General features: G+C 45.2%; 2 protein-coding genes across 11 annotated transcripts in view; both read left to right on the top strand.

The window, feature by feature from the left end:
• Positions 1–76,338: 76,338 nt before the first annotated feature.
• Positions 76,339–257,677, top strand: LOC135504397 (extracellular sulfatase Sulf-2-like). Of its 10 annotated transcripts, XM_064922964.1 has the most exons (24): positions 76,339–76,873; positions 77,296–77,406; positions 77,664–77,727; positions 115,011–115,078; positions 210,976–211,217; positions 217,710–217,949; positions 221,056–221,207; positions 222,319–222,488; positions 229,643–229,793; positions 230,076–230,251; positions 241,386–241,514; positions 242,970–243,026; positions 246,308–246,443; positions 249,108–249,333; positions 252,165–252,462; positions 252,559–252,655; positions 253,587–253,681; positions 253,856–253,915; positions 254,067–254,230; positions 254,298–254,440; positions 254,738–254,861; positions 255,371–255,404; positions 256,977–257,030; positions 257,551–257,677. In XM_064922964.1, exons 5-24 carry the CDS (start codon positions 211,046–211,048, stop codon positions 257,579–257,581), a joined length of 2,709 nt encoding a protein of 902 aa, XP_064779036.1. In that variant the 5' UTR covers positions 76,339–76,873; positions 77,296–77,406; positions 77,664–77,727; positions 115,011–115,078; positions 210,976–211,045; the 3' UTR covers positions 257,582–257,677. The 10 variants fall into 10 exon arrangements, with proteins under 10 accessions (XP_064779036.1, XP_064779037.1, XP_064779035.1 ...); XM_064922965.1 differs by lacking the exons at positions 77,296–77,406; positions 77,664–77,727 and adding an exon at positions 209,491–209,578; XM_064922963.1 differs by lacking the exons at positions 77,296–77,406; positions 77,664–77,727.
• A 3,048-nt stretch (positions 257,678–260,725) lies between these two features.
• Positions 260,726–288,358, top strand: part of LOC135504396 (rho GTPase-activating protein 39-like) — a 101,917-nt gene continuing 74,284 nt past the window's right edge. The window contains 1 exon segment of the mRNA XM_064922962.1: positions 260,726–260,846. Coding sequence (XP_064779034.1) covers positions 260,833–260,846 — 14 coding nt within the window. The 5' untranslated portion in view covers positions 260,726–260,832.

Raw genomic sequence — 288,358 nt, 5'->3', positions numbered from 1 at the left:
AAAAAAAACATGTTAAATATGAAAGGAAAGTAGCCCTTAGAAGAGATAATAAATAAAATGCATGCCTCAAAGTGATAGGATTATTTTTTACTTTGTTTAAGAACAGTTTCTTATTTACAATAATGACCTACCAGGAAACAGTGGGTTAACTGCCTTGTTCAGGGGCAGAATGACACCTTTTTTTCCTTGTCAGCACAGGGATTCAAATCAGCAACCTTTCGGTTAGTGGCCCAAGGATAAGGAGCGAATAAGACTATCTGTGCTTTTTCTGTCTCCGGTATTGAGCCGAGTGGTGGAGGTTTTGATGTTGTTTGGAGCTAATGGTTGTTATCTTGTCTTGGCTGCTCTAACACTGATGAGATGAAGAACAGGGGCCATTGCCATCACGTCATTATTGCTGAATCCCGTGGGCACAGTCATCACGTCATTATAGCTGCTGCTGCTGGGTGAGTCACAAAGCAAGCCTGGCTGGCTAGGCCATTAAAATGTCACCTTGTTCTACAGTCAAGGCATATGCCTTTAGGACCTGAGCGGATGGGGAAAAAGGAAAAAGACAGTATGGATGGATAGTTGAAGGGTCATTAAAATAGGGTATGTGAGGGGGAGGGCAAAGTGCATGTCAACCTGTGTGAAAGTAACTAATACATGCTGTGGAACATAAGTGCGACTGGCTGTCAGTGAAAGGAGAGCGCGGACTCTGTGTGTCAGATTAACACCAATGTGTGTGTGCGGGAGTGAGTGCGATAGATGAGCAGGTAAAGTTTGAATACTTCTCTAGAATCTCTAAGGTGAATACATGGATGCAATAACAGGAAGTTTTCATCTTTAAAGCAAACCTGTCCATCAAAGTGAAGAGAGAAAATGAACCTGTGCATTGGGGCCTGTGGTAAGGGAGTGATGACACTTGGGAAGGAGGCCTACAGGGCCCTCCTGCTTCTCTACAGCAAACAAACACTGTATTGTTAATAACAACTGATGACACATCTAGAGTCAATCAACTAGGATGGGACAGAGAGAGAAAGAAAGCAATTGTTTTATGCTTTTTGCATATACACAAAATTAGATCTAGTACACACTTGCTCTGTGAACTGACTGAAAGCAGGAAATTAAAGTGATGCAATGCTGGAATATTACTATCACTGCAGATGTTCTATGGCTGAGAATAGATCCCCCACCCATTCCTTTTCACCCCTGTTCTCAGACAAGTTCCAGGCCAGCACTAGTCTTTATGCATAATCCTGTTGCATGCAAGTGACTGTTTAGAGGCAGAGACAGGCAACACAGAGGGGGATGTGCATAGCTGTTTAGGGCTGTGGGGGGTTAGGCACTGAGGGACGTGTAAAGCTGTTTAGGGCTGTGGGGGGTTAGGCACTGAGGGACGTGTAAAGCTGTTTAGGGCTGTGGGGGTTGGGGAACTGAGGGACGTGTAAAGCTGTTTAGGGCTGTGGGGGGGTTGGGGCACTGAGGGACGTGTAAAGCTGTTTAGGGCTGTGGGGGGGTTAGGCACTGAGGGACGTGTAAAGCTGTTTAGGGCTGTGGGGGGGGTTAGGCACTGAGGGACGTGTAAAGCTGTTTAGGGCTGTGGGGGGGTTAGGCACTGAGGGACGTGTAAAGCTGTTTAGGGCTGTGGGGGGGGGGGGTTAGGCACTGAGGGACGTGTAAAGCTGTTTAGGGCTGTGGGGCGGAGGTCAGGGTGGTCCCAACATTGTGTGTAAACTCAATTATTCAAAACATTACCATCACCATCAGCCGGCCTGCATCTACATACCTTCCCGTTTCTCTCTCTCTTTAAAATAGACTCATTGAATTATCATGCAGGCTTTCGTGCCCGATGGTGAGAGCTTTCGGTTTGCCCCACCACAGCTGTCAATGTTCCAGATTTTGATGGAGAGGGGCATATAGATGTAGCCAACAAATTCTCATGCCCTGGCGCAGAGGCCCCTTGGCCCACTGTATGAGTGAGAAGATTGAATGGGAGGGTGGAGGGATAGGGCAGAGGGGGCTCAGGGGCAAGCTATAATGCCTCACCCGTAATTCTGTGTGAGAGAGACTATCTCACCCTGTTGATGGAGGGCACGCATAGCCGTGAAAGTAAGAGACGAGTGGAATGAGAATGAGTGAAGGATCCTGTTTGAATTGAGTCTTTCTGTCAGCAGAGTCGGATTGGTTATTTTTTTATGGGCAGTGCATATACACTCCGTCCCGACATATTGCTTCTCTGTGTGAACACAAACTTTATTTATAGCTCCGCAAAGGGCAGTGCTTTGTGGAATTGATTTCGTTCAACAAATTGAGTGAGCTGCATTTGCTTGTTCTTGATAAGCATTTTTATTTTATAAACTAGGTTTACTACAACACATCGCTCTGAAATCTATCTTCCACCTCTGTCATCTTGCAGTATATGTTCAAATCCTTGTTGGGACAGTCTCAACCTTTAACTCAGACCCTCAATGCAGAGAGTATTTCAAAGCTCTGTGCTGATAGTTTTTTATGTGAGAGAGCCATGAGAAAAGTAATTACATTATTTTCTGGTTCAAGTAAAAAAGAAAAAACAATTTAGTTTTCGAGAAAAAACATGGGTTGACAAACATCTGACCTGTTCAGCACACTATTCTCACTCAACCTGTGGATTAATAATATATTACTTCAAATAGAATTGAGTAGGCCTCCCAAGTGGTGCAGCGGTCTAAGACACCACATCGCAGTGCTTGAGGCATCTTTTTGTCTCAGGATGGTAAGTTGGTGGTTGAAGATATCCCTCTAGTGGTGTGGGGGCTGTGCATTGGCAAAGTGGGTGGGGTTATATCCTTCCTGTTTGGCCCTGTCCGGGGGGGGGTCATCGGATGGGGCCACAGTGTCTCCTGACCCCTCCTGTCTCAGCCTCCAGTATTTATGCTGCAGTAGTTTATGTGTCGGGGGGCTAGGGTCAGTTTGTTATATCTGGAGTACTTCTCCTGTCTTATCTGGTGTCCTGTGTGAATTTAAGTATGCTCTCTCTAATTCTCTCTTTCGGAGGATCTGAGCCCTAGGACCATGCCTCAGGACTACCTGACATGATGACTTCTTCCTAGGTTTTGGCCTTTCTAGGGAGTTTTTCCTAGCCACCATGCTTCTACACCTGCATTGCTTGCTGTTTAGGGTTTTAGGCTGGGTTTCTGTACAGCACTTTGAGATATCAGCTGATGTACGAAGGGCTATATAAATAAATTTGATTTGATTTTTGATTTTTTAAGGTCTATACAGCCCATGCCATACAGCACATTCGGAAAGTATTCAGACCCCTTGATTTTGTCCAAATGTTGTTACTTTACAGTCTTTTTCTAAAAATGGATTAAATAAAATTTTCCCCTCATCAAGCTACACACAATACCCCAAAATGACAAAGCGAAAACAGGTTTTTAGAATTTTTTGCACATTTTATAAAAAATGAAACACAGAAATACCATATTTACGTAAATATTCAGATTTCTTAATTCCATTCCTTTACTTTTAGATTTGTGTGTATTTTTGTGTATTGTTAGATATTACTGCACTGTTGAAGCTAGGAATACAAGCACTTCAATACACCCATAATAACATTTGCTAAATATGTATATGCAACAAATAAAACTTTTTTGATATTTATTTTTTGGAAAGAAATTGACTTAGGGTACTTACACTGTTACAAAGTGTCTCTCATTTTCATCATTAGCTTATTTTAACTACTCCTATAGAAATGGTAGTCTGTCAGGTACTCAGCAGGGAGATATCACTGTTATTAAAACAAGACCCAGATGGCAAATATAAAGATCTAGTCTATCTAAAAACTGGAGGCTTCTTACACTACAATGTTGTGATGCAAAAATACTAGCGAAATGCATAACACTCAGAATTAAAAGTTTTTTTTACCAGGTATTGTTCATCCTGATCAGACAGGTTTTCTACATGGACGATACATTGGAGATAATATATGACAACTACTAGAAATAATAGAACAACATGGAACATCTAAGAAGCCTACTCCTGATGATTTGTTTTTGAAATCATGAGCGAAAAAATATTTAGCTTTCTCTGGGATGCTAAACCAGACAAGATAACGAGTGCATATCTTAATAATGAATATGAATTGGCATGATTTAAATATAAAAGCACTAAACCTCTATTTAAAACCTTCACTTTTACAAAAGTTTTACTTGAACCCAAAATGGTTCACAAGTAGATTACGAAGAAAAGCTTAATAACCTGTCACTTCTGCTCCAGCTCTTAACCTTCCTGGAGCTTGAGGGCGCCGGAATGCCTTGCATCACTCACTCCTGCCATCTATCATGCACACCTGCCTTTCCTCGTCACGCGCATCAGCGATATTGGACTCACTCATCACCTGTTATTACCTCCCCTATATTTGTCAGTTCCCTGCTCTGTTCCCCACTGCTGTATTGATTGTTTTTGTCTTTGTTTTCTGTTTGCTGACGCTGTTCCCGTCTCGTTCCATGCCCGTTATTTATTAAATGTTACTCCCCTTACTTGCTTCGTCTCTCCAGCGTCATCCATGTGACAAGAATGCAGCAGCCATCATACGAAGCATCGGGGAGTACTGACGTTTCGGTTGATATGGTGGCAGCGGCTCTGGGTCACCACCGATGGAACCGGGGGTGCCTAGCCAGCCCGTTGGGCTTCCATGCCTTGGCTGGCTCGAGAGGTTTCCTTGCCTCGGTTGGCTTGGCGGCTTCCCATCCCACGTCACACTCCACCGGATCATCGGGCTTCCTCAGCGGGATCGTCAGGCTCCCATGCCTCAGCCGGCTCACCAGGCTCTTTCGCTCCTGCTGGTTCGTCGGGCTTCCATGCCCCCAACCGGCTTGCCCAGCGCCCATGTCTCGGCCGGTTCGCCCAGGTGGGACCCCGGGTGGCGCCCTAGAGGGGGGGGGACTGTCACGTCTGCTCCCGCTCTTCCCCCCCGGCACTTGAGGGCGCCAGATTGTCTTGCATCACTCACTCCTGCCATCTATCACGCACACATGCCTTTCCTCGTCACGCACATCAGCGTTATTGGACTCACCTGGACTCACTCATCACCTGTTATTACAACCTTGATCAAAGTATCTTTCTTTTTTAAACAAGCATTGCAGAGCTGGTAATTTCAATTTCATCCCCCAGAAAATATAGAACAAATACTACAACAAATCTTATGGTTGAACTCAAATGTGCTGGTTGATAAAATACCTGTATTTATTGAAAATATGTTTGAAATGGGTATTTTGTTTTTAAATTATATTGTAAATTGGAAAGGTAGAGTTATGGAGTTATTGGAATTGTATGGGAAGGTCTGCTGAATCCAAGATTACAACCAACTGATTACAGCATTACCCCAAAAATGGAGGAGGCAGGTGGCAGCGGGAGGAGGTAGGGAACTGGTCTGTCTGCCCAATATAAAGGATCAAAACTGGTGGAGGAACAAAAATATCATAAATAGTAAAGTATACCAGTTTAATTTGAGGACCAGGAGGTTGACAGCTGTGCCATACAGATTGCATAATAGCTGGGAAGAGATATTTGATATACCAATTCCATGACACGGGGTGTATGAGTTGATATATAAAACAACACAAGATTCAAGACTTCATGCCTTTCAGCTAAAATTATTGTACGGAATTCTTGCCACCAGCAAAATGTTGAATATTTGGGGCATTCAATCATCGCAACTGTAGATTTTGTTGTGAGGATACAGAATCAATAGACCATTTATTCTGGCAATGCCCTGTGGTAGTGTGGGTGCCACTTCTTCAGCATGTTGACAGAGAAGGTTTGCAGTGGTTGCATAGGTCACCTGACGCATCTTCCACTTGACATGTTAAGGGCCATGCCACTTTGCCAACAATTTGTGCTCAGATGTTGGCAATAGCAACAGGACCTCCTCCCCGTGGTCAAAGCTTTACTCTCTTGCAAGATGACCGTACAACTCCTGCATGCCTTGGGACTTCAACAGGTTCTCCCGTGCTATGGTTCTGGCTCTCTTCATCTCTAACAGCTGATTAACTTGGGATAAGGTACGACTCGTGAAATTGGGGCCTTGGTTAATCAAAAAATCCTTGGGGAGGCCTACTTGGGAGACAAACTTGAGCATGGCTTAGCTGTCACGTCTCTCAGTGGGTAGGATTCAGGATATCTGGTGGCATAGTCGCAAATTACTTAGATGAACCTGTTCCCTGACTGGCTTCTCTCAGCAGGGCACACTATGTGATCCTATGCACTCAAAAGGGGTCTGGACGACTGGTAGTGGCGTTAGTGGTCCAGAGGCTGTAGCTTTCTCTGCTGCAAGCTGACATTCTGGACAGGTTTTGCAGCCCTCCTTGAAGTGACTGCACATCCCTGGCCAGCAGAACCTCTTGGAGATTCTCATAAAGGACTTCATGAAGGCCAGATGTCCAGCCCACGGGATAGCGTCCTATCTTCAACACTTCCTCCCTGCATGCTACAGGCAAAACCAACTGCTTGGCAAAGTCAGTATCTGTACTGCAACATTACCTCCCCAACTATCTCTGTGCGTTTTTCACACCTCTCTTCCTGTGTGAGTGTAGGGCTCCCCAACTACCTCCTTACTGTGATATGGCATGAGCTGTACTATGTCTGCATCAGTAGCTGGTGTGTCAGTAGCCTTGCTGACCTCCCTCGCTCCAGACCTAGTGATGCTGTCTCGATCTAAGTCTGGCAAAATGGGCAGATCTGTGCTTAACAGGATTGGGTAAGGCAAGTCTTTGGCTACATCAACTATCATGAGGACAGCTTGGTTGTGGACCTGGATGTACACCTCTGCTGTAGGTAGCTCATGTTTATCCCCATGTTCACAGCAGGCTGTAAAGGCATGTTCCTCACTCCATGTGTCACTGGGGATAAACTTGGCCCGGACTAGTGTATGTCCAGTCCTGACAGTGGCTTGCCATTCACAGTACTGTGATCACTGGCTCAAAGTTCTGTTCTGGGATAAGTCTGACTTGGCCTAGGGACATAGCAAAGACTGGTGGTTTTGGGCTTTTGGCTGAATTAAAAAGGCAGGTTTATTTAACCAAGTAGGCCAGTTTTGAACTAGTTCTCATTTACAACTGTGACCTGGCCAAGTTAAAGCAAAGGAGTGCGACACAAACAACAACACAGAGTTATACATGGAATAAACAAACGTACAGTCAAAAACACAATAGAAAAAAAGGGGAAAAGGGTCTACATACAGTGTAGAAAATAATAAATTGGCCATAGTAGCATAGTAACTACAATTTAGCAAATTAACACTGGTGATAGATGTGCAGATGATGATGTGCAAGTATAAATACTGGTGTGCAAAAGAGCAAAAAAGTAAACAAAAACAATATGGGGGTGAGGTAGGTAGATTTGATGGGATGGGCTATTTACAGATGTGTACAGCTGCAGCGATTCGTTAGCTGCTCAGATAGCTGGTGCTTAAAGTTAGTGAGGGAGATGTAAGTCTTCAACTTCAGCGATTTTTGCAATTCGTTCCAGTCATTGGCAGCAGAGCACTGGAAGGAAAGGCGGCCAAAGCAGGTGTAGGCTTTGGGGATGACCAGTGAGATATACTGTACCTGCTGGAGCGCATGCTACGGGTGGGTGTTGTTATGGTGACCAGTGAGCTGAGATAAGGCAGAGCTTTACCTAGCAAAGACTTATAGATGACCTGGAGCCAGTGGGTCTGGTGACGAATGTGTAGCGAGGGCCAGCCAACAAGAGCATACATGACGCAGTGGTGGGTCTGAACATATGGGGCTTTGGTGATAGGTATGACCTGACACTCCACAGTTAAAGCACACAATGGTCAGACTTGCCACTTGGCTGAGGCTTGTAAGGGGGTAGGCTTTATTACTCGAAGCTTACTGAACCTTGACTGACTGCCTGAGGGAATTTCAGAACCACCACCTTTCCCAAACCCCTCAGACTTACCCTAGACGGCTCGTAGCTGTCCAGCATTATGGAAGGTTCTTGGTCCTTTGTGAGCAGTGACATAAGTCTCCATCAGCTCAACTGCTTCTGCGGCAGGAGAGGGATTATGCTCTTTGACCCAAGTCTTCACCTCAGGATACAGCACCGTAGGTATTGACCATCTTCTCCATTTTGTCCTCTTTCTCATACTACACGCACTTGCAAAATAAGTCCTTCAGGCGTGTGTAGAGCTCTTGTAGAGACTCTTCTGTGTGTCTCAATGGTTCGGAAACGCCAATGATATGTGTCACTGCTGATTTCATACCTCTTCAAGACGGCCTATTTAACAAGCTCATTGTTCAGTCCATTGTGCAGTCAGTAGGGCTATGATACGCAAGGCCCAGTCCTGCCTTCAGCACCTGTAGACCACTGCTAACCTCTCAACCATGGTTAAGAAATGTTCAATGTCATCTGAGTTCTCTGGCTTCACCATCTTTGGTTCAACACCTGAACACCCCCCTGGGCCATGGCTGACCTCTAGCACTCTCCAGGTCCATGTGAAGCTGGATGACTTGGTGATTGAGGAACGACTGTTTTGCTACATCTCTCAGCATCTGGACATGGCTTAACTGCTCAAACATCTTGGCCAATGAGGTGAGGTTGTCGTTGGCGGTTGTGTCTGGGTTGGCTGCTGAGAGTCTACTTTCAATGCTTTCCAATAACTACCACATGATTTGCACATATAAAATGTCTGTGTCTTAGAAATAGTTGCTATAAATAGATGTTACAATAAATATGCAATGATAAGATTTAACAATGATATGCATGAGGATGAAGTTACAAATGACCATGGAATAAATTATGTGGATGCATGGATAATGTGAGCAGCGTTACACCACATAGGTAAGTATAACAAACATGTCATCTGATGTGTGCCGGCATGATGTTAGTGAACTATACATTCATTAAATGACTCAGGTGTGTATAGGTGCTTTGATACTCTTACTCTATAGGGCAGGGTCTAGCCCTATGACAAGCTGTCGTTAATTTTTTGTTCATAATTAGGTATGTGATAGACGGCAATACACATATTTCCTCAACATGTAATATTCCTCCATTGTACCCACAGATTTTCTTAGCATGCTTACTTAGGAGTGGTTTCCATCTACAAACCAAGGTTGGAGAGGCTAGTAGCAGCAACATTGTAGCGGGGGAGAAGGGTGCAATTGTAACCCTTAATTTGGTGCGTTCCTGCATGTGGGCATTCTTGCATCTGCAGGAACCCCTCTTTATACTTCTATTGGTAAATTGTTTTGTTGGGACAGGAGGGGGGCGGGGGCGCTCCAGTACAGTAGGTGGCGTTAATGCACAATAATGTTGGATGCCAGCCACCAACAAAAAAAACAGAAGGGCCGACAACGGCAGCTAGCTATCCGCACAATGGTAGCTAGCTATCCGTGCGCCTGTGTCCTTTGTCCCTTCTTGTTGGGCACTGTTTTCCTGCAGTTCTATTAACGACGGAAAGGCCAAGTGTTTGTCAGGCGGGAGCAAAGGACATGGTGTTGCTAACTATCAAGCTAGCTAGTACACAACTCGCCCTAGCCTCCCTTCTGCTGTGCTAGCGGGAGGCGGGGACGACCAGTAGACAGTGTCCTTCGCACATGGTGTTGCTATCTAGCTAGCTAGTTAGCTAGTACACAGTATTGCCCCAGCCTTCCACTGTTTTCTTGCACATCTATTAACGAAGGTGAGGGCAGGTGTTCAGCAGGCGGGAGCGAAGGACACTGTCTACTGGTGTTGCTTCCGCTAGCTAGCAAGAAGGACTCAGCTAGGCAGGGGCAAAAAAACTCAGATAATACCTTTACTTTCCTTTTGACACACATTCAAAAGTGTCACACAAGCATGAAGATGTCGTGCCTCGACTGAGGGGGTGGGGGGTGTTCATGCAGGAACCAATAGGGTGTTCGATTGGGGGTGTTCATGCAGGAACCAATGGGATGAATGTCTTGAATTATGGGCTGCAGTTGCACACAATAAACAGAGAAGACAGTGTCTATCTTTACCAGATAAAGTCAAGTTAGTATGTGTCACTCATCCCATGAGAGCTTTTGTCCCAGATCCATTAAGTTTTTTTTAGGTGTCATGCATGTAGGAGGGAGAGGAGGGAGGACATGAGACAAAGGAATGTGTAGTATCAGTGGAAAAAGTTGGGTATGTGTTAACTGTAGATGTACCCATGGTGCTGGAGATCAGAAGTGTCTGGTGAGAGAATGACAGGTTGAGGTTGCCAGGATCTGAGTAGTACAGAAGGTGTCGTATGCTGAGGTAGTGAATAGAGTAGTAGAGGAAGATGGGTACAGGGCGAGGGATCCTAAGAGAATCCCTGTGAGTAGGCCAAGGCCAATAGAGTGTGACAGGAACAACATGTGCTTCAGCAAGGTTATTTTTTTGGCTTTCATGGCCATGCTTGTCAACTGCATGGAACGTAAATCACAGAGGATAGATGTTGTGGTGGCAGCTGCAGAGATGTACTTCAGTGTATAAGATTTTACTGCAAAAGAGTTATACGATGTTTTGAACAATTGTGTCCCGTATTCCCAGGCTGCTGGACTGGAGTATGGTCAGATGGGGCCAAAGTAGTGGAATAGTGGTGAGGTTTTAATGGGTGTAGGGTTAGTTGATAGGGCATAAATGAATTCATACTACAGAGTACTAGGCTGATACGCAGCCAGTACAGTAGGGTGCGGCATGCACCTATAAGATCACTTTGCGGACTGCCATAATACTAAAGAAGAAGAAGTTGGACAGGAAAGGGTTGTTTGACAGTAATAATTGACGAGGGTTGAGGAAAAAGAGAGAAGGGAGAACGGTTGTGCCGCTGCTCATCCTCTTAAAATGTTGGCGCCCGGAGAAGACACGTCTCCGGAGTGAGCAGGACGATAATGTGATAGTATTATGGTGGGATGTTAACGGGCCGCAAGAGAAGTCAGGAGAAAAGGAATATTGGGACATGGACACACAAAGGTGGATTTCTGAGGAGGAATGGAATGGAAAAAAGAGGAGGAAGAGGTCGACGCCCTGACCTTAGAGAGCCCTTTTATTCTCTATCTTGGTTAGGTCAGGGTGTGACTAGGGTGTCCCACTGGGTTTTTGTGGGATCTTGTTTATGTATTGTTGCTTGTGAGTACTGCATAGCTTAGTTTCATTTTGCGCTTTATTGTTTTCTGTGAGTTTCATTTAAATAAACATGTGCAACTCTATGCACGCTGCGCCTTGGTCCATTTATTCAACCAATGTTCGTGACAGAAGATCCCACCACCCATGGACCAAGCAGAGTGCCCAGGAGGAGCAGACATCCTGGAAGTGGGAGGATATATTGGACAGGAAGGGATCCTGGACATGGGAGGAAATCCTGGCCGGAAAGGACCGCCTTCATGGGAGCAGACGGAGGCAGAGAGGGAGCAACAACGACAACATCGGGATTCGCGGCCACAACAGAAGCCCAAGAGGCAGCCTCAAAACATTTTTTGGAGGGCGCACAGGTTGGTTGGTGGAGCCAAGGTGGGAACCAGAACCAACTCCCTGTACTCACCGTGTGGAGTTGGTCACCGTTCAGGTGCCATGTTTTCTGGTTCTACGCACCGTGTCTCCAGTGCGGCCTCCACAGCCCAGTGTGTTCTGTGCCAGCTCCCCGCACTTGTCGTGCTAAAGTGACTATGCTCTAGACCTCCAGTGCGCCTCCATGGCCCAGTTCATCCCATGCCAGCTCCACGCACCAGGCCTCCGGCAACAATCCACGGTCTGGAATCCCCGGTGACGATCCACGGTCCGGTTCCCCCAGAGATGATCCACGGTCCGGAGCTTCCTGCAACGATCCGCGGTCCGGAGCTTCTGGTGACGATCTACGGTTCGGTTCCTCTGGCAACAATCCACGGTCCAGAGCCTCCGGCGACGATCCACGGTCCGGTTCCACAGAAGCGGAGGGATCCGCGAAAGGAGCGGGGTTGCCACTGAGGCTAGATTCCCACCCGGACCCTCACCCACAGTCAAGTTTTCTGCGGCCGGAGTCCGCACCTTTGGGGGAGGGGGGGGTACTGTCATGCCCTGACCTTAGAGAGCCATTTTATTCTCTATCTTGGTTAGGTCAGGGTGTGACTAGGGTGGGTACTGTAGTTTCTTTATTTCTATGTTGGCCTGGTATGGTTCCCAATCAGAGGCAGCTGTCTATTGTTGTCTCTGATTGGGGATCATATTTAGGCAGCCTTTTTCCCACTGGGTTTTATGTGGGATCTTGTTCATGTATTGTTGCTTGTGAGTACTGCATAGCTTCACGATTCATTTTGCGCTTGATTGTTTTCTGTGAGTTTCATTAAATAAACATGTGCAACTCTACGCACGCTGCGCCTTGGTCCATTTATTCATCCAACGTTTGTGACAGTCGATGAGAATGAGGAAAGCAGAGGTTAGATTTGAGGAAGATGGCAATACAAATTGAGATGGGGTGTCGAAGAAGCAGTGTGTGTAGGAGGGAGATTCCAAGATGTGCGAAGTGTGCAAGAGGGCATGGGACTTTGAAATTTGGGTGGATAAAGTTCAACTGTAGGGTTGCTCATGTTGATGGGGATAGAAAGTGTCCGGTGCGAGAGAGGCAGATTGAGGTGACCAGAGTCTGAGTAGTGTAGAAAGTGTTGAATGCTGAGGCAGTGAAGAAAGTAGAAGAGGATGGGTCAAGGAATCCTGAGAGGATCCCTGTAAGTAGTAGATCTGTGCCAGCACAGAGGGATAGGCCAACAAGTGATATGTGCATCAGTAAGGTTGGCTTCTACCTGTTACGGCTTGGGTTTTCGCTTTCGGAACGTTTCGACAACATCCAGTGAAATTGCGAGCGCGAAATTCAAAAAATATTATAAGAAATATTTAACTTTCATACAATCACAAGCGCAATACACCAAGTTAAAGCTTAACTTCTTGTTAAGGACATATTGTTCTTCAAGATGTTCGAAAGTTCATAGATGACCAGCAGGGTCAAATGATAATCCCAGTGGTTGTAGATGGTGCAACAGGTCAGTATCTCAGGAGTAAATGTTTTTCATAGCCGAGCATTCAGAGGTCGAGATAGGAGGTGAGAGAGAGAGAGAGAGCGAGAGAGAGTCGAAAGCAGCAGGTTTGGGACAAGGTAGCATGTCCGGTGAACAGGTCAGGGTTCCATAGCCGCAGGCAGAAGAGTTGAAACTGGAGCAGCCCGACCAGGTGGACTGGGGACAGCCAGGAGTCATCAGGGCATGTAGTCCTGAGGCATGGTCCTAGGGCTCAGGTCTTCCGGGAGGGAGAGAGAGAATTAGAGGGAGCATACTTAAATTCACACAGGACACTGGATAAGACAGGAGAACTACACCAGATATAACAGACTGACCCTAGCCCCCCGGCACATAGACTATTGCAGCATAGATACTGGAGGTTGAGACGGGGAGGGTTGGGAGACACTGTGGCCCATTCTGACGATATCCCCGACAGGGCCAACCAGGCAGGATATAACTCCACCCACTTTACCAAAGCACAGCCCCACACTACTAGAAGGATATCAACAGTCACCAACTTACTACCCTGAGACAAGGCTGAGTACACTGCACAAGCCCAAGGGGGCGCAAAACCTGACTATAATATAAATACATCATGGCCACGGTATCATCCCCAGCTTCCAATTGGCTCATTCATCCCCCTCCCCCTCCCCTGTAACTATACCCCAGGTTGTTCTGTAAATGAGAATGTATTCTCAGTTAACTTACCTGGTTAATTAAAGTAAAATAGATGTTGTGTTGGCAGCTGCAGAGAAGTATTTGGATATATGAGATTTGACTTTGACTTCAGAAGAGTTAATGTGTTGAGTGGTGGTATCCTGTCCTCCCAGGCTGTTGGTATGGTGCAGGAGCCGATAGGGTCAAAGTCGTCTTTTGTAATGAGTGTAGGGTTAGTTGGAAGGGTGTTTTATTAAAACATGATTTAAATATACATATTTTTTACTTTTCCTGTTTTCCCATTTTGTATCAAAGTATAAAGGATGTATTTATATTATAGACCAGTTGGGGGTGGTAATGTAACATATTGTATGCCAACCACCATTAAAACCCCAAAGAATAAGAAGTTGCACACTATTTTAGCGAGGAGGAGCTCTTTTTTTTATTTAAGTAGGCAAGTCCGTTAAGAACACATTTTTATTTACAATGACAGCCTAGGAACAGTGGGTTGTTCAGGAACAAAACTAAAGAGTTCTACCTTGGGGATTTGATCTAGCAACCTTGTAGTTACTGGCCCAATGCTCTATCCACTAGGCTACTTGCCATCCCAGGGGTGTCCCACCTCTGGCCTAGGCTATACAGATGCCGTGGCCATAAGGCTGCTGCATGGGCTTACACGTGAGTATATAATGTCCTCTATTTTAGCTCTGTACGCCGAGTATGTATAGTCAAGTTGAATGCAATGGTAGCTGTGGTGCCTCGTTTTGGGATGTTTGTGCCACAGTTATTGATAGCCTATTTGATTTTTCCAAACTCAGCTCAACATAAATACTTCAGTTTTTCCTCCTTGATGACTTTGAGGATGCATAAATGAAACTGAGAAGTCTCAGGGCTACTCACTCTCGCTTAACTTTACAGTCCCATGTACCAAGTCAAACTCCTTTAATATGTTCCTTCCTCTTGCAATTCTAGCTACCACTATGATATTGATAAGTTCGCAATTCCTTGTAGAGTTAATTAAGCAACGCCAGTGGAAATTTTCTTGCAGAGCAAGTATTTTAAATTATGTACAGGTATTGGTATTTAAACGTGTTCAATCAATCTATTATTTAATAGACAGTAGGGACAGAGATGTGTGCCTGTGTGTACCTAGAAGTTTGGCTCATCAAACACTCACTCTCTCCAGTTGTAGGCCCAGTTGTCACCCCAGTGCCTGGACTTTCTATCTATACAGAATACTAAGCATCCCCAAAGCCTTTGCTTTTCCTCTTTTATTTAGATAAATAGAGGAACATTCTTATCACTGCACAGACAGGCAAATGTTAAGTATGCCTCCTACTCTCCCTGGGTCTTTTTTAATCAGTGATAGTGTGGGTTGGACGTTATAATGTTTGGGTTATTCAAGCACGCATCAGAGGGTGATGTCTGACTGGTGAGGCAGGGTTTTATTGCTTGCCTTCCTCTCTGTCTGGCCTGAACATGTCCTCACATTCCCTTCAAGATTTGTTTCCGCTCTCCATGTCACTAAAGACAATATTCGTGTGTGTGTGTGTGTGTGTGTGTGTGTGTGTGTGTGTGTGTGTGTGTGTGTGTGTGTGTGTGTGTGTGTGTACGGGGGTTTGAATCTTTGTGTGGTCACACTGCCAAAGTGTCTGTGCAGTAGGGATAGGCCCTTTGTCCTGACAGGTATTTTTTGGCACAATCGATATAATAAGTTTTTTGAAAAGGTATACCCAGCATGCATTGTGCTCAGGGCAGAGACAGTTTTGTCTTTTGGGTGGAATTTTGGCTGGCTGTCCCATCCACCTCCCAAAACACTGACTTTGGTAGTGTTGTCTTCTCAGGCGTGGCTTGAAATGCCCATGATTTTAGATGGGAATGTTCACCCTTTCATTCAGGCATTCTTTCCATTACGCAGGGAGACTCTCTCCTCGCTGTGGCATGCTAGGGAGTGCCTCATCAAATCACTCAATTTGGCAAGACCTACCTTCCTTCACCACCCACGCTACAGAGAGAACACAACACCCTGCTGGAACCTTGTAACCTGTGAGGAAACTGAGGAAAGAGTGTTGCTCCAGCCCTCCAAATGCCTCACATTCAGATGGATGTGACAGGGTCAGGTGGAGATATCTCCTATCTCTACTCAGCTCCTTTTACACATACTCTTCATCCACACACATATACCAAGGTCTGCTTCCTCACTCAATTTACTCCACTCATCTCCTCAATTGACGGTCATACTATTGTGGTCTCTGACTTACCACCACAATATGTAGCCCTGGAAAAAGAGAACAAATGACTGTTGACCAATGACTCTATGATGCCACTTATTAATGTGGATTACCCTTAGTGGCGTTGACAGAAAGCCGATGTTTCTGGTTTTCAGGCATACAGTATTTTCAACCTAACTTCCATTTCCTCTGGAAAACAGAATTGGAGACTCCACTCATGGGTATTTCTATGCCTGCTATGTTAGATTAATGTGGGTTGACAATGGAATTAGCATGTTTATACGCTGCTGTCATTTTTTACGTTACCCCACTGTATGTGGGGTAGATGTAGGTTGACTGATGCTTTGTCCCTGTGTAGCTTCCAGTAATCTCAGTTACTTCCAGCCATTTGTCAGTCTCTTCCAAGTAAAAGAGTGTGCACTCTTCATTCACTTGAACTTACATGCTTGTTGCTTTTGTTATGTCTTTATGCAAGCAGAAGTAGTACTTGGCCTCTTTTTCAGCAAGCGTGAAAGATAAGGTGGAGGTGTGGGAATTCCTCATGAGAAATGTTCCATATCTATAATAACCATTTCCTGTTTCAAATCATTTTAATGGGAGTCATTGTGGTTGCGTGCAGCCCTGACTGACCCAGGCACATATGTTCGGTTTCTTTTCTCATTTTTGTTTATTTGAGTGTGCCACATCTTCAGAGGGTGTGTGTGTTTCAAAATGTGAAAATGTGAACATTGACAGATGTGAGTCTAATCTATGTAGGTGTATGTATAGCTACGTACCGTATGTTTAGTTTCTTGACTGGAGAGGCGGCTTTTTCACATCTGCTAAGGCCACAGGTGGCACCGCTCCACTCCTGTGGTGTTACTGTGTGTGGAGGAGGGGGTAAGGATGGAAGGGAATGGGAGGGTGTGACTGCAGTCTCCCATGGCTCAGCCATACAGACAAGAACCACCACCCTCAAGGATTCCAGCATGCCAATGACCCATCTCTCTCTGTGTGTATCTTTCCAGTTTCTTTCTACTTCCTCTCCCTCCCTCTCGCCCAGCCACATGGATTTAGTGACACAGCTTACTAGGGCCTGGAGAGGCCTTGTGGAAAGCTGGCCCCACTTACACACCAATAACTTCTTTATTTCACTGTCTTCTCACTGGAAGCCTGGGCCTCTTAATGAACAGGCTTAATGTTTATGGAGCCGCCACATTAAAGGGGCTTTCCGGAGCCTTATAAAAGGAGGAGGCCAGAGAAACGAGAGCCTTTGGAGTTTGTTGCAACTACCCACTGGGCACACACTGGTTGAATCAACGTTGTTTCCACGTCCCTTCAATGAAATGACGTGGAACCAACGTGGAATAGATATTAAATTGACCCCAGTAGGTAATGTCTGGGACCATCCGGCCTTGCAACCTTAAAGCCTAACATGTCAGAAAGAGTCTGTGAAAGGCCTTTCATTGAAAGCTGCTTGACACGTGGCTTTACCTAATTTGTTCTACAATACCATGGTCACTTAGCCACACCGACAGAACACAAACTGGTTAGAAAGGTTAAGGAAGATGGACTCCTTTACTCTTCTCACTCACTCAGCATCTGGTTCACACATTCATGTTGTCCTGTTTCAGAAAAACCAGAACAGAGGCAGCAATGGGCTGACATCCTTCACCCTCTCTCTCTCTCATTCCCCTCTCCTCCTGTCCCATCCCTCCCTCTTCTTCACCCTCCTCTCCTCTGAGACTGAGTAGTGGCCCGAACGCAGTGCTGAAACAGTGCCCAGACTCAATCCCCTTTGCCAGGAAAAAAAACAGACTGGGATACGCAAAAGCCAACGGAAATAAGCGCTGAACATACCAAAACACAGCTCTTGATAAACACTTAAAGAACTCCATATTTTCCCCCTTTTAATCCTGGACAAAGAGTGCAGAGTCTGGCATAAACACGGGGCTAGTTTGAAGGTTGTTTGTTTGAAGAGAATGATGGTTTCTATATTAACCTGGAGGCAAGGAGTGAAAGCAGACAGTACTGCACCGGGCTGTGTTAGGATAGTGGTTAACAGGTATAATTGGCAGAGGAAGATAAAGTGGAATGAAAGTGCAGGGAAGTCTATTCCATTCAAAACTCACATGTGGATTCACTTGTGCTACCCTTTCTGTACGTTACAGCAAGCATCACATTCCACTGTTTTGTGTACGCAGTGTCCTTATTTTGTAGTTGGAAACTAATGTCGTTTTCACTGCATGTCTCCCTCTTTCTCTCTTTTTTTCTCTTTCTTTCTCTCTGACATTTGCTGGTCATTATTTTATCATCGTAGCAGATGACCCTCATTACAGATGAGCATCTATGAAGTGGCCCATAGAGACCTCAGCTGCTCACTAATGCTGCTCTAATCATGCCCATTACCCAGCCATGCAGAGGTTGGAATCTCCAACAAGACCAGTCTGAAAACTCATGCTTTACTCCAGACCACAAACTACTGTAAAGCATTCCTTGTGTTCTTCTGTTGCACTCTGCTGTTCTCTGGTTAGTAGATGCAACTGGTCACCCGGTTGGTCTGAACTCTAGATGGTTGACAGTGTCAGTTAGAAGTCAGGGTGGTGAGTCAGTGTCAATCTCTGCTCCTGCTCTTCCAGTGCCCAGACCAATCAGCCTGTTACAAGTGCTTAGCAAACTTTTTGGGGAAAAATGGTTTGATCAAATACATTTATTTTACAGGAAACAAATTAACAGACTTTCAGCATGCTTATAGGGAAGGGCACACAACATGCTCGGCACTGACACAAATGACTGGCTGAAAGAAATTAAAAGGCAGAAGATTGTGGGAGTTGTTTTGTTAGACTTCAGTGCAGCTTTTTATGTCATTGATCATAACCTATTGCTGAAAAATGTAGGTGTTATGGATTCGCATCCTGTCACGCCCTGACCTGAGTATTCGTTGTTTTCTTTATATATTTTGGTTAGGTCAGGGTGTGACATGGGTGATGTATGTGTTTTTGTACTGTCTAGGGGTTTTGTTTACCATCTAGGTGTTTATGTATGTCTATGGTTGCCTAGATTGGTCCTCAATTAGAGGCAGCTGTTTATCGTTGTCTCTGATTGGGAACCATATTTAGGCAGCCATCTTCTTTGGGTATTTTGTGGGTTATTGTCTATGTGATGTTGCATGTTAGCACTGCGATAGCGGTCGTTTTGGTTTGTTTTTATTTGTATTTTTTAGTGTACTTCGTGTTTTTTGTCATTCATTAAAAGTATGTATTCACACCACGCTGCGCTTTGGTCTCCTCACTACGATGATCGTGACACATCCTCTGCCTTATGGATTGAGAGTTACCCATCTAATAGAACAGAGGGTTTTTGATAATGGAAGCCTCTCATGCAAATTCAGTTGAGTGTGTTGTTTTGCAGGGCAGCCGGCTCGGGCCATTATTGTTTTTACAAATGATCTTCCATTGACCTTGAATAAAGCCTGTGTGTCGATGTACGCTGATGACTAAACCGTATATATGTCGGCTGCAGCAGTAAAATCAACAACGGAAACACTTAACCATTCTAAAACTGATTGGAACTCTATGTTAACTAGCAAATGGCTGGTGCTAAATATCTCAAACTAAAATCTAAATTTTTGGGACAAATCACTCAACGTTAAAATATATAACCAACGGAACATTAAATATATCTTATGTTTCACCAAGTCGTGGCTGAACGACGACATTAAGAACATACAGCTGGCAGGTTATGCACTCTATTGGCAAGACGGAACAGCAGCCTCTGGTAAGACACGGGGCGGGGCCCATGCATTTATGTAAACAGCTGGTGCACGATATCTAAGGAAGTCTCAAAGTTTTGCTCGCCTGAGGTAGAGTATTTCACAACAAGCTGTAGACCACACTGTCTACCAAGAGTTTTCATCTGTATTTTTCATAGCTGTCTACATACCACCAGAGAGAGAGGTGGCACTAAAACCCCACTCAAGAAGCTGTATTCCAACATAAGCAAACAGGAAAATGCTCATCCAGAGGCTGCGCTCCTAGTGTCCGGTGACTTTAATGCAGGGACAATTAAATCAGTTTTACCGAATATCTATCAACATGTCAAATGCAACCAGAGGGAAAAAAATTCTAGACCACCTTCACTCTACACACAGAGACACGTACAAAGCTCTCCCCCGCCCTCCATTTGGCAAATCTGACCATAACACTATCATCCTGATTCCTGCTTACAAGCTAAAATTAAACCAGGAAGCACCCATTACTTGGTCTATAAAAAAAGTGGTCAGATGAAGCAGATGCTAAACTACAAGACTGTTTTGCGAGCACAGACTGGAATATGTTCTGGGATTCTTCCGATGGCATCAGCCATTGGCTTCATCATTAAGCACATCGAGGACGTCGTCCCTACAGTAACCGTACGTACATACCCCAACCAGAAGACATGGATGACAGGCAACATTAGCACTGAGCTAAAGGGTAGAGCTGCCGCTTTCAAAGAGCGGTGCTCTAACCTGGGAGCTTATAAGAAATCCCGCTATGCCTTTTGACGAACCATCAAACAGGCAAAGCATCAATATAAACTCAGCAAAAAAAGAAATGTCCACTCAATGTCAACTGTGTTTATTTTCAACAAATGTAACGTGTAAATATGTGTATGAACATAACAAGATTCAATAACTGAGACATAAAATGAACAAGTTCCATAGACATGTGACTAACAGAAATGGAAAAATGTGTCCCTGAACAAAGGCGGGGTCAAAATCAAAAGTAACAGTCAGTATCTGGTGTGCCCACCAGCTGCATTAAGTACTGCAGTGCATCTCCTCCTCGTGGACTGCACCAGACTTGCCAGCTCTTGCTGTGAGATGTTACCCCACTCTTCCACCAAGGCACCTGCAAGTTCCCAGTCATTTCTCGGGGGAATGGCCCTAGCCCTAACCCTCCGATCCAACAGGTCCCAGAAGTGCTCAATGGGATTGAGATCCAGGCTCTTCGCTGGCCATGGCAGAACACTGACATTCCTGTCTTGCAGGAAATCACTCACAGAACGAGCAGTATGGCTGGTGGCATTGTCATGCTGGAGGGTCATGTCAGGATGAGCCTGCAGGAAGGGTACCACATGAGGGAGGAGGATGTCTTCCCTGTAATGCACAGCGTTGAGATTGCCTGCAATGACAACAAGCACAGTCCAATGATGCTGTGACACACCGCCCCAGTCATGACGGACCCTCCATCTCCAAATTGATCCTGCTCCAGAGTAACGCTAATTCCTTCGACAATAAACGCGAATCTGACCATGACCCCTTGTGAGACAAAACCACGACTCGTCAGTGAAGAGCATGTTTCTGCCAGTCCTGTCTGGTCCAGCGAAGGTGGGTTTGTGCCCATAGGCAGCGTTGTTGCTTGTGATGTCTGGTGAGGACCTGCCTTACAACAGGCCTACAAGCCCTCAGTCCAGGCTCTCTCAGCCTATTGCGGACAGTCTGAGCACTGATGGAGGGTTTGTGCGTTCCTGGTGTAACTCGGGCAGTTATTGTTGCCATCCTGTACCTGTCCTGCAGGTATGATGATCGGATGTACTGATCCTGTGCAAGTGTTGTTACATGGGGTCTGCCACTGCGAGGACGATCAGCTGTCCGACCTGTCTCGCTGTAGCACTGTCTTAGGCGTCTCGCAGTACGGACATTGCAATTTATTGCCCTGGCCACATCTGCAGTCCTCATGCAGATGAGCAGGGACCCTGGGCATCTTTCCTTTGGTGTTTTTGAGTCAATAGAAAGGCCTCTTTAGTGTCCTAGGTGCTGTTCATTCATTGTTTATGGTTCGTTGAACAAGCATGGGAAACTGTGTTTAAAGCCTCTACAATGAAGATCTGTGAAGTTATTTGGATTTTTACGAATTATTTTTGAAAGACAGGGTCCTGAAAAAGGGACCTTTCTTTTTTTGCTGAGTTTACTACTAATATTAAATCGTACTACACCGGCTCCGATGCTCGTTGAATGTGGCAGGGCTTGCAAACTATTACAGACTGCAAAGGGAAGCATAGCCGAGAGCTACCCAGTGACACAAGCCTACCAGATGAGCTAAATAACTTCTATGCTTGCTTCGAGGCAAATACACTGAAACATGCATGAGAGAACCGGCTGTTCCGGGTGACTGTGATTACACTCTCTGCAGCCAATGTGAGTAAAACCTTTAAACAGGTCAACATTCACAGGGCTGCTGGGCCAGATAGATTACCAGGACATGTACTACAAGCATGCGCTAACCAACTGGCAAGTGTCTTAACTGACATTTTCAGTCTGTAATACCAACATGTTTCAAGCAGACCACCATAGTCCGTTGTGCCCAAGAACACTAAGGTAACCTGCCTAAATGCCTACTGACCCGTAGAACTCACGTCTGAAGCCATTAAGTTCTTTGAAAGGCTGGTCATGGCTCACATCAACACCATTATCCCAGAAACCCTAGACACACTCCAATTTGCATACCGCACCAACAAATCCACAGATGATGCAATCTCTATTGCACTCCACATTGCCCTTTCACACCTAGACAAAAGGAACACTTATGTAAGAATGCTATTCATTGACTACAGCTCAGTTTTTAACATCATAGTGTCCTCAAAGCTCATCACTAAGCTAAGGATCCTTGGACTAATCACCTCCTTATTAGTAAGCATTTCACTGTTAGGTGAAACCTCGTTTAGATCCCTTGTTGAATAATGTGACCAAGTTTTCAGCCCCATTGATATGAGACTCGCAATTGAGCTCAAGTGCATCCTGTTTCCGTTGATCATCCTTGAGCTGTTTCTACAACTTGATTGGAGTCCATCTGTGGTCAATTCAATTGATTGGAAATTATTTGGAAAGGCACAAACATGTCTATGTAAGGTCCCACAGTTGACAGTGCATGTCAGAGAAAAAACCAAGCCATGAGGTTGAAGAAATTGTCGAGGCACCAATGTGGGGAAGGGTACCAAAAAAATGTATGTTGTATTGAAGGTCCCCAAGAACACATCGGCCTCCATCATTCTTAAATGGAAGAAATTTGGAACCACCAAGACTCTTCCTAGAGCTGGCCTCCCGGCCAAACTGAGCAATCGGGGGAGAAGGGCCTTGGTCAGGGAGGTGACCAAGAACCAGATGGTCATTCTGACAGAGCTCCAGAGTTCCTCTGTGGAGATGGGAGAACCTTCCAGAAGGACAACCATCTCTGCAGCACTCTACCAATCAGGCCTTTATGGTAGAGTTTGCCAAAAAGACGATTAATTAAAGTACTCTGACCATGAGAAACAAGATTCTCCGGTCTGAAACCAAGATTGAACTCTTTGGCCTGAATGCCAAGCGTCACATCTGGAGGAAACCTGGCACCATCTCTACAGTGAAGCATGATGGTGGAAGCATGCTGTGGGGATGTTTTTCAGCGGCAGGGACTGGGAGGTTAGCCAGGATCGAGGGAAAGATGAATGGCGCAAAGTACAGACCGATCCTTGATGAAAATCTGCTCCAGAGCGCTCAGGACCTCAGACTGGGGCGAAGGTTCACCTTCCAACAGGACAACGACTCTAAGCACACAGCTAAAACAACGCAGGAGCAGCTTCAGGACAAGTCTCTGAATGTTCTTGAGTGGCCCAGCCAGAGCCCAGACCTGAACCCGATCTAACATCTCTGGAGAGACCTGAAAATAGTTGTGCAGGGAAGCTCTCCATCCAACCTGACAGAGCTTGAGAGGATCTGCGAAGAAGAATGGGAGAAACTCCCCAAATACAGGTATGCCAAGCTTGTAGTATAATGCTCAAGAATCGCTGTAATTGCTGCCAAAGGTGCTTCAACAAAGTACTGAGTAAAGGATCTGAATATTTATGTAAATGTGATAAATTTGCAGAAGTGAATAAAAATCTGTTTTTGCTCTGTCATTATGGGGTATTGTGTGTAGATTGGTGAGGGGAATTTAAAACAAAGAAATACATTTTAGAATAAGGCTGTAACGTAATAAAATGTTGAAAAAGTCAAGGGTTCTGAATCATTTCCGAATGCACTGTATGTATTGACATGTAGGCTATGTGTGACGTATTAAATGTATGTATTTCAGTCCTTGACTAATAATGTTTTGTATTATATTATGCTTCATGTGGACCCCAGGAAGAGTAGCTGATGTTTTTGCAGTGGCTAATGGGGATCCTAAGTAATAGCAAATACCAGTCAGATGTAAAAAAGAAAATAGCAAATTAATGCATACCACACATTCACCCGCATACCACTACTCTAATTATCCACTGTATTTATGCATGGTGGATACTGGCTAGGCATGTGACAGTTTCTACGGCAGTTTAAGTACACTTCCATGCTGTGCAGGTCAGATATTTTAGCTTCTGCATGCTATTTGTTGGGCTGATAGATTTTGCTGACGCATCTACCAGAGGCTTCATGAGGTCAGAGGTATGTTTGGGTTTTGCTGTACCAGGCAAATATGTTGGTTAATGTTTGGGTCTTGCTGTACAATGAAAAAAAAAGGTTCACAAATGCTTGCCCAAACGCTTGCCCGATTAAAGAACCTTTTGAGTTAAGTGTGGGGTTCTTGATGTGGCGTCTATGGTTGTTTAGAATTCTAAAATGTACTTGAAAGGTATGGAGACCCTCAGATGTGTCCCATTCCTAGCATACAGCAAATTGGCCAGGGTTAACTAGTGTTGATTTCAGTCATTTTATAGTGTTGATTTCAATAACTAATTTAACATTCGATGGTGTAAAAGAACCCCAGTGTTGTGGTTGAACCAAAACCGCATCCATTATTATTATATTTCCCAGCATGCTCTATTGCACGTGGATATTTAGAATTGTTTGTTTCAATATCTTTTGCTTTTGCATGTACTGTAGATTTGACTCATATTTGAGTAGCAAAATTAAAATAACATACATTTTTTGAAAATATTTAAATCTGTTATTTGGAATTAATTGCATTGAAATGGTTGTTCCAGTTTAGATATTTAAGGTACTGACTTAACTTTAAAAAATGATTGTTGGATATCCCCACTCTGTCTGGATTCCAATAGGAATTAAACATCACTTTGCAAAACATCATGTGATTTGCAGGCTTGACCTGGCATATAAACTGAGTTTCAGGCCACTGTATTAGGGAAAAACTAGGCCATCAAAATAAGCCCTTATGAAATATGTATTGTCTTAAAGTGGTAATCAGCAGAAGAAACAATAACAAAGCGGCCTCCCAACCCCTGGTTCGGTAAAAAGCTGAGGAATGGGTCTGGAGAAATGTAATCACTCTCCGATACATAGACAGAGCTATGGATGCAAGGATAGAGCATCCAGGATATACAAATGTATGCTTTAGACCATGGTTTGAGGATATAGTGTTTACAGACATTGGAGTAAAACAAGTTTTTATGATTGCCCCTTTAAAGAGTGGAATTTTAATGACAACCTATTCCCTTAGGATCTCACTTGGTGAATGCCACAGGATTTAAAAAAATATGAATGTAACAACCATATCTACCAAACAGTCATGAGTGGTACTTTTAATAAAATTCACCCTAGGAAGTATGCAAATAATGCTTAAACTCTGGATATTCAATTCCAATCCTGGATGTCCGAAACATTTCTGGTTTCGGATTTTTGTGTGGTTGTTCAAAGGAACATCCCATTTTATGGTTCTTCAGAGAACCTAAAGCGGTTCCACTATGGCATTGCTCTCAAAAACATTATTTGGTTCCAACTTGCACCTTTTTTATTTTTAAGAGTGCACTAGGCAGACGGTGTGGTTAATGGAATCCTTTGTGAATCAGACTCATCATTTTTAACCCAGAGCAGTGTCTTGTGGAAAGAGTGATTTGGGGACGGGGGTGAGAAGGAAGAGAGGAGGAGGGTGAAAAGACAGATGGTGGCTGTCCCCCGACTATCTCCAGGAGTGTCTTGGGATGTGGGTGTGTGGGCGAGGCATGTGCACATTGTGTGTTCTCAGTCTGTATGTGAAGCTGTGTTTGTGTGTGAGAACAAAATGTTTGTCCTACCAAATGCACTGGCTGTAGTCAAGCCAAAGCAGACCAGCCATGTTGGTGTACACAAAGAAATCGAGAGACTGAGAGAGAAAGGGTAAACATACAAACACAAACCGTTTAATCAATTATAAAAGCATGGGAAAAAGCATGTTTGGGGTGGGAAGAGGTTAGGGTGCTGTTGGAATCATGACCTTGTCAGTGCCAGTCTATGGATGCTGCTCAAACACAGGCCAACGATGTGCCAAGCCCTTTTCACACGGCTGTGGGAAAGCAGATCAGCCCACTCAGCATCACAATACCCATCCATTACAGATGGAAGTCAGGTCTCAATCATTGAGAGGGAGGGATCGAGAGCACAGACTCACAAATGACACTGACATGAAGAGCCACAATGAGCAGCACCGGCTGAATAGCTCTTTATTTCTGCATTCAAAATGGAGAGAAATAAGTGATTCTCTGACAGAAATGAGAGATGTGAGGGACAGGAAAACAAGAGCAAGAGGAAATAACTAGAGGCTCTCAATTTAGAACACCCTCTCCCTCTACTCTACAAGCCTGTTATGCTTAACCTGGCTTCACTATTTCAATTTTATTCAGGACTCAATCAAATCAACAAATTAGTAAATGTATTTTCTACTCAAAAGGGAGGGTGGGAAGAAAGAGATATAGACCGTATAATGACCTTATACAGTATATCATCTCTAAGCCGTTGGTACAACAGATGACTCATAGTGATTTCCCATGGCTGTTGTAAGGCAGAGAGGGGAGCGCTGGCCTTACCGATTGGATGAATGGCTCTGTGTGTGGAGGCCAGGCCAGAGCTCCCTGTGTCCCTGTTCCTCACCAGAACCATGACATCATCCTGTAATGGAACTGAAGCAGTGAAGTGGAAAAGCATGTAATGTCTAGTTGTGATGAAGAGTTTAGAAAATATTTTATTGTACGGGTACACAACAAAAAGAATGTGTTTGACTGCAGGAATGTCCACCAGAGCTGTTGCCAGAGAATTGAATGTTAATTTCTCTACCATAAGCTGCCTCCAATGTTGTTTGAAAGAATTTGGCAGTACGTCCAACCGGCCTCACAAAAGCAGACCACGTGTAACCATGCCAGCCAGGGACCTCACCATCCGATGAATTCACCTGCGGGATCGTCTGGGGAGTGGGAGGTGCTGAGCAATAAAAAAATAATGAAAAAAAAGCCCAAAAACGAATTCTGTTTGGTAGGGCCTGGCTCCCCAGTGGGTGGGCCTATGCTCTCCAAGGCCCACCCATGGCTGCACTTCTGCCCAATCATGTAAAAGAATAGGGCCTAATGAATTTATTATATGAACAGTACCTGTTACTTTGAAATTGTTGCATGTTATATTTTTGTTTAGTTAGTCACATGGTGATGTCATTTGGAATATTGAACGGCTCCCTGTGTATTTATGCTAGACTCACCGTTTCTTGCCTATTCCATAACATGGGGCTTGTGAAAGCGATCTTTTTCTACACATGAGTAAAAACATCACAAAACTAATGTCACCAATATTGAAAGGGGAGACTCTCACGAACTCAAGTGTCGGTTGTTCTGCTCTATGACACACACAAGCTTCAGGGGAGTCATCTGAAGTTAATCCAGTACCGAGCTGTAAAAATAGCAAAAAGTTCAAGTGACCAAACATTGGTCTAAATCAAGAACATTTTAAAATCCCCCCTCCCCCACATTTCATTCAATATAATAAAATAAGAAGAGTATAGTTCAAAACTAACTGGTATCAGAATTAAAACGTCAACAATATCGTCAACGACATCAACATGTGACCGAGCATCTTGACTTGGTCTTGTGTAGCAAAATTAGTTTTTTGCATTAGATAAAAGCAGAGACACAGAGCTACATAATGGTGTTTATCATACACTGTACTTGTGGAACAATGGGAAAGTCATTCTGCTTTGGAAGTTGATAAACTTGTAACATCACTTTTGAGAAAATGGCCTTTGAATGTTTTGGTACCAACTAGAGAGCTTTATCTACACCCATTCAGATTTGTTCACAAACTCGTAAGCTTTAGCCCCCACCCAAACTCTCAGCATTTTACTCGACCTAGCCAAACTGGTTAGGCTGTTTTTATGTTATCCAGAGCTTTGGTGACTAACTGCGCTGCTGGCAACAATTTAAGGATGCTTTTTTTGTCGACTTTTACTGACACCACCCATATTCAACGGGTGTTGAGCGTTCGTAAATTCATCAGCCATTCTGCGCTCTGGCACATTCAGACGAGAGTGATCTAGATGGCCAGACTGAATTTACGAATGCACCCGAAATGGTTACCTGCATAGTGGAGTCTTTTGTTAATATGTAGCTAGCTAAACAATGAAGCATAATCCCAACTCATGACATTACTACCCTGCATGAATCTGCAGGTATTTAACCAACCAGTTTCAATGTTAGCTAGCTAACATTAGCCTATAACTAGCCAAGCAAATGGCTCTTATATGAATAATAAGATCATACACAACGTTAGCTAGCGAGCAGGCTAATGTTAGCTAGCTAGCTAACAGTACAGCTAACTTGAAATGAAAAGACAATATGTCAAAATTAGAAATGTGTAATATCTGAAAATGTAGCAAGATAGACTATATTACTCATGGTCTGAAATCTGAGTAGATGGCCAGAGCAAATTTACCAGCTACGTCTATCAACAGTTGTTGCAGTGACATTCTATTGAAGTGAATACTTGCATAGTGGAGTCTTTTGTTAAGACACATAGCTAGCTAGCTAAACAATGATTCATAATCCCAACTCATGACTTTGCTAACCCTGTATGAATCTGCAGGTAGCTTACCTACCAGGTTCAATGTTAGCTAGCTAACATTAGGCTATAACTAGCCAAGCAAATGGCTCTGAGATATAAATAAGATAATTCAGGTAACATTAGCTAGCGAGCCAGCCAAAATCAGCTAGCTAACAGTAAACTATAAATTGAAATGAAACCACTTTCTAGAATGGAATTAATCCCTGATGTTGAACTATCCTTTTCTTACTTCCACAACGCATTCCAGGATGTTTGCAATAGTCATGCCCCTTTAAAAAAATCATGATTAAGGGCAGAGAGAACCCTTGGTTTACTAAGGAACTTACAAAAATCACAAGGGAACTAAATGCTATGTTGGCTAAAACAAGAGGGACGAGTTTGGCAGATGATTGAATGGTGTTTAAATATCTTTGAAATATGGGTGTGGCTATGATTCGTAAATTGAAAGCAGACCACTACCTGAAATCCACTTCACATAATTTAAATAATCCTGCAGACATCATTACTCCCCATTAACATTTTATTTTTTTTATTTTTTTATTTCACCTTTATTTAACCAGGTAGGCAAGTTGAGAACAAGTTCTCATTTACAATTGTGACCTGGCCAAGTTAAAGCAAAGCAGTTCGACACATACAACGACACAGAGTTACACATGGAGCAAAACAAACATACAGTCAATAATACAGTATAAACAAGTCTATATACAATGTGAGCAAATGAGGTGAGGGATTTAAAGGCAAAAAAAAGGCCATGGTGGCAAAGTAAATACAATATAGCAAGTAAAACACTGGAATGCTACATTTGCAACGGAAGATTCTGCATAGTAGAAATAAAAATAATGGGGTGCAAAGGAGCAAAATAAATAAATTAATTAAATACAGTAGGGAAAGAGGTAGTTGTTTGGGCTAAATTATAGGTGGGCTATGTACAGGTGCAGTAATCTGTGAGCTGCTCTGACAGTTGGTGCTTAAAGCTAGTGAGGGAGATAAGTGTTTCAAGTTTCAGAGATTTTTGTAGTTCGTTCCAGTCATTGGCAGCAGAGAACTGAAAGGAGAGGCGGCCAAAGAAAGAATTGGTTTTGGGGGTGACTAGAGAGATATACCTGCTGGAGCGTGTGCTACAGGTGGGAGATGCTATGGTGACCAGCGAGCTGAGATAAGGGGGGACTTTACCTAGCAGGGTCTTGTAGATGACATGGAGCCAGTGGGTTTGGCGATGAGTATGAAGTGAGGGCCAGCCAACGAGAGTGTACAGGTCGCAATGGTGGGTAGTATATGGGGCTTTGGTGACAAAACGGATTGCACTGTGATAGACTGCATCCAATTTGTTGAGAAGGGTATTGGAGGCTGTTTTGTAAATGACATCGCTAAAGTCGAGGATTGGTAGGATGGTGAGTTTTACAAGGGTATGTTTGGCAGCATGAGTGAAGGATGCTTTGCTGCGAAATAGGAAGCCAATTCTAGATTTAACTTTGGATTAGAGATGTTTGATATAGGTCTGGAAGGAGAGTTTACAGTCTAACCAGAGACCTAAGTATTTGTAGTTGTCCACGTATTCTAAGTCAGAGCCGTCCAGAGTAGTGATGTTGGACAGGCGGGTAGGTGCAGGTAGCGATCGGTTGAAGAGCATGCATTTAGTTTTACTTGTATTTAAGAGCAATTGGAGGCCACGGAAGGAGAGTTGTATGGCATTGAAGCTTACCTGGAGGGTTGTTAACACAGTGTCCAAAGAAGGGCCAGAAGTATATAGAATGGTGTCGTCTGCGTAGAGGTGGATCAGAGACTCACTCAAGAGCGACCTCATTGATGTATACAGAGAAGAGAGTCGGTCCAAGAATTGAACCCTGTGGCACCCCTATAGAGCCTGCCAGAGGTCCGGACAGCAGACCCTCCGATTTGACACACTGAACTCTATCAGAGAAGTAGTTGGTGAACCAGGCGAGGCAATCATTTGAGAAACCAAGGCTGTCGAGTCTGCCGATGAGGATGTGGTGATTGACAGGTCGAAAGCCTTGGCCAGATCAATGAATACGGCTGCACAGTAATGTTTCTTATCGATGGCGGTTAAGATATCGTTTAGGACCTTTAGCGTGGCTGAGGTGCACCCATGACCAGCTCTGAAACCAGACTGCATAGCAGAGAAGGTATGGTGAGATTCGAAATGGACGGTAATCTGTTTGTTGACTTGGCTTTTGAAGACCTTAGAAAAGTATGGTAGGATAGATATAGGTCTGTAGCAGTTTGGGTCAAGAGTGTCCCCCCGTTTGAAGAGGGGGATGACCGCAGCTGCTTTCCAATCTTTGGGAATCTCAGATGACACGAAAGAGAGGTTGAACAGGCTAGTAATAGGGGTGGCAAAAATTTCGGCAGATAATTTTTAGAAAGAAAGGGTCCAGATTGTCTAGCCCGGCTGATTTGTAGGGGTCCAGATTTTGCAGCTCTTTCAGAACATCAGCTGAACGGATTTGGGAGAAGGAGAAATGGGGAAGGCTTGGGCGAGTTGCTGTGGGGGGTGCAGTGCTGTTGACCGGGGTAGGAGTAGCCAGGTGGAAAGCATGGCCAGCCGTAGAAAAATGCTTATTGAAGTTCTCAATTATGGTGGATTTATCAGTGGTGACATTGTTTCCTATCTTCAGTGCAGTGGGCAGCTGGGAGGAGGTGTTCTTATTCTCCATGGACTTTACAGTGTCCCAGAACTTTTTTGAGTTAGTGTTGCAGGAAGCAAATTTCTGCTTGAAAAAGCTAGCCTTGGCTTTTCTAACTGCCTGTGTATAATGGTTTCTAGCTTCCCTGAACAGCTGCATATCACGGGGGCAGTTCGATGCAAATACAGAACGCCATAGGATGTTTTTGTGTTGGTTAAGGGCAGTCAGGTCTGGGGAGAACCAAGGGCTATATCTGTTCCTGGTTCTACATTTCTTGAATTCGGCATGTTTATTTAAGATGGTTAGGAAGGCATTTAAAAACATATCCAGGCATCCTCTACTGACGGGATGAGATCAATATCCTTCCAGGATACCCCGGCCAGGTCGATTAGAAAGGCCTGCTCGCTGAGGTGTTTCGGGGAGCGTTTTACAGTGATGAGTGGAGGTCGTTTGACCGCTGACCCATTACGGATGCAGGCAATGAGGCAGTGATCGCTGAGATCTTGGTTGAAGACAGCAGAGGTGTATTTAGAGGACAAGTTGGTTAGGATGATATCTATGAGGGTGCCCGTGTTTAAGGCTTTGGGGAGGTACCTGGTATGTTCATTGATCATTTGTGTGAGATTGAGGGCATCAAGTTTAGATTGTAGGATGGCTGGGGTGTTAAGCATGTTACAGTTTAGGTCGCCTAGCAGAACGAGCTCTGAAGATAGATGGGGGGCAATCAGTTCACATATGGTGTCCAGAGCACAGCTGGGGGCAGAGGGTGGTCTATAGCAGGCGGCAACGGTGAGAGACTTGTTTTTAGAGAGGTGGATTTTTAAAAGTAGAAGTTCAAATTGTTTGGGTACAGACCTGGATAGTAGGACAGAACTCTGCAGGCTATCTTTGCAGTAGATTGCAACACCGCCCCCTTTGGCAGTTCTATCTTGTCTGAAAATGTTGTAGTTTGGAATTAAAATTTCAGAATTTTTGGTGGTCTTCCTTAGCCAGGATTCAGACACAGCTAGAACATCCGGGTTGGCAGAGTGTGCTAAAGCAGTGAATAGAACAAACTTAGGGAGGAGGCTTCTAATGTTAACATGCATGAAACCAAGGCTATTACGGTTACAGAAGTCGTCAAAAGAGAGCGCCTGGGGAATAGGAGTGGAGCTAGGCACTGCAGGGCCTGGATTCACCTCTACATCGCCAGAGGAACAGAGGAGGAGTAGAATAAGGGTGCGGCTAAAAGCAATAAGAATTGGTCGTCTAGAACGTCTGGAACAGAGTGTAAAAGGAGGTTTCTGGGGGCGATAAAATAGCATCAAGGTATAATGTACAGACAAAGGTATGGTAGGATGTGAATACAGTGGAGGTAAACCTAGGTATTGAGTGATGAAGAGAGAGATATTGTCTCTAGAAACATCATTGAAACCAGGAGATGTCATTGTATGTGTGGGTGGTGGAACTAATAGGTTGGATAAGGTATAGTGAGCAGGACTCGAGGCTCTACAGTGAAATAAGCCAATAAACACTAACCAGAACAGCAATGGACAAGGCATATTGACATTAAGGAGAGGCATGCTTAGTTGAGTGATCAAAAGGGTCCGGTGAGTGGAGAGGTTGGTTGGGGGTCATGGCGATTTATACAGCTAGCCAGGCCATCGGTAGCACACTAGCATAGGATGGAGGTCTGTTATTAGCCATCTCTTGCGTTCCTTAGCCACCTCTTGTGTTCCGTCAGTAGATTAGTGGGGTCTCGTGTGGTAGAGGGGATTAATCCAAATCACACAACAACAACAAAAATAAAAACAATAGATATAGTTATAGAGGCCCAAGAAGAAAACATAATAATAATAATAATAATAAAAATAAATAAATAAATTGTCCGATTGTCTATTCAGATAGCAGCCGATAAGACAGCTAACGGGCCGCAGATGGGCGTTCAGGTAACGTCGCGACGGAGGAGCCAGCCGGATAACTCCTTCGGGTAGATAACGTCGGCAGTCCAGTTGTGAAGGCCCGGTGGGGCTCCGCGTAGGCAGTAAAACGGGTCCGGATAGGTGACTGCAGCCCAGGAGTGATTGATGGAACTCTTCAGCTGGCTAGCTCCGGAATAATTGATGTTTGCTCCGGAATCGACGAAAGCCGATAGTCACACGGATAGCAGCTAACTAGCTGTGAGATCCAGGTATGAATGTCCAGAGTTAGCAGTTGAAATCCAGGGACATGGAGAGAAAAATTGGTCCGGTATGTTCCGTTCCGAACCGCGCTGCGCCGTACAAAACTGGCGATAGATTTTCGAGCTAAAGGATAGCTGATGACCACAAACCGTGGTTAGCTGAATACTAACAATTTGCCAGTAAGGAAGCTAACTAGCTTCTGAACTAGCTTCGGAACTAGCTTCTGATTAGCTTCTGGATTAGCTTCTGGCTAGCTTCTGGCTAGTTTCTGGCTAGCTTCTTGGAATTTCTGGCTAGCTTCTTGGAGGATTACAGATTTGAGGTAAATAATACTTTTTTATAAATATAAATTGGTGAGGCGGGTTGCAGGAGAGTGTTTTGAAGATGAGTTTATGGAAAATTTAAAACAAAGTATGTAAAAAGAGTTGTAAATACAGTATATATATATATATATATATACGGGACACGACAAGACGAGGACAAAATACGTCTGAACTGCTATGCCATTGTCAGGCATAGGTGTATAGGTGGCAGGGAAGTCAGGCGCAGGAGAGTCAAACGGAGTGTAAAATGGAGTCTTTTAATAAAGTCCACGTAACATGCTCCATAACACTAAAAGGTATATACATAAACAAACATGGGTACGTGGACCCGACGCGCACCTATACAACATAAAACTACACTGACAATAAAACAATCTCTGACAAAGACATGAGGGGACACAGAGGGTTAAATACACAACAGGTAATGAATGGGATTGAAAACAGGTGTGTGGGAAGACAAGACAAGACAAGACAAAACCAATGGAAAATGAAAAATGGATCAATGATGGCTAGAAGACCGGTGACGTCGAACGCCGAGCACCGCCCGAACAAGGAGAGGGCAACGACTTCGGCAGAAGTCGTGACAGCCATCTTGTTTTAGTGTATGTTTGTATGTTTTAACCTCACGCTCCATCTCCTTAGCTATCGTACTCAAATTCCACTGATTTCAAAAAACAGTCCTCCAGAAAGTGGAGAGCAGCAGTTTTACTACGCGTTACATTTTAAAAAGCCACGTTAGACAGGATTACCTACACATACTGATCAGCTCAAATAGACAGAAGCATGCTATATGGAAAACCAATCCAAACTCCTCTCTTGGCATGTCCAGCCCAGTCATTTATCTCAGCCAATCATGGCTATCGGGAAGGTTGCTGACTTTATCTGCTAGTTAGTTTATCTGTTGGCTAAACCAACTAGGTTCGTCATTTTTACAATTATTCCTATGTACAGATGGCATACAAGTTTGTTATTAAGGCACATGAAAGTTCACATGCTCGAGAAAGCATTTCTGCCAAACAACGCATTTTGATAATAAAAACAGCTCTCCTGTAAAGTAGTGATCCGTGACATAGGCCTAGTTTCCTGAAACGGGTCACATACAGGACAGACACTTCAAAAACGTATATCTACAGGCGTCAGAAAATTCTAAATCAAATTACTAAACTTTCAATTTTAGGACCATTTTCCATAAGTTTGTTTAGTAGATATTGCGATCTAAGGGCTTAGACCTACATGGGTTAATGTAGTTAGGTTTGTGTCCTGATAATACAACAATAATTTTCCAACAATGGAAACTGCATCTTAATTTTTAGAAAACAACATCAACAGCTTGATGTCTCATATGAAAGTGTATGGTGCAAATGTCCTGATGTTTAAACCCTTAACCTGTATTCAAAATGAAAGGGATTTTGGTAGTCATTATGCAATAGGCCCTAGACCTAGAATTGGGGATGATTGAATGTAAGGGATAAACAACTAGATCACATGTCACTTATGAAACCTGTCATGGTTCAGTGCCAGTACAGGGGATCAGGCCAGGAGGGAGTGAGGGACAGATGGGATGTGAAGGTTCCTGTCTAAATGCTCTGCCTTCTAAGAAAAACTGATCCTCTTGTTGTGAGCTAAATCCCTGTCCTCTGATTTTGCAATATGTCCATGCAAGGTTTTAATTGTAATGTGTGGAGTCAACAGAAGTATTTTTTATTTTTTTGTCATATCAGGTTTGGTGGGAGGATAAAAGGGCATGAAACCAAATAATGTCATCCAGGGTTAAGTGCCTTCAGAAAGTATTCACACACCTCCACATTTTGTTGTTACAGTCTGAATTAAAAATGGAACAAATTGAGATTTTGTGTCACTGGCCTACACACAATACCCCATAATGTCAAAGTGGAATTATCTGGAAGGTCCCTCAGTCGAGCAGTGCATTTCAAAGACAGATTCAACCACAAAGACCAGGGAGGTTTTCCAATGCCTCGCAAAGGGCACCTATTAGTAGATGGGTAAAAAATAAAAAAGCAGACATTGAATATACCTTTAAGCATGGTGAAGTTATTAATTACACTTTGATGGTGTATAAATACAGAGTAACTGCAGAGTAACTACAGGCGTTCTTCCTAACCTAGTTGCCAGAGAGGAAGGACACTGCTCTAGGATTTCACCATGAGGCCAATGGTGACTTTAAAACAGGTACAAAGTTTAATGGCTGTGATGGAATGAAAAATGAGGATGGATCAACATTTTGTATTTACTCCACAATACTAACCTAAATGACAAAGTGAAAAGAAGGAAGCCTGTACAGAATAAAACCATTCCAAAACAAGCATCCTGTTTCCAATAAGACACTGAAGTAAAACTCCAACAAAAAAAACGCAAATAAATTAACTTCATGTCCCGAATACAAAGTTTTATGTTTGGGTCAAATACAACACAATACATCACTGATTACCACTCTTCGTATTTTCAAGCATGGCATCATGTTATGGGAATGGAATACTTGATGTTTCCAACAGACACTGGGAGACATTCACATTTTCAGTAGGGCAATAATCTAAAACACAAGGCTAAATCTACACGAGTTGCTTACCAATACAACATTGAATGTTCCTGAGTGGCCTAGTTACAGCTTTGACTTAAACTGGCTTAAATCTACACTTAAATGGCTGTCTAGCAATGATCAACAACCAACTTGACAGAGCTTGAAGAATTTATATTGTACAATCCAGGTGTACAGTGACTACAATCACTGCCACATATGACACTAACATGCATTGACTCAGGGTTGTGAATACCTACAGTACCAGTCAAAAGTTTGGACACACCTACTCATTGAAGAGTTTTTCTTTAGTCATCACTATTTTCTACATTGTAGAATAATAGTAAAGTCATCACAACTATGAAACCACACATATGGAATCATGTAGTAACCAAAAAAGTGTTAAACAAATCAAAATATATTTTAGATTCTTCAAAGTAGCCCCCCTTTGCCTTGACGATATCTTTGCACATGGCATTCTCTCAACCCGCTTCACGAGGAATGCTTTTCCTACAATCTTAATATGCTGAACACCTGTTGGCTGCTTTTCCTTTACTCTGCGGTCCAACTCATCCTAAACCATCTCAATTGGGTTGAGGTCGAGTAATTATGGAGGCCAGATCATCTGATGCACATTGGTCAAATAGCCCTTACACAGCCTGGAGGTGTGTTTTGAGACATTTTCCTGTTGAAATAGAAATGATAGCCCCACTAAGTGCAAACCAGATGGAATGGTGTATCGCTGCAGATTGCTGTGGTAGCCATGCAAAGCACCCCCACACCATCACACCTGTCCTCCATGCTTCACGGTGGGAACCACACATGCAGAGATAATCTATTCACCTACTCTGCGTCTCAGACACGGCAGTTGGAACCAAAATTCTCAAATTTGCGCTCATCAGACCAAAGGACAGATTTCCACCGGTCTATTGTTCATTGCTCATGTTTCTTTGCCCAAGCAAGTCTCTTCTTATTATTGGTGTCCTTTAGTAGTGGTTTCTTTGCATAAATTCGACCATGAAAGCCTCATTTACGCAGTCTCCTCTGAACAGTTTATGTTGAGATGTGTCTGTTACTTGAACTCTGAAGCATTTATTTGGGCTGTCATTTCTGAGGCTGGTATTTCTAATGAACTTATCCTCTGGCGGTCCTCATGAGAGCCAGTTTCATCTCAGCACTTGATGGTTTTTTGCGACTGCACTTGAAGAAAAGTTCAAAGTGACATTTTCCAGATTGACTGACCTTCATGTCGTAATGCAATGATGGCCTGTTGTTTCTCTTTGCTTATTTGAGCTGTTCTTGCCATAATATGGTCTTTGTTCTTTTACCAAATAGGGCTATCTTCTGTATACCAACCCTACATTGTCACCACACAATTAATTGGCTCAAATGCATTAAGAAGGAAATACATTTCAGGCCTCCCAAGTGGCACAGTGGTCTAAGGCACTGCATTGCAGTGCTAGCTGTGTCACTAGAGATTCTGAATTTGAGTCCAGGCTCCGTCTCAGCTGGCCATGACCGGGAGACCCATGGGGTGGCGCACAATTGGCCCAGCGTCGTTAGGGGAGGGTTTGGCCAGCAGGGATGTCCTTGTCCCATCGTGCACTAGCAACTCCTGTGGCGTGCCGGGTGCAGTGCACGCTGACATGGTCTCCAGGTGCATGGTGTTTCCTCCAACACATTGGTGTGGCTGGCTTCCAGGTTTAAGTGTGCATTTTGTCAAGAAGCAGTGCGGCTTGGTTGGGTTGTGTTTCGGAGGACGCACGGCTCTCCACCTTCGCCTCTCCCGAGTCCGTACAGGAGTTGCAGCGATGAGACATGACTGTGACTACCAATTGGATACCACGAAAAGGTTGTAAAAACAAAAACATTTATAAAAGGAAAATTGTTAATCGGGTACCAGGGGATCAGTGAAAGTCTCTAGTATGAATACTTTCTTAATAGCCTGCATACAGTATTATCCATTGTTGCAGCTGGGTATTCACCTCTAGTGTTTGTGTTGCCAGGACTATCCTGTTTCTGAAAGAGATTTTAATTAAAGCTGTTCAAGGCTTTAACTTTTTCAAAGTACCAGTGTATGATAACAGATTTGTGTATAATATAATCTGGCTGCTGTGTTGTGTCATTGCCTTGTTCTTCACCTCAGCAGCTCCACCACTGGGTTATACACACAGTCTCGGGTGAAACTGGCACAACCCCAGCCACTACTGTTGCCACTTGAACAAAAGCACTTGCATTCCTTTGCCCTACTCCTATACCAATGTGGTTTTACTTGCCTCCCCAGCCGCCTCGTCTCCTCATTCTCAAACCTCAAGTCTCAACCTTCTAGTAGGTAGCTCATGTTTTTGTGCCTGAAGAGATAAAGGAGAGAGTCGGGATTCATATTTTCCTTTATCTACCAAGGTTCAATACCGGGAATAATTCATATTTATCTTGCGAGTTCTGGGAAATACTGCAAAAATGCCCATTTAAACAGTTTAAAACCAAGATATGGTCACTTAGGTTTCTCCCAAAGTAAGATTTTTGCTGCCCCACATTGCGTCTTGGAATAATGTAAAGATTTCACAGCAAGTGATACTGATGTTTAGTAATGATATAGTAACTTTGATCACCAATGACATTACTGTGAATTGCGAAACAGGCCGTTCATAAATTCAGAGCGTTATGGTCAATTAATTCAGCCTAGGTCTACTGCTGAAATGTGGTCTCTCGGCACAGAGCGCACTCAGGACGCACAGAGTGCACCTCGAGTAGGCCATAGCGTTGTCGAATCATACAAACTTTGTAACGGCAGTCAAACAAAAATCTATTGACCAAAGTTGCTATGCATGCCAGATGATCTCCAATGAACTACATAACTGTATACAGCTAGCAGATCAGCTCATGAATAGCGGGCAAATTGTTTCAATATCAAGGTATCCTAACTGGGACCAACTGTTAAAAAATATATATATATTTACACTCATACTGTTGTTTGATCACATATTATCTACCGACACTCACTTATGGGCAGCAATACGAGAGCGCAAAGAAGCGGGAATATGTTGTAGCGGTATTTTGCCATGCATAGGTGAGACGTGCTTTGATAATTTTCATGCGAGACAGGAGTCATGATTTTAGGTTTCAGTGGGTTGGGGCGATAGGAAAATAGCCTAGGCCCTACGATACTACATGAGTCAATAGAAAAATGATACACTTGATTTGGGCTACATTATTGCTTGCTAAATATTTCTTATCAGTAATAGATGAGAAAACGAATTTTGTCCAACCAGAACTGAATTGGCCAAATACAGTTGAAGTCGGAAGTTTGCATACACCTTAGCCAAATACAATTAAACTCAGTGTTTCACAATTCCTGACATTTAATCCCAGTAAATATTCCCTGTTTTAGGTCAGTTAGGATCACCACTTTATTTTAAGAATGTGAAATGTCAGAATAATAGTAGAGAAAACAATTTATTTAAGCTTTTATTTCTTTCATCACATTCCCAGTGGGTCAGAAGTTTACATACTCTCAATTAGTATTTGGTAGCATTGCCTTTAAATTGTTGAACTTGAGTCAAACGTTTTGGGTAGCCTTCCACAAGCTTCCCACAATAAATTGGGTGAATTTGAGAAAGCTCCTCCTGAGCTGGTGTAACTGAGTCAGGTTTGTAGGCCTCCTTGCTCACACATTCTTTTTCAGTTCCGCCTACACATTTTCTAATGGGATTGAGGTCAGGGGTTTGTGATGGCCACTCCAATACCTTGACTTTGTTTTCCTTACGCCATTTTGGGGTCATTGTCCATTTGGAAGACCCATTTGCGACCAAGCTTTAATGTCCTGACTGATGTCTTGAGATGTTGCTTCAATATATCCACATAATTTTCCTCCTCATGATGCCATCATGATGTATGTAAACTTCTGACCCACTGGAATTGTGATACAGTGAATTATAAATTAAATAATCTGTCTATAAACAATTGTTGGAAAAATTACTTGTGTCATGCACAAAGTAGATGTCCTAACCATCTTGCCAAAACTATAGTTTGTTATTAACAAGAAATTTGTGGAGTGGTTGAAAAACAAGTTTTAATGACTCCAACCTAAGTGTATGTAAACTTCCGACTTCAACTGTACACAGACCGAGCTTAAGTAAAACAAAATCACATTGATTGATTATCAAGTCAATGGGTTTTTGGTAAGACAGGGTAGTACGCGAGTGAAGAGCAACTTTCATAAATGTTCTGATCAACTAATATGAGTGTTACGCCTCGGACAGAGATGTGGTCAGCAATTTAACAGCGTGGAATGATGAGACTAACGAGACTGAGAAGTTAATAACGTTCAGTGTTAGCCATTCTTCACATTTATTGAGAATCAAAATAATGGTTTCAAGTTCAAAAAGCTATTTCTATACATCTACACATTCACATATTACCTCTCACAAATAGTGCATATAATCTCAGGTTAATTCAATCAGTAGTATTTAGCATCTAGCAACAAAAGCAATTTGGCATGTAAAACAGTAAAATTGTAGCATAAGAGGCTACATTATATTATATAGTGCTCACTGTACGAACAGTAACACTTTCTAGAAAGTAACAAATGACTGGAGGCCTATGCTAAACAATGCTACAACCTTTACATTCTAAACCATCAACACGTGAGCTAACAATAGTTGAAACCCAATTGCCGAGAGCTCGCTAGCTCTTAGCAAAGTTAACTCTGGTTAGAATAAAGCTAGCGAACTATTCAATGCTATTTTCTTACAAAATCAAACTGTCCCCTTAGGAAGCAACACTGATTGACAATAAATTTCACATGCTGTTGTGCAAATGGAATAGACAACAGGTGGAAATTATAGGCAATTAGCAGGACACCCCCAATAAAGGAGTGGTTCAGCTTCCTGGCTGATGTTTTGTTCACTTTTGAATGCTGCCGGTGCTTTCACTCTAGTGGTAGCATGAGACGGAGTCTACAACCCACACAAGTGGCTCAGGTAGTGCAGCTCATCCAGGATGGCACATCAATGCGAGCTGTGGCAAGAAGGTTTGCTGTGTCTGCCAGCGTAGTGTCCAAAGCATGGAGGTGCTACCGGGAGACAGGCCAGTACGTCAGGAGACGCGGAGGAGGCCGTAGGAGGGCAACAACCCAGCAGCAGGACCGCTACCTCTGCCTTTGTGCAAGGAGGAACAGGAGGAACACTGCCAGTGAAAGCAGGTTCACACTGAGCACATGTGACAGACGTGACAGAGTCTGGAGACGCCGTGGAGAACGTTCTGCTGCCTGCAACATCCTCCAGCATGACCGGTTTGGCGGTGGGTCAGTCATGATGTGGGGTGGCATTTCTTTGGGGGGGTCGCACAGCCCTCCATGTGCTTGCCAGAGGTAGCCTGACTGCCATTAGGTACCGAGATGAGATCCTCAGACACCTTGTGAGACCATATGCTGGTGCGGTTGGCCCTGGGTTCCTCCTAATGCAAGACAATGCTAGACCTCATGTGGCTGGAGTGTGTCAGCAGTTCCTGCAAGAGGAAGGCATTGATGCTATGGCCTGGCCCGCCCGTTCCCCAGACATGAATCCAATTGAGCACATCTGGGACATCATGTCTCGCTCCATCCACCAATGCCACATTGCACCACAGACTGTCCAGGAGTTGGCGGATGCTTTAGTCCAGGTCTGGGAGGAGATCCCTCAGGAGACCATCACCAGGAGCATGCCCAGGTGTTGTAGGGAGGTCATACAGGCACGTGGAGGCCACACACACTACTGAGCCTCATTTTGACTTGTTTAAGGACATTACATCAAAGTTGGATCAGCCTGTAGTGTGGTTTTCCACTTTAATTTTGAGTGTGACTCCAAATCCAGACCTCCATGGGTTGATAAATTTGATTTCCATTGATAATTTTTGTGTGATTTTGTTGTCAGCACATTCAACTATGTAAAGAAAAAAGTATTTAATAAGAATATTTCATTCATTCAGATCTAGGATGTGTTATTTTAGTGTTCCCTTTATTTTTTTGAACAGTGTATATATATTACCTGAAGTAAACTGAGGCTTTGCCCACCCAAATCACACCCTGACCAAACCAAAATAGAGACATAAAACACTCTCTACGGTCAGGGCGTGACAGTACACCCCCAAAGGTGCGGACTCCGGACGCAAAACCTGAACCTATAGGGGAGGTTTTGGGTGGGCATTTCTCTGGCGAGAGACGTAGACCCCGCTCCACCTCTGGCTCGGCCCACTTAGGTGGTGCCTCTAGAGCGGGGACCCTCGCCGAGACTCTGGCGGCGCCGGACAGGCGGGAGACAGCCTGGTGCGTGGGGCTACCACAGGACCCACCAGGCTGGGGAGACCTACAGGAGGCCTGGTGCGTGGAGGAGGCACCGGATACACTGGGCCGTGGAGGCGCACTGGCAGTCTCGAGCGCAGAACTGGCCCCACCCGTTCTGGCTGGATGCCAGCTTCCCCTCGGAAAATGTGGGATGCTGGCATCCAAGCATACCGGCCTGTGAATACTCAGCCTCGGTACCGTGCGCATCAGCCCATAGCACGGGCCTGACCGGTCCCATGCTTGCCACGGTAAGCACGGGGAGTTGGCTCAGGTCTGCTTCCTGACTCTGCCACACTCCCCGTGTGCCCCTTCCAAAAAGGTTTTAGGGCTGCCTCTCGGGCTTCCTTGCCAGCCGTGTACCCACATACCTATGGTTTCTTTCTCCGGCTGCCTCTGCTCTCCTAGCTGCCTCCAGCTGTTCCAGCGGAAGGCGATCGCTTCCCGCCAGGATCTCCTCCCATGTGTAGACTCGCTTGCCGTCCAGAACATCCTCCCATGTCCAGGAGTCCACCTTACCATGCTGCTTGGTCCGTTGGTGGTGGGTAGTTCTGTCGTGGGTTGAAGAAGGATGTAGAGGACCAAGTGCAGCGTGGTATGTGTTCATGATGTACAGTATATTTATTTTAACTCAGAACACTACGATCAAAATAACAAAAATAGACCAACACGAACGAGTTCTGTCTGGTGCAGACACAGAGACAGAAAACAACTACCCACAAACACAGGTGGTAACAGGCTACCTAGGTATGGTTCCCAATCAGAGGCAGCTGGCAATCGGTGTCTCTCTGGCAATTGATTTTACTTTTGCGCATAACATACCTGAATTAACAGGGTGGAATGATGAGACGGAGGAAAGTTAGGAGTGTTCAGTATTAGGCATTCTCCAAGATTGAACAAGCAACATCCAAGACCTCACAATCCCACTAACGCTCCCCATTGAGGAAGTAATACATTCCTTTCAATGCAAATACTTGGATGGCTCTAGAAAATAACGTAAAATAACAGAATAAAACATGTCCATACATATTGTGTGCGTCACATGAGGAAACTAGAATAAAGATGATCATTTAGCACTCACCTCAACTTTGCTAACATTTCCCCAGCCTAATTGTTAGCAAATATCCAAATGGAGATTCAGGGAAAACAAAGATCTGTTATGGATTGATAAATATAGACCAGTGGTTCCCAAACTTTTTATAGTCCCGTACCCCTTCAAACATGAATACTCCAGCTGCTTACCCCCTTTAGCACCAGGGTCAGTGCACTCATGTTGTTTCTGCAATCATTGTAAGCTTGCCACACACACACACACTATATGATACATGTTTCAGGGAAAGTTTTTTCCCATCTCCTTAACATTACAAAAATCAGAAATGTTCTGTCAAAAAATGATGCAGAAACATTAATCCATGCTTTTGTCACTTCTAGATTGACTACTGCAATGCTCTACTTTCCGGCTACCTGGATAAAGCACTATATAAACTTCCGTTAGTGCTAAACACGGCTGCTAGAATCTTGACTAGAACCCCAAAATTTGATCATATTACTCCAGTGCTAGCCTCTCTACACTGGCTTCCTGTTAAGGCATGGGCTGATATCAAGGTTATACTGCTAAAATACAAAGCATTACGTGGACTTGCTCCTACCATCTTTCCAATTTGGTCCTGCCGTACATACCTACACGTACACTACGGTCTTAATACGCAGGCCTCCAAACGGTTCCTAGAATTTCAAAGCAGACAACTGAAGGCGGGGCTTTCTCCTGTAGAGCTCCATTTTTATGGAATGGTCTGCCTATCCATGTGAGAGATGCAGACTCGGTCTCGACCTTTAACAAGTCTTTATTGAAGACTCATCTCTTCAGTACGTCCTATGATTAAGTGTAGTCTGGCCCAGGAGCGTGAAGGTGAACGGAAAGGCACTGGAGCAACGAACCACCCTTGCTGTCTCTGCCTGGCCGTTTTCTTCTCTCCACTGAGATTCTCTGCCTCAAACCCTATTACGGGGGCTGAGTCACGGGCCTACTGGTGCTCTTCCATGCCAGCCCTAGGAGGGGTGTGTCACTTGAGTGGGTTGAGTCACTGACGTGATCTTCCTGCCCCTCCTCCCCTTGGGTTCATGCCGTGGTGGAGATCCTCGTGGGTTATACCCGGCCTTGTCTCAGAATAGTAGGTTGGTTGTTGAAGATATCCCTCTAGTGGTGTGGGGGCTGTGGTTCTGCAAAGTGGGAGTGGGTTATATCCTGCCTGATTGGCCCTGTCCGGGGGTATCGAAGGACGGGGCCACAGTGTCTCCTGAACCCTCCTGTCTCAGCCTCCGGTATTTTTGCTGCAATAGTTTGTTTTGGGGGGCTAAGTTCAGTCTGTTATATCTGGAGTATTTATCCTGTCTTATCAGGTGTTCAAGTATGCTCTCTCTAATTCTCTCTCTCTTTCTCTCGGAGGACCTGAGTCTCAGGACTCCTGGCCTGATGACTCCTTGCTGTCCCCAGTCCACCTGGTTGTGCTGCTGCTCCAGTTTCAACAGTTATACCTGCGGCTATGGAACCCTGACCTGTTCACCGGACATGCTACCTTGTCCCAGACCTGCTGTTTTCAACTCTCTAGAGACAGCAGGTGCGGTAGAGATACTCTGAATGATCGGCTATGAAAAGCCAACTGACATTTACTCCTGAGGTGCTGACCTGTTGCACCCTCTACAACCACTGTGATTATTATCATCTGACTCTGCTGGTCATCTATGAACATTTGAACATCTTGGCCATGTTCTGTTATAATCTCCACCCGGCACAGACAGAAGAGGACTGGCCACTCCTCATAGCCTGTTTCCTCTCCACGTTTCTTCCTAGGTTCTGGCCTTTCTAGGGAGTTTTTCTTAGCCACCGTGCTTCTACCTGCATTGCTTGCTGTTTGGGGTTTTAGGCTGGGTTTCTGTACAGCACTTTGTGACATCAGCTGATGGCTTTATAAACACATTTGATTTGATTTATTAAACATAAGAATGAGTGAGTTTGTCACCACTTCCCACGAGCCGGGTTGTGACAAAGAGCTCCTATAGGACCAGGGCACAAATAATAATATAATAATCAATAATGTAGCTTTTTTTATTTAGCCATCTTACTTATAAAACCTAATTTTCAGCGCTATCAGTACAAATACCAACACATCTTGACCACAAGTCCATTTGATGCCACAAAGCTGTCCAGTACTTTAAAAATATCCTCTCCTCTTGTCCTGGTTTCAAGTGGTTTGCAGAAGAGGATGTCTTCCTTAATTGACCCCCCCCATAAACGTAACTGACATATACCAGGAGCTGTGTGCCAGGCCTGCCACGTCTGTTGACTCATCCAGCTGTAACGCATTGAATTCATTGGCTTGTGTGCGAAGCAGTAAATGTTTCAAAACATTCCCTGCCATGTCACTGATGCGTCGTGGAACAGTGTTGTTGGATGAATGCAATGTCTCTATAGTTTTTTTGGGGTCCTTTTCCCCCAGCATTGTCCCAGCCATATCTGTGGTAGCAGGAAGAATTAAGTCCTCCACAATAGTATGGGGCTTCTGTCCTAGCCACTCTGTAGCTCACCATATAAGACGCTTCTAGTTGCTTCTTATTAATGGTAACTTTTGCTTTTATACATGTCTTAATTCTCGCTCAAATTCCCGTGGCTTATTTTTCAAATTGTCATGTTTTGTTTCTAAATGTCTGCGCAAGAGTAAAGATTTCCCGCGAGAGAGTAAAAGTTAATGTGATTGGATGTTAATCATTTGACTAGGATACCTGTATTTGACATTGTTGTTACTTCGCTAAACACTAGATGGTTTAATGTAATTTCTGGCAGAGAATCACATTTTTATTTGGCGTACCCTCGATGGCATAGCGCGTACCCCCTGCACATGGTGTGTATTTTGTGGAATTGCATTAGTGTGACATTGGGAGAAAATGTTTTAATTTCCCAGGATTAATTTTGTCGTGAAATGTAACGTGGTCCCGGGACATTCCTGGGATCCCGGTTACCCGTGTTAATCCCTAAGACAGAAGTGAAGAGTAGAGTTGGACGGGTCAGGACTGGGTACTCACTGACATTGCCGCCAGCCCCGTGCCCACTGTGGGAGCCAGGTGCAGCTGCAGCCAGCCGGAGGCAGGGAGGGCAGGAAGGGAAGTGGGTATGATCCACAGTCTGTTCCTCCTGAGCCAGAGCGAGTCAGTGGAGCAGACCATGCCTGTCTTATACACAGATAGAGAAAGAAATATCCTGAAATAGCCCTCTCATTTTGTCCTTTTAAGAAAAGACTCAAGAAAACACAGGGACTTAATGTCTTCTACATCTGGCAGTGAAATTATATGGCCTGCTGTCAACCGATTTCTGTATTAAATGAGGCATGTTCATAACATTTACATTAAGGGGATATCGGTGAAGATCTTTCTTGTGTTTTCTAGACAGCTGGTTGTTTTGATTTTAGCGGTTTGGCAATGGCTGCTGAGTTAAACAGTTCTCCCTTTCCCTTTCTGTTTTTTTGTCTCTGCATTTTCTGTCTCGTTTTCCCTCTCCCTCACTCTCTCTTGTGAAATAACAGAGTGGTATTGTCAGATTTACAGCAGTGCAGCTCTCCAGAGGAGCAGCGTTGTATGATTGTATTTCATGGAGGACAGTGAGGTTTGTCTGGAGGACAGTGAGGTTTGTCTGGAGGAGAGTGAGATTCGTATATCTGTGTGTGTCTGAGCCCTTCAGGTGTAAAACGTGCTTTTGCGAAGAGCTGATGTTCTCATTGATGAGCTGTTTAACAGTGAGGCAACTTTATATTCCCATTTACCACACTGTTACCCTTTATCAGTATTCACTAATACAACATTCTAATGAAATGCACAGTCGGAACACTGAAATATGTTTATAGGAACACTCAAATCTGGTTACAAGGTAGGCTAAACCTTTAACAGAGTCAGAGTTTGAACAGTTCATCAATCATTCACCACCACCAGGGTGGTCTTGACATGTGACCCTGTGGGTATAGCTGTATAGCAGGGATGATTGATATTGATATAAGCACTGAGGCGCTCTCTCTGTTGACCAGGCAGACTGATAAGATATTCTCCCTCACTCCCCTGGGATTTTGTGCCCTTTCTAAGCAGGGTTTTTCCTGTCCTCTTCCCCATCAAAGTGGGATTTCTGCGCGGTCCGGATGCATAGCAGACTGCACGCGTGCAAACATTTGCCCCACTGGGCCATACAATGGCCTTCTGTCTTTGTGTGAGAGTGTGCAAGTGTCTGTGTGTGAATGCCTGTGTGTACAGTGTGTCTTTTCCATCTGTCAATGGTCAAATGCGCGTTTGTGTGCCTGCGCGCTTGTCTGAGTGTTTGATAAGGGGTTTTATGTCTGTCCTAGCCTACGGCACTTCTCTCATTACCTCTGAGCACAAGATGCTCTGGCCACTGTCATGAGAACTACATTACAGAGAGGGAGGGAGAGAAGCTCTAAGGAGATCAGTGATCGGGGAGAAAGGACAAGAATACTTTCTTTGTCTGACTTTGCCATCTGAACCCGCCGCTATAATCCACTGGCATATTATTGTACTTTATTTAAACTACATAAAGCTTTTTCTGTGTGGAGGGGAGGGGGGGGTGCGTGCGTACTGCATCTTAAAGTCTTAAAGTAAATCTGATGATATCACCACGACTTTACCAGAAGATGTTGTGTGTCTGTTGTGCTCACTCCCACTCGTCTCCTACACACTGTGCCTTCTGCTATCTACAGGCCTCTCATAGCTCATCTTCCAACTGGGGTTTCTGGAAAACCAGGGAACTTTGTGAAAGTTACTAGCAATGACAAGCAGGCAGACTGATAAACACAAGGCCATTTAGAGTTGTGAATGCTACAAAATAGATTCTCCGTCTTGTCTAAAAACATGCATTTTTCTTTGTCTATGTAGCTAGCTTTCTAAGACGGACTGATATAGAGATGTTTGTAGAGGAGCTGTGCAATGTGATAGAAGGACTTGAGCAGCAGTGAATATTCTTCCTCTATTGTGATCGCCTCAGCTCAGGATGATTGATTGACCTTGGGTAGGTTACACAGTGGGAGAGTTGGTGTATCAGGCACTCGGAGTGAAAGAGTAGATGTCGGTGAATACACACACACACACACTCACACACTCACTCACTCACTCACTCACTCACTCACTCACTCACTCACTCACTCACTCACTCACTCACGCACACTCACACACTCACTCACTCACTCACTCACTCACTCACTCACTCACTCACTCACTCACACACTCACACACTCACACACACACATAGATACGTAGAGAATACCAGTCAAAATTTTGGACACCTACTCACTCCAGGGTTTTTCTTTATTTTTACTATTTTCTACATTGTAGAATAGTTGTGAAGACATCAAAACTATGAAATAACACTTGAAATTATTTAGTAACCAAAAAAGTGTTCAATCAAAATATTTTATTTTTGAGATTCTTCTTTGCCACTCTGCCTTGATTACAGCTTTACACACTCTTGGCATTCTCTCAAACAGCTTCATGAGGGAGTCACCTGGAATGCATTTCAATTAACAGGTGTGCCTTCTTAAAAATTAATTTGTGGAAATAATTTTCTTCTTAAAACTTCTTATGGCTAGGGGTTCTGCTAGCGGCACCCCTCGACAACATTCGGCTGAAAAGACAGTGCGTGAATTTTTTTTGAAATATGTAACTTTCACACATTAACAATCTTCTAGGATCTAGGACATCTAGGATGTTTTTGTCATACATGTTCAATAATGTTCCAACTGGAGAATTCTTCAGAAATGCAATGGAACTCAAGCTAACTCTACTTCTTTAATCCGCACAACAGTTTTCAGCTGTGCTAACATAATTGCAAAAGGGTTTTCTAATGATCAATTAGCCTTTTTAAAATGAATGTGCAGCTATGAATGCGATTGCACTGTATTCATGGATGCACACAGTGTTTTATCTACACAATCGCGGTGTAGTTATGGCTGTGCGATATATCAAATTAATAAAAATGAATGTATTTGTGCGGTGTTCCAAATGCCTGTACCGCAAGAATCAAGCTTTTTTTTCCATTTTTATGAGTCTTTGTCTTTATGGTCTCGTCTCCTTCTGTGCTGTGAACACTGTGCACGTTCCCACTCGCACACAGACACCAAGACTCCCTGCCACCCACAACAGCAAAAGACGAAACATAACTTATTCTCTGACAACAAGCAATTTAAACTATCTCTTTGCATTTGTGGTGTTGTCCAACAATCAGTCATATGGACACCAAAATGCTTAGACATTATTTTACTGCAGTATAATAGACAACTTAACCTTTTGTACGATTCCCTTTTAATGTCTCAACTCCCAAAATGTAGAACAGAGCAGACCCTACTAAAACGAGAGTATCAATGAAGATGATTGTGCACGGCTTTGCGGTACCATGTACCGCTAATACCATTTTAGCCACAGACTGTTATCTGCTTATGGTTGTCTTGTGGAAGGCTCATATTTAGCCTAGGTATAATTTTACCAGCCCTGAATTCATTAGATTATTTCTGACTGTTTGACCTTTAATTGTGCAACAAAGCTTTATTTAGAGAAGATAGAATATATATACAGTATATATCGTGAAATGCCTATAGGTTTGAAAAACTCAAGATTTTTCGGCCATATTGCCCAGCCCTAAGTGATGCAGGACGTCCTTTGCTGTTTATTTGTCTGTTTTTATAAGCATGTATAATTCACCCTGGTCTTGTAGAGCTCAACATGTCCTGCCTGTCTGTCTCATGTCCTGAGGGTTAATAGGGAGAGCATGGACTTTCAAATGACATTAAAACATTGTGAGGGAGAGAGAGAGCGATGGGGGCGGACATGGAACCAGATGGAAGGAGACAGACAAAGGAAGGACCACTTTGACCTCCTTGACTATTGACCAGGACTCTTAACACCCATCAATAACCCATTTGAGATCAGATCAGGGGCTGTCTGGCCTGTCTAACCTAACACACACACACACACACACACACACACATCTGACTGGTGCTGGGACAGTGCACGCCTGGAATGTAGGGCTGTGGTAATTGATTTGCACGCTGAGGCATTATGTTGAGACTGATTCTCATGAGATTGTGGGTTAGATGCTGTTGCTACTGTTGTTGCCTTTTTTCCACCGGCTGTTAACGGATCATTTTGCTGACTGAGGGATGGCTCTCTGCTCTCTCTCTTGTTTTCCTGCCTGCCTGCAGTTGGTGCCTAGCAGGCCGTGGAAGGAGAACAAAGCGCTCAGTACTGCTGGGATGGATGCATAAAAAAACTCTGGGCTTTTCCCCCCTATTGGAGTCTGGGACCTGGACTCATTTCTCCTTTCCTGTATTGCCATTAACAATTAGGGATCTGCTGATCAATGCAAGCTATTGAATAGAAGTCCTCTGGACACTTTGTTTCTCTGAACACCATACCATCACTGATATGAAATGGGACTTCTTTAGATACTTGCTGTGTGCGAGCGCCTCAAGGTCTATTCACACTTGTCTGAGAATAGTATGACTGTGATGATGGATGATGTGTAATGTAGAGCAGGCAGGTGTTCTATATCCTATCATCAGGCCCTCCTCCTCTGTTATCCACTCCTGCTGCTGCATTGTAAGAGAGCTGGGAGCTGGTGACGTTCCGTTATGCTGTTCAATGGCTCTCTCTCTCTCCCACACTAGAGGAACGCCTCGCTCTACCAGAAAGCTAGAGGATTTAGTACGCTCCCTTTGTTTATTTGACATGTTTGAGTTCCGTGGTGGAGCAAGGCCCTGAATCACTCAGTCAGGGAGGCAGGCAGGCTGACAACAGGCCAATTAAAACGTCATGCCGCATGCTTTTTAATGAGCCACAGAGAGTCGCCCTACTTTGGGTACAGGCATGTTTTAATGCCATAAGTTTCTGAAATTTGCCTTTGAAGCAGGTGAAGACGATCTGATGCTCCTAGGGATCAGGAGGTTTGGTGGGGGCATTGGGAAAGGGGGAACAGTCCTTTATTGGGCCCCTGAGATGGAGCCATGACATTTGGACAACGGGCTCAAATGTATTCATACTTTATTAGAACCTGCTGCTCTGTCACAATCAAAATGGAACCTTCCATCATATATGGGCTGCTGTCTTTAGGAGTTTATTTCATGTATCAGTCTGCATTGTTGTAGAACATTTTGTGTGTGTGTGTGTGTGTGTGTGTGTGTGGTCTGTGTCCTATACTACTCTCGTGTTCAAAAGGCTCCGGAATAATTGACGGGCAGGTGTGTGTGCGAGGCGGGCCAGCGGGGAGAAGACTGCAGACAGGGTAACACGCACACATATTTCTGTTTATTCTTGCTCCACAATGAGTGTAATCAATGTAATAAATCACCCCGTCAAGTTTTATTGACATTCTATAGTTTGTTTGTGTGTGTGTGTGTGTGTGTGTGTGTGTGTGTGTGTGTGTGTGTGTGTGTGTGTGTGTGTGTGTGTGTGTGTGTGTGTGTGTGTGTGTGTGTGTGTGTGTGTGTGTGTGTGTGTGTTTATGTAGGGTAGGAAGGAAAACAGTGCCTTCAGAAAGTATTCACACCCCTTGACTGAATGTATGTATGAATGTAAAATGAATTAAAGTTAGATTTGGTATCACTGATCTACCCCATTATTGCGGATGTAGCGAAATGCTTGTGGTTCTATCTCTGACAGTGTAGTCATTTTCAAGCATGGTGGTGGCTGCATAATGTTATGGGTTTGCTTGTCATCAGCAAGGACTATAGTTTTTTCAGGATGAGAAGAAACGGAATAAAGCTAAGCACAGGCATAGTCCTAGAGGAAAACCTGGTTCAGTCTGCTTTTCAACTTTCAGCAGGACAATAACCTAAAACGCAAGGACAAATATACACTGGAGTTACTTAACCAAGATAACATTGAATGGAATGTTCCTCTGTGGCCTAGTTACAGTTTTGACTTAAATCGGCTTGAAAATGTATGCTAATACTTGAAAATGCCTGTCTAGCAATGATCAACAACCAACTTGACAAAGCTTGAATCATTTTTCAAAGAGTAATGGACAAATATTGTACAATCAAGCTTTTCAAAGCTCGTAGAGCCTTACCCAGAAAGACTAATAGCTGTAATCACTGCCAAAGGTGAATCCAATATATATTGACTCAGGGAGTTGAATACTTATATATTAGTGCTTTATTTTCCATTAATTATTATTATTTTTAGATTTTTCTTCCTACAGTGTCAATAGCATTTTGTGTAGACTTTAACAACTTTGTAACACAACAATTGGAAAAAGTCAAGGAGTGTAAATGCTTTCTGAAGATACTGCATATGATGGCAAGAGGAGCTGAGGCCTTGAAGTGATGCGTCAGCTTAATCTCCAGTCATTCTGCTCCCTGGTGTTGAGATAAAGGCCATGGGCTGTTGGAGCAGGAATTATGGCCCCTGAGTTCCCGTTATGCATATCTCAAGCAAATAATAAAACAAAATAGGAAAAATGCCCTGTCAATCTGGGTCATGTTGGTATGAGGCAATACACTGACAATAAAAGTGGTCGAGAAGATATGTTCAGGAAGGTGATGTATTTTCCCTGTAAGCTCTCTCTCTCTCTCTCTCTCTCTCTCTCTCTCTCTCTCTCTCTCTCATTTGTTTTTGTTTTCCTCCTGCACAGAACCTCTTCCTCTCTCTGAGCCTGACTCTGGTAAATATATAAGCGGAGAAATCCTTTCTCTGACAGGTCAGCTTCAAATGGTAACCTACAGGGTGTAATATGATCAACTGTCTCTGAGATCAGATCAATGCTGACTAACCGATACGGTGTGTGATAGGATTGGTAACGATATGTCTGTCTTCTCCCTGTAGATGGCCCCTCCATCATTGAGCATTATACACAGCACAGCACATATGGTAAAGCTCTCCCACAAACCCCCATGTGGCCTGTTACTCAGACCCTGAACCCTTCAAGCTCAGCTAGAGAGACCAATACTCTGTAGCTCAGTTGGTAGAGCATGGCATTTGCAACGCCAAGTCGGTGGGTTTGATTCCTGGTACCGTGAAAATAAAGGAGAGCCGCACACTCTAAGAGCTCAGATGCAAAAATGTAATGTCTAACGTTTTGACGGGCAAGCTGTCTTCATCAGGGTATAATCACAGACATTGCAGAGTGACTCGTTTATATAGTGTCAAGAGACACACACACAGGTGTCTGTAATCATGGCCAAGAGTGGCCTAATATCATTGGTTAATTCTCAAATATTGAAATGACATACAAAGAAAATACAAAAAACAAATGAATAGCATATGATCATAGATTCAATTTAGACGACCTAAGCCTAAAAACAATTACAATGGCAAAGTCACAATAATCACAAGAATGGCTTCAGATCAAAGTCTACGTTGAGACCGATGGGAGCAAGGATTCCTGGTCCCACCGATATGTAAAAATGTATGTATGCATTATTAAATATTTATTTATGTATATGTATGTATGTATGTATGTATGTATGTATGTATGTATGTATGTATGTATGTATGTATGTATGTATGTATGTATGTATGTATGTATGTATGTACGTATGTATGTATGTATGTATTCTTTAAGGATTTAATTATATGTGTGTATGTATGTATTATTTAAGGATTTAATTATATGTGTGTGTGCGTGTGTGTGTGTGTGTGTGTGTGTGTGTGTACACTACCGTTCAAAAGTTCAGGTTCACTTAGAAATGTCCATGTTTTTGAAAGAAAAACACATTTTCTGTTCATTAAAATAACATCAAATTGATCAGTAATACAGTGTAGACATTGTTGATGTTGTAAATTACTATTGTAGCTAGAACCTGCAGATAATTTAATGGAATATCTACATAGGCGTACAGAGGCCCATTATCAGAAACCATCACTCCTTGTCAATTAAAATATCATAAACATGAAGCTGCCAGTTGAGGACTTGTGAGGCATGGCATAGCCTTCATTTTTCAGAACAAGAATAGACTGACGGGTTTCAGAAGAAAGTTCTTTGTTTCAAGACATTTTTAGCCTGTAATCAAACCCGCAAATGCTGATGCTCCAGATACTCAACTAGTCTAAAGAAGGCCAGTTGTATTGCTTCTTTAATCAGGACAACAGTTTTCAGCTGTGTTAACATAATTGCAAAAAGGTTTTCTAATGATCAATTAGCTTTTTAAAATGATACAGACTTGTGGAGGTCTTGGTTGATTTATTTTGGGAAAATCAAAAGAAATCAGCCAAGACCTCAGAAAAAAATGTAGACCTCCACAAGTCTGGTCTATCCTTGGGAGCAATTTCCAAATGCCTGAAGGTACCACGTTCATCTGTACAAACAATAGTACACAAGTATAAACACCATTGGACCACGCAGTCGTCAAATCGCTCAGGAAGGAGACCATTTGTTGTGGGAAGCTTGTGGAAGGCTACCCAAAACATTTGACCCAAGTTACACAATTTAAAGGCAATGCTACCAAACTCTCAATTAGTATATGTGTCACGCCTTGGTCTTAGTATTTTGTGTTTTAGTTAATTAGTTGGTCAGGCCAGGGTGTGACATGGGTTTATTGTTTGTTGTAATTCTTAGTGGGTTTTTTTAGTTATTGGGATTGTAGCTGATTAGGGGTGTGTGTTACATAGGTTTGGCTGCCTGAGGCGGTTCTCAATCAGAGCCAGGTGATTCTCGTTGTCTCTGATTGGGAACTGTATTTAGGTAGCCTGGGTTTCACTTTGTATTTCGTGGGTGATTGTTCCTGTCTCTGTGTTAGTGTTCACCAGACAGGCTGTATAGGTTTTTCATGTTCCGTTTGTTGTTTTTGTTATTTCATGTATCGTCATTTGTTCTATTAAAAACATGAGTAACCAACACGCTGCATTTCGGTCCGACTCTCTTTCGACAAACGAAGAACGCCGTTACAGAATCACCCACCACACACGGACCGAGCAGCGTGTCAACAGGCAGGAGCAGCCCAAAGAGGAGCTGCGTATTAAGGATTTCTGGACATGGGAGGAAATCCTTGACGGGAGAGGACCCTGGGCTAAACCAGGGGAGTGTAGCCGCCCAAAGGTGCAGCAGGAAAAGAGGAAACAGGAGCAGCCCAAAGAGGAGTACAGTATGGACTATACGACGTGGGAAGAAATAGACAGGTGGGCGGCCGACCCAGAGAGAGTGCCGGAGCCCGCCTGGGATTCGCTGGAGCAGTGCGAGGAGGGCTATAGGAGAATGGAGTCGAAAAGAAAGAGACGGCGGCGCAGAGCGAAGCCCCAAAAATTTCTTGGGGGGTGGCTCAGAGGGGGAGTGGCTGAGTCAGGAGACAGACCTGAGCCAACTCTCCCCGTTTATCGTGAAGAGCCAAGGAGGAAACCAGAACCGGTGTTGGAGGTGAGCGAAGCAGAGACTGTGAAGGAGTTAATGGGGAAATTGGAGGAGAAAGTAATGAGGGAGTTGCTAGTTTGGTGCTTTAGGTACAATATTCGTCCGACGGAGCATGTCGGGGATTTAATGGCACCTGGGTCAGCGCTCCATACTAGTCCTGAGGTGCGTGTTAGTCGGCTGGTGAAAAATGTGCCAGCCTCACGCACTAGGCCTCCTGTGTACCTACTTAGCCTTGCACGTCCTGTGCCAGTCCTGCTCTCAGGCTCTCCAGTACACCTTCACGGTCCAGTCCATCCTGTGCCACCTTCACACACCAGTCCTCCGATGGTAGCTCCCCGCACCAGGCTTCCTGTGCGTGTCCTCTATCCAGTACCACCTCCACACCCCAGCCCTCCGGTAGCAGCTCCCCGCACTAGGCTTCCTGTGCATGTCCTCGGCCCAATACCACCAGTGCCAGCACCACGCATCAGGCCTTCAGTGCGCCTCGCCTGTTCAGCGCAGCCAGCGCTTTCTCCCTCTCCTGCGCTGTCGGAGTCTCCCGCCTGTTCGGCGTTTCTAGAGCCTTCCTCCTCTACAGCGCTGCCGGAGCCTCCTGCCTGTATGGAGCAGCTAGAGCTGCCAGTCTGCATGGAGCAGCCAGAGCTGCCAGTCTGCATGGAGCAGCCAGAGTTGCCAGTCTGCATGGAGCAGCTAGAGCTGCCAGTCTGCATGGGGCAGCCAGAGCTGTCAGTCTGCTTGGAGCAGCCAGAGCTGTCAGTCTGCATGGAGCAGCTAGAGCTGCCAGTCTGCATGGAGCAGCCAGAGCTGCCAGTCTGCATGGGGCAGCCAGAGCTGCCAGTCTGCATGGAGCAGCTAGAGCTGCCAGTCTGCATGGAGTTGCCAGTCTGCATGGAGTTGCCAGTCTGCATGGAGTTGCCAGTCTGCAAGGAACTGCCAGTCTGCAAGGAGCTGCCAGTCTGCAAGGAGCTGCCAGTCTGCAAGGAGCTGCCAGTCGGCAAGGAGCTGCCAAAGGTGTTAGTCTGCATGGAACAGTCAGAGCTGTCAGTCTGCAAGAAGCCGCCAGAGCTGTCAATCTGCATGGAGCAGCCAGAGCCGCCAGTCAGCATGGAGCAGCCAGAGCCGCCAGTCAGTATGGAGCAGCCAGAGCCGTCAGTCAGCATGAAGCAGCCAGAGCCGTCAGTCTGCCAGACTCTTCCAGATCTGCCAGTCAGCCAGACTCTTCCAGATCTGCCAGTCAGCCAGACTCTCCCAGATCTGCCAGTCAGCCAGACTCTTCCAGATCTGCCAGTCAGCCAGACTCTCCCAGATCTGCCAGTCAGCCAGACTCTTCCAGATCTGCCAGTCAGCCAGACTCTTCCAGATCTGCCAGTCAGCCAGACTCTTCCAGATCTGCCAGTCAGCCAGACTCTTCCAGATCTGCCAGTCAGCCAGACTCTTCCAGATCTGCCAGTCAGCCAGACTCTTCCAGATCTGCCATTCAGCCAGACTCTTCCAGATCTGCCAGTCAGCCAGACTCTTCCAGATCTGCCATTCAGCCAGACTCTTCCAGATCTGCCATTCAGCCAGACTCTTCCAGATCTGCCAGTCAGCCAGACTCTTCCAGATCTGCCAGTCAGCCAGACTCTTCCAGATCTGCCAGTCAGCCAGACTCTTCCAGATCTGCCAGTCAGCCAGATTCTTCCAGATCTGCCAGTCAGCCAGATTCTTCCAGATCTGCCAGTCAGCCAGACTCTTCCAGATCTGCCCGTCAGCCAGACTCTTCCAGATCTGCCAGTCAGCCAGACTCTTCCAGATCTGCCATTCAGCCAGACTCTTCCAGATCTGCCAGTCAGCCAGACTCTTCCAGATCTGCCAGTCAGCCAGACTCTTCCAGATCTGCCATTCAGCCAGACTCTTCCAGATCTGCCAGTCAACCAGACTCTTCCAGATCTGCCAGTCAACCAGACTCTTCCAGATCCGCCAGTCAGCCAGGATCCGCCAGTCAGCCAGGATCTGCCAGATCTGCTAGTCGGCCAGGATCCGCCAGACGGCCAGGATCTGCCAGTCAGCCAGGATCCGCCAGTCAGCCAGGATCTGCCAGATCTGCTAGTCAGCCAGGATCCGCCAGTCGGCCAGGATCTGCCAGTCAGCCAGGATCCACCAGTCAGCCAGGATCCGCCAGTCAGCCAGGATCCGCCAGTCAGCCAGGATCCGCCAGTCAGCCAGGATCTGCCAGATCTGATAGTCAGCCAGGATCTTCCGGATTTAACTGCCTGGCTGGGCTTCATCTCAGTACTGGGCTTCTTCTCAGTACTGGGCTTCTTCTCAGTACTGGGCTGCCCCTCAGTTCCGAGCTGCCCCTCAGTCCCGAGCTGCCCCTCAGTCCCGAGCTGCCTCAGTCCCGAGCTGCCCCTCAGTCACGAGCTGCTCCTCAGTTCAGTGGGGTTCTGGGTGAGGACTATTCGGCCATGGTCAGCGGCGAGGGTAGATTATCCCAAGACGCGAAGGGGAGGAACTATGACATTTATGGAGTGGGGTCCACGTCCCGAGCCGGAACCGCCACCATGGACAGACGCCCACCCGGACCCTCCCTATGGTTTTGAGGTGCGTTCGGGAGTCCGCACCTTAGGGGAGGGGGGGTTCTGTCACGCCTTGGTCTTAGTATTTTGTGTTTTAGTTAATTAGTTGGTCAGGCCAGGGTGTGACATGTGTTTATTGTTTGTTGTAATTCTTAGTGGGGTTTTTTAGTTATTGGGATTGTAGCTGATTAGGGGTGTGTGTTACATAGGTTTGGCTGCCTGGCTGTTCTCAATCAGAGTCAGGTGATTCTCAATTGGGAACCGTAGAGTCATTTCGGTGATTGTTCCTTCTCTGTTTAGTCTCTGATTGGGAACCTTTGTTGTTTTTGTTATTTCATGTATCGTCATTTGTTCTATTAAAAACATGAGTAACCAACACGCTGCATTTCGGTCCGACTCTCTTTCGACAAACGAAGCACGCCGTTACAATATGTAAACTTCTGACCCACTGGGAATGTGATGAATGAAAGAAAAGCTGAAATAAATAATTCTCTCTACTATTATTCTGACATTTCACATTCTTAAAATAAAGTGGTGATCCTAACTACCCTAAGACAGGCAAGTTTTACTTGGATTAAATGTCAGGAATTGTGAAAACCTGAGTTTAAATGTATTTGGCTAAGGTGTATGTACATTTCTGATTTCAACTGTATGTGTCATCGATGTGTATCGGTGGCAGGGAAGTCAGGCTCAGGAGAATCGAACTTGGTATAATGGAGTAGTTTAATAACTTAAAAACACAGTTCCAAAACCATAATACATAATCAAAGCAAAGTGCACCAATACAAACTACACGATCATGAACAAACAAACAATCTCTGAAAATATCATGAGGGGAAACAGAGTGTTAAATACACAACAGGATAATGAATGGGATTGGAACCAGGTGTGTAGGAAGACAAGACAAAACCAATGGAAAATGAAAAATGGATCAATTAATCCTAGAAGACTGGTGACGTCGACCACCAGGCACCGCCTGAACAAGGAGAGGCATCGACTTCGGCCGAAGTCGTAACAGTATGTATATATATATATATAAACCCGTGTGTGTGTGTGTGTATATATATCTGTGTAAATGTGTGTGTGTGTGTGTGTGTGTGTGTGTGTGTGTGTGTGTGTGTGTGTGTGTGTGTGTGTGTGTGTGTGTGTGTATATATATATGTGTAAATGTGTGTGTGTGTATTTAAACTCAGCAAAAAAATAAACATCCTCTCACTGTCAACTGTGTTTATTTTCAACAAACTTAACGTGTAAATATGTGCATGAACATAACAAGATTCAATAACTGAGACATAAACTGAACAAGTTCCGAAGGCATGTGACTAACATAAATGGAATAATGTGTCCCTGAACAAAGGGGGGGTCAAAATCAAAAGTAACAGTCAGTATCTGGTGTGGCCACCAGCTGCATTAAGTACTGCAGTGCATCTCGTCCTCATGGACTGCACCAGATTTGCCTGTTCTTGCTGTGAGATGTTACCCCACTCTTCCACCAAGGCACCTGCAAGTTTCCGGATATTTTGGGGGGGAATGGCCCTAGCCCTCACCCTCCGATCCAACAGGTCCCAGACATGCTCAATGGGATTGAGATCCGGGCTCTTCACTGGCCATGGCAGAACACTGATTTCCTGTCTTGCAGGAAATCAGACACAGAACAAGCAGTATGGCTGGTGGCATTGTCATGCTGGAGGGTCATGTCAGGATGAGCCTGCAGGAAGGGTACCAGATGAGGGAGGAGGATGTCTTCCCTGTAACGCACAGTGTTGAGATTGCCTGCAATGACAACAAGCTCAGTCCGATAATGCTGTGACACACCGCCCCAGACCATACCTAGGGTGTCCAATCAAAAATGCATCTTTGACCAATGGGTAAAATAATATGTTAGTTGTGTAGATGATGTCGATCATAATACTTTCAAAAGTGATTGGAGATTTTACCCTTGTCGGATGACCAGAATTAGGGTGACTAAATGAGAGGGCCCCAGTGTAAGTCAGCCACTAATATTATGGGGAGGAGGAAAGGCGATATTGATTTTGATGTTCCAAATGAAGGGGGAAGCCACTACTGTTCAGGAAAAGGGGTAAAAAGTGGCATTGTTGGGCCGAGAGCGTGTAGGCTATTGACAGATTGATTGACAGCTCTTAGAAGTTTGGCACAGCCCAGCGGTTCTCCCAGCTCTAAACCATTCTGTGTGAAGCCCTCTAGCCAACTTGTCCCTCTACTCTACAGTGTATCAAGGATTATCCTCTGAAAGGTTTGACTCCTCATGAATTAATAATGTGCTTTGCCCTGAGGCGTCCTGCCGATTGCCGGATGTAAAAAAAAGTGACTGCTGTTCATAAACACCATGTAAATGATTTATAAAGTAAATTGGCCGGTGGAATGAAGAAGTGAAGCTCCAGATGCATTAGAGATGACATGATGTCGAGCAGCCTCATGACTCATGGAAACGATGACCTTTGGATGTTTTGGGAAAATATTGTGTCTAAAGAAATGTCACTGTGAATATCTGTGTATAGCTGGGAGATGTGGCTGGGCCAATGTTTAGGCTACATGTTTGACACACCAGGGACAATTGGAGCTCACTGACCTTAAACAACTGTTCACACGCATTTGATTGAAGATTGGCAGATTTGTTGTGATATTTGTATATATAATTTGCGTTACTGCAGGTCTGGAGATTGGGTCTCCTATAAAATGAGACAAGTCCAAAGGGCCACTGAGGATAAAGGGTGGAACAATAAAGCTACATTGAGATGAGTGTGCGTGTGCGTGTGCGTGTGCATGTGTGTGTGTGCGTGTGTGTGTGTGTGTGTGTGCGTGTGTGCGTGGTTGTGGGTGTGAGAGTGAGTGTGTGTGTGTGTGTGTGAGTCCCATAATTGCAATATGTTTGGCCGGGGTGCAGCAGCAGTAATTAGGCAGTGTTGGAGAAACAGAGAGCTTGCTTGGGTTGGCTCTGCTACTCCTGTGCTACCAGAGTCGCAACTCTCTGCTGGGTCCGTCCCGTTATGTTGGGTTGGCAGCGACAGGAGGCCTGGCTGCCTGCTGCCATGGCAGGTGGCATTATTGATTGAGCCTTCCGTTTCATTTCCTCTCTACTTTTAAACGACTTTTCGAGGAGCACTTTGCTGGCACCATCAGTTTTTTTTGTTAATTTAACTCAATGATGTTGTTTCGTGTGTGTGTGTGTGTGTGTGTGTATACTTTAATGTGACATCTTGCTCTCGTATGCCACAAAGATGATATGCTAGAACACTGTCTCTAGTGTGAATGGGTATTAAAGGCTGGAAGCTATAATTACTATTTTGACCAAGGATCAACTGAAATGTGGTTCACTGTAATGAAACGTCAATAAAGACTACTCTCTTTACCTATACAATATTAATCTTCAGAAATTGTATTTAAAAAAAACAGTTTTTCTTAGCTGAGTTTCCATCCAATTGGCAATAGATTTTCATATGAATATAAATAAATGTCCCAGCAGAGATGTGTTTCCATCAAATTGATTTGTTGTGGATAAAAAGCTGTGCGTGATGACATAGTGCACATCACTTTTGCGATTAAATTCCCATTGTACCAAATAAAAAAAGTTTCCATCGCATTTTCAACTCTACTGTTGTCACATCCTGACCTTAGTTCCTTTTTTATGTCTCTATTTTGGTTTGGTCAGGGCGTGAGTTGGGATGGGCATTCTATGTGTTTTTTCTATGTTTTCTATTTCTATGTGTTTGGCCTGGTATGGTTCCCAATCAGAGGCAGCTGTCAATTGTTGTCTCTGATTGAGAACCTTACTTAGGTAGCCTTTTCCCACCTGTGTTTTGTGGGTAATTATTTTTCCGTGTGTGTTTGTGTGCACCTCAGTTGCGTCACGGTCTTTGCTGTTAACCTGTTTGTTTTTTGGTTATTCCGGTTTCACTTTCATTAAAAGATGTGGAACTACATGCACGCTGCGCCTTGTTGATTTATGACATGGAGTTTGAGGATAGCGAGCGTGACAACTGTGCTCTAGCCAACAGTTTGCAGATACAGTGTAGGTATATCCTACTACATGATGAGATTATTATTGACAAATGAGCAAGATTATTTTTACTTGTCAAACTGTAGCCAATCTTCGATTATCGTGTCACCAGAATAAGACCCTCGATATTTATTGGAAAGGAGCGTCAATCTCATCACCGTGGACTTTCACCACCCTGTGACGTTCATCATAATTTATTTAATCTGTAACCTAATAAACTGTATGATCCCAAGTGTACTTCGATATGATGGTTATTATATCAATAACGCGTTTCCACCACAATTTCACACACAATACATTTTACAGACACAAAAATATCCCACCATGTCGAACAAACACATTTTCTGTCAGAATGTATAAAACTGGACTGAAAATTGAACTGTTTCCATCACAGCTGTCATGATTTTTTATTTTTTTATTTTATATGGTATGACTTTTTAATCACATAACTGGGGATGGAAACATGGAAAAGTGAGGCAAATGTTTTGGGAGCCGAATTGTCTTCAAACTTTAAATGGGCACTCAGAACTATACAGATTCTTTTCTTTGTAATCTATCGACAAGGTTCTATTTTTCAGTTTTGTGTGACATTGTGCCTTTGAAATCAATATGACTTCTGGAAGTTTCTTCATTAAGCAGTAGCAGTTAGAATAGTGATGTAGAGACCTTGAATTAACTCACTACTGTGCAGCGGGTCTATTAAGCTTCACTTCATAAGGAAACTTGCCTTAGGGTCACAACAATGTAATGGAAATAATCTGTTGAAATGAAGAGCCCTGGGTTATATTGAATTGTAATGAGCTTGATGGAAGAGCGAGAGAGAGTGAGATATATGCTGTTTGAATGAGTGAGAGAGTGTGTCTGTTTTTGGCCTTGGCATGTAGACCCTCAGACGCATCACAGTGGCTTTAGGCACATCAATTTTTCACAGCCATGCTTTTTGAAGTTAGGAGTTCATTTCAGACACCGATTTAACTAGCTACACCATTTCCACAGTGCTCCATTTTGCTGTCTGTCTGTGTGGTGCCAATGCTCTCTTTCAAGTAAGAATGACCCAGAGCAGGACTCAGAGGCACATGAGCTGCATTAGAGTTGTTACCATTATCAAATGAAACAGCTGTAGGACAGAGGTCCTGCAGAACTCCCCCCCCCCCCCCACACACACACACACACACACACACACACACACACACACACACACACACACACACACACACACACACACACACAAACAAATGGTAGTGTGGTAGTAAAACACCACTTTACTTTAACTTACTAGGACAAATGCAAATAGAAGAGCAAGCATGGTGCCATTTAAAAAAAGGAATAAACTTTTATGAGTATATAAATTATTAACCACATTGGTGAATTATCAAAAGGGCTTAGTTTGACCTGCTGTGTTTCTCCCCTTAAGGTAATTGGACCAATTAGTGGTTATTAATTAAAATAACATGGCAGCTTATGGTTAGATGTCTCGAGGCTACTAGAGCACATCATCATGCCTGCTTATCCACATTTGTCTAAAACATTGAGAATTTACAAGAAAATAAACAAGGAAAGAAAAGATTACAAGAACAAAACATTAACATCAGTCGGAGAGATGATTCCTCACGATAAACAAACAGAAGGATGCATGCAGAGTGAAGTGTACTGCTATGCCAGTTGTGTTCAGAGGTATTTAAGGACATTTCAATACGAGGGTGTATCTACGCATCTACTTTTCTCATCGATGCACACCACCACACTCTACAGATTTAGAATGAAGAGTTCAGACTAAATCCCTGAACACTCCTCCTCTCTTCTCCTCGTCTCCCATCCATCCATCTCCCCTCCCCGTGCATTATTGAAACCATTCTAATATATTCCTCTGTGTTTTTGTAATGGGTAATGGCCCTCCCATCCCTCTCGCCCTTCCTTCCTATAGGTAACCATGGTGATGTGGTTGGTGTTTTCAGTAGCATGGTGGTCTGATTGATGGTGACTTTCTCTTTCAGGAACATGACATGAGCACAAAAAGGACAACCTTCCAGTGAAAGCAGCTGCGGGACAAGAGAGGAGAAAGAGGAGAGAAAGGCCCCAGTGGCAGGGCTTTGGGGGTCTGTAGAGGCCAGGGGGGCTCAGGGTTGGGGTACGGGAATAAGGTCAATCTAATTTGCACAGTGGCCACTCTTTTACACTCCCCGGTGAAAGGAAACATGTTTCATCCGCGAGGTGCTCGCTGTGTGAGGAGGAAATTCATTGGTGATTTGGGTCTCATCTCGGGACAATAGCACAGCGGGAGGTAACACAAACACCCTCTCTCTCTTTGCAGTTGGCTACAGAAAAGAACACTGACTCAGTGGAGAATGGAAGGGAGACAGAGAGAGAGACTCACTCTAGCTAACACACCGCACTCTTCAGTGGACATGAGGAGAGAACGTTTAAGAATCTATCAATACAATCTCATTCCTTCTACCCTATCCTCTTCACTTCCTCTTCTCTGTGGAGTGGAGTTAACTAGAGAAGTGATTTGAAGCCACTTGACTCGTTAGCGAAAGCTCTCAATCCACTTAAGGATGTTTCTAAGCACTGCACAGTACTTTCCCTTCACCTCCAATGTTTCTAGCTGGAAATGAATTCTGCCGTGCCAATGCATGATTTGTAATTATCAAGCACAAAGAAGGTGCAGAATGTTGGAGATGCCTTACCAATTACATAACATTATCCACCAAAAGCATCCCGGTGGGACACATCAGCTTTGGAGCAGAGAAGTTACAAACTAAACATGTGGAAGAAAAATTAGATGCTGGAACATTCGTTGCATTTCTAACTGTGTTTTCATCCCAGTGTTTTGTCTCTGTAAATGTGAGTTATAATGCATTTTTCTTTAGTGACATTGAAGCTCAAGCACATATGGTCCAATCAGTCCCCGTGGAATGTACTGTATAGGAGCTTAATGTATAGCTTAACTTGTCTTACTGGTACAGTACAGTATGTGTGTGGCAGTGATTTTGCAGGCTCAGCAGTCAAACGTGCAGACATGACCCAGCAGCGTGTAATGGGTATATGAGATACCGTATGTGGGTGTTGGTGAGAACCCAGGGAGGAAGATGTAACGGCCTGTTTGGGGAGCAGGATCCAACCCTGCAGGCTAATCTCACAGATTGACTACTGCAATGACATTTCCTGTGACATGACTCAATAGCTGGTGCAATATCACTGAACCTCTCTCTCGCGCACACTCTTTCTCTCTTTTCTCTCTTTCCCTCTCTGCAGAGATGGATTTAACTGTTCCCACATGTCTCCATCTCTCCTCCTCCTTCATCTTCTCCTCCTACACTCCTCCCCCTCCCTTTATATATGTAAACTTCTCCTCCTCCTCCTCTTCCCTGTTTCCCCCTTTTCTTGCAGCTCTAATGATGCTGTGTTTGTCCAAGGATGATCACTATGACTGAAAACGGAAATAGTTCTGCATCACTCAGCTTTTAATGTTGCCTACAATATGGGAGTGGTTATCACTCCCCAGCAGACATGACCCCATTGGCCCCATGTGGGGATTTGGTGGGCAGGGGCTAGCCTAGACAAAGCCACACCAATCCCACACCAGCCTGACACTGGCTAGCCCATAACAAGCCCAACTCAGGTTAGTCCACACCAAGACAACACCAGCTCGACATGGGGTAGCCCACAACAAGCCTACACCAGCCCAACACAGGCCAGCCCACACCAAACCTAACACGGTCCAGCCCACACCTTGCCTAATACGGTCCAGCCCACACCTTGCCTAACACGGGCCAGCCCAAACCAAGCCTAACACGGGTCAGCCCAAACCAAGCCTAACACGGGTCAGCCCACACCTTGCTTAACACGGTCCAGCCCACACCTTGCCTAACACTGACCAGCCCACACCTTGCCTAACACGGGCCAGCCCAAACCAAGCTTAACACGGGTCAGCCCGCACCTTGCCTAACACGGTCCAGCCCACACCTTGCCTAATACGGTCCAGCCCACACCTTGCCTAATACGGTCCAGCCCACACCTTGCCTAACACGGGCCAGCCCAAACCAAGCCTAACACGGGTCAGCCCAAACCAAGCCTAACACGGGTCAGCCCGCACCTTGCCTAACACGGGCCAGCCCACACCTTGCCTAACACTGACCAGCCCACACCTTGCTTAACACGGGTCAGCCCACACCTTGCCTAACACGGGCCAGCCCACAACAAGCCTAACCAGGGCCAGCCCATGCCTTGCCTAACACGGGCCAGCCCACACCTTGCCTAAAATGCCAATGTGGAAACGTTTGCTGGATCAGTTCCTGGAAATACAGAATAAAGAGAACTCAACAATAAACTCTCTTAAACTTAACCCAGACAAACCTTCAGAAAGTATTCACACCCCTTGACTTTTTCCACATTTTGTTGTTTTACAGCCTAAATTAAAAATGTATTAAACTGAGATTTTTAGTCACTGGCTCCACACAATACCCCAAATTGTCAAAGTGGAATTATGTTTCTAGATTTTTTAAAAACAATTTAATAAAAAATTAAAAGTATTCAACCCCTTTTTAGGGTTTACCCCAATTAGTCGACTTGTCAAGCAGTAGCATATACAGTATATATATATATATATATATATATATATATATATATATATATATATATATATATATATATATATATATATATATATATATGCCGTTCAAAGGTGTGGGGTCACATAGAAATGTCCTTGTTTTTGAAAGAAAAGTACATTTTGTCCTCTAAAATAACATAAAATTGATCAGAAATACAGTGTAGACACTGTTAATGTTGTAAATGACTATTGTAGCTGGAAACTGATTTTTATGGAATAAGCATACAGGCGTACAGAGGCCCATTATCAGCAACCATCACACCTGTGTTACAATGACACAAGTTTATAATCTTAAAAAGACTAATTGATCATTAGAAAACCCTTTTGCTATCATGTTAGCACAGCTGAAAACTGTTGTTCTGATTAAAGAAGCAATGAAACTGGCCTTCTTTAGACTAGTTGAGTATCTGGAGCATCAGCATTTGTGGGTTCGATTACAGGCTCAAAATGGCCAGAAACAAATACCTTTCCTCTGAAACTAGTCAGTTTATTATTTTTATGAGAAATGAAGGCTATTCCATGCTAGAAATTACCAAGAAACTGAAGAATTCATACAACGCTGTGTACAAGTTCCATCACAGAACAGCACTAACCAGAATAGAAAGAGGAGTGGGAGGCCCCGGTGCACAACTGAGCAAGAGCACAAGTACATTAGGGTGTCTAGTTTGAGAAACAGATGCCTCACAAGTCCTCAACTGGCATCTTCATTAAATAGTAAAACACAACTCTCAACGTCAACAGTGAAAAGGCGACACCGGGATGCTGGCCTTCTAGGCAGGGTTCCTCTGTCCAGTGTCTGTGTTATTTTGCCAATCTTAATCTTTTCTTTTATTGACCAGTCTGAGATATGTCTTTTTCTTTGCAACTCTGCCTCAGTACTTTCTGAAGGTGCTCTATGTACAGTATGTTTCTTAAACGGAACCAACAGTCACTTCCTATTTGGGACGTTATCTCTCTTCTGTTACTTGATCAGTAGCTGAGTGTGGGATGCAGACTGTCTGTGACGCACATACTACAGAACAGATGCTTGGCACTATTACTGGTCTCCTCCTCTCCTCCTACTCTTTTACTTTTGTGTTGATTGATCCTTCTGTCTGCCGCTGAGGCCTTGCCATATTCCGCTCCCTCAGCTTTCAGACCGAGCAGTGGAGTAGCTAGCTGTAAAGGCATGATAGGGGTCATTACATGCCATAAAGTGAGCCATTCTATAAGCTCATTGAGGGCGTGCAAGCTGTCATACTGAGTTTGTGCTCTTTTCCTGGATTGTGATGTGTTGATGTTTGTTAATCTGTGGATTACTGCAGGAGGGTGTTATTGTATTATTACTCTGCTGTAATGGAGGTTAAGGGAGCAGGAGGGGCCTAAGGGCTTTACGATGCATATCGAAACATAGCTCACTGAAAAAAAATTGCGCTCTCAAATAAGCATGCTCTCAGAATCTCAATGTATTGGATCGGTGCTGGAGGGTGAGGACGATGCCAGTATCGTAATACTTGATAGTGTCGTGGCAAAGAAACAAAACACAAAGGATTTAATCAGCCCTCATTCAGAGTCACATGCATTTATTTTCCAAGCTATAGCACACAATATTTTGGTCTGCTTCGTGTTTTCATTATACTGCATATCGCGATACTGCAGAGCCTTGTGATAAAGGAGAACTACATGTTTTGTGCACCTCTTCTCTCTGCTGATTTATTCTGTGATGAAAACGCCTCATTGTGCATTCACTATATGTATCCCCATCTTCTCCAGCCTGCCTGTTTTCCCAGGACTCTGCTGTTGACCCACAAGCTTGCATTGTTTAGCTCTGTTAAATGCCATTTATTCTTATTATACTCCCATTAGTGTGGAGCAGGCTGCCTCCCCTCGCACTTCTCTCCCACGCCTCCCGTCACTTATTAATATGATGAAATGGAGGGAGAGCAGAGATCAGAGCAGGTAAAACAGAGCAGAGAGACCTGAGCAGAGCCAGAAAGAGTGGGTGGGAGAGCATACTGGGTGTTAAGGAGAGAATGAGTGGATAAATGAGGGCTGAATGTTGGATGGTGAGCACTGCCGTCCGTTCTGCTCCACTGCACTGTCAATGGGCCACCCCCTCAGACCCCAGCCTGCACCCCTCCTAGAGGGCCATCTGCCCAGGGAGGGGGCTGTGAGGGTTAGGGGGTGGGGGTCAGAGGGAGGGAGGGGCTGTTCAGCGTGTAGTGTTAGCCATGGTGGAGTGGGGGTCTGGAAAGGTCAGTCAGTGTGGCCAGTAGGTTTTGTCTGGTGCAGGGTCCTCTGGTGCCCCCCCCCCGATCTCTTAGGCCTCTGTAGGATACCAGGCTAATTTAGCAGTGGATTAAAGTAATAGTATGGCCTGAATAAAATCAGATCATGACAGAATCACAAAATATTGTTTTTCAAGATTGTTTTGATCACGTGGACTGGAAAATGTTCCGGGAAGCCTCAGACAATAACATCGATTTATACGCTGACTCGGTGAGTGAGTTTATTAGGAAGTTCATTCAAGTTGTTGTACCCACTGTGACTATTACAACCTTCCCCAACTAGAAAAACTGAAAATGCGAACCACCGCATTCAACCATGTAAAGAGATCGGGAATATGGCCGAATATAAACAGTGTAGTTATTCCCTCCGCAAGGCAATCAAACAAGCAAAATGTCAGTATAGGGACAAAATGGAGTCGCAATTCAACAGCCCAGACACGAGACGTATGTGGTAGGATCTACAGGCAATTACGGACTACAAAAAGAAAACCAGCCACGTCACAGGCACCGACGTCTTGCTTCCAAACAAGCGAAACGTCTTCTTTGCCCGCTTTGAGGATAATAGCGTGTGCTGCAGGATTTTAATCCCATGACGGTGTAGTGTGTTACTAATGGTTTTCTTTGAGACTGTGGTCCCAGCTCTCTTCAGGTCATTGACCAGGTCCTGCCATGTAGTTCTGATCCCTCACCTTCCTCATGATCATTGATGCCCCACGAGGTGAGATCTTGCATGGGGCCCCAGACAGAGTCATCTTGAACTTCTTCCATTTTCTAATAATTGTGCCAACAGTTGTTGCCTTCTCACCAAGCTGCTTGCCTATTGTCCTGTAGGTGTCTTTTATACAGGTAACGAGTTCAAACAGGTGCAGTTAATACAGGTAATGAGTGGAGAACAGGAGGGCTTCTTAAAAAAACTAACAGGTCTGTGAGAGAGAATTGTTACTGGTTGGTAGGTGATCAAATACTTACAGTATGTCATGCAATAAAATGCAACTTAATTACTTTAAAATCATACAATGTGATTTTCTGGATTTTTGTTTAAGATTCCGTCTCTCACAGTGGAAGTGTACCTATGATAAAAATTACAGACCTCGAGATGCTTTGTAAGTAGGAAAACCTGCAAAATCGGCAGTGTATCAATTACTTGTTTTCCCCACTGCTGTTCATTGACTACAGCTCAGCATTCAACACCATAGTACCATCCAAGCTCACCATTAAGCATGAGGCCCTGGGTCTCAACCCCGCCCTGTGCAATTGGGTCCTGGACTTTCTGACATGCCGCCCCCAGGTGGGGAAGGTAGGAAACAACATCTTCACTTTGCTGAACCTCAACACTGGGTGCGTGCTCAGCCCCCCTCCTGTATTCCCTGTTCACCCATGACACGCCTCCAACTCAATCATCAAGTTTGCATACGACACAACAGTAGTGGGCTTGATTACCAACAACGAGGAGAAATCCTACAGGGAGGACGTGAGGGCACTCGGAGTATGGTGTTAGGAAAACAACCTCTCACACAACGTCAACAAAACAAAGGAGATGATCGTGGACTTCAGGAAATGGCAAAGGGAGCACCGTCTATCCACATCGATGGGACAGTAGTGGAGAAGGTGGGAAGTTTTAAGTTCCTTGGCGTACACATCACGGACAAACTGGTCCACCCACACAGACAGCGTGGTGAAGAAGGCTGAAGAAGAACAAACTTTTGCAGATGCACAATCGAGAGCATCCTGTCGGGCTGAATCACTGCCTGGTACGGCAACTGCACCAACCTAAACTGCAAGGCTCTCCAGAGGGTAGTACGGTCTGCACAATGCATTATCGGGGGCAAACTACCTGCCCTCCAGGAAACCTACAGCACCCGATGTCACAGGAAGGCCAAAAAGACCATCAAGGACAACAACCACCCGAGCCACTGTCTGTTCACCCCTCTATCATCCAGAAGGTGAGGTCAGTGCAGGTGCATCATAGCTGGGATATAGAGACTGAAAAACAGCTTCTATCTCAAGGCCATCAGACTGTTAAACTGTCACACCCTGATCTGTTTCACCTGTTCCTGAGATTGTCTCCACCCCCTCCAGGTGTTGTTTATTTCCCCCAGTGTATTTAACCCTGTGTTTCCTGTCTCTCTGTGCCAGTTCGTCTTGTATGTTAGTCAAGTCCACCAGCTTGTTTTCCCGTACTCCTTTTGCTATTCTCTTTTTGATTGTCCTCACGGTTTTGACCCCTGCCTGACTCTGGACTTCTTTCCCGCCTGCCTGATCATCCTGCCTTACCTGACCTTGAGTCTGCCTGCCCTTTGGTACCTTTTGGACTCTGAACTGGTTTTGAACCTTTTGCCTGTCCATAACCATTCTTTTGCCTTCCCCTATTGGATGAATAAATATTGTAAGACTCCAACCATCTGCCTCCTGTGTCTGCATCTGGGTCTCGCCTTGTGTAATGATATGTACAGTCATTGTTAACATAGAGAGGATGCTACCAACATACAGACCCAAATCACTGGCCACTTTAATAAATGGATTTAATAAAGGTATCACTAGTCACTTTACATATTCTACATTACTCATATCACATGTACAGTATATACTGTATGACATACCATCTATTGCATCTTGCCAATGCTGCACGGCCGTTGCTCATCCATATATTCATATGTACATATTCTTATTCCATCCCTTTACATTTATGTGTATAAGGAAGTTGTGAATTTGTTAGATTGCTTAATAGATATAACTGCACTGTCAGAACTAGAAGCACAAGCATTTCGCTACACTCACATTAACATGTATGTGACAAATAAGATTTGATTTTTGATTTGAAATCCAGACATTAAAACGGAATTCAACAATGTTTCAAAATGTTTTGAACTTAGTAGGAAATCACCTAAATGTATTGATCTTTATATGGCCGAGATTATCATAAGACATGAACAAAATCCATCATTGGTTCGTATTTTTCTTAAATGTTCTGAATAGTCAACACAGGAATGCTCCCTTTGTGTTTGCGTGAGTCTACCACTTTGTGCAGTTGTTAGCGATGATGATAATGTAACCCTAATTATTCAACTCATTTATCTATCACCTTCTCAGAAGGGCCCATGGGTTCGATGATAAAGAGTCAGGTTATACACAAATTATTTTCTATAGTTTAATCCGTCCAAGTAGCAGCAGCACAAACTTGTGGCACAACAAGTTAAATCTCCATCACTTCACTTCTCTGTCACTCACACATCTCTCACGTGAATTTATGCGTATAGTAAGAGTCCCAACATAAAATCTGTATTTCAGTTCCATAATAAAAGACTCATATACACATTAAATATTTTTGATTATATAATATATATTTCTTATTCCAAAACCATGACGACAGTAATAATGATCAAATCAAATGTATTTATATAGCCCTTCTTACATCAGCTGATATCTCAAAGTGCTTTACAGAAACCCAGCCCAAACAGCAAGCAATGAAAAACCTCAAACAGCTAGCAATGCAGGTGTAGAAGCACGGTTGCTAGGAAAAACTCCCTAGAAATGACAAAACCTAGGAAGAAACCTAGAGAGGAACCAGGCTATGAGGGGTGGCCAGTCCTCATCTGGCTGTGCCGTGTGGAGATTCTAACAGAACATGGCCAAGATGTTCAAATGTTCATAAATGACCAGCATGGTCAAATAATAATATTCACAGAAGTTGTCGAGGATGCAACAGGTCAGCACCTCAGGAGTAAATGTCAGTTGGCTTTTCATAGCCGATCATTAAGAGTATCTCTACCACTCCTGCTGTCTCTAGAGAGTTGAAAACAGCAGGTCTGGGACAGGTAGCACGCCCGGTGAACAGGTCAGGGTTCCATAGCTAGTGCCTAACCTGGTATCATGATATGATTATTTGCATCAATCCAGTGGTGATTTATCTAGCAATCCTTCCTAACCAAACAAGTCTCTTGCTAGTGTTCAGTTGAATTAGGATAGCTACACCCAAAAATGACCATTTCTACATTTGTTTTATACACCTCGAAAGTGATTACCTGATGTGGTAAAGAATTGTTGTGGACTTAAAACATCACATTTAGTTTTTCAATTAAAAGTGTGATTTTGAGTGAAAAAATCTGAATAAACTGAAACCTGGAAAAACAAAACTGAATTTGGGAAAAAATACACCAGATTTCATAGGACCCTATAATAGCTTACACTGAAACAGGAAATCTGTATTGATTATAAACACAAGACAGCAGCCCAGCCATAAATGTATCAGCACCCCCTCCTCTCTACTTACTAACCACAGAAATCATGCACGGCTGTTTCTATTTGTGGGGTCAAACATTACAACTGCATTTGCTGTGCAACTACACTGGGCAAACACTAAGTCTTGTTATCATGCTCAGCCATAAATGGAGAAACAGTTTCTTTTAGAGCAGATAATAATTAGCAGCAGTAATCGCCAGAGCAGGTATGTTCAGAGAGACAGCCCTCCCCTGTACTGCACTATACTGTAATGGTGCATCCTTTGTGGAGTTGTTTTCTCTGCACAGTCGGGTGTTGCAACACTTTAATGAGCAGACATAGGACGGGATGTTATTTGGAGGCTTAATTGCTTAATCTGGGCTTTTAGGAGGGAAAGTGGGGTAAAACAGGCCGACATGGGAGGAAGGGAGGGAAGTAGCTGCTGGTTGGGGAGGGGAGAGGAGAAGGGCTTGTTTTATGGGCTGGTAATGGTTTTTGTGGGTGGATTTCACACATTACAGCTGGATAGTGAAACAAATCCACAGCAGCGCCTCTGTGATCACATGCTCACAACATGATATTATAAACCAGGAATAAACAGGGAGGCTTTGCAAATGGATTGAGGGCTGTTCACAATGAATCTAGTGCACTTTGGCGTTTCGTGTGCTTGTGTCTGTGGAAATGAATTAGCCCTGAGTGGAGAACAAAGACATTCATCACCTCCCAGACGCATTGCAGGTGATTGATTGAGATCTCGAACCTTTTCCTGACACTGTAGCTCCACAGTAAAGAACCTACCATTCTGCACCTGGGGATGTTGCACTGAACAATGCTGATAGATGTAAACTGGCAGATCAGATCAGTAGAGAGGTTTGTGGAGATACTAATGGATGCACTCGACTCAAATGTTAGGTGTGTGTTTTCAGCCCCGCCTGATGATACGAGGGGATGTTGTCAGTCAGTGACGGCAGAGTTGTCTAGCAAGGCCAGAAGGCTCTGAACTCTGAAACTGAATTGATAGGCAACCATGCCTGCTCTGCACACTGGGAGGGAGACGATTGGGTGGCAGGCAGGCACTGCAGGTTTTGGATCCAGAGTGAAGGATCCAAAACCTACAGTGTTTTGGATCCAGAGTGAAGTCAGATAAACCAAAAAAGTTAGTATCTCTAACTTCCCTCGTACTTATTATATCACTGTATCTGTGAGTAGGTTGAGCACAGTAAAAAATATCTCCACGCCATTGTGTTTAACCTTCATCTACAAGCTGCTGGTTGTAAGCTACTGCTACAACTGGCTTATTGCATAGTGTTTCTGTTCTCTTTCCCTCCCCTGACAACTGAACACTCCTTTCTACAGCAAGCCTTAGCACTGCCTGAAACCCAGAGAGTCATACAGAGACCTGCAGTGCAAAGTACAGTAGAGCCACTGACAGGCTCATTCATACTGACTCAAACTCTCTTTCCCTCTCACACACTAGTCTGTATAAAGTAAGGGCAATGTCCTTTAGGCTAGATCTGTCTGTCAAAGCAGCTGGCCAGGACTTTTCCCATGGTAGTTTTACAGGGTGGGGAGGGAGGGAGGGAGGGTCTTAAAGGCCAGCCATCAGAAAGACCAGATGGAGAGAGCCTGTAAAGTCATTTTTTAGTAGAGCGAGATTGGGAGAGAAAGCAATGGAGAGAGAGAGACTTGACGAACAGGATTACAGAGGATGGTAAAATGTGGACGCGTACACATTTGCTTGTACACAATTAGTATTATTTTTAATCTGCATTGTTGGGATGGGCTTGTAAGCAAGCGTTTCATGGTTAAGTCTACCATGTGACAAATAAAACGAATTTGAATTTGTACACACAAGCACTATCTGGTGCTCCTGGCCGTCCCTGACCAGTGAAATTTGGCCATATCCCAAGAGCTTCCCAAAATTGAAAATATTTTTGGCCCATCTTCAGTGTGACTTTCTCTTGAGTTTATTTGTTTCCTTTCGGTGTTTATTTCTACTGCATAGTCTAGTGTTTGGGTGTGTTTGTCAGTCTGTGTATCTGAATGTTTTAGTTTTGTGTATCTGTGTGTGAAACAAGTGTTTGTGTTTATGTGTCCTTGGTGTAGGGGAGTAATTGCAGATCTCTGTCTGTCTGTGCTATAGTTTTACGGTGTAACATTGCACCCCTGTTCCTCCTTTCCCCTCTCTCTGTCCTCTATTGGCTTACACAGGCCATTAAGCCCAAATCGTACCAGCCACATGAATACCCATGAATGCAGAGGATCTGAGCCAAGCTCTCCATTTCACCCCCACCTCTCATAAAATGTGCTCCTGTTCCCTTTCTTTCCCTCCCTCCACTCACTCCACTTCTCACTGATAAACTTGTCCCTTTTTCCTCATTCATTTACTTCCTTCTTTCTCTTGTTTTGTCTCCGTCTCTGTCCCACCTCCCCCTATGTCTCTCTACTTATCTTTTTCAGCTTCTCTGCTCTCTCTCCTTCTCTCCATTTCTCTGGCTCCGCCTGCCTCACCAAGGGAAAGTGTTCTGTTTTCAGATTGGGCACAGGAAGGCAGTACAGCCCTCTCCCTATTCACTTCCCCCTCCTCCCTTGTCCTCCCTCCCTTCTCTCTCTCTCCCTCTCTGTGAGTGAGTAAAGCAAAGAGGCAGGCATGTTTCAACAGATGGCTAGGGCTGTCCTGATTCAACCACGACTCCACACCGCTGTTGGTTCACTGAGAACTCTGTGAGCAAGCTAGAGAGGGAGAGGGAGAAATTTAACTTTGGAGAGAGGGATTTCTTTTTTTCTTAATTTGAAACTCCCCCTCCCCTTTCCCTCCTCGTTTCTCTGTGTCTATATTAGTGCTTTTTTCTCGTTCTCCGTGACATCTGAGAGGGTGGTCAGTCAGTCTGTCAGGCAGCTAGCGAGAGAGAGAGGGAGAGAGAGAGAGAGAGAGAGAGAGAGAGAGAGAGAGAGAGAGAGAGAGAGAGGAGCAGAGTAAGAGTAAAACAGAGCAGAGCAGAAAAAGGACAGAGGACAGACAAGAGATGGGAAGTGCATGGTGATGTGTGACTGATTACCCAGCCCAGAGCAGTGCCCCCTCCTCCAGCAGCGCTACTGGGTCAGTACCCTGGGACAGCACCTGCTTCCCTGACAGACATACACACGCTCAGGACCTGCATCTGTGTGAGGTACAGTGGCTTGCCCTACTTTTCTCTTTGCTGCCTCTCTCTCTCCCTCTTCCTTGCTTTCTCTCTGTCTTTTTTCTGCACTTGCTCCTGCTGGCTGCGCTGATGTAACTGGGCTCTGGGAATTCTAAGGAGGTAGTGTAGCGCAACACAGCTAACCCTCTATGGCTACAGTTACCCCCCCCCCCCCCACCCCCCACCTCCCCACCCCTTTGTGCCTCCCTGTCTTAAAGGAGCCAGGTTGTTAGTGCTTCATGCTGTCAGTTATTTTCTGGCAAGGTGCATCCTGTTGAGTTTCTTCTAGTGTTTGCTTATCTCTTTGCTACCTTGCTGATGAGCACGTGGGAGGTTGCATTTGCTGACTAGGAGCAGTGTTACTAGGGGAAAGGGAGGGACGGTGTTACACCCTGTTCCCCTGTCTGTAGCCCACAGCCACCGGGAAGGAGTGAGAGAGACACGGGAAGAGAAAAGAAGGAAAGGGGAGGTAGTGTTGTGCTGTTGGACAGACTTGAGCTGTCACTCACTATATGCATCAGGTACTGGTTCCCTGTTGAGCAACTCTGCAATGGGCTGTGATAGAGGAACACTGTTAATGTTACTTGGATAGTTGAAAGCATATAAATCATTGTTTTTCAAATGGGAACTTTGATAAAGTGGACATACTTTCCACTTGGAACAGTACGGGAATGTGAAGTGCCTAATTTCATTGTTTTGGTTTTATCCCACTGTTGAAAAAGTATGGAAATATGAATTGGATGAACTGTCCTCCTCTCTATATATCTGTTACCACTAGAACCGCTGGGCCTCGACAGAACATTCTTCAAGCTTCATCCTGACTGCAACTTTCATCTAACAGTGTAATTATTAAATGTCATATATGTTTTTGCAAAAAGATTCATTTGGTTGTGTTTATGAAGGCCTTGGTAAAATTAATACTATTTTTACTGTATTTCAAATAACAAAAGCATTTTCATTAGTATGTTAGTATGTTAGTGTAGGATATACAGTGCAGAAAGTACTCAGACCACTTCCCTTTTAACACATTTTGTTACATTACAGCCTTATTCTAAAATGTATTGCATATTTTTTTCCTCCCATCAATTTACACATAATACCCCACAATGAAAAGAAAAAAATGATGTCACTGATGTCACATTTACACAAGTTTTCAGACCCTTTACTCAGTAAATGTGATATTTCAGTTTTTATTTGTAGTACATTTGCTAAAATTTCTAAACCAGAAATATCACATTTACTTAAGTATTCAGACCTTTTACTCAGTAGTTTATTGATGCACCTGTGGCAGCAATTACAGCCTCGAATCTTCTTGGGTATGATGCCACAAGCTTGGATCACCTGTATTTGGGGAGTTTCTCCCATTATTCTCTGCAGATCCTCTCAAGCTCTGTCAGGTTGGATGGGGCGTGTCTCTGTCAGGTTGGAAGGGTCGTGTCACTGCACTGTTATTTTCAGGTCTCAGAGATGTTTGATCAAGTTCAAGTCTGGGCTCTGGCTGGGCCACTCAAGGACATTCAGACTTGTCCCGAAGCCACTCCTACGTTGTCTTGGCTGTGTGCTTAGGCTCGTTGTCCTGTTGGAAGTTGAACCTTCGACCCAGTCTGAGGTGCTGAGCTCTCTGGAGCAGGTTTTCATCAAGATATCTCTGTACTTTGCTCCATTCATCTTTTCCTCAATCCTGACTAGTCTCCCAGTCCCTGCCGCTGAAACACATCCCCACAGCATGATGCTGCCACCACCATGCTTCACCATATTAATGGTGCCAGGTTTTCTCCAGACATGGCGCTTGGCATTAAGGCCAAAGAGTTCAATATTGGTTTCATCAGGCCACAGAATCTGTTTTTGATGGTCTGGGAGTCTTTAGGTGCCTTTTGGCAAACTTTACTGAGGAGTGGCTTCCATTTGGCCGCTCTACCATGAAGGCCTGATTGGTGGAGTGCTGCAGAGATCTTGTCCTTCTGGAAGGTTCTCCCATCTCCACAGAGGAACTCTGGAGGTCTGTCAGTGTGACATTGGGTTCTTGTTCAACTCCCTGACCAAGGTCCTTCTACCCCAATTGCTCAGTTTGGCCGGGCGGCCAGCTCTAAGGAGAGTCATTGTAACGACGTTCTTCTTTGTCGAAGGAGAGTCGGACCGAAATGCAGCGTGTAGGTTACTCATATTTATTAGTGAAGACAAACAAACAAACTATACATGAACAACTAATAAATACAAAACAACAAACGGAACGTGAAACTATTACAGCCTGACTGGTGAAACTAACACAGAGACAGGAACAATCACCCACGAAATGCAAAGCGAAAACCAGGCTACCTAAATACGGTTCCCAATCAGAGACAACGAGAATCACCTGACTCTGATTGAGAACCGCCTCAGGCAGCCAAACCTATTAAACACACACACCCCTAATCAGCTACAATCCCAACTACTACAAACCCCAATACGAAACTACAATACATAATAAACCCATGTCACACCCTGGTCTGACTAACTAATAAACTAAAACACAAAATACTAAGACCAAGGCGTGACAGAACCCCCCCCTAAGGTGCGGACTCCCGAACGCACCTCAAAAACCATAGGGAGGGTCCGGGTGGGCGTCTGTCCATGGTGGCGGTTCCGGCTCGGGACGTGGACCCCACTTCATAAATGTCATTATTCCTCCCCTTCGCATCCTGGGATAATCCACCCTCACCGCCGACCATGGCCGAATAGTCCTCACCCAGAACCCTACATAACAGAGGAGCAGCTCGTGACTGAGGGGCAGCTCGGGACTGGGCAGCTCGGGACTGAGGGGCAAACTGAGGGGCAGCTTGAGGGGCAGCTCGGGACTTTACTGAGAAGAAGCCCAGTACTGAGAAGAAGCCCAGTACTGAGAAGATGCCCAGTACTGAGATGAAGCCCAGCCAGGCAGTTGAATCCGGCAGATCCTGGCTGACTGGCGGATCCTGGCTGACTGGCAGATCCTGGCCGACTGGCGGATCCTGGCTGACTGCAGATCTGGCAGATCCTGGCTGACTGGCAGATCTTGGCTGACTGGCAGATCCTGGCCGACTGGCGGATCCTGGCTGACTAGGATCCTGGCTGACTGGCGGATCTTGGCTGACTGGCAGATCCTGGCTGACTAGCAGATCTGGAAGAGTCTGGTTGACTGGCAGATCTGGAAGAGTCTGGTTGACTGGCAGATCTGGAAGAGTCTGGTTGACTGGCAGATCTGGAAGAGTCTGGTTGACTGGCAGATCTGGAAGAGTCTGGCTGACTGGCAGATCTGGAAGAGTCTGGCTGACTGGCAGATCTGGAAGAGTCTGGCTGTCTGGCGGATCTGGAAGAGTCTGGCTGACTGGCAGATCTGGAAGAGTCTGGTTGACTGGCGGATCTGGAAGAGTCTGGCTGTCTGGCGGATCTGGAAGAGTCTGGCTGACTGGCAGATCTGGAAGAGTCTGGCTGACTGGCAGATCTGGAAGAGTCTGGCTGACTGGCAGATCTGGAAGAGTCTGGTTGACTGGCAGATCTGGAAGAGTCTGGCTGACTGGCAGATCTGGAAGAGTCTGGTTGACTGGCAGATCTGGAAGAGTCTGACCGACTGGCAGATCTGGAAGAGTCTGGCTGACTGGCAGATCTGGAAGAGTCTGGCTGACTGGCAGATCTGGAAGAGTCTGGCTGACTGGCGGCTCTGGCTGCTCCATACTGACTGGCGGCTCTGGCTGCTCCATGCTGACTGGCGGCTCTGGCTGCTCCATGCAGATTGACAGCTCTGGCGGCTCCTTGCAGACTGGCAGCTCCTTGCAGACTGGCAACTCCATGCAGACTGGCAACTCCATGCAGACTGGCAACTCCATGCAGACTGGCAATTCCTTGCAGACTGGCAACTCCATGCAGACTGGCAACTCCATGCAGACTGGCAACTCCTTGCAGACTGGCAGCTCTGGCTGCTTCATGCAGACTGACAGCTCTGGCTGCTCTATACCGACTGGCAGCTCCATGCAGACTGGCAGCTCCATGCAGACTGGCAACTCCTTGCAGACTGGCAACTCCATGCAGACTGGCAACTCCTTGCAGACTGGCAGCTCTGGCTGCTTCATGCAGACTGGCAGCTCTGGCTGCTCTATGGAGACTAGCTGCTCCATGCAGACTGGCAGCTCTGGCTGCTCTATGCAGACTGACAGCTCTGGCTGCTCCATGTAGACTGGCAGCTCAGGCTGCTCTATACAGGCAGGAGGCTCCGGCAGCGCTGTAGAGGAGGAAGGCTCTAGAACCGCTGAACAGGTGGGAGACTCCGACAGCGCAGGAGAGGGAGAAAGCGCTGGCTGTGCTGAACAGGTGAGGCGCACTGAAGGCCTGATGCGTGGTGCTGGCACTGGTGGTATTTGGCCGAGGACACGCACAGGAAGCCTAGTGCGGGGAGCTGCTACTGGAGGGCTGGGGTGTGGAGGTGGTACTGGATAAAGGACAGGCACAGGAAGCCTGGTTACTACCGGACGATGGTGTGTGAAGGTGGCACAGGATGGACTGGACCGTGAAGGTGTACTGGAGAGCCTGAATGCAGGACTGGCACAGGACGTGCAAGGCTAGGTAGGTACACAGGAGGCTTAGTGCGTGAGGCTGGCACACTTTTCACCAGCCGACTAACACGCACCTCAGGACTAGTATGGAGTGCTGACCCAGGTGCCATTAAATCCCCGACACGCTCCGTCGGACGAATATTGTACCTAAAGCACCAAACTAGCAACTCCCTCATTAAACTCTCCTCCAATTTCCCCATTAACTCCTTCACAGTCTCTGCTTCGCTCACCTCCAACACTGGTCCTGGCCTCCTCCTTGGCTCTTCACAATAAACAGGGAGAGTTGGCTCAGGTCTGTCTCCTGACTCAGCCATCTCCCCCTGATAGCCCCCCCAAGAAATTTTTGGGGCTGCTTTTCGGGTTTCGCTCTGCGCCGCCGTGTCTTTCTTTTCGACTCCATTCTTCTATAGCCCTCTTCGCACTTCCCAGGCGGGCTCCGGCACTCTCTCTGGGTCGGCCGCCCACCTGTCAATTTCTTCCCACGTCGTTATATCCATACTGTATTCCATTGTGGGCTGCTCCTGTTTCCATCCACGTCGCCGTGCTGCCTCCTCATACCAGCGCCTCTCCGCTTCAGCCGCTTCTAGTTCCTCCTTAGGGCGGCGATATTCACCAGGCTGAGCCCGGGGTCCTTTTCCTTCCAGCTCCTGTTTCCTCTTCGCCTGCTGCACCTTTGGGCGGCTACACTCCTCTGGTTTAGCCCAGGGTCCTCTTCCGTCAAGGATTTCCTCCCATGTCCAGAAATCCTTAATACGCGGCTCCTCTTTGGGCTGCACCTGCCTGTTGACACGCTGCTCGGTCCGTGTGTGTTGGGTGATTCTGTAACGACGTTCTTCTTTTGTCGAAGGAGAGTCGGACTGAAATGCAGCGTGTAGGTTACTCATATTTATTAGTGAAGACAAACAAACGAACTATACATGAACAACTAATAAATACAAAACAACAAACGGAACGTGAAACCTATTACAGCCTGACTGGTGAAACTAACACAGAGACAGGAACAATCACCCACGAAATGCAAAGCGAAAACCAGGCTACAAAATACGGTTCCCAATCAGAGACAACGAGAATCACCTGACTCTGATTGAGAACTGAAAACCTATTAAACACACACACCCCTTCAGCTACAATCCCAACTACTACAAACCCCAATACGAAACTACAATACATAATAAACCCATGTCACACCCTGGTCTGACTAACTAATAAACTAAAACACAAAATACTAAGACCAAGGCGTGACAGTCATGGTGGTCCAAACTTCCAAATTTAAGAATGATGGAGGCCACTGTGTTCTCAGGGACCTTCAATGCTGCAGAAATGTTTTGGTACCTTTCTCCAGATCTGTGCCTCGACACAATCCTGTCCCGGAGATCTATGGACAATTCCTTTGTCCTCATGGCTTGATTTTTGCTCTGGCAACCTTTATATAGACAGGAGTGTGCCTTTCAAACTCATGTCCAATCAATTGAATTTACCACAGGTGGACTCTAATCAAGTTGTAGAAACATCTCAAGGATGATCAATTGAAATCTGTGAAATCTGTGAATGTATTGTAATGTTTTTAAAATTGTATAAACTGCCTTAATTTTGCTGGACCCCAGAGAGAGTAGCTGCTGCCTTTCGCAGCAGCTAATGGGGATCCACAATAAACACAAATTGAAACAGAATGCACAAGCTAAAAACAAATTAAGGTCTGAATACTTATCTAAATAAGCTATTTCTGTTTTGTAAAATTTTGAAAAACCTGTTATCATTTTGTCAATATAGGGTGTGTAGATTGAGTAAAAATGAAATGTAATACATTTTAGAATAAGGCTGGGCCGTAACAAAATGTGGAAAAATTCAAGGGGTTGAATACTTTCTGAATGTACTGTATGTATGTACAGTGTGTGTGTTTGTGTGTGTATGTGTGTGTGTTTGGGGTCACATAGAAATGTCCTTGTTTTTGAAAGAAAAACTATTTTTTTGTCCAACTAGTCAGTCTATTCTTGTTCTGAGAAATGAAGGCTATGCTATTAATAGTCTATGGAGATATTCCATTAAGAATCATCCGTTTCCAGCTACAATAGTCATTTACAACATTAACAATGTCTACTCTGTATTTCTGATCAAATCGATGTTATTTTAATGGATAAAATTTTTTGCTTTTCTTTCAAAAACAAGAATTCTAAGTGACCCCAATCTTTTGAACACACACACACACACACACACACACACACACACACACACACACACACACACACACACACACACACACACACACACACACACACACACACACACACACACACACACACAAATTATATATACTGTACCAGCCAAAAGTTTGGACGCACTGCAAGGGTTTTTTCTTTTTTCTACTATTTTCTACATTGTAGACTAATAGTGAAGACATCAAAACTATGAATTAACACATATGGAATCATGTAGTCAGCAAAAAAGTGTTTAACAAATCAAAATAAATGTTATATTTTAGATTGACCACCCTTTGCCTTGCTGACAGATTGCACACTCGTAGTTACCTGGAATGCATTTCAATTAACAGGTCTGCCTTGCTAAAAGTTTATTTGTGGAATTTCTTTCCTCAATGCGTTTGAGCCAATCAGTTGTGTTGTGACAAGGTAGGGGTGGTATACAGAAGATAGCCCTATTTGGTATAAGACCAAGTCCATATTACGGCAAGAACAGCTCAAATAAGCAAATAGAAAGTCCATAAAGAGTCCATCATTACTTTAAGACATGAAGGTCAGTCAATTCAGAAAATGTCAAGAATGTTGAAAGTTTCTTCAAGTGCAGTCGCAAAAACCATCAAGTGCTATGATGAAACTGGCTCTCATGAGGACCGCCACAGGAAAGGAAGACCCAGAGTTACCTTTGCTGTAGAGGATAAGTTTATTAGAGTTAACTGCACCTCAGATTGCAGCCCAAATAAATACTTCCCAGAGTTCAAGTAACAGACACATCTCAACATCAACTGTTCAGAGGAGACTGCGTGAATCAGGCCTTCATGGTTGAATTGCTGTAAAGAAACCACAAGACGTCAATAAGAAGAAGAGTCTTGCTCGGGCCAAGAAACATGAGCAATGGACATTATACTGGTGGAAATCTGTCTTTTGGTCTGATTTAAGATTTAAGTCCAAATTTAAGATTTTTGGTTCCAACCGCCATGTCTTTGTGAGATGCGGAGTTGGTGATTGGATTATCTCTGCATGTGTGGTTCCCACCCTGAAGCATGGAGGAGGAGGTGTGACGGTGTGCTTTGCTGGTGATACTGTCTGTAATTTATTCAGAATTCAAGGCACACCTAACCATCATGGCTACCACAGCATTCTCAAGCGATACGCCATCCCACCTGGTTTGCGCTTAATGGGACTATCATTTGTTATTCAACAAGACAATGACCCAACACCCCTCCAGGCTGTGTAAGGGCTGTTTGACCAAGAAGGAGAGTGATGGAGTGCTGCATCAGATGACCTGGCCTCCACAATCACCCAACCTCAACCCAATTGAAATGGTTTGGGATGAGTTGGACCGCAGAGTGAAGGAAAATTAGCCAACAAGTGCTCAGCATGTGTGGGAACTTCTTCAAGACTGTTGAAAAAGCATTCCTCATGAAGCTGGTTGAGAGAATGCCAAGAGTGTACAAACCTGTCAAGGCTAAGGGTGGCTATTTTGAACAATCAAGAATAAAATATATTTAGATTTGTTTAACACTTTCTTGCTTACTACATGATTCCATATGTGTTATGTCATAGTTTTGATGTCTTCACTATTATTCACTATTAGGGGCGTGAATCTGAAAACCAGTCAGTATCTGGTGTGACCACCGTTTACCTCATGTAGCACGACACATCTCCTTCACATGGAGTTGATCAGGCTGTTGACTGTGGCCTGAGGAATGTTGTCCCACTCCTCTTCAACGGCTGTCCAAAGTTGATGGATATTTGCGGGAACTGGAACATGCTGCCGTACGTGGTCCATCCAGAGCATCTCAAACTGGCTCAATGAGTGACATGTCTGGTGAGAATACAGGCCATGGAAGAACTGGGACATTTTTTTAGATTCCTGGAATTATGTACAGATCCTTGTGACATGGGGCTGTGCATTATCATACTGAACATGAGGTGATGGAGGCGGATGAATGCCATGACAATGGGCGTAAGGATCACACCATGGTATCTCTGTGCATTCAAATGGCCATTGATAAAATGCAATTGTGTTCGTTGTCCATAGCTTATGCCTGCCCATACCATAACCCCACCACCACCACCATTGGGAACTCTGTTCACAACGTTGAACAGCAAACCGCACACCCACACGACGACATACACGTACGTGGTATGCGGTTGTGAGACCGGTTGGGCGTACTGGTAAATTCTCTAAAACGACAGAGGCGTTTGCACTCTCCCTCAAAACATGAGATATCTGTGGCATTGTGTTGTGTGACAAACTGCACATTTTAGAGTGGCCTTTTATTGTGTAATGATCATGCTGTTTAATCAGATTCTTGATACCTGTTATGTCGATGGATTGTCTTGGCAAAGGAGAAATGCTCACAAACAGGGATCTAAACAAATTTGTGCACAAAATGTGAGAGAGATAAGCTTTTTGTGCATATGGAACATTTCTGGGATATTTTATTTCAGCTCATGAAACATGGGACCAACACTATACGATTATATTTTTGTTTAGTATATATGTGATGGGATTTATAGACAATGTGGACGGTATATGGATTGAATATCTAGTATATCTAAATAGTATATGTGCAGAAATATTTAAATAGGATAGGCTTTGACTAGAATACAGTACATACATATGAAGTGGATAAAACATTATGTAAACATTTATAGTGACCAGTGTTCCATGACTATGTACATAGAGCAGCATCCTGTAAGGTGCATTGTAGAGTAAAATGACTGCTTTAGAGGTTCCAGTGTAATTTTTTTCAAAATAAATAGAAAGAAATATGATTTCTATTATTTTTATTTTATGACTTCGGTGACAACTGGATCAAGAAACAGGAGTGTTTGTACAGTCTTTTCTGCTATTGCCTTGTTTTCGATGTTTGGTCGACCGTGTTCTGTGTTGACTTTGGAAGTCTGACAAATTTTGCTCAAGATGGCCCAGGTTGGCTCAAGTTGTGTTTGCTCTGTCTATTTACACTGGGTTTCTAGATTCTCACAGATACATGGGCAGATGCGGCCAGCGGGGTGAGTGGCACGGGCTCCGAGCTTTACCTCAGCCGTTGGAATGTAAACATGCACAGAACCTCTTTCAACATCTGGCTGCACCTGCCTGTCCAGTCAGTTACATACTGATGCTCTGCTCTGGCCGTCTGTGGTCACCTCAGCGCAACCACTCAACAGCACTTCTCCCTCACTTCATTTCCTTATGTCTAGTGTATGGGTAGAATTGTTCTCCATGCGCTTTCCTGTATGGATAGTTACATTCAGTCAAACAGGTCCAGTGGAGTTAGGGATTTCTTGTTCGATTTGTTTTCATTCATTAAGTAGAGCATTGAAACATTCAAGATTTATTTACTTTTTTCCTAGCCAATGATGTCCTGGTTTCTTTCCATCACTGCTTCCCTACCAAGATGATGGTCCAGTGCTCCTGTCTCCCCTAACGCTGGTTTCGGGTGTTGCGCTCTGATAATATTAGTCTGGACATGATGTTTTAGATGTAAAGCCCAGCCAGAGCAATACACTTCGACACTCATGACGCTGAGGAGAGGAACAGAGAGAAAGAGAGAGGAAGGAACTGAGTGTGGGTTAGTGTGTGTGCGTGCATGTGGCGTTTACTTATGAGGCACAGTAAGCTCTAAAGCGTGGAAAATCTGCACTAACGCTTTATTAAAACAAAAAGAAGGAGTCTTTGTGTTATGGTGGGAAGGGCATTGATCGGTCTTGGTCAACCACAAAACGGCATGGCCATTTAACACTGATAACGTTTAAATGTTGATAGTGAACACAGAAGAAGGCGTGTCTCAGTTCTGTAGGGTGAGAAACCAAACAAAGATAGCAGTCCAGGATTACTGGTTATAGTACGTTAATTCAAACAACATGATATATCATAAGGTTGTAATATTAGAGTCCTACAGTGAAAAGAAAAAAAGTCCCAGATGTCTCTAAAGGCTCCATTATATTTCCAGAGAATAAACCAGGCAAGTGGACAGACGGCTTGTCATCAGTCTCGGACCCAAGGTTGCTTCCTCTATGACAGGTGTTTAACCTTTGAACCCATTAAAGTGTGAGAAGTTTGGTGTGGCATGAGGGTTTATTGATCCACAGACGCAGCTGATGTATGCACAATATAGCAACACACATGCACGCTGTGCACTTTTCTGTTCAAGCTCCATGAATCTGCCTACACCCGCCACCTGCTTCCCACATCAAAGAGCAATTAGAGCATAACAACATTGACAACACTATTTTACCAGTAAGTTGGTATTTGTCCTCTCCGACTCTCTTTGTCTATAGTTTTCCTGTTATTCACCAGCTTGTGACTGTCTGCTTTGTTCCACTTGCTGCTCCAGTGACTTCAGTGTACTCTGCATTGCTACATCAGATAGCTTACTCAACTAACATGAAGCATCCAGAGACTGCATTTGAATACGAGAGGAAATAGCATGGCTCTGTGCACAAAGCATTTAGATAAAAGTCATAAAGCATCAGATAAAGTTTCTGCATGCGTTATTTGCTTAGGGCAATACTGTGTATGGCTGTGGGCTTGTATCTACTATAAGGGCTTCCAGAATGTGGGTGTCTGGGTGTGTTTGTGTGGGATTGTGTGTGAACTCAGTGGAGCGCATGTGTTTCAACTAGACAGTCACAGGGAGCGACGGGGGGGGGGGTCTAGGGGCTACTTCAGGGAGAGGCCTCTTCACTCAGCAGCCATTCTTTAGTGGGGTGGGTGATGTTCACGTCTTAGGCACTAGTGGTGCGCTGGTAAGCAGTTTGTTCACCTGCACCCCCGCAACCGCCCAACTAGATGCCCAACCCTAACCGCAAATAAATACAATGCCCTATAAGCTACAGTCAATGACTGAAAAATGTTTTTTTTTGGACAGGGGTTGCAGGACTTATTTTGTGTGCCTGGTTTAGATATGTTTCTGCTTGTAATTCCCGACATTTTGGTGGAGGCTATTTGTTAGTCAACTTGCCTATAATTAGATACATGCCGCTTCTGTTCTGTCATGTCATTATATGATGCCCTAGAAGACTAACAAAACCCTGGTCAACAGAATAATGTAATAGATCGCTAGAATTATTGCTTCAATCTAGTTGACATCTGTAAAGTTTCTCTGTCATCTTTCGCGGAGCAAAGACGTTTAGGGACTGGGGAGAAAATACAATGAAGCAAAATGTCTAAATGACATCAGTTTGACCAGTTGTAAGGAAAAAGAAAGCTGTGAAAACCACCCAACATGTTTCTGATAAGATGTCAGTTTGGCTTCGATGCATATTTCACGTGATTGAAATACTATCAGCTTTTGTGATGCTTTTATGATGAAGACAGCACCTCTACAGATGGTATCTAACTGAGCATTGCATTCTCTCAAGATGCAGAAAGAAAGAAATCATTATCCTTTCCTAAGTCCAAATTTGACTTACGTTTGGTGTATAATTTTACTGCAAGAAATGCTTAGTTATGCAGGAGCTATAATTAAGGCTATGTGAGAGGTTGTAGACCTACAGTCAGGGTCCAGATTTCAGTTTCCATTTAACTCAAAACAGTAGACTGCAGTTCCCTTGCCGAATACAACAGCTGTAGGTAGACCTTACAGTGAAATGCTTACTTACAGGCTTTAACCAATAGTGGTGGTGGTGGTGGGGGGGGGGGGTGGCTGGATGGTCTGTGCTGGCTTTCTGGCGCAGCACGGGGTGCTGAAGGTGAACATGAGCGGCGTCCCATGTCTCCTCCGTGCGCCGGAACCAGTCGTCCACCGCAGGAGCCTCGGTCTGACTCTGATGCCAAGGAGCCGGCTGATACCCCAGTACGCACTGGAAGGGGGAGAGGTTAGTGGAGGAGTGGTGGAGCGAGTTCTGGGCCATCTCTGCCCAGGGCACGAACGCCCGACCAATGCCTGGATGATCAGAGGAAGGTGACGTATGAGCCCAATAGATCAGCCGCTCAGGGACAGCAGACGGAATGTACAGACGCCCTGCGGAACACTGGAGGGGAGTGGGCTCTGCTCGTAGCACCTGCTCAATGTCTGCGTCCAGCTTCCACACTACTGGCGCCACCAGGCAGGAAGCCGGGATTATGGGGGTGGGAACCACGGGCCACTCCTCTGTGTCATACAGCCGGGACTGTGCATCTGCCTTAGAGTTCTGGGAACCTGGTCTGTAGGAAAGGGTGAAAACAAAACGGGTGAAAAACATGGCCCACCTTGCCTGGCAAGGGTTCAGTCTCCTCGCCGCCTGGATGTACTCCAGATTGCGGTGGTCAGTCCAGATGAGAAAGGGGTGTTTAGCCCCCTCAAGCCAATGTCCCCACGCCTTTAAATCATTGACGACAGCCAACAGCTCCCGGTCTCCCACGTCATAGTTTCTCTCCGCCGGGCTGAGCTTCCTTGAGAAGACGGCACAGGGGCGGAGCTTTGGTGGCGTACCCGAGTGCTGAGAGAGTCTCCTATCCCAGCCTCGGACGCGTCCACCTCCACTATGAACGCCAAAGAGGGATCCGGATGAGCCAGCACGGGAGCCGAGGTAAACAGAGCCCTCAGGTGATGAAAAGCCCTGTCCGCCTCAGCCGACCACTGCAAACGTACCGGTTCCCCCTTCAGCAGTGAGGTAATGGGAGCTGCTACCTGACCAAAACCCCGGATAAACCTCCGGTAGTAATTGTCAAACCCTAGAAACCGCTGCACCTCCTTTACCGTGGTGGGAGTCGGCCAATTACACACAGCTGAAATGCGGTCACTCTCCATTTCCACCCCTGAGGCGGAAATGCGTTACCCTAGGAAGGAGACGGACTGTTGGAAGTACAGGCATTTCTCTGCCTTGAGGTACAGGTCATGCTCCAACAGATGACCAAGCACCCTGCGCACTAGGGACACATGCTCGGTGCGTGTCTATATCAGAATGTCATCAATATACACCACTACACCCTGCCTGTGCAGGTGCCTGAAAATCTCATCTACAAAGGCTTGGAAGACTGATGGAGCATTCATCAACCCGTGCGGCATGACGAGGTACTCATAATGCCCTGAGGTAGTACTAAAAGCCGTCTTCCACTCGTCTCCCTCCCGGATACGCACCAGGTTGTAAGCACTCCACAGGTCCAGTTTTGTGAAGAAACGCTCCCCGTGAAATGATTCCACCGCCGTAGCGATGAGAGGTTGTAGGTAACTAAACCACACTGTGATTGAATTTAGATCTCTATAATCAATGCACGGACGCAGACCTCCCTCCTTCTTCTTCACAAAAAAGAAGCATGAGGAGACGGGTGACGTGGAGGGCCTAATGTACCACTGCCCCAGAGATTCAGTGACATATGTCTCCATAGCCACTGTCTCCTCCTGGGACAATGGGTACACGTGACTCCTAGGAAGTGCAGCGTTCTCCAGGAGGTTTATCGCGCAGTCCCCTCGACAATGGGGTGGTAATTGGGTCGCCTTCTTCTTACAGAAGGCGATAGCCAAATCAGCATATTCAGAGGGAATGCGCACGGCTCCTGCTGATTCCATTGTACAGGTGCGGGATTCTGTCATGGCTGGCGAGGTGTGTAGAGAGGAATCAGGCGCAGAGAGCAGAGAGGTCCAGGGGCAAGATGCAAATTTCATGCGGCACCAAAAGTAAATGCGCAGGGCGCAAACACTGACCAACCCAAAACAACGGGTAACATGGTCCAGAGCACAAACAACACCAAAACGTGAACATCAAAATAATCCCGCACAACAAAGGGGCAGGTTCCACATGCTAAATAGGGAAGCAAATCAAGCACACACAAAATAGGAACAGGTGTAACAAATGAGACAAAATTAACCGAAAAGAAAAAGGGATTGTGGCGGCTAGTAGGCCGGTGACGACGACCGCCGAGCACCACCCGAACAGGCAGGGGAGCCGACTTTGGCGGGAGTCGTGACAGATAAAAGAGACAAGTGTTTTTCACAGAATTAAAGATAGACTTCTCCTTAATGCAACCGCTGTGTCAGATTTCAAAAAAAGTTAACGGAAAAAGCATAATCTGAGAACGGCGCTCAGAACCCAAAACAGCCAGAGGAATATCCTCCATTTTGGAATCAACAAAGTTAGAAACAACACCATAAATATTCACTTACCTTTGATGATCTTCATCAGAAAGCACTCCCAAGAATCCCAGTTCGACAATAAATGACTGATTTGTTCCATACAATTCAATCATTTATGTCCAAATAGCCACTTGTTGTTAGCGTGTTCAGCCCAGTAATCCATCTTCATGAGGCGCAGGCACTTCATCCAGACAAAAACTCGAACAGTTCCGTTACAGTCCTTTAGAAACATGTCAAACGCTGTATGGAATCAATCTTTAGGATGTTTTTAACATAAAACATCAATAATGTTCCAACCGGAGAATTCCTTTGTCTTCAGAAAGTCACTGGAACGAGAAGTAACTCTGTCTGGAGTGCGCACTGTCTGGAGTGCGCGTCATGAGACCAAGGCTCTCTGCCAGACCACTGAGACAGACCAGGTCACATGAACCCCTCCTTTATAGTAGAATCCTCAAACCAGTTTCTAAATACGGTTGACATCTAGTGGAAGCCCTAGGAAGTGCAACCTCATCCATACCTCAGATGTCCCACTTCCTGGTTGGATTCAAACAGTTTTAGAAACTTCAGAGTGTTTTCTTTCCAATACTAATAATAATATGCATATATTAGCATCTGGGACAGAGTAGGAGGCAGTTCACTCTGGGCACGCTATTCATCCAAAAGTGAAAATGCTGCCCCCTATCCCAAAAAGGTTAATTGCAAAACCAACGGCATAAAGAAATAACCAACATGGGTACAAAACCCGACGCGCACCAGAAAACATGTGCACAAGCACTTACAACAAACAATTCCACACAAAGACATGGGTTAAATACACAACAATTAACGAGGGAAATGAAAACCAGGTGTGTAGAAAAACAAGAAAAAACAAATGGAAAATGAAAAGTGTATTAACGATGGCTAGAAGACGTCTCAGTGGATTGACGTAAACTTTTCTGCCCTTTCCCAAAAGCATTATTTGGTGATTGGCTGTGTATGCTATTTGGCCTACAGTTAAGCCCTAAAGCTTTGGTTTACGCACTAATACCAGATAGCCTACAAAAAAATGTACCCTATATAAATTATACAATAATTATACATTTTATACATTTATACTTTTTTTAAAGCCACTCGCCCGCCCTTCAGTCACACAATGACCCTAAACACATCTGCCCGGGGGATACAACCATGGGGACTGAGTCAACCCGCACATCACTATTATTCACGTTATCTCTTTGTGTTGAGGCCCAGCAAACATGAACTGGTGCGCACACAGATACGCATTGATAAACTAACTAACACAATCAAACTCAAACATACAGTATACACACATACATGCAGGTGGGCACAAAGATACACACACACACACTCGCAAATCATACATCACGTGAACAAACATGGATGAACATCCAGCATGGCTCGTAAAAGCCTGCCCATGGGTTGATGATCATACTATGATCCATTTAATCTTGTTCATGTTACACCACCTCTTCATCGATCACTGACTCGCATCTGGGTTGATCCCCTGCCTTCTCAATTTTCATTCGATTTTCTTTGTCCACGGGTGTCAAAGCAACTGGATAAAATCTATATTGTCTGTTATTGGATTTAAAGTGAGTATGTTGAGCTACCGCGGTAGAATTCAATTCACTAATCAAATCAAATTGTATTGGTTGCATACACATATTTAGCCTGTGTTATTGCAATGTAGCAAAATGCTTGTATTCCTTGCTCCAACAGTGCAGTAATATTGTGGAATAATAGTGACGACATCAGCACTATGAAATAACACATATGGAATCATGTAGTGAGCAAAAAAAGTGTTAAATAAATCAAAATATATTTTATATTTGAGATTCTTCAAAGAAGCCACCCTTTGCCTTGATGACAGCTTTGCACACTCTTGGCATTCTCTCAACCAGTTTCATCTGGAATGCTTTTTCAACAGTCTTAAAGGAGTTCCCACATATGCTGAAAACTTGTTGGCTGCTTTCCCTTCACTCTGTGGTCCAACTCATTCTAAACCATCTCACTTGGGTTGAGTTCGGGTGATTGAGTTCCAGGTCATCTGGTGCAGCACTCCATCACTCTCCTTCTTGGTCAAATAGCCCTTACACAGCCTGGAGGTGTGTTAGGTCGTTGGCCTGTTGAAAAACAAATGATAGTCCCTGTAAGCGCAAACCAGATGGGATTGCGTATCGCTGCAGAATGCTGTGATAGCCATGATGGTTAAGCGTCCCTTGAATTCTAAATAAATCACCAACTATATATATGAGAGAGAGAGAGAGAGAGAGAGAGAGAGGTACTGAGAACCGAGCTGGCTGTATGGATGGGGACAGTATATCTGGAGAGAGCCATGATTCCGTGAAACAGAGTTGTTACAGTCCCTGATGTCTCTCTGGAAGGAGATCCTCACCCTGAGCTCGTCTACTTTATTGTCCAGGGACTGAACATAAGCAAGTAATATACTCGGAAGTGGTGGATGGTATGCTCGCCTCCTGAGTCATACTAAAAGTCCACTCCGAAGAACTCTTCTTGGCTGGCGGCATCTTGGAGCAGCCTCTGGGATAACTGGAATTGCCTTGGGGGGTACGAACAAAAGATCCAATTCAGGAAAGTCATAATTCTGGTTGAAATACTGGTGAGTTACCATCGCTCTAATTTCCAAAAGTTCTTGTCAGCTGTATGTAATAATGCAAAAAAACTTTGGAGCTAATAAAGTGACAAATAATAAAAATACTGCAAATTCGCTTAGGATGCAGGAACCAGGCGACCATGTCTATCGGCGCCATCTTACTCATTGGAAACCCTGCACTAAAGGGAACAGACTCGGTCCTAGGGACCCCAAGAGGTGGACATTTTAGTTTTTTCCCGAGCACTACACAGCAGCTTCAAATAATCAGCTAATCATCAAGCTTTGATAATTTGAATCAGCTGTGTAGTGTTAGGGCAAAAAGCCAAAACCTGCACGGCATGGGGTTCCCAGGGAAACGTTGCTTTAGTGAAATGAAACATTCTTGTAGTTTAGGCCTATTCATCTATATTGAATAATAATATCATTATAATATATCATAATATATATCATAATATCATTATTCATTATTTTTATATTATTTTCCATATATATCTTCCATATATATTTTGCATACATATTTTAGATACATGGTACTTTTATATACAGTTGAAGTCGGAGGTTTACATACACTTAGGTTGGAGTCATTAGAACTCAAACACAACAAATTTATTGTTAACAAACTAGTTTTGGCAAGTCGGTTAGGACATCTACTTTGTGCATGTCACAAGTAATTTTTCCAAATATTGTTTACTGACAGATTACTTCAATTATAATTCACTGTATCACAATTCCAGTGGGTCAGAGTTTCACATACACTAAGTTGACTGTGTCTTTAAACAGCTTGGAAAATTCCAGAAAATTATGTCATGGCTTTAGAAGCTTCTGATAGGCTAATTAACATAATTTGAGTCAATTGGAGGTGTACCTGTGGATGTATTTTAAGGCCTACCTTCGAACTCAGTGCCTCTTTGCTTGACATCATGGGAAAATCAAAAGAAATCAGCCAAGACCTCAGAAAAACAATTGGAAACCCACACGTCTGGTTCATCCTTGGAAGCAATTTCCAAACGGTACCACGTTCATCTGTACAAACAATAGTACCCAAGTATAAACACCATGGGACCATGCAGCTGTCAAACCGCTCAGGAAGGATGCGCGTGCTGTCTCCTAGAGATGAATGTGCTTTGGTGTGAAAAGTGCAAATCAATCCCAGAACAACAGCAAAGGACCTTGTGAAGATGCTGGAGGAAACAGGTACAAAAGTATCTATATCCACAGTAAAAACAAGTCTTATATAGCAAGGAAAAAGCCACTGCTCCAAAACCGCCATAAAAAAGCCAGACTACGGTTTGCAACTGCACATGGGGACAACGATTGTACTTTTTGGAGAAATGTCCTCTGGTCTGATGAAACAAAAATAGAACTGTTCAGCCATAATGTTCTTCATTATGTTTGGAGGAAAAAAGCGGAGCCTTGCAAGCCGAAGAACACCATCCCAAACGTGAAGCACGGGGGTGGCAGCATCATGTGGGGGTGCTTTGCTGCAGGAGGGAATGGTGCGCTTCACAAAATAGAGGGAGAAGAGAGGACAATAGAGGGTAGAATCATGAGGGAGGAAAATTACGTGGATATATTGAAGCAACATCTCAAGACATCAGTCATAAAGTTAAAGATTGGTGGCAAATGGGTCTTCCAAATGGACAATGACCCAAGCATACTTCCAAAGTTGTGGCAAAATTGCTTAAGGACAACAAAGTCAAGTTATTGGAGTGGCCATCACAAACCCCTGACCTCAATCCCATAGAAAATGTGTGGGCATAACTGAAAAAGTGTGTGTGATTAAGGAGACCTACAAACCTGACTCAGTTACACCAGCTCTGTCAGGAGGAATGGGCCAAAATTCACCCAACTTATTGTGGGAAGCTTGTGGAAGGCTACATTTAACGTTTTACCCAAAGTTAAACAATTTAAAGGCAATGCTACCAAATACTAATTGAGTGTATGTAAACTTCTGACCCACTGGGAATATAATGAAAGAAATAAAAGCTGAAATAAATAATTATCTCTACTGTTATTCTGACATTTCACATTCTTAAAATAAAGTGGTGATCCTAACTGACCTAAAACAGGGAATTTCTTTCTGGGATTAAATATCAGGAATTGTGAAAAACTTAATTTTAACGTATTTGGCTAATGTGAATGTAAACTTCCGACTTCAACTGCAAGCAGTCACATAACAACAATGTATTACCGAACATAAGCTCTTTAATCCTAACCATCTCAGCCACTCTCAGCGAATCCCATTTATCAACATGTTTGGTTTCCATGTACCATATATTTTTCAATTGTGCTATGATGTTTTACATAATTTTTTAAAATTTCTAATCGTATATTATCCAAAGATAGTGAGCTAAAGATTCCCAACACTACTATTTTTAAGGTTAATTTGAAGTGCCTGTTGTGATTTTGTAACCATTCCTGAACCTGAGACCAGAAACAAGCTACATAGGGGCAATACCAGAATAATGGTCTATTGATTCTGTCTCAAAATCTACAGAGCTGAGATTGTTGTATGACCAATACGCAACAAATTGTTGGTAAAGTGTTGGTCCCATGTTTCATGAGCTGAAATAAAAGATCCCAGATATGTTCCATATGCACAAAAAGCTTGTCTCTCTAACATTTTGTGTGCACATTTTTTTTTTTACATTCCTATTGGTGAGCATTTCTCCTTTGCCAAGATTATCCATCTACCTGACATGTGTGGTATATCAAGAAGCTGATTAGCATGATTATTACACAGGTGGACCTTGTGCTGGAGACAATAAAAGGACACTCTAAAATGTGCAGTTTTGTTACACAACACAATGCCACAGATGTCTCAAGTTTTGAGGGACCGTGCAAATCGCATGCTGATTGCAGAAATGTCCACCATAGCTGTTGCCACAGAATGTAATATTAGTTTCTCTACCACAAGCCTCCTCCAACGTTGTTTTAGAGAATTTGGCCTCACAACCGCAGACCACATGTAACCACGTCAGCCCAGGACCTCCACATCCAGCTTCTTCACCTGAGACCAACCACCTAGACAGCTGATGAAACTGAGGAGTATTTCTGTCTGTAATAAATCCCTTTTGTGGGGAAAAACTCATTCTGATTGGCTGGGCCTGGCTCCCCAGTGGATGGGTCTGGCCCCCATGGCTCCCATGGCTCCCAGTCATGTGAAATGCATAGATTAGGGCCTAATGAATTTTTTTCAATTGACTGATTTCCTTATGAACTATAACTCAGTAAAATCGTTGAAATTGCTCATGTTGCGTTTATATTTTTGTTCAGTATAGCATGGCTCTGGCCAAACGTCCTTACTACTGTAGAAATAGGGTGCTATTTGGGACAGAGCCAAAGCAGCAACAGCCGTGCATGGTACTGTTTACATTTGGTTGAGTAGAGGTGAGTCTGTCTGGGGGCTGCATGGCTGTGAAGGAGATTGTTTGTTCTGTTCCCCATGTTCAAATCTCTGTTCACCCTCTAACTATTGGTACCAAGAGGGCAGGGGTTAAACTGTCTTTAACGCTTCCTGTGAAGGATTACTCTGTGTGAATGTCTAGGTGTAGAAAGTGTTTATGTTCCACCGGTGTGCCCGAAAAGACTGTTAAGGGTTTGTGTGTGTGTGTGTGTGTGTGTGTGTGTGTGTGTGTGTGTGTGTGTGTGTGTGTGTGTGTGTGTGTGTGTGTGTGTGTGTGTGTGTGTGTGTGTGTGTGTGTGTGTGTGTGTGTACTGGCGTGTTTCATGCATGTGTGTTTCTTTGTCTGTGTTAGTGACTGGAGTTATCAACAGTATGTGTGGGTTGGTGTGTGGGGTTGGTGAGTGGGGTTTGTTTCACTTTGTTGTGTAAAAGTGAAAAACATCCCTGTATCCCATCCCAGCTGTGTTCCTCTCTAAGAACCCGGGATTAACGGAACCCACGAAACATCAACGCGATATTCCGAATGCCCTGAATATCCTGCGAAACCCTCTCCTCTCCTGATGTGTACTGGGACCTCACACCTGTCTGTAGTACACACACACACGCATACACACACACACACACACACACACACACACACACACACACACACACACACACACACACACACACACACACACACACACACACACACACACACACACACACACACACACACACACACACACACACACAAGCATGCAAAGAATCACACTGTATAGCTACCGATTTGAAGACAATCCTTTTATCTTTGGAGTTGTGCTATGGGGTTTGTCCTGGTTTTGGTAGTCCAGCTCCTTTGTGGCAGAGCTCCTTGGAGAAAACACTGAAGGGAGTTAACCCTTTAACTCCTGTACGGTTCACACTCTACTCAAAGTAAGCAATGTTGAACACAGAGTGGTGTCACAGTGTCATACTGTTGGTTCCTTTTATGTTTCCCACTTAAACCAGCCTTGACTGTGCCCACTCGCCCTGTGGTGCCGAGCTCCATGCAAAACACACATATATACACTCACAAAATATCACACACAGCGGGGCCAGAGTGTGCAGACACAGAGGCCTCAGTGCTCTCATGTAGAGGGAGCAGCGGCACAGAAGGAATTCAGCCAGCTAAAGCTAAAGCACTGTGAATGTTTCGCTCGGCGGAGCAGGAGCACAGGCTGAGTGATGTAATCATGCCAGTCGTTAGTATTGGGTAGAAAACGATGTACTGTAGAGGCAAGGGGAACAAGCACAGAATTGTTTATTTATTATAGAGAGGCAGAGAGTGGAGGGGCAAGAGAGAGAAATATGGACGAGAGAGACAGTAGTGACAGGTGGTCTCACAATATGCCCCTAATACCCTCACCTCTGTCTACCTACATGCCCTCCCCTCTCAGCGCCATCTCATTCCTCCTCTCCCCCTCCCCCTCCTCACCCTCTTCTCCCGTTCCTCACCCCTGCTGTGTCCCAAATGGGCCAGAGTCTGACTAACTAAGTCACTTTCCAGACCCACTTTCTCCCTGAGTTCTGCCTGCCGGATGCAATATTCATGTTGAGACCTACTCCCACTAGGGAGTTGGCTGTGTGTGTGTATGTCGGTGCGTACGTGTGTCAGGCCGGGGGCGGTGGGGGAGCCACTCCTGACTGTGGGGATGAGGGGGGAGAGATAGTAATGGATGAGGAGGACACCTGGAGCTTCTGTTTTGATGTTTTTTACCTCCATTATTTAAACTGTGCTGCTATGCCCGAACAGCCCCAACGCATCTGAGCCATGCTGAAACTGATGTGGGGATGTTGGGTGTTCTGTAAAGTCCTGCCCCTGTTTATATCGCCCTCCTCCCCAGCCCATTCCCCCTGGCCCCCCTCTCTCTGGGACTGAAGAGACTCACTCACACAGGAAGATCTACCAGGCCAATAGCTCTGAGAAATCCCCACTAGAAACCCATTTTAAGGCTGTGAGTTATTGAACAGAAAGTCCAGAAGTTGCTCTGCCATTGTAATGTTTCTGTTTGGCAACAGTGAGAGTCATGGGGTTACACAAGGGACTAGTTGTTCCTTTGTGTACTGTAAGATGATGAGCTGGCAGCTATTGTCTCAGTACAGACGTGTATGTGTGCGTGCGTGCGTGCGTGCGTGTGTGCGTGTGTGTGTGTGTGTGTGTGTGTGTGTGTGTGTGTGTGTGTGTGTGTGTGTGTGTGTGTGTGTGTGTGTGTGTGTGTGTGTGTGTGCGTGGATGTTAGTGTTTCAGAGTGTCAGGTTGAATCTGTGTTCATTAGTGTTCCAGAGTGTCAGGTTGAATCTATGTTCAGAATCCTTCCACTGTGCAAGTGTTGTAAACACATTGCTCGTCTAGAGAGAGGCCCGGGGTGAGAGGAGCAGCTCTTCACAACATAACTGCGACGTTCACACCTTACATGACATTACAAGGCAACAAGGCGTTGTAACACCGTCTTAAAAGAGACCAACTGCTCCGCACAGTGCAACACAATGCTTAAAAACTGCTATTTCCTCTCCTGTCACACTTGTTCCCTCAACACTACATCACAGCACTGAAGTTGACTCTGCTTTAAACACAATCAAAGGATTCAATGGATTTTATTCCCTTTTTCCTCTCTTTCTATATTTTTTTCTTTCTTTCTCCCTGTGAGATGACCGAGCTGTTCAAGCGATGAGGGAGGAGGCGGAACAGATCGGGTTTGATCCAGATTTAAACTTCCGAAAAGGTCAACTTCCTGGATTTGTCTTGGAAAGCGCTTGGACATTGTTAGAGGCAAACAAAGTGTGGAGTGGAGCAGGGTGTTGTTCTCAATTCACAGCCACTGTTGCCCCACAGAGGTATTGCAAGCAGGGGTGTGGATATAACTGCGTGATTTCATACGTGCATATGTGTTTGTGTGCATGTGTCTGAGTGCGTGTGTCCATTTTTCTGCACATATTGTATGTTTTTAGTGTCTGTGAAGGTGTTCATGATGTCACCAGGGTGGGGGACCGTCCCCAGTTTGTCAGGGTGTTCAGAAGTGTGTTGCCACCACAGCAGGAGGGGTGACAGAGAGAGCTCTTCTGGGAAATGGGCCTTTTTTTTAGCTTACTATGACTGTGACATGTGGTTGTTGTAACTGTAAGTTACTCAGATAAGAGTGTCTGCTAAATGACTCAAATGTAATGTAAATGTGTCTGTCTGTGGGTGGGGACCGGGCAGCTGCAGGACACAACACTCATGTGGTTCTGATACTGTGATGTGTCCTCTGACTGTTTACAACCATTTGAATATTTAGGCTACCTGCAAAATGGCCTAAGAAGGCTGTCATTAGTGTTTTACAGGTAGTCAGTCAGTGTTGAGCAATGGTCTTCATTTAGTGCAGTTTCTCCTATTCCTGCTCTGCATATAGCTTCAGCGTTGATGGATGTGCTCAGTGGTGAGACTAATAACATGAGACAATAAGCATTGTGACCTTACATTTGTCACTGCATCTGTGGAAAATACAATGTAAGTACTGGGCACTGTCATCATATCAGATCAAATGTTTATCAATTCCTCCCCGGACTGATAAGTGATTCAATTTAATGTTAATCCAGAGCACTTAACCACTCATGTTAAGACAAGCAGCAACGCTTGTGATTTCCAGTTCTGACTTTTTTGCTACTTTCACTTCTACAGTGCCCCCCCCCCCCCCATAGTGGGTAGCCTATATCTCTGGTTCTCTGGTTTTGCCCCCTCTCTCCTCTCTCTCTCACCCTCTCTCAGTATGGAACATGCCTCTGACCCTACAGAATGGTGCTCACTGTATTAGCAGGCCAACATAAACAGTCTCCAGCATGGCCCATCAGTCAGCAGTGCTGCCCCCCCCCCGACCCCCTTCTGCCAACTCCATCCCCAGCCTCTCTCTCTCTCTCTCTCTCTCTCTCTCTCTCTCTCTCTCTCTCTCTCTCTCTCTCTCTCTCTCTCTCTCTCTCTCTCTCTCTCTCTCTCTCTCTCTCTCTCTCTCTCTCTCTCTCTCTCTCTCTCTCTCTCACAGAGACAACTTTCACTGGGGCCCCAGAAATGTGCAGGCAGCTGAGTAATGCTGGGCCTGAGCCACCACCACCAAACTAACACCCGATACACCTCTATCTGAGACCCATGCTACACCTTCACCTCTAGCCACTTCCCCCTCTCACTAACCCTAACCCTGTAAAGCTTCTATAAACCACTTGAAACATTCATCCTCTGTTCCCTTACTGCACGTATAGCAAATTCCCTCCACACCTCTAACCCCCACTGCCACCCCCTACCTCTGGGGGAGGGAGGGAGAGACTGGGAGAGAAGGAGGGAGTGGGAGAGAGAGATGACTTTGAGTACACAAATACCTCTCCCTCTCTAGCGTAAATCATTACGTACTCTTGGCACTCCTCTTGTTCAGCTCAACCTGACCTTGCTGCCATTATGCGGCTGTCTGTCTCTCACTAGCATTGCGGCTGCCTGTCTTGAGTGACGGCTGCTCACTGGCTTTAAGAGGGGCCTGTGGCTCAGCTCTGAGCTGCAACAGATCCATTCAGCCGGGAGAGGTTTATTGACGGATGGATGATATCCCATAGAAGTCGGCCTGGCTTGCCACCTCACCACCAGGCGCCTGCTGCCACCTCCGAGAGACACGCACCCAGATAAGGTGACAGGAAGTGGCAGCAGACAGGGGGAAGGGGGAGCGAGGGGTAGAGGGAGGAAACAGAGGGAGGGGAGAATGGCTGTGTCGAAAACATCACAAAGGGAGAGTGTAGAAAAGGGTAGAGAGAGAGTGTAAAAGGAGAGAGAGAGTGGAAGGCGATAGAGAAAGATAAGGGGGTAGAATGTTAAACTAGAGCGTGAGAGGGGGACAGGGGGGAGAGCAGGGTAGAACTGCCCATGCTGCAGTGTGTGTGAGGGAATCAGAGTGCCAGTTGAATCCCAGACAGCACAGCGCTCTAACTATCTACCACCAGGTAACGCCGTTCAAGCACTCATTTCATGCTCCACTGAGATGCACCTTCTCTTCCCTCCTCCACCTTTCCCTTGTTCACTTTCTATTGCTTAGCCACACTCTCTCCTCACTCAATCCTTTCTTACGGTCTGAATGTGTCATCTTACTGTGTTCTTGCACCTACACTGCTCATCTTCCCACTCTCACACCGCACACGCTTTACTTCACGTGCGCACGCATGTACGCACACACACATATCAAATCAAATCAAATCAAATGTATTTGTCACGTACACATGTTTAGCAGATGTTAATGCGAGTGTAGCGAAATGCTTGTGCTTCTAGTTCCGACAATGCAGTAATAACCAACGAGTAATCTAACCTAACAATTCCAAAACTACTGTCTACTGTGTGTAGAGGGATAAAGAATATGTACATAAATATATATGAATGAGTGATGGTACAGAGCGGCATAGGCAAGATACAGTAGATGGTATCGAGTACAGTATATACATATGAGATGAGTATGTAAACAAAGTGGCATAGTTTAAAGTGGCTAGTGATACATGTATTACATAAAGATACAGTAGATGTTATAGAGTACAGTATATACGTATACATATGAGATGAATAATGTAGGGTATGTAAACATTATATTAAGTAGCATTGTTTAAAGTGGCTAGTGATATATTTTACATCAGTTCCCATCAATTCCCATTATTAAAGTGGCTGGAGTTGAGTCAGTGTGTTGGCAGCAGCCACGCAATGTTAGTGGTGGCTGTTTAACAGTCTGATGGCCTTGAGATAGAAGCTGTTTTTCAGTCTCTCGGTCCCAGCTTTGATGCACCTGTACTGACCTCGCCTTATGGATGATAGCGGGGTGAACAGGCAGTGGCTCGGGTGGTTGTTGTCCTTGATGATCTTTATGGCCTTCCTGTGACATCGGGTGGTGTAGGTGTCCTTGGGGGCAGGTAGTTTGCCCCCGGTGATGCGTTGTGCAGACCTCACTACCCTCTGGAGAGCCTTGCGGTTGTGGGCGGAGCAGTTGCCGTACCAGGCGGTGATACAGCCCGACAGGATGCTCTCGATTGTGCATCTGTAAAAGTTTGTGAATTTGGTGACAAGCCGAATTTCTTCAGCCTCCTGAGGTTGAAGAGGCGCTGCTGCGCCTTCTTCACGAAGCTGTCTGTGTGGGTGGACCAATTCAGTTTGTCTGTGATGTGTACGCCGAGGAACTTAAAACTTATTACCCTCTCCATTACTGTCCCATCGATGTGGATAGGGGGGTGTTCCCTCTGCTGTTTCCTGAAGTCCACAATCATCTCCTTAGTTTTGTTGATGTTGAGTGTGAAGTTATTTTCCTGACACCACACTCCGAGGGCCCTCACCTCCTCCCTGTAGGCCGTCTCGTCGTTGTTGGTAATCAAGCCTACCACTGTTGTGTCGTCCGCAAACTTGATGATTGAGTTGGAGGCGTGCGTTGCCACGCAGTCGTGGGTGAACAGGGAGTACAGGAGAGGGCTCAGAATGCACCCTTGTGGGGCCCCAGTGTTGAGGATCAGCGGGGTGGAGATGTTGTTACCTACCCTCACAACCTGGGGGCGGCCCATCAGGAAGTCCAGTACCCAGTTGCACAGGGCGGGGTTGAGACCCAGGGTCTCGAGCTTGATGACGAGTTTGGAGGGTACTATGGTGTTAAATGCTGAGCTGTAGTCGATGAACAGCATTCTCACGTAAGTATTCCTCTTGTCCAGATGGGTTAGGGCAGTGTGCAGTGTGGTTGAGATTGCATCGTCTGTGGACCTAATAGGGCGGTAAGCAAATTGGAGTGGGTCTAGGGTGTCAGGTAGGGTGGAGGTGATATGGTCCTTGACTAGTCTCTCAAAGCACTTCATGATGACGGAAGTGAGTGCTACAGGGCAGTAGTCATTTAGTTCAGTTACCTTAGCTTTCTTGGGAACAGGAACAATGGTGGCCCTCTTGAAGCATGTGGGAACAGCAGACTGGGATAAGGATTGATTGAATATGTCCGTAAACACACCAGCCAGCTGGTCTGCGCATGCTCTGAGGGCGCGGCTGGGGTGCCGTCACCTCGGCTGCAGTGAAGGAGAGTCCGCATGTTTTGGTTTTTTGGCCGTGTCAGTTGCACTGTATTGTCCTCAAAGCGGGCAAAAAAGTTATTTAGTCTGCCTGGGAGCAAGACATCCTGGTCCGTGACTGGGCTGGTTTTCTTTTTGTAATCCGTGATTGACTGTAGACCCTGCCACATACCTCTTGTGTCTGAGCCGTTGAATTGCGATTCTACTTTGTCTCTATACTGACGCTTAGCTTGTTTGATTGCCTTGTGGAGGGAATAGCTACACTGTTCTATTCGGTCATGTTTCCGGTCACCTTGCCCTGATTAAAAGCAGTGGTTTGCACTTTCAGTTTCACGCGAATGCTGCCATCAATCCACGGTTTCTGGTTTGGGAATGTTTTAATTAATTGCTATGGTAACGATATCTTCAACGCACGTTCTAATGAACTCGCTCACCGAATCAGCGTATTCGTCAATGTTTTTGTTTGATGCAATACGAAACATATCCCAGTCGACGTGATGGAAGGAGTCTTGGAGCGTGGAATCAGATTGGTCGGACCAGCGTTGAACAGACCTCAGCGTGGGAGCTTCTTGTTTTAGCTTCTGTCTGTAGGCAGGGAGCAACAAAATGGAGTTGTCACGCTAAACTTTAATAAATGATGACAAACAGGGAATCAGCTCATAAATATTTCATTGGGGGGCCAGAAGGTTGGGGTTGTGTGTGTCGGGGGTGTGAGGGCATTGCTGTCCCTCTGGCATCATGCTGGGCTTTGCGTGTTGTTGGTACCAGCAGCCAGTCACAGCATTCCTCATGCTTCCCAGAAACAGTTTGGAAGAGTTTGTGCATATATTATGACAACATTGTGTGACATTTATGTTCGATATGGACTTCCGTGAGGGTATTTTGGGCACACAAACATTTTTCTGGAAGCAAGCCGAAGCCGAAGTCCACACCCCTTAGTTGGTGAACAGTCGGGATTCTTCAATAAAGTCTTTGTTGTCATTCAACGAGAGACAACTCATTTTAATGCACATTTTTTCACTGAGAAATACTGCACCAAACATCTTAGTTGGATGTAAAATTGCGCTACTAAGATCTCTGAAAAAACATACATTTATGACAGATTTCTTGAGTATTCTTCGATAAATTCAGACTATTTTGAAGAAGTTTATACTGGCTACGGCAACTCAAAATGGACAAACAGTACTACTTCTGCTTTTTTCTCTGTCTTTTAAGGGAGTATGCGAGCACAATCGTTTGGCTAGCCAAACTGAAGCATTCTGATGCCTTCACCCTCCACACGGTCTGTCAATCTCATAAACACATACCTCTCCTTTTGTCTTTTGTCTTTTGTTGTCTCTCTTCTCCCCTTCTGTTATACACCCTTCTCTTTTTTTGGACCTCTTTTCTTAAGGTGACAATTTATCCGTATGTTATTGCCTACTCTATCTTGATGTATTGATATATGAATCGGGTTTAGATCCGGCAGCTTACAATGATAAATTAGTTTTAATTAGACAGTCATCGATTGGATAGTGTGGGCCAGTACATCATGGTGGTGTACATTTGTCAGATCATTCAGCATGGGCCTCAGCAATGTTTGGAGTTGGACTGTCTGAAGAGACCAATAAGATAGTGGGAGGAAGTGGGAGTTTGACCTGTCCTGAAGAGGCCTGAGATTAGAGCCTGGGACTCAGTCAACACCGATCCCCTAGGCAGGTCAGAGCAGCCATGTCCCTGTACAGGTTTGCTTGTGCCTTGGGATCATGTATACTGTGCTAATGCCTATACAAATAAATAGTAGCCTAATGACAATGTACAATATGGCGAACTTAGCAAACAAGACATTTGTGCTAAGTGCATTGGGGCCGCCATCTTTATGCACCCCCGCCATTCTACAAATTTCTCCATTGAGCCGAGATACATTTACAAGTCAGTTAAGGACAAATTCCTATTTTCAATGACGGCCTAGGAACAGTGGGTTAACTGCCTGTTCAGGGGCAGAACGACAGCTTTGTACTTTGTCAGCTCGGGGGTTTGAATTTGCAACCTTCCGGTTACTAGTCCAATAGGCTACCCTGCTGCCCCTACTGTGTAGCTTTTATTTGAGAATTTTTTTGCTCTCAAAGATTATATTATTTAAGAATATACAGGTCCATTATCTTTTCTACATACTTTATATCTGGTTTTAGCCGTTTAAGTTTACCCTGAAAGCGTTTTTCCATCCTGGAAATTAATTTCCCCAAAATATGTATTATTATTTATTCATTTGAATCTGTTTGGACAAAAATGGTTAGGAGGACCGCCCAAGGATTACAATGACAGAAAAATACCTGCCTACTTGCCTACAAATGGCTTGTTCTATGGTCAATGATGGATTGGGATTGTGCCCTGCCAGAATGGTTCTGAGGACATTGGGGTTTCTCTGGAAAGTGTTTGAATGCAGCAGGTCCCTGGGGTTTCTCTGTGAAGTGTTTCAATGCACCAATTTGTGTTGTCAGTAATCCTGAGTGACAGGAATCCACGTTAAGCTCACCACCACCAGCAAGGAATGAGAGATCCAGAGACCTGCCTGTCGAGAGCGAGAGCGAGAGAGAGGCCAGCAATGTTTCTTTACAAGTGCCCCATGATTCCTAGCTGCCAGGGCTCATTGGCACTTGCCATGATTGACAGAACAAACTTGACCCTTAGCTGTAAACAATTTAGTAATGGCTCTACCCTCACTCTCTGACTGGTTGTGTTTGTGTGATGCATTTGTGTGAGAGAGAAATAGAAAGGAGGGGACAGGGAAGAGAGAGAAACATATGGTGTGTGTAGTATGGAAGTTTGTGGACCAGTCATCCATACTATGCTGATGGTTCTAGGGTCTCATACGTACACACTGTCCCCAACCCAAACTGTTGTAGAGGAAATCAGTGCCACGGTTTCAGATATCTCCCACCAGCCATGAGTGTGCTGTGTCACTTTATACACAGTGATTCAATGTACTGTTGGATGGATCCTAGGAGGGAGCGAGAACGAGAGCAACAGCGAGAGAGGAGGGCAACTGACGTGAAGGGTGCTTTGTGATTGACAGGGATTAGTATGTGGTGGGAAGGCAGTGTTGTGTGTGGAGAGAGTCTAATTAGTGTAATTACGGAAGCAGGTACTAACGGGAGCGTTTCAGTCTGACATGGCCCTGACAGGGCTCTGTGTGTGTGGATCCAGTGGTGTGCTGTCAGATGGGGCCCAGCCCACTGCCTGCCTTCCTACGAGGCAAAAACAAATGGTCCACCTCTCGCTGCCTTGTTAACATCATTAAAAACAGGAATGAGGACCACAAAGGCTGGTCCTGCTGACTGTCTAACGAAGGACCAGCGCTGTCACCCGAACACCATCTGTCCCTGACTCGCCTCGTACTTTAACACAAGTTTCACAGCCAGCCCTTGAAACTGAGATTTACAAATAATGAAGTGTGTGAAAAGTGTGTTGATTTCACATAGAACAGACAGGAATCAGTTCTAACCCTCTGTAGGCTTATAGTTCTCCCCTAATATAAATACTCAGTAGTATTTCATCTGACCAATCAGGATTCCCCAAAAAAGGGCAGTTCAGCCACAAACCCTTTAATGCAGGTCAAGGTATTTACATCTCTTAAGCATGTTTCTCAAGTCCTCAGGTTTCCCCTCCAGGCTTGTCTGTCTCTAGGGAGCGACATTAAGGAAAGTGAAAACGTGCCCCAGACCTCCTCCTGTCACTCACAGCTGACTGACAGACAGACATCTATAAGGAGAGGGCTCCCAGAGGACCAGGGTCAGATACTGTGGGTGGGTGATTTCCAGTCACATTGGCTGATGAGTACCTGACTGCTATGACTCTTTTGAGAAGGCAGTGGGACTAAGTTGTGTATCTTTTCTCCACTATTTTTCCCATCCCCTGTGCAGGATGGCACTCCACCCTCACTGCCTTAGAGAACTGAGGAAATCGTGTGCCGTTTGTAAATAAGGTCTGTCAGTAGGATTACACTTCTCTGAAATTGGATTTTCCCCAGCTACAATAGTCTATTGTGATTTTCCACCTTGCATTATATCACCCAGCACCACTGGCAGGCAGTCTGATTGATCAATGAATGCACATTAATGCTAGAGTACTGTCGGGTGTAGCTGATGTCAAGAGATGGATGGAGAGACAGAGGAGGATGGAGGGAATGAGAAAGAGAGATTATCATTGACTCTACTATGCAGTCATTAAAAGGAGGTTCCCAGGATCGGTACAGCACAGCCTAATTGGGTGCAAGAAAGGCTTCTGGAATCAATTGGTGGGGAGGGGGGTGGGGGGTGGAGGGATGAACCGGTGGGGTGGAGGGATGAACGGGGGGGTGGAGGGATGAACGGGGGGGTGGAGGGATGAACGGTGGGATGGAGGGATGAATGGGGGGGTGGAGGGATGAATGGGGGGGTGGAGGTATGAACGGGGGGAAGGGGGTATCACAGATGGAATTAAAGTTGTGCCGCCTGAAGGTAGCAGCGTCTATACTGGAATCGATTTAGGAGGCTGGAAGATATTGGTAGAGTCAGCCAGGCAGTCTGGACCCACTCACCCCCCTCACCTCTCCACCCCTCCCCTCTGACTTCTGGCTTCAGTCCTCTGCTTTCCAGATCAGTCAGACGCTCTCAAATCAGGATCATCTCATGCTGCTAGTGATTGTGGTGGGCAATTCTGGAATGGGTGTGACGGAACATATGCATTTTTACTGTATTAAAACGTGAATATATTTATTAGTAGTCTAGACTCTTAAATGAATGTGTACTGCACCTCAGGACTTGACTAAGGCTGAATATTTCAATAAAAACCGAGGTCTCCAAAATAATATTGTATGAATACCAAGATGTTCCAAAGGCCTTTTGAAAATAGATTTGTATTATGTTATCGCCACAATGTACGTTTTTAAGACACAATATTTTTTTTAGAGGGAATGAAAAAGAACAAAACATAAACAAATGAAATACAGTTTACAATTATTTGTTTCAAATACCACCTTGACCTCCCTGAACTCCTCCCGATCAAAATGGCCCATAAATAAACCACAGTCCATAGAGTTGGACAATGTAACTTAGTCAAGTGGATCTGGGATGAAGGAGTATGCGGATAGAGGGTGATTACAGTAATTGACGTTGATCTTTTCATCTGCCCTCCTTGGTCAGTAACCGGAAAATATAACGATTGGATTGCATTTGTGGTTTTTGAAAGGGAACCTACTCTCTCTCTCTTGGCGAGGCGAGCAGTCCTTGGCCCCAGTGGAAGGGTAATTGTCAGCCGTGGTGAGGCTCTTATCTACTCTGAAGGGTGTTTTTAGAGGAACGGAGGATAAAAGCTCTTCGGTGGTTTTTTCTCCACCTATATTTATACCAACCATGAGCCAAATGTGTATCTGTATGAGTACATGTTATATGACAGAGAGAGAGAGAAAGAGAGAGAGAGAGAATCCTCTTATGGGTCCTGGAGGAGGCCAGTTTTAGAGACAACAGACGTGTCTGTAGAATGGAAATAGTGTAAAACAACAACAACGAGGTCTAATGCACATAGCTGTTTTAGTGTACATTTATGTCTGCTATAACAGCCTGGGTTCGCAGGCCGGCATGTTTTTGCTCAATTGAGTCGCAGGGTAAGAGAGTGCCCATGTACACTCTCTCGCTCTCTCCCTCCTTCTCTCTCTCTCTTCCTCTCCCTCCCTCCTTCCTCACACACACACACACACACACACACACACACACACACACACACACACACACACACACACACACACACACACACACACACACACACACACCCTCACTCTCTCTCTCTCTCTCTCTCTCTCTCTCTCCTTCCTCTCCCTCCCTCCTTCCTCTCTCTCTCTCTCACACACACACACACACACACACACACACACACACACACACACACACACACACACACACACACACACACACACACACACACACACTCTCTCTCTCTCTTCTCTCTCTCTCTCTCTCTCTCTCTCTCTCTCTCTGTTTTATGGCCTTGGATGGAGACTGTTTAATCGCCCCTGGCTGATTTGACTGTTGTTGTTTGCTGTCTGTGTGAATTGCAGGTTGCAGGGTGCTAAGTAACACAGGGAAACAGTGGCACACTGGCACATTAATTGAGCCCTCAGCGGCTTTTCCCGCTCCCTAAAACAGATGCATTTCACTGTCTTATCAATCCAAGACACATATTTCCATATTTTTCCAATATACTGCCTGTGTTTGTCACAACAAATGGCTCCCTGTTGTAGTTGATGTGAATATACGTGAAAAACAGACACAAGGCCTAATGTTTTTATATATTAGACACAGCACGGTACACAGACAGAAAGCCATTGCCCCCTCCCTCACCTCTCCTGGAGACACACAACTACCGTTGAGTTAGGGCCGTGGGTCTCGTCTCGCTGCGTGAGTTTAGTCTAAACGGCGCTAGACCGGAAGGGTCCCGATCACTGGAGCACCATCAGCTCATCTTACCCTTTTCTGAAAGCATCTGAATTATTCAGCACCATGCGGGCCTGGTCTCAGAGTCAGTTCCTCCTGCAGCGGGAGCTCCACCAGTGAACAGCGAGAGGAAACATCTCTCTGTGTGTGCCGGGCCAGAGTATCCAGCGGACGAGCACCACGGACACTCCTGTCAGCTCTCATCCCCGAAACCCACGGCACAATTAACGCCATGACACGCTGTCACTTGGAGTGTCCGACGGTGGAGGAAAGAGGCTCTTCTGGAAAGCGTAGAGTTGAACGGGTCCGCCGGTGGCCTGAGTGACATAAAAAATGACATGGCCTCAAGGGAGAAGACCACTAGGAGAAACAGCTGTGGCTAAATATCTCTATTTCTACTCTTTTATTTGCAGATCAAGTCACACTTTCAGCCCGATATGTGCCTGTAACTTCGTCTCTATTCCTCAGTACTAATTAGCCGCTGTTATAAACATTGTATTAATTTCGGGATTGTGGGGGGTGGACTGTGGAGACATGAATCGGTCATCATGTTTAGTTATCTGACCTAGGAGCTCGTTGCGGTGCTGGGCTCAGTGATGAAAAGAGCCTCAGATGTAATGTGAATGTAGATGTAAATCAGCCTGGTGGTGGAGGGGCCTGTAATGACAGGGCCCTGGTCAACAGTAATGCACTGTATAAGGAAAAGGGTGCTATTTGGGATGGAGCCTAGAACTCTGCTCTTGCTCAGTGAGCAGAGAGAGAGCAGAGAAGATTCCCAATGAAAACCCATTGAAAAGAGAGTAACCTCAAAACATCTGAATGGTTTGTCGTCAGGGTTTCGCCTGCTAAATAGGTTCTGTTATACTTACAGACATGATTCAAAAAGTTTTAGAAACTTCAGAGTGTTTTCTATCCAAATCTACTAATAATATGCATATCTTATCTTCTGGGGATGAGTAGCAGGCAGTTGAATTTGGGCATGCATTTAATCCAGATGTGAATATACTGCCTCTTGTCACCAAGAAGTTAAGTGGGGAAACAACATTTTTTCCCAGCACTTTCATTTGCATGACTGATCAAAAGTCGTTTTCTCTCTCTAGTCCCTCTGCGGCAGACATTTGGTGAGCAATCTGTTTGGAACATCAAATCGCAATTGAATTACAGTATAGAATCGCAATACATATCGTATCGGCACCAAGGTATCATATGATAGTATCGTAGTGTGAAGTCCCTGGCAATTCCCAGCCCTACACTACACAATACACATCCTGTCCCCGGACTCCGCACTGAGGACCACATCATTCGTCTGGTGGGGTTGGAGGGGCCAGACGGGGCGAGGTACCCCCCACCCCCATCAAGGTGGTGTATACGGAGTCTGTGTCTGGTTTTGTGAGCCCCCTATATGTGTACACGCCACGGTGTGTGTGTGTGTGTGTGTGTGTGTGTGTGTGTGTGTGTGTGTGTGTGTGTGTGTGTGTGTGTGTGTGTGTGTGTGTGTGTGTGTGTGTGTTTTGGATGATTTTGTGTGTGCACTCTCCTCTCAAATGATGTTCTCAAGGACAGGCGGTGTGAAGGGAGTGTCCTTGAGCTATACAGATGAATTCACTCCTTTATTGAATAGGGCATGTAACTGTGAATGGGGTGTATAGGCTACGGGACGGGAGAGAAAGCACCAGTGTCAGTCCATTATTGGAGAACTCTGCTGTGTGTTGTGTTCCTGCCATGTAACTTGTCTTGTAGCGTGTCATTTTCCCTCCCATCCCCCCACATCCCTTTCTTTCTCCCCTGGCAGGCAGGATGAGGGTACCACTGTACTGTAGCTCTGTGGTTAAGGTGTTGAGTGCTGACTGTTGTCACAGAAGGAGGGGGGATAGCTGTGGGAAGAAACAAAACCATCTCAGGCCATTGATTCCCATCGGCCAGAGAGAGAGGGAGGGATGAGGATGGAGAAATGGCGAGAAAGAGGGAGAGAAGAGCTGGGCGAGAGAAGGAGAGAAAACAAGTGTATTCACACAGAGAGAACAGGGGGGGTGTAGTGCGCCACACACACACTCACCGTCTCGCCCCACAGATGGCACTCTTTTAATGTTGCACCTACAGAGTGGTGTCTGTGTTTTGCTTGATGGGCTGTGGTTGAATCAGCGGTGGGTGTTTGACTGTCTTCCTCCCCTGATGCTGCCTGTTCAGGGCTGATCAGTGATCAGGGACTGTGAACCACAGTGATCTCACAGTGGTATATCTGTCAATGTCAGCTCAATGTTTCTCCCCTCCCAACCCATGGCAGTGGCCAGGCAGCCACACTGTACCTAGATCAGATCAGTAATCAGAGCACTTTCCAGCAGAACCTCCATCTGCACTGCTCTCCTCCTCTCCTCATGCACCCAGCCAGTGTCCTAGCAGGCAGGCAACTCACAGGCGGGCAGGCAGGCAGGCAGTTCCCAGGGAAGGCAGCTCACAGGGAAGGCAGGTCACAGGGCAGGTAGCTCACATGGAAGGTAGCTCACAGGCAGGCAGTTCACAGGGAAGGCAGCTCACAGGGAAGGCAGGTCACAGGGCAGGTAGCTCACATGGAAGGTAGCTCACAGGCAGGCAGTTCACAGGGAAGGCAGCTCACATGGAAGGCAGGTCACAGGGCAGGTAGCTCACATGGAAGGTAGCTCACAGGCAGGCAGTTCACAGGGAAGGCAGCTAACAGGGAAGGCAGGTCACAGGACAGGTAGCTCACATGGAAGGTAGCTCACAGGCAGGCAGTTCACAGGGAAGGCAGCTCACAGGGAAGGCAGGTCACAGGGCAGGTAGCTCACATGGAAGGTAGCTCACAGGCAGGCAGTTCACAGGGAAGGCAGCTCACAGGGAAGGCAGGTCACAGGGCAGGTAGCTCACATGGAAGGTAGCTCACAGGCAGACTGGAAGGCTGTTGAATATGTATTACTTAACCAGGGTGATTGACGGAGTGGCATTTCCCTCTGATGGGAGATGGAAAGATTTCTCTCTCTGTCTCTTTCCTCTCTCTCTTCCTGGGGTGTAGCTGTTCCCACACTGTCATTAGCTTTCTAGCTAAGTGACATTAAGTCTGTGCTCTGCCATCTCCCTAAGCCGCTGCAGCCTCCATCTCAGAGCTGTAATTGTTTCTGTTTTTCCCGGGTTGTCTGAATGAACTTGTCATCCCTCCAGCCTCTCTTCCTCTTCCCCCTGCTCCCCCTCCCTCCTCCTGCTCCTCCTCTCTGCAGCCAGGCCCTATAAAGGTCCAGAAACGTAGGCTATTTGTCGCAGGGTTGTGTTCGCCGCCCCCTAAGCCCCCCGCTCAGTTTGATTTCAGCAGTGGGAATTGGCAGCACAAAGTGCAGCATGAAAAACAGAGGGCAGAAAGTCATTTTTTTTGTTCAATTGCAGCTCTCAAACCCTGACATCAGTATTCCACTCAGACCTGGAGTCTGACAAAAAGCGAAAAAGAGCAAAAGCGAGGGACGGAGAGGGGGGCGAAGGACGGGCAGAGAGAGACAGGCGAACATTGAAGTCTTTTGATTGCAAATTGTAAATGCGCCTCTCCCTCCATCCCCCTCTCTCTCTTTCTCTCACCATCTTGTTTCAAAGCAGAAGGGACTCAAGCTGTAGGTGAAATAAATCACTGGCAGCCTGGGCGAGGAAGGAGAAAGGGAGGGAAGGAGGGGTGGGTATACAGGATGGAAAGAAAGAGGCGCTTTAGTTCTGACTTCTGCTTTTGTGTTGGCCTTCACCGTGAGATGACCCCTGCTCTGTTTGTGCTTGTTTTCACAGAGCCCAGCCGCTTCTCCAAACATAAAGAGACTCCCACATCCCCAGAGAAGACAACCTTCCATTGACAGGTGAGTGACGGGGGTAGCGTCCTGACGAGGAACAGACAATGAGGGACAGGGGGGTTGCTGCTGTGAGGGGGGGGGGGGGTTGGTCTTGATGAGAGGAGGGGGTGTCTCTGCCTCTCTGTCTCTGTCTGTCTTAACACCCCTGCTAGCTAGGCTGAATCCCTCTGACAGTGTCAGTGGTGGCTGCAGAGAGCTCTCGCCAACTCTGCGCTCTCACACAACACAGAATAGAGTAATTTGTCAGGGGGATGGACGGACGACGGCAGTGCTCCGAGTCAGCACTGGGGGCGGGGTTGGCTTAGAGGCGAGCTTGTCAGAGTGACAGAGAGAGAGAGAAAAGGGGGAAGAGCGATGGAGGAGTAAAGAATGAAAGGGGTGAAAATGGGACGTGGAGTTGATGGTCGGTGTGGGATCTAGGGTGTTGTGGGTGTGCCCTCCGCCCCCTCCCATGACGATATCCCTGCGTGGCACAGCTGGACCCGCTGAGGGGTAAGAACAGGAGGCTCACATTTCTGATTAATGATGGAGTATGTTCTCAGACAATGTGCACGATTTGGACAAAATATCTATACTGAACAAAAATATAAATGCAACATGTGAAGTGTTGGTCCCATGTTTCATGAGCTGAAGTAAAAGATCCCAGAAACGTTCCATATGCACAAAAAGCTTATTTCTCAAAAATGTTGTGCACAGATTTGTTCACATCCCTGTTAGTGAGCATCTCTCCTTTGCCATGAAAATCCATCTACCTGACAGGTGTGGCATATCAAGAAGCTGATTAAACGGCATGATCATTACACAGGTGCACCTTGTGCTTGGGACAATAAAAGGCCACTCTAAAATGTGCAGTTTTGTCTCACAACACAATGCTTAAGATGACTCAAGTTTTGAGGGTGCACGCAAAACTGACGGTCCGCCCCCCAGGTGGTAAGGGTAGGCAACAACACATCTGCCACGCTGATTCAAAACACAGGGGCCCCTCAGGGACGCATGCTTAATCCCCTGTGTTGAATAGGGTGTTTTTCATGTGGCCAAAGTGCTTAGTGCCAATCAAGTCTTTGAGACAGATCTTCTGATTAAAACTGCATGCCTTGTCAAAAGGACATTAGCTTGATGTACAAAAATGGCCAGGGTCTATAAAGGTTCATATCAAACCGTAAATGAAAAATGCTGCCAACATGCCAAACTTTCCAGCTGCGGTCTTGAATATTTAGTACCGTCCGTAAGAGGGAAGCTAACATGTGTGTGTGTGTTTGTGTGTGTGTTTCTCCCGGTACTGGTACTCCCGGTATATAGCCATGGTATTTGAACTTGTTATTGTTATTCACTGTGTATTTATTTATCTTTAACTCTGCATTGTTGGACCCATAAGTCAGCATTTCACTGTTAGTCTACACCTGTTGTTTACGAAGCGTGTGACACATAAAACTTGATTTGATTTCATGCAAGACAGAGAAAGAGAGAGAAAGAGATATATAAACAGGAAAGAAAAAGTGATCGCCAGATTATTAAAGTCACACACTCCCTCCCATTGTTTTGTCTTCTGTTGCGTTACCTAGTGTTGGCCAATAAGAGAGCTGGAAAGTTTCTCCACAAATCAGGCTCACTCAGCAGGTTACACAAATGGAACGTCTCATCCCATCCAAGATCTGATACATCATTAGCTTTTCCCCTCTGTTTGTTTTTGCTCTCTGTCGACTAGAGAAACAATTTCCACATAGCTTGTCCCATAGGGACGTTCGGTATGTAGGCAGTTGCTCTCCAGGCAGGTCACACCCGTTCTGTGAGAGCTACGCTCACTAACCTGCTCAGGCAGATGCAATTGTTTTCTTAGGCTCGGGAATTACAGTATCAGTGCTCTGCATCATATTGCAACATTCCACTGGTAACATGATAAATCTTTTCAATTCCATATTGTAGGGGTTTGTTAGCTCAGCAATAGTGCAGCACTTTTGTGTCGGAGCTGCAGAAACCCATAATTATTCATTTTGACACTTACCATGGATGTCAAATTGACATAAAACAACTATGGAATATTTTATCGTTCCCTCAGTACCAGTGAGGGCCGTTGCCATTTAAGATGAGGGAGGATGATTCTTTTTTTATGAGCATGGCCTTATATCTATTACAGCATACCGGATAGTGGAGCAGGTTGAGCGCTTCAAGTTCCGGGGGGTCCACATCACCAACAAGCTATCATGGTCCAAACACTCCAAGACAGTCGTGAAGAGGCATGACAATGTCTGAAAAGATTTGGCAGAGATGGATCCTCAGATCCTGAAAAGATCTACAGCTGCACCATCGAGAGCATCCTGACTGGTTGCATCACTTCCTGGTATGGCATCTGCTCAGCCTCCGATGGCATGGCGCTACAGAAGGTAGTGTGTACGACCCAGTACATCACTGGGTCCAAGCTTCCTGCCACCTAGGACCTCTATACCAGGCGGTGTCAGAGGACGGCCCTAAAAATGGGCAAAGACTCCAGCCACCCTAGTCATAAACTGTTCTCTCTGCCACCTCACTGCAAGTGGTACCGGAGCTCCAAGTCTGAGACCAAAAGGCTTCTTAACAGCTTCTACACTGAAGCCATAAGACTGCTGAACAGCTAATCAAATGGCTACCCAGACTATTAACATTGACCTCGTTATTATTATTTTATTGTAATTTATTGTTACTTAAAAAAAGTTTTACTTTAGTTCATTTCTTAACTGCATTGTTAGTTAAGGGCTTGTAAAATAAGCATTTCCCGTTAACGTTGTATTTGGTGCATGTGACAAATAAAATGTATTTGATTGTCATCCATATTCGATTCACCCAGCTCAACGTAACGTCAATAGGTTAAGGCTACTACATGATACTTGAGTTTTCCCTGGACCCATCATGAGGTTGCTACAACCAAGCCTGTGAACAAAAGTTTACGACATAGGTGCAGAGGTAGAGTGAACTGAGTAATCAAGGTGACAGATAGTGACAGATTCTAGACCGCCTTGCACTCTGTTTGTCTGCCTCTAACTGATCTAGGATGTCATCATTAGTCCAGCAGCTGCAAGTAATTCCTTCTCCCAACTATCTACGAGCTCTCCTCCTATCACCTGTTCTCTTCGCCTGTGGACCTGTGGCTCTCTGTGACCAGGCGAAAAAACCTTTCCGAGCCAAACCTTAATATATTAACGTCATAGTCAACTAGAACTACTAAAACTAACACGTCATTAAACCTGCTACAATCATGCAGTACAGTGTTCAGTCAGAAAGCAGGTTAGCAGTTACACCGGCGGGCCCCCGGTGGCAATAAATGAATTTACAACTTTCAAATTAGTGGATTCAGCTATTTCAGCCACACTCGTTGCTGCCAGGTGTATAGAATCGACAACACATCCATGCAATCTCCATAGGCTAACATTGGCAGTAGAATGGCCTGACTGAAGAGATTAGTGACTTTCAACGTGACACCATCATAGGATGCCACCGCCCTGCTAGAGCTACCCTTGTCAACTGTAAGTGCTGTTATTGTGAAGCGTAAACTTCTAGGACCAACAACGGTTCAGCCGCGAGTTGGTAGGCCACACAAACAGAACAGGACCGTTGAGTGCTGAAGGGCGTAGTGCGGAAAAATCATCTGTCCTCAGTTGCAACACACACTACCGAGTTCTAAACTGCTGCTGGAAGCAGCGTCAACGCAATAGGGGTTCTTTGGGAGCTTTATATGGTAAGTACAGGATGGGGTCTGACAGGGTTTACTTTATGTGATAAGTTCAGGATGGGCTCTACAGGGTTGTCTTTATGTGGTAACTAGTGGATGGGGTCAGATAGGGTTATCTTTATGTGGTAAGTACAGGATGGGGTCTGACAGGGTTGTCTTTATGTGGTAACTAGTGGATTGTGGTCTGACAGGGTTTTCTTTATGTAGTAACTAGTGGATTGTGGTCTGACAGGGTTTTCTTTATGTAGTAACTAGTGGATGGGGTCTGACAGGGTTTTCTTTATGTAGTAACTAGTGGATTGTGGTCTGACAGGGTTTTCTTTATGTAGTAACTAGTGGATGGGGTCTGACAGGGTTGTCTTTATGTAGTAACTAGTGGATTGTGGTCTGACAGGGTTTTCTTTATGTGGTAACTAGTGGATGGGGTCTGACAGGGTTGTCTTTATGTGGTAACTAGTGGATTGTGGTCTGACAGGGTTTTCTTTGTGTAGTAACTAGTGGATGGGGTCTGACAGGGTTTTCTTTATGTAGTAACTAGTGGATGGGGTCTGACAGGGTTGTCTTTATGTAGTAACTAGTGGATTGTGGTCTGACAGGGTTTTCTTTGTGTAGTAACTAGTGGATGGGGTCTGACAGGGTTTTCTTTATGTAGTAACTAGTGGATGGGGTCTGACAGGGTTGTCTTTATGTAGTAACTAGTGGATTGTGGTCTGACAGGGTTTTCTTTGTGTAGTAACTAGTGGATGGGGTCTGACAGGGTTTTCTTTATGTAGTAACTAGTGGATGGGGTCTGACAGGGTTGTCTTTATGTAGTAACTAGTGGATGGGGTCTGACAGGGTTGTCTTTATGTAGTAACTAGTGGATTGTGGTCTGACAGGGTTTTCTTTATGTAGTAACTAGTGGATGGGGTCTGACAGGGTTTTCTTTATGTAGTAACTAGTGGATTGTGGTCTGACAGGGTTTTCTTTATGTAGTAACTAGTGGATGGGGTCTGACAGGGTTGTCTTTATGTGGTAACTAGTGGATGGGGTCAGATAGGGTTCTCTTCATGTGGGAACTAGTGGATGGGGTCTGAAGGGTTGTCTTCATGTGGTAACTAGTGGATGGGGTCTGACAGGGTTATCTTTATGTGGTAACTAGTTGATGGGGTCAGATAGGGTTCTCTTCATGTGGGAACTAGTGGATGGGGTCTGAAGGGTTGTCTTCATGTGGTAACTAGTGGATGGGGTCTGACAGGGTTATCTTTATGTGGTAACTAGTTGATGGGGTTAGATAGGGTTGTCTTTATGTGGTAACTAGTGGAAGGGGTCTGACAGGGTTGTCTTTATGTGGTAACTAGTGGATGGGGTCATACAGGGTTCTCTTCATGTGGTAACTAGTGGATGGGGTCTGACAGGGTTGTCTTTATGTGGTAACTAGTGGATGGGGTCATGCAGGGTTCTCTTCATGTGGTAACTAGTGGATGGGGTCTGACAGGGTTGTCTTTATGTGGTCACTAGTGGATGGGGTCTGACAGGGTTGTCTTTATGTGGTAACTCGTGGATGGGGTCTGACAGGTTTATCTTGACGTGGTAACTAGTGGATGACGTCAGATAGGGTTCTCTTCATGTGGTAACTAGTGGATGGGGTCTGATAAGGTTATCTTTATGTGGTAGAAGATGGGGTCGGATAAGATTGTCTTTATGTGGTAGAAGATGGGGTCGGATAAGATTGTCTTCATGTGGTAGAAGATGGGGTCGGATAAGATTGTCTTTATGTGGTAGAAGATGGGGTCGGATAAGATTGTCTTTATGTGGTAGAAGATGGGGTCGGATAAGATTGTCTTTATGTGGTAGAAGATGGGGTCGGATAAGATTGTCTTTATGTGGTAGAAGATGGGGTCTGATAAGGTTGTCTTTATGTGGTAGAAGATGGGGTCGGATAAGATTGTCTTTATGTGGTAGAAGATGGGGTCGGATAAGATTGTCTTTATGTGGTAGAAGATGGGGTCGGATAAGATTGTCTTTATGTGGTAGAAGATGGGGTCGGATAAGATTGTCTTTATGTGGTAGAAGATGGGGTCGGATAAGATTGTCTTTATGTGATAGAAGATGGGGTCGGATAAGATTGTCTTTATGTGGTAGAAGATGGGGTCTGATAAGGTTGTCTTTATGTGGTAGAAGATGGGGTCTGATAAGATTGTCTTTATGTGGTAGAAGATGGGGTCGGATAAGATTGTCTTTATGTGGTAGAAGATGAGGTCTGACCGGGTTCTTTTTTTTTTCTCATTGAGGCTCCTTTCAGAAATATTGTAATGTTCTCTCAGAGTCTCACATTTCCCTGTTCACTGCTCACTAGTCCAAAATTTATTTATTTATTTGGTTGGTAAATGTAGAGGAAATTAATTAATAAATGAAACTCCCTCCCTGGGGCATGTCTTCTAAGTTTGTCCCTATAACAATAACTGAGATGTGTCGTGTGTGTGTGTGTCTGTGTCCATACAGTTATGTTTTGACATGTATTGATCCAGGGCTTGTTTTTAGTGGACCTTGATCATATTATTACAGTTTGAGAATATAAATGGCAATGGATCTTCAACAAGAGCCCATGAACTACTGACCTGTGGGTGTGTGTATTTATGATGCGTTCTCTCTCTGTCCACCCAGTATATGGCAGACAAACTAGGACAACCCATGTTCCCCTGTCCTCTGGACTGATGCCTTAGCCTGAATAGGGGGTGCAGTGATGCAGTACAGGGGAGAGGGGGGAGAGGGGGGAGAGGGTTGATTTACATGGGGCTGGTGCAACTACCAGGGGAGGAGAAAGATTTTGAGTGTCCCTGTCCTGCTATGCTGTGTGTATTTCAATGAGCCGGCGGGGGAGGGCTGACCCCTCCTGCCATGATGTTTGTGTTACTATAGGGACCTGTACAGATTTATTAGCTGAGGCTTCATTTGTCATGGTAGTGGCACAGCGCTGGGGCTGCCGTGGAGACAGGACCTCATCCATCACCCCGGAGACCATCCCCACGGCAACGCTGCTGACACCTCACACACCAGCAACACGGACACACATTCCCTCATACAATCATACTGCTCAGACATTTACGCACGCACGTACACCTGCATGTGCGTAGGCATGTGCGACACACACACATCGTAGTCTTCCATTATTCTCTTAACCCCCCTGTCATATTGTCACTGAGTCCATGGTCCACAGTGACATGGAAGGATCCCCACTGCTGTTAACATGCACAACACACTTGTATTCCCACACAAATAGAGCTACAGAAACACATAAAGATATGTCTGCAATAACCCCAGGTACAGGTGGCTGATACCACTCCTACACAGGACATCTATTTCCCCACAAATATATACCGTAGCTACAGAAACACATAACGATATGTCTGCAATAACCCCAGGTACAGGGGCTGATACCACTCCTACACAGGACATCTATTTCCCCACAACTATATACCGTAGCTACAGAAACACACCTACAGATATAACCCTCTGCATGCCTGGAATGTGTCTGTGTGAAGGCAACAGGTATGGATGGCTGCTACCTGCTACCTACCGCTCCCACATGGGTCAGGTATGGTGGGCATCCTTTAACTGCACCATCTGAAGCTCCTCTCATCTCCTCCTACAGTATATCTACAGGACTATGCGTGGGACACACCATGCCTGTAGCTAACACACTTGACTGGGTGTAAGGTACTTTGTTGCTTACATTGTACTACAGTATTTTTTTCACCACATTTGTGTGGACACCTTTTAAAGTGTCTTGTTTATTAGTTTTTGTGTTTATGTATACGTTTTCAGTCAGAATCGTCCTTTGTTGAATCCTCAGTGGAGCGATTCGTAGTTGGTCCAGTGTAGTGTGTTGTGCTCTGTCTGAGTCTCTGAGAGAAAGTGGTTTCTCTTCAGCTCTGAAGGGTAGCAGCTGGTTCTGTAGGTGCAGCACAGCACAATGCCCCCGGCAGACGCAGACACACCTCTCACTGCCATAAACCCCCTCTTCCCCCTTCTACCCTCCAACCCCCCCAGGCCACGGACCACAGCCGGTCCAGAGAGATGAGGGTAGCTGGGGCTGGGGCTTGGCAAAGAGAGGGAGAGCTCTGCTATCCTGCCTTAAAAACTTCTTTGGGATCAGTGTCCTTTCCACAAGACGTTTGAGCTAGTGTAGGCTAATGCGATTAGCATGAGGTTGTAAGTAACAAGAACATTTCCCAGGACATAGACATATCTGATATTGGCAGAACGCTTAAATTCTTGTTAATCTAACTGCACTGTCTAATTTATAGTAGCTATTACAGTGAAATAATACCATGCTATTGTTTGAGGAGAGTGCATCATTTTGATAATGAAAAGTTATTAATAAGCATATTAGGCACATTTTGGCAGTCTTGATACAACATTTTAACAGAAATGCTCATGTCAGACTCCATCTCATGTTCATTGGATGAGTCAAACTTTGCACGTGCACTGCTGCCATCCAGTGGACAAAATATAAATTGCACCTGGGCTGGAATAATACATTATGGCCTTTCTCTTGCATTTCAAAGATGATGGTACAAAAAAATACAAAAGAAAGGTTGTTTTTTTCTTTGTATTGTCTTTTACCAGATCTATTCTGTTATATTCTCCTACATTCCTTTCACATTTCCACAAAGTTCAAAATGTTTCCTTTCAAACGGTACCAAGAATATGCATATCCCTGCTTCAGGGCCTGAGCTACAGGCAGTTCGTTTTGGGTATGTCATTTTAGGCGAAAATTGAAAAAAAAGGGGCGTATCCTTAAGAGTCACTTAAAGCACTTAAAGGGGAAATATAGGCTAGAGAGAAACAAGGAGAGCGTATGGAGCTGCTGAACCACCTGATGATGAGGTAGACTACCTGTACTGTGGTACAGTTCATTCTGTGAAGCTGCTGGATAGTGGTTGAATCTCTCTAGTGCTTCCTCAACTGAACTGGAAGCTATAGAATGGAGTGTGAGTGAGAGATGTTGCACGCCAGACTCGACTGTAGCCAACTACCCCCTCCGTTCCCCCTACCCAACTCATCACCCTTACGCCTCCCATCCCCCCTCCTCTGTGAGCTTCATAATGCACCCATCTGAATGGAGACCATGGGTGCATGCTAATGTGAGTGTGTTGACAGGTTGTTTAGGTTACAGTTGACCGTTACTGAGATAGGACAGGAGGAGGGAAATGGAATTGCGAGAGAGATGGAGATGGAGTGAGAGACACAGATGGATCAAGACACTACAGTGACATTGAAGTATGCAATAGAAGGTAGTTAATTTAAGTGTATCTTTACGAGGCTGTCCATTAGCTCCAGTTATTAGGATAGCAGATAGCATTGAGACACCTGATAGTGTAGTGCACTGTGCATCTGACCTGGGACAAGAGGATAGGGGGTTGGGGAGGAGTGGTAGAGTGTAATACAGTGTTTTATGGCTGTTCGCTACTCTGTAAAATTTCGAGTAGAGTTATGGAGGTATTGGAAGACAGTTGTGGGCTGAGAAAAGACTCTCATCTAAGGATTTATTAGCAAAACCTTTTACACTTTGTTTACTCAAATACATGCCCCAAAACCCCATTTTCCAAATGTGTATGCTGACATAAATAATATAGTCAAGTGCTGGCCATGAACAAACACCATCAGTGATTACTGGCATTGGTTCATCAAGCCTGCATCAATATACTAAGTCTGTGACTTTTAGCCTGCTAAGTTTCTCAACCTTTCCTGTTCTCTACTCACGTCTCCCTATCTCCTCAACCCCTGTCAATCACAAACATCCTATTAAAGCCAAAATTGCTCTGCTTTTTAGTGATAAAAAATGAACTGAGGTTTATTCAGTCAGTGGAACCCTTCACTTTGGGAAGGCACACAAGAATAGGCCTGGAGAATAAGACTCTCCTGATCTAGTCTTTTTAATCTGTCCCCCAAAAATGTGGCTGTCGCCTCTGAAAAAGACGCTGATAATTGGCAGATAGATATTGGAGTTGCTCGCTCACTTACAATCCAATTACACTCCACAGTTTCCCATTTGTCCCAAGAGTCTGCGACGTTTCCGCAGCCGACGCCTCGCCTCCGGAGCGGAGTGGTGATGCATTATTCCCAGATGGAGAGTGCTGTGAGGTGTCGCCATAGCTGCGGAGCGGAGCTCGTCATGTGCGAGACAGCGGGCTGAAACATTAAAGACCTCTCTTCCTCTCCTTGCTTTTTCGTGTTGCTGCTTCCCTACAGTTAATTAAAGGGCTGCCACCACAGCTCTAACAGACCGACTCAGTAGGATAATAGTCTGTTTCCTCCCTCTCTCTGTTGTCATCTGGTTATTATGCTCCAATGGCAGGATATTCTCTTGACTTGCCGTATACGTGGTAGTGAGGAAAGCATGGTGGTGTCCATACTAATTTACACCTGCAGAATGTATCACAGTGTTTCCAGACATCATGATGTGCTGCTGGTCTGATGGATTCCATTTCCCTGAACCTGTTGAACTGCACAGATCCATTTGGCGTCGCCCCACATTACAGACTAGCCCAAACTTTCCATTGAGAGATAGTGACCATGAGTAATATATTCACTATCTGCCTAGGAGGGTTTTAATTCAGTAAAACACACAATAACAATCCCGTACCACAATATAAAATGACCAGTGTTTATGTTTTTACATGGAGATGTATATATAGCCACTTAAAGCACAACAAAGAGTGTCACCTCAATCCCTGTGATCTCACGTGGCTCAATTACAGAGCTGCATTTACACCCTTACATTCGCACATACACACACACTGCCTGCTGTTGGAACATGCAGTGTTAGTAAACTTGTGGTCTCATTTTGATCCTTCCATTGTGTTATTGTGGTCTAACTGAGTCATGTATTATATATTTAACAGGTATGCTCTCTCTACCCCCTCTCTCTCAGTAGAGGTGTGTGTGCCTTCAGAGAAGTGAAAGTTCCCTCGCCCTTTTCACCAACTGAATGGGCCGGAGAAGAGATGTGAGATACTAGCTCTGTGGCTGGAGGGTGTGATGGAGGTGTGGGGGCATCTGTAGCCTGCTGCCTCAGGGGAGGAGAGATAGAGAAGGGAGGTTTCAGCGGGGCGACAGAGGCGCCAGGAGTCATGCCTGTAGCCGAGGAAAGAAGGACATGAGAGGAAGGTAGAAATGAGGAGAGGAGTGGAAAGACAGGTGAGGAGAGAGAGCAAGCGGGCAAGGAGATGAGACGTGAGAGTAGCTCTGTATACCGCTGACACCAGCACAGAACCCTTACAAGGAAATGCAGTAGAGTAGATGGCAGCGCCGACTCTGCAAAACTGCAATAAAACTGTGTGATCTGTAACGGTGAAGACAAGAGGACAGCCCATTATCTGACTAATGATGTTTGTCATTGAGCCATCTGTCTGTTCAGACGTGTGTTTAACTACCATGCTTGGTAAAACCGAGTTTGTTTTAGTAATTAAACAGCAAGGATTATTCCCAGTCAGTGTTCCTCCTCCTCTCCTCTCTCTGGAGTCTCAATAGAATGGGCCCTGCAGGAAGAGCTGACTGATTAAATGCTGTGTGTGTTGTTTTTCCCCCAGCCAGCCCCTTGCTCTAGTCTGTCCCTGAAAGACAGACAGACAGACAGACAGACAGACAGACAGACAGACAGACAGACAGACAGACAGACAGACAGACAGACAGACAGACAGACATGCCTTTGAGTCCCACGGGCACACTCACTAAAACCCAGGACTCTCCTACAGTACTGTACCAGCAGAACATAATAAACATGCCCGTGTTTCTCTCTATCTCTCTATTCCCTCTCTTTTTTTTCCTTTCCCCTGCCTTTTCTTTTTCCATGTCTCTGCTCCGTCCTCTGTCTTCCACTGACCTGTGGCTATTTTTACCTTGGATCTGAAGCCTGGTTTTGATTGAGGAGAGCAGTGTATGACTCTAAATCCAGAATCCATTGTGGCTGATTACACTCAGGGGCCCTCAGCTGGGTCTGTCCACCCCACCGTACCCCTCACTGCCCTGGGGCTGTGGCCGTGCCATACTCCCCTGTCTCAGGCTGGCAGGAAACTGGTCCTCCTGGTCCTTCTCTCCTCCCACAGCCACATAGCTGCACATCCTCCTATTAAAAAACATCGCAATGCCCCATCCTTGGCAGATATAATCTGCAGCTGCTCACCTTCAGGAAGGACACTGCAGAAGTATTTGTATTTAAGTATTTATAACCGTTTAATTGTAATAGGGGATATACACTATATACACAAAAGTATGTGGACACCACTTCAAATTTGTGGATTCGGCAATTTCAGCCTCACCCACTGCTGGCAGGTGTATAACATTGAGCACACAGCCATGCAATCTCCATAGACAAAACATTGGCAGTAGATTGGCCTTACTGAAGAGCTCAGTGACTTTCAATGTGGCACCGTCATAGGATGCCACCTTTCCAACAAGTCAGTTTGTAAAATGTCTGCTCGCGCTGCCCCGGTCAACTATAGGTGCTGTTATTGTGAAGTGGAAATGTCTAGGAGCAATAACGGCTCAGCTGCAAAGTGGTAGGCAACACAAGCTCACGGAACGGTACCACCGAGTACTGAAGCACGTAGTGAGTAAAAATAGCCTGTCCTTGGTTGCAACACTCACTACCGAGTTCCAAACGGCCTCTGGAAGCAACGTCAGTACAATAACTGTTCTTTGGGAGCTTCATCAATGGGTTTCCATGGCAGAGCAGCCACACACAAGCCTAAGATCACCATGCACAATGCCAAGCGTCGGCTGGAATGATATAAAGCTCACCGCCATTGGACTCTGGAGCAGTGGAGACGTGTTCTCTGGAGTGATGAATGACGCTTCACCATCTGGCAGCCCGATGGACGAATCTGGGTTTGGCGGATGTCAGGAAAACGCTACCTGAATGCACAGTGCCAACTGTAACGTTTGTTGGAGGATGAACAATGGTCTGGGGCTGTTTTTCATGGTTCGGGCCAGGCCCTTACTCATCGCTACAGCACACAATGACATTCTAGATGATTCTGTCTGTCTCTGTTTCTCTCTCTCTCTCTCTCTCTCTCTCTCTCTCTCTCGCTCTGTATATATATTAAATGTGGAACCTGTCTGATATGTTTTAAAGTGGGTGTGAAGCAGATGAAAATGCTGTTTTTCATTACCTGCTCTTCTCTTCTCTCACTGCCTTCCGTCCATCGCAGGGTAATAAATAACACATTCCCCTCTAATACCCATGCAAAGTTGCTTTCTTTCTTTATCACTAGATATTTCACAATAGGCCCGTCGTCTTCTCCAGCTATTATCCTGTCGCTATCAGCCCAAATCAAAAGCTTGTTTTGTGGCTGAGTGGAGTAATAGATATATATTGCTGTTGGCTGCTAGGACCATGCCTAACAGTCAGCAGAAACAATCATATTGGCTGTGTTGTATAGGGCCGGTATTATTTAAAAGCGATGGCCTTGCTTCCAGAGAGCACAAACATTAGTCGTAGACATATCACAGCGAGAGGCGTTTCACTCAGGGACTCAGGTTATCAAATTGTTTCTCTCCTATCATTTCATCCCTTTTGTTTTTCTCCTCCTGAGCATTTTTCTCCCCTGGTCCAAAGCTCTCTGCTCCCAGAGCTCTCCTGAAGTGTCCGAGCTCTTCGTCACCCTGACAGCTAAGCTGAGACACACTCATTCAGTGTGTGCGTGTGTGCGTGCACACAATCCCTAATAAGTAGCTTCACATGTTGGTCACCTCACACTGTTTTATATGCCCATGAGTGGCTTTGTGTCAAGCTTGTGTACAATGTGTATTTTCCTACAGCGGTGTGTTGCCTGTGACTTTATTCGGTTATTTTGCTTTACACAGCAGAGAATTTGTGCTGGAAATCTGCTGTAAAGCTGACATTTTGACTGGCATTTCATCTCTGTCCACCTGAGATGTGCCGTCAGTAGTGGATGGAGAAGGGGTGTGTGCGCTCGTGCGTGTGTTTGCTTGCTTGATAATAAATGTGGTGCAAGGTCACACTATATAGCCATTCTGACAGAACCAGTGAGTGCCGCATTGTACACCTGGGGACCATCGTTTTGAGAAGCTTTCCTCTCAGGAGAATGGGACAGGAGAAAGATGGTTAGACAGAGACATAAAAAGACTGATAGATGGCTGAGGAGAGAAAGGGAGGTAGGAAGGAGCACTGTAGATCTCGAGGAGGCCAATCCAAAGGGTAATCCTCATTCCTAATAAAACAGTGTGACTGAGTCTGAGCATGTGTAGGAAAATGAGCTTAGTCCACAGTAATCCCCATATCAGACTTTCCAGACTTTTACTGAACATGTGTTTTATGAAAGCCACCTTGGTTGGCTGATACCTTTTTCAGCAGAATATTGCACCATTTCCTAAAAATGCATTTGTTCTAAATGAATTGAGCTGCCTGCGAGACTCATCCAAGAACCAGATGAGGGTGAGGGAGGAGAGAGATGTAAGTCATGATGTTATAAGCTAAGTGTTCCCATGTGCCCTGTTTCTTAATGTAGTTTTGGATTTGGTCTGATGTTTTGTCCGTGTGCTTTTCACTGTTGAGGGAACATTGAATCCTGGCCTTGGTTTAACTCAGCCCCCATCCTCTCCCTTGAGAGTGGAGTTGGCCCAATGCAGCCCTGGCCCTCTTATTGGATGGCTGGAACCACCAGCCAATCACCACCTGTATTACATCAACATGGCGCTGTCAAGGTGGCAGCCAAGCACGGCAGAATGCAGCTGTCGCATCGTAAAAAAAAACAGAAATAGCAACAGCTTTTATTTCAAACCAAAAAAGAGAATCTTGTTTTAGGAAAAAAAGTGTTCTTATGAATCCTTGCTGTTTGATGTAGCGAGCTCTGTTTTAATCTGGTGCTTAGTTTGGTTTCAAGGTTGGCCTGGGGGGCCAGAGGGCTGGGGGGGCTGGGTGAGCCTGCATGATGGATGAGCTCATAGCTCTGTTGGGTGGGAAGGGATTGGCTGGGCCAGGAGTTAAATGGAGCGTGTAGTGGCTCAGTATCATGCTGTGTGCAAATGCTACATACCTCGGAGACGTCGCTGATCACAGACACACTGTCAGTCCATGAGACAATCGCCTTCCACCTTCCCCCAGGATGAGTAATACCAACCCTTCTGACCTCTCCCCTCTGTCCTTCTTCGCTTGCTGCAGTTCATGTGCTTTTTTTCTTTCTCTCCCTCTTTCTCTCACTCCAACCCCCTCTCTTTCCAACATAACCATAAAGTGCCTGCCCTTGTGTCTGTGTGTAGATCAGACGCCCAGGGTCTCCATTCTACCAATGTCGTGGCCATCAGAAACAGCCTTCTTGGAGTGTCATCAACTATCTCTGTCCCCTGATAGCACGTATCAGGTAATCTGGAAAGGGTTGTGTTAGAGGGGCTTCAGGCTCTCTCCGGACCCCTGATCCTCGGCTCTGACCCTCTAATCAGGGGAAGAGGCGTGTGGACGATGGGCCGCTGACGCCACCGCTCCAGCTCACGCTGGCAGCACCTTCAGCACGGAAACTGTGTCATAGGATACAGTAAGTGGTATAAGAGAAAGATGGAGAGTTCCTCTTTTTTGACAGTGTGCCGGTCTCCATCTCTTACATTTGGAAAAGTAAGAACGAGTCCTTTCCTGAGCTCCCAGGTGGTGGTCGTGTGTGTTTGTATGCCAGGGGTGTAGCTGGAGGTTTTTCAGTGGGGTAGAGGGTGGAGGTACTGAAGGCCACAGGGTGTGTCGTGTCCGATACAGGAAGCTGTATTCAAAATGTTGTTTACTGTCTTTCTATAACGAGGACTGTCCCTATTTCAAACTCTCTTAGTGACACCTGGTTTACTTAGCATTCTACACACATTCACGTACACCGACTACCCCTGCTCCAACATCTCGTAATATCAAACCCTTTCACCCCATAGAGAGGAAACTTAGGACATGTAATATAGATTTTTATTGTGACAATAAAATAGAAATGGGCTGGGGGGGGGTGCTGGTGAGCAGCAACATGTGAAGACACGTTTCCTCGGGGCTCAGATCCAGGGCGAACAATTTACTATTAATACTTGACCAACACCTCCCCCACCGTGTTAACATTGTAACATTTCATTTGGAATCAAACATAATTTAATCTGACTTTTTTTCCTGACATTTTTGGCATTTTAATCGTAAAATGTCGAGACAACAACGGCCACGGGCCACAAAGTAGCAGGCCTCTGCTGAAGCCTCGGGCTCACCTGACACAGACTCTGATCCCCCCCCCCCCCCGACCTAGCCATGCTAATGGAGGCTAACATTAAATCTGAACAGACTGTGCTGGCTAAGGTGGAGTCATTATCCACTGACGTATCTGCACAAATGGCGATTAGAAATCGACTCCGTTAACGAAGACTTGGCGAGACGTGACACCCGTCTGAATAGCCTGAAAGATGGATCAAATATTTACTCCAACAAAGTGGTAACACTGAAAGAGCAAGTCAACCCGGCTGTCATCAGATGTCGTCAAGCTCACTTGACAGCGCCGAGGGAACGATCGCATTTTCGGCGTGAGGGAGGGACTTGAGACCGTAGGCAGAATGCAGCCTACCCTGTTCATAGCTAAACTGCTTAAGGACCTGAGATGAGCATACACTCGGCTACTCTTGACCACCTGGTTAATTCCTCTCACGTCCCAGCTGATAAAGCATGTGGAGCCTAGAGTATGTGAATTAGGCGTAGTCACAGTAATCAGAAATGAATGTCAGTACGATCACATGGCCACTGTGCTGAAAGGTCAGAGTTAATAACATATAAAGAGAAGAAAAAACAGCTAAAAACAACAAAATACCCAGAAGAAAACGTTGGACCCCTGTTGGAAGGCTGCATCTACCTCACCTAGACCAGAGCAAAATTCCACCATGTTAAACTGAACCTCCGTGGAGCTCTATCCAGGGCGAACTTAATCAAGTGTTCACCTAGGGAATGGATTCTGGAGGGAAACACCTCAGTTATCTAAGGTATCTTATGCAATATGCATATAAGGATCGTAAAACAATATTGTAAATCAACTCACATTGATGTCTCTTTACAGATCAACTGCACCCCTGATGTGTCTCACTCTACTGTGTGGGAATCATTAAAAGCATATCTAAGGGGCCAAATGATTTCATACACAGCGTATGACAACAAACAGAGCACCAAATGCTTGTCGGAGCAGATACAACAGACAACAGATACAGTATGCCTCTTCTCCGACTCCTGAACTCTACATAGAGAGACTGATACACCATTCGGAATTTGGCAATGTTTCCACCAAACAAACAGAGCAGCTTCTGTTTAAGTCGAGGCAAAAAATGATCTGAACACAGAGAGAAAGCTGGCAAGTTGTTATCTCACCAGCTTCGACAATCCGCTGCTAGCAGCACCATACCTGAAATCTGTGTTGCAGCTGATTTAACTTCTACCAATCCCAAAGAAATCAACAATCAATTTAAACAATTATATTCTGCACTTTTCTTTACTTCCTTACACATCTCGTATGCATGCATTTCTAGACAATCTGGACAGCCCCTACCTCAGTTCAGATGAACAAACCAACATGGATGCCTCAATAAGTGATGATGAAGCTACTCTGGCAATCCAGTCCATGCAGAGCGGTAAAGTCACTGGGCCCGATGGCTCCCCTATTGAATTTTATAAAGCATTCTAAATTCTAAACTCTAAATTATCCCATATTCTCAGCTCAATGTACAATGAAATCCTTTCTAGTCAGAAACTGCCATTTCATTCTTGCTTATAAAAGACACAAATCCCCTAGACTGTGGCTCATACCGACCTATGAGCCTTTTGTGCTGCGATTATAAAATTCTCCCTAAGTTCCTCTCGTGCCGTTTAGAGACAGTGATGCCTAATATAATTAACTCACTGCCTAATATAATTAACAGATTTATTTCAGGTAGGCAATCTTTCTATAATATGCGCCGGCTAATTAATGTTCTTTATTCTGCCCACTCAACTCTACAGCCAGGGGTTGTCATCTCTCTTGATGCTGAAAAGGCTTTCAACCGAGTTGAGTGGGAATATCTATTTACAGTACTAGAGGGATTTGGGTTTGGCCCGATTCTGTACTCGTCCCGAGTGGCTTCTGTTCGCACCAACACTGTTACCTCCAGCTACTTCCCTCTCTACAGGGGGGGTGGGGGACAGGCAGGGTTGCTGTTTATCCCCTTTCCTATTTGAGATGGCTATTGAGGCTCTTGCTATCGCCCTGCGGGAGCAGGAGAGGATTGAGGGAATATTAAGGGGCAACATAACTCTCAAGGTGTCCTTATATGCAGACTATCTTATTTTATACATATCTAACCCTGGGGAGTCTATACCCTATCTCTTGGACATGCTACAAGGTTTTGGGACATTCTCTGGTTACAAGTTAAACCTAACGAAAAGTGTCCTCCTCCCCATGAATCAGTTAGCAGATGGAATTGGGTGGACAACTTCCCATTTAAGGTGGAGCATCAGGTCTTTACTTATTTGGGGATAAAGGTCACACGCTCATTTAAGGCTCTGTTTAAACATAACTTCAAAACAGTCCTGGAGCTCACTAAGCAGTATTTCATTTCAGTGGTCGTCTCTTCCCATTTCATTAACAGGTCGCATTAATTCTATTAAAATGACTGTACTACCTAGGTTTTTGTACTTATTACAAATGATCCCAATTTTTTCTGCCAAAGTCAATGTTCAAACAACTGGACAGCTACATTTCCAACTTCATTTGGAATAAGTCAAATCAACCAATGAGAAAGGTACAGTTGAAGTTGTAAGTTTACATACACTTACGTTGGAGTCATTAAAACTCATTTTCAACCAGTCCACACATTTCTTGTTAAATAACAAACTATATTTTTGGCAAGTCGGTTTGGACATCGACTTTGTGCATGACACAAGTAATTTTTTCAACAATTGTTTATAGACAGATTATTTACCTTATAATTCACTGTATCACAATTCCAGTGGGTCAGAAGTTTACATACACTAAATTGACTGTGCCTTAAACAGCTTGGACAATCCCAGAAAAGGATGTCATGGCTTTAGAAGCTTCTGATAGGCTAATTGACATCATTTGAGTCAATTGAAGGTGTACCTGTAGATGTATTTCAAGGCCTTTGCTACACAGCATGGAGGGGGAATCAATTGTAGATGTCCACAAGTCTAGTTCATCCTTGGGAGCAATATCCAAATGCCTGAAGGTACCACGTTCATCTGTACAAACAATAGTACGCAAGTATAAACACCATGGGACCAAGCGTTCTGTCTCCCTGAGATGAACGTACTTTGGTGCGAAAAGAGCAAATCAATCTAAGAACAACAGCAAAGGACCTTGTGAAGATGCTGGAGGAAACAGGTACACAAGTATCTATATCCACAGTAAAATGTGTCCTATATCAAAATACCCTGAAAGGCCAATCAGCAAGGAAGAAACCACTGCTGCAAAACCGCCATAAAAAGGCCAGAATACGGTTTGCAACTACACATGGGGACAAAGATCGTACTTTTTGGAGAAATGTCCTCTGGTCTGATGAAACAAAAATAGAACTGTTTGGCTATAATGACCATCGTTATGTTTGGAGGAAAAAAGCAGAGGCTTGCAAGCCGAAGAACATCATCCCAACCGTGAGGCACGGGGGTGGCAGCATCATGTTTTGGGGGTGTTTTGCTGCAGGAGGGACTTAAAATAGATGGCATCATGAGTAAAGAAAATTATCTGGATATATTGAAGCAACATCTCAAGACATCAGTCAGGAAGTTGAAGCTTGGTTGCAAATGGGTCTTCCAAATGAACAATGACCCCAAGCATACTTCCAAAGTTGTGGCAAAATGACTTAATGACAACAAAGTCAAGGTATTGGAGTGGCCATCACAAAGCCCTGACCTCAATCCTATAGAACATTTGTGGGCAGAAATGAAAAAGCGTGTGCGAGCAAGGAGGCCTACTAACCTGACTCAGTTACACCAGCTCTGTCGGGGGGAATGGGCCAAAATTCACACAACTTATTGTGGGAAGCTTGTGGAAGGCTACCCAAAACGTTTGACCCAAGTTAAACAATTTAAAGGCAATGCTAAGAAATAAAAGCTGAAATAAATAATTCTCTCTACTATTATTCTGACATTTCACATTCTTAAAATAAAGATCCTAACTGACCTAAAACAGAAAATTGTTTCTGGGATTAAATGTCAGGAATTGTGAAAAACTGAGTTTTAATATATTTGGCTAAGTTGTATGTAAACTTCCGACATAACTGTACATCTAGAGAGACCTAAGCCTGCATGTGGGCTGGGCCTTCCCATTTTTTTACACTACTACTGGTTAGCAAATATATCTCAATGTGTTTATTGGGTTTCTACATTTGAAAACAAGGACGGCCCAACTTGGGCCATCATGGAGATACAGTCAAGCCTTCCAACTTCTCCTGTCTCGCTCCTGTGCTCCCCACTGCCCATGAACCTTGGTACCCATATTTAGAATCCCATTGTTAAGAACTCCCTTAAAATCTGTTCCCAATTCCGTAGTCACTTTAGCCTTAAACAAGCAAGCGGTTTCTCTCCATTAACATCTTATCATCTCTTCCCAGCATCACAGATTGACACGGCATTCCAGTTATGGCATAGGAGTGGTCTGGTGTTTTTGTGTGACCTATTTGTTGATAATACATTCGGGTTGACCATAATATTCCCAATAACCACTTTTTTAGATACCTGCAAACTCGCAGCTTTGCCAAAAATCATTTCCCTTCCACTCGTGTCCAGTCGAGAGGTGCTTTGATCTTAACCTTTATCTGAGTGGCACAATCTCTAGATTATTTGACATAATACAGAACATTAATCCGCCTTCCTTTGCAAATGCAAAATCTGCATGGGAGCAAGACATAGGTGGCAAAACAGTATTGAACATATCCACACGTCATCATTTTGCACAAGGCATGGGCTTATTCAGTTGAAGGTTTGCACCGACTACATTACTCAAATGACAGATCGGCAAAAATATACCCACATGTTGACCCCAATTGTTCGAGATTCCACCAGAGTCCAGCGACTGTGGGACACATGTTTTGGTCATGCCAATCTTTGAGTGGCCTCTGGGACCCCATTTTTTTAGGCATTCTCACATATGTGGAATGCAACTGCTAGCCCCAACCCTGTCACTCCCAGAATGCTACCACCCATCAGTTAAATGTGAAAGCTGTTAGCTCACCGCCTTGTCCTCTTTCACTGGAAGTCTGCAAAGCCTCCCTCCTTTATGCAGTGGGTTGAGGAGGTGATGTCATCTCTGTCTCTGGAGAAGGTTAGGTACGCTGTGCTAGGGTCCTGACAACAGTTAGACTTAATCTGGCCCCCATTAATACAATGCATGGAGAGCCTGTCTTTTACTTAGAGTAACTTGCATAGTTTTGGAGGGTGGGAGGGAGGGAGGGAGGGAGTGGAGGGTGGGAGGGTGGAGTGGAGGGTGGGAGGGAGGGAGTGGAGGGAGGGAGTGGAGTGGAGGGTGGGAGGGAGGGAGGGAGGGAGGGAGGGAGGGAGGGAGGGGAGGGAGGGAGGGAGGGAGGGTGGGAGGGAGGGAGGGAGGGAGGGAGGGAGGGAGGGGGGAGGGAGGGAGGGAGGGAGGGAGGGAGGGAGGGAGGGAGGGAGGGAGGGAGGGAGGGATGGATGGATGGATGGATGGATGGATGGGAGAATGAGGGGTTGTACTGTTTTTGCTGTTTTATCTGAAAATCTATAAATAAAGTAAAAAATAATAATAAATAGAAATGGCATTATTTGCGAGTATTTGTGCATCGAGAGAGTTAGAGGAAGCATGGAGAGATGAGGAACTACAGACAGAGAGATGCACCAGCGGCCCCAAATAGCTGTGAATCAGTTCCCTTCCCGGCACTCACACGTCTCTCTGTTTAGACAAGCTGTTTAACATGTCTCTAATTGGGAGTTTAGGTAATCTTCTAGAGTGAGCAATTAGGTGGGTTCAAAGGGCCGATAGCCGGGTAATTGGAGCGCACTGGGCTGTTGTGTGTTGCGTAATCCAGGTTGGTGTCAGAGTCATTATTACTGTCAACATGAAGACTGGCCCTAGGTGAGGCAAGGGGTGAGGGTGATGAGAGTGAGATCGCTCCCTCCCTGTCCTCTCAGTCTGAACAACCCCCTCAGGCCGCAACTGCTCCCCCGGCCAGCCCGCTTTCCTCTCTCTCCCTCTCTTTCTCCTCTGAAGAGAAAATATTATGTCATTTTAAGACAGGCAGGAAGGCTCTGAACGACCACTTTTTCTTCCTCTGCCATTTTCAGAAAGCAAACACAGCTCGAGGGGAGTGTTTCACACGCCACTCACGTCCTCCTCCGAGAGAGATGGAAAAAAGCAGGAGAGAGAAGAAAAGACTGGGAGATATCATTAATTTCCTGTCAGCTTGGTTAAGTTTCTGTGGACATATTTATTTATTTCTCTGGTTTATCTGGCGGAGCTCCCCGGAGGGCTGACTCATGGAGGCGTTCACTGGCTGCACACTCAAAATAATAATAATTAAAATGCAGTGAGGGAGAGACAGAGATACAGGGGGACAGAGAGATATGCAGGAGGATATAGAGAGAGATACAGGGAGGAGAGGGGAGAGACAGAGATACAGGGAGACAGAAAGATATGCAGGAGGATATAGAGAGAGATACAGGGAGGAGAGAGGAGAGAGAGATATGCAGGAGGATATAGAGAGAGATACAGGGAGGAGACGGGAGAGAGAGATATGCAGGAGGAAAGAGAGCAAGATACAGGGAGGAGAGGGGAGAGAGAAACAGGAGGGGAGAGAAATATGCAGGAGGATATAGAGAGAGATACAGGGAGGAGAGAGAGAGATACAGGGAGACCAATAGATATGCAGGACGAAAGGGGAGAGCAACAGAAGGGAGGTGGACAGTGAGTTTGGGGAAAAGAGGAGCATGGAAATAGATTGGGAACTAATTTATTTCACGAGAAAAGGCTAACGATGTGACGATAAGGTGAGAGCGTAGGTGTGCTTAAATGACAGTTTATGACGCCCCCTTTAATGTGCTTGCATGACAGCTTATTTTGTAACAGTGCTGTTTGGCATCTTGGTCGTTAACACACCCATTCTAACATACCATTGATCTGTAATCTCTTCTTGTGCAATAATGAGTTACAGGTTATACCTCACTCTCACGTTGTTTCATTTAGATTCTGTCTTTAGATCTGGTATTATTCAGTTAAAACATACAGTAGCAAGATATACACTCTGCTTTAATGATATCATTGACCTCTCACCAGTCGCCATGTTTAGCACAGACCCAGAGACCACACCTATTTCAGGGGGTTTTCAGTCTCAGAATCACAGGGCTATTCTGGGTCGTAAACAAGCTTGGCCATCCTGTGTCTGAACAGGTCCCCAATCTCCTCTATCCAATCACGGGGGAGCTGTCAGACCACGTGGTCAGCCAATTAGCAGGCCTATTGAACACCTTGTGACCTGGGAGTAAGACCAGATTGGCTGCCTGGTGAAAAACAACAGTAGATTCAGAACAATGAAGCTCGACCCGCATGGCTCTCTTTAAAGGGAGACGATAAAATAATCATGGGGGAAAAACATAAACCACAATCTAAATTCGTAGAAAACATTGAAGTCAACGTGTGCGGTTCCGGGAGTGGTAAACAACTGAAGCGAGAGGCTTGCTTCCTCATCTCCTCAGGGACCCCTCCTTGAGGTGGAATAGCCTCCCCCCCATTTGCTGAAGGTGACTTTTCAGGCAGACACTACATGGGAGCTGAGCTCCAGGAGAGCGAGCGAGAGAGGGAGGGAGTAGAGGGACTGGCATCATTAGCAGCCCAGTGAGGTGTGTGCCTTCAGGGGGACACGGACCACCTAGGTGAGGAGGGAACCAGAGCCAGTCTCCATCTACAGTCACTCCCTATCACTCACTCATCCACAGCAGCATCAGTAGTCAGAACCACAATGCCTCAGTCATCATGCAAGCCTTTGTCCCCCTCACACAGATGGCCTGTTCGAAAGCCTCCCAATCCCTGCACGTTTGTGGAGGCATTATGATATGGTATAATAGCATTCTTAAATCCGTCTTTCTATTTAGGGTACAAGGTTCTGGGAAACAGGGAATCGGTTCCCTATGTAACACTGTGAGGAGACAAGCTCAGGTGGAATCTGAAAGGTTGTTCTACCCTACCCAACTATCAGTTGCTATGGCGCTGTTGATACAAAACCAAAATAAGAAAGAGGGGAAACAAATGCCAGGAGGGAGAGGCAGTAATTGAATTGTCAGGAAGGTAAAATGCAATATATTTTTCAATCACATGGTACAATGCCCATGGATGATAATTAATGAAGCTTTCACAACACCAGCGGAGAATTAAGCAACAAAACCTGTGTGTTTAGCATAGTTCCATGCATGACAATTAGGTCTGCACCAACAACAAAGCCAACCGTGCTTGTTCGCAATTGGAATTCATTTTGGTTGATTGGTAACAGGCTACTAAATTGGCCATAAACCTTCATTCACACATCTCAAGTGGTTGTGAGTTTGTGTATGAACGTGTGTGTACATTATCAGACTGTTCTGATAGACTAGACGTACTATAGTAAACGTAAATCAGGGACACTGAAATTAGTATGATATGTTACATTTGGTATGGTTACACAAGATAAAATGTTACTTAAGGCAAAAAGCGATATATAACGCGAAAGTCTAGCAACTCAAAAAAAGGTGTGTTCAAATCTCATCACAGACAACTCTAGCATTTAGATAATTAGCAACTTTGCAACCAATGTTCCCTGGAAAAAAATATGCCACTGAGCAAATTTCAGGTGCAAACTTTAACGTTGTGAAAATTCTGTGAATCTTCCAGCGCATGTTTACTATGAAAACTGAGGCTGTAACCGCTTACAGTTTTAACTGGCCAGGTAGACTACTGCGGCTATTTGATCACAATGTAGGCCTTCCAGAGTAGCCTACCATCAAAAACAATGGAGAAAATGCATCTCATAACATTTCAAGATGGAAATAGCTGTTCTATCATTCAGCAAACAGTAGCTCCTTGAGTTCCATGAGACTTTTGAAAAAAAAAACATGCAGGGCTTGACATTAACCTGTTTATCCACTTGTCCAGGAGGTGACTGAAAATGTTGCTGTGTTTGATGCAAGAAACTACCCTCTGCCTATTGGCTACTTAGCTTATTCAAGCCTGCCTCAAATACAACACTGCCCCTTTCAGACAAAAATAGCTCTTTACCCGACTCGCTTTTCAAAGATGTCTAGAAATGTACACGTTTTGTGGTCTTGTAGGAAACAATCACTCCCTTATTGCTGACAAAAAATTATCTATAACTGTGCAAATAACTCACTTACTAGCAAAAGATATGAACAAAATGTGCACACAACAACAGCATCTACCGGCGAACCGCTCATGCTGGAAAACACAGATCAGTTCAAAGTAAACGGCAATGGTCAATTTGCATATAAGCCTACGTCAGCTCTGATTCGTTATGGCGCACAGGTCTGTGTAGAGTAGGGGCTGAGAAGTGCCTATCAATGCAATAGAATCCTACTCCGACGTGTTCTGCCTACAGCAAAATCTCATGCATAGTTGGTTTTGTTTCGGTATGTTGCATTGAAAGGTGCTAACAATGCCCTGATTCAATCACAATTTCCAGAGTAAAGGGAAACGTTGATAGTGTTAACTAACAGGGTGAACTTTAAGCTGATATTTCTTCTGTGCAGGAGTCCAAAGGGAGCTGCGCAGCTTAGAGGGAACATTGTTTGCAACTACGTACCACTTTGAAACTACTTAGCATGTTAGCTAACCCTTCCCCTAACCTTAACCATTTAACCTTACTCCTAATCCTATCCTTAACCCTAACCTTAACTCCTAAGCCTAACCCCTAGCCTAGTTAACGTTAGCCAGCTAGTAATGTTAGCGTTAGCCACCTAGCTAATATTAGCTTTAACCAATTGGAATTTGTAACATATACCTTTTGCAAATTCGGAACATATTGTATGATTTGCAATTAATTATATATCATACAAATAGTAATTCTTAACATATTATACCAAATGGACGATGGACATCCACAAATGAATACATACCATATGAAACGTCCCACATCATGCTAAATTGAGTGTCTTGGATTTACATACAGAATCATTCGTAAATGCTCTGAGACTACGTTGGCTTTATGTTCCTTTGATAAATCTAATGCTTTACCAAAATGTTTATGTATTTGAACTAACTGAGTTGTGCAGGCTTGATTGGTTTTCCCTCTGAAGGTTGCAATTGCAATGCTTTGGCTTCCAACTCAAATGAAAGACAGTATCCCTTCTCTAATCAGTGCCCATTTCACTTCTGTACTCTAGACCCTGTGCTGATCCTAACCACGTGCTCAGGCTGGCCTTCAATCACACAGCTCTGTACTGTTGTTGGCCAGAGCCTTGTCCAATCCGACTTCTTTGCATCCCTGTATGCCAGTCGTGTTCCAATTAACCGTGAGGCCATATCTTGTCCACCGTGAGGCCAAGTCTTGTATATGTATGAAGGCCAGAGCCATTCGTTAGGAGGTGACTGCTCTGCACTGTCAGGAAAACACCGGCTCCCATAAATTTATCTTCCCCTCTCATCCAGAAAGTCACTCTGCCCTGTTGACAGGCTTGGTTAAAGAGATGAAATGTAAATTAGTAAGGGGAAAGGGTGGCTTAAGTCTTCTGTCAGGGGTGTCACATTGTCACTCATCCCCACACCTTTCCCAGAACTCGTACCCCCACCTGTCTCTCACGTGATTCATCAACTCAGGGGCCAGTGCTTTGCCTGCATCACCAATACTGTGCTAGGAGTCCATTCCCACTGATGGGAGGCCTGAAGGAACAATTCTCAATCTTCTCAAATAGCACTTACTTTCTAGTGTGTCATTCTCTTTTCAATCCGACATTACTTTAATTTCACACCGGGAACATCATTAAGGGTCCTTTAGACTAATTAGGTGACATGAAGACGACAAAGTCACTGTCAAGGCTGTTTGGTTAATGTCACACCTGACAGGAGGGAGAAAGCTGGAGAGAGAGGAGACTAGCTGATGCCACAGAACCCTCTGCATGCGGGATGTCATGGTGACGGGCGGCCATCTGTGATTTAAATCTGTCATTATGGGAATTTATTCTGCGTGGTGCATCGTGTCTGTTATCCCTCTAAATGCTTGCCTGCCTGCCAACATAAAACAGGTAAGGAGACTGTCAGACAGACAGGTGAGGTGACAGGCAGACAGGTGAATGACAGACAGACAGACAGACAGACAGACAGACAGACAGACAGACAGACAGACAGACAGACAGACAGACAGACAGACAGACAGACAGACAGACAGACAGGTGAGGTGACAGGCAGAAAGACTGGTGAAGATGCATTCTGATCTGTTTCACAGACACACTCTGGTATAGCGTTGCAGATCATTGCAGACACACTCTGATATAGCGTTGCAGATCATTACAGACACACTCTGATATAGCGTTGCAGATCATTACAGACACACTCTGATATAGCGTTGCAGATCATTACAGACACACTCTGATATAGCGTTGCAGATCATTACAGACACACTCTGATATAGCGTTGCAGATCCTTACAGACACACTCTGGTATAGCGTTGCAGATCATTACAGACACACTCTGGTGTAGCGTTGCAGATCATTACAGACACACTCTGATATAGCGTTGCAGATCATTAAAGACACACTCTGGTATTGCGTTGCAGATCATTACAGACACACTCTGGTATAGCGTTGCAGATCATTACAGACACACTCTGATATAGCGTTGCAGATCATTACAGACACACTCTGGTATTGCGTTGCAGATCATTACAGACACATTCTGGTATTGCGTTGCAGATCATTACAGACACACTCTGGTATTGCGTTGCAGATCATTACAGACACACTCTGATATAGCGTTGCAGATCATTACAGATGCAACAGAGATTAAAGGTAAAACTGCAAAGCCACACTAGAAAGATGGTTGCAGATTTGTATTTATTTATTTAACCTTTATTTAACCAGGGAAGCCTAGTGTTTAGAGCGTTGGACTAGTAACCCGGAAGGTTGCAAGTTCAAACCCCCGAGCTGACAAGGTACAAATCTGTCGTTCTGCCCCTGAACAGGCAGTTAACCCACTGTTCCTAGGCCGTCATTGAAAATAAGAATTTGTTCTTTACTGTCTTGCCTGGTTAAATAAAGGTAAAATTAAAACATTTAAAAAAAAAACATGACGTTCTCATTGAGATTAAAATCTCTTTTTCAAGAGCGCCCTGGCCAAGATAGGCAGCACCAAGTCAATACAAATGCTTACAGACAGACAAAACTACAAGTAATCTAGTAAAAACCATTGAATTCATAAGAGTATAAAACAGCAAATTAAAAACATTGACAGGTCAGGGAATCAGCCTCAAAATCCTTCATCAGTGATTTAAAACCACCAATCGGGACAAGTTCTTCCAGTTTAAAAGTATTTTGTAAGGTTTTACAAGATGATGGCGCAGAGTATATAAAAGCCCTTTTACCAAATTCAGTTCGGACATTTGGAACAGTTAGCAGGATAAAGTCCAGCGAACGAAGAGAATACCCACCACATTTCTGAACAATAAAAAGGTAGTAAACCCAAAATGGCTTTGTAAATAAAAGTATACCAGTGACTGAGCCTACGAGAGAAGGCCAGCCAATCCTGGTATACGAAGTGCAGTGGTGCGTAAGGGTTTTGCAGTTTAAAATAAATCTCAAAGTGCCATGGTAAAGAGTGTCAATTGATGTCAAACACTGAGCGTGTAACAATCCGGGTGTCGTGGGTGTGGAGTCAAAGGCAGGAGACAGAGAGTACAATGCTGTGCTCTTTAATGCACTAAACGCACCTCAGGGTGCTAACAATGATCACGGCCCCAAAACACAAGGAATGTCAAAATGACGATTCAAAAAAGGCACGACTAGGAACTAACACGTTCCTCTGATACAGAGCAGAAGGTTACAAAGAATAATCCCGCACAACAACCAGGCGGGCCGGCTGTCTAATAAAGACAAACTAATCATACACACAGGTGCTACCAATAAACATACAAGGAGGGGGAGAAAAGACAATCAGTGGCAGCTAATAGGCCGGTGATGACGACTGCCGGGCGCCACCCGACCGGGAAGGGAAACCACCCTCAGTCGGACTCGTGACAGAGCGGAAGCATTCATATATAGAATATCCCCATAGTCTTGTAAAGGCATAAATAAATGTAGCTGATACGAGCCTCCTTCTGGCTTCAAAAGAAAAACAGGCCTTATTCCTAAAATAAAATCCTAATTTCAGCTTCAATTTTTTGTAAGTTGTTGAAAATGCAATTTAAAAGAGAGGCTGTCATCAATTAAAATTCCAAGATATTTATATGAGGTTACAACCTCAATCTCCTTGCCCTGATAGGTAGTAATAGGTGAAAGGTTCAGAGGTCTATTTCTTGCTTTAGAAAACACCATTAGTTTAGTTTTGGCATTATTGAGGATAAGCTTCAATTGACACAAGGTAAGTTGAACAGTATAAAAAGCAGTTTGCATGTTCTGGAAAGCTTTTGTAAGAGACAAGGCACAACAGTAAATAACAGTATCATCAGCATAAAAATGAAGTTGTGCATTTTGGACATTTTTGTCTAAATCATTTATATAAATAGTGAATAAGAGAGGACCAAGTACAGAGCATTGGGGCACACCATTCAAGACAGACAATTTAACAGACATAAGCCCGTCAAATTGAATGCACTGAGTTCTATCAGACAGATAGTTAGCAAACCATGCAACTGCATGCTCCGAAAGACCTACACTCGACAATCTCTGCCTTAGTATAGCATGATCAACTGTATCAAAAGCCTTAGAGAGAAGTGAGACACAGTGCTGTTTTTGTCAATGGCTTCAGTGATATCATTTAAAACCTTCATGGCTACTGTAAATGTATAATGCTTCTTCCTGAAGCCCGATTGGTACATTGATAAAATATAATTAGTAAATAAAAACTATTTTAGCTGTTCACTTACAAGGGTTTCAAGTATTTTCACCAGGGGTGAGATTGGCCTATAATTATTTAAAAGAGTTGGATCTCCCCCTTTTAAAAGTGGTATGACAAATGCTGATTTCCCGATCTTTGGAATTTCATTGCATTCCAGGGTTAGATTGAACAGAGATGTAAGTGGTTCAGCTATGAAATCAGCTGCCAGATTTAAAAATCAGGGATCAAGAAGACCAAGACCTGCAGGCTTTCTTTGATCTAAGGATTTCAGTGCTTTATGAACCACCTGCACTGAGAATGGCAAAAAGCTAAAAGTTTGACCAGCTCTCACTGGTTCATCCACTCAGGGTTGTACAGAGACAGAGGAGACTGGTTCATCCACACAGGGTAGTACAGAGACAGAGGAGACTGGTTCATCCATACAGGGTTGTACAGAGACAGGGAGACTGGTTCATCCACACAGGGTTGTACAGAGACAGAGGAGACTGGTTCATCCACACAGGGTTGTACAGAGACAGAGGAGACTGGTTCATCCACACAGGGTAGTACAGAGACAGAGGAGACTGGTTCATCCACACAGGGTAGTACAGAGACAGAGGACACTGAATCAAACAGCCTTCCATGATGATACAAAGTGCTCATTGAAACAATTCAGCATTTCAGTTTTGTCATATATAGCAACAGAGTCCATCAAAACACATGATGGTAATTCATTAACATTACTGTTACCAGACATAGACTTAATAGCCTTCTAAAACGTTCTAGGGTCATTCAGGTTATCAGTGGTAACAGACATAAAATATTTAGACTTGGCCTTCCTGAGAAGAAAAGAACACTTGTTTCCTAACTGCCTAAAAATAAGCCAATCAGCATCAGAACATGATTTCCTTGCTTTAGCCCAGGCTAGATTACGGTCGTGAATAATACAAGACAGCTCAGAAGAAAACCATGGATTATCCCGCCCTTTAACCCTAAACCTGCGGAATGGGGCATGTTTGTTTACTATTTGGGAAAAACCATCATGAAAGAATTTCCAGGCAGTTTCCACATCAGGGATAAGCTCAATCTTGCTCAGGTCAAAATAAAACAAACCATGAAAGAAAGCCTGCTCATTAAAACACTTCAAATTTCTCTTACGAATAAAACGTGGGTTTGTCTTTGGAACCTTAGTATTTCTAACAGCAACAACAGCACAATGGTCACTTAAATCATTACAAAAAAACACCAAAGGCAGAATCTTTAAGTGGAACATTTGTCAATATCAAATCAATCAGGGTAGATTTATCTGGGCATTTAAGATTTGGGCGAGTGGGTGAGTTAATCAACTGGGTAAGATTCATAGAATTACAAAACATTTTTAAATCATCAGACACCGGCTTTAACCAACACCAGTTGAGATCACCAATCAAGATCAACACAATTACATCAGCATCAGTTGATTTAGCCCAAATCCTAACCCCATCAATTTTTGAAAACAGGCTGCGTACATTTAAATGAAAAATACCAAAACCAGATCTTGATTTAAAATCAGAGGGGGTTTGGAGACATTGCATATCAGGGCCAGGGTTAGGTTGCACGTTACCTGATATCAACAAAAGAAGAATAACTAGGCACCTCTGTTTAATAACCTTGCACAGCTTCTCTTTTTTAAGAGACCTACTGCAAGCGAATTCTACAAGTGAGTTTCCAGACAATACAAAGCATTCATTTAAAACCATTCGACTTTGGTTTTAGACACACATTTGTACTGTTCACATCATGCCACAAATACATCGGCACTTGGACGAGTGGACCGGGTGAAAAAGAGCGAGTTCCTGCAGACAAAATGTCCAATGGACGGGAGAGCACGTTGTCAAATGTACTCACCCAGCGACAGTGTTTGTTTTCTCCAGAGTTCAGTAAAGTCAGTGCACAAAGCAATAACATGAAAACGGTCACTTTAACTGACAGAAGAAAATAAAAAATTAGAGGCCAATGAAGGTAAGGGGAGAGAGAGACAGCGTGTATGTATGAGTCTGAATGTGAGTGTTTGCGCGTGTGAGTAGATTGGGTGTTGAGGTCGATAGAGAGAACGTTGAGATTGTTGAGCTGCCACTGACAGCCAGGCGAAGAGCAAAGAGGAGCAGCTTGGACGAGACACTCCACAGACGAAGGAGGAACTCAGGCCAGACAGAGAGAGACAGGGTTACTTTGGTCAACTTCAAGTAATGAAGTGCCGAGTTGAGGAGGACCCGTGGTCTTTACACCAGCAAAAATAAAATAGTTTGCACTACACAACAACGAAGTTACTCTACCATAAATAAATAGGTTATTAGTAGGTTAAAATGTACTAGTCACAGACAAACGACTTGACATGCTGCCATCCTGGGAGCCAATAGGAATACACCCAATACAATATGATTCTAACAACGACAACAATCTGTTAAAAATAAAACCACACCACTGAATGCAAATGAAGACATTGGAAATGGGTGCTTTTTGACAAGTGCATGTGTTGTGACTGTTTGTATAGGTAGTAACTTACTATACGTATTTAGATGTGTGATTGTACAGACTGATAAGATTGTAGCCTACGTCTATAACAGATGTCTGTATTGATGCAGATGTTGGCTGTGTGTGTCGTGGAGTCCTGGTTTGCACGGCTCCAGCTGCAGTCTGCAGTAGAGCTGTGACATGTCGGGCCTGCAGATGTGTGGCAGGTGTTTGTTGGTGACGCTCCATTGATGATTATTATCACGCAGGATTCCAGACTGAACAGTTCTGATTCTCATGGAGCACTGCTGATCAATAAAACACCACTTAATTCAGCATCGTTTAGTTACTGTTCATTTGTCTCCCTCCTCGCATGCTAATTGCATCCATCTGCATTTCATCAACTGTGTGACTGGGCAAAGGGATGTTTCACTGACCACATAAAAGCTGACAGCACTAAAATGATTTGGTGTAGATAGACGTGATCTGCACACTAGTGGTGAATCTGGAGAGTTCTATAAAGAGAAGCCTTACAGCTGACTGGTCTATCAGGTTTAGTAGCACCATTGAGCACACCTTACCTTGGCCAACAGACATGGGGGCCCCATCCATGCAGGCATCCTTTTACCGCCCCACAACACCGTCTGGTGTGTACACTGACTGACTGACTGACTGACTGACTGACTGGCTCAGAGTGCCTCAGTATGTCCTCGTCTCCCTAAAGACATAACAAGTTATGAGCCCAGAGATACGCCCTTCACCTGTCAAGTTAACCTATAAAATATATATTCATCGCCACATTAATTATACCCTTCTGAATGTTATCTCACCTTGCAGCTCAGCCAGCGAGGAGAGAATGGAGAGAATAGGGAGAGCTCTGTGCTTTAGTGCTATGGGGAATTGGACCCGCTCACCTCCTCTGTGCATATTTAAGAGAGACCTACTTCACAACCACCACAGGGACACTATCTCCCCACTGCTCAGAGATACTGTAAGATAGGACTTCGACAAAGACGGCCATCTTTCACACGTTGAGTGTGTGTGTGTGTGTGTGTGTGTGTGTGTGTGTGTGTGTGTGTGTGTGTGTGTGTGTGTGTGTGTGTGTGTGTGTGTGTGTGTGTGTGTGTGTGTGTGTGTGTGTGTGTGTGTGTGTGTCCTTTCCTCAGTCTGTTCAGATTTCTTTTTACTTCTCGTTGATCTACTTTGTTTTCTCCTTTAGAAAATGAAGTGGAATGAGTAGGAGGCTGGAAAGACGGCATGCCCACCTACATGCAACACACACACACACACACACACACACACACACACACACACACACACACACACACACACACACACACACACACACACACACACTAATCCGTGCTCTTGGCTAGCTGTACGTGCTTTGATTCACATTCCAGTTGAAGTTCGTTATTAATTGATGCATGTTACATACCTTACGCATGAGCTGTATGAATTTTACATCTCAGGCTGTAGTCTCATATGAAAGTGAGGCAGAGATTGGAGACTGTGTGTGCACATCTACAGGTAACTGCCAAAATAAAGGAAACACAAACGTAGTGTCTTGACGAAGCCTATTCCCTCTCAGGAGGCTGAAAAGATCTGCCATGGGTCCCCAGATCCTCAAAAAGTTATTTTTGCATCACTGCCTGGTATGGCAACTGCTCGGCCTCCGATCACAAAGCACTACAGAGGGTAGTGCGTACGGCCCAGTACGTGACTGGGGCCAAGCTCCCTGACATCCAGGACCTCTATACCAGGCGGTGTCAGAGGAAGGCCTTAAAAATCATCAAAGACTCCACCCTAGTCAAAGGCTGTTCTCTCTGCTACAGCACGGCAAGTGGTACCAGAGCACCAAGTCTAGGTCCAAGAAAACAGCTTCCACCCCCAAGCCATAAGATTCCTGAACATCTAATCAAATAGCTGCCCAGACTATCTGCTACTCTCTGTTGTCATCATCTAACTCTGCCTAAATGTACATATTACCTCAATTACCTCGACTAACCTGTACCCCGGCACATTGACTCTATACCGGTACCCCCTGTATATAGCCTCGCTATTGTTATTTTACTGCTGCTCTTTAATTACTTGTTACTTTTATTCTTATTCATATTTTTTGATTTTTTTAACTGCATTGTTGGTTAGGGGCTCGTAAGTAAGCATTTCACTGTAATCACCTGCTGTATTCGATGCATGTGACAAATACAATTTGATTTAATTTGGAATTGGGTTGAGATCTGGTGACTGAGACAGCCGTGGCATATGGTTTACATTGTTTTCATGCTCATCAAGCCATTCAGTGACCTCTCCTGTCCTGTGGATGGGGGTATTGTCATCCTATGGGGGCATAGGCATGGTGGCCGAAGTAATGGCCTGCCCAGTACTTTAATATATGACCCTAAGCATGATGGGATGTTAATTGCTTAATTAACTCAATCACACCTGAGTTAATGTGGAAGCACTTGCTTTCAATAAACTTTGTATCCCTAATTTACTAATGTGTTTCTATTATTTTAGCAGTTACCTGTATGTGGTGAGTGTGTGTATGTGCATGTGTGTGTGTGTCCTCTCCCTCCTCTCTGAGGTCTGGAATCAGAACTGGGACTGACTGTATTTCCTTAGTGAGGGTCTGTTTGACCCAGTGACGGACTGTGTGACCCAGTGAGGGACTGTGTGTCCCAGTGAGGGACTGTGTGGCCCAGTGAGGGACTGTGAGACCCAGTGAGGGACTGTGTGACTCAGTGAGGGACTGTATGACCCAGTGAGGGACTGTGTGTCCCAGTGAGGGACTGTATGACCCAGTGAGGGACTGTGTGTCCCAGTGAGGGACTATGTGTCCAAGTGAGGGACTGTATGTCCTTAGTGAGGGACTGTGTGACCCAGTGAGGGACTGTGTGACCCAGTGAGGGACTGTGTGACCCAGTGAGGGACTGTGTGACCCAGTGAGGGACTATGTGTCCAAGTGAGGGACTGTATGTCCTTAGTGAGGGACTGTGTGACCCAGTGAGGGACTGTGTGTCCCAGTGAGGGACTGTGTGACCCAGTGAGGGACTGTGTGTCCCAGTGAGGGACTATGTGTCCAAGTGAGGGACTGTATGTCCTTAGTGAGGGACTGTGTGACCCAGTGAGGGACTGTGTGTCCCAGTGAGGGACTGTGTGACCCAGTGAGGGACTGTGTGACCCAGTGAGGGACTGTGTGTCCCAGTGAGGGACTGTGTGACCCAGTGAGGGACTGATTGTTTTCATGAGGCTACAGCAGAGCTATGACCTGCTCAGATTTGCTGATCCCTGCCTACAGACAGAAACTAAAACAAGAAGCTCCCAGACTACTGAGGTCTGTCCAACGCTGTCCAGTCCTTGACTACAAGGTTGATGAAATCCGATTCCACACTCCAAGACTGCTTCCATCACGTGGACTGGGACTCGGTGCAGCCATTGCGTCAGGCAACAACATTGAAGAAGACGCTGATTCGGTGTGCGATCACAGGTCATTAGAACGTCCTGCTGTTGAAGATGTCGTTCCCATAGCAACGATTAAAACATTCCCTAACCAGAAGCCGTGGATTGATGGCAGCATTCGCGTGAAACTGAAAGCGCGAACCACTGCTTTTAATTAGAGCAAGGTGACTGGTAACATGACCGAATACACACAGTGCAGCTATTCCCTCCGTAAGGCTATCAAACAAGCTAAGCGTCAGTATAGAGACAAAGTAGAATCTCAATTCAACGGCTCAGACACAAGAGGTATGTGGCAGGGTCTACAGTCAATCACGGACTACAAGATGAAATCCAGCTCAGACACGGACCGCTTTGAGGACAATACAGTGCCACGGAAACATGCGGTCTCTCCTTCACTGCAGCCGAGGTGAGTAAAACATTTAAACGTGTTAACCCTCGCAAGGCTGCAGGCCCAGACGGCATCCCCAGCCGCGCCCTCAGAGCATGCGCAGACCAGCTGGCTGGTGTGTTTACAGACATATTCAATCAATCCCTATACCAGTCTGCTGTTCCCACATGCTTCAAGAGGGCCACCATTGTTCCTGTTCCCAAGAAAGCTAAGGTAACTGAGCTAAACAACTACCGCCCGTAGCACTCACTTCCGTCATCATGAAGTGCTTTGAGAGACTAGTCAAGGACCATATCACCTCCACCCTACCTGACACCCTAGACCCACTCCAATTTGCTTACCGCCCAAATAGGTCCACAGACGACGCAATCTCAACCACACTGCACACTGCCTTAACCCATCTGGACAAGAGGAATACCTATGTGAGAATGCTGTTCATCGACTACAGCTCGGCATTTAACACCATAGTACCCTCCAAGTTCGTCATCAAGCTCGAGACCCTGGGTCTCGACCCCGCCCTGTGCAACTGGGTACTGGACTTCCTGACGGGCCGCCCCCAGGTGGTGAGGGTAGGCAACAACATCTCCACCCCGCTGATCCTCAACACTGGGGCCCCACAAGGGTGCGTTCTGAGCCCTCTCCTGTACTCCCTGTTCACCCACGACTGCGCGGCAACGCACGCCTCCAACTCAATCATCAAGTTTGCGGACGACACAACAGTGGTAGGCTTGATTACCAACAACGACGAGACGGCCTACAGGGAGAAGGTGAGGGCCCTCGGAGTGTGGTGTCAAGACAATAACCTCACACTCAACGTCAAAAAAACTAAGGAGATGATTGTGGACTTCAGGAAACAGCAGAGGGAACACCCCCCTATCCACATCGATGGAACAGTAGTGAAGAGGGTAGTAAGTTTTAAGTTCCTCGGCATACACAAAACAGACAAACTAAATTGGTCCACTCACACAGACAGCATCATGAAGAAGGCGCAGCAGCGCCTCTTCAACCTCAGGAGGCTGAAGAAATTCGGCTTGTCACCAAAAACACTCACAAACTTCTACAGATGCACAATCGAGAGCATCCTGGCGGGCTGTATCACCGCCTGGTACGGCAACTGCTCCGCCCACAACCGTAAGGCTCTCCAGAGGGTAGTGAGGTCTGCACAACGTATCACCGGGGGCAAACGACCTGCCCTCCAAGACACCTACACCACCCGATGTTACAGGAAGGCCATAAAGATCATCAAGGACAACACCCACCCGAGCCACTGCCTGTTCACCCCGCTATCATCCAGAAGGCGAGGTCAGTACAGGTGCATCAAAGCTGGGACCGAGAGACTGAAAAACAGCTTCTATCTCAAGGCCATCAGACTGTTAAACAGCAACCACTAACATTGAGTGGCTGCTGCCAACACACTGACTCAACTCCAGCCACTTCAATAATGGGAATTGATGGGAAAGGATGTAAAATATATCACTAGCCACTTTAAACAATGCTACCTAATATAATGTTTACATACCCTACATTATTCATCTCATGTGTATACGTATATACTGTACTCTATCATCTACTGCATCCTTATGTAATACATGTATCACTAGCCACTTTAACTATGCCACTTTGTTTACATACTCATCTCATATGTATATACTGTATTCGATACCATCTACTGTATCTTGCCTATGCTGCTGTGCACCATCACTCATTCATATCTTTATGTACATATTCTTTATCCCCTTACACTGTGTATAAGATATTAGTTTTGGAATTGTTAGTTAGATGGTTATTACTGCATTGTCGGAACTGGAAGCACAAGCATTTCGCTACACTCGCATTAACATCTGCTAACCATGTGTATGTGACAAATAAAATTTGATTTGATTTGATTTGAGGGTATGGAGTCTACAAGGTGTCTAAAGCGTTCCACAGGGATGCTGGCCCATGTTGACTCCAATGCTTCCCACAGTTGGTCAAGTTGGCTGGACGTCCTTTGGGTGGTGGACCATTCTCGATACACATGGGAAACTGTTGAGTGTGACAAACCCAGCAGTGTTGCAGTTCTTGACCTAAACATGTGCACCTGGCATCTATTACCATACCCCGTTCATAAGCACTTCAATCTTTTGTCTTGCCCATTCACCCTCTGAATGGCACACATACACAATCTATGTCTCAATTGACTCAAGGCTTAAAAGTCCTTCTTTAACATGTCTCCTCCCCTTCATCTACACTGATCGAAGTGGATTTAACAAGTGACAAATAGGGATCATAGCTTCACCTGGATTCACTTGGTCTGTCTGTTATGGAAAGAGCATGTGTTTTAATGTTTTGTGCACTCAGTGTATGCCTTCTGCTTCTTTTGGAGTGTGTTTAAGGTTAATTGTCCATGTTGGGTCCTAGCTGTGTAGGTTCTCATTGTAGTTTGTCAAGATGTCATCCTCACACATCTCTGCCCCAGTGAGGAGACAGATGTGACATTTGGGTTGGAGAGGGAATGAGAAGAGAGGTGAGAAGAGAGGCTGTGGGTTGGAGAGGAGATAAGAGGCTGTGGGTTGATTAGTTGACAAGGAGGATAGGAGACAGGAAGGAGAGGAGAGGGCCTGTGGGGTCAGGGCCAGAGTCTGTATCATCAGATAGAGGGATCCATCACCAGCTCATGTCCAACCTCACACAGCCCACTGACACATTGGTGAGGGGTTACCCTTCTTTGGCCAACCCCTTCACACACTCACACATTACATGTTCTGTTCTCTCCCTGGCCTTTGCAGAGAGCAGGGGTCACTGTAGACAGGAAACAAGAGATTGACTGATTGTCCTCCATTGTCTAGACTCTAGAGCTAAGGTCAGACCTCTGTCTTCCCCCTTCTCTATCAGTGCCTGTTATGTTTGTTCTACTTATGGCTGGTGTTATGTCTGTGTGTTTGTGTTAGTTATACATATCACTGTTCTCACACACTCTCTCTCTCTCTCTCTCTCTCTCTCTCTCACTCTCTCTCTCTCTCTCTCTCCGTCTCTCTCTCTCCGTCTCTCTCTCTGTCTCTCTCTCTCCCTCTCTCTCTCTCTCTCTCTATCGCACTAACAACCTGTTAGTGATACTTCTAGCCTCAGATGGCACCAGTGGGCCACTTCACTGAACAGTCGATGACCTGTGATATTCCTCTGGGCTGTTGCCTAGATACCTCCACTGCCACAGGAGGGGAGAGGAGAGTGCCTGTGGCGTCAAGGGTCAGAGTCTGTATAATCAGAGTGCAGGGGTCACTGTGGATAGGAAACAAGAGGTTGACTGATTATCCTCCATTGCTTAGACTCTATAGCAGGGGTAGGAAACTAGATTCAGATTTTTTTGGGGGGTTCGGAACATGATCATTTAAACTGCAAATTGTGTGCAAAGCTGTCATCAAGGCAAAGGGTGGCTATTTGAAGAATCTCAAATATAAAATATATTTTCATTTGTTTAACACTTTTTTGGTTACTACATGATTCCATATGTGTTATTTCATAGTTTTGATGTCTTCACTATTGCAATGTAGAAAATAGTACAAATAAACAAAACCCCTGAATGAGTAGGTGTTCTAAAACGTTTGACCGGTAGTGTATATTTAAAACCAAATACTTTTAGACTTTTACTCAAGTAATATTTTACTGAGTGACTTTCACTTTTACTTAAGTCATTTTCTATTAAGGTATCTTTACTACCTTTTCCACCACTGCAAATTGACCACAACTAAGATTGTATTTGAAAATAACAGTAATTCCATACCTTGATTCCATTGAGACACGTTCACATAGAGTATGTGCCTTTTTTTATTTGTGGGAATACGGAGTTCCTAAATCCAGCATTTATTTTACTGAATTCCTCATGATTTCAGTGTCTTTTTTTACTAAAAACTAAAATCACCCCAGAATATGGCAAAAATAAATCATGCCTGTTTTGGCCCACGGGCTGCCTGTTGCTGAGCACTACTCTAGAGCTAAGGTCAGACCTTCTCTATCAACGCCTGTTGTGTTTGTCCTACTAACGGCTTGTGTTATCTGTTCGTTTGTGTTAGTAATTCATATCACTGTTCTCACACACACACACAAGCCCTCTCACTCATTAACAACCTGTTAGTGACAGTGGGCCACTTCCCTCACCCGTCAATATTCCTCTGGGCTGTTGCCTAGTTACCTCCGCTGCCACGGTGGCACCGGGGGACATGAATAGTTCTGTTAGTGAGGATGACTGTTAGCTGTGAAGCCACCATGGGCCTCTGGGGACTAATACAGCCAGCATTTCTACTGCAAACAACCTTCTCCACAGAGAGAATTGGAGCGACATGGTGATAACAATAGCCAGGCTTCTCCCTCTGTATCTTCTGTCTGTGTGTCTGTCTCTGATCGTCTGTCCATTTGTCCGTCTCTTTGTTGGAGTGTCTCTCTAATGCATATTCACTGAGTCACACTGTGCTTATCTATGCAACATCACAACACCACAGAGCCAGTGAGAGGAGAAGGTGTTCCTGTTGTAGCAGGACCTCTGAAGGGCAGGTGAAAGTGTATTGCCATCCCGAATGCTATGATCAAAAAAGAAGTGGGAGGTGAAATAGAATGATAATTCAAACGCACCCTGACAGTGAAAGGTAAGACTAGTTGCAGGGTGAAAGTGATCTCAGCTGTAGCTGCAGCTTCTCCAATTTGTTTCCAATGACCCTGGACCGCTGCACTCTAATAGGAAAAAAACAATGACCATTTCACGGCTCAGAGAATGCAACATTTCCCCAGCCCTGTCGCCACGGCGTCACGTGATTGAGTCAGAGAGGACAGTGAAAAGGGTGGAGGGGGGGGGGGGCAGGGGGGGGACAGGACCCCTCTCCAGCATCAAATCTCCAGTCTCCACCACAGCCTGACCCCACGACCCCACCACGCCCACCAGGGCCATCCGTCTCCATGACGATGGGCAGCAGAGCCAACAGTGAATCCCTTTAGATTTGATCCCCAGCCGAGGCAGTACATAATGGTTTGTAATAACTGGATCCTGCTGGAGAGAAGACAGCGATGAGGTCAGAGGGTGTGATAAAGGACTGCTGTGTGATGATGTATGGCGTCCTGTCATCTCTTCAGGGTTGAATCTACTCCTCTCATTAGATACCTGACTGGGGCTGTATCGTTTAGATAGTCATTTATTGTTCTAATATAGCAGGGCCCAATTCAATCTTTACACAGGCAGAGGCTAACACACACATGCAGCGGGAGTGTGTTCATGCCCACGCACACACGCACACACACACACACACACACACACACACACACACACACACACACACACACACACACACACAAACTCATCCTGGATTCTGGAGTTAGTGTCCTGCAGTGGTGCTGCTGGAGCGGGTTGGAGAGCTGATATATCAGCCTCAGCCTGTTTTCAGAGCAGGAACGACAGGCAGGGAGGAAACATTACGCCTGGCATACTCATTACACTGGCTGACTGCAGAACATCCCAGTTCACCACCACACACTCCCACATCCATCCTCACCTTCACCGTCCAACACAACCCCACACAGCCAAATGCACTCACACAACCACAGCAACCACCACACTCAGCCTTTGTCCAAACCTCTACAACCAGCACTACCTCATTCAAACTCTGCTGTCTCACAGCAGGCGTTCTGCTCCTGGTGTTTTGGACTGGAAGAGGGTTAGTAGAGAGTTTGGAGGTAGGTTTCTGTAGACCCAAAATGAGGATTGAGTGGTTGCATTAAGCAGAGACATCTGTCTGTCTGTCTGTCTGGCTGGCTGGCTGGCCCTGGTGAGGAGGCCGGACCTTGTGACCTCACTGACTGACTGAGCCATGAAGGGACAGTAATCATGTGGAAAGTCAACAGGAGCATTTGGTACAGAATGCATTATACCTCCCCCTTCTCTTGCTCTCTCTCCTGCTCTCTCACTAATGCTCTCTCTCTCTCTCTCTCTCTCTCTCTCTCTCTCTCTCTCTCTCTCTCTCTCCTCTCTCAATCTCTCTCTCTCTCTCTCTCTCTCGCCTGCTCTCTATCTCTCTCTCTCTCTCTCTCACCTGCTCTCTCTCTCTCTCTCTCTCTCTCTCTCTCTCTCTCTCTCCTCTCTTTTCTCTCCTGCTCTTTTTCTCTCTCTCTGTAACTGTGTTCATGCATGCATGCAGAATAACAATGCTCATATTAGCTTCTCAGCATCCTTTGACACCTGCAAAGATAAACACACACACACTAGTATCCACTGTCCTGCATTAATGCACACACACAGTTCAGAGACTAGAGGAGTCAGTGGAGCCAAAGTGCACAGTGGGCTTGATGATAGTTGATGATAGCGACCGAGGTGGAAATAGGCACACTTCTATTCCTACTGTTCTGAGAGCTCTGTGTGTGTGTGTGTGTGTGTGTGTGTGTGTGTGTGTGTGTGTGTGTGTGTGTGTGTGTGTGTGTGTGTGTGTGTGTGTGTGTGTGTGTGTGTGTGTGTGTGTGTGTGTGTGTGTGTGTGTGTGTGTGTGTGTGTGTGTGTGTGTGTGTGTGTGTGTGTGTGTCCTTTCCTCAGTCTGTTCAGATTTCTATGATGCATGGTTTACACGGTGATTGAAAGTGGCTATGTATTTTGGAAATTATGAATTATTGCCTAAATATGTTATTGTACATGTAATGCCTTTAATTCAACTTGTTAATTGTGAATGGTCAGTGTTTGTATGTTCCAGGTAGACAGGGGAAGGTTGCCATGCTGTCAGTATGTATTCAGTCATGATTGAGGCCTGTTAACTTTATTGAGCTCAAACTTCATTTGAATTATTTTCATTTATCTCAAGTTAATGTTACCTGTCCAGTTATCATTATATTAATATGATATATTTTTTTAGAGGGATTCCAACCTAAGTGTATACTTCAACTGTATATATATATATATATATATATATATATATATATATATATATATATACAGTTGAAGTCGGAAGTTTACATACACTTAGGTTGGAATCATTACAACTCATTTTTCAACCACTCCACAGATATTTTGTTAACAAACTATAGTTTTGGCAAGTCGGTTAGGATATCTATTTTGTGCATGACACAAGTAATTTTTCCAACAATTGTTAACAGATTATTGCACTTATCATTCACTGCATCACAATTCAAGGGGGTCAAAAGTTTACATACACTAAGTTGACTGTGCCTTTAAACAGAAAATTATGTAATGGCTTTAGAAGCTTCTGATAGGCTAATTGACATCATTTTAGTCAATTGGAGGTGTACCTGTGGTCTATTTCAAGGCCTACCTTCAAACTCTGTGCCTCTTTGCTTGACATCATGGGAAAATCAAAAGAAATCAGCCAAGACCTCAGAAAAACAATTGTAGACCTCCACAAGTCTTGTTCATCCTTGAGAGCCATTTCCAAATGCCTGAAGGTATCAAGTTCATCTGTGCTAACAGTAGTATGCAAGTATAAACACCATGGGACCACACAGCTGTCATGCCGCTCAGGAAGGAGACGTGAGATGAATCTCCTAGAGATGAATGTACTTTGGTGCAAAAAGTGCAGATCAATCCCAGAACAACAGCAAAGGACCTTGTGAAGATGCTTGAGGAAACAGGTACAAAAGTATCTATATCCACAGTAAAACGTGTCCTATATCGACATAACCTGAAAGTCCGCTCAGCAAGGAAAAAGGCTGTTATTGGAGTGCCATCACAAAATGTTGACCCCAATCCTATAGAGAATTTGTGGGCGGAACTGAAAAAGTGTGTGCGAGCAAGGAGGCCTACAAACCTGACTCAGTTACACCAGCTCTGTCATGAGGAATGGGCCAAAATTCACCCAAAGTATTGTGGGAAGCTTGTGGAAGGCTACCTGAAACATTTGACCTAAGTTAAACAATTTAAAGGCAATGCTACCAAATACTAATTAAGTTTATGTAAACTTCTGACCCACTGTGAATGTGATGAAAGAAATAAAAGCTGAAATAAATAATTATTAATAATTATTATACTATTATTCTGACATTTTATTCTTAAAATAAAGTGGCTATCCTAACTGACCTAAGACAGGGAATTTTTACTGGCATTAAATGTCAGGAACTGTGATAAACTGAGTTTAATTGTATTAGGATAAGATGTATGTAAACTTCCGACTTCAACTGTGTACATACATACATACTCATAAATACAAATAAACTCAGCAAAAAAAGAAACATCCTCTCACTGTCAACTGTGTTTATTTTCAGAAAATTTAACATGTGTAAATATTTGTATGAACATAACAAGATTCCACAACTGAGACAAACTGAACAAGTTCCATAGACATGTGACTAACAGAAATTGAATAATGTGCCCTGAACAAAGGGGGGTCAAAATCTAAATTAACAGTCAGTATCTGGTGTGGCCACCAGCTGCATTAATAAGTACTGCAGTGCATCTCCTTCTCATGGACTGCAGCAGATTTGCCAGTTCTTGCTGTGAGATGTTACCCCAAATCTTCCACCAAGGGACCTGCAGGTTCCCGGACATTTCCAGGGGGAAGGGTCCTAGCACTCACCCTCCAATCCAACATGTCCCAGACATGCTCAATGGGATTGAGATCCGGGCTCTTCGCTGGCCATGGCAGAACACTGACATTCCTGTCTTGCAGGAAATCACACACAGAACGAGCAGTATGGCTCGACAGACAAATCTAAGTTTGAGGCGTTCGGATCACAAAGAAGAACATTTCTGAGATGCAGATTTTTTTTTAAAGATGCTGGAGGAGTACTTGATGCCATCTGTCAAGCATGGTGGAGGCAATGTGATGGTCTGGGGTTGCTTTGGTGGTGGTAAAGTGGGAGATTTGTACAGGGTAAAAGGGATCTTGAAGAAGGAAGGCTATCACTCCATTTTGCAACACCATGCCATACCCTGTGGACGTTGCTAAATTGGAGCCAATTTCCTCCTACAACAGGACAATGACCCGAAGCACAGCTCCAAATTATGCAATAACTACTGTATTTAGGGAAGAAGCAGTCAGCTAGTATTCTGTCTATAATGGAGTGTCCAGCACAGTCACCAGATCTCAGCACAGTCACCAGATCTCAACCCTATTGAGCTGTTGTGGGAGCAACTTGACCGTATGGTACGTGAGAAGTGCCCATCAAGCCAATTCAACTTGTGGGAGGTGCTTCAGGATGCATGGAGTGAAATCTCTTCAGATTACCTCAACAAATTGACAACTAGAATGCCAAAGGTCTGCAAGGCTGTAATTGCTACAAATGGAGGATTCTTTGATGAAAGCAAAGTTTGAAGGACACAATTATTATTTCAAGTAAAACTCATTATTTATTACCTTTTCAACGTCTTGACTGTATTTCCTATTCATTTTGCAACTCTTTTCATGTATGTTTTTATGGAAACAAGGACAATTCTAGGTGACCCCAAACTGTTGAACGGTAGCATACATTTTATGGACACAATCTATTTTACAATAGTTATATTTAGTTTGTTTTTACTCCTGTCCTTCCTCAACCTCTCCCATCTATTTCTGATGTCCATTCGGTTTGATTTCTATTTGCCATTTCTTTCAAACTATGCTCTTTCACAAAAGTTCTTAACCTATATACGTTTTGCAGACAGTATGTTTTATATGAGTTATCTTGTTGTTATTAGTCCCAACCTTCACCTCCATTCAACCCCTCCCGTCTGTCTCTGAACACCATCCATTTTGGATTTTTATTTGCATTTTTCAACTGTGCTGTGATGTTTCACAAAAGTTCGAAAACTTTCTATTTTCATTGTTTCTACAGATTGTATTTTTTATTTTTTTTGCTAAAATTATTATTATATTATTGATTGATTGACTATGGCTTTCCAAATCAACCAGTATTACTATCTGCGGAGTTAGCTCCAGGTAAATATTGCACTTCTTCAGCCATTCCTGGACCTGTGACCAAAAACGAGTTACATATGAACAGTACCAAAACAAGTGATCTAATGATTCTGTCTCTTCACAGCAAAATCTGCAGAGCTGGGAAGGTTGTATCCCCCACATAAATAACATTCTATTGGTTGCAAGAATGTTGTATAATAATTGAAATTTAAAAATGTTATGTTGTGAATCCTGTGTCGACAGACAAGTTCCTTACTTCTCCCCCCCTTCCACTTTCCTCTTTCATTTTTGCAGAAATGCTGCAATGAGTTGGTTACAATGTTGTGTAGAGCAGACATCTCCATGTGTTTTTATTAGCTGCATGTGTGACATAACTCCACCAGTCCTATTTATTATATCAAGATTATATATATATATACATATATTTTTTTTTCCTTTTTCTTTTTTAAAATCATTTTAAAATGTTTTTTTAATTCATTAGTATATTTGAGTTTAACTACAATATTTTTTGTATTATTTGTTCTGTCTTTTCTGGTGGATTAAATTTAAATGGTTTTAAAAATAGCAATATTTGGGAGATGATTTCCTTTACAAATAACTGAAAGTGAGCAGTTGTAATCTGAACAAATCGAAAAAGGCCATTCTTGAACCTGGGCTGAGACATTCTTTCTAAACTGCTAGAAAACCGGTTTGGATTTAAGTATAACTTTTGTATGACGGAAGCCTTTAGTGAGAGGTCTAATGCTTTAATATTTAATAATTTCTTCCCTCCGAATTCATATTCATTATATCCTCATCGTTATGTTTGTTATTTTGTTAGATGTACATAGACGTACAAAGTGTACATAGCTTGATGTGTTTACTCCAGTAATGAAATCCCACCCCCTGGGCACTGCACTGGGTCCATTCGTCTGCCTCCTCAACCACTAGGGTGGTCTCCGTTACAGTCATCAAGCAACACAGCAGAGCAACCTAGAGGACTGTATTCCCCATGGAGAAGCAGCCAGCAGATGTGAGCTTGTGTACACAGCTGCCTAACCCCCCAAATTACTAATTACATACATGAGGAACGGTTGTAGTTAAAAAATTACAACTATTTATTTTAATTCTAACCTAATTCTAACCTGTATTTTCTTTGTAGCTGTGTTCAACTGTTTTAGTGGCACCTTGTCTAAACCTGTGAGTAAGATTACTTTCAACATTCTTTTAATGTTTTCTGCCTTTCTTTAGAGCCCCAAGCCGTCCATCATTGAATTCATAATGAGATTCCCAGCTTGTACCTCCAACCGGTTTGTGTTAGGGAGAGACCCAACGGGTTCAATTTTAAAACAGATTTGTTCACAAATAAAAACCATCTGTTTGTTTCCGTCTCTAGGTAGCGTCGTTGGTGTGTTTTGTACACTCTTTCTTGTTCTGCTGCACCAAGCTCTCACTTTTTGTCTCTCAAACTCAGAGGAAGAGAACAATGTAAGCATGGCAGAGCCTCACACTCTCTCTCTCTCTGTTTCTCTCTCTCTCTCTGTTTCTCTCTCTCTCTCTGTTGCTCTCTCTCTGTTGCTCTCTCTCTTTTTATCTCTCTCTCTCTCTCTCTCTCTCTCTTCTTCCGCTCCTTCTTCTCATTCTGTTCTCCTAGTGGGGGAGCCCGTGGCCAAGCACAACCTGTACAGCTCTGCTCTGCTCTGCTGGGGGAGAGTTGAATAGAGCAGAGAAAGTGGAGAAATCAAAGCTCACATGTTCAAAGGAGAGCTTTTCTCTCTCTGGCACTGTATAAAACAGCAAGCCATCTGTTGTTCTACACACCTATCGGAACATAATACATTCCAAGCCCAGACATGATTAAAGAAGAAAGAGGACCGTGTCTGGTGTATTAAACAACCCAATGGACTAGTGATGCTTGATTGGTTGTTGTATTATGGAGTCTTTATGAGTTCGTTATGAGATATGATGAGTTATTTGGTTGTTACCTAAGAAGCACGGTAACACATTTAAGTGAAGTATCCCTCCTACACAATGGTTCCCCTGGGGGGGTCAGCCTGTCTCTGGAACTTTACCAAAACCCTGCTATGATATCCCTGGAGCTGGTAGGTTAGAGTCCACTCAGAGAGAACACAGATTGTTGTTGTTCTGGGTTATCTCTCTACTTACAGCACTGCATGTATAACCTCCCCCTGGTTGGAAGACATGTTATAGTAAACTATCTCCTAGCTGAAAATAAAGGGTTTGGGCTCAGGGCTAAACATCTGTCTATCTGTCTGTCAGTACAGCATGTGAACCGTGTAGCAATAGAACACACCTCTTATCTCTTCACTCTGCCTGGAGCTGACAGAGTATGTCAGGCAATCTGTGTACAGACATGATGAGATCATTGTTCGTCATGTGTGAAGATGATGTCTGTTTTTGTGTGCGTTTGAGACACTTTGGCAGTTAGACTAGACAGGAGAATAAATGGCATGAAACAGAACTAGAAGGAAAGCGAGAGAGAAAGAGAGAGCTGTGAGAATGACAGGAAGTTGGCCTTGCCCGTGCGCCTTCAGCAAAGACATATCCGGCAATCCAATTTGTGCCTGCTCCCTCGTTAGGGTTTTATGCTCGTTATTGTTGTAGAACCATCAGAGAAGGAAGTGTTCCAGCCCTTCCTAGGCTGTCAAGAGCTGCCTGGAATAATTTCCTGCAACCTTTTGCTTAATTCCTGGACTTTTTAAGCAGCCTGCAGAGGAAAATGAAAGTTTTTACAAAGGGTTGTTAAAAAGGCCAACTTTCTAGCTGGGTAGTTGGATTAGAACAATAACAGTGGGGTTTTTAACGCAGGTCCAAATCATACCTCTGGTGCCTGTTGGGCTGGGAGTTGAATAGGGGGTTGAAAGGCTATTTCCGCTGCACCTGTTCCTACAGCTAGGTTACAATACAACGCCTCATGTTTTACCAAGAACTTTATGAATGGACAAGACTGATCCCTTTCCTGGCTTTTAGGAGTTGACTTCTCACGTCCAATTCTTGTAAAGCGAGCTCTTCCAATGTTCTATTCATGATGTCGAAACTGAATAAATTCATTTGGTCGTAATCTATGGATTTCACATGACTGGGAATACAGATATGCATCTGTTGGTCACAGATACCTGTGACCAAGTTAAAGGTGTGGATTAGAAAACAATTGTCTATATCTGGTGTGACCACCATTTGCCTCATGCAGCATGACACATCTCCTTCACATAAAGCTGATCAAGCTATTGATTGTGGCCTGTGGAAGTTTGTTCCACTCCTCTTCAATGGCTGTGCGAAGTTGCTGGATATTGGCAGGAATTGGAACACGCTGTCGTACACGTCAATCCAGAGCATCCCAAACATGCTCAATGGGTGACATGTCTGGTGAGTATGCAGGCCATGGAAGAACTGGGACATGTTCAGCTTCTAGGAATTGTGTACAGATCCTTGTGACAAGGGGCTGTGTATTATCATGCTGAAACATGAGGTGATGGCTGTGGATTAATGGCACAAAAATGGGCCTTAGGATCTCGTCACAGTGTCTCTGTGCATTCAAATTGCCATTGATAAAATACAATTGTGTTCATTGTCCATAGCTTATGCCTGTCCATTCCATAACCAGACCGCCACCATGGGGCACTCTGTTCACAACATTGACATCAGCCAACCGCTTGCCCACACAACGCCATACACGTGTTCTGCAGTTGTGAAGCCGGTTGGACGTACTGCCAAACGCTCTAAAATGACGTTGCACAAAATTTGAGAGAAATAAGCTTTTTGTGCATATGAAACAATTTATTTCAGCTCGTGAAACATGGGACCAACACTTTACATGTTGCGTCTATGTATTTAGATACATGGGCTCCGATACGATACAAGAACGATACGTTTGAGATTGAAATGATTCGGTGCGATTCGGTTTGATTAAAGGAACAAATTTATGCAGTTCAATGCAATATGATTCTATACACTAACATGTGTTGTATAAACATTCATTAAAAACATCAATTAAAATCTGCTGCTGAGGAAACTTGTGAGCTGGGCCTAGCTGAGCTGGATCTGTCTGAGCTGACGCGTGTGTAAATTATGTCCCTCCTCCCCACCCCACTAATTAATTTATCATTCTTGCAGATTAAAAGTGTTAGAGCTAGCAATGTGTGAATATTTATCTTGTTCCTATAAAAACTACCAAAACTATTGTTGGTGGAGAACCTGAACCATCAAAATAAAAACAAATGTAAGCCCTGATCAGGTGAGAGTTGTGTCTCCAGGTGTAGCTTAGGCTGTGTTTATTCCAGTTAAACACCCTTTTCAACAGCGCATTTCATCAAAATAACCTAGACAATTACATTGGTTGTCCATCAACTAAAAATACTAATATTGTGCAAGCAATATTACAAAAATGTTCATGTTGAACGTGACTTGCAGATGTGCCAGATCAGGAAAAGGACTACTGTACCTCTCGTTGGTCAGCGTGTGAAGTTTGACTACTGATATTGTTTGCAGTTGTTCGGCAAAAATTTGTGGTAGATCAATGACTGTTGACACAATGACATGCTTAGTTCAACACTGAAAGAGAGTTTGCAGTTCTTACAAAATATTTGCTATTTTCGGAAGGTAGAAAGAAAATAATTTGAGCAAAACATTTTCGCGAACTGCCAATTTCATAATGCTTGAAGCCATTTTCTGACCGATGCATGCTACATTTTGATTGGTTTTGGTTCCCTTGGACTGATGAACTCATATCTTAAACATTTGAACCGGTGACCTTATCGGTGAATCGTTACATCCCTACCAGGTAGTTGTGCTACGTCCTCTCCTTTATTGTCGAACTATGTCATTGTGACAGTCATTGATCCACAACTACTTTTTGCCGAACAACAGTTGTGAGTACTGGTTGCAATGTTTTTGCTTTGTCTTAGCCGTCAGAGCCACACGTAGTGTGTATAATTCAGTGTGTGTGTGTGTGTGCATTCGGCATAGTGCTTTGTGCGATGCTCTGCCCTCTATAAGACTGTAATAGTATTTCTCTGCGGCTGCTGTGACACATTGTTCTGTGTGTGTGAATCCCCCAATCTGCCCAGCCACATCCCCGGCAGCAGCCTCCAACCAGAGGAGAAGAGGAGGGAAGGGGAAGAGGAGAGAAAAGCAGCCATTGTGGGCGAGCCTAATTGATTTTTCTTCCACCCTGCGCTCACAGAATGCCCTGACAGCAGGAGATACCAGCTTTGTCAATATTTGGCCATGCACCATTCCAGAACACCCCCGTCTCCTCTTCTCTCCTTCACCCTCCTCATCCCCACACCCCTAAACGCCACTGTATGCCTTCCAGGCTGCCAAGAGTGCCAACTGATGCCAGGGCCACAGTCCATTTAGCACAATGCATTGTGGGATGTTATGCGGGGCTGATGGGAGGGGGTATACACTTAAACACAGAGCATGGGCACTGGGCACTGCTTACTGGCAGGTGAGATACATTGTCAATGGTACTAACAGACCAGCCAAGTACAAACACATTCCTCTTTTCTAGATGTGCATGACCCAACAGCCTTTACCCCCTCCCTATGGAGAAATGCATGCACCATTGTCAGGCTGTGTGTGTGTGTGTGTGTGTGTGTGTGTGTGTGTGTGTGTGTGTGTGTGTGTGTGTGTGTGTGTGTGTGTGTGTGTGTGTGTGTGTGTGTGTGTGTGTGTGTGTGTGTGTGTGTGTGTGCATTTCCCTCTTGCCCCCTGGTCCTTGTATGATGGGGTGTTTGGCAGACTCCGTGATGGGGTGAAGCTCGGGCCATATGGCCAGACTGGATTGGGTGGACCACCCTAACTCCCTCCTCCTCACAACCTGTCTCACCCCTGTGGTGTGTGTGTGTGTGTGTGTGTGTGTGTGTGTGTGTGTGTGTGTGTGTGTGTGTGTGTGTGTGTGTGTGTGTGTGTGTGTGTGTGTGTGTGTGTGTGTGTGTGTGCGCTCTGTAATTTGAGTGTGTTTTCATTAGTCACATGGCAGGAAGCTGTGGACGGGTGCTTGGCTGTGCCAGGGTCCATCAGCGCCAGGCTAATTAAGTCGGGGGTATTTTTGCTTCAGGGCTGGGCTGGGTTAGGCTCTGGGCTGGGTTAGGCTCTGGGCTGGGTTAGGCTCTGGGCTGGGTTAGGCTCTGGGCTGGAGATCTGGCCTAATGGGTTAACACAGACCACACCCCAGACGGGAGGGAGGGGAAAATAAAGGAGCAGGAAAGTGGAGAACAAATTGATGGAGAATATTAAGGGTAAGGAGGGTGAAAGGAGGGAGGGGCTATCTTTGACTGGCAACATCAGGAGACAGGGAAAGGGGGGATTGTGTTTTGGTTAGATCCGCATGAAGACTCAAGGTTCCAGACAAGCTGTTCCCTCATGGATAGAGCAAGTTTCTCCCCAACCGTGACTCTGTGGTGGGATTTCTATGCCACTGCAGTGTCTGAGCCAGTGCTCTGCTTTGTCTGTGTGCACCTACCTCTAGAGACTCGACCTTGAAGGGGCTTGGGAAGCTAACCCAGCCTCAGCCACAACCACAAACTTAGCATTAGTTCGGGTAGCAGCCTCAGCCCCTGTCAGCGCCCAAGCAGAACGGTTCTCCTGCGAGTCCACTCTGACTGCTGTGTGGTTTAAACAGTTGGGAGGCTAATTTTCCTCTCAGCCTGTCTCGAGCTCAGTCCCACTGATAAGGTAATTACTTGTATGGGTTTAAGTGGGGATTGGAGTTCTCCACAGGCTATAATGAGGTGATGGGTAGCAGCAGTTTAGCTTTGGTAATGTTCTACCTTATTTCAAGCTTTTCCCAAAGTTTTTGTCGCTTGAATTATGTCTGTGCTGCTTGGCCGGTGTGCTTTCATTTAGTGATGTGAAGAGACATTACAGGTTAGAGGTTAGAGGTTAGTTTACCCAGAGGGTTGTTCCTCGTGGTATTGCTGTTGATTACTGTTCATCTCCTGTTCAAGACTGGAGAGTATGGACAGAGATGGAGAGACTTGATGAAATAGTTGGCATGGACTCACTCTGTTTGCAATAATAGTGTTTAACCTGATTTTGGAATGATTACCTCATCTGAGTACACCAAATATACAATTATCTGTAAGGTTCCTCAGTCGAGCAGTGAATTTCGATCACAAAGACCAGGGAGGTTTTCCAATGCCTCGCAAAGAAGGGCACCTATTGGTAGATGGGTAAAAATAGAGTTACAGTTTAATGGCTGTGTTAGGAGAAAACTGAAGATGGATCAACATTGTAGTTGCTCCAAAATACTAACCTTATTGACAGATAAAATAAGGAAGCCTGTACATAATAAAAATATTCAAACGCATGCATACTGTTTGCAACAAGGCACTAAAGTAATACTGCACAGAATGTGGCAAACAATTACATTTTTGTCCTGAAAACAAAGTGCTATGGGGGAAAATCCTGTGCAATACATTACTAAGTAACACTCTCTATATTTTCAAGCAAAGTGGTGGCTGCATCATGTTATGGGTATGCTTGCAATCGTTAACCTGTTGAAACTCCCCATCCCGGATCCGGGATCGTGACTAAAGCCTCAGGCTCATTAGCATAACGCAACGTTAACGATTTCTGAAAATCGCAAATAAAATTAAGATAATGCGTTTGCTCTCAGCTTAGCCTTTTCTTAACAACACTGTCATCTCAGATTTTCAAAATATGCTTTTGAACCATAGAAATTGACTAATTTGTGTAAGAGTATGAAAGCTAGCATAGCATTTTGTGTAGCATGTAGCACGCAACATTTTCACAAAAGCCAGATAACCAAATAAATAAAATCATTAACTTTGAAGAGCTTCATGTTTTCAATGAGGAGACTCTCAGTTACATAGCAAATGTGCAGTTTTTCAAAAAATATTATTTGTGTAGGACAAATCGCTCCGTTTTGTTCATGTTTGGCTATGAAAAAACCCTGTATACAGTTATAGCCTGAAGCTCATTAGCATAATGTAACGTTAACGATTTCTGAAAATCGCAAATAAAATGAAAATAATGCATCTGCTCTCAAGCTTAGCCTTTTCTTAACAACACTGTCATCTCAGATTTTCAAAATATGCTTTTGAACCATAGAAATTGACTAATTTGTGTAAGAGTATGCAAAGCTAGCAATGCATTTTGAATAACATGTAGCACGCAACATTTTCACAAAAACCAGATAACCAAATAAATAAAATCATTTACCTTTGAAGAGCTTCTGATGTTTTCAATGAGGAGACTCTCAGTTACACACCAAATGCGCAGTGTTTCCTGAAAGCGTCTGTGTGTAGGAGAAATCGTTCCGTTTTCTACATTGCGCCTGGCTACTGAAACGAACCGAAAATGCAGTCACCTACAACGTAAAACTTTTTCCGGATTAACTACATAATATCGACCTAAACATGGCAAACGTTGTTTGGAATCAGTCCTCAAGGTGTTTTTTCACATATCTCTTCATTGACATGCAGTTCGTGAATTGCTTTACTCTCTGTATTGTTTGGAAAAATACTGGCAGGTGACTTTTGCGCACCAATTTCGTTACACGTAGTAAATGTGGTCTCTTATGGTCAATCTTCCAATGATCTGCCTACAAATACGTCACAATGCTGCAGACACCTTGGGAAACGACAGAAAAGGCAGACTCATTCCTCTTGCGTTCACAGCCATATAAGGAGATCATGACAAACAGAGCCTCAAAAATCCTTGTCATTTCCTGGATGCCATCTCATCTTGGTTTTGCCTGAAGCTCACGTTAAAGACGCACAGAGAAGATCTTTGTATTTCTGGACACGTCAGAGTGTTTTCTTTCGAACAGTAAATTATATGCATAGTCGAGCATCTTTTTGTGACAAAATATCTTGTTTAAAACGGGAACGTTTTTCATCCAAAAATGAAATTGCGCCCCTAGAGTTCCAAGAAGTTAAGGACTGGGGAGGTTTTCAGGATAAAACATTTATGGAATGGAGCTAAGCATACTGGGAGATGAATTCACCTTTCACCAGGACAATAATCTAAAACTCAAAGCCAAATCTAGACTGGAAGACAGTGAATGTGTCTGAGTGACAGTTTTGACTTAAATCTGATTGAAAATCTATTTTTAAAATAATAATGGGCATATGTTGCACAATACAGGTGTGAAATGCTCTTAGAGACTTACCCAGAAAGACTCACAGGTGTAATTGCTGTCAAAGGTGATTCTAACATGTATTGACTCAGGTGGTTGAATACTTATCTAATCAAGATACAGAATGTTAGTGTTTCATTTTTCATGCTTATATTTTTTTTCATGTCTTAGAATTTTTCTTCCACATTGACATTAGAGTCTTTTGTGTCGATCATTGACAAAAAAATGTACAGTTAAATCCATTTTAATCCCACTTTGAAACGCAAGAACAAAAACAAGACGTCAAGGCTTGTGACTACTTTCTGAAGACACTGTACAGTAGTAGGGAGACATGACACTGTCTGAGAAACTTTGAAGTGTCTGCTAGAAGGATTATTTTATTAGATGTTGGGAGTTTAACGTTTATAATTTGAACTACACCATTTTAAAACATTTTTTTTAAATAATTTCTCTTAGCGTTTGGATTCGAGAGGATTATACAGCCAAAGAGCAACACAAACTGACATTATTTCCAATGCAGGCAAAATCGAGCTAAAAATACATTTTCATTTAACCGAAGAATCAAGAGTTCAACAACAGACGGCATAGTTATTTTCACTGTAGAATTTAAGCCAAACTCATATTTCACTTTACTCAATACAACACTGTCTGTATTGGGATCTTGTTAAATGCAGCGAGGGAGAGTATTGGTAATGATGAAAATGGTCATTTGCAGATATGGCTAAAATATCTAGAAGAAATGAGCAGAGAGAAAAGACAGACATAGAATGGACAGAACTAGTAAAAGACAAAAATGAGGCGTAAGTGAAAATGCCTGACTGCTGCGGTAATAGTGCCCATTTGAGAGCAGCAGAGAGATGGAGAGAGAGACTGCCTAATGCAGGGACACATCTGAGCTCTGAAAATACTGCGGTCGCCAACCGGCTGACCTGGCACACACAAATTAACCTCCCTTCATCGCCATCTCTGGTCTGGTTACAACTATTTCCCAAACACGCTCAGTCCATCATCTCTTATTATTCATCCGCATCTGTTTGTAAAAAGCCAGGCCCAACCACTGGGACAGAACACTAACCAGACCTTAAGGCCCAACAACTGAGACAGAAAACTAACCAGACCTTACGGCCCAACCACTGGGACAGAACACTAACCAGACCTTAAGGCCCAACCACTGAGACAGAACACTAACCAGACCTTAAGGCCCAACCACTGAGACAGAACACTAACCAGACCTTAAGGCCCAACCACTGGGACAGAACACTAACCAGACCTTAAGGCCCAATCACTGAGACAGAACACTAACCAGACCTTAAGGCCCAACCACTGGGACAGAACACTAACCAGACCTTAAGGCCCAACCACTGGGACAGAACACTAACCAGACCTTAAGGCCCAACCACTGGGACAGAACACTAACCAGACCTTAAGGCCCAACCACTGGGACAGAACACTAACCAGACCTTAAGGCCCAACCACTGGGACAGAACACTAACCAGACCTTAAGGCCCAACCACTGGGACAGAACACTAACCAGACCTTAAGGCCCAACCACTGGGACAGAACACTAACCAGACCTTAAGGCCCAACCACTGGGACAGAACACTAACCAGACCTTAAGGCCCAACCACTGGGACAGAACACTAACCAGACCTTAAGGCCCAACCACTGGGACAGAACACTAACCAGACCTTAAGGCCCAACCACCCAACCACTGGGACAGAACACTAACCAGACCTTAAGGCCCAACCACTGGGACAGAACACTAACCAGACCTTAAGGCCCAATCACTGAGACAGAACACTAACCAGACCTTAAGGCCCAACCACTGGGACAGAACACTAACCAGACCTTAAGGCCCAATCACTGGGACAGAACACTAACCAGACCTTAAGGCCCAATCACTGGGACAGAACACTAACCAGACCTTAAGGCCCAACCACTGGGACAGAACACTAACCAGACCTTAAGGCCCAACCACTGGGACAGACAGAACCCACCACTGGGAACCAGACCTTAAGGCCCAATCACTGAGACAGAACACTAACCAGACCTTAAGGCCCAACCACTGGGACAGAACACTAACCAGACCTTAAGGCCCAACCACTGGGACAGAACACTAACCAGACCTTAAGGCCCAATCACTGAGACAGAACACTAACCAGACCTTAAGGCCCAACCACTGGGACAGAACACTAACCAGACCTTAAGGCCCAACCACTGGGACAGAACACTAACCAGACCTTAAGGCCCAACCACTGGGACAGAACACTAACCAGACCTTAAGGCCCAACCACTGGGACAGAACACTAACCAGACCTTAAGGCCCAACCACTGGGACAGAACACTAACCAGACCTTAAGGCCCAACCACTGGGACAGAACACTAACCAGACCTTAAGGCCCAACCACTGGGACAGAACACTAACCAGACCTTAAGGCCCAACCACTGGGACAGAACACTAACCAGACAGAACTTAAGGCCCAACCACTGGGACAGAACACTAACCAGACCTTAAGGCCCAACCACTGGGACAGAACACTAACCAGACCTTAAGGCCCAACCACTGAGACAGAACACTAACCAGACCTTAAGGCCCAACCACTGAGACAGAACACTAACCAGACCTTAAGGCCCAACCACTGAGACAGAACACTAACCAGACCTTAAGGCCCAACCACTGGGACAGAACACTAACCAGACCTTAAGGCCCAACCACTGGGACAGAACACTAACCAGACCTTAAGGCCCAACCACTGGGACAGAACACTAACCAGACCTTAAGGCCCAACCACTGGGACAGAACACTAACCAGACCTTAAGGCCCAACCACTGGGACAGAACACTAACCAGACCACTGGGACAGAACACTAACCAGACCTTAAGGCCCAACCACTGGGACAGAACACTAACCAGACCTTAAGGCCCCATTTACAGGACTGTTATCAGAGGCATTACTTTAAGTAATACTGTGAATCTGACCTGGAGCAGAACGTGGGGGTGCAGGGTGAATGTTAATTTGATTGACCAATTTGCTGTGGTTAATCTCTGCTGCAGGGTAGGGGTGGGGGGGTGGGGGTGCTGAGTATGGGGGACTGGGATGATGCCAGGAGAGGAAGAGGTCATAATGGCACCATTGTCAGGGCGTGTCAGGGCGAGGCAGAGAGCGGGTTGATGGGTGGTGAGTCAGCAAAGGAGATAGGTTTGGACCTGTGTATTTCTCTCTCTGTCTCTCTGTCTCTGTCTGTCTCTCCTCGCTCTCTGTCTGTCTCTCTCTCTCAATTCAATTCAATTCAATTCAAAGGGGCTTTAGTGGCATGGGAAACATACTGTATGTTTACATTGCCAAAGCAAGTGAAATAAACAAACAAAAGTAAGAAGAAACTAATTTAACAACATCAATAACAAATAATTTGAAATGAACAGTAAACATTGCACTCAAAAAGGTAATGACATGTCAAGTGTTATATTATCAGCTATGTACAGTGTTTTAGCAATATGCAAATAGTTGTAGTGTGAATAGTGGGGGGAGATAAACAAACAGATAAATATTGGTTATATTTACGATGTTGTTGTCCTCCACTGGTTGCCCTTTTCTCATGGCATCGCTTCCTTTTAAGTGGTTGTAGAATTTAACAGCTCAAGTATAGTCCTAATTCTGCTCTGCATGCATTGTTTGGGGCTTATTTTTGCCGAATTCTGCATGCTGAATCTCATTTGGGTGTTTGTCCCATTTTGTGAATTGTTGATTGGTGAGTGGACTCCAGACCTCACAACCATAGAGCAAAATGGGTTCTATAACTTATTTAAGTGTTTTTAGCCAAATCCTAATTGGGATGTCAAGTTTTTTGTTCCTTTCGATGGCATAGTAGGCCCTTCTTGCCTTGTCTCTTTGATCGTTCACAGCCTTGTGGAAGTTGCCTGTGGTGTTGATAATTAGGCTGAGGTAGCTATAATTCATTGTGTGTTCTAGGTATTTGTTGTCCTGGCAACTGGACCTTTCTTTGAACCCTATTATTTTTGTCTTACTGAGAGGCCGGGTTCTGCAGATTGTTCTTATGCCCTCACCAATTCATTGATGTAAATGTTAAAGGGTTGGGGCTCAAGCTGCATCCCTGTCTCACCCCACGGCCCTGAGGAAAGAAACTGATTGTTTATTGCCAATTGATATCATAATGTCATCTGTGTGTTTGTGTGCATTGATTTCATAATGTCATATGTTTTTCCTCCAACACCGCTGTCCATCAATTTGTATAGCAGACCCTCGTCAAATTAAGTCAAAACCTTTTTTAAGTCCACAAAGCATGGGAAGACTTTGCTTTCATATTGGTTTATTTGTTTGTCAATAAGGGTGTTCAGGTTGTGTATGTGGTCTGTCGTAGGGTATTTTGGTAAAAAGCCAATTTGACATTTGCTCAGGACATTGTTTTCACAGAGCAAATGTTGGAGTCTGCTTTTGATGATACTGCAGAGGGTTTTCAGAGATTGCTGTTGACGCAGATTCTACGATAATTATTGGGGTCAAATCCACTTTTGTGGATTGGGGTACCAGACCTTGGTTCCAAATATTGGAGAAGACGCTAGAGCTGAGAATAATACTGAAGAGTTTAAGCCCATTTGAATGTGTGGTCTGTATATTTGATCATTTTGTTTGGTATACCGTCAACACCATAGTCCTTTTTGGGTTGGAAGGTCTGTATTTTGTCCTGTAGCTCATCCAATGTCTTTAAACACTGTTTCTACATTTTGTCAATGGTCATGTTTTTGTTCTTGGTTCTTTGTTATATGGCCATAAAGTTTGGAGAAATGGTTTATCCATACGTCTCCATTTAGGATAGGTACCTTTTCATGTTGTTGTTTGTTTAGTGGCTTCCCCTTTTCCCAGAAGTGATTTGATTCTATGGATTCTTCAATCACATTGAGCTGTTTTCTGACATGCTGTTCCTTATGTTCTTGTTGTTGTATTTCTGTACAGTTTTAGTGTTTCCCCATAGGCTAAGGTTTTTGGATCTCTGTGTTTTTGATTGGATAGGTTTATCCATTTCTTTCTATATTTTTTCCTTTCTTCATCAAAACATTTCTCTTTGTTGTTAGTTTTCTTAGGTTTTCTGCTTGAATTGAAATGTGTTATGTTCACACGTGTTATGTTCACTAGGTCAGATATACAGTAGATATATTTTACATTACCCTCCTCTATAGCATTTCTTAGCATGCAGCATGCACTTTTTTTGGGCTTCAATGCTTTATGGTTGAGTATTGCTATGTTCATGTAGATTGTGATTTTGCTGTCAGTCTATACACTCTAAATCTCGTCAAACTCATTCCACAGAGGCCCGAGTGTCTGCGGGGTTTTCGCTCCACCCTTGTACTTGATTGATGAATTAATGTTTCTAATTAGTAAGGACCTCCCCTGACCTGGTTATCTAGGTCTTAATTGAAAGGGGGAAAAAAACCTGCAGACCTTCGGCCCTCAGTGGAATTTAAATGAAATGTCAAATTGCCTATAAATTAAGTTTAATTAGCTCACAGGCTTATTCAACTACTCGCTCCTTACACAACTTGCTGGCTCCACTAGTGCCCCCTCAGCCAGGTGGCTCCATAGGGGCCCCCAGCCAGCTGGCTCCACTAGGGCCCCCTCAGTCAGGTGGTTCCACTAGGGCCCTCTCAGCCAGGTCGCTCCACTAGGGCCCCCTCAGCCAGGTGGCTCCACTAGGGCCCCCTCAGCCAGGTGGCTCCACTAGGGCACCCTCAGCCAGGTGGCTCCACTAGGGCCCCCTCAGCCAGGTGGTTCCACTAGGGCCCTCTCAGCCAGGTGGCTCCACTAGGGTCCCTTCAGCCAGGTGGCTCCTCTAGGGCCCCCTCAGCCAGGTGGCTCCACTAGGGCCCCCTCAGCCAGGTGGCTCCACTAGGGCCCCCTCAGCCAGGTGGCTCCACTAGGGCCCCCTCAGCCAGGTATGCTGTATGTGTAAAACGTTTCAGTAAAAATGTCAAAGGAAATTAAATAAAGGGACAAATATAGGCCTAGGTTCTATTTACTTTGGTGTTTGTTCTCCACTGGTTACCTTTTTCATATCGCAACAGGTCACACTTTTTAAGTGATATAATAACATTTTTGTTTGGCTATAATTTGTTTGGGCCAGATTGTCTGAGTGCTGTCCTGAGGCTTTGTTGGGTTGGTGGTGGTTTGTGAACTTTTCTCTATATTAATCTCTTAGCATTTCAGGGCTATGTAGTGGTAGGAGTGGGGATCACTTGTTTTTAGGTGGTTATAGAATTTGATGGCTTGTTTTGGATATTAATTAGTAATGGATATTGCCCTAATTCTGCCCTGCATGCATTATTTGGGGATTTTCTCTGATCTCCAAAAATGTTTTTACAGAATTCTGCATGCAGGATTTAAATGTCATGTTTGTACCATTTTTTGTATTTTTTTGTCTAGATTGGTTAGCGGACCCCACACTTCCATTTAGGGCAATTGGTTCAATTGTAGATTTTGATATTTTGAGCCAGGGTCTAATCGGTATGTTAATTTGAATTTGTCTTTTGATTGAGTAAAAAGCCCTTCTCGCAGTCTCTTTCAGTTCATTGACAGCGAAGCAGAAATTTCCGTTGGAGCTTATTTTTAAGCCCAGATATGAATAGACTTTAGTGTGTTCTTTGTCTTTTGTACCTACTGTAAAATTGTGTTTTAAGTCTTGCTCTCTCTCTCTCTCTCTCTCTCTCTCTCTCTCTGTCTCTCTCTGTCCCTCTCTCTGTCTCTCTGTCTCTCTGTCTCTCTGTCTCTCTCTCTCTCTCTCTCTCTCTCTCTCTCTCTCTCTCTCTCTCTCTCTCTCTCTCTCCCCCCATTCAATACAAATGGCTTTATTGGCATGGAAAATATACATTTACATTGCCAAAGCAAGTGAAATAGATAATTTTTAAAAAGGAAAAGTTTCAAAGGAATAGACCCATTTCAACTGTCATATTATGGCTTTGTACAGTGTTATAATGATGTGCAAATAGAGTTCAAAAGTGAAAATAAATCAACGTCAGTATGGGTTGTATTTACAGTAATGTTTGTTCTTCACTGGTTGCACCTGGCAACAGGTCACAAATCTTGCTGCTGTAATGGCACACTGTAGTATTTCACCCAATAGATATGTGAATTTATCAAATTTGGAAGTTTTGGGGGGGTCTGTGTAATCTGAGAGAAGTATGTGTCCCGAATATTGTCATACATTTGACAGGAGATTAGGAAGTGCAGCTCAGTTTCAACCTCATTTTGTGGGCAGTGTACACATTGCCTGTTTTCTCTTGAGAGCCAGGTCTGCCTACGGCAGCCTCTCAATAGCAAGGCTATGCTCACTGAGTCTGTAAATAGCCAAAGCTTACTTTCACTTTGGGTCAGTCACAGTGGTCAGGTATTCTGCCACTGTGTACTCTCTGTTTAGGGCCAAATAGTAATCAATATTGCCACCGGGACAATCAGTAGCAACAATAATCAAGGGTAAAAATAACCATACAATGTATCATAACAATATGTGTAGGTTGGTTGGTCTGTCAGACACTGTCCCTCATCTTATGACAGGTAGTAATGTAATGCGACTTCTAACCCACATCTCTCTGCATCCGAGTCTCATCAGGAAATTACACTCTAGTTGTTTTATGTTTTTTACATTTAGTCAGGAAACGCATCTCTGTCTCAGGTTCTGCTGTGGTGAAGTGGTTGCACTTTGTCAGGGTTTTTCTAAGATTTTGATCAGTAAACATGGTCGAATAGTTGTTGTGCTGCCAATTTAGTTCCAGATAGCACTGCATTTTGCTTTGTGCTTGATTTTGTGTTTCCCTGTGTAGTTTTGACTGTGTGGTAATTTGGTGTATTTGGTTAGATGTGTTGGTTAGATGTGTTGGTCCTGAGGCTTCAGTGCGTCAGTGGAACAGTTTTGTGAACTCAGCCCCAGGACCAGCTGGATGAGGGGACTCTTCAAAATGGCAGGGCTTGGTAATGATATGAGAGGGAGTCTCTCTCTCTCTCTCTCTCTCTCTCTCTCTCTCTCTCTCTCTCTCTCTCTCTCTCTCTCTCTCGCCCTCTACCTCTCCCTCCCTCTCTTTCTCTTGCTTTCATTCTCACTATTAACAGACTCTCTCTCTTAATGTTTATCTCCCGTACACACTGCAGTACATTGCTGCATAATCCCCAATAACTCATGATTAAAGACTTGAATGTTGGGCCGTATGTTATGAATGTGTGTTTGGATGGAATTAGAGAATGAGTGACATTCCCAGGTTGTGTAACACGCCTCCTGGAGGGCCTCTACTGTTCTGGACCAGATAATCCGCTGGTTACAGGGGCCACAGCAGATTTGGATCAGTCACCAGGTCAACGGGTGCAGGAGCCACAGATGTGGTGCAGATCAGGACATCCACTGTCACATGACTTTTAATTGCAGGTTTCCTGTTCCTTTCCCTTGAAGCTTTTGAGGTCATGATGGTGAAAGGTGGCCACTTCCTGGTTACGGAGCAGAGCAGACTTTGTGTGGTGTTATTGTGAGTTGCAGTGTATGGTGGTGGTGAGGTTTAACCATGCTAAGCTGCAGGAGCTCAGAGAGAACCACACAGCTGCCTGTAATGGCAGCCTTGCCATCTGACAGGAGGCTAATGTAGGCTAAATCGGAGACGGCCCAGTCACTCACTACTGCTGCTCCAAACAATACATGCAAAAGAGTTGATTCTGTGCTTGGAGAAAAGATGTGTACGGGGAGACATTATCCTCTCAACATTGCAGAAACCCGCCCACTCTTGTCTCTCTTCCCATCTTTTTCATTCTTTCTCTCCATCTTTCCTAACCTTTCCATTTCCACCTGTCACTTCGTTCCTCCTTTCTTTCCCTTGTCATTCACATTATCCCCGGCCTCCCTCCCTCTCTCCTCCATCCTTTCCTCCTTGCTTTCCCTTGTCATTCACATTATCCCAGGCCTCTCTCCCTCTCTCCTCCATCCGTTCCTCCTTCCTTTCCCTTGTCATTCACATTATCCCCGGCCTCTCTCCCTCTCTCCTCCATCCTTTCCTCCTTTCTTTCCCTTGTCATTCACATTATCCCAGGCCTCTCTCCCTCTCTCCTCCATCCTTTCCTCCTTTCTTTCCCTTGTCATTCACATTATCCCAGGCCTCCCTCCCTCTCTCCTCCATCCTTTCCTCCTTTCTTTCCCTTGTCATTCACATTATCCCAGGCCTCTCTCCCTCTCTCCTCCATCCTTTCCTCCTTTCTTTCCCTTGTCATTCACATTATCCCAGGCCTCCCTCCCTCTCTCCTCCATCCGTTCCTCCTTTCTGTCCCTTGTCATTCACATTATCCCCTGCCTCTCTCCCTCTCTCCTCCATCCGTTCCTCCTTTCTGTCCCTTGTCATTCACATTATCCCCTGCCTCTCTCCCTCTCTCCTCCATCCTTTTCTCCTGTCACACTTCTTTATGTCCCTCTCTCCCCCCCCCTCTCTCTCTCTCTCTCTCTCTCTCTCTCTCTCTCTTTTCTTTCTCTCCCTCCCTCTCGTTCTCTCTCTCTCTCTGGCTGATAGCCAGTAGCCAATATAATTACCTGGGTCCTGATCTGTTATTGTGGACAGCGTTATTCAGGCAGAGCTACAGTAGCATAGCAGCTACCTGATCCCTCAGTGGGGTATTTATAGCTAACTTTGGGGAAGGCGACCCAGCCTTTATCAGACTGTGGTAAGGCATACTGGAGACTAAAATCAGACATTACCCATGGCAGGGGAACCTGACCTGGCAGGCCATGAAGACAAAGGCTTTATTCAACTACCTTAATGTGCTGTAATGTAAATGTAATGTCCTCATCCTGATCTGTTTCTCTTAGAACTGCTGCAGAGCAGAATTCCTGCTCCTGTTTATGTTTGGAGCCTAAAGGAATAAATAATACATGCCATTTAGTTTACGCTTTTATCCAAAGCAACTTACAGTAATGCGTGCATACATTTTACATAGCGGTGGTCCCAGGAATCGATCCCACTATCCTGTCATTACAAGGGCCCTGCTCTACCAACTGAGCTACAGCGGGCCACTCAAGTCTGAGGGCCACTCAAGTGTCTTAGCTTGATGTTGGCGTAGTTCAAGATAGCAGAAACACTAATTATATACACCCATTGATCCTGATTAATGTCCAGTGGAGGACTGAGTGATTGAGGGAGACAGACTATTTACCACTTGTTTTCTTCATGTGTGACTGAGAGCTCATTTTGCTGCCTGTCAGTTGTGTAGGGATCAATAGGGCCTTGTTTATTTGCTTGTATAACACAGCGACAGGCCTCCTTGGAGGCGTGCTTGTATTGTGATGCTGCATGCTTGAATACACCGGCGCCACACACTCCACACATCTTCGATGGCACTCCGTCAATACCGCTCTCTCTAATGAGTGTCGGCTCTGGTAGGATTCTGCTTCCTCTGAGGCTGAAACACAGAAAACACAAACCCTCTACAGCTCTAAATGCTCCTCCGCTTTCACACATACTGGTACATACACACTTGAGGTTGTAGCTGTGCATGGCACCACTGGTGCATGCACACACACACACACACACACACACACACACACACACACACACACACACACACACACACACACACACACACACACACACACACACACACACACACACACACACACACACACACACACACACAGAGCCAGTGGTGGGCTCAGGCACCGTGTCACTTTGTCACCTATGTGCCCCTCTGTGTTCAGGCTGTTCCACTGGGGTGGTTGGTCACACTGAGATTAGAGCAAGCAGAGCAGGCAGGCACCACAGGACCAGGCCACCCAGGACAGTTACAGTTCAAATTACTTAAAAATCATACAATGTGATTTTCTGGATTGTTGTTTTAGATTCCATCTCTCACAGTTGAAGTGTATCTATGATAAAAATTACAGACCTCTACATGCTTTGTTAGTAGGAAAACCTGCAAAATCGGCAGTGTATCAAATACTTGTTCTCCCCACTGTATGTCCTTGTCCATTGTGCCCTTGCCACAGAGACCAGCATGCAGGCATGCAGCCAGATTGTGGTCCAGATTCCACCCCAGAGTTAGGACTCTGCCACCCTACATGGACAGGCTGTAGCCAGTGCAGCAGTGGTGGTTTGTGGTTCTAACTCTGCCTGGAAACAAGGGCTTTCCAGACCCTATTATATCTATTTGACAACAGTCACAAACACGTACATTTTTTTCTCTGTGTGACGCACATTCAATTCTTCTCCTGATACACACAAAGTCTATGAATAATTTCCTCTTTCTGTATCCTCATTCCTTCTTTTAGTGAGTCAGTGGCGTTGCACCAGCACGCTGTTTTATTGCCGTTATTAGGCAATAGGGAGATTTTCGGGCTGCAATCAGATAACATTGTCATCCTATAGAGAGATCAGCAGCTCCTCCTCCCTCCTCCATGAAACAGGCCAGCTCTGACCGAGCTCAGGCTCAGTTATGAACCAGCAGTTGGGGCAGAGGGAACAGAAATAGCCCCCAGGTCTTTGACAGCCATTTTGCTGATCCCAGGAGATGAGACAGAGGTTTTAGTGTCTAACACGTCCTTCGGCTCAAACTCACTGTTCTCTCTCTCTCTCTCACTAAAGTACTGTGCCGATAGCCTTGACTCACGAATGGAGAGAGTTGCATCAATACTCTCTCTTTCTCTATCCCCCTTCCATCTCCTTTTCTCATCCATCTGTTCCCTTTCGCCTCACTGTCCTCGCCGTCTCCTATTCTCACCGTTTCATTGTTCCTCTCCTACTCTCCTGCCTTCTCTACCTCTACCCCATCTCTTTCTCTCTCTCTCTCTCTCTCTCTCTCTCTCTCTCTCTCTCTCTCTCTCTCTCTCTCTCTCTGTCTCTCTCTCTCTCTCTCTCTCTCTCTCTCTCTCTCTCTCTCTCTCTCTCTCTCTCTCTCTCTCTCTCATACTTTCTCTCGCTCTCTCTTTCCCCTGCTCTCGACGTTAAGTGCTGAACTCTACAGCAGAAAGTGCCGACTCATCATGTCCTCTAAGACATATTTATCTCATTTCCTGAGGCCCTGTAGATGGAGTTAATGTCACTGGGGTGGAGGGAGGGAGGGAGGTGTGGGGAAGGAGCTGACAGTACACTGGCACGGCACATACACTTTTACAGCTCAGCCCACCACAAAGGGAAGCCAGCCCTGAGCTTCCAAAACAGATGGAGAGGAGGGAGAAACTCCAAAACCAGGATGTTAAATATGAGAGACTTCTGTCAGCCTAAAGCAGAGGGGGAAATGTTTCAGAACATTTCATGAACTGAGACAAGTGCAGGATGCAACGCAGTAGAAGGAGAGGCAAGAGAGGAGCAGCAGAGGGAGGTTGTTTACCTCACTGTGTGTTCCAGTGTCTGTTTTTGTAGAAATGCTGCTATCTGTTTTTGTATTCAAAACTGTATAGCTGTGTAATTAGATATGTTGTGTAACAACAAGAAGCCATATGAATGAGAGAGCTCGAACTTGACATGCTTGTGTGTATTGTGTGGAGAGAGAGAGAGAGTCTATAAAAGCCGACATCTCATGGACGGCTGTCTGTCTTCCAGTCTGTCCTTGTCCTTAGTGGGCTGTCCGTTGGCTCCCAACCAACCGCCACTCAGGGCCCTTCTGCAAAGCTGTCCTGTCTGAACCCATGCCAGCCTAGGGCCAGACGTGCTCACACTGACTCACTCCACCACAACCACCACCATCGGCAGCTAGCTAAATGCTGGTAGATCTCTCTCACTGTGTCTACACCACACCTGGGCTGCCTGGTGTGTAAGTGCCATTGTCATTAAGTCTTAATATTCATGTAATATGGACCATTCCAGAGGGGGACCACCACATTCCTACATGGTAGTGCAACTCCAGTGTGTATGGTGGCAGACTGGGATTCCTGTCCCTGTGGTTCTCTGTTCTCCTTCCTAATGTGTGTGTTCCTCTATCTTCAATCCTGCTTTTGCCTGACTCTGAATGACGCTTTGGCCCACACAGTTCAGTAGGAGGCGAGAGAGCAGACGAAGTGGTTCTCTAAACTACCACATTACAATGTGAGAATTCCTCCCTGTGGGAAGCGGTCGGGAGACACAAACCAGAAAGCCCACACAGAGTCCAGAGCCAAGCCACCACTCTCACACTGCTGGATCTGTCCCAAAGCAAAGGAACAGGCTCACACTGTGTAGTATGGTAGAGGCAGGGCCCTGGGAGTCAATGTTATACACACCATTAATGTCAACTAGACATTTAAAAAGAACCCTATGATAATGTTATCCCATATCCCTTTACCATTATTGTTGTTGAACTGCGATGGAATCAGTCCCTCCGATCAGAACTCACTTATATTGTAACATCAACCTCTGATGTGAAAATGGGTCTGTAGTCAGAGTGAGCCTATCGCAGGTCTGTTTGGGGATGTCTCATACTGAGAACATCTCCTCCGGTGTGGATAGGAGGAATGGATGAGTGTGTCTCCTCCGGGATGGATAGGAGGAATGGATGAGTGTGTCTCCTCCGGGATGGATAGGAGGAATGGATGAGTGTGTCTCCTCCGGGATGGATAGGGGGAATGGATGTGTGTCCCTCCGGGGATGGATGGAGGGGGATGGATGGAATGGATGAGTGTGTCTCCTCCGGGATGGATAGGATGAGTGTAGGGGGAATGGATGAGTGGATGTGTCTCTTCCAGGATGGATAGGGGGAATGGATGAGTGTGTGTCTCTTCCAGGATGGATAGGGGGAATGGATGAGTGTGTGTCTCTTCCAGGATGGATAGGGGGAATGGATGAGTGTGTGTCTCTTCCAGGATGGATAGGGGGAATGGATGAGTGTGTTCCCGGATTGCCAGCTCTTACCCGTAAGCTCCCCAATGGGCTGTGAACCGGGTGATTTAGCATCTTTTACGTCGTCCTCCCCCAGAGCAGAGCCCAGAGACACTCACCACACACCTATTCATCCTGGTGTCATAGCTCTGCCTCATCAGCAGTACTAGGAGTTAGCTGGAGGTGTGTGTGTGTGTGTGTGTGTGTGTGTGTGTGTGTGTGTGTGTGTGTGTGTGTGTGTGTGTGTGTGTGTGTGTGTGTGTGTGTGTGTGTGTGTGTGTGTGTGTGTGTGTGTGTGTGTGTGTGTGTGTGTGCGTGTGTGCGTGTGTGTGTGTGTGTGTGTGTGTGTGTGTGTGTGTGTGCGTGTGTGCGTGCGTGCGTGCGACAGTGAACGAGAGAGAGAGGAAGAGAGTTTCTGTCTCCATAAAGGCCACTGTTTGTGTTTATATATTGTGTGTTTAAGGAATGAGGATACAATCCAGCTGGTAAACAACCACAGCACGGACTAACTAATGAGAACGGGGTGGATAACTGCTTCCCCTGACCCCCATCTCTGGTGTGGAGTGGAGCCATGACAGTGGCAGTGGTGGTGGCTGGTGACACAGCTGTGCTCCTGAGGAAGCATAATGGCAGCAGCTGCTGGTTTAGAAAGACTTGGACAAGCCATCGTGTGTGTGTGTGTGTGTGTGTGTGTGTGTGTGTGTGTGTGTGTGTGTGTGTGTGTGTGTGTGTGTGTGTGTGTGTGTGTGTGTGTGTGTGTGTGTGTGTGTGTGTGTGTGTGTGTGTGTGTGCTGCCCAGTGGCATGGTTGAGGGCAGCCCAGAAGGGAGCAGAACAGGGCCTGTCTCTAGAACTCATTAGGGCTGTGATCCCAGAAGGAGGAAGACCCACTGCCAGGCAGGGGCTCACGTTACCTCAGAGGGGTCATTTTCATCCCCACCTCCTCCAATACACTAGAGCTGCATTTCAAACTGCTTCCTAGTAGTGCACTATATAGTCCGCTGAGCCCCCTGTCATGGCAGCCTCTACCTGTCTGTGTCTAATGAAAGTGATGAAGCTGTTGTTGCCCCAGGCTGTGAGCTGCAGGCAGGGCTTCACAGGCAGTAAACACATAATGTAGGCTCATAAAGTACTGTAATACCTGACTTTACTGTCCACAGGGAGTTCCACGAAGGGCCATGGCTTCCCTCTGTGATGCGTCCCAAATGTCACCCTATACCCTATGTAATGCACTACTTTTGACCCGAACCATATGGGCCCTGCTCATAACTAGTGCACTATATAGGGTACAGAGTGCTGTTTGGGACACAACCTGTAAATGTGCAGAAGGATCCACCAGGGGCTAGGAATAGAAACGGACTCATAGAACCCATGAAACACTGGAAAGAAACAGAGAGGATGAAATTAACATCACTCACCTGGTTCCTCCTCACATAAACCATGGACATCACAGTTCTCTCCTCTCTCTCTCTCTCTCTCTCTCTCTCTCTCTCAATCTCTCGGTCTCTCTCTCTCTCTCTCTCTCTCTCTATGTCTCTCTCTCTCTCTATGTCTCTCTCTCTCTCTATGTCTCTCTCTATATATATGTCTATCTCTCTCTCTCTCTCTCTCTCTCTCTCTCTCTCTCTCTCTCTATGTCTCTCTCTCTCTCTCTCTCTCTCTATGTCTCTCTCTCTCTATGTGTCTCTCTCTCTCTCTTTGTCTCTCTCTCTCTCTCTCTCGCTTTCTTTCTTTCTTTTCTTTCTTTCTCTCTCTCTCTGTCTCTCTCTCTCTCTGTCTCTCTCTCTATGTCTCTTTCTCTCTCTATGTCTCTCTCTCTATGTCTCTCTCTCTCTCGCTTTCTTTCTCTCTTCCTCTTTCTTTCCTCTCTCTCTTCCTCTTTCTTTCTTTATCTTTCTCTCTCTCTCTCCCTCTCTCTCCCTCTCTTTCTTTCTCTCTCTCCTCTTCCTCTTTATTTCTCTCTCTCTTTCTCACTCTTGTTCTCTCTCTTCCTCTTTCTCTCTCTCCCTCTTTCTCTCTTGCTCTTTCTGTGGGAAGTGTATCCTGTTTCTGAGGTGCCTCTATGGCTCAGACACACAGGGACTCTAGGCATCTTTCCCATTCTCCCATTCCTCTGTTCCCTCAGCTCTCTTTAGGTCCCTGGCCTCTCTTCGCTCTCTCTCTCTCCTCTCCTCTTTCTCTGTCTCTCTGTCTCTCTGTCTCTCTCTCTCTCTCTCTCTCTCTCTCTCTCTCTCTCTCTCTCTCTCTCTCTCTCTCTCTCTCTCTCTCTCTCTCTCTCTCTCTGTCTCTCTCTCTCTCTCCTCTCCTCTTCTCTCACCACACCTTTTTCACTTCAATCACCACTATCTCCTGTAATCAGAGACTGAGCTGCTGCTACAGTAACTGATTGTATTTCCACCATGGCCTATATGCAATAATGTGCACGTGCAGTAGGCTACTAGTTAACTGTGCTTATGTACATGCTAGCTTTCATGTGTGTGTGTGTTCAGTAAGAGTGTTTAATTGTGAGTCGCTGGTCCAGTATGGATTACACTTAAAGCCCCCACTCTGCTGGGAGAAACAAATGACGGCAATTAGAGGGATCCAGAGGAGGTCTATGTGGATGCATTATTAATGAGCCAGTCATTAGGAGGCTGAAGGCTGCTGGTAGGAGGCTCACTACAGGACCTGTTATCAGTAGGACCAGGCAGTCCTGAGCTACACCAGGAGAGACCAGGAGCAGCCAGGGGATCCTCCACGCTGCATGAGGTGGCATTTACAACCTGCTGCTCGTTAGGATGGCGCGGCCAATTAGCCAGTGGTCGCACTGGGAAGCCCCATCTTAACTGGGGGAGGGGGGGGGTGATATACTCATAAAAGTGTGGGAGGACTCAATGATTGGTCATGTAGAATATGTGAGCTGGTTGGTATTGGGAGTCTGTTGTGTTCTCTGAGCCTAGTTGTGGTACTCTCAGGAAGATGACTACATTCCAAGGTCATGGGTACATTATGTGATGTCACACAGAGGTCAACTCTGGCAAACCATTTACTACAGTTTATCTTCCTCTTGGTACCTGATGAGGGCAGTGGAGTTCAGTCGATCCAACTCCAGCTATGAGACAGTTGGACCGCTACATGTTATCACCTGTTCTAGGTTCAGAGGTTGAGGTGACTTTTCCCACCCTCCAGGTCACTGAGTGCTCTGACTGGCTGGCTGGCCTGGTGGTCAATGTCTTGCCTATCGGATCACCCCAGCAGCAGCAGTATGGTAGTGGTCCCAGGGAGGCTCAAAGCAGCCCAGGGCCTGAGATAGAGCTGCCTGCCTGAGGGCCTCCACCCATCCCAAGCGACATTCACATGTAGATAACACTACTGTCTCAGCTCAACCACTGCCACATTATTCTGAATGTGCAGCCTGCCCTTTCAGAGGGGATTGCGGGTAAATTGGCTTGAGATTACGTCAAATGATGACATGGCTGTAATGACATCTTTTCAGCTACCTTTGCCTACTGAGGTAGGGCTGGGGTTCTGGGGGGCGACTGAAGGATGATGGGATTGTCTTTTGTAATGGTTTAGGGTGGTGGTGGAGGGGATTGTGCTGTGCTGTGCTGTGTTGTGTTCTAGTCATACCTGGGGGTGGTGAGGAAGGGATGGGGAGGAGGGGTATAGTAGGGAGAGAAAGAGACTGGCTGTGTTATAACGGAGGCAGAGGAGAGAGAAGGGGAGCTGTTTCTGCTGAGCCCAGTGTGTGACACAGCCTAGGTAAAGTAGTGTAAGAGGATGGAAGTGAGTAATTAAGAGGATGATTCATATGCGCGGCAGCATCAGTGCCAGAGGTGTCCGTGTCATCACTATTGTGGCACCTCGGAGCAATTGAATATTTCCACCTGTACTCCCAGCCTGCCCCTCAGCCCCCAGGGAATGGCACCGTAAGGAGAAAATGTCACTTAACACAAGCTAATGCGTACAAAATATGTTTGTGTGGGAAGGAAGGGGAGTTTGTGTGTTTGTGGGTGTGATGTGTGTGTCTCTCGAGAATTGCAGGGGGGAAAAGAGGGTGATGTTTGTTTGTTTACCTATGAGGATATGTTCACCTCTCCAAGTCTCTAGCAGGTCACAGTATAGACCATCTCTCCCCATTCTAGGAAATGCAGGTGTCTCTGGTCGTGGCTTTAGGTCAATGTTAATTATACTCTCCATGTGACTGGTAGGTGATTTAGACAGAGTGCTCTGAGAGAGAGCCAGAGAGGAGTACCCACTGCTGGGTCAGACTCTGCAGGACATGAGGAGAACTGGATGAACACAAACAAATAAAGGCGTATTCCCCCAGCCTATTCCTCTTGCTCTCTCTCTCTCTCTACCCCCCAGACAGTGTCACCAGAACAGCAGTTGCTTTGTGTCCTCTGGGGTCCTTGGGGATCTCCACAATCCCCCTGGTCCACTACCTCCATCCATCCACACACACACATGCAGACATTTATACTCATTGTGCCTGCTGACATTTCCTCTCCATATGTCATCATACCCTTCTATCAATGTGCTGACATTTACCAAAGGACCGACAGACGGCCAATCTCTTACTGTCTCCTGGGGTTAACCAACCAAGAGCCCATTGGCTAGAACACACACATGCACAGACACCGGCGCACACACCCACACACACGTGTCACAGGAGAGAGCAACCCACAGGCGTGTTCCTGTGCCGTGCCCCTCCCCTGCGGCAGGCCGCGCGGCCTAAATGAATGATTAAACATGATGAATAAGGGGGTAATGTGAGAAGCCACGTGGCGCGAGGTGCTCACTTTAGGGCTCGACTCTGAGATTTATGGGCCGGGAGCATAAATAATGGATTCATCAATCTCTCAAGGACTAAAGAAAGGCAGTGCCGTCACAGGGGCTAACCAAGGGCCCACAGCAGAGAGCCACTGGAAAACACTTGCACAGCGCTGCACAACACAGCAAGGCACCCAGATAGAACCAGATTAGACCCAACCCAAACAGAACCAAACACTAGAATCAACTGGCTGGGCCGTCATCACAGGTAAGCCAGAGAACAGAGAACACTGGCTCTAATATCCCCACCACGCTAGAACACTGTGGAGGAGAGGGACCAGACAGGGACATACACGGATCTGGACTGCATACGGAAAGTGGGAAGGATTTATAGGAACGTTTGACAAGGTCTTTTGTATCTTGCCTTTTTATGAGGCAAAGGTAATGTCACAGCAGCCATGGAGGGTAGCCTCCGAGCCTCCACCGAGCCAGAATCACAGTCCACTTCTTTTATCAATTCATCTTTAATTTCATCAACTAAATCCTATTGGTGGAAGCCTTATCTAATTATCAAATGAGATCTGGGCCTATAGATGACGTCATTACGGAGGAGTCTGGTCTTTAAAGGGCTTTGTGTGAGTCCCTAATGGCACACTGTCGGTGCGTTATTAAGGGAATACGGTGTCATCAGGGAAGGACATCATTATGGTCTGCTTCTGCTCTGTCTCTGAACTTCACTGTGATGTTTGAATACATCGGCAGGCTGGCGCGCTTACTAAGGTCCCGAAGCAATAACGCTGTGTTCTAATCGACTGGCCGCTCAGACCTATGTGAAGAACACATTGTTAAAATGAAATAAGTCAAATAACGAATGATGGAAATACAGGAGCCAGCTGAGTCACAAATGACTGATGGGAAGTATTCCGAACATAGATTACTGACTCACTCTGCCATAAATAGTGATTTTCTCCTGGCCATGGTGATGATAATGCCATGGAAACAAGAGACTTGAGGAAAACCTTGTAGGTGTGTCTTATTTACACCCGAAATCAGTAAAGTGACTTGGGTTCTACATTCAGGCCTCGTTGAAAGATGCTTAAGAGTAACTGGGGGGCACGCAGTGTGGAGTTTTGTTGGGACTGTCCCTATCAGTATTTAGTCTGTCTTCTTGGTGCTCGATAATAGTCTTCCTCAAACTGCAACGCTTGTTTTAGAAAGGAGTACCGCTGAAAGATGCCGTGAGGGAATTAGAATCCTGAGCGAGAGTGTGAGTGTCATTCTCCCCTAGTTGTATTCATATCTTACACATTTGGGATTGAAGTGAACAGAGGGGATGTCATAATTAGTTTAGTTCACAGCTTCCAGCGGCAAGACATATTTGCTTTTAGCAGATCATTAAAACACACAAGCGGGCACACACACACACACACACACACACACACACACACACACACACACACACACACACACACACACACACACACACACACACACACACACACACACACACACACACACACACACACACACACACACACACACACACACACACACACACACACAGGCTTTAAGGCAGGTTCTCTGTCAGTGTGTATGGTGAGGGGAACATGATTGAGTTTGACAGCTTAGGGAGGGGAGAAATGCTGCTCAAGCTGACTACACTGTAATGAAATATAAGTACAGAGGTAGAGAAAGTACTGTGAAGGCAGTATCTGTATCTCCCCTTCAGAGAGATGGAGAGGGAGAGGGTGAGGGAGAGGGTGAGGGAGAGGGTGAGGGTGAGGGAGAGGGAGAGGGAGAGGGAGAGGGAGAGGGAGAAGGAGAGGGAGAGGGAGAGGGAGAAGGAGAGGGAGAGGGAGAGGGAGAGGGAGAGAACAAGAGATGGGGTGATTGTATGTTGGCACAGTGATGTCATCCAACCTGCCTTCTTGTTGAAGATGGCAGAAGTAAAGTATACTCTTTTCCTCCCGCTCTTAGTCCCTTTCTGTTGCCTGGTTGGACGTGGTTTGAATGGTAATTACACTCTCAACCCCCTAAACCGCTGTGCTAAGCACCCACTTAACCTGCTGAGTGGGAGACAGACTGGCCCTTCCTTCCTGCCTGCCTTCCCTAGTGTGGTTTCCTCTTCCCTTAATCCAGGGCCACTGGAGCCATTTTGTGACCTGGTGGGGGTTCTTGTAGCTGTGTGCCCCTCTCTCTCTCTCTCGGCGGGTAGGGGGCGGAGGGCGGTCACCGTGCTGTGACCCAGGCAGCGGGAGCCAAAGTGCCCTGACCTCCGGGTCACTCCGCCTTTTCACTTCCCAGAATGCCCCAGTAGCCGCCCCATGGCCCCCACACCGCCCGCCATTCCATTTGGTTGCCTGTGGATACGGTTGTGGAGAGGAGCGAGAGGGACCCGTTTCCCTGCCAGCAGGACCAGCGAGGGGAGAAATGCCAGACTCCAGGGGAGCAGTAGCCTGTAAATACCCATGCTCACACTCACACAGTCCATGTTTATGTATTAACAAACACACATACACATACAAATGTGTTCTCACAGTTGCACCACTGAGAGGTTGTTGAGTGGTTGCACTTTCAGAATGAAGAATTTCCAGATAGGGAGAGCGAGGATGAGTCATAGCAAAATGAAAGAGAGCATCAAAGTTGTATTTTGACCGTAGTGGCTTCTCACTTGCTGTGGAGATGTAGTTGTTTATTTACTATTTCACATAACATGCTCACTTCCTGCTTTCCTACCCCATGGTTCTTCAACTCCACCGTACCAAACACACATAGAGCCCTACATGCCTACATCCCCAGTCCCTTCTCTGAGTGTGTTTATTTACAGTCCCCAGTCCCTTCCCTGTATTTATTCACAGTCCCCAGTCCCTTCCCTGATTGTGTTTATTCACAGTCCACAGTCCCTTCCCTGTGTTTATTTACAATCCCCAGTCCCTTCCCTGTGTTCATTTATAGTCCCCAGTCCCATCCCTGTGTTTATTTACAGTCCCCAGTCATTTCCTTGTGTTTATTCACAGTCCCCAGTCCCTTCCCTGAGTGTGTTCATTTATAGTCCCCAGTCCCATCCCTGTGTTTATTTACAGTCCCCAGTCCCCAGTCCCTTCCCTGAGTGTGTTCATTTATAGTCCCCAGTCCCATCCCTGTGTTTATTTACAGTCCCCAGTCACTTCCCTGTGTTTATTTACAGTCCCCAGTCACTTCCCTGTGTTTATTTATAGTCCCCAGTCCCTTCCCTGTGTTTATTTACAGTCCCCAGTCACTTCCCTGTGTTTATTCACAGTCCCCAGTCCCTTCCCTGAGTGTGTTTATTTACAGTCCCTAGTCATTTCCCTGTGTTTATTTACAGTCCCTAGTCCCTTCCCTGAGTGTTTTATTTACAGTCCCTAGTCCCTTCCCTGTGTTTTATTTACAGTCCCTAGTCCCTTCCCTGTGTTTATTCACAGTCCCCAGTCCCTTCCCAGTCCCCAGTCCCTTCCCTGTGTGTTTATTAAGTGTGTTTATTCAGTCCCCAGTCCCTTCCCTTCCCTGAATGTGTTTATTCACAGTCCCCAGTCCCTTCCCTGTGTTTATTAACAGTCCATAGTCCCTTCCCTGTGTTTTATTTCCCCACCCTTCCTGAGTCCCCTAGTCCCTTCCCTGTGTTTATTAACAGTCCCCAGTCCCTTCCCTGAATGTGTTTATTCACAGTCCCTTCCCTGTGTTTATTTACAGTCCCTTCCCTGTGTTTATTCACAGTCCCCAGTCCCTTCCCTGTGTTTTATTCAACAGTCCCTTCCCTGAGTAGTCCCTTCCCTGTGTTTATTTACAGTCCCTAGTCCCTTCCCTGTGTTTATTTACAGTCCCTAGTCCCTTCCCTGTGTTTATTTACAGTCCCTAGTCCCTTCCCTGTGTTTATTCACAGTCCCTAGTCCCTTCCCTGTGTTTTATTTACATTAACAGTCCCTAGTCCCTTCCCTGAATGTGTTTATTCACAGTCCCCAGTCCCTTCCCTGTGTTTATTAACAGTTTCCCTTCCCTGTGTTTACAGTCCCCCTTCCCTGTGTTTAGTCCCTTCCCTTCCCTGTGTTTATTTACAGTCCCTAGTCCCTTCCCTGAGTGTGTTTATTTACAGTCCCTAGTCCCTTCCCTGAGTGTGTTTATTTACAGTTTATTTTTATTCACAGTCCCCAGTCCCTTCCCAGTCCCCAGTCCCTTCCCTGAGTGTGTTTATTCACAGTCCCCAGTCCCTTCCCTGTGTTTATTTACAGTCCCTAGTCCCTTCCCTGTGTTTTATTTACAGTCCCCAGTCCCTTCCCTGAATGTGTTTATTCACAGTCCCCAGTCCCTTCCCTGTGTTTATTAACAGTCCATAGTCCCTTCCCTGAGTGTGTTTATTCACAGTCCCCAGTCCCTTCCCTGAGTGTGTTTATTTACAGTCCCTAGTCCCTTCCCTGTGTTTATTAACAGTCCCCAGTCCCTTCCCTGAATGTGTTTATTCACAGTCCCCAGTCCCTTCCCTGTGTTTATTTACAGTCCATAGTCCCTTCCCTGAGTGTGTTTATTCACAGTCCCTAGTCCCTTCCCTGTGTTTATTTACAGTCCCTAGTCCCTTCCCTGTGTTTATTTACAGTCCCCAGTCCCTTCCCTGTGTTTATTCACAGTCCCCAGTCCCTTCCCTGAGTGTGTTTATTTACAGTCCCTAGTCATTTCCTTGTGTTTATTTACAGTCCCTAGTCCCTTCCCTGTGTTTATTTACAGTCCCTAGTCCCTTCCCTGTGTTTATTTACAGTCCTCAGTCCCTTCCCTGTGTTTATTTACAGTCCCTTCCCTGTGTTTATTTACAGTCCCTAGTCCCTTCCCTGAGTGTGTTTATTCACAGTCCCCAGTCCCTTCCCTGAGTGTGTTTATTAACAGTCCCAAGTCCCTTCCCTGTGTTTATTTACAGTCCCTAGTCACTTTCCTGTGTTTATTCACAGTCCCCAGTCCCTTCCCTGAGTGTGTTTATTCACAGTCCCCAGTCCCTTCCCTGAATGTGTTTATTCACAGTCCCCAGTCCCTTCCCCAAGTGTGTTTATTTACAGTCCCTAGTCCTTCCCTGTGTTCATTTTCAGTCCCCAGTCCCTTCCCTGAGTGTGTTTATTTACAGTCCCCAGTCCCTTCCCCGTGTGTGTTTATTTAAAGTCCCTAGTCCACTTCCCTGTGTTTATTTACAGTCTCCAGTCCCTTCCCTGTGTTTATTTACAGTCCTTAGTCCCTTCCCTGTGTTTATTTACAGTCCCCAGTCCCTTCCTTGAGTGTTTTTATTTACAGTCCCTAGTCCCTTCCTTGTGTTTATTTACAGTCCCTAGTCCCTTCCTTGTGTTTATTTACAGTCCCCAGTCCCTTCCCTGAGTGTGTTCATTTACAGTCCCCAGTCCCTTCCCTGGGTGTGTTTATTTACAGTCCCTTCCCTGTGTTAATTTACAGTCCCCAGTCCCTTCCCTGTGTTTATTCACTGTCCCCAGTCCCTTCCCTGTGTTTATTCACAGTCCCTATTCCCTTCCCTGAGTGTGTTTATTTACAGTCCCTAGTCCCTTCCTTGTGTATATTTAGAGTCCCTAGTCCCTTCCCTGTATTTATTTACAGTCCCCAGTCCCTTCCCTGTGTTTATTCACAGTCCCTAGTCCCTTCCCTGAGTGTGTTTATTTACAGTCCCTAGTCCCTTCCCTGTGTTTATTTACAGTCCCTAGTCCCTTCCCTGTGTTTATTTACAGTCCCTAGTCCCTTCCCTGTGTTTATTTACAGTCCTCAGTCCCTACCTGCGTGTGTTTATTCACAGTCCCCAGTCCCTTCCCTGAGTGTGTTTATTTACAGTCCCTAGTCCCTTCACTGTGTTTATTTACAGTCCCCAGTCCGTTCCATGAGTGTGTTTATTTACAGTCCCTAGTCCCTTCCCTGTGTTTATTGACAGTCCCCAGTCCCTTCCCTGAGTGTGTTTATTCACAGTCCCCAGTCACTTCCCTGTGTTTCTTAACAGTCCCTAGTCCCTTCCCTGTGTGTGTTTATTTACAGTCCCTAGTCCCTTCCCTGTGTGTGTTTATTTACACTCCCTAGTCCCTTCATTGTGTTTATTTACAGTCCCTAGTCCCTTCCCTGTGTTTCTTTACAGTCCCTAGCCCCTTCCCTGAGTGTGTTTATTTACAGTCCCTAGTCCCTTCACTGTGTTTATTTACAGTCCCCAGTCCGTTCCCTGAGTGTGTTTATTTACAGTCCCTAGTCCCTTCCCTGTGTTTATTGACAGTCCCCAGTCCCTTCCCTGAGTGTGTTTATTCACAGTCCCCAGTCACTTCCTGTGTTTATTAACAGTCCCTAGTCCCTTCCCTGTGTGTGTTTATTTACAGTCCCTAGTCCCTTCCCTGTGTGTGTTTATTTCCCTAGTCCCTTCCCTGTGTGTTTTATTTACAGTCCCTAGTCCCTTCATTGTGTTTATTTACAGTCCCTAGTCCCTTCCCTGTGTGTGTTTATTTACAGTCCCTAGTCCCTTCATTGTGTTTATTCACAGTCCCCAGTCCCTTTCCTTGGTGTGTTTATTTACAGTCCCCAGTCCCTTCCCTGTGTTTCTTTACAGTCCCTAGTCCCTTCCCTGAGTGTGTTTATTTACAGTCCCTAGTCCCTTCCTTGTCCCCCTTCCCTGTGTTTATTTACAGTCCCTAGTCCCTTCCCTGTGTTTATTTACAGTCCCTAGTCCCTTCCCTGAGTGTGTTTATTTACAGTCCCTAGTCCCTTCCCTGTGTTTATTTACAGTCCCCAGTCCCTTCCCTGAGTGTGTTTATTTACAGTCCCCAGTCCCTTCCCTGAGTGTGTTTATTTACAGTCCCCAGTCCCTTCCCTTTGTTTATTTACAGTCCCCAGTCCCTTCCCTGAGTGTGTTTATTCACAGTCCCCAGTCCCTTCCCTGAGTGTGTTTATTCACAGTCCCCAGTCCCTTCCCTGAGTGTGTTTATTTACAGTCCCCAGTCCCTTCCCTGAGTGTGTTTATTTACAGTCCCCAGTCCCTTCCCTGAGTGTGTTTATTTACAGTCCCCAGTCCCTTCCCTGAGTGTGTTAATTCAAGGTCCCCGGTCCCTTCCTTGTGTTTATCGTCTCGTAGACTCGTCACCCCTTCCATGACCTCCAGCTCTATGTCAGCCTTACTTAACATCAGCAAGCATTACAGGATAAGACGTCACGTTGGTTCCTACTGAACACCAAACAGAACAGGGCTTCTGCTGGGGGGGGGACGACGACATGCAGGAGGGTGACATGATGGTGGTGATGTTGTGGGGCAGGATGTTACATCATGCAGCCTGGAGATTCACTCAGAAAGAAGTTCAAATGGAGCCAGTCAGTTTGTCCAGGTGTCATCTGAGCTCAGATGTAACATAGCTTGATTGATGGAGTCAAACAGAGAGATGCTGTTAAGTGAATGTTTTTCTTATTGTTTAGAGATGCGTTGTGAGGCTGACTGAGTGGAAGTCTCTTAGTGACTCCAGGCACAGAGAATCTGTCACATTCTGTGGCTCAGAGGAAAATTACAAAGTCATTTATTTAGAAACTGTCAAATGTGTCACAGCTGTTTCTATTTGCGAAACACTTATTTTCAAACTGCCAGGGACAAACACAGAAGAACAAGCCCCGACTCATAGTCTGCACTGTTTATGAAACACCAGGCTTAGAAAGAAATCAAAACACTGTAGTCTGCTGTGTCAGCAGAGAGAGAGGGACAGTACAAAACACAGTGGGCTGTAGTGAGACACAGGCTTGGCCCAGGCTTGGCCCAGGCTTGGCACAGGCTTGGCACAGGCTTGGCCCAGGCTTGGCACAGGCTTGGCACAGGCTTGGCACAGGCTTGGCACAGGCCTGGCACAGGGGGCAGCGTTGTATGAGGAGAAGTGGCTTAGTGTAACGCCTGTTGCCCATAGAGAGAATAAGGTAGTGGCAGGCCAGAATAATGTAGGTTCACTGAGAAAAGAGCAGAGCTATATGAGCTCTGTCAGATGAGAAGCACACACACGCACACACACACACACACACACACACACACACACACACACACACACACACACACACACACACACACACACACACACACACACACACACACATTTTCACGCATGCTCAACGTGTGTGGGAACCAGCTGTGCAGCCCCACCCAGTAACCACTCTCAGTTTGACAAATGACCGATCAACCAGCCCCTCAACCTTCACATCTCACTACAGAAACCTAACCAGGTGGGAAGAAGAGGAGGGAGACAGATATTGGTATATTCAAGCCATTCTGACAGAGAAACAGACAGTAGCCTAGCTGTGTGCTAAAGCACTAACCCATATGAGATTCCCACAGACGGCAAGTTCCCTCTTCAGAGCAGCAAATCACTTACATAAGTTTGTGCTGAAGAAAGTAACAGCTGTTTTCAAGCCCAGCCAACAGATGTGGCGGTAGATTTAGCCTATGGGAAATCCAGTAAGGCTGTCTACTCTGTGCCAAAAACTAAGATTCAGCTAGTCGTGTTTAACACGAGCTGACAAGCTTCTCCCTTCTCATCTCTTGACCGTGTGGGAACAGGAAATCCAATCTGTCTGATACATTTGTATCCCTTGATTGTTACTGCAGCAGTCCTGTGTGTGTGTGTGTGTGTGTGTGTGTGTGTGTGTGTGTGTGTGTGTGTGTGTGTGTGTGTGTGTGTGTGTGTGTGTGTGTGTGTGTGTGTGTGTGTGTGTGTGTGTGTGTGTGTGTGTGTGTGTGTGTGTGTGTGTGTGTGTGTGTGTGTCGATTCCTTGCCTGGAGATTGTACGGTGTGAATTGGAGTTTCCATTTCATTTCGGGATTACCTGCTGAGTGGGAGAATTGAGTTTGGAGTACTCAAACAGACAGACAGAAAGAGAGAGTTCCTGGTTGTAGCCCCTAGAGATCCTGGTTGTAGCCCCCAGAAATCCTTTTTGTAACCCCCAAAGATCCTGGTTGTAGCCCCCAGAGATCCTGGTTGTAGCCCCAGAGCACCTGGTTGTAACCCCCAGAGCACCTGGTTGTAGCTCCCACATTAGCCTATGTCATGACTTCTCCTGTACAGAAGTAGCATGAGGCTGTCCTATCCTATGGAGTGCCTCTTCAGAGAGAGAGAGATGGATTAGGTGAGATCAAGCAGAGATAAGTGAGTACAGACAGTAACTCTCCTTCTTTAGTCCTTTTACGCCACGTAACCGTAGGGATGTGGTGTTGCTATGAGTGATACTCATCTGGGATGACTGGTCCATCTCTGGAAGCTTTACAGGAAACTGACTCACCACATGATCAGAGAGCCATGCCTGGAACCAGTGGTGGAGAAACACAGTGAGGGGTAGACAGCTAGAAATAGACAATGAGTCATTTCTTTCCTATCAAGTGTAATAAGGGGCTCAATCAGTGCCCAGGTTATATCTGCCTGTTTGAGGCTTGACCATAGCATATGACATTGTTCTGGCATGCACTGAGGTGTGTGTGTGTGCGCGTGTGTGTGCGCGTGCGCCTCCCTGGGGAGTCTCTAGGTCCAACTTTTAGCACTAATGGGATCTGTGTGAGAGGTCCAGTGTTCCCTATTGAGAGAACGGGACTGAGAAACAGAGATGTAGAGAGAGCCAGGGACTAGATGAGCTGGTGGACAGTGTCAGTGGAGGGTGTCACCCACTGGGAATGGCTCTCTTTCCAACTGTTTCTCACTGAACACAGCCAGCTGGGTGAAAGATCTAGAGATCTGGGTATGGGACATAGGATATGGTTGGATTGGACTGCAGAAAATAACGCTGGCAGAGCTTGACCTCTGACTATCCATCCTCCATCCATCTACTGCACCATGTTTCTAACCACTCAGGAACGATGCTATTCTGCACATGGATAGAATGGGAACACATCAACTCACAGTTGATTTCATTGGAAATAATGTGGATGGACAGCATACATATCTTGCGTTGGGCACACATCACACACACATGCCTGGTATACACGCACACACACACCACAGTACAATAGGTCCCCTGAAGCGCTGGTTATGAACGACTGTATCTGGCTCAGTTTGTGTTGTATCCACCCTAGAGAATGTGCATCTATCCCGTAATGAACATAATAGTTGCCATGACAAAGTCAGCTTTTCAATAACAAGGGTTGGTAGATCTGAGCAGCGTTTGAATAGATATGATAATCACCAGGACTGTTTTCCCTCGGGGCACTGAGATGATCTACATCTGATATGTCTGCTAACAGGATGTAGATGATTTGATGTATGTTTACATGAGCACAAACTGCATGGCCGTAGAGGGGGGTTGAGGCCATGCTGCAAGAGGGAAGCTGAATGGATGACCCGGCACACTGCACACGAGCAGGTGGCACGTCCAGCCCTCACTCTCACCCTCACTATTTTTTCATTATTTATCCCCCAGACCCCTCCTCTCCTACCAGCAACCCCAAAAAACAGAATTGTTAAGCAAAGCGGCTTGTCATGACTCGATTTGAATTTGAATGCCTTTTTTTGTTGGTAATTTGAAAGGAGCCCAAGCGAGTTTACATATTCCCACTGGAACTGTATGCAGAAAGCCAAAGTGGAAGCAACGTCTACCCAGAAGAACCCCAGGCACAGCTAATGGTTTCAGACATTTGGAAAATATATAAATAATAAAACTATATTGCTGCAAGAAATCAGCGGTGGCAGGGAAACAGATGAATGGCCAGGCATGTTCGCGTCAGTCACATTAGCTTGGTGTCCGTCGCCTGATTACATTTGCGTCTCGTCTATTTTTCACACACCACTCCCTCAAGGAATCTGGACAGCCCTTAGATCTACTGGAGGTTTGTCAGAAAGGCAGCAGCCCCCTCCCTTCTCTCCATCCCAATCTCTTTCTCTTGCATAATAGGCATTTTTTAAATGCTAAACGCAGTGAGTACATTCAACTCCCCAGTACACGAAAACCTGTATTCTCCCTTTGCTGTCTCTCTCTACCTCTCTCATTCCTCTCTCTCTCTCTCTCTCTACCTCTCTCATTCCTCTCTCTCTCTCTACCTTTCTCATTCCATTCCTCTCTCTCTCTACCTTTCTCATTCCATTCCTCTCTCTCTCTCTCTCTACCTTTCTCATTCCATTCCTCTGTCTACCTCTCTCTCTCTACCTTTCTCATTCCATTCCTCTCTCTCTCTCTACCTTTCTCATTCCATTCCTCTCTCTCTCTCTCTCTCTACCTTTCTCATTCCATTCCTTTCTCTCTCTCTCTCTCTCTCTCTCTCTCTCTCTCTCTCTCTCTCTCTCTCTCTCTCTCTCTCTCTCTCTCTCTCTCTCTCTCTCTCTCTCTCTCTCTCTCTCTCTTCTCTCTCTCTTTTCTCTCTCTCTCTCTCTCTCTCTCTCTCTCTTTCTCTCTCTCTCTCTCTCTCTCTATCTTTCTCTTTCCATTCCTCTCTCTTTCTCTCTTTCTCTCTTTCTCTCTCTCTCAATCTTTCTCTCTCTCTCTCTCTCTACCTTTCTCTTTCCATTCCTCTCTCTTTCTCTCTCTCTCTTTCTCTCTCTTTCTCTCTTTCTCTCTTTCTCTCTCTCTCTCTCTCTCTCTCTTTTTCTCTCTCTCTCTCTCTCTACCTTTCTCTTTCCATTCCTCTCTCTCCCTCTCACTCTCTTTCTCTTTTCCTCCTCTGTAGTCCATCCCATTAATATTCTCTATGTTGAGATGAGACTGTACTGCTGAGGGTTGGAGAGAGGCAGAAAAGTAATATGAAAACAAAGTGGCCTCCCATAGGGCCCAAATTCAACTATTAGCACATGAATGTCTGTCTGGCTGGGTGGGTGTGCGTTTCTGAATCCTCCTGCTCGCCAGAGATTACTTTTATTTTAATATTCTTACATGCGATGAGCTTCAACTTCAGAAACATTTACCTCTAGAGTAAAGAGGCTTAATATGCAGTACCAGTCAAAATTTTGGACACACCTACTCATTCCAGGGTTTTTCTTTATTTATACTATTTTCAACATTGCAGAATAATAGTGAAGACATCAAAACTATGAAATAATGTGGAATCCTATGGAATCATGTAGTAATCAAAAAAGGGTTCAACAAATCTAAATTTATTTGATATTTGATCTTCTTCAAAGTGGTCACCATTTGCCTTGATGACAGCTTTACACACCCTTGGCATTCTCTCAACCAGCTTCATGAGGTAGTCACCTGGAATGCAGGTGTGCCTTGTGGAATTTATTTTCTTCTTAATACGCTAGAGCCAATCAGTTGTGTTGTGTCAAGGTAGGGGTGGTACAGAAGATAGCCCTATTTGGTAAAAGACAAAGTCCATATTATGGCAAGAACAGCTCAAATAAGCAAAGAGTAACGCCAGTCCATCATTACTTTAAGACATGAAGGTCAGTCAATCTGGAAAATTTCAAGAACTTTGAAAGTTTCTTCAAGTGCAGTCACAAAAAAGCATCATGCGCTATGATGAAACTGGCTCTCATGAGGACCGCCACAGGAAAGGAAGACGCAGAGTTACCTCTGCTGCAGAGGATAAGTTTATTAGAGTTACCAGCCTCAGAAATTGCAGCCCAAATAAATGCTTCACAGAGTTCAAGTAACAGAGACATCTCAACATCAACTGTTCAGACGAGACTGGATGAATCAGGCCTTCATTGTTGAATTGCAGAAAGGAAACCACTACTAAAGGACACCAATAAGAAGAAGAGATTTGCTTGGGCCAAGAGACACAAGCAATGGACATTAGACTGGTGGAAATCTGACCTTTGGTCTGATGAGTCCAAATTTGAGATTTTTGGTTCCAACCGCCGTGTCTTTGTGAGATGCAGAATAGGTGAATGTATTATCTCTGTATGTGTGGTTCCCACGGTGAAGCATGGAAGAGGAGGTGTGATGGTGTGGGGGTGTTTTGCTGGTGAAACTGTCACTGATTTATTTAGAATTCAAGGCACACTTAACCAGCATGGCTACCACAGTATTCTGAAGCAATACACCATCCCATCCGGTTTGCGCTCAGTGGGACTATCATTTGTTTTTCAACAGGACAATGACCCAACACACCTCCAGGCTGTGTAAGGGATATTTGACCAAGAAGGAGAGTGATGGAGTGCTGCATCAGATGACCTGGCCACCACAATCACCCGACCTCAACACAATTGAGATGGTTTGGGATGAGTTGGACCGCAGAGTGAAGGAAAAGCAGCCAACAAGTGCTCAGCATACGTAGGAACTTCTTCAAGACTGTTGGAAAACCATTCCAGGTGAAGCTGGTTAAGATAATGCCAAGAGTGTGCAAAGCTGTCATCAAGGCAAAGGGTGGCTATTTTGAAGAATCTAAAATCTAAAATATATTTGGATTTGTTTAACACTTCTTCTGGTTAGTACATGATTCCATATGTGTTGTTTCATAGTGTTGATGTCTTCACTAATATTCTACAATGTAGAAAATAGTACAAATAAAGAAAAACCTAGGAATGAGTAGGTGTGTCAACTTTTGACCGGTAGTGTATCTTTGGACGGGGTTATGTAAGAGTGCTCTCCTCTGCTCTCCTTTGTGTGTTTGAGACTCTATTTACCTAGTTAACAAAAACTATCTCGGCGAAACTTTCCGTTCAATTCAGTTTGTGAAGCAGCCTGATGATGATCACGCAGCGTTGAGGCTGGGACAGCAGACAGGTGTAGAGGCTCTGAGCCAGAGATGGCGTCGCGCTCTCTTTACACTGGAATGGCAGGAGGAGGATTGAGGAGAACAAGGTTCAGTAAAACTGTACACATGCTATATATCACCATATCAAAGGAACACAGCTGCTGCCTACTGTTCTTGAAGTTACCTACTGCAGTTGATGGTTGATGCTATTTCCAGGAATCTGCTCAGATTCACAAGCAAAGAAGAAGAATTACTCATCCACCCACTGCCTTTCTCAGAACTTGGAGGGACACGGAAGGCCAAGCAGTGGTATTTGGTAACTGCTGCTACAGAACTATGCCTTAGAACGAAGAGCAGCAAGGGCCTCTTTTTTATTTATACAATATATTCCTGCTCCAAACAAAAGAGGGAAATAACCATTTCTCCTGGATGAAAAGACTCATTAAGTTGAGAAACAGTTTGAGTTATGTTTGTTTGTTATGTTTGGTTCTCAGGACTGACGTGTTGGAAGACAGAATACTATATCTTTCCCACCGCTTTGATGGAACCTCGTGTGACAATTACACACGTTTCATTAATGAGCAAATGAATTGTGTGCGCTGGCAGGTGGCCAGCAATTCAAGATCCAGGCATGGGTCACCTATTCACTCCCCCAGAAGAAGTGTTTTATTTATTGTTGAAAGAAACAGTGAGCGAGGAGGAGGGGATAGTGCAAATGCGAGTAATCTCGGACAAAACGTTGATGAGCTATTAAGATAAGGTATTGTGGCAGCGCTATGCACACTTGCAGACTTGTTATTAGAGAGCTGACTTGTGTTTTTCTTTCTTGTGGATAAATCATTTTGTGGTATTCGGAGGTTTCCTGAATCCATAATAAGGGTGACATTGTGGCCTTCGTAAGCTGATTTGGCGCAGAGCGATCGCTACAGTCACATTTGTCAGCTAGCAGAGACGACATGGTGGAGTAATGCTGCCTGTCTGTAACTGCTGTAGCTGTGCAGGCTTATTGCTCAATATCTGCCATTACAAATCATTACCACAGGGATCAAGCTTAGTGCTTAATCCTTGACAGGCCCTCGCACTATATCCTCGCTTGTGTGTTCACACTGAGGCGAGGCAAGGAGCCCTGGGCAAGGCAAACTAGCTCCCACACATTATAGAGGGCACCTCGAATACACCCAAAGATGCCGATGAACTGGTAATGAATTCTTTAGAGTTAAAAATGCAGTGTTGGACAGGGGTCACAGAGACTTTGACCTATGAGCTCAACCAACTCTGCTTAAGTTGTTTTTATTTGCATTCTGGGTCTGAAAACTGCCTTATCTCTTGTCCAGAAGCACAGTGGAGGGATTGAAACCGAACAATTAGCTAACAAAGAAACATTAACACGGCGGAAAGATGTTTATCGCCAACAAACTAGTCCCCATTGACAATAGAAATGCCTTATCTTCTCTTCTAATTAGATGCTAATATATACTGATGAATAATCCTGTTCAGAGGTTGTTAAAGGACAATTAGTTTGGCTTTACCGCCCTTCACTACACCATCAATTACGTCAACACAATCCAGCACTGGACAGCTCATCAACTGATAAAGATGCCATGCAGAGATTTATACACTATGACCGAGGAGCATGTAATCTCTCCACACGAGATGTAATTACCAGCCATGCAATTACACTGTGACAGACACACTGACACTAATGAAGGAGATTAACTGTCATTACTATCGCCTGTCTATCTGGATTCAGCATGCCTGTCACACTCAGGGACCGAGAGAACTACTCAAACCCTTTTATAAAACCCTTCTTGCTGTCTTTCTACTACTCACCTACCTAGTTTATGCTTTCCTAGTTTCCTCCCCCTCTTCCTCCTGCTCCTCCTCCTGGGCTCTAAGGCACCGCATCTCAGTGCTAGAGGCGTCACTATAGACCCTGGTTCGATCCCGGGCTGTATCACAACCGGCCGTGAACAGGAGTCTCATAGGGCGGTGCCAAATTGGCATAGCGTTGCCCGGGTTAGGGGAGGGTTCGGCGGGGTAGGCCGTCATTGTAAAATAAGAATTTGTTCTTAACTGACTTTCCTAGTTAACTAAAGGTTCAATATAAATAAAATATAAAACCTCTTCAAATGCTCTGCCCACTTTTCTCCTTCCTGCTCCTGCTCCTGCTCCTGCTCCTGCTCCTGCTCCTGCTCCTGCTCCTGCTCCTGCTCCTCCTCCTCCCCCTCCTCCTCCTCCTCCTCCTCCACGGCAACCAATAAAACCAGAAGCAATGATAGAAAAGAGCAAATACGCTGAGATATCCAACCAGGACCAAGACTACTACTAGTACACAGTCATACCAGGCTAACAGTGTATCAAACCCTGTAATACAGTATATTCCCCAGGAGGTTGCCTTATTCAGTGCTCATTAGCATGAGTGACAGAGCTTTGCTGTAGTGAGCATGTTTCGGCAGGATCTGCACCACTGTGGTGTTGTATACTGCGTAAGCAGTGTGGTAGGAGGATGGGTGAGGGGCAGAGAGGAGGAGCAAGAGAAAATCCTGGTGATATAGGGTCATAAATACACACTGGATGACTAGGTAGTCCTATCTATGTCTTCTGTCATGGGATTTAATACACACCGTGATGAGGACCATTAGACTAGTGTGATAAAGCATCAATGTCCAGGGCAAGATTAGGGCTCTCCTGTGTCTTTATCAGCACGTCTCTGACATGCGTATATGTTAGTAGTCATCTCTAGCACGTTGAAATACACAGGAGTGAGACATCGCCGCAGGACCGGTGTCTCTGTCCCATCGGTAGCAGTAACACATAACCACCTCAGGGGGGAGAGAAACTCCATGCCTGGGAATTGACTTGTGCCATTCCGGGGAAGATTATTTTTGGAAAGAAAAAATGCCACTTTATCAATCAAACAAATGTGCTCCGGAGCTCGGGCCGCCCATTGGCCCACCATGGGTTCATTAAATCCCCACTCGACAGCGAGGGGCCCCAGAGCCTGAGTCATACCGGAGCCCCCATCCATCATTTAAGCACTCAATTACCCCTGCATTAATCACAGCCACAGCCCAGCCTCAGCTACACAATCACAATAATTTGCAATTTACATGTTAATCTGTTGGCATGGACGTCCAGACCCATTGTCTTCCTATTGACTGGACCAGCCAGGACTCCTGGAATCTGCAGACTAACCCCGTCACCCTCTCTCTTGTTCTCCCTCTCTCTCTCCCTCTCTCTCTGTCTCTCTCTCTCTCTCTCCTCGCCAACTCTCTCTCTCACCACTCCCCTTATCATTGTGTGGGTTTTCTGAGTACTCGAAGGGGACCGCTCTCTCTCGCCATCTCTCTCTCTCTCTCTCTCTCACACACACTCATAAATGCGCACACACACTCACTTTACTTACTGCTACACTTTCTGGGTGGCAGTTGTTAATGTACTGCGATAAGGAGAGTAACTGGACAAAGTTAATTAAAAAGATAGGACAGTCAATTTGACACGTTTCCTTTTGTTTTCTCTCCCTTTGGATTGTTGTGACAAAAACAAGGACAGGCTCTTTTTTAAACTCTCAGATGGGAATTTGCCAGCTCAGTGATTCCATCCCTCATGTTGTGGTAGATTGTACTGTTGGTTGTATAAGCTTGCTTCTTCGCCTCCTGTTTTTGTTTTGGATGCCTTTTCACTGGCCTTGTTAATTGCCTGCTTTGTCTTTATCTGTACGGGTGATTGGTGTTAAATTACTTGTTATTGGATCGCTCTGTCACTACCTGTACCAGAGGAACTCATTTCCACTGTTCATTTAGTTACAGTAGACACTGTCCTCTCCTGCTCAATCTACCAAACTGCCCCTTCTTCTACAGTACATCATAGTATTCCCATCTATATTATATATATATATGTATATATATCAAATGTATTATTATTATTATTATTATGGGGCTGAAACTTTTACAATGATAATGAAGAGATATAGACAAGAAAAGTAGCCCCACTATTAAATACTTTCTTTAAATGGTGAATACTTATGTTTGATTACTCTAGATATCCTGTGCATCACTGTAATGTCAGTGAATCCATAAAAGTGGTCCCAAAATGAATTATGACCTATCGAACGGAATCCTTTGTAATGTCAGCCGCAACACAAAAGCACAAAGAATGATGGCTATAAAAGTTGTACTGGTGTTCGATCCCATCGGAGAATTAAATAAATGTTTGATTTGACCTCAAACTCATACATCGTACATGCCCTGTGTGCTCAGTAATAACACACAACACAGGAGAGAACGTGGCTTCTTAGAAAGAAAGAGAGGGAGAGAAAAGACGGAGAGAGGGTGAAATATAAACGAAGAGATCCTTGTATGAGTCCATGGTTCTGAATTCATGTTGTAGCCCGACGTCTTGGTAGTGCCCAGATGGGGTCAGCGCTCTGTTTCTCTGTTTCTCTAGTGCTGTTTCTCTCTCTCTCTCTCTCTCTCTCTCTCCCTCTCTCTCTCTCTCTCTCTCTCTCTCTCTCTCTCTCTCTCTCTCTCTCTCTCTCTCTCTCTCTGTAGTGCCCAGATGGGGTCGGCGCTCTGTTTCTCTGGTGTGTTAGTGCTGTTAGGCTCTCTCTCTCTCTCTCTCTCTCTCTGTAGCTGTTAACCCTTTGTGGAAACAGCATCCCTAGCCGTATCCCCAGCCCAGAGCCCCCTGGAGAGAGGACAGCACAGAGAGAGGCGTGGGCGCTAAATTGAAAACAGTAGACCCCGAGGTTAGAGCACATCAATCCTGCGATATGGGGTGCCTGGGAAGACTGGAGGAGGAATTAAAGGGGAGAGAGTGCAGCTGTGCATGAGAGGGAGGGGGAATAGAGGAGGCAGCACAGAGAGAGAGTGCACAGGGAGAGAGTGCAATGGGAGAGAGTGGGGGGAAAGCTAGTGCAGCGAGAGAGAGAGAGTGCGCGCACAGTGAGAGAGGGAGAGCTCAGCAGAGCAAGAAAGAGAAAGCAAGAGCAGAAAGGAGCTCCGATAGTGAGACGGGCCAGAAGAGAGAGCAGCAGAGAGAGAGGGAGAGGGAAAGAAATAAAGCCAGGGTCACGGAGAGAGAGAGACAAGGTTCAGTAGCGCTGCCATCAGGGATTACACTGCCATGCAACCTTAGTTGTGAGTGGAGGATTTTTGTTTGTCGTCGGATCCCAGGCGGTGCTGTGCAGTCCGAGCCCTGGGCATCACTGCAATGAGGTAGGGCTGCGATGGGAGAGGGAGCTGGAGTGGGACTGGCTGGGTTCGTGGTAATGAGAGCACTGTCTGTAGGGATGGAGTGATGATCCTCTGTAGTCTACCGTACATTCAGGCTATTTATAGGTTTCCATCAGAGATTAAAGTTTTAATCTGCTTTTGCCCGCTTTGTAGCTTCTACTCACTGTCCTGTGTAGTCAGAGGAACTTGGATCTAGGATCTGTTCCTATCCACCACAGAGCAGTGATGATTTTTAGGCTTGAAGTAAAGGCTCCCTGTTGCATCTCGGTTTGTATTTCCGGCTCCCAGTCTTGCTCCATCTGAAGTTGGGTGGGTATAAAGCATGTCTGGCCACTGTGATTCTCGGTGGAGACTAGTGGCGTTGAGATATACAGCGCTGTGTGGTTATGACTGTCTGTAGGGAGTTGGAACTCCCATGAGACTTGCGGTGGTCTATATATGTGGAGTATAAATCTAGAGCCATGAATTGAAGGCTTGTAATAGAAGTGCACTGTCACAAGTTGTCACACTCTCCTCAGAGGTTGTGTAGTTTCTGGTATTCACTGTAAGATGTAATTCTGTGGTTCTGTGTCATGGAGTGGGCTGTACAGACTCTCTGTGCCCCAGGGCTGCCTCGGCTCTGTGTTTGGGACAAAAGCTGCCCTGGCGTGAAATCTGCAGGAGGACTGCTGGAGCCCACGGTGTAGCTGGCTGAGGGGGTGAGAGTGAGACTGTGTTTTGGGGGGGGGGGGACATTGTAGCAATCAGTCCGTCCTTTCTGCCCCAGCGAAGATATGTGCTACTGGGAGAGGATGCCTGTCGACCCTTACCCCTCTCCCCCCTCCTCTCTGTCTCTGTCTCTGTCTCTGTCTCTCTCTCTCTTTCTCTCTCTCTGTCTGTCTGTCTGTCTGTCTCTGTCTCTGGATCCGCCAACATCATGACTCTATCTCAGAGACCTGTGTGATGCCGTGTGCATCACAAATACAATACGAAGCTCTCAAATCTCTCGTTTGTCTCTGGTGGTCCCTTTGTCTGATGTTACTCTGTTGCTTTATACTGTACTTACACAATCTACAATCTACTCTGGATGTTTGGGAACTGAGGGCAATCTATTGGAGATGATTTTGTCTCTTGACATCGTGTGAATACATTTATTCTCCACTTTTTTGTTTTTCTGTCCATTCATATGTAGCCCGCTCATTCACACCATGGTCTGGGAGGCTCTCCATGTTCAACTAATTAATAATGAAAGCTGATGATTTTAGACAGATAAAGGTAAAAATAGAATAGTTATTAGAAATCACTATTTTCCTATTATCTCAGAATAACATGACATATGTCTGGTGATATAACAGCGGACAGGATTAGTGCAGACGGATTTATGTTTATCCCGTACACATGCAATATGACATGGCAAGAATAAAAATGGGAAATCTCATCCATGGTGTGTGTGTGTGTGTGTGTGTGTGTGTGTGTGTGTGTGTGTGTGTGTGTGTGTGATGTGTGTGTAATCTCAGTATACTCTGTGTGAATAGTGTGTTGTGTTTTTCCACCGTGCTGTGTGTGTGGGTGTGTGTGTGTGTGTGTGTGTGTGTGCGTGTGCGTGTGTGACACGAGATGGGGGGTGCGTGTAATCTCAGTATACTCTGTGTGAATAGTGTGGTTGTGAGGGTTTTTCCACCGCCACAAGCTGTGTGTCTTTTGTGAAAGTGTGGTGTGTGTGTGTGTGTGTGTGTGTGTGTGTGTGTGTGTGTGTGTGTGTGTGTGTGTGTGTGTGTGTGTGTGTGTGTGTGTGTGTGTGTGTGTGTGTGTGTGTGTGTGTGTGTGTGTGTGTGTGTGTGAGAGTGTGTGTGTGTGAGAGTGTGAGAGTGTGTGAGTGTGTGAGTGTGTGAGAGTGTGTGAGTGTGTGTGAGTGCCGTATCTGGCTGCTGTTTTTGTCCTTTATTCCTCACTGTGTCTTTTGTAATGGTTCTCTACAGGGTGCGGCCAGCGCTCTATGCAGATTACCCAGAAATCAAAGAGCAGGAAGGGGGCTTCGCTACTTAAGACTGTTGTACAAAAACAAGAGTTAAGTAAATGACATCCTTTGCAATTGAAAGTAGGGATTTAAATGAATTGACGGAAGTGAGAGAACAGCTATAGTCTATTGTGGTGTTCGAAATAATTAAAATCACTCAAAACTTAATTATCCTTCACAACCAGGTTTGGACCCGCATATTGTGAATTCATTCAACCATTTGGGCAATACATCCTAGATTAAATTCTACTTCAATGTGGCTATATTCCATATAATTGCTCAAAGTGACTGCTTCATAATTCTTCTGTCTTGTTGTCGTCTGTTTTAATGTGGAGCTGTTTCTGTGATTTCAATCTTCATGGAAAAGTAATGTTCATCTGTGAATGTGACTGTTGATGGGGAGGTCGAGATGTGTGTGTGTGAGAGCCTGTGCTCTACTAGGATATTTCCATGAGGAGGCTGGTAATTAAAACACTGTAACAGTGTGACTAATCTGTTCCCTCTCCAGTCACTTCTGTGAGGCAGAATGGTTCACGACCTGATTAGAATACTGTACAGATGACCTATAACGAAGTTTAAATGGTTCGGCGCTGTACGCTTTAAATTCATGATCTCAATTAGGTAGGAGGCAAATGTTTCTTTATTTGGATGTCAAATGTCCAAATGTATAGTAGCTGTTTGGAATTGAACTATCATCATAGAAGAGCTCGTGTTGAGAGCCTTGTCTGTTCAGTACTGAGACGGACGCTGTGGGAGAATGGGGAGTAGAGAGAGAAAAAGATGTCTCTGCATTTCATTAGATTCTGTAGCCTGTTCTCCATGTGAGGTGTGAGTGGACACTGCTGCTGGTGTAGCGCCTCCTTTCCATGCGGGGGTGTGTTCTGGGACGAATCTAATGGATGCAACATTCACACACACACAGACACACACACACACACAGAGCCCAGGAACCACGCCCCCAGAGGGCACTCATTACTGCTCCGGTGAAAACCAGGGTTGCCGTGGTGACACGCTGAGGGGCAGATGGCGGCAGTCTCCGGGCAGGTCTCCCTAGCGGCCCACCAATACTTTACACTGAACTAGTACACCAGCCCGGCTCTCATTGGTGCAGCGATGCTCCTTTGGGGCTGTGGTCCTTTGCGGTTGTCGAGAGCTTACAGCTTCCTCTCTACTGTCTGATGAACATAAACAGTCTGAAGTGCGACTCAGAAACTGAAGCAAAAAAGTTCTCTCTTTCAATGTGTTATCCAATGGACTAACGCTATTTGGGGTTTCATGTGATCATCTATCTGTAGAAAATGTTTCCTGTGTTCCATTAGTCTGACCTTTGCTCTTGTGTCTTCCATTGAACTAGCATAATTTGCCTTTAAGAGTGATCATTTGCATCTCCAGTGAACTGTCCCTGTGTTCCTTTAGTCTGACCTATGTCCTCCTGTTGTGTCTCCAGGAGCTGTCCTAGCAGCAGCTGTAGCAGAGTGATCCAGTAGCAGTAGCAGGGTTAGAGGTCAGAGGTCACCATGGCGGGGCGGGGGACCCGTTACCTCCTCCTGCTTCTGGGGGTCGTGTCTCTGGCCCAGGCCTCCATCTTTCTGTCCAGCCAGCGCCTCAAGGCCCGCTTCCAGAGGGACCGCCGCAACATCCGGCCCAACATCATCCTCATTCTCACTGACGACCAGGACATGGAGCTCGGTGAGTCTGGCTTCTCATACGGCTCTCCAACCCTGTTCCTGGAGAGCTTTCATCCTGTAGGTTTTCGCTCCAACACTAATCTAGCACCCCTGGTTCTAATAATTAGCTGGTTGATAAGATGAATCAGGTTAGTTACAACGGCAGTCGGAGCGAAAACATACATGAGGGTAGCTCTCCAGAAAAGGGTTGGAGAGGCCTGCTTTACATCCATCCTATCCTCCTCCCTCTATACAGGAAAGGTCATCTGGTATTTCAACATTGTGATCATAAGACATCTACTATCTGACCACATGGGCACCAATCAACCATGAAGACATAAAATACATCAAATACATCATCAACAAATCCAACCTTCCTCCAGGCCTATTCCTCTAATTGTAATGGCTGTCTCGTTGTAATGGCTGTCTCGTTGTGATGGCTGTCTCGTTGTAATGGCTGTCTCATTGTAATGGCTGTCTCATTGTAATGGCTGTCTCGTTGTGATGATTGTCTCATTGTAATGGCTGTCTCGTTGTAATGGCTGTCTCATTGTAATGGCTGCCTCGTTGTAATGGCTGTCTCGTTGTAATGGCTGTCTAATTATAATGGCTGTCTCGTTGTAATGGCTTTCTCGTTGTGATGACTGTCTCATTGTAATGGCTGTCTCGTTGTGATGGCTGTCTCATTGTAATGGCTGCCTCGTTGTAATGGCTGTCTCGTTGTAGTGGCTTTCTAATTATAATGGCTGTCTCATTGTAATGGCTGTCTTGTAATGGCTGTCTCATTGCAATGACTGTTGTTTAAAGCTACCCATTTTAATTGACCACAGGAAGAGAAGGCCACGCTGCTGGACGGTTGTGAGTAACAAACAAAATCAGACGATTAGCAGTCTGTGAGACAGAACCTCCTTGCCCATCCTAACCCATGCCGGACACACAAGTCTTTGTGTAACCGGGACATAGTAAGACATAGTCAGACACACAGATCTCAATGAAAGGGTAAAGAGTGTGCTGCTGAGCTTGACTCCAGCTCTATCTCTTTCTTTCTCTGTCACGCTCATCTTTCTAGATTCTCTCAGACAGAAAGAGAAATTGTCAGTCTCTTACGCATCTGTCATTACCAAAGGAAATCCAGACACTGTGTGACGAGCTCTCATTGAGAAGGAACCCTTTGGCACGTCAGCAACCATTATACACAGAGTGCATCACTTCCCGTACGCCGAGGGCTCGGCACGCACACCCAACACTCCTCTCTCTGTCTCTATGTCTGCTGTGTTCAGTGGTGGGCTGGCATCGGGACAGGGAGATGGTGGGTGGTAGGAGAGAGAGGGGTATAAAACACTTTTCCGCCACAGTCATTTTCACTGCGCTGAGTTACAACGACAAAGCTTCACACCAGCTCACTTCATAACATAGAGAATTTCATCCCCTGAGCCTCACTAGATTAACTGACCGCAACCAGAAAAATTAAAGGAATTTCATTGTTACGGAATGAAAAATAGACTAATTCCAAATGGAAACCAGTGGTGTTATAGCTCAAATCCTTGGTAATATTTTTCCAAAGAAATTAGAGAAAAAAAACTCTACTCCATACAGGGCATTCGGAAAGTATTCAGACCCCTTGACTTTTTCCACATTTTGTTATGTTAAAGCCTTTAAAAAAAAACATTTTCCTCATCAATCTACACACAATACCCCATAATGACAAAGCAAAAACTGTTTTTTATAAATGTTTGCAAATCTATAAAAATAATAATAACTGAAATATCACATTTACATAAATATTCAGAACCTTTACTCAGTACTTCATTGAAGCCCCTTTGGCAGCTATTACAGCCTCGAGCCTTCTTGGGTATGACATTACAAGCTTGGCACACCTGTATTTTTGGAGTTTCTCCATTCTTCTCTGTAGATCCTCTCAAGCTCTGTCAGGTTGGATGGGGAGCGTTGCTGCACAGCTATTTTCAGGCCTCTCCAGAGATGTTCGATCGGGATCAAGTCTGGGCTCTGGCTGGGCCACTCAAGAACATCAGAGACTTGTCCCGAAGCCACTCCTGCATTGTCTTGGCTGTGTGCTTAGGGTCGTTGTCCTGTTGAAAGGTGAACCTTCACCCCAGTCTGAGCGGTCGGGAGCAGGTTTTCATCAAGGATCTCACTATACTTTGCTCCATTCATCTTTCCCTCGATTCTGACTAGTCTCCCAGTCCCTGCGGCTGAAAAATCCCCACAGCATGATGCTGCCACCACCACCCTTCAACGTAGGGATGGTTGGCATTCAGGCCAAAGAGTTCAATCTTTTTTCATTAAACCATTGAATCTTATTTCTCATGGTCTGAGAGTCTTTCGATGTTTTTGGCAAACTACAAAGCGGGCTGTCATGTGCCTTTTACTGAGGAGTGGCTTCCGTCTGGCCACTCTACCATGAAGATCTGATTGGCGGGTGCTGCTGAGTTGGTTGTCCTTCTGGAAGGTTCTGCCATCTCCACAGAGGAACTCTGGAACTCTGTCAGAGTGACCATCGGGTTCTTGGTTACCTCCCTGACCAAGACCCTTCTCCCCCAATTGCTCAGTTTGGCCGGCCGGCCAGCTCTAGGAAGATTCTTGGTTGTTCCAAACTTGTTCCATTTAAGAATGTTGGAGGCCACTGTGTTCTTGGGGACCTTCAATGCTGCAGAAATATTTTGGTACCCTTCCCCAGATCTGTGCTTCGACACAATCCTATCTCAGAGCTCTACGGATAATTCCTTTGACCTCTTGGCTTAGTTTTTGCTCTGACCTTCACTGTCAACTGTGGGACCTTATGTAGACAGGTGTGCCTTTCCAAATCATGTCCAATCAATTGAATTTACCACAGGTGGACTCCAATCAAGTTGTAGAAACATCTCAAGGATGATCAATGAAAACAGGATGCACCTGAGCTCAATTTTGAATCTCATAGCAAAAGGTCTGAATACTTATGTATATAAGGTATTTCTATTTTGTATTTTTTTACAAATTTGCAAACATTTCTTAAAACCTGTTTTTGCTTTGTCATTATGGGGTATTGTGTGTAGATTGATGAGGAAAAGGTATTATTTAATACATTTTATTATAAGCAAGTAACGTAACAAAATGTGGAAAAAGTCAAGGGTTCTGAATACTTCCTGAATGCACTGTATATTCCGTTATGTCCTCACCTGAAATGACAGCCAGACCAGGGAGATACCACCACTGCTCTCTGCCAATGACCCTCTCTGCTCTAGGCCACCCAGCACTAAATGGTTGAAAATGCAGGCTTTCTACTGGGTAGCTAACTCTGCATCAAACAGAGTCCTGGACTTGGAGAGCATGTGGCTCTACCGTGATGTAACAACTCGCAGGTGGATACTTGTCCGTCAACGGGTCCCTCTTCAGAACACTCCATTTATGAGGCAGCTGTTCCCTAAACACTAACCACTCTCCACTCTCCAGCTCTCTCAACACTGCATCATAGATCCCTCGAGTGCCTGAAAATGGACACATCCCGTTCCACCCAGATTGAGGAAAAAGCTTTAGTTAGAGTAGTTACCGCTCTCCCTTCTCTGTTTGGTTCAGTCTCCCCTCCCTTTTGCTTTCACGTTGTTGCAGTGTGAAAGGCAGCCTATCTCACATGAATGCAGTTCAATCAGCTGTATCCATCGTCTCATTGTGGCTCCCATTCATTTGCCACAGAGATATGACTGACACAGCTCAATAGCCATGGAGAGGCAGAGTTGAAAGCAGATTGAAGAATTACAATTACAATTTACAATAACATTAAGCTTGTGGAAAAAGAGGGCATCTTCCTGTAAGAAAATGGTCCCTGAAGACTCCAGATTTTTGGGATAATTAACTATTGTACTGTGCCTCCTCGTTTAGGCGGTGGTCGATCAATATCTTGCTTTTTTCAAATGTACAAGCTTATGTAGCATTTCACAAAATACTGTTTGGAATGAAACTCGCACAGCCCTGTTATCTGTGAAAGAAATCTCCCATGTTAAAGAGAACTTTCCCCTCCCTGTCTGAACCTCTGTAGGACACCATGTTGACATTTCTCTGAATGGCCAGCCCTGTGTTTTAACCTTTGTCTGGTTGTTAAAGGCCTGGTGATTGTCTGTGAAAAGGTCAAGTAGCTCAGGACTTCCTCTGTCTGTACACTTCACCCTGCCCTTCCTGGCCCCTCCTCTCTCTATATGTGAGAGGTGTGTGTGTGTGTGTGTGTGTGTGTGTGTGTGTGTGTGTGTGTGTGTGTGTGTGTGTGTGTGTGTGTGTGTGTGTGTGTGTGTGTGTGTGTGTGTGTGTGTGTGTGTGTGTGTGTGCGTGCGTGTGTGTGTGTGTGTGTGTGTGTGTGTGTGTGTGTGTGTGTTCCTGAACCTTTGCCTGGATTGGCTGTACACATTACCTCCAAAGCCCATAAAACTCAGCCACATGTGGAGGATTCATTCATACTATAGGTCTAAATAGGAAGAGGATCATTTTATTACTGTTCATTCAGAAAAGCCAGGAGGAATTTACAAAAGAGGTCAGCTAACTCCCTGCCAAACTCACAGGTCAATTCTTACTCGGATCCTATTGCTCTCAGCATCTCCTCTCTGCCAGCCAGCCAGCCCCCCATCCATCTCCTGTTCATGAAGCCAGCCCCCATCCATCCCCTGTTAGTGATGCTAGCCAGACCCCATCCAACCCCTGTTAGTGAAGCTAGCCAGACCCCATCCATCCCCTGTTATTGAAGCCAGCCAGACCACATCCATCCCCTGTTAGTGAAGCCAGCCAGACCCCATCCATCCCCTGTTAGTGAAGCCAGCCAGACCCCATCCATCCCCTGTTAGTGAAGCTAGCCAGACCCCATCCATCCCCTCTTAGTGAAGCCAGCCAGACCCCATCCATCCCCTGTTAGTGAAGCCAGCCAGACCCCATCCATCCCCTGTTAGTGAAGCCAGCCAGACCCCATCCATCCCCTGTTAGTGAAGCCAGCCAGACCCCATCCATCCCCTGTTAGTGAAGCCACCAGCCAGATCCCCATCCATCCCCTGTTATCCCCAGACCCCATCCATCTGTTAGTGAAGCCAGCCAGACCCCACCTATCCCCTGTTAGTGAAGCCAGCCAGACCCCACCCATCCCCTGTTAGTGAAGCCAGCCAGACCCCACCCATCCCCTGTTAGTGAAGCCATTCCTCTTCTGTCTCTCCTGCCTCTCCTCTTCTTTGTCTCCTGCCTCTCCTCTTCTCTCCTGCCTCTTCTCTTCTCTTCTGCCTCTCCTCTACTGCCTCTCCTATCCTCTTCTGCCTCTCCCCCTCTCCTGCCTCTCCTCTTCTCTCCTGCCTCTCCTCTTCTCTCCTGCCTCTCCTCTTCTCTCCTGCCTCTCCTCTCCTCTACTGCCTCTCCTCTACTGCCTCTCCTCTTCTCTACTGCCTCTCCTCTTCTCTGCTGCCTCTCCACTCCTCTCCTGCCTCTCCTCTCCTGCCTCTCCTCTCCTCTCCTGCCTCTCCTCTTCTCTCCTGCCTCTCCTCTCCTCTCCTGCCTCTCCTCTCCTGCCTCTCCTCTTCTCCCCTGACTATCCTCTTCTCTCCTGCCTCTCCTCTTCTCTCCTCCTCTCCTCTCCTCTACTGCCTCTCCTCTTCTGCCTCTCCTCTTATCTCCTGCCTCTCCTCTCCTCTACTGCCTTGCCTCTCCTCTTCTCCTTTCCTGCCTCTTCTCTTCTCTCCTGCCTCTCCTCTTCTCTCCTACCTCTCCTCTTCTCTCCTGCCTCTCCTCTTCTCTCCTGCCTCTCCTCTTCTCTCCTGTCTCTCCTCTCCTGCTTCTCCTGCCTCTCCTCTTCTCTCCTGCCGCTCCTCTTCTCTCCTGCCTCTCCTCTTCTCTCCTGTCTCTCCTCCCCTGCTTCTCCTGCCTCTCCTCTCCTCTCCTCTCCTATCCTGCCACTCCTCTTCTCTCCTGCCTCTCCTCTCCTCTACTGCCTCTCCTCTCCTGCCTCTCCTCTTCTTCCCTGACTCTCCTCTTCTCTCCTGCCTCTCCTCTTCTCTCCTGCCTCTCCTCTCCTCTACTGCCTCTCCTCTTCTGCCTCTCCTCTTATCTCCTGCCTCTCCTCTCCTCTCCTCTCCTCTCCTCTCCTCTCCTCTCCTCTCCTCTACTGCCTTGCCTCTCCTCTTCTCCTTTCCTGCCTCTCCTCTCTTCCCTCCTGCCTCTCCTCTCCTCTTCTGCCTCTCCTCTCCTCTCCTACCTCTCCTCTTCTTTCGCGCCTCTCCTCTCCTGCCTCTCCTCTGCTCTCCTTTGTGTTGTCTGTTTAATCCTCTTTATCATCCCAGGAGAGGGACAGACATTGAGGCCCTTCTCCCCATATCCCCTCCTTGCTCCTTCCTTCTCACACACGCATAATTAGCAGAACAGATAACATTCTCCCTCTATTGAAATGGCATTGTTTAGTGGTGCGTGTGGGCTACCTCCTGCTAGTTACATGTCTGCCTGGAACAGATCTGACCCGTGTTTGTGTTTCTCTCGCTCCCTCTCTGTCCCTCCTCAGGCTCCATGCAGGCTATGAATAAGACCCGACGTATCATGGAGCAGGGCGGGACTCACTTCTCCAACGCCTTTGTGACCACGCCCATGTGCTGTCCTTCACGCTCCTCCATGCTGACGGGGAAGTACGTTCACAACCACAACACCTACACCAACAACGAAAACTGCTCCTCCCCCTCCTGGCAGGCCCAGCACGAGACTAGGACCTTCGGAGTGTACCTCAACAACACCGGCTACAGGACAGGTCAGTGGTCCATACAGAGCGACACACACACACAGACGTACAGACAGGCACGCACACACACACACACCTGAGGCTACCCAACTCTCTGAAGGCATGTATCTCCTATTCAATTAAGCCAAACACTCATTTAATTGGGAACTCAAATATTTGTCATAATTAGGTTACACATTGCACACCATCAGTGAAAGCCATTAGATGGGTTTTCCACTGCCTAGTTCCTTTCTGTTCTCTACTGATGCTGAGTGTGCTAGCTAGGCAGTAGCCTGAGTGGGGCTGAGAACACTGGGGGCTGTGCCAAATAGCACCCTATTATCTATAAAGTGCACTGCCACCCTATGGGCCCGGGTCAACTGTAGTGTACTTTAAAAGGAATAGGGTGCCATTTGGGATGCACACCGGGCCTCTCTGATTGGATGGCCATTATCTGTGATGGGCTCCACTGTTTCACCTACACAGACGCTGACATTCTGTGTCTCGTCCACTCTGTTCCTATTGCATCAGGTAGACGTATCTACAGTCAAAACAGAAGAAACGACATGTCTGGAGCCTGCTCTTCATGCTCTTTTTTCTGTCCTCCAGAAATCACTGGAATTATAGATACACACACAAGCATGCACACACACACACACACACATGATCAAGATGGCGCCGACAGAGAGGGTCGCCTCGCTTTTAGTCCTTAGGAGACTTTGCAGTGTTTCATTTTTTTTATGTATCACAAGCATTTCGCTATACTCACAATGACATCTGCTAACCATGTGCATGTGACCAATACAATTTGATTTGATCCGTTATTGTTTAATGCGCACACGTGCACTCAATTTCAAAACACGCATTTGATGATGTGGTTATGTGCTCCTTCCACAAACATTTAAAGTTAAATCTTTGTGACTCGTTCCAAAATGAAAGGAGAAGCTCTGCACTACTGTCCCAATGTCGTATTGTCACACGCATTCTTTGAAATCCTGATCAGGAATGTAGAAACTCAACAGAGTTTACAATCAGTCCAGAAAATGGCACTCGGTGACAACTAGACATGCTGTTCCAAGTAGACTCTCTAGAAATCCTCCATGTTCCCACGGACGGAAACAGCAACCCACGTCTGTCTACACCGACGTCTTGTGGCAGCCCATCAGTTCTGTGTTCACGTTGAGCCCCTGAAGAACTTCCCTTTTCCCCGGAGGGATGCACTGTGGCTGGGCCAGCAGTGTGTGGTTGGTGGTGCTGCTTACACTCTAACTCTGCTGATTTAGAATCAGGTCCCCCGCTGTGCTGTCCATATAATCGTATTATGATCTAAAAGACTAAACTGATCCTATATCAGCAATCCTAGACTCTTTGCAAAAACAGGCCTGTTAAGAACAAACTTTTTTTGTTTTTAACTATTAGAAAAATCACCAGGTGGAGAAACTCTATGTATGTATACACAGTGAGCTTCAGAAATATTGGGACAGTAGTTATGCACTTCAGCAGCTTGGATTTGAAATGATACAATGACTGTGAGGTTAAAGTGCAGACTGGCAGCTTTCATTTGAGGGTATTTTCATCCATATCAGGTGAACCGTTTCGAAATTACAGCACTTTTTGTACATAGTCTCCACACTTCTACATTCATGTGGATGCTACATGATTATGGATCATCCTGAATGAATCGTGAATAATGAGGAGTGAGAAAGTTAGTCTCGCAAATATACCCCGAGACATGCTAACCTCTCACCATTACCAATAACAGGGAAAGTTAGCATTTTCGGGGGGTATGATACGTCTAACTTTCTCACTCTCGGAGCGTTCAGAGCGCACACTGGACGCTCTGGCCGAGGAGTAGGGTTGATCTGAGCGTTGATCTGACCTAACAACAGCCGTCAAGCACCCAAGCTAACAGGCTAACGTTGGCCAACTTGCTAACTACTTCCAGACACAAATGAGAGAACACCCCACTCTGACCATTTTACTCACCTTAGCAGAGCTGGTTAGGCTGTTTTTAGGTTATTGAGAGCGTTGGTGACTGTAACTGCGCTGCTGGCAACGATTTAATGAAGCTTTTTTGCCAATGTTTACTGACACAGGCCATATTCAACGGGTGTTGAGCGTTCGTAAATTCGGCCGTCATTCTGCTCTCTGGCACACTCAGATGAGAGTGCTCTGGAATCGGAGCAGGTAACCAGGGAGAATTTACCAGCTACGTCTATGGACAGTTGTGGCAGTGACATCATGAACATTCTATTGATATGGTTACTTGCATAGTGGAGAGCAAAACTTATGCAGTTCTACTAGGTGATTTCTTTCATAAAAGCCCTGTTAGAAAGGATTACCTACACATACTGACCAGCTCATGTTATAGACAGAAGAGTGCTACAGTACAGGGCAGACCAATCCAAACCATCTCTCAGCATGTCCAGCCCACTCATTATCTCATCCAATCATGGCTAGCGGGAAGGTTGCTGGCTTTTTCTGTAGCTATACCAACTAGGCTCGTAATTTAACAATTGTATTCATATTTACAGATGGCACACACGTTTGTTATTAAGACACATGAAAGTTCACGTGTTCCAGAAGGGATTTCTGCCCCAAAACTAATTTTGATTAAAGACAAAAGTTTCTCCTGTGAAGTAGTGGTGCGCGACATATACACCTAGTTTCCTGAAACGAGTCACAATTGTTGTTACTAAGTATTGTTTGTCTCTTGAAAACTCAGGAGATTTCATTCTGCAAAATGTCAAATAAATAATGTAGTATTCACCCTCAGCTACTTCCTGGTAATCCACCTGGAGGGGAGCAGATCAGTCTTGTCTCTGACATTTATCCATTCCAAATTCAGCAGAAGCAGCAGTAGCAGCACTTGGACAGCCAGAGCTTTTTACTTCCCATGCTTATGCTTTCATCGATCCGTCTGTTGGTTTGTTAGTGCACCCCCAACAGCTGAATCATGAGTATTGACGTACGTGTCAGTGACATTTCAGCCTCCACCGCCCAATCCCTCCTTCCTCCATACATCCTTTCACAAGAAAAGCAAATGATGAAGTGTGCAGATGAAACCAATTAGATTGGATGTAACTAAGTGAATTGAATTGGCTTGTTTGCCTTTGTCCTGTGGTCCACCATGTAGGCTTCTTTGGGAAGTACCTGAATGAGTACAACGGTTCCTATATTCCTCCTGGGTGGAGGGAGTGGGTGGGGCTGGTCAAGAACTCCCGCTTCTACAACTACACCCTGTGCAGGAACGGAGTCAGAGAGAAACACGGCTGCGAGTACCCTAAGGTCTGTATAATATCTGTGTGTGTGTGTGTGTGTTACTTCTCTGGTGCTGTGCTCTGCCTATGGCTGTGTGCACGATATAATCTAGGGTTCAGATCTTACATCAGCCATCAACTATGACCCACTCTTCATTTCCCTACATTTACCCACTGTATCTTCTCTCAACATGTTTCCCGACGGCATAGAGATATTTAACTGTCCTGTTTCCCAGCACCACCCCATAGCCTCTCCAGCACAACACCTGGTCCCAGTTTAGTTCTAGTGGAGCCTGCCAACTCTTTCCAGGAATGGGTTCCTCCCACAGTAGAGAGGGATGGAGGGGAGGAGCAGGAACACTGCCCTGCAGATGTACGCTACCTGTTCACTAAATGCTCTATCTCCATCCCTCACGGCCACTGTCTCAGAGAGGGGGTAAGAGAATAGGGGCAGGAGGAAGAGAGGAAAAGAGGAGTGTGGAACACTTCCCTGCAGATGTACGCTACCTGTTCACTAAAGGCTCTATCTCCATCCCTCACGGCCTCTGTCTCAGAGAGGGTTTAAGAGAGTAGGGGCAGGAGGAAGAGAGGAAAAGAGGAGTGTGGAACACTGACTGCATATTCCCCTTGGCTCGTTCTCAGACCACCATCTGGAACATTCTCCTTGTCATTCCAGTCTCCTTCCTCATGGAGGAAGAGACCTCTCTGAAGAGGCTATTTACTGCAATAGTATATTAGTTACACATCTGAAGTGTTTGATGAAACATTGTTCTGGAAAGGAAAGGGAAAGGGGGATACCTAGTCAGTTGTACAACTGAATGCTTTCAACTGAAATGGGTCTTCCGCATTTAACCTACCCCTCTGAATCAGAGGTGCCAAGGGCTGCCTCAATTGACACCCACGTCTTCGGTGCCCCGGGGAACAGTGGGTTAACGGAGCAGAACGACAGATTTTCACCTTGTCAGCTTCGGGAATCGATCCAGCAATCTTTCGGGTACTGAGAGAGCTAGCATGTGGTGACTTTCAAGAATCTGTTTAAGAGAGTCCAGCTGATAAAACAGACATTTGTGGAAAGTGTATTTACTGACGTCCCCTTTCGTTGTGAGGATGTTAAAAATCAATATTTCATCTTCTTGCAGGACTACTTTACGGATCTCATCACAGAGGACAGCATCAACTACTTCCGTTCCTCTAAGAGGATATACCCACACCGGCCAGTGATGATGGTGATGAGCCACGCTGCCCCACACGGGCCGGAAGACTCCGCACCGCAATACAGCACTGCCTTCCCCAACGCATCCCAGCACATGTGAGTGTCTGGTACACACGTGCAAGCATGCACAGATTGCACAAACCATGAAGTGGCTTTACTGTGTAAGGAAACAACATCATTCTGACTCCTGCACTTACAAAAGCAATAACATTAACCTTTTATGCAGTGATGTTTTCATGGGATGGCGGCTTAAATGTGAGGCTATTGGGTATAAGACAAGGTATCTTGTGTCAATGAGTAATGTTGAGAACTATATATGATTCTAAGATAAAGCAATATTTTCAGTTCTCTCCTTTTCTCCGAATCTTCAAGGGAAAGCAGTTATCGGCTCCAGTGAACAATGTGTCACTTTCCCCTGTATTCTCTCTCATTCTCTCCCTCTCTCTCTTTCCCCCTCCCCTTCCCTCTTTCCCTCTGAAAAAGAGCGGACTCCGATAGAGATGCCAGTTTAGATATAGGTTCAAATGTCCCGGCGTTGCGGTTTAGAATGGCCAGCAGGAGACAGGGATATAATCAAAATTTTATTACCACACACGGCAAACAGGAAGAGGAGACGAGTAGCTGTGAAAGTGGTTTTATGGTCAGTGACGCACTAACACACAGTTGGGGTCAAGATGTGAGTTGAGGTGGAGGACAGGAGTTTATAGAAGTCGTCTCAACCTGCCCTCCTGTAAACCACTAAAGAGCTTGAGAGGCAGAGGGGTTTTTGCTGCTCCCAGGTAGAGCCTCTAATTGGCTGACTAGGTCATGTGACTCTGGTTGGACCTAGCAACCGAGTGTTCCAGGAGCAGGGGTGTGACGTTTGGGGGGCAGAGTGTCTGTGAACAATAGAAAGCCCATCCCCCCCAGTACCTCTACTCTCTTCGGGGTAATAATGTTTCTTAAAGTTGTGTCTCTGAGAGAGGGTAAGAGAGGGCCCTGAGAAGTACTCATGGGCAACTGTAAGGGTGTTCTACACCCTCCCTCCATCTATCTTTGCACACACCAGTACTCTCATTGCAGTCATATCCATCAGGGCTTGTCGGTGCCATTCCTAGCCATACTGGGTTGTGTGTGTGTGTGTGTGTGTGTGTGTGTGTGTGTGTGTGTGTGTGTGTGTGTGTGTGTGTGTGTGTGTGTGTGTGTGTGTGTGTGTGTGTGTGTGTGTGTGTGTGTGTGTGTGTGTGTGTGTGTGTGTGTGTGTGTGTGTGTGCGCTCTGTGGGCTCTCTCTCCTGCCTCTGAACAAATACGTGTTCACTTTCTTTAACACTGAAACACAGGCATTCAAACAAACACACACAAATGCACACAATCAACACACATTGTATCACTGCTCTGTGCTTTAGATTTAGAGGCATCCCATGAAGCACAATCAGCGTGTCGTGGCTGTGATCGCTGTATCGTGTCTAAGGCACCCAGCAGTGCTGCGTCTGAACTGGGCACACTGCAGAGAACTGTATCCCACAACCCTGCCTGGACACAACACTACACTACACAGCCTGTTGGCATGTGTTGCTGTTGTAATTTGACCCCTGAAAGCCTGTAGCTGGGATGGGAGGCTGCTCTCTCGCCCCTACTCACCTTCTCCCTCACCCCTCACCCCTCAGGTGCACCGTGTTCCCTGCTCTCTCTCTCTCTCTTTCTCTCTCTCTCTCTCTCTCTCTCTCTCTCGCTCTCTCTCTGATAATGCCAAACTCTTTCCCCTCATCTCCTCCTCTCACCCTCTGTAGCTCTGGGCTGATGGTAAATGAAGGCAGCGATGCACATATCATGTACACTGTCAGAGATGGCACTGGCTGATTTCACTGCCTGTCGGTCCCTGACTGGGCCTGCTGGGAGATTACACTGTGATGGGTGTAGGGTGGAACGGGCTGGGAGAGGAGGGAGAGAAGGGGGGAGGTGATGGCTGATTCCTGCTTCCTGTAGAAAGTCACGCCCACACTGCATGTAGGACAAAACAAACAGGCATGCCCTCCGATACATAGCGGATAAACAGTCAGGGGGCTTCGTCAGGCTAATGCAAGGCAGAGAGAGAGGAAAGGATGGGAGGGTGGAGAAGAGACTGGGGGAAACAGAGTGAGGTGATGGATAGAAAGAAAGAAATGGGGGGAGAGAGAAGGTGAGTGAAGGGAATGAGGAGAACAATGGGGATATAAGATAAATGGTGACAAACAGAGAAAGTAAAGAGAAAGATCAATGAGAGTTTGGCAGGTTGTTGTTTGTCCGTGGTCGTGATGAGCAGGGAACAAAAAGCAAACAGTGGTCCATGTAGCCTGTACAGATCCAAGAATGGATTATTCTTGTCCTAATGGCTTTTAAATGTCCTGACGTTCTATTAATCCCCGTTTCATAAGAAGTACCCCTCTCTCTCTCCCTCCGATGGTCTTTATAGTCCTGATAGGAACTCTGACTCCAGAGCCTGGTGTTCCTCTCATCTGTCCCCTCTAACAGTACAAACCCATTAGTTGGAGTGTCAGCTGAGCCCGCTCTAATGCCACTCTTGCTTGCTTAGTGGTGTGTTATTTTATGTGGTGGTGTTTATTTTTTAATTGCCTCAGTACTCTCACTGTCTCCTCTGTAGAGGGCTTTTATTTTCTCTGTTTCAATCACGCTGACGGCCTGTCCTCCCTTTTACCGCTCTCTGAGGAACTTTTCACTTTATACAGGACTACGTTTTTAGTTTGGGCTCTCTCTAACTCGCAGGGAGTTTTCTCTCCTGTAGCACCTTGTGTTTTGTCCCTGTGGTCCAGACTGTTTGCTCAACCCTAAGAACCCCTCCAAAGAACCCCTCCTTGTCTTTCATGAATTCATCAGAACACCCTTGGCCTCCCTATAGTTACCCCAATAATCCACCATGTCAAATTCCTCTGTGCCCCTGTTCAGTTTGCCCTGCTTGGCTACAAAGCTAGCACAATTTTCCTCCCAGTAATTACCTCCCTGCACCATGGAAACCTCCTCTTAACCACTCCCCCTCACTTCCTCCCTTCATCAAAGACCTTTTTGCCCCCTACGTAGTCAAATCAAATCCCCCTTCTATTCTCACCCCCTCCACTCACATTCCCCTGTAGCTTCACCCCTGCTTCCATCAAGCCATGGTGTCACAAGCCCTCTATAACCCCTATCGCCTCCAATCTCCAACTATGAAATTCCTCACTTTTCCATCTTCTGTGCAATTCCAACTTCCACTCGATTATTGGAAGTTGTTCTGTGTGGGAGAGAGGAAAAACGGTTGATTGCCTTTGAGACCCGGTGGTGATTGTCCCTGACCCCAACAATCATATTTTTTTCTACCCTTTTAAGTGGAAATAGCTTAGTGGTTCAGAAGCAGCTGGGAGTCTTAGACGTGAGAGAGACCTGCGAGAATTGAACGGATTACAACATTGTCCAATAAAGTGGAGACCCTGCATGGTGAAGGAGAGAGAGAAAAGGAGAGAGTGGAAGGGAGGGAAGTCTAGAGTTTAGAGAGGACATTTTACTCTAAACCAGAGAAAAACAAATGCAGCTGATCCGTTAGAACTGTGTTGCACAGCCTGCCCACACTCACAGCTGGGTCTTTCCACAAAATAAATGCTTTTTGTGTCCCTCTTATATTTAAAGTAGAAATTGTGCACCAATATTGGATTTTAAAAATGGATTTTGGGGTGGCAGGGTAGCCTAGTGGTTAGAGCATTGGACTGTTAATCAGAAGGTTGCAAGTTCAAACCCCTGAGCTGACAAGGTACAAATCTGTCGTTCTGCCCCTGAACAGGCAGTTAACCCACTGTTCCTAGGCCATCATTGAAAATAAGAATTTGTTCTTAACTGACTTGCCTAGTAAAATAAAGATAAAAATTAAAGGCTTCTATTAAATGAAGTGCCCTTTAATTAATATAGACCACTTGGAGAATTCAATAAATCTGTGCAGCATTTTGACTGTCCCTCCGTCCACCCTGTGTCACTTCTAGGGAGATTTTAACCCACTTTCTTTTCCCCCCAAACTTTCTCCAAGTTTCACCGTCATTGTAAAGCCCTAGTTATTTTGTTGCTTTGACAAAGTCATTCTGAAGATTATTTATTTAATGTGATTAGTGTTTCATTTAAGGTCAACCCTGTTACGTGAACTACACTCTCTTTCTACAATTTAAAAAAAACATCTCATAGTCAAATCACAGTGTAAAAACAGGTGAGTTGGTTCTATACTTCTGGGTCATTTTCTGGTGTTTTGTGGTGAAAACTGAGCTGGTCGAGCATGACACATCAACCCTGTTACCCACAGATAGACAGGCTAGAAATGTTTTAACAATTTCATTTGTTCTTGTGAAGCTTGCATTCAAACGCCACTCCCTGTTGCACTCAAAAGGTAGCGAATTAGTGGATCGAGCCAGCTATCAAAGCCACAGCACAGAGCTAGTGGACAGTGGACAGTCTGTGTGCGAGGTACAGGGGGACAAAGGAAAGAGGGAGAAAGCAAGAGAGATAGTAAGGCAGTTACGAAGGGAGGGTGAGATGGAGAGAACCGTTGAAAGTGGAGGGGAGTAACTCAATCACATGATAAGAGCCATTTGTTTCCAAGAGATAATTCAGATGGTGGTGATGTCCCTCGCCTTGTCGTTTTCTGCTGTGTGTGTGTGTGTGTGTGTGTGTGTGTGTGTGTGTGTGTGTGTGTGTGTGTGTGTGTGTGTGTGTGTGTGTGTGTGTGTGTGTGTGTGTGTGTGTGTGTGTGTGTGTGTGTGTGTGTGTGTGTGTGTGTGAATGCGCAGGGCAAAGTAATGAATGTCTTTGCTCCTAGTCATTAATCACACACACACACAACATCCTCCCACTGCACAACTCACAGGAGCCTCATCTCTCTGTGTGCCAAAAGGCAAGCCAGTTTTTTTTTAATTAAAACAATGACCAGCCACCAGCCCCAATTACACTGAGCAGTCCCGTCTTAGAATACATCCCCACCCTCCCACTGTCCTGATATATTATAGAATTACTCTCCTGGCTCACACAGGCACACACACACACACAGGCACACACACACACATTCCCAGCTAACCATATTCTTACCCCAAAGCAGCCATGCATGTGTAGACATTTTTCACTGTAGACATTTGTCTTCTGTACAACATACAGTACATTCTGGAAGTATTCAGACTCCTTAATTTCCCCCACATTTTGTTACGTTACAGCCTTATTCTAAAATGATTACATTCTTTTTTTTTACTTATCAATATACACCCCATAATTACAAGGTGAAAACCGTTTTTTAGAACTTTGCAAAAAAACGTTTAAAAAAAATGTAATTAATTATATACATAATTTAATTTGGGCCGTTTTCTGGTGTTTTGTGGTGAAAACTGAGCTGGTCGAGCATGACACGTCAACCCTGTTACCCACAGGCTAGAAATGTTTTAACAATTTCATTTGTTCTTGTGAAGCTTGCATTCAAACGCCCCTCCCTGTTGCACACACGCTTCAATTCCCCTTCAATACCCCTTCAATCCCCCTTCAATCCCTCTCACGGTCAACCTGGTTACTTTATTTGTCACTTGAGATGGGAACATTGGATTTTTTATTAAGTCCATATTATGGCAAGAACAGCTCAAATAAGCAAAGATAAATGACAGTACTTCATTACTGTAAGACAAAAAATGTCAAGAACTTTGAAAGTTTCTTCAAGTGCAGTCGCAAAAACCATCAAGCGCTATGATGAAACTGGCTTTCATGAGGACCGCCACAGGAAAGGAAGACCCTCTGCTGCAGAGGATAAGATACAGTTACCAGCCTCAGAAATTGCAGCCCAAATAAATGCTTCACAGAGTTCAAGTCACAGACACATCTCAACATCAACTGTTCAGTGTAGACTGTGTGAATCAGGCCTTCATGGTCAAATTGCTGAAAAGAAACGACTACTGAAGGACACCAATAAGAAGAAGAGACTTGCTTGGGCCAAGAAACACGAGCAATGGACATTTGACCAGTGTAAATGTGTCCTTTGGTCTGGAGTACAAATTGGAGAGATGTGGTTCTAACTGCTGTGTCTTTGTGAGATGTGGTGTGGATTAACGGATGATCTCTGTGTGTGTGTTTCCCACCGTAAAGCATGGAGGAGGAGGAGGTGTTATGGTGTGGGGGTGCTTTGCTGTTGACACTGTCTGTGATTTATTTAGAATTCAAGGCACACTTAACCAGCATGGCTACCACAACATTCTGCAGCGACTCGCCATCCCATCAGGCTTGGACTTAGTGGGACTCTCGTTAGTTTTTAAACAGGACTGTGACCCAACATACCTCCAGACTGTGTTTGGACTATTTTACCAAGAAGGAGAGTGATGGAGCACTGCATCAGATGACCTGGCCTCCACAACCCCCCCCAACCTCAACCAAATTGAGATGGTTTGGGATGAGTCCGACCTCAAAGGGAAGGAAAAGCAGCCAACAAGTGGGAACTCCTTGTTGGTCTGTCTGTCTGTCTGTCTGTCTCTATAGGTCTTTCTGTCTCTATCGGTCTGTCTGTCGGTCATTCTGTTTCTAACGAAAAGCAGGATATGTGGGAACTCCTTCAAGACTGTTGGAAAAGCATTCCAGGTGAAGCTGGTTGAGAGAATGCCAAGAGTGTGCAAAGCTGTCATCAAGGCAAAGCGTAGCTATTTGAAGAATCTCAAACATGAAATATATTTAGATTTGTTTAACACTTTTTTTTCATAGTTTTGATGTCTTCACTATTATTCACTATACAATGTAGAAACAAGTAAAAATAAAGAAAAACACTAGAAGTGGGTGTTCTAAAACCTTTGACTGGTAATGTGTGTAAATGTACTATTTAAGTTTATCTTTTTTTTACATTTGCAAAAATGTCTAAAAACCTGTTTTTGTTTTGTCATTATGGGGTATTGTGTGTAGATTGAGAAAATTAAAAAATAAATAATTTAGAATATGGCTGTAACATAACAAAATATGGAGAAATTCATGGGGTGTGAAGACTTTGCGAAAGCACCGTAAGCATTCTTTATTAAAGGGAGACTAACACATCAACAATCAGAACAATGGAACTGCCTACCTGGCATCCATGCCCCTTTAATGCTGTGCTTGGGACAATACTTCATTATAGCAGAGACTTTGTGTCACTCATGGTAGGATACTCTTTAATCACCTGAAGTCAAAAACCTTTAAAAGATGCTTTGTCAATGTTAATACGATGTCACTAAACTTCTCTGAACACTTCCCCCGTCTCTTCTCTCAGCACTCCCAGCTACAACTATGCTCCAAACCCGGACAAGCACTGGATCATGCGTTACACTGGGGCTATGAAGCCCATCCACATGGAGTTCACCAACATGCTCCAGAGGAAGAGGCTGCAGACCCTGCTCTCTGTGGATGACAGCGTGGAGAAGGTGAGCTTAGAGCGCCCCCTACCTGCACCCCTCCAAGGGATCCTGTATGGCTCAGTTGGTAGAGCGTGGCGCTTGCAACACCGGGATAGTGAGTTCGATTCCCGGGGCCACCCATACGACAATGTATGCACACATGACTGTAAGTCACTTTGGATAAAAGTGTCTGCTAAATGGCATGTATTATATATCTTTCCCATCTGTACTTTTCCATGGCCCAAGAAGAGGATATACACCCCATTGTTTGTTGAGATAAGTTTGGAAGATATCTGCTCTGTGTTCTAGGTGTATAACATGTTGGCTGAGACTGGAGAACTGGACAACACATATATCATCTACACAGCTGACCATGGCTACCACGTGGGCCAGTTTGGACTGGTCAAGGGCAAGTCCATGCCCTATGAGTTTGACATCCGAGTTCCCTTCTATATCCGAGGGCCCAACGTGGAGGCAGGAGCCATGTAAGTGTGTGTGAGGTGGGGGTGAGTGTGTTGTATGGCTGTATTATCTTTACTCGGAAGGCCACTGTGGATGACTTAACCCCTGTGGGACTGATCCTTACATCCGTACCTACATTAAGTCAAATGTATAAATACAAATCCCCTGAATCCTCTATATAGCTGGTCTATCACCTTTATGACTCCATAAGATCACTGAAAGACAGACAGACAGACAGAGACCGACCGACAGACAGACAGAAACAGACAGACCGACAGAGACAGACAGACAGACAGACAGACAGACAGACAGACAGACAGACAGACAGACAGACAGACACTGACAGACAGAGACCGACTGACAGACAGAAAGACAGAGACCAGATCAACAGACAGACATAGACCGACAGAGACAGACGAGACTGACAGAGACAGACAGACAGACCGACCGACAGAGACCGACCGACAGTCAGACAGACAAAACGAAAGAGACAGACAGACAGACAGACAGACAGACAGACAGACAGACAGACAGACAGACAGACAGAGACCGACGACAGACAGACAGACAGACAGACAGACAGACAGACAGACAGACAGACAGACAGACAGATAGACAGACAGAGACCGACCGACAGAGACTGACAGACAGACAGAAAGACAGAGACCCGATCAACAGACAGACATAGACCGACAGAGACAGACAGACAGACCGACCGACCAACAGAGACCGACCGACAGTCAGACAGACAGACAGACAAAACGAAAGAGACAGACAGACATACAGAGACCGACAGAGACCGACTGACAGAAAGACAGAGACCCGATCAACATACAGACATAGACCGACAGAGACAGCCAGAGACAGACAGACAAAACGAAAGAGACAGACAGACAGACAGACTTAAACAGACAGACAGACCCACAGAGACCGACAGACCGTTAGAAACAGAAAGACTGACAGACAGACCAATAGAGACAGAAAGACGTATAGAGACAGACAGACAGACAGACAGACCAACAGAGACAGACAGACAGACAGACAGACAGACCGAATGACAGAGACAGATAGATCGATAGAGACAGACAGACCGAAACAGACCGACAGAGACAGAGACGACTGACTGACACAGACAGAGAGACAGACAGACTGACCGACAGTGACAGACAGACAGACAGACCGGGACAGACAGACAGACAGACAGACTGACAGACAGACAGACAGACAGACAGACAGACAGACAGACAGACAGACAGACAGACCGGGACAGACAGACAGACAGCGACTGACAGACACTGACAGACACTGACAGACAGAGACTGACTGACAGACAGAAAGACAGAGACCAGATCAACAGACAGACATAGACCGACAGAGACAGACGAGACTGACAGAGACAGACAGACAGACCGACCGACAGAGACCGACTGACAGACAGACCGGGACAGACAGACAGACAGACAGACTGACAGACAGACAGACAGACAGACAGACAGACAGACAGACAGACAGACAGACAGACCGGGACAGACAGACAGACAGCGACTGACAGACACTGACAGACACTGACAGACAGAGACTGACTGACAGACAGAAAGACAGAGACCAGATCAACAGACAGACATAGACCGACAGAGACAGACGAGACTGACAGAGACAGACAGACAGACCGACCGACAGAGACCGACTGACAGTCAGACAGACAAAAAGAAAGAGACAGACAGACAGACAGACAGACAGAGACCGACAGACAGACCGACAGACAGACAGACAGACAGAGGCAGAGAGACCGACGACAGACAGACAGACAGACAGACAGACAGACAGACAGACAGACAGACAGAGACCGACCGACCGACAGAGACTGACAGTCAGACAGACAGAGACCGACCGACAGAGACTGACAGACAGACAGAAAGACAGAGACCCGATCAACAGACAGACATAGACCGACAGAGACAGACAGACAGACCGACCGACCGACCGACAAAGACCGACCGACAGTCAGACAGACAGACAGACAGACAAAACGAAAGAGACAGACAGACAGACAGACTTAAACAGACAGACAGACCCACAGAGACCGACAGACCGTTAGAAACAGAAAGACTGACAGACAGACAGACCGATAGAGACAGAAAGACGTATAGAGACAGACAGACAGACCAACAGAGACAGACAGACATACAGACAGACAGACAGACAGACAGACAGACAGACAGACCGAATGACAGAGACAGATAGATCGATAGAGACAGACAGACCGATAGAGACCAACAGAGACAGAGATGACTGACTGACACAGACAGAGAGACAGACAGACTGACAGACAGACAGACAGACAGACCGTGACAGACAGACAGACAGCGACTGACAGACACTGACAGACACTGACAGACAGAAAGACAGACAGACAGACAGACAGACAGACAGAGACAGACGAGACTGACAGAGACAGACAGACCGACCGACAGAGACCGACCGACCGTCAGACAGACAGACAGACAAAACGAAAGAGACAGACAGACAGACAGACAGAGACCGACAGACAGACCGACAGACAGACAGAAAGACAGAGACCCGATCAACAGACAGACATAGACCGACAGAGACAGACAGACAGACCGACCGACAGAGACCGACCGACCGTCAGACAGACAGACAGACAAAACGAAAGAGACAGACAGACAGACAGACAGACAGACAGACAGACAGAGACCGACAGACAGACAGACAGACAGACAGACAGACAGACAGACAGACAGACAGACAGACAGACCGGGACAGACAGACAGACCGACCGACAGAAACAGACAGACAGACAGACAGACCGACAGGGACAGACAGACAGACCGACAGAGACAGACAGACAGACCGACAGAAACAAACAGACAGACAGAAAGACCGATAGAGACAGACAGACAGACAGACGAATAGAGACAGACAGATCGATAGAGACAGACAGACCGACAGAGACGACCGACTGACACAGACAGACAGACAGACAGACAGACAGACAGACAGACAGACAGACAGACAGACAGACAGACAGACCGATAGAGAAAGACAGACAAACCAATAGAGACAGACAAACAGACCAATAGAGACAGACAGACAGACCAATAGAGACAGACAGATCGATAGACAGACAGACCGACAGAGACGACCGAATGACACAGACAGACAGACAGACAGACAGACAGACAGACAGACAGACAGACAGACAGACAGACTGGCCAATAGAGACAGACAGACCGACAGACAGACAGACCGATAGGGACAGACAGACAGACCGATAGGGACAGACAGACAGACCAATAGAGACAGACAGAGACGACCGACACAGACAGACAGACAGACCGATAGAGACAGACAGACAGACCAATAGAGACAGACAGACAGACCAATAGAGACATACAGATCGATAGAGACAGACAGACCGACAGAGACGACCAACTGACACAGACAGACAGACAGAACGATAGAGACAGACAGACAGACCAATAGAGACAGATAGACAGACCAATAGAGACAGACAGACCGACAGAGACGACCGACTGACACAGACAGACAGACAGACAGACAGACAGACAGACAGACAGACAGACAGACAGACAGACTGACTGACCGATAGAGACAGACAGACAGACCGACAGAGACAGACAGACAGACAGACAGACAGACAGACAGACAGACAGACAGACAGACAGAGATAGACAGGCCAACCTATATAGACACACAGACCGACCAATAGACACAGACTGACCGACAGAGACAGCCGACCAACAGAGACAGACTGACCGACAGACAGGCCAACCGACAGAGACAGACCGACCAACAGAGACAGACCGACCAACAGAAACAGACTGACCGACAGAGATAGACCAACCGACAGAGACAGACTGACAGACAGACAGACCGACAGACCGACAGACAGACAGACAGACAGACAGACAGACAGACAGACAGACAGACAGACAGACAGACATACAGACAGACCGACCGACAGAAACAGACAGACAGACAGACAGACCGACAGGGACAGACAGACAGACTGACAGAGACAGACAGACAGACCGACAGAAACAAACAGACAGACAGACAGACCGATAGAGACAGACAGACAGACAGACGAATAGAGACAGACAGATCGATAGAGACAGACAGACCGACAGAGACGACCGACTGACACAGACAGACAGACAGACAGACAGACAGACAGACAGACCGATAGAGAAAGACAGACAAACCAATAGAGACAGACAAACAGACCAATAGAGACAGACAGACAGACCAATAGAGACAGACAGATCGATAGACAGACAGACCGACAGAGACGACCGAATGACACAGACAGACAGACAGACAGACAGACAGACAGACAGACAGACAGACAGACTGACCAATAGAGACAGACAGACAGACCGACAGACAGACAGACCGATAGGGACAGACAGACAGACCAATAGAGACAGACAGAGACGACCGACACAGACAGACAGACAGACCGATAGAGACAGACAGACAGACCAATAGAGACAGACAGACAGACCAATAGAGACAGACAGATCGATAGAGACAGACAGACTGACAGAGACGACCAACTGACACAGACAGACAGACAGAACGATAGAGACAGACAGACAGACCAATAGAGACAGATAGACAGACCAATAGAGACAGACAGATCGATAGAGACAGACAGACCGACAGAGACGACCGACTGACACAGACAGACAGACAGACAGACAGACAGACAGACATACAGACAGACCGACCGACAGAAACAGACAGACAGACAGACAGACCGACAGGGACAGACAGACAGACTGACAGAGACAGACAGACAGACCGACAGAAACAAACAGACAGACAGACAGACCGATAGAGACAGACAGACAGACAGACGAATAGAGACAGACAGATCGATAGAGACAGACAGACCGACAGAGACGACCGACTGACACAGACAGACAGACAGACAGACAGACAGACAGACAGACAGACCGATAGAGAAAGACAGACAAACCAATAGAGACAGACAAACAGACCAATAGAGACAGACAGACAGACCAATAGAGACAGACAGATCGATAGACAGACAGACCGACAGAGACGACCGAATGACACAGACAGACAGACAGACAGACAGACAGACAGACAGACAGACAGACAGACAGACTGACCAATAGAGACAGACAGACAGACAGACCGACAGACAGACAGACCGATAGGGACAGACAGACAGACCAATAAAGACAGACAGAGACGACCGACACAGACAGACAGACAGACCGATAAAGACAGACAGACAGACCAATAGAGACAGACAGACAGACCAATAGAGACAGACAGATCGATAGAGACAGACAGACTGACAGAGACGACCAACTGACACAGACAGACAGACAGACAGAACGATAGAGACAGACAGACAGACCAATAGAGACAGATAGACAGACCAATAGAGACAGACAGATCGATAGAGACAGACAGACCGACAGAGACGACCGACTGACACAGACAGACAGACAGACAGACAGACAGACAGACAGACAGACAGACAGACTGACTGACTGACTGACCGATAGAGACAGACAGACAGACCGACAGAGACAGACAGACAGACAGACAGAGATAGACAGGCCAACCTATATAGACACACAGACCGACCAATAGACACAGACTGACCGACAGAGACAGACCAACCAACAGAGACAGACTGACCGACAGACAGGCCAACCGACAGAGACAGACCGACCAACAGAGACAGACCGACCAACAGAGACAGACTGACCGACAGAGATAGACTGACAGACAGACAGACAGACAGACAGACAGACAGACAGACAGACAGACAGACAGACAGACTGACTGACTGACTGACTGACTGACTGACAGAGACAGACAGACTGACAAACCGACCGACAGAGAAGACCAACAGAGACATACCGACTGACAGAGACGGACAGACAGAGACGAACGGACCAACAGATGGATGGACCGACAGAGACAGACATACTGACAAACCGACCGTCAGAGAAGACCGACAGAGACATACCGACTGACAGAGACATACCGACTGACAGAGACATACTGACTGACAGAGACGGACAGACAGAGACGAACGGACCAACAGATGGACGGACCGACAGACAGATCTCATTTGTTTCTCCAGACCCCGTCCTGATCCAGCTTGGATGATTTAGATCAGTGGTGTCTAACTCATTTTGCCACGGGGGGCGCATTCAGTCTTCAACGAAGTCCGGATGGCCGTACTCAAAATTGGTTATATTTTCTTGCTGGCAAAATTAGCAAAAAATAGTCCTCTATCCATCGTTTTTATTTTTATTTGATCCTTGACTGTCTAGCTTTCATTTGGGTGACTATTAGTGAGCTGGAAACGGTCAAGAATCTCAACGTAGGTTCGTTATCATTTCTACACAGTGTCATGACGTTGGCCTGGGGGTAGGTTTATGACAGTCATAAATACCTCTTCCCCCCTTTTTCCTCTCTCTACCCTACTGATGTTACATTTGCAAACCCCTTGGTTAACATAGAGATTCTGGGAACATCAGAAGGTGGGGGGGGGATTAACTATGTTCTGGTAATCCGACCAATTGAACATATGCGGTGGTACTTAATGAATAGCGTGTCAGTTCGGTTGTCATCTGAGACATTCTCATCAATGATAAGATGACATAAACTCTACAGTGTAAAGTCTACACATCAGAGTTATCGGATTCACATGGAATTGTTGTTCAATTTAAATGTTTGAATATAAAATTATTGGTGAAGAGATTAAATGTAATTTTAGCTTCCAAATGAGAGATTTGGGTTTTCATAAGGTAGGGCTCTGCTCAATCAGTGGCCCGCCCCTGTGAAGGGACATGGGCTATAAAACTTTTACATTTACATTTAAGTCATTTGGCAGACGCTCTTATCCAGAGCAACTTACAAATTGGTGAATTCACCTTATGAAACCAGTGGAACAGCCACTTTACAATAGTGCATCTAAATCATTTAAGGGGGTGAGAAGGATTACTTTATCCTATCCTAGGTATTCCTTAAAGAGGTGGGGGTTTCAGGTGTCTCCGGAAGGTGGTGATTGACTCCGCTGTCCTGGCGTCGTGAGGGAGTTTGTTCCACCATTGGAGGGCCAGAGCAGCGAACAGTTTTGACTGGGCTGAGCGGGAACTGTACTTCCTCAGTGGTAGGGAGGCGAGCAGGCCAGAGGTGGATGAACGCAGTGCCCTTGTTTGGGTGTAGGGCCTGATCAGAGCCTGGAGGTACTGCGGTGCCGTTCCCCTCACAGCTCCGTAGGCAAGCACCATGGTCTTGTAGCGGATGCGAGCTTCAACTGGAAGCCAGTGGAGAGAGCGGAGGAGCGGGGTGACGTGAGAGAACTTGGGAAGGTTGAACACCAGACGGGCTGCGGCGTTCTGGATGAGTTGTAGGGGTTTAATGGCACAGGCAGGGAGCCCAGCCAACAGCGAGTTGCAGTAATCCAGACGGGAGATGACAAGTGCCTGGATTAGGACCTGCGCCGCTTCCTGTGTGAGGCAGGGTCGTACTCTGCGGATGTTGTAGAGCATGAACCTACAGGAACAGGCCACCGCCTTGATGTTAGTTGAGAACGACAGGGTGTTGTCCAGGATCACGCCAAGGTTCTTAGCGCTCTGGGAGGAGGACACAATGGAGTTGTCAACCGTGATGGCGAGATCATGGAGCGGGCAGTCCTTCCCCGGGAGGAAGAGCAGCTCCGTCTTGCCGAGGTTCAGCTTGAGGTGGTGATCCGTCATCCACACTGATATGTCTGCCAGACATGCAGAGATGCGATTCGCCACCTGGTCATCAGAAGGGGGAAAGGAGAAGATTAATTGTGTGTCGTCTGCATAGCAATGATAGGAGAGACCATGTGAGGTTATGACAGAGCCAAGTGACTTGGTGTATAGCGAGAATAGGAGAGGGCCTAGAACAGAGCCCTGGGGGACACCAGTGGTGAGAGCGCGTGGTGAGGAGACAGATTCTCGCCACGCCACCTGGTAGGAGCGACCTGTCAGGTAGGACGCAATCCAAGCGTGGGGCGCGCCGGAGATGCCCAACTCGGAGAGGGTGGAGAGGAGGATCTGATGGTTCACAGTATCGGAGGCAGCCGATAGGTCTAGAAGGATGAGAGCAGAGGAGAGAGAGTTAGCTTTAGCAGTGCGGAGCGCCTCCGTGATACAGAGAAGAGCAGTCTCAGTTGAATGACTAGTCTTGAAACCTGACTGATTTGGATCAAGAATGTCATTCTGAGAGAGATAGCGGGAGAGCTGGCCAAGGACGGCACGTTCAAGAGTTTTGGAGAGAAAAGAAAGAAGGGATACTGGTCTGTAGTTGTTGACATCGGAGGGATCGAGTGTAGGTTTTTTCAGAAGGGGTGCAACTCTCGCTCTCTTGAAGACGGAAGGGACGTAGCCAGCGGTCAGGGATGAGTTGATGAGCGAGGTGAGGTAAGGGAGAAGGTCTCCGGAAATGGTCTGGAGAAGAGAGGAGGGGATAGGGTCAAGCGGGCAGGTTGTTGGGCGGCCGGCCGTCACAAGAAGCGAGATTTCATCTGGAGAGAGAGGGGAGAAAGAGGTCAGAGCACAGGGTAGGGCAGTGTGAGCAGAACCAGCGGTGTCGTTTGACTTAGCAAACGAGGTTCGGATGTCGTCGACCTTCTTTTCAAAATGGTTGACGAAGTCATCTGCAGAGAGGGAGGAGGGGGGGAGGAGGATTCAGGAGGGAGGAGACGGTGGCAAAGAGCTTCCTAGGGTTAGAGGCAGATGCTTGGAATTTAGAGTGGTAGAAAGTGGCTTTAGCAGCAGAGACAGAGGAGGAAAATGTAGAGAGGAGGGAGTGAAAGGATGCCAGGTCCGCAGGGAGGCGAGTTTTCCTCCATTTCCGCTCGGCTGCCCGGAGCCCTTTTCAAACACGCCCTCCGCTTCCTTCCTATATAAAGCCTTGACGACAATATAACCTCCTGTTCCGAGGATGTGAGGACGACGGTCCGATATCAGAATGGTTCAGATATTAACTACAGAAAGATGACAACATCAGCGTGAGCTTTGGTTGCGAATGGTAGGAACTTTGAACTCTTATTCACTACAGAAGTGATAGCTCCTAGCCGTTGAGTTCGCAACAGCAGCTGCAAACGAGGGTTAGGAAGGAACAGACAAGAGTATCCCGTCTATCACACAACGACGTTACTACAACGTATCCAATTGACCACCAGAGACATTCTTCAAAGGACAAAGGACTCGGTTTGGCAACACGTCCTTCCATCCACCACCAACCTACCGAAGCGCAGCTCAGAGTAAATATTTATTGCATTTTCCTTTTCCAAATGGGCGGTAATTTAGAATGCATAAGATACTGTATTTACGATAGCACAGCTTCTTCATTTACATTACATTTAAGTCATTTTTTCCTTTGTTACTCAGCTCTTTCACTCAAACCAGACCCTTTTCTTTTGTGTAACAAGCTGTCATATCTGTTCCACCCGCTCGGGACGATTTCCTTTATGACGTAATTTGTAATCAAGTTATGATTAATTATGTGTATGTGTAATTCTGTGTGATTAATTTGGTATTTAGTAAATAAATAATTAAACCCAATTTGTATTGCTGATTCAACTTGTTAGCCAGGGTTCGTGAAGATTTACAACTTTCAGATGAGACTGAATTAAGGTGACGATTAATATTGACTGCTATTGATGTAAAATATTACTAGGTCTTTAAGAGTTTATTCGGAAGATAACAGCTCTATAAATATTATTTTGTGGTGCCCGACTCTCTAGTTAATTACATTTACATGACTAGCTCAATCAGGTAATATTAATTACAGAGAAATTATTTTATACAATAGCATGTCATATCACTTAATAATAGCCAAAGACACGACAACAGTTTACATTTGGTTTTAGTCATTTTAAAGAATATTTTTTTAATCAAACGGATTCGACACCTCTGCTTTAGATAGTCGGTTTAACATCACCACTCGGTGTTAAGTCCTGTAGAGTCAGGGATTAGGTCACTCAGACCATCATCCATGTCCCTCTGTACTCCTGCTCTATGTCATCACCTCTCAGCAATGCACAGCCAGTCTTATCACCCCACCCCAGCTTCAACCTGGACCCACCTCTCCCCAATCCTCTGGCTCTCCTTCCTCTCCTTTTCTCTCCTCTCCTTTTCTCTCCTACCCTTAGTCCGACACAAGGTTTTGGGCATTAGTGTTGTTTACCACTGGCAGGGTGTCTCTGCACTCTGTTCCCTGGAAAAGCAGATTACGACAGCAAAAGCCGTTTCACGAGGAGATCATGGGATTTCTCAGTTAGTGAAAAAGTGGATGGAGTGGGGGGAAGATTTAGGGAGGGGGGAGAGAGCCTAAAGGCTCCCGCGTGCTACCCAGCCGAAACATTTTGTGATGTTTTTGTTCGTTTTGTACTTCTGTAAATGTGTTTTTCTGCTGCTCGGGCACACATACATTTTTCTAGAGGCAAGCCGAAGTCAGTAGCTGAAGTCTATTCCCCTCAGTGATTGGTCAACAGTCGGGATTCTTCAATGAAGTCTTTGTTGCCATTCTACAAGAGACAACTCTTTTTTCATGCACATTTTTTAAAATGGAGTTAGATGTAAAATTACTTGAATAAGATCTCCTCTGAAAAAACTGCAAAATGAATGACAGATTAGATTAATTCTGACTATTCTGAGGAATACAGTGTCTCAAAATGGACAAACAATATTGCCGCTTTTTTTTCCCTTTCGAAGCTGTCTTTTAAGGGACTCGTTCGGGTTTGGCGCTTTAAGGGTTAAATACCCCCCCCCCCTGCTTCCCCCCTGCTTCCTTTTCCTCTCTCTATTCCCTCCTGCCTAGATCTCTGGAGCAGTTATTTGTCACCTTCCCCTGCCTCCTCTACTCACTCTCGCTCTCTCTCTCTGTCTCTCTCTCTCTCTCTTTCTCTCTCTCTCTCTCTCTCTCTTTCTCTCTCTTTCTCTCTCTCTCTCTCTGTCTCTCTCTCCACACAGACCCCTTTCTCCCTCTCTCTTATCAGCTGACTTTAACTGACCAGATACCATCTGACGATGCCTGGTAACGACCTCTATCCCCTTATCTCCTCCTGCGTCTCCATAGCAACCCTCACATGGTGCTGAACATTGACCTGGCACCCACCATCCTGGACATCGCTGGCATGGACGTCCCTCCTGACATGGACGGCAAGTCCATCCTCAAGCTGCTGGACATAGAGAGACCAGTCAACAGGTGGGATATGGAGCCAAAAGGGAAACATCCTCCCCATGGATATTTTATGGCACACATATAATATGTGTATTCTGTATGTTGGCAGGCCATAGATCACTGATAGAAGTAGCTATATATCCTCTAGGTGATTTATATTATTATGAGTCATACATTGGCACAGGCCACTGACAGGTCTGAGTTCCCTCAGGGTTCCTGCTATACTCTGGTAAAATCACTGCAAAAGAGCCAAATCTAACACCTGAGTTTTCCTCAAAACTGTGGACCTGGCCCGGCATGCCAGGTTACCATGGCATCCGTTGAGATTACATCCACATCCCAGCGACACCTTTTCCTCCTGCCCAGCTTGGATATTGCTTTCGTTAATGAAAGAAAAATCTAAGAAAATATGAAATAATCCCTCTCCATTCTTCCAAGATGTGTCAACGGGGACCTGTGGTAATAACTACAGGAGCTTCCCTGCCAACGCCATTGAGTGAAGGGAGGTCTTTCACCAGCGGATGAGTGTGTGTGTGTGTGTGTGTGTGTGTGTGTGTGTGTGTGTGTGTGTGTGTGTGTGTGTGTGTGTGTGTGTGTGTGTGTGTGTGTGTGTGTGTGTGTGTGTGTGTGTGTGTGTGTGTGTGTGTGTGTGTGTGTGTGTGTGTGTTGAGGGATTCTCTATTCCCTCTTCCAGCTTTGCAGCTGCAATCAGGGAGAGATGGACTCGCCAGCCTGTGAAATTGTCTGGCAGACAGAGGAGGCTGGGAGGCTAGCTGGCTGGTCTGATGTGGGGAGGGGTTTTTGAAAGCGAGGAGGACAAGAGACTGGGTGGGATGGAGGAGAGCAGACCTGTGCTGGGTGTCTGCCTGGTCACTACTGCTGGCTGTGATGCCAATAACCCTCACAGAGATGAGAAAGAGATGGAGACCGAGAGAAAAGGCAATGAAAGAAGAGAGATGGAGAAACAAAAGGGCAAGGGAGAGGGAGAGATGGAGAAGGAAAGGGCAAGGGAGAAGGAGAGATGGAGAAGGAAAGGGCGAGGGAGGGAGAAGGAAAGGGTGAGGGTGAGGGAGGGAGAAGGAAAGGGCGAGGGAGGGAGAGGGAGGGAGCAGTGCGGGGGTCGATGGATCGATAACTCATATCTGAACACCCGGCCAGGAGAAGGTCAGAGCACCTGGACAAGAGACCAATTTAATCCACACACTTTCTTTTACTTTCTTCAACATCACTCTTTTCCCCATCCTTTTCCTAAAGAACACCTGAAGTGTGGTGTCAATAGATTTCCATTTGAGATCATTTGACCCAGGGCTGGTTTTGATCTCCCTTCCAACCTGTTGCCTTTAGTAATCACTGGAGGCTTCTGCTCTACAGACTGAAGGAATTCTAATTTCCTCAAGCGTTACATTGCGTTCTGAATGTAGAACCTGGTCAATGAAGGAGATGGCCGATCGATTTGTCCTTTTCTCTCATGATTCTCAGGTTCCAGGTGAACAAGAAGGGGAAGGTGTGGCGAGACTCATTCCTGGTGGAGAGAGGGTGAGTCACGAGTAATAATGTCACTGTTTTAAATAACCATACTGCACTTTATTTTGAATGTCTCTGTGTACCAATTAAGTCATCTGGTTACATCCATCTGAGTGTGTAATAGGGTATGGAGTAGGAAAGCCTCAATGCCTCATTATTTCATGAGTTTCTTGCCTTTAATATTACCCTACTGATACTTGATATCAAACCAAATCAGGCAAAGCTGTGGTTTACAGAATATTGTCATGACTAATTAGCATCTTGGACCATCCAGTAACAACCTACTGAATATACACCTAAAAAATATAAATGCAACATGCAACAATTTCAAAGATTTAACTGAGTTCCAGTTCATATAAGGACATCAGTCAATTGAAATAAATGCATTAGGCCCTAATCTATGGATTTCACTGGGAATACAGATATGCATCTGTTGGTCACAGATACCTTAAAAAAAAGGTAGGGGCTTGGGTCAGAAAACCAGTCAGTGTCTGGTGTGACCACCATTTGCCTCATGCAGCGTGACACATCTCCTTCACATAAAGTTGATCAGGCTGTGGAATGTTGTCCCACTCCTCTTCAATGGCTGTGCAAAGTTGCTGGATATGCAGGCCATGGAAGAACTGTAACATGTTCAGCTTCCAGGAATTGTGTACAGATCCTTGCGACATGGGTCTGTGCATTATCATGCTGAAACATGAGGTGATGGCGGCGGATGAATGGCATGACAATGGGCCTCGGGATCTTGTCATGGTATCTCTGTGCATTCAAATTGCCATCGATAAAATGTAATTGTGTTTCGTTGTCAGTACCTTATGCCTGCCCATACCATAAACCCACCTCCACCATAGGGCACTCTGTTCACAACGTTGACATCAGCAATCTGCTCGCCCACACTATGCCATACACGCTGAAACCGGGATTCATCCGTGAAGAGCAAACTAATCCAGCATGCCTGAAGCCATCGTAGAAGAGCACTTGCCCACTGAAGTAGGTTACGACGCTGAACTGCGGTCAGGTCAACACCCTGGTGGGGAAGGCGAGCACGTAGATGAGCTTCCCTGAGATGGTTTCTGATAGTTTGTGCAGAAATTCTTCGGTTGTCCAAACCCACCGTTTCATCAGCTGTCCGGGTGGCTGGTCGCAGACGATCCCGCAGGTGAAGAAGCTGGATGTGGAGGTCCTGGCTGGCGTGGTTACACTTGGTCTGCGGTTGTGAGGCCGGTTGGACGTACAGTGCATTCAGAAAGTATTCAGAACCCTTGACTTTGTCCACATTTTGTTACATTACAGCCTCATTCTGAAATGGATTCAATTGTTTTTTCCCTCATGGGCTTCTTCACTTTGGCCACTTTCTGCTTTGAAACTGCCTGATGCACAAGCGACAATAAGACAGACTGTTACCCAGCCCATTCAAGCAGAGGAAAATAAGCCCTCAACCCTCTCCCATCCTCAGTCAGAAGCAGTGCAGAGACAGTCAAGCATACGTACAGTGTAACCCCCAGGTTAGAAAAGTGCCCAGTCCCCCAAACCAGCTGTCATGCAAAGATGCAGAGGAAAGCAAGAGAAACTGCACACAACACCAAAAAACACCCTCGCCCCACATGTACAGTGCATTTGGAAAGTATTCAGACCCCTTGACTTTTCCCACTTCTTTTTACATTTCAGCGTTATTCTAAAATTGATTAAATATATATTTTTTCCTCATCAATATACACACAATACCCCATAATGACAAAGCAAAAACAGGTTTTTGGAAATGTTTGCAAATGTATAAAATAAAAAAAACTGAAAATATCACATTTACATAAGTATTTAGACCCTTTACTCAGTACTTTGTTGAAGCACCTTTGGCAGCGATTACATCCTCGAGTCTTCTTGGGTATGATGCTACAAGTTTGGCACACCCGTATTTGGGGAGTTTCTCCCATTCTTCTGTGCCGATCCTCGCAAGCTCTGTCAGGTTAGGCTATTTAAAGGTCTCTCCAAAGATGTTAGATCGGGTTCAAGTCCGGGCTCTGGCTGGGTCACTCAAGGACATTCAGAGACTTGTCCCAAAGCCACTCCTGCATTGTCTTAGCTGTGTGTTTAGGGTAGTTCTCCAGTTGGAAGGGGAACCTTCACTCCAGTCTGAGGTCCTAAGTGCTCTGGAGCAGATTTTCGTCATGGATCTCTGTACTTTGCTCAGTTCATCTTTTCCTCGATCCTGACTAGTCTCCCAGTCCCTGCCTCTGAAAAACATCCCCACAGCATGATGCTGCCACCACCATGCTTCACCATAGGGATGATGCCAGGTTTCCTCCAAATGTGATGCTTAGCATTCAGGCCAAAGAGTTCAACCTTGGTTTAATCAGACCAGAGAATATTGTTTCTTATGGTCTGAGAGTCTTTAGGTGCCTTTTGGAAAACTCTAAGAGGGCTGTCATATCTTTTACTGAGGAGTGGCTTCAGTCTGGCCCCTCTACCATAAAGGCCTGATTGGTGGAGTGCTGCAGAGATGGTTGACCTTCTGGAAGGTTCTCCCATCTCCACAGAGGAACTCTGGAGTTCTGTCAGAGTGACCATCAGGTTCTTGGTCACCTCCCTGACCAAGGCCCTTCTCTCCCAATTGCTTGTTTGGTTGGGCGGCCTGCTCTAGGAAGAGTCTTGGTGGTTCCAAACTTCTTCCATTTAAGAATGATGGAGGCCACTGTGTTCTTGGGGACCTTCAATGCTGCATAAATGTTTTGGTACCCTTCCCCAGATCTGTGCCTCGGCATAATCCTGTCTCGGAGCTTGACGGACACTTCCTTTGACCTCATGACTTTGTTTTTGCTCTGACATGGACTGTGATGAAATTAACATTAAAATGAAATGAACATTAGAAATTAAATGAACATTAGAAATTAACATTAAATTATCTGGCAACGAAAGAATTAGATATATTCTGAACAATAAATTATCAACATTTGATCAAATCTGGCAGCCTTTCCTCTCCTACTTGGACGAGTCGGCGCTGTGAATTTGTACTTATTAACGCACTCTCAATTGTAATATTTTAATCTACCTTTGGGCAGCATGTGCTGGCCCTGTCACCCGAGCAGTTGGGGGTGGGGGGGGAGGGGGTGGCAAAGGAGAAATGCTCACAAACAGGGACGTAAACAAATGTGTGCACAACATTTGAGAGAAATACGTTTTTTGTGCTTACGGAATTTCTGCTGTCTTTTATATTTCAGCTCATGAAACATGGGACCAACACTTTACATGTTGCATTTATATTTTTGTTCCATAACTGTGTGTGTGTGTTATCACAGGAAGCTGCTTCACATACGTGATGTGCCTCCAGGGAAAGATGTGGCCCAGGAGGAGAACTTCCTGCCTAAGTACCAGCGGGTCAAGGACTTGTGTCAGAGAGCAGAGTACCAGACACCCTGCCAACAGCTGGGACAGGTAGGCAGCAGGCACACACATATGATATGGTCACACTTTAATTAACAGTCAAATTCCCAGTAACACACACACTCAGACTCACAGACGCACAAGCATAACACTCTAGACGGAAGACACTTAAGACATATGAAGACGCTTGACAGTTGACACAGTGCCTTCGGAAAGTATTCAGACCCCTTGACTTTTTCCATATTTTGTATTAAATATATGAAAAATCCTCATCAATCTACACTCAATACTCCATAATGACAAAGTGAAAACTGTTTTTTAGAAATGTTTGCAAATGTATTAAAGATTAAAAACAGAAATACCTTATTTACATAAGTATTCAGACCCATTGCTATGAGACTTGAAATTGAGCTCAGGTGTGTCCTGTTTCCATTGATCATCCTTGAGATGTTTCTACAACTTGATTGGAGTCCACCTGTGGTAAATGCAATTGATTGGACATGATTTGGAAAGGCACACACCTGTCTATATAAGGTCCCACAGTTGACAGTGCATGTCAGAGCAATAACCAAGCCACGAGGTTGAAGGAATTGTCCTCAGAGCTCCGAGACAGGATTGTGTCAAGGCACAGATCTGGGGAAGGGTAACAAAACATTTCTGCAGCATTGAAGGTCCCCTAGAACACAGTTGCCTCCATCATTCTTAAATGGAAGAAGTTTGGAGTCATCAAGACTCTTCCGAGAGCTGGCCCCCTGGCCAAACTGAGCAATTGGGGGAAAAGGGCCTTGGTTAGGGAGGTGACCAAGAACCCGATGGTCACTCTGAAGAAGCTCCAGATTTCCTCTGTGGAGATAGGAGAACCTTCCAGAAGGACAACCATCTCCGCAGCACCACCAATCAGGCCTTTATGGTAGAGTGGCCAGACGGAAGCCACTCTTCAGTAAAAGTTATATGACAGCCCGCTTGAAGTTTGCCAAATAAGCACCTAAAGGACTCTCTCTAAACATTGAGAACAAGATTCTCTGGTCTGATGAAACCAAGATTGAACTTGTTGGCCTGAATGCCAAGCTTCACGTCTAGAAGAAACCTGGCACCATCCCTACAGTGAAGCATAGTTGTGACAGCATAATGCTGTGGGGATGTTTTTAAGCGGCAGGGACTGGAAGACTAGTCAGGATCGAGGGAAAGATGAACGGCGCAAAGTACTGAGAGATCCTTGATGAACCTGCTCCAGAGCACTCAGGATCTCAGACTGGGGCAAAGGTTCACCTTCCAACAGGACAACAACCTTAATTAAGCACACAGCCAAGATAACGTAGGAGTGGCTTCGGAACAAGTCTCTGAATGTCCTTGAGTGACCCAGCCACAGCCCAGACACAACCCGATTTGAACATCACTGGAGAGAACTGAAAATAGCTGTACAGCTACGTTCCCCATCCAACCTGACAGAGCTTGAGAGGATCTGCAGAGAAGAATAGGAGAAAGATTGATGAGCGATTTACAAAATATTTTTTATCCATTTTAGAATAAAGCTGTAATGAAACGACATGTGGACAAAGTCAAGGGGTCTGAATACTTTCCGACTAAGTCACTTCCAATCATCCATCTCTTCTTGGCATTACACCTCCATTAGTATCAGTTAATTGGTATGTCTGAGATTATACTTAAAATGGCTCTGTATCCTCTTGATCACCTGCTGGTGTAGAGAGATAGTGAGCTGCTGGGCTTTGTTATTTTGGAGAGGTATAGGGAAGGAGTGGAGAATATACCCTGCAGGTTGGTTTCTCAGTGGGTGTAGACAGGATAGACAGGTGCTTTTGTCACTCTCTGTCCCCAATGACAGACAGACAGGAGGACCAACCTTTGAAACTGAAGAGCTGTGTTTCAGGTGATTAGGCTTTGAGTCAGGTCTGTTGCCATAGCTATGCCCCCCAGGCCACACACACATGAACACCCCCCCCCCACCACCACCACCTCGCTAATGACAGACAGTGGGGGAGTGTGTGTGACAGTTCTTTAGCTGTCAGATCAAACACACCTGCAATTTCAAGCTCTTAGATCTATCTTAACAACGTTGACCATTGAACAGTAGTTCCCGAGGGGTCTCTGTATCCAACCTATCAATCTCCCCCACTCTCACTTCTTTTTGTTCCTGTCTCTTCTGAAGTAGAAAGTCCTTTCTCACTGTCAGCGGCTCTCTCATTCTCTCTTGGATCCTGTTGGATTTCCTATTTGACACGTCTACTCCTTTTCCCCATCTGACATCGAATATGTTAATTAGAAAGCTCTCTCTGTAATTTCACGAGTAACCACTGGCAGAGAAAGTGTCAACAGACTCTGTATCATAAATAGATGGAGACGGAGCTGCAGCAGCCCTGCTTGGTCCTCTGTCTGTGTACACTACTGTACTGTAGCTGCCTGTTCATTATGACAGAATGGGACGTTGTGGGAGCAGAGATGAGAAGGGGAAGAGATGATCTTGCATCTTGTCACATGCAGGTCCTCTCTTCTCTGACGTGCCATGGTTTGTCATCATCACCTGTTAACTGCAGTTGAAACAACATCACAGACGGGGGAATGGACGTTAATTTGAGGCTACTTAGCGTCCACCTGCAAGTCATTTCACCTCGAAAAGCACAGTGAGTGTGTGTAAAGACACACTATAGGTTTCTCTCAGTGTTATCTTATGTCCCCCTCTCCTCTGTCTCCCTGCAGAAGTGGCAATGTTTGGAGGATGCCACAGGGAAGCTGAGGCTGTATAAGTGCAAGGGCATGGCCAGCATGTCGGCAGCCCGGAAGGATGGCCCTGCCAACATCAAGTCCAAGTACTATCCCCAGCACAAAGCGGAGCGCAACACAGAGCATGATGGCTGTAACTGTGACCAGCACCCCAGCTTCAGACTCAGCACCTTGAAGAAGAAGAAGCTGCTCTCCAAGAAGAGTAAGTGGAGTGGAAAGAATGTGTTTCTCTCACACTCATAAACAAACACTCTTGTCACACACACAAAATTCTGCTTTACAAAATGTTCCTCACTCACTCAACCTTGCATGAACGCAGTCTCACTTCTTGTCACGGATGTGGAATGTGGGCGCCACCTTGTGGAGACAATAATACCTTCACCCACAGTCATTATTGAAAGGTTGTGTAACTTTGTGGGCGACCCGGACAAATTCACATAAAAATGTAATCTGTCATTCTACTTGAAAGCAAGTCTGATAAGTGGTAGGTCTGTTCTATGTTCCCTATTTCTATGACATCTTTTTACTTTCTGTTTTGCACACCAGCTTCAACCAGCAAAAAATACAATGCGTGTTTAGTTATTAATACATAGTGTATATAGTTCAATTGTCAAGCCCTGACCTTAGAGAGCCTTTTTATTTCTCTATTTGGTTAGGTCAGGGTGTGATTAGGGTGGGCATTCTATGATTTTCTATTTCTTTGTTTTTGGCCGAGTGTGGTTCCCAATCAGAGGCAGCTCTCTATCGTTGTCTCTGATTGGGAATCATACTTAGGCAGCCTTTTTCCCACCTGTGTTTTGTGGGTAGTTATTTTCTATTTAGTATCTGTTTACCTGACAGAACTGTTCGATTTTGTTTTGTTACTTTGTTCGAGTGTTTCTTTGATCAATAAAATCATGAACACTTTCCACACTGCACTTTGGTCCACTCATTCCGATGAGAGCCGCTACAGAACTACCCACCAAAGAAGGACCAAGCAGCGTGGTCAAAAGAACTAGTGGACATGGGAGGAGATCTTAGAAGGGAAAGGACCCTGGGCGCAGGCTGGAGAGTATCGCTGTCCGAAGGAGGAGATGGAGGCAGCTAAAGCGGAACAGCGGCATTACCAGGAGTTGGCTCAACGAAGTAAGCACGAGAGGCAGCCCCAAAAACTTTTGGGGGGGTGGCACACAGGGTGATTGGCGGAGTCAGGGTTCAGACCTGAGCCAACTCCCTGTGTTTACTGTGGGGAGTGAGTGGCTGGTCAAGCACTGTGTTATCCGGTTCTGCACAACATGCTTTCGGTGAGCAGCCACAGCCCAGTGCGCTCTCTGCAAGTTCCCCGCAGTTGCCGTGCTAGAGTGGGCATTCAGCCAGGATTGTGCCGGCTCATCGTTCCTGGCCTCCGGTGCGTCTCTTCGGCCCAGGCTATCATGCGCCAGCTCTACGCACGGTATCCCCAGTTCGCCAGCACAACCCAGTGCGGCCTGTTCCAGCTCCCTGCACTTCCTGGCTATGGGGGGTATCCATTTAGGACGAGTTGTGCCAGCTCTGCACTCCAGACCTCTGGTGTGCCTCCACGGTCCAGTGTGTCCTGCACTGGCTTTATGCATTATGCCTCCAGTGTGCCGTCATAGCCAGTGCGACCGTTGCCAGCTCTCCACACTCACCGAGCTAGATTGTGTATCCAGCAAGGACATGTTGTGGCAGCTCCACTCACTAGGCTGCCAGTACGTCTCCTCAGTCTGGTGAGACCTGTTCCAGCTCCATGTATGAAGCCTCCAGTGATGATCCATGGCCCGAAACCTCCAGTGATGATCCATGGCCCGAATCCTCCAGTGACGATCCATGGCCCGAATCCTCCAGTGATGATCCATGGCCCGAATCCTCCAGTGATGATCCATGGCCCGAAGCCTCCAGTGATGATCCATGGCCCGAATCCTCCAGTGATGATCCATGGCCCGAAGCCTCCAGTGATGATCCATGGCCCGAAGCCGCCAGTGATGATCCATGGCCCGAAGCCTCCAGTGATGATCCATGGCCCGAAGCCTCCAGTGATGTTCAGGAGCCTGCAGCGACGGTCCCCAGTCCGGAGCCTCCGGCGATGATCGGTGATCCCCAGTCCTGAGCCTCCAGCGATGGTCCGGAGCCTGCAGCGACGATCCCCAGTCCAGAGCCTCCGGCGATGATCGGTGGTCTGGTTCCTCCGGCGATGATCTGTAGCCCGGTTCCTCCAGGGAAGGTCCATGCACCAGGGCCGCCACCTAAGCGGAGGGATCTGCGGGCGGAGGGGGTCTACGACCCGCACCGGAGCCGCAGCTATGAATCGATGCCCACCCGGACCCTCCCCTTTACTGTCAGGTTTTGCAGCCTGAGTCCGAACCTTTGGTGGGGGGTGATTAGGGTGGGCATTCTATGTTTTCTATTTCTTTGTCTTTGGCCGAGTGTGGATCCCAATCAGAGGCAGCTGTCTATCGGTGTCTCTGATTGGGAATCATACTTAGGCAGCCTTTTTCCCACCTGTGTTTTGTGGGTGGTTATTTTCTGTTTAGTATCTGTTTACCTGACAGAACTGTTCGCTTTCGTTTTGTTATTTTGCTCAAGTGTTTCTTTGATCAATAAAATCATGAACACTTTCCATGCTGCGCTTTGGTCCACTCATTCCGACGAGAGCCGTTACATCAATGATGCTCCCCTCAAATAAAAATCTGCACCTCAAAGCCAGTTCCACTGCTGTTTCATTTCCCCCCTCTAATCAGGAACTGATTTAGACCTGGGACACCAGGTGTGTACAATTAATTATAAGGTAGAACAGAAAGCCAGCAGGCTCCCGACCTTGTAGGGTAAGTTTTGAATACCTCTGCTCTACATTATACAAGGCTTGTTTTGTCACATAAACTGAAATTAGGTGAACATGATAGAATTTTGTCAAACTGTAAATGGCGGAGCGATTTCTACATATTTCACCTTTAATGAGTATCATAGGGCCTGATAGGGTTTATATACTGACTGTAGCAATCCCTCCACTATCTCACCCTGCCCTCCTCCTGACAGAGATGAAAGCCATCAAGAGCTACGCCCGTAACCGTTACTCCCGCTCTGTGGAGATGGAGATAGGAGGGGACCTGTATGCTGTAGACTTGGAGGATGGATACCAGCCTGCACCGGCCCCCAGGAACCTCAGCCAGGCTGGGGCCAGGACCCCACGCGACGACACTGAGGACGACTTCAGTGGCATGGGGGTCACTGTCACTGTCACCCCCAGGACTAGCAGCAACAGTCTAGCTATTGTATCTTCTGGAATCAAAGTCACACACAGGTCAGGGAGTGTGTGGATGTTCAATGTGGATGGGTGGGTTTGTTTGTAGTGTGTTAGTACTGCATGTGGAGTGTGTTGTTGTGTTAGTTATTGATTAGGCTAAATGTTCAGTGTGTATCCTGTCCTCAGGTGCTCTATTCTGGCCAATGACACAGTGAAGTGTGATACAGGGATCTATAAGTCCCTGCAGGCCTGGAAGGACCACAAACTCCACATCGATCACGAGGTGAGTCTTCTCAGCCACTCACATAACTGATGTTTTATTCCTCAATGCAGTTGATTATCTTCAGTGGTCACAGTGATCGTGTCATGACAATCAATAACTGACAATGAAATTGATGACAATTATGAACAGCATCAATGATTGTGTAATTATTAATTAGTTGAATATAGTCTGCTATTGACACACACATACTCAGATTCAGTTCCTGTGTTGAATGCCACTGTGTTGTAATCCACTGAGGGCACAAACATTAGGAACACCTTCCTAATCTTCCTAATATTGATTGGCATCCCCTTTTTCCCTGAGAACAACCTCAATTCGTCGAGGCATGAACTCTATATAAGGTATCGAAAGAGCACCACAGGGATGCTGGCCCATGTTGACTGCAATGCTTCCCACAGTTGTTTCAAATTGGCTGGATGTCCTTTGGGTGGTGGACCATTCTTGATACACACAGGAAATTGTTGAGTGTGGAAAAACCCAGCAGTGTTGCAGTTCTTGAGACAAACCGGAGGACTTGGCCCGTTCAAAGGCACTTAAATCTTTTGTCTTGCCCATTCAACCTCTGAATGGCGCACATACACAATCCATGGCTCAATTGTCTTAAAAATCCTTCTTTAACCAGTTTGCTTCCCTTCAGCTACACTGATTGAAATGGATTTAACAGGTGACATCAGTAAGGGATCATAGCTTTCACCTGGTCAGTCAGTCATGGAAGGAGCAGGTGTTCCTAATGTTATGTACACTCAGTGCATATGCCAGTTAGCAGGTACTTTATTCCTAACGATATACAGTTATGCCTTCATACATTTTACATACTTGTGGCCCCGGTAATCCAACTTCTGGCATTGCAAGTGCCATGCTCTACCAACGGAGCTACAGAAGCCCTCATTGTTGTGATATTCCTCTATCTAATGCCCTGCATCTCTGTTAGATTGAGACCCTGCAAACAAAGATCAAGAACCTAAGAGAGGTTAGGGGTCACCTGAAGAAAGCCCGCCCAGAGGAGTGTGACTGCAACCACTACATGTAAGGACCAAACAACCTCTTAGGAATCCATCGTTTTATTACCAATATCCTTCCACATACTAAATGCCAGCATTAGATGCGCTTACAGTGAAGATAACGGCTGTCTGCCAGACTTGAAGAGGTTTACTCCATGCTCATAAAGACTGATTATGTAAATATCTGTCTGTGTTTCAGCTACAAGTCTAAGTACAAGAGTAAGCTCAGGCACAAAGGAGGCAGCATTCACCCATTCAGGTAAGGGGGTTGGGTTTGTGTATAAGAAAGGGACATATACTGTTTGTGTGCTTCTGCCTGTGTAGTGATTGCATATCTACAGTGTGTATTTGAATGTGCCATTGTGGCACTGTGTGATGTGTGTATTTCTATGTGTGTGTGATGTCATCAGGAAGGGTCAGGATAAGAAGGCGTGGTTACTGAAAGAGCAGAAGAGGAGGAAGAAGATGCGGAAGCTGCTGAAACGTCTGAGGAACAACGACACCTGTAGCATGCCTGGTCTCACCTGCTTCACCCACGACAACCAGCACTGGCAGACCGCCCCCTTCTGGACAAGTAAGAGACTACACACACACAAACACACATACTCACACTAGCATTACTGACTATTCTCTGTCTGCAGTGGGTCCGTTCTGTGCCTGCACCAGTGCCAACAACAACACCTACTGGTGTCTGAGGACCATCAACGAGACACACAACTTCCTCTTCTGCGAGTTTGCTACTGGCTTCCTGGAGTACTTTGACCTCAACACGGATCCCTACCAGGTCAGTACTCAAACCTCACCGCAAGCACTCATCTGTAAAGATGCCTTCTAACATTCACTATTAGAGGCAAGTGGTTGAATCAACGTTGTTTCCACGTTATTTCAATAAAATGACGTCGAACCAATGTGGAACAGACATTGAATTGACGTCTGCGCCCAGCGGGTAGCCTGCTGTCCTGTTTCAAGATAGCAAAGTGGAAATCAGCTGTTATATAAGAGACGTTAGACGAGTACGGCCAGTGTGAATACCAGTACTATTCATCTCTCTCACCCACCTGTACACTCTCTCTCCGTGTAGCTGATGAATGCTGTGAACACGCTGGACCGAACCGTCTTAAACCAGCTCCACGTTCAACTCATGGAGCTCCGCAGCTGCAAGGGCCACAAGCAGTGCAACCCCCGTACCCGCAACCTGGAGCTGGGTGAGTTCCTCACACACACACACACACACACACACACACACACACACACACACACACACACACACACACACACACACACACACACACACACACACACACACACACACACACACACACACACACACACACACACTATGCCAGGTTGTTGTGGGTTGTGACTAGACAAATTATCTCTGTTTGGCATCCTCATCCTCATCATCCTCACCACCAGACCCAAGTCATGCCTGGATTTCTGTTCTTGCATTACTTCTCATGTATCAGTTCTTTAACTGCATTTTAAACAGTTACAACCGCTCCCTTCGGAATGTGTTTTGTTCCTTTTCATTAAGGTCAATTCATTTGAAAACGTTTTTCTACTTGTTTTTATTTGAATTTCAGATAACATTTTGGCTTTAAAAGGACTGCTCTTTCTAAAGCGTTTGAAAGCCTCTCTTAACGAGGTCTCTGTGCCTTCATTGATAGGAATTTGTTCCTATATTCTCTAACCACTGCTATTGTCTTTTCTTCAGGAGCCAGAGAGCGAAGCAGCTTTGATGAATACAGGTATCTTTACTCATTGACTTGAACACCAATCAGCACTTAACGATTTATTAGATATTAGTACTATATAAGATTTATATAAATATTCCTAAAAGATAGCACACATACATGGTCTAGAATACATTGACAAAATACACAACACTTAGAGAATACATACAGTGCAGTTGGAAAATATTCAGCCCCTTCCCTTTTTAAACTTTTTGTGACGTCACAGCCTTATCCTAAAATGGGTTAAATAAATAACACATCTACACACTATACCCCATAATGACAAAGCGAAAACAGGCAAATTTATTCAAAATAAAAAACAGAAATACCTTATTTACATAAGTATTCAGACCCTTTGGGAGAAGGGCCTTGGTCTGGGAGGTGACCAAGAACCTGATGGTCACCCTGACAGAGCTCTAGAGTTCCACTGTGGATATGGGAGAACCTTCCAGAGGGGCAACCATCTCTGCAGCACTCTACCAATCAGGTCTTTATGGTAGAGTGGCCAGACTGAAGCCACTCTTCAGTAAAAGGCACATGACAGCCTGCTTGGAGTTTGCCAAAAGGCACCTAAAGGACTCTGACCATGAGAAACCAGATTCTCTGGTCTGATGAAACCCTGATGGAACTCTTGGGCCTGAATACCAAGAGTCATGTTTGGAGGAAACCTGGCACCATCCCTATGGTGAAGCATAGTGGTGACAGCATCATGCTGTGGGGATGTTTTTCAGCAGCAGGGACTGGGAGACTAGTCAGGATCAAGGGAAAGATGAACGGAACAAAGTACAGAGAGAAAGCACTCAGTGCTTGATGAAAGCACTCAGGACCTCAGACTGGGGCGAAGGTTCCCATTCCAACAGGACAACGACCCTAAGCACACAGCCACAACAACGCAGGAGTGGCTTCGCGGCAAGGCTCTCTGAATGTCCTTGTGTGGCCAAGCCAGAGCCCGGACTGGAACCCGATTGAACATTTCTGGGGAGACCTGAAAATAGCTGTGCAGTGACGCTCCCCATCCAGCAAGACAGAGCTTGAGAGGATCTGCAGAGAACAATGGGAGGAACTCCCCAAATACAGATGTGCCAAGATTTTCACTTTATACTTAAGAAGATTTGAGGCTGTAATCGCTACCAAAGGTCCTTCAACAAAGTACTGAGTAAAGGGTCTGAATACTTATGTAAATGTGATATTACCTTTTTTCTTTTGTAGCAGAAAATTCTAAAAACCTGTTTTGTCATTGTGGAGTATTGTGTGTAGATTGAGGGTTGAAAAAACAATTTAATACATTTTAGAATAAGGCTGTAATGTGGAAAAAGTCAAGGGGTCTGAATACTTTCCAAATGCACTGTACGTGTGGGGCGAGGGTGTTTTTTGGTGTTGTGTGCAGTTTCTCTTGCTTTCCTCTGCATCTTTGCATGACAGCTGGTTTGGGGTACTGGGCACTTTTCTAACCTGGGTGTTACACTGTACGTATGGTTGACTGTCTCTGCACTGCTTCTGACTGAGGATGGGAGAGGGTTGAGGGCTTATTTTCCTCTGCTTGAATGGGCTGGGTAACAGTCTGTCTTATTGTCGCTTGTGCATCAGGCAGTTTCAACGCAGAAAGTGGCCAAAAGTGAAGAAGCCCACCTCCAAATCACTGTGAGTTTGGGCATCCCATCTGGTCCTCACGATGCCACCAGTCACCTCTAACTGAGCTTTTCTTCCTCTCTTTCCTCTCTTCCTTCTCTGTAGTTTTTTCAACTCTGGGTTCGTCCAGGCTTGCATGCTGATCTCTGCCAATTCTAGTTTATAACCACGTCTTTCTCACTCTCCTGTCTGTCTGCATGGATGTTCTGACCTGCACAGCTCTGCTCACATCTCACCAGGGCGTCATCCACCCCCACCGCCCAACACATCTGCCTTAATCATCTTATCATCTCTGTCTATTGGTTGACTTTTCTCTTTTATGACGTTTCATATGGTCTCTTACAATGTCTTTTTCTGATACTCTGTGTTTCGTGATTTATCTCTATAGTTGCCTGATATACTAGAGCCTGATGTGAATATCACAGCATCAACCCATTCACGTGGTGCTGACGGGAAGAGATACAGACATAACAGGTGCCGGAGGTTTACTGTGGATGACACTGTTTTTGTCTGTGTGCTTTTGTCTCATCAGAGGACAGATTTGGGAAGGATGGGAGGGATAGGGTTCATGAGGCCAGAGTGGCCCCACCCGAAGTGCCCACTGTGGGGGGAACGGGAATGGACTGGTCAGAACTTGAACCCTTGTACAGACTTGACGAGCACGCCTACGATCTCAAACTCAACTTCAACGTCAGCCTGGAGGACTGGGACAACTTTTGCGGGACCGTGGACAGGATGTTCACGTTGCTCGGCAACTTCAACCACCAGCCGAACGGGCGCCGCAGCAACGTAATTCCCGGGGAGGGGAGAGGAGGAAGAGACCACGCCCTGGTGTCATCAACGGACCAATCAACCTCAGCCATCTACCTGACCACCCTGGCCACCCCTGCTCTCCTGCTGAGAGAGGCTGGGGCCGAGGTCCTGAGGGAGGCACTGGGGCTGAATGGAGGGCCGCACCGCTCTCCTTCTCCCTCCTCCTCTTCCTCTCCCTCTCCCCTCGTTCCAGCTGAGGAGGGCAGCTCAGACTGGAACCGCGCCCCACCTCTTCTCAACCAGCTTACTCTGCATGAGAAGGAAGAGGATGAGGAGAGCAGGGAGAGAGGTGATGAAGAGGAGGAGTTGTTGAGGAGGCGGTCGTCCCGGTGGAGACTGAACCATGCTCACTGTGACTGCAGTGACTTTGTTCAGGAGGCTGAGAATGGGTTACCCGTATGACTGCTTGTAAGACCCCTCTCTCTCTGTTTCCCCTCCTCACCTGAGATTTTAGAAACACTGAACCAGCAGAATGCCACCTCTGGCCTGTCCCCCACCCTGACCTCTCATCCTCTTCCTCCTTATGCCACAGCAGCACCTCCAGGCTGATATCGGGATGAGCCTGTCCCTTTAATCCAGACTGTGGCCCTCCGGTGCTCCAGTCATAGCCCAGGCCAGCAGACTGCCCCCTGCTGGCCCCTTCCTGTAATACACCACCACACAACAGACTTCACAAGGAGATCCTCTAGGCTCGAACGCAGCAGCAGTACATGATTATTTTCCTAATGCAGGACTTTGCTTTGGTTTTTGTTTGTGGGGCAGGGAACGAATGGGAGAGGAAAGGAAACTTGATAGATTTTTGATATTCATTGGAATCTTTGAAAAAATATTTTGTATTGTGGCCATGTGTACTTTACTTTTATGTTTTTACTACTAGCTATATTCATTGGCGGTGATTCCATCACACTGTGCAGCTTCAGTGTATGTGGCACATTGATTTCATGTTTTTGACCCGTGTGTTACTAATCAACATTTAAAAACCCTTAATTCTATTCAATGCAGATGATCAATTATGAGATTGCAGCGATGCGCGCGCACACACACACGCACACACACTTTCAGTTACAGTGCAAACTGCCTTTGAGAATGGCGGCAAACATGCATGAGTGGTGGTTAGGGCTAAAGTGCAGGTAGGAACTGGGAGAGTGCCATCGAAGTGCCATCTCTTTTCAGTTTAATGACGTTTCTAATGAAAAACAAGAGACTTGATATTTATGCGATTCAAATATTTTTGAGGAACTCATTCTCTTTTGTTCTTCTTTCAATTTCAAAATGAGTGTTTGACATCCAGATGTTGAACAGAATAAGAGTTTTTACTAATCCGATTTCTACAGCTTGGCCTAAATAAAGCTGGGTATCCATAGCATTACCTGTTATAAAAAAAAACAGTCCAATCAGAGAACATGCATTTGAAGACAGTCATCTGATGTGAATCTAACTTGTCCAGTCTCTTTGGTTAATCTGGGAGTCTTTTTTAGGAAGCCATCCATCCAATACTTCATTGACATCATCAAAGGCCTTAGAGAAAGGAAGTGTGCTTGTTTTGCAATCCGGTTTGTCCCAGAGGTGGGCGGGACATAGGTTTGGCAACCCGCTCAGACCTTACAGCAAACCTGTCAGTTTATGTTGCCTAATACCACGTATGGAAACCTAGGACATGCTGGTTTGTAAAACAAGCACACCCAGTCATGATCAGCCATAACTTCATAGTCTAAAGACTGTGTACATGTTTCCCTTATCATGTATTCTCTGTAGAAATTAAAATAAATGGAAAAATAAATGTATTTAACGAATGTTGCATTCTTTATAACAATATATGGCTGTTACTAGTCCTTTTGTTTTTCGCTATACATGGTGCTATTGCGGTCTTAACGTATATATAAAATTGCTGCATGTATTTGAATGTAAGTTTTTTGCAATTAATGTAAATGTTTAAATATATTTTATAATACACAGAAAACTAAAGGTTTAATTATCTATCAGACACTGCCCTCTCTACTATCTGTGCACTGTTGTTTCACACCTGTAAGTATAGTCTTCTGATATAAAGATCCCCCCCCCCCCCTAATTGACCTGGAAACTGAATCTCCCCCCAGTAATGTTGTACCATATTGTATGATGTAAAACAAGTCCCTTCTCCCCCTGGAAAAAAAAAGAAGCAACACAACTTTTTATTAGCACTTTGAAAGGGGCTACTGTATGTGGAAGAAGGTTTTATCATAACAATGCCTTGTACAGTTAAATAGATTTATCATACATATATTTTTGTTTCCTTCGGTTTACCAGTGAACAGTTGATAGCGGTAACTAGTTTGTGAATAAAGTGTTGAATGCCAAGGTTTCCTCTTCACTTAATCTGCGGTGTGTTTATTTTTCATGTTCATCTCAGTCCTGCCAACTGTGATTGGGAGACTCTGATACCAATGTCTTATATAACAATGTCTTTGTTGCACATTCATGCACTGTCTAACATATTTTTCTGGGTTCTGAATAACCACACGTTTGATCTTGTTTCATATTCAGCCAGCAGGGGTCACCGGTTCTTTCCGTTTGGGAAGCCTTAATGACTAGCACATACAGTTTATAATCATGTCAGGAAATTTGAAATCGCTTGACAACTGCATTGTTTTATTAGCCTAGTACATAAGCGTTCTTTCACAGACAGGTTATTTGATGACGGAATACAGTCCGTGGTGTGTTTACTCTGTCTGGGCACTAGATGGGGGTATTGGATAATTTTTGACACAGAATCATCAGACAGCAAAATGCAGAGAGGACAGTTCAATTACAGTCCTGTAGGGATACGATTCCACACCACCCAAAGGCATGGTGGAGTTTAGAGGAGGGGAAGGAGGGAGAAACGCCGACCGTCTGACTCACACAGACAGGGCAGGGGTGAGAGGCAGTACTCTGTGCTGTAGTTACGTGGAACTGCACATAGCTGGGAAATCTACTACAACGCACATCTTTTTCCAACTTTTTGCGCATATAATGTGAGGAAAATGGCCGAGACAAGGTACGCAAGTTACTATTGTACAGTGTATTGTCAATGTATGTTTAGATGAACGAAACTAGACGGATACAATTTAACAAGTTTTTCTTCTGTTGATCCTCGTTACAATGTAGCCGCTATTCACTTCTGCCGATTCATGACTGTCTGCTGTGCAACAGTACAATACCGCAAATAAAACAGGGCTGAAGTAGGCGAATTGACTGGCGATGAAGTTTCAAATTGATCAAAACCTTTATGGCAAAACGTTTTGTCTCGGTTTAGCTTTTCGTGCCAGAAATGAAAACGTTCACTGCATTTGCAATTCAAAGGGTATGCTATGAAAATTCATAAGAACCAACATTTGTCAAAGGCAATTCGTTATTACAGCGTAATAATATCATGTAGTCAATGAAACGCACTAAAAGTTGACACAGGACACAAACAGGATATGAAAACGAATGCATTGGGATAAATGTTATGGTATTTCAATAATTATATGATTGTTCTGTTTCATTATGCATTATATATTGTTGCTCTTTTTTTCCTACACGGTATTTTTTGAACACAACATATGCCTGCCTGTCCTACATCACGGTGCACTGCACTGCTCCTCATGGGTGTGAAAAAGTAGAACCAGGCAAACCATGCCTCTGGGCAACTTCAACGTTCAAACACGGGAACTAAGGTTTTCACAATGGAATAGGTCTAGTGGGTTAGTCTGGGGGAAACATGCCTGATCTTGACCGGTTGCATATCCGTGAACAGATGCTGAACGCTACAGGAGAGGGCTGGTGTGTTACAGGACCTTCTCCTTCCCTCTGGCACTGTCAGTCAATCGGCCAGTCAGTCACCTCCCATCCTGACTGCCAGGTGCCATCCTTAAAGGCCCAAATGCAGACGTTTTTATCTCAATATCAAATCATTTCTGGGTAACAATTAAATACTTTACTGTGATTGTTTTCTGTTACAATGGTCAAAAAGAAAATGATTTCTTAGAAAAGAGCAATTTCTCAAGCAATCATTATTCAAGTACTGTAGCTAGGTTTCCATCCGATTGGCAACAGATCTTCATGTGAATACTATCTAGTAGAGGTCGACCGATTAATCAGAATGGCCAATTAATTAGGGCCGATTTCAAGTTTTCATAACAATCGGAAATCGGTATTTTTGGTCACCGGTATTTTTAAAATATTTTTTTTACACCGTTATTTAATCTTTATTTAATGAGGCAAGTCAGTTAAATACACATTCTTATTTTCAATGACGGCCTAGGAACGGTGGGTTAACTGCCTCTTTCAGGGGCAGAATGACCGATTTTCAGCTTGTCAGCTCGGGGGATCCAATGTTGCAACCTCACAGTTAACCATTCCAACGCAATAACAACCTGCCTCTCTTGTTGCACTCCACAAGGAGACTGCCTGTTACACAAATGCAGTAAGCCAAGGTAAGTTGCTAGCTAGCATTAAACTTACCTTCTAAAAACAATCATAATCACTAGTTAACTACACATGGTTGATGATATTACTAGATATTATCTAGCGTGTCCTGTGTTGAATATAATCTGACTGAGCATACAAGCATCTATCTATCTAACTGAGCAGTGGTATTTTTTTATTTTACTAGGCAAGTCAGTTAAGAACAAATTCTTATTTTCAATGATGGCCTAGGAACAGTGGGTTAACTGCCTGTTCAGGGGCAGAACGACAGATTTGTACCTTGTCAGCTCGGGGATTTGAACTTGCAACCTTTCAGTTACTAGTCCAATGCTCTAACCACTAGGCTACCCTGCCATGGTAGGAAGAAGCAGGCGCGTAAACATTCATTCAAACTTTCTTTGCGTTTGGCCAGCAGCTCTTCGTTGTGGGTCAAGCATTGCGCAGTTTATGACTTCAAGCCTATCAACTCCCGAGATGAGGCTGGTGAAACTGAAGTGAAATGGCTAGCTAGTTAGCGCACGTTAATAGCGTTTGAAATGTCATTCGCTCTGAGCCTTGGAGTGTTTGTTCCCCTTGCTCTGCATGTTTTAACGCTGCTTCGAGGGTGGCTGTTGTCGTTGTGTTCCTGGTTCAAGCCCAGGTAGGGGTGAGGAGAGGGATGGAAGTGTAATATACTGTTACACTGGCAATACTAAAGTGCCTATAAGAACATCCAATAGTCAAAGGTTAATGAAATACAAATGGTATAGAGGGAAATAGTCCTATAATTCCTATAATAACTACAACCTAAAACTTCTTACCTGGGAATATTGAAGACTCATGTTAAAAGGAACCACCAGCTTTCATATGTTCTCATGTTCTGAGCAAGGAACTTAAACGTTAGCTTTCGTACATGGCACATATTGCACTTTTACTTTCTTCTCCTACACTTTGTTTTTGCATTATTTAAACCAAATTGAACATGTTTCATTATTTACCTGAGGCTACATTGATTTTATTGATGTATTATATTAAGTTAAAATAAGTGTTTCCTTCAGTATTGTTGTAATTGTCATTATTACAAATAATAAAATAAAAAAATTGTCCGATTAATCGGTATCGGCTTTTTTGGTCCTCCAATAATCGGTATCGGTATCTACGTTGAAAAATCATAATCGGTCGACTTCTACTCCCGAGTATCCGCATAAAGAAAATATACGCATTTTCCCACATGTGGTGTGTTCCCACCAAATGGACTTTTTGCTGATAAAAATCAGTGTGTCATGTCATAGCGCACACAAAATGTACTTTTCGATTGTACCTAATACAAATCTAAAGTTCAATATGTTTATATCACATTTTCAACAATACTGATAGTTTTGCGTTAGCAAATGTTCCTACTCTGGTCTTAGAAGATGGTCGACAGCTCGCAGATAGGCCTACAGTAGGTAGGCTGTGCAGGTATAGTCTACACATGATGAGATGATTATGGAAAAGAGCGAGAATTGTTTTATTTGTCAAACACAGTCAAGCATCGATCATAATGTCACCAGAATAAGACCCCCATTATTTATTGGAAAGGAGCATCAAGATCACAGTGCACTTTCATCATAACTTACTTCATCTGTAGCCTAATAAACTGCATGGTTTCCCTAGTCGTAGTGGGAGGACCACACACCATATCATCTTGTGACTCCAAGTTTACTTTGATAGGATGGTTATTATATCAATACAATACACACAATACCACATAATGACAAAGCGAAAACAGAAATACCTTATTTACATAAGTATTCGGACCCTTTGCCATTAGTCTCAATTGAGCTCAAGTGCATCCTGTTTCCATTGATCATCCTTGAGATGTTTCTACAACTTGATTGGAGTCCACCTGTGGTATATTCAATTGATTGGACCTGATTTGGAAAGGCACACACCTGTCTATACAAGGTCTCACAGTTGACAGTGCACGTCAGAGCAAAAACAAAGCCACGAGGTTGAAGGAATTGTTCTCAGAGCTCAGATACAGGATTGTGTCGAGGCACAGATCTGGGGAAAGTTACCAAACATTTTTTGCAGCATTGAAGGTCCCCAAAAACACAGTGGCCTCCATCATTCTTAAGTGTAGGAAGTGTGGAACCACCAAGACTCTTCCTAGAGCTGGCCGCCCGGCCAAACACCGCAATCGGGGGAGAAGGGCCTTGGTCAGGGAGGTGACCTAGAACACGATGGTCACTCTGACAGAGCTCCAGAGTTCTCTGTGGAGATGGGAGAACCTTCCAGAAGGACAACCATCTCTGCAGCACTCCACCAATCAAGCCTTTATGGTAGAGTGGCCAGACAGAAGCCACTTCTCACTAAAAGGCACGACAGACCGCTTGGTGCCAAAAAGGCACCTGAAGGACTCTCAGACCATGAGAAACAAGATTCTCTGGTCTGATAAAACCAATATTGAACTCTTTGCCTGAATGCCAAGCGTCACGTCTGGAAGAAACTTGGCACCATCCCTACAGTGAAGCATGGTGGTGGCAGCATAATGCTGTGGGGATGTTTTTTAGCGGCAGGGACTGGGAGACTAGTCAGGATCAAGGGAAAGATGAACAGAGTGAAGTACAGAGAGATCCTTGATGAAAACCTGCTCCAGAGCACACAGGACCTCAGATTGGGACAAAGGTTCACCTTCCAACAGGACAATGCAGGAGTGGCTTTGGATCAAGTCTCTGAATGTCCTTGAGTGGCCCAGCCACAGACCGGACTTGAAGATCTCTGGAAAGATCTGAAAATAGCTGTGTAGCAACGCTCCCCATACATCCTGACAGAGCTTGAGAGGATCTACAGAGAAGAATAGGAGAAACTCCCTAAATACAAGTGTGCCAAGCTTGTAGCATCATACCCAAGAAGACTTGAGGCTGTAATCGCTGCCAAAGGTGCTTCAACAAAGTACTGAGTAAAGGGTCTAAATACTTATTTAAATGTGATATTTCAGTTTTACATTTTTGATACATTTGCAAAAATTTCTACAAACCTGTTTTTGCTTTGTCATTATGGAGTATTGTGTGATGAGGAAAAATAGCAATGTAATCAATTTAAGAGTAAGGCTGTAAAGTAACACATTTTGGTAAAAGTCAAGGGTTCTAAATTCTTTCCGAATGCACTGTATTTGCGCGCACCGCCATTTCTAGCATAATTCATTTTACCAATCCAAAAAGATCCCACCATGTCGAATGAAAAAAATATTTGTTGGCATTTATAAAATTGTATCGAAACTTCCTGTTTCCGTCACAGCTGTCCAGATGTTTGTTTTTATAAGGTAGGACTTTACAAACTGTGGATGGAAATGTGGTTAGTGTCTGTCTGTGAGTGGTCTTGAGTGGGGAGGGTGAAAACTGCTCTTATTTGGCAGAGAGGTTTGGAACTCTCCTTCTTATTGGTCTATTAACTAATTTACCACCTGGTGATGTCACCATGCAGGCCAAAACTCCATCCCACCAAAACAGAGAGAAATGTCTGATCTTTTCAAACATCTGTTACAATGTGACAGTATTATTCCAACCTCATAGTGTGGAAATGTATGTAAAACAGAAAAGTCCGGTTTTTGACTGCATTGGACCTTTAGTAGAGTCATGAGTCGGATGGGAGAGGACATATTTTATTCATCATTTAGATCTTACACGGAGTCAATTAGCTAGTGTTGGGCACATGTTTTAAACAATTGAATCAATTAGAAATCTAAAGATTGGGGTAGTTCAGCTCCACTTGATAGCCTGTAATCAGTTGATGTATAGTAAAGTAGTTAGAGCAGCTTGCTCTACTGAATAGAGATGCCTGTACTCTATAATCATACTTGAAGTGAGTCCAAGTTACACATTGTGAAGACACTGAGCAAATGAAGGCAATGGAAGCACAACCTATGTTTTATTTTGGTATGGAAAAGCCAAAGTTGGATTGTATGATTGTCGTCCGATTTTAATGATCACTTTGTTGTGTTCAATCTTGTCAGATGTTCCTACAAATTGCTTGGTTTTGTTGCCAAAGTTTAAACACCAAGCACTATTGCATGTTCCAATTTGCTATTACTATTATATGAAGTATTCATGTACTATATTTCCATCTTTGTTTTCCATTGCTATCCTGTGGAGAGAGTGAGCATGCGTGTGTGGGAAAGGGACAGGTGCTTATACCCCCCCCCCACTACCCATGGTTATCCCGGGTGAGCTGAAATAAATAGCCTTAGGTTCCGACGTCTTGAGTCACTCACACACCCTCCAACACTTGTGTTTATCCATCATTAAACATCTGAAAGTTGTTAGCTGAGTAAAGATATTCTATCATAAAGACAAAAATCATCTTTACTTGGATGTACCGTTGTGGCTGAAGAAAACATCTCATGGGATTTTATAAGGGCCTTGTACATGTGTAATATACGGTGCATTTGGAAACTATTCAGACCCCTTGACTTTGTCCACATTTTGTTGTTACAGCCTTATTCTAAAATGGATTAAATCATTTTTTTCCCACATCAATCTACACACAATACCCCATAATGACAAAGCAAAAACAGGTTTTCAGAAATGTTTGCTAATTTATTACAAAATATGAAATGGAAATATCACATTTACATAAGTATTCAGACCCTTTACTCAGTACTTTGTTGAAGCACCTTTGACAGTGATTACAGCCTCTAGTCGTCTTGGGTATGATGTGACAAGCTTGGCACATCTGTATTTGGGGAGTTTTCCCCATTCTTCTCTGCAGATCCTCGCACGCTCTGTCAGGTTGGATGGGGAGCGTTGCTGCGCAGCTATTTTCACGTTTCTCCAGAGATGTTTGATCGGGAGCAGGTTTTCTAAAAGGATCTCTCTGTACTTTGCTCCGGTCATCTTTGCCTCGATCCTGACTAGTCTCCCAGTCCCTGCCACTGAAAAACATCCCCACAGCATGATGTTGCCACCACCATGCTTCACCGTTAGAATGGTGCCAGGTTTCCTCCTTATGTGACGCTTGGCATGTGGACAATTCCTTCGACCTCATGGCTTGGTTTTTGCTCTGACATGCACTGTCAACTGTGGGACCTTATACAGACAGGTGTGTGACTTTCCAAATAATGTCCAATCAATTTCATTTACCACAGGTGGACTCCAATCAAGTTGTAGAAACATCTTAAGGATGATCAATGGAAACAGGATATACCTGAGCTCAATTTCGAGTCTCAAATCAAAAAGGTCCTGAATACTTATGTAAATAAAGTATTTCTGTTTTTCAAATATTTCTGCAAACCTGTTTTTGCTTTGTCATTGTGGGGTATTGTGTGTAGATTGTTGATGATTTTATATTTATTGAATCCATTTTAGAATAAGGCTGCAACATAACACAAGTCAAAGGGTCTGAATACTTTCCGAAGGCACTGTAGGTGGTATTGTGATTACTACTGGCTAAGGCCACTGCTGTTGTAGATTTGTTGTAATGGCTTTCCCTCTTCCAGTGCTCCTCTCCATTCACCTGTCATCCACTCTTTCCTTTCACCAATGTTCTGTGAGCCCAGGTACAGAACATTGCACTGTTTTTACTGATCAGGGTCAGTTTGTGCTGACTGGGAGTTTGGGCCGAAAAGCTGCATTGTTGGGCCACTGACTGCCAGATGAACCGGAGGGAGCTAACCATTGTGGACATCATCGATGACCATTTTAGATGTTGTCCAAAAAAACTTCAGTCTTCCACAGCTGAGTCAGTGGGTAGTAAGATGGTTGTTGTCGGTAGGTTGATGGAAAATAACTGTGTGCGTTTGCGTGCACGTTACTTTATGTGTATTTGTGCGGTCGTTTCCATTGTTGTTGTATACCTGTAGGCTACAGTAGGTTTGAGTCAGCGCGGTTAAACCCCATAGTTCTTGGATGAGAACGGCCAGGGAGGGTCAGTAAGAGGGTCCCCCAGGCATGGTAGGGTGTGTCCAGACAGGTCTCATAGACTAGACGTAACATAGTGAACCTAAATCCGGGACACGTTTGATATGTTTACATAAGACAAGGATGTAAAGATAAGGCAAAAACAAAAGTAGTGTAGTTGGCCGGGGTGGATGGGTTTTTGTATAACACAAAAGTTAGCATTTTAGCTAATTAGCAACTTTGCAACTACTTACTACTTTTTAGCTACTTTTCAACTACTTAGCATGTTAGCTAACCCTTCCCCTAACATTAACCCTTTAACTTAACTCCTAATCATAACCTTAACCCCTAACCACTAGCCTAGCTAATGTTAGCCACCTAGTTAACGTTAGCCACCTAGCTAACTTTAGCCAAAACAAATTGCAATTCGTAACATAGTCATACGTATGTTTTGCAAATTCTGAACATATTGTATAAATTGCGATTCGTAACATATCATAGTGTGAGGTTTCTTATTTTTTCTCATCGTAACATATCATATGACATGGATGATGGACATCCACAAATTAATAAATACCATACGAAACGTAACGTATTATACAAATTGTAGTGTTACAAATGTCATTTATTATGTTACATCTTTGCCTGAGTCCACTTTGGTGTGTCTGTAACGGCGTTCTTCGTTTGTCGAAAGAGAGTCGGACCGAAATGCAGCGTGTTGGTTACTCATGTTTTTAATAGACAAATGACGATACATGAAATAACAAAAACAACAAACGGAACGTGAAAAACCTATACAGCCTGTCTGGTGAACACTAACACAGAGACAGGAACAATCACCCACGAAATACAAAGTGAAACCCAGGCTACCTAAATACGGTTCCCAATCAGAGACAACGAGAATCACCTGACTCTGATTGAGAACCGCCTCAGGCAGCCAAACCTATGCAACACACACCCCTAATCAGCTACAATCCCAATAACTAAAAAACCCCACTAAGAATTACAACAAACAATAAACCCATGTCACACCCTGGCCTGACCAACTAATAAACTAAAACACAAAATACTAAGACCAAGGCGTGACAGTGTCAGTGCAGAGACCTTCTTTACTGGGGTGGTTTGGTGCTGTCTGAATAATACACCTCTGTGGGGATGGAGATTGTCTGGCTACCCAGACTCCTTGCTCCGTCCAAACGCTACACCCCGCCCACAGACGTTCGTTTCTTCTCCGCAATGAGTCTGAATCTGAGTACCTCCCTGACCCTTCACCGAACGCAAACACATTAGGGGTTGTCGGATTGGTCCAGAAATCAGTGGGTTGGGCCAGAGCCAGAACACAATAATATGAAACAACAGTGATTTAGGTCACTCGGGCTTCCGAGTGGCACAGCGATCTAAGGCACTGCATCTCAGTGCTAGAGGTATCACTACAGTATCACAACCGGCCATGATTGGGAGTCCCATAGGGCGGTGCACAATTAGCCCAGCGTAGTTAGGGTTTGGTCGGGGTAGGTCGTCATTGTAAATAAGAATTTGTTCTTAATTGACTTGCCTAAATAATAATAAATAATAATAAATAAAATATCAGATGAAAGGCCTGGATCAAACATAGAATTGAACCCTGAACAGAACTCTGCAAGAGCCTGGTCAGACCAATTTTCTGTAGTGTATCGACAATCTTAGAAAAAAAGGTTCTATCTAAACCCTTTGAATGACCTTTTTGGTTCCAAGTAGAACCCTTTTGGGTTCCAGGTAGAACTCTTTTGGGTTCAATACAGAACCCTTTCCACAGAGGGTTCTACATGGAACCCAAAAGGGTTAGAAGAACTGTTACCATTCACCTCATGAACTGGCCACCCTTCAGAGCCTGGTTCATCTCTAGCCGTCTTCCTGTGTTCCTGCCTTCCAGTGAGTTTTTCCTAGCCCCTATGTTCCTGCCTTCCAGTGAGTTTTTCCTAGCCACTATGTTCCTGCCTTCCAGTGAGTTTTTCCTAGCCACTATGTTCCTGCCTTCCAGTGAGTTTTTCCTAGCCACTATGTTCCTGCCTTCCAGTGAGTTTTTCCTAGCCACTATGTTCCTGCCATCCAGTGAGTTTTTCCTAGGTACTATGTTCCTGCCTTCTAGTGAGTTATTCCTAGCCACTAGGTTCCTGCCTTCCAGTGAGTTTTTCCTAGCCACTATGTTCCTGCCTACTAGTGAGTTTTTCCTAGCCACTAGGTTCCTGCCTTCCAGTGAGTTTTTCCTAGCCACTATGTTCCTGCCTTCCAGTGAGTTTTTCCTAGCCACTATGTTCCTGCCTTCCAGTGAGTTTTTCATAGCCACTATGTTCCTCTGCATTGCTTGCTTTTAGGGGTTTTAGGCTGGGTATCTGTAAACCACGTTGTGACAACTGCTAATGTAAAAAGAGCTTAATGAAAGACATTTAATACATGTCAATATTCCAGATTGGAAAACCCCCAGCAACCAACACCGGGGCGAACGTTACTCTAATGACTAGTTATTTCCAGAGACCTTTCAGTTGCTTTAACATTCCCCAAATACTCCTCCAGTCCAAACCTCTTGGCTCCTCTCCCTTTCTGTTTGGTTTTATCACTACCCAGTAGGTGGTTGTCTGGAAATAACTCACAGTATTTAACTGGTCTAACTGGCCCGTACCCCTGACGTGGTGGTCCTTAGGCCTGGGTCCCAGAGTAGTAGTCTGTAAAAACGCCTGCTCATTAAGACGGGCAGAGATGGCCCGGTTTCAGTGTTTTAGGTCATTACCACAGCCAAGGCTTGATGTGCTACATTGACTTTACTCCTGGGCCATGACTGGAAGACCAATGCCAGGAATATTTACAAAAGTAATGCTTTTAAATTGATGGTAATTTATGCTGTATACATTTTGTGTTTTTGCAATTCCTGATCTTGTTTCTCTTCCAATGGGTTGGCAGTTGGCTCCCAGCCCTTAGAGCGATGACAAATAGGCTATACACCTGTAGATGATGTGATTACTTACCTGCCTGCTTCCTTGTGAATACTCAAAGTACAAAGCAACATTTGAAACATTTGCTGTAAGGGAAGGATCAGAGGGAAAGCTTCTGTTGTCAACCTTGCATCTATCTCCTGTGCTAATTTATCGGGGTATTTGTGATTTTGGAGAAGAGGTTGGAGGGGAGGAGACTTTCTCACAGTTGGTGTTGGATCAGCACTCTGCTGCAACAAATTTCAGACGAACTTTAGAGTAATTGACATCTCCATGGTAACAGTGTTTGGAGTGGCGGCTGGCTGAGTAGAGGTGTTGACAGAGACCCAGTGTCAGGGACTAGGAGGGCTGTTGATAGGCATTGTGTTGATGTGTTCTGCTGTTTGCTGAGTAAAGCCTCCTTTTGCTCCTGTAAACACAGTCATCCATCACAACACCATGAGAAACTATGTCACACAAGACAGACTTCTTCTCTCCTCCGTTCAGCCCCAAGTCTGTCTTCTCCTGTCTCCAGAAACTTGACCATTTACAGTTTCCTGGTCAGAACAATCGGGCTAAGGTTTATCACCTGCCAGGGATTTTCTTTTTATGTGTCAGAGTGTTTGCATACAGCCACACACACACATTCACACACACAATGCATGTGTCTGGGACTAACCTTGTATTTACCCTGGTGTCAAACCGCTCAGTCAACACAGTGGTGTAGCCCAGGTCAGCATGCAAGGCACCATGCCTCTCAGTCTGAATGTAGAGGCTTGTTTTCCTCTCTCACAGTGGAAACTCTGGATATTCCTTTGTCTCTTAATCACCTGGTCAGTGTTGCAGTAAAAAGGGTCCCCCATGACCCAGGCCCAGCAGACTGACCGGGGCGGGAGGATCAGCTTGCAGGATGGAAAAGGGCTCAGTGTTGGGCACCACAGTGTCCAGCCTGCCTCAGCCCAAACAGCCTTTCCCTTCCTGCGGAAAGGCTGGCGTGTGTGTGTGTGTGTGTGTGTGTGTGTGTGTGTGTGTGTGTGTGTGTGATGTTTAGAGCGGGTATAGGTTGGGTGAGACAGACAGATACAAAACAGTGACCGCCACACTGTCTGTCAATATATCCCACCGGTGGTCAATTACACCCTGTCTCTACCAGCAGGTCTTATAGTCTTTGTGTGTGTGTTTGTGTTATGGATGTGACAGTGGGTGATGGAGAGGGTCGTGGTATTGCAGCTGTTCTGGTTGTCCTGATGTTTGCACATGCTAACCTCTGTGTAACCCAGGACTGGGGCCCCGTGTCTCCCAGGGGAGGGCCCCTAAGGACGGTCATTAGTAGAGTGGATGTGGGCCTGAAGCCTAAAGGAGGAGGCCAGTGGAAATTAACGATAATCTCTGCCGTTGTCTGGGTTAATGAGTGCTGGGAGCTGCTGCTCAGGAATGCCCATGGTCCATCCATCCATGCTTTTGTTTAATGGATCCCAGACTATGGGCTGGGAAAATCCACAAAGAAGAGGTATGATTAACCTACAGTAGAGCCTAGAGAATGAGATCTGGAGGAAGAATGGGCAATCTGAATGGTTGTGATCAGTGGCGATGCTCAGCAGTTTCCTAGCTGTAGACACTAGGAGTGACAGGAGATGCTCTTAAATCTAACTCTTAAGTTGCACTACAAATCTCCTTTCAGGAGGAGGGCCATTGGATCATTGGAGGACGTAGGAGTGAGCTACTCCGCACGCACACACACACACACACAGCCGCTACTTCAATCAAATCATGTCCCTGGGAGCTCGTTCAGGAGACTTGTAAGATCAAAGCACCAGAATACTTTTAACTCTACAGATTAGTTTAAAAAGTATCAGGATGCAAATTACCTGCAATTAGGCCTAATTAAAACCATAACTATTATGCAAATCATGACTGTTGGGGAAATTAACAATGGGACAATTATATTCAGCAAACAGAAAAACAACGGAAAACCTCATTTTACTAATTGCCAGTAACAGAATAAAATTGCGGCATTGACTGGTGTTCACAGTATGCGTGCACACAGACAGACTTATAGTTGTGTGTGTTGGAGGGTGTTGGCGGGATGTGAGGGGTCTTTAAAGAGCAGAGCAAAGAGGAGGTAACTTTAGCTGTTTGGAACAGATGAGCTGGCTGTGTCCAGTCAGTCAGCCAATGGGTTTGTGGTGATAGGATCACTGGCACCAGCAGCTCTGAGACCACTGGACTCCTGCCAGACTCTCTCTCTCTATAGAACAGACACCATGAGGATGTTCACCCTTACTTGTCACTCCCTTTATATACCTAACCACCCCCCACCCTTTTCTCTTTAGTGTCTGCCATTTGTATTTGTATGTATTATGGATCCCCATTAGGTGCTGCCAAGACAGCAGCTACTCTTCCTGGGGTCCAGCAACATTAAGGCAGTTGTATATCATTTTAAAAACATTACAATACATTTCACCAACAGATTAAGTATGTGCCCTCAGTCCACTACTCTACTACCACATAGCTACAACACAAAATCCATGTGTACGTGTGTTTAGAGTGTGTATGTTATGTGTCTGTGTGTCTGTACCTGTGTGTGTGTCTCTTCACAGTCCCGCTGTTCCATAAGGTGTATTTGTATCCCGTTTTTTAATTAGATTTCACTGCTTGCCTCAGATACTTGATATGGAATAGAGCTCCATGTAGTCATGGCTCTATGTAGTACTGTGCGCCTCCCGTAATCTGTTCTGGACTTGGGGCTGTGAAGAGACCTCTGGTGGCATGTCTTGTGGGGTATCCATGGGTGTCTGAGCTGTGTGCTAGTAGTTTAAATGGACTGCTCGCTGCATTTAACATGTCAACCCTTCTTACAAATACAAGTAGTGATGAAGTCAATCTCTCCTCTACTTTGAGCCAGGAGATTGACATGCACATTTGAGGGCAAGCCGTGCTGCTGGGCCAATTGTAATTTTCTTAAGTCCCTCTTTGTGGCAGCTGACAACACAACTGGACAGTAGTCCAGGTGCGACAAAACAATGGCCTCAAGGACCTGCCTTGTTGATAGCATTGTTAAGAAGGCTGAAGATCACTTTATTATGGACAGACCTCTCCCATCTTAGTTACTGTTGCATCAATATGTTTGGGCCATGACAGTCACCTCAACTTTCTCAGTTTCCACACTTACAATATTTAGTTGAGGTTTAGGGTTTAGTGAATGCTTATAGTTTTTGAAATGTTTAGTACTAACTTATTAGTTAGTGATTTTACTTGCTGTGGTAGCTGACGTGTATAGTGTGGAGTCATCAGCATACATAGACACCAGAGGCTTTACTCAGAGCCAGAGGAAGGTCATTAGTAAAAAATTTAAAAAGTAATGGGCCTAGACAGCTGCCCTGGGGAATTCCTGATTCTACCTAGATTATGTTGGAGAGGTTTCCATTAAAGAACACCCTCTGGGTTCTGTTAAATAGGTAACTCTCGATCCACAATAAAGCAGGGGATGTAAAGCCATAACACATAACTTTTTCCAGCAGCAGATTATGATCAATAATGTCAAAAGCTGCACTGAAGTCAAACAAAAAAGCTCCTACAATCTTTTTATTATCAATTTCTCTCAGCCAATCATGTCATTTGTATAAGTGTCATACATGTTGAATGCCCTTCCATGTAAGTGTGAAGAAAATCTGTAATTTGTTTACTGTAAAATAGCATTAATTCTGGTCGAACATAATTTTTTCCAAAAGTCTACTTAGGATTGGTAACAAGCTGATTGGTCGACTGTTTGAGCCAGTAAAGGGTGCTTTGCTGTTCTTGGGTAGCGGAATGACTTTTGCTTTCCTCCAGGCCTGAGCGCTCACACTATCCTGTAGGCTTAGATTGAATAGATGACAAATAGGAGTGGCAATATAGTCCGCTATCATCCTCAGTCATTTTACATCCAAGTTGTCAGACCCAGGGGGCTTGTCATTGTTGACTATAATAATTTTCCCACATCTTCCACATTCACCTTATGGAATTCAAAATTACAGTGCTTGTCTTTCATAATTTGGCCAGTTATGCATGTGTAGATTCAGACTTTTGTTAATCTTGCCAATTCAAAAATCATTTAAGTAGTTGGCAATATCAGTGGGTTTTGTGATGAATGAGCCATCTGATACGATGAATGATGGAGCCGAGTTTGCCTTTTTGCCCAAAATGTAATTAAAGGGTCTCCAAAGCTTTTTACTATCATTCTTTGTATATCTTGTATATCTTTGTTTCATAGTATAGCTTCTTCTTCTTTTTGTTCAGTTCAGTCACATCTCAATTTACAGTACGTTTGCCAATCGGCTGTGCAGTCAGACTTATTTGCCATTCCTTTTGCCTCCTCCCTCTCAACCATACCATTTTACAAATCCTCATCAATCCACGGGGATCTAACAGATTTAACAGTTTTTACAGTCATTTTCTTAATGAGGGCATGCTTATTAGTAACTGGAATAAGCAATTTCATAAATGTGTCAAGTGCAGCGTCTGGTTGCCGCTCATTACACACCACCGTCCAACAAATATATTTGACATTTTCAACATAGGAATCAAGACAAAACTTGGCCACTTATACACTATATTAGAAATGCTATTTACATATTTATATCCACATATCCTCTTGTTAGTGTCCCTTCTCCAAACTCAGCAGCAGCAAACAACCTGTGGGAATGTGTGCACAGTGGAGCGTATGCCGAGGCCAGACGGATCTATCTCTGTGTGTTTTGTTGAGTAGAGACCCTGTAGAGGTAAGCAGAGTAACAGAAGTAAGAGAGGTGGGGGGGGCAGCAATAGAGTGAGTGACAGCATTTATAAGCCTGTTTTCTGTCCACCTCTTTGAGGAGAAAGCCTCTTTCAGGTCTCCCACCTCATCCTCAGACCCCAGGGTCACAATGGAGTGTTGAGTTAACTGAACACACAGGGAGACCATCACAGAGTAGAAGAAAAGACCCATTATAGTTGTCAGGGCTCCTAGTTATGTGCACACACACACCGCTGCCTGGTCCTGACAGAGTGTGTAGACACACGGCTGGCGTCAAGGCTGCCGGGTGCTGGGTCCTGACTAAGTAAACACACAGGCAGTGTTCTGGGGGCGTAAGTGGCTGTGGTGACCAAATGCCACGGCTCTCACAGATGGTACCCTGTCTATCTACCCTCTCAGCACTGCCACAAACACACAGAGGGCAAGAAAGAGAGGGACCAACTAACAAAAGGGACAATATTGTTTTTCACCCCCCTGCTTCCACCATTTAAATGAGTGGTTTCCTCGCCTCCCATGCCATCTCCTCCTCATCCTTCCCCTCCTCTCTACTGTTTCTCTTTCATTGTTCTTCTTTTGTGTTTTCAGTGCCCCCCCGTGTATTTTATTTGTATCCCTCTACGCATCCTCAGAACAGAACTGAGCGGAGTGGTTGGTTGGACATCCACAGTGTAGCTGGGCCTCTGGGTCTTACCACGGTCTGCTTTGTAGAACCCTCAGTGTCTTGGGAACTGTGCTGTTATTCCCCAGGGATATGAACTAGAGGTCGACCGATTATGATTTTTCAACACCAATACCCATTATTGGAGGACCAAAAAAGCCGATGCCGATTCATCGGCCGATTTAAAAAAAAATTTTGTAATAATGACAATTACAACAATACTGAATGAACACTTATTTTAGCTTAATATAATACATCAATAAAATCAATTGAGCCTCAAGTAAATAATGAAACATGTTCAATTTGGTTTAAATAATGCAAAAACAAAGTGTCTGAGAAGAATTTAAAGTGCAATATGTGCTATGTAAGAAAGCTAACGTTTCAGTTCCTTGCTCAGAACATGCAAAAATATGAAAGCTGGTGGTTCCTTTTAACATGAGTCTTCAATATTCCCAGGTAGTACATTTTAGGTTGTAGTTATTATAGGAATTATTGGACTATTTCCCTCTAAACCATTTGTATTTCATTAACCTTTGACTATTGGATGTTCTTATAGGCACTTTAGTATTGCCAGTGAAACAGTAAAGCTTCCGTCCCTCAAGTTAGCGCCCGCTAACTAGCTAGCCATTTCACTTCGGCTCCATCAGCCTCATCTCGGGAGTTGATCGGATTGAAGTCATAAACAGCGCAATGCTTGATGCACAACGAAGAGCTGTTGGCAAAATGCACAAAAGTGCTGTTTGAATGAATGTTTACGCACCTGCTTCTGCCTACCACCGCTCAGTCAGATACTTGTATGCTTGTATGCTCAGTCAGATTATATGCAACGCAAGACACACTAGATAATATCTAGTAATATCATCAACCATGTGGAGTTAACTAGTGATTATGATTGATTGTTTTTTATAAGATAAGTTTAATGGTAGCTAGCAACTTACCTTGGCTTACTGCTTTTGTGTCACAGGCAGTCTCCTTGTGGAGTGCAACGAGAGAGAGGCAGGTCGTTATTACGTTGGAATAGTTAACTGTAAGGTTGCAAGAATGGCTCCCTCGAGCTGACAAGGTGAAAATCTGACAAGGCAGTTAACCCACCGTTCCTAGGCCGTCATTGAAAATAAGAATGTGTTCTTAGTTGACTTGCCTAGTTAAATAAAGGTATAAAAAAGAATAATAATAATAAATTCGGCAAATCGGCGGCCAAAAATACAGATTTCCGATTGTTATGAAAACTTAAAATCGGCCCTAATTAATCGGCCATTCCGATGAATCGGTCGACCTCTAATATGAACATTGTGCGCCAGCTCCGGAGCACTAGGGAATAATGTCGGAGCCGTAGGGCTAACGCTAGGCTAATTAGACCTTTTTCCCAAATGACTATTACTGGAGAATAAAGTGTCCCAGTGCTGACTCTACGTATCATGTTTGTGAGCCGGTGTGTCAGTCACGTACATACAAGGGTGTTAGCATGTGTGTTTCTGTTACCATTTACCAGGGTGTGTACATTCTGAGTGTATGGATATTTACAGTTTTTTTCGATTGCGAAACGACAGTGGGCACAACTGGAGTCACATGTGCAAAACTCTAACTACAGTCTGCACTACCAACAGTCACCTGAGCTAAACAGTTCACATCACCTGCAAAACTCATTCCAAGCAACACAACTCTTAACACATGGCTCAAAACACGCTCAGTGCAGCCAAACACTATGCACAACCCTCACTGAGATAACACACACTGTCACTCAGAACACACTGAGAGTAAAAACACTAGCATCAAACACCAATACAGAAAATACAAACTTTTCATCTTTACAGTTTGAACAATTTCAGTGACTTCATACAAAGTAATATTTTCTTCAAAGAAAAGAGTGACATTCTTTCACATGATTTATTACAGTTTTTAGAACATAACAATTCTTTAAGGTAAATGAAAATTAGCAGTTTGCTTCAATAGTCTGTAGTAATTTACGGAATTACAGTAATGAGAAAAAAAAGGTAGAAACTAAAAGTACATACTGTAATTCGAACAAATAATTGAGGGGCTAATCCTGCCTCTCTCTAGCATCAGGCCACAGGTTTTCTTCAACATCACATCTAAAGTTTTCTCTTGCCATGCACCTGGGGAAGAACCTTCTGGAGTGCCTTATCCATCCCTGGCAGTCCTCTGGACTCGTGTCCTCACATCCGGCACGCATGGCTTCCAAAAGAGACATTTGGTCATGTGGGTGGTGACCAAACACTTTCCACCTCCAGGCAGAGAAAAACTCCTCTATTGGGTTGAGGAAGGGTGAATATGCAGGCAGGTACAAAACCATAAATCTGTGATGTGCTGCAAACCAATCTGTGACAGCTGCAGAGTGGTGAAAAGCAACGTTATCGCAAACTATGACAAAAACTTGGGGTTTCTTACTGGCTCCCCTGTTCTGCTGGCACTAGCTGAGCATAGAGCTGTTCTAGGAAAGCTATAAGCCTTTCTGTGTAGTATGGGCCAATGAGTGGTGTGTTGAGAAGCAAACCATCATTGGCCATTGCAGCACACATGGTGATATTTCCCCCTTTGGCCTGGAACCTCCACAGTGGCCCTTTGACCTATAACATTCCTTCCTCTGCGCCGTGTTTTGGCAAGGTTAAATCCAGCTTCATCGATAAATACAAATGAATGTGGTCTTTCCAGTGCTTCCACCTCCATTACTCTCTGAAAAACAGTAAGTGCACAGTTTTACTGTAGAAATGCTAGTGTTTTTTTTACTGTAAATATTTTGTATAGCTGTGTACGTAACCTCAGGCGTCTTACCTGGACATATTGGTATCTTTGCTCTTTTACCCGTTCACTGTTTCTCTCGAACGGTACAGTGTATGACTGTTTCATTGTAATTTGGTGTTTCTTTAGGACTCGAGCAATAGTTGTTGTGCTGACAGAATTAACATTTTCAAATATATCATTATCAGCCAGCACTCTATCTTGAATCTCCCGCAGTTTTATTGCATTGTTGACAACAACCATGTCAACAATAGCATTTTCCTGCGCATCTGAAAATATTTTTCCTCTTCCCCCTGTTGAGGGCAGCCTTTGGGTCCTGTTGTAAAAATATATTATACAGTCAAACTTACTGTAATATATATCTGTGTAAATATTCTATAATTGCAATACAAAATAGATTCCTGTAATGTTTTCATTTACTGTAAGGCTGTAACTCTCACCTGTTTGTATGATGGAAAATTCGCATTACAGATGCCACTGTGGATCTTTGCAGATTGGGTTGCACCCTCAACCCTGCCTCTCTCAATGAGAGACCATGGTTCACGACATGGTCTATAAGTGTAGCCCTTATTTCATCTGAAATAACAGCTCTTTGTCTTCTTTGTCTTCCTCCACGCATCCGCCCTCTCCTTGCCACCCTTCTCCCTCCACGAACCCATCTTCCTTGTTCCATTTCCAAAATGAGTCTTTCTGAGCTCTACCTATATATACTGTAATATGTGTGTGTTCACTAACACATCTAAAACAAGACACCTGCTTAGCCTTTCAGCTGAAATTGCAATCAGCAGTGTTTGAAAGGCACAAGGCTGAAATCTATTCCGTTTTGAATGTGTGGTTCACAGTTTTGACAGCAGTGTGTTAGCATTTGAACAAAGTGCTGTAAATCCACAGTGTTGTGCAGGTTGTGGTTAAAGTCATGGGATAAGTGTGTAGAGTTTTGAAAACTGTGTTCAAGCAATGAAAAACGAACTAGAGTTTGGTCCACATGAACTGCTGCTGTGCAGACTGTAGTTAGAGTTTTGCACATGTGACTCCAGTTGTGTCCACTGTCGTTAAGCAATCGAAAAAAACTGTAAGAGGGGTTGAAGTAGAACATGTGAATCAGATTGTTGTCTAGAGTGTAGTGTAGGTAATTATAGAGCACGTTAAAGATCTGATAGAGACTGCTTCAGATGACTTGTGAGCATGGCTTCAGGGTGGAACCTTTAACGTGAGTGTGAGTGAGTGTGTGTGTGTGTGAGTGTGTGTGTGTGTGTGTGTGAGTGTGTGTGTGTGAGTGTGTGTGTGAGTGTGTGTGCGTGAGTGTGTGCGTGTGAGTGTGTGTGTGTGCGTGTGTGCGTGTGTGCGTGTGTGTGTGTGTGCGTGTGTGTGTGTGTGTGTGTGTGTGTGTGTGTGTGTGTGTGTGTGTGTGTGTGTGTGTGTGTGTGTGTGTGTGGGGGGGGAGATCTACCAGCAACCCTTTATTGTAGAACAGGTTTATTCTGAGGCAGTTTTTCTGTTTTTATTTTTATTCTGATGCAGTCCCCCCACCCCCCTCCACCCCCCACCCCCCACTGATAGACCAGAGCACTTGACACAAGTGCTTGGGAGACAAAAGGAATGTCAGTGTGCGTGTGTGTGTGTATGTGTGTGTGTGTTTGTGCGGGTGTGTGTGTGATAGATGTCTCCAGAAGAGTGATGAGCTAGGGGGCTAATCCTTGGTATTAGAAGGACATAGTAAGAGGGTGCCGTATTTCTCCAGCCAGGAATGACTAAATGTTTTGGCAGATTTAGCGCTGGCTCTCAAATCTCTGGTTCTCTTTCTGTGAAGAAAGGAACGTGAGCCTCTGGAACAGGCTAGGACAGCAGAAAGAGGACAAATGGCTGTGCTGCTAGAAAAAACATTTTTTCTCTCGGTGATTCAAAGTTTGAAACATTGCTTGCTACTTTTTTTCACTTACCTCCAGCAGAGAGAACGCTGATGCAGGTGGGATTGAACTTGCAGGTTTTTGGCAATCCACCTCTCCCTTGATACATCCCCTTCTCTTTCTCTCTTCCTCCTCCTTGTCCCCTGTTCTGTTCCATGATGTATGTCAGATGTTTCCTACAGTCCTCTGTCTCCGTGTCCAAGGGGCCCCCTCTGGTTGCCGTGGGGACAGGTTTTCTCTGGGACAGTGTGTAACACCGCCTCCTCCACCCCCTCACCACGATGCCATTCACAGCACAGCATACACCTGCTTCTCTCTGTGTCAGAATACTTCTATCTTCTCATATTACTATTTCTTTCCTTCTTTATGTCCCTCTCTCTCTTCCTCTCTCTCTCTCTCTCTCTCTCTCTCTCTCTCTCTCTCTCTCTCTCTCTCTCTCTCTCTCTCCCCCTTAATACACAAACAGACACAGTAGCAGAGGTTGCTTGGGGACATGGTGATTCCCCTCCAAGTCATGTACAGGATCCGTCAGGGTTAATTAATTCTCCATGCATCCAGAAAAGGTCACAAGCTGACTGATGCATTCTGCCCTGCCTCGTGTATATGCACACAGCCTGAAAGCACACATATCCACTTTCACGAACACACTGAATGGCAAAGACAGGTGTTCTTGTCCATTTACCTGACATCACAAGAAGAAAGAAAGCATAGTTTTGGCTCCCATTTCAGAGAGCCTTTCCCTTTTAACTCATTGAGAGAGACAGGGCAAACAGGGGGAGGAGAGAGAGAGAAGGAGAGGGGGGGGGCATTGAAGATCAGTCCTCAACTCTGTATGAGGCTCAACGGAGGGTAATGGGCTTGTTTCATTTGGTTTCTGCATCACATCAGTCAGTTTAGACAGCAGCACCCTACAGTGATCAGACCCAGATCCCCCTCAAAGCCAAAGCTGCCGAGTCAGACGCCTCGGGGAGCATTCTGGAACACAGAGAGCGAGACCAAACAGCCAGACAGATTGTAGAGGTTCCGTGTCTCATCACACACTGCACAGAGTGTGCATCTTATACACTGTAAGAGGTAGACTTATTAACATGAATTGAAGTGATAGACTGAGCATTGAGCCATCAGGCCAGACAGCTGCAGTGAGAGGGTGAGATGATAGTTTAGTTCTAGCATCCCTCTTGTCTGCCTCCTCCTCCTCCACAAAGAGGGACAGCCCACACAGTACATTGGTGGGGATACCAGGGGGGTGGTTAGCGAGAGAGGACCAAACGACTGTTGATTTGATCCCCTCTCAGATATGAACCCCAGCCGGTGTGCCCTGCAGCACAACACTCAAGACGACCCACCACGTCAGTAGCACAGCCCTGCATTCAGACAGACAGCCCCTTGTCTCTGGGTGGCAGAGAAGCCTTTGTGTTGATTCCTGTGTGAGGTGCTGGATGGGAAAGACAAGGTGCAGAACTCCAGGAGAAATACTGCTGGGAGAGAGCGGGCCCTGGCCTGGCTGGGACACACTCAGACACACTGGTTCTGTTGGCTTTGGGCAGGACAGTGGATAGTATGCTGAGCAGAGTTTGGGTCATTATTACTGGGAGATGGAAGCCTCTGAGGAGAAGCACGGTGTGTCTGTAGGGACTGGATATGAGTAACGACTTGATGTAAACACACACAACCAAAGGAGAGTTATTTATTTATGTTATGTAACTAGGCAAGTCAGTTAAGAAAAAATGGTTATTTACAATGACGGCCAAACCCTAAACCAGACGACGCTGAGCCAATTGTGTGCCGGCCCATGGGACTCCCAATCACAGCCAGTTGTGATACATCCTGGAATCGAACCAGGGTCCGTAGGAACACCTATAGCACTGAGATGCAGTGTCTTAGACCGCTGCCCCACTCGGGGACCAGAGAAGGGCCTCTGTCTATAACTCTACTGCTACAGTATTTCAGGTTAAATATTCACATACACACATGTAATAAAACATGTGAAGCTCTAGTTTGGTCTGCTGGAAAAAGTGGCTTGTCTGTGTGTGTGTGTGTGTGTGTGTGTGTGTGTGTGTGTGTGTGTGTGTGTGTGTGTGTGTGTGTGTGTGTGTGTGTGTGTGTGTGTGTGTGTGTGTGTGTGTCACTAAACAGCAGCAACGGTATTGGCATCGTGGCAGGACTTTGACCCCTGACCTTGAGGAGATAATCCCTGCTATAACTGCCATCGTCATGGTTACTCTGGCCGATGTTTTGACCCCATCCAAACACTGAAACATAAACCCTATCCATGACTGCCTTTTATAGCACACGGATTTCCAACAATTATACACAGGTCATATCTTCCATAGCAGGCGTGTATATATATAGGCCATGATGGACTCAGAGAAATGGAAATTGGCATGTAGTTTGGCCCCGGGAGAATTGGATGGCTACTGGTTTTATTCCAGGAGCTCTACCCCCAACAATAACAACCGTATTCCACATAGACGTAGTGCAAAGACAATACATCATTAAGGCTGCTGCTCCGCCTGGCCGGTAACATCCTGCTACAGTACTGAGTGTGTTGAGGCCGATAGTGACAGATCTCATATTTAGAACAAGGCCATAAGATCCTTTGCTTTTGAACACAGCATTATGGAGAGTGAGAGAGATGGGTGGGAGAGATGGGAGAGATGGGAGAGAGAGACGGGGGAGAGAGAGAGATGGGGGAGAGAGACGGGAGAGAGATGGGAGAGAGACGGGGCGAGAGAGAGACGGGAGAGATGGGAGAGAGAGAGATGGGGAGAGAGAGAGACGGGAGAAATGGGAGAGAGAGAGAGACGGGAGAGAGAGAGAGAGACGGGAGAGAGAGAAAGACGGGAGAGAGAGAGACGGGAGAGAGAGAGAGACGGGAGAGATGGGAGAGAGAGAGAGACGGGAGAGAGAGAGAGAGAGAGACGGGAGAGAGAGAAAGACGGGAGAGAGAGAAAGAGACAGGAGAGAGAGAGACGGGAGAGAGAGAGAGAGAGAGAGAGAGACAGGAGAGAGAGAGACGGGAGAGAGAAAGACAGGAGAGAGAGAGACGGGAGAGAGAGAGAGACGTGAGAGAGAGATGGGAGAGAGAGAGAGACAGAAGAGAGAGAGAGATGGGAGAGATGGGAGAGAGAGACGGGAGAGAGAGAGAGAAAGACGGGGGAGAGAGAGACGGGAGAGAGAGACGGGAGAGAGAGAGAGACGGAGAGAGAGACGGGAGAGAGAGAGACGGGAGAGAGAGAAAGACGGGAGAGAGAGAGAGAGAGACGGGAGGAGAGAGAGAGACGGGAGAGAGGGAGAGGGAGAGACGGGAGAGAGAGAGACGGGAGAGAGAGACAGGAGAGAGAGAGAGACGGGAGAGAGAGACAGGGAGAGAGAGAGACGGGAGAGAGAGAAAGACGGGAGAGAGAGAGACTGGAGAGATGGGAGAGAGAGAGAGACGGGAGAGAGGGAGAGAGACGGGAGAGAGAGAGAGACGGGAGAGAGAGAGAGAGACGGGAGAGAGAGACAGGGAGAGGGAGAGACGGGAGAGATAGAGACAGGAGAGAGACGGAGAGAGAGAGACAGGAGAGAGAGAGATGGGAGAGAGAGAGACGGGAGAGAGAGAGAGAGTTGGGGAGTTGGGGGACAGACAGGAATGTCTTAGAAACTTGGAATCAGTCCTCTGGCTTGATGATCACAGGTGCCACATGTTTTGAGTCTTTGTCTCAAGGTTGCTGGATGGTTGTATTTTTAGTTTTCCTGCACTGTACAGGCAGCTCCTTGACCCCACTGGGGAGCTGCACTGAGTTGCAGAAACAAGGCTGAATATAGGGCCAGTCAGTCAACAACGTCTCCTCTCCTCCTGCTCCCAAGGACATGCTAGTGTGTGTGTGTGTGTGTGTGTGTGTGTGTGTGTGTGTGTGTGTGTGTGTGTGTGTGTGTGTGTGTGTGTGTGTGTGTGTGTGTGTGTGTGTACTGTAGAGTCCTGTACTGGGTCTCAATGCTCAGTGCTATAACAGGACCAGGACTTCATTCCTGCCCCAGAAAGAAGTAACGTGGTGAGGAGTGAACAGGAGTGTCTGATTACTCTCCCAGATTAGGTTCTACATAGTGTAGAAAGGAGGCTACAGGCACGCTACGCTCTGGAGGAAAGAGGAGGAGAGTGGAGCACAGAAGGAGACCGGCTGTATGTTCTTTGTGTTGTGCTGAGTTGCTAAAAATGTGAGCTCAGTAGAAAGGGAACTGTTTGGTGGGCTGCCCACTGCTTTTTGGCAGACTACTGTTAATATCCGAACATTCTGGTGTTTCAGAGTGATAACAGAACTATTTCACCAGGCAGTATCATTCTTCTGCCTTGACCTTATTCTGGTAGCCCTCAGCCAGTCTCATTCTTCTGCCTTGACCTTATTCTGGTAGCCCTCAGCCAGTCTCATTCTTCTCCCTTGATCTTAGCCCTCAGCCAGTCTCATTCTTCTGCCTTGATCTTATTCTGGTAGCCCTCAGCCAGTCTCATTCTTCTGCCTTGATCTTATTCTGGTAGCCCTCAGCCAGTCTCATTCTTCTGCCTTGATCTTATTCTGGTAGCCCTCAGCCAGTCTCATTCTTCTGCCTTGATCTTATTCTGGTAGCCCTCAGCCAGTCTCATTCTTTGATCTTATTCTGCCTTCTCATTCTTCTCCCTTGATCTTATTCTGGTAGCCCTCAGCCAGTCTCATTCTTCTCCCTTGATCTTATTCTGGTAGCCCTCAGCCAGTCTCATTCTTCTCCCTTGATCTTATTCTGGTAGCCCTCAGCCAGTCTCATTCTTCTCCTTATTCTGGTAGCCCTCAGCCAGTCTCATTCTTCTCCCTTGATCTTATTCTGGTAGCCCTCAGCCAGTCTCATTCTTCTCCCTTGATCTTATTCTGGTAGCCCTCAGCCAGTCTCATTCTTCTGCCTTGATCTTATTCTGGTAGCCCTCAGCCAGTCTCATTCTTCTCCCTTGATCTTATTCTGGTAGCCCTCAGCCATCTTATTCTGTCTCATTTCTTCTCCCTTGATCTTATTCTGGTAGCCCTCAGCCAGTCTCATTCTTCTGCCTTGATCTTATTCTGGTAGCCCTCAGCCAGTCTCATTCTTCTGCCTTGATCTTATTCTGGTAGCCCTCAGCCAGTCTCATTCTTCTGCCTTGATCTTATTCTGGATAGCCCAGCCAGTCAGCCATCTTATTCTGGTAGTCTCATTCTTCTGCCTTGATCTTATTCTGGTAGCCCTCAGCCAGTCTCATTCTTCTGCCTTGATCTTATTCTGGTAGCTCAGCCAGTCTCATTCTTCTGCCTTGATCTTATTCTGGTAGCCCTCAGCCAGTCTCATTCTTCTGCCTTGATCTTATTCTGGTAGCCATCAGCCAGTCTCATTCTTCTGCCTTGATCTTATTCTGGTAGCCCTCAGCCAGTCTCATTCTTCTGCCTTGATCTTATTCTGGTAGCCCTCAGCCAGTCTCATTCTTCTCCCTTGATCTTATTCTGGTAGCCCTCAGCCATCTTATTCTGGTCTCATTCTTCTGCCTTGATCTTATTCTGGTAGCCCTCAGCCAGTCTCATCTTATTCTTCTCCTTCTCATTCTTCTCCTTGATCTTATTCTGGTAGCCAGCCAGTCAGCCATCTTATTCTGGTAGTCTCTCATTCTTCTCCCTTGATCTTATTCTGGTAGCCCTCAGCCAAGATCTTATTCTTCTGCCTTGATCTTATTCTGGCCCTCAGCCAGTCCTCTTCTCCTTGATCTTATTCTGCCAGTCTCATTCTTCTCCCTTGATCTTATTCTGGTAGCCCTCAGCCAGTCTCAGCCTTCTCCCTTGATCTTATTCTGGTAGCCCTCAGCCAGTCTCGTTCTTCTCCCTTGATCTTATTCTGGTAGCCCTCAGCCAGTCTCATTCTTCTCCCTTGATCTTATTCTGGTAGCCCTCAGCCAGTCTCATTCTTCTGCCTTGATCTTATTCTGGTAGCCCTCAGGCCAAGGAATTCTTCTCTCTATTTTCCCCTTAAATGTGTTTTACAGGAAGCAGGTTGCCACTCGTGAATCACTGCACCCTTGCAACACACGTTAACACACTACCATTATTGCTCAGGCACTAGTCTACACAAATGATTCCCGGCGTTTGACTAAGGCATGCCTTTCGAGAAGCTGATTGACTGTGTGTGTGTGAGAGAGAGAGAGAGAGAGAGAGAGAGAGAGAGAGAGAGAGAGAGAGAGAGTAAATCCCTAACAGAGACATGCAGTCAGACCTCTAGACTGATCTAGACAGAGACACACACAGTAGACAGCAGAGTCGGCCAGTCTGAGAGAGCAGTATTGTCCTGTGTTGTTCACCTGAGAGAGGCTCCAGTCATGAGGTTAGGTGAGCTGTCATTCTGACTCAGTGTGTTGAGAGATGGCGTGTTCTTTAGGAGCGGTCTGGCTCACAGAGCCTTTAGACAGAAATCTGGGAATGTTCCAGGTAAAGGTGCCGCTATCTCAACCTTAGTCGTAACTACGCAATGCTAAGGCGTACATGGGCCAGTGAGACTCACTCTCCCCAGCTAGGCAGGGCAAAGTAGTTCGTACATTGGACATACTGCACACACCCTCTTGCATGCTTGCATGAGCTGTGATACAGGTTGTGATAAGGCCTGGGTGGGTGGGGCCAAAGCAGAGACATGCTTACATGAGCTGTGATACAGGTTGTGATAAGGCCTGGTGGGTGGGGCCAAGGCAGAGACAGATATAGGTTCCATGCTTACATGAGCTGTGATACAGGTTGTGATAAGGCCTGGGTGGGTGGGGCCAAGGCAGAGACAGATATAGGCTCCATGCTTACATGGCCGAGCACAAAGACTGCTGGTACGGTTTAAACAGCTGGACAGAGAGAGCAGCACAACAACGGCTCACTGAGTTTAGCACACAGCCCTTTGAAATATATATACCCTTCCCCGATAACATCTCTTTTGACTTCTGTCTCTGTCATGAGGAGAACTTAGTGGTAGTAGAATTTCAAAAATGACTGAAAGTCATAATCAATCAATATGCAACGTCCATCGTTGAGCCACATGTCCAGGAGGGTATCATCGGCTACAACATCATCGCTTTGTACAACTTCAGCATTTTGTTTCTTCTCTATGACGTTGTTGTGGCGTGGAGGCTCCAAACACACCTTCACTTCCGGCACATGTTGTGCTCTGACTGAGGCAGGACTTTAGA

Source organism: Oncorhynchus masou, chromosome 18, assembly GCF_036934945.1.
Source record: "Oncorhynchus masou masou isolate Uvic2021 chromosome 18, UVic_Omas_1.1, whole genome shotgun sequence".
NCBI lineage: Eukaryota > Metazoa > Chordata > Actinopteri > Salmoniformes > Salmonidae > Oncorhynchus > Oncorhynchus masou.
Note: the sequence above shows the minus strand (reverse complement) of the source record. Positions and strands in the feature narration are given on the sequence as shown.

Excerpts from the sequence above, each read along its gene's own strand:
- LOC135504397 (XM_064922963.1), top strand. The coding sequence starts at position 211,046 with ATGGCGGGGCGGGGGACCCGTTACCTCCTCCTGCTTCTGGGGGTCGTG. Across the intron at positions 253,916-254,066 it reads GGCAGCATTCACCCATTCAG|GAAGGGTCAGGATAAGAAGG; the intron begins GTAAGGGGGTTG and ends TGATGTCATCAG. Across the intron at positions 255,405-256,976 it reads AGCAGCTTTGATGAATACAG|GCAGTTTCAACGCAGAAAGT; the intron begins GTATCTTTACTC and ends CTTGTGCATCAG.